This window comes from Corvus hawaiiensis, chromosome 18, assembly GCF_020740725.1.
Source record: "Corvus hawaiiensis isolate bCorHaw1 chromosome 18, bCorHaw1.pri.cur, whole genome shotgun sequence".
Taxonomy (NCBI): Eukaryota; Metazoa; Chordata; class Aves; order Passeriformes; family Corvidae; genus Corvus; species Corvus hawaiiensis.
The window spans coordinates 12,913,945-13,194,637 of record NC_063230.1 but is presented as its reverse complement, the minus strand read 5'-3'; the positions used below and the strand labels follow the sequence as shown (position 1 = coordinate 13,194,637).

The 280,693-nt window shown below is 44.2% G+C and overlaps 13 protein-coding genes and 1 long non-coding RNA gene across 30 annotated transcripts; 5 read left to right on the top strand and 9 right to left on the bottom strand.

Moving 5' to 3' along the window:
• Positions 1–82,432: 82,432 nt before the first annotated feature.
• Positions 82,433–97,835, top strand: CCDC92 (coiled-coil domain containing 92). 3 transcript variants are annotated; one of them, XM_048322803.1, is made up of 4 exons: positions 82,433–82,528; positions 94,100–94,236; positions 94,569–94,610; positions 95,167–97,835. In XM_048322803.1, the coding sequence occupies exons 2-4, from the start codon at positions 94,107–94,109 to the stop codon at positions 95,940–95,942; spliced, it is 948 nt and encodes a 315-aa protein (XP_048178760.1). In that variant the 5' UTR covers positions 82,433–82,528; positions 94,100–94,106; the 3' UTR covers positions 95,943–97,835. The 3 variants fall into 3 exon arrangements, with proteins under 3 accessions (XP_048178760.1, XP_048178762.1, XP_048178761.1); XM_048322805.1 differs by lacking the exon at positions 82,433–82,528 and adding an exon at positions 85,308–87,058; XM_048322804.1 differs by lacking the exon at positions 82,433–82,528 and adding an exon at positions 87,127–89,903.
• A 114-nt stretch (positions 97,836–97,949) lies between these two features.
• DNAH10 (dynein axonemal heavy chain 10) lies at positions 97,950–149,595 on the bottom strand. Its single transcript, XM_048323174.1, has 77 exons — positions 149,366–149,595; positions 148,956–149,054; positions 148,351–148,466; positions 147,743–147,926; positions 146,919–147,076; positions 146,009–146,239; positions 145,214–145,404; positions 144,554–144,752; positions 143,652–143,846; positions 143,332–143,502; positions 142,471–142,647; positions 141,941–142,114; positions 141,140–141,309; positions 140,294–140,445; positions 139,740–139,904; positions 139,077–139,284; positions 138,051–138,207; positions 136,433–136,909; positions 136,121–136,279; positions 135,659–135,784; positions 135,480–135,582; positions 135,068–135,246; positions 134,270–134,481; positions 133,821–133,977; positions 133,150–133,383; positions 132,926–133,048; positions 131,907–132,140; positions 131,181–131,404; positions 130,424–130,693; positions 130,148–130,331; positions 129,733–129,867; positions 129,179–129,331; positions 128,434–128,622; positions 128,185–128,331; positions 127,425–127,616; positions 127,139–127,257; positions 126,847–127,005; positions 126,425–126,560; positions 126,192–126,314; positions 125,653–125,787; positions 125,136–125,349; positions 124,535–124,654; positions 123,461–123,606; positions 122,897–123,049; positions 122,352–122,612; positions 121,545–121,717; positions 121,087–121,180; positions 119,854–120,021; positions 119,375–119,563; positions 118,577–118,748; positions 117,483–117,686; positions 116,659–116,739; positions 116,056–116,253; positions 115,278–115,439; positions 114,542–114,716; positions 113,515–113,696; positions 112,626–112,762; positions 111,545–111,762; positions 110,982–111,203; positions 110,259–110,406; positions 109,177–109,456; positions 108,606–108,835; positions 107,732–108,005; positions 106,979–107,083; positions 106,368–106,522; positions 105,477–105,631; positions 105,060–105,243; positions 104,284–104,484; positions 102,949–103,158; positions 102,484–102,579; positions 101,677–101,848; positions 101,113–101,244; positions 100,574–100,785; positions 100,332–100,499; positions 99,940–100,120; positions 98,813–98,958; positions 97,950–98,275 (listed from the first exon to the last, which is right to left on the bottom strand). The coding sequence occupies exons 1-77, from the start codon at positions 149,580–149,582 to the stop codon at positions 98,129–98,131; spliced, it is 13,599 nt and encodes a 4,532-aa protein (XP_048179131.1). The 5' UTR covers positions 149,583–149,595; the 3' UTR covers positions 97,950–98,128.
• Positions 149,596–150,158: 563 nt separating this feature from the next.
• ATP6V0A2 (ATPase H+ transporting V0 subunit a2) lies at positions 150,159–165,028 on the bottom strand. Of its 2 annotated transcripts, XM_048323013.1 has the most exons (21): positions 164,852–164,922; positions 164,233–164,411; positions 163,425–163,503; positions 162,350–162,447; positions 161,395–161,532; positions 160,958–161,058; positions 160,163–160,289; positions 159,311–159,393; positions 158,872–158,965; positions 158,343–158,555; positions 157,654–157,804; positions 156,817–156,956; positions 155,918–156,075; positions 154,874–154,964; positions 154,457–154,575; positions 153,804–154,014; positions 153,557–153,676; positions 152,929–153,048; positions 152,639–152,756; positions 152,069–152,240; positions 150,159–151,200 (listed from the first exon to the last, which is right to left on the bottom strand). In XM_048323013.1, exons 3-21 carry the CDS (start codon positions 163,438–163,440, stop codon positions 151,098–151,100), a joined length of 2,373 nt encoding a protein of 790 aa, XP_048178970.1. In that variant the 5' UTR covers positions 163,441–163,503; positions 164,233–164,411; positions 164,852–164,922; the 3' UTR covers positions 150,159–151,097. The 2 variants fall into 2 exon arrangements, with proteins under 2 accessions (XP_048178970.1, XP_048178968.1); XM_048323011.1 differs by lacking the exon at positions 164,233–164,411 and having other exon boundaries at positions 164,852–165,028.
• Positions 165,029–166,111: 1,083 nt separating this feature from the next.
• Positions 166,112–174,875, bottom strand: TCTN2 (tectonic family member 2). 2 transcript variants are annotated; one of them, XM_048323156.1, is made up of 18 exons: positions 174,740–174,875; positions 173,850–173,963; positions 173,481–173,554; positions 173,152–173,347; positions 172,844–172,944; positions 172,399–172,595; positions 172,044–172,167; positions 171,400–171,535; positions 170,687–170,752; positions 170,160–170,288; positions 169,829–169,906; positions 169,436–169,516; positions 169,010–169,121; positions 168,521–168,624; positions 168,064–168,214; positions 167,312–167,437; positions 167,135–167,223; positions 166,112–166,358 (listed from the first exon to the last, which is right to left on the bottom strand). In XM_048323156.1, the coding sequence occupies exons 1-18, from the start codon at positions 174,822–174,824 to the stop codon at positions 166,252–166,254; spliced, it is 2,070 nt and encodes a 689-aa protein (XP_048179113.1). In that variant the 5' UTR covers positions 174,825–174,875; the 3' UTR covers positions 166,112–166,251. The 2 variants fall into 2 exon arrangements, with proteins under 2 accessions (XP_048179113.1, XP_048179114.1); XM_048323157.1 differs by lacking the exon at positions 174,740–174,875 and adding an exon at positions 174,290–174,417.
• A 920-nt stretch (positions 174,876–175,795) lies between these two features.
• Positions 175,796–180,710, bottom strand: GTF2H3 (general transcription factor IIH subunit 3). 2 transcript variants are annotated; one of them, XM_048322812.1, is made up of 13 exons: positions 180,626–180,710; positions 180,365–180,444; positions 179,970–180,079; positions 179,238–179,401; positions 178,917–178,979; positions 178,659–178,688; positions 178,182–178,210; positions 178,023–178,097; positions 177,781–177,834; positions 177,481–177,549; positions 177,236–177,371; positions 177,117–177,153; positions 175,796–177,029 (listed from the first exon to the last, which is right to left on the bottom strand). In XM_048322812.1, the coding sequence occupies exons 1-13, from the start codon at positions 180,633–180,635 to the stop codon at positions 176,960–176,962; spliced, it is 927 nt and encodes a 308-aa protein (XP_048178769.1). In that variant the 5' UTR covers positions 180,636–180,710; the 3' UTR covers positions 175,796–176,959. The 2 variants fall into 2 exon arrangements, with proteins under 2 accessions (XP_048178769.1, XP_048178770.1); XM_048322813.1 differs by having other exon boundaries at positions 179,970–180,076.
• EIF2B1 (eukaryotic translation initiation factor 2B subunit alpha) lies at positions 180,709–184,715 on the top strand. 2 transcript variants are annotated; one of them, XM_048322814.1, is made up of 9 exons: positions 180,709–180,784; positions 180,885–180,986; positions 181,090–181,226; positions 181,307–181,423; positions 181,621–181,733; positions 182,375–182,443; positions 183,397–183,472; positions 183,663–183,788; positions 184,214–184,715. In XM_048322814.1, the coding sequence occupies exons 1-9, from the start codon at positions 180,772–180,774 to the stop codon at positions 184,367–184,369; spliced, it is 909 nt and encodes a 302-aa protein (XP_048178771.1). In that variant the 5' UTR covers positions 180,709–180,771; the 3' UTR covers positions 184,370–184,715. The 2 variants fall into 2 exon arrangements, with proteins under 2 accessions (XP_048178771.1, XP_048178772.1); XM_048322815.1 differs by having other exon boundaries at positions 180,736–180,812.
• LOC125335301 lies at positions 182,440–183,663 on the bottom strand. Its single transcript, XR_007207406.1, has 2 exons — positions 183,492–183,663; positions 182,440–183,188 (listed from the first exon to the last, which is right to left on the bottom strand). It is a non-coding gene; the product is annotated as an uncharacterized LOC125335301 (long non-coding RNA).
• Positions 184,716–184,818: 103 nt separating the features above from the next.
• Positions 184,819–192,395, bottom strand: DDX55 (DEAD-box helicase 55). Of its 2 annotated transcripts, none has more exons than XM_048322810.1 (14): positions 192,266–192,395; positions 191,929–192,063; positions 191,758–191,844; positions 191,095–191,186; positions 190,932–190,994; positions 190,156–190,305; positions 189,494–189,683; positions 189,257–189,339; positions 188,752–188,883; positions 187,728–187,820; positions 186,988–187,102; positions 186,127–186,295; positions 185,484–185,776; positions 184,819–185,057 (listed from the first exon to the last, which is right to left on the bottom strand). In XM_048322810.1, the coding sequence occupies exons 1-14, from the start codon at positions 192,371–192,373 to the stop codon at positions 184,893–184,895; spliced, it is 1,875 nt and encodes a 624-aa protein (XP_048178767.1). In that variant the 5' UTR covers positions 192,374–192,395; the 3' UTR covers positions 184,819–184,892. The 2 variants fall into 2 exon arrangements, with proteins under 2 accessions (XP_048178767.1, XP_048178768.1); XM_048322811.1 differs by having other exon boundaries at positions 191,929–191,979.
• A 649-nt stretch (positions 192,396–193,044) lies between these two features.
• Positions 193,045–199,685, bottom strand: TMED2 (transmembrane p24 trafficking protein 2). Of its 2 annotated transcripts, XM_048323073.1 has the most exons (5): positions 199,462–199,685; positions 198,037–198,229; positions 197,616–197,636; positions 195,614–195,721; positions 193,045–194,507 (listed from the first exon to the last, which is right to left on the bottom strand). In XM_048323073.1, exons 1-5 carry the CDS (start codon positions 199,639–199,641, stop codon positions 194,383–194,385), a joined length of 627 nt encoding a protein of 208 aa, XP_048179030.1. In that variant the 5' UTR covers positions 199,642–199,685; the 3' UTR covers positions 193,045–194,382. The 2 variants fall into 2 exon arrangements, with proteins under 2 accessions (XP_048179030.1, XP_048179031.1); XM_048323074.1 differs by lacking the exon at positions 197,616–197,636 and having other exon boundaries at positions 199,462–199,682.
• Positions 199,686–202,344: 2,659 nt separating this feature from the next.
• Positions 202,345–223,006, top strand: RILPL1 (Rab interacting lysosomal protein like 1). Of its 4 annotated transcripts, XM_048323313.1 has the most exons (9): positions 202,345–202,869; positions 206,647–206,797; positions 211,634–211,752; positions 212,674–212,901; positions 216,009–216,181; positions 216,703–216,795; positions 220,049–220,136; positions 221,958–222,072; positions 222,462–222,554. In XM_048323313.1, the coding sequence occupies exons 1-8, from the start codon at positions 202,570–202,572 to the stop codon at positions 222,024–222,026; spliced, it is 1,221 nt and encodes a 406-aa protein (XP_048179270.1). In that variant the 5' UTR covers positions 202,345–202,569; the 3' UTR covers positions 222,027–222,072; positions 222,462–222,554. The 4 variants fall into 4 exon arrangements, with proteins under 4 accessions (XP_048179270.1, XP_048179272.1, XP_048179273.1 ...); XM_048323315.1 differs by lacking the exon at positions 221,958–222,072; XM_048323316.1 differs by lacking the exons at positions 220,049–220,136; positions 221,958–222,072 and adding an exon at positions 219,141–219,216.
• Positions 223,007–226,110: 3,104 nt separating this feature from the next.
• SNRNP35 (small nuclear ribonucleoprotein U11/U12 subunit 35) lies at positions 226,111–229,656 on the bottom strand. Of its 2 annotated transcripts, none has more exons than XM_048323319.1 (2): positions 229,499–229,656; positions 226,111–227,118 (listed from the first exon to the last, which is right to left on the bottom strand). In XM_048323319.1, exon 2 carries the CDS (start codon positions 227,113–227,115, stop codon positions 226,318–226,320), a length of 798 nt encoding a protein of 265 aa, XP_048179276.1. In that variant the 5' UTR covers positions 227,116–227,118; positions 229,499–229,656; the 3' UTR covers positions 226,111–226,317. The 2 variants fall into 2 exon arrangements, with proteins under 2 accessions (XP_048179276.1, XP_048179275.1); XM_048323318.1 differs by lacking the exon at positions 229,499–229,656 and adding an exon at positions 227,628–227,739.
• RILPL2 (Rab interacting lysosomal protein like 2) lies at positions 227,741–232,213 on the top strand. 3 transcript variants are annotated; one of them, XR_007207491.1, is made up of 5 exons: positions 227,741–228,145; positions 228,963–229,114; positions 230,914–230,995; positions 231,352–231,462; positions 231,941–232,213. XR_007207491.1 is itself a non-coding variant. In XM_048323321.1 (4 exons), exons 1-4 carry the CDS (start codon positions 227,804–227,806, stop codon positions 231,963–231,965), a joined length of 525 nt encoding a protein of 174 aa, XP_048179278.1. In that variant the 5' UTR covers positions 227,778–227,803; the 3' UTR covers positions 231,966–232,213. The 3 variants fall into 3 exon arrangements, 2 of the variants coding, with proteins under 2 accessions (XP_048179278.1, XP_048179277.1); XM_048323321.1 differs by lacking the exon at positions 230,914–230,995 and having other exon boundaries at positions 227,778–228,040; XM_048323320.1 differs by lacking the exon at positions 230,914–230,995 and having other exon boundaries at positions 227,779–228,145.
• Positions 232,214–233,410: 1,197 nt separating this feature from the next.
• On the bottom strand, positions 233,411–242,067 carry KMT5A (lysine methyltransferase 5A). Of its 2 annotated transcripts, none has more exons than XM_048323311.1 (8): positions 241,824–242,067; positions 241,461–241,555; positions 239,235–239,391; positions 238,188–238,404; positions 237,444–237,528; positions 237,038–237,097; positions 236,364–236,554; positions 233,411–235,633 (listed from the first exon to the last, which is right to left on the bottom strand). In XM_048323311.1, the coding sequence occupies exons 1-8, from the start codon at positions 242,050–242,052 to the stop codon at positions 235,423–235,425; spliced, it is 1,245 nt and encodes a 414-aa protein (XP_048179268.1). In that variant the 5' UTR covers positions 242,053–242,067; the 3' UTR covers positions 233,411–235,422. The 2 variants fall into 2 exon arrangements, with proteins under 2 accessions (XP_048179268.1, XP_048179269.1); XM_048323312.1 differs by having other exon boundaries at positions 241,863–242,067.
• A 4,476-nt stretch (positions 242,068–246,543) lies between these two features.
• On the top strand, positions 246,544–278,374 carry SBNO1 (strawberry notch homolog 1). Of its 2 annotated transcripts, none has more exons than XM_048322623.1 (32): positions 246,544–246,671; positions 253,012–253,145; positions 253,601–253,705; positions 254,550–254,859; positions 256,838–256,938; positions 258,053–258,149; positions 259,245–259,405; positions 260,382–260,515; positions 260,663–260,753; positions 261,685–261,846; positions 262,368–262,503; positions 262,582–262,687; positions 263,881–264,034; positions 264,123–264,305; positions 264,495–264,592; positions 265,278–265,429; positions 265,985–266,182; positions 266,450–266,620; positions 266,703–266,878; positions 267,633–267,764; positions 268,892–269,027; positions 269,455–269,567; positions 269,666–269,737; positions 270,184–270,283; positions 270,799–270,873; positions 271,126–271,272; positions 271,354–271,448; positions 271,581–271,673; positions 272,100–272,237; positions 272,751–272,827; positions 273,571–273,764; positions 274,651–278,374. In XM_048322623.1, exons 2-32 carry the CDS (start codon positions 253,014–253,016, stop codon positions 274,791–274,793), a joined length of 4,182 nt encoding a protein of 1,393 aa, XP_048178580.1. In that variant the 5' UTR covers positions 246,544–246,671; positions 253,012–253,013; the 3' UTR covers positions 274,794–278,374. The 2 variants fall into 2 exon arrangements, with proteins under 2 accessions (XP_048178580.1, XP_048178581.1); XM_048322624.1 differs by lacking the exon at positions 246,544–246,671 and adding an exon at positions 247,048–247,568.
• Positions 278,375–280,693: the final 2,319 nt, after the last annotated feature.

Below are 280,693 nucleotides of genomic sequence, written 5' to 3'. Positions count from 1 at the left end.
CACAGCTCTTGGTTAATATGGATTAATCCAGAAAAACCACGCGTGAGTTTTGGTCACAAGGGTAACACAGAATGTCACAGCACAGAATTAGACTCTTGACAAATATCTTCCTGGTGGTGGATGATGGGGTGATTTTGGGTGGCTCTGTGTATGAAATGCTACAAACCTGAAAGACTGGAATGGAAGGGCAGCCACTCAGTGAAGGGCCAGGGTGTGGGCTGCTGACACAGTGTGGGACACTGACAGTCCTCCCAAGGAGGACCTGAGGACGAGGGCAGGCCAGAGCAGTCTGGGCACGTAGCTGGAGCTTGCACTCAGACAGCATTTCTGAGCTGAGCAAGTCTGGTCTATCAAAAGGCCGTTTGACCAGCCTGCATTCCTGCTGCTCCTCTCTCCACCAGGCAATTTAATGGGGCTGCTGGGACAGAGCTTTGCTTGTTCAAATTTCAAAGAGCATTGCAAGGAATGCAAGGAAGTTGTTGGACATGTTAATCAAAGAAAACTCATATTCAGGAGTTTGATTTATACCTGTGCACTACACACAGATCATGTAGGCTGCTAGATTGACGCTCAGGCTACAGGTTGTAAAACTTCTCATGTGGATTCTGCCCTCTGCCCCTTCCAGCCACATCAGACTGGAAGCAGCTCATATCTGTGTCCCAGATGCCTCACATGAAAGAGGGTCACTCTCGGACTGTTGAGAGGGAGTTGTGCCCTTAGAGCTGCTCTGTGCCCTCAGAGTTGCTCTGTACCTTCTTTTTCTTTCTCCTCTTCTCCGGCTCAGATACGTTCACTTAAAAAGGGCTAGGACACCAAACAGCCCTTGTCCAGGGTCTGACCCTGTAACAAAGACTGTGCAGTCCCTAAACGTAGAAGAGTCGCTCCTGTGAAAAAACAAGAGGGTATTTATCCCTGTCTACCACATCTGCAAACTCCAGCTGCAGTCTAAAAGCTGAGCTAACGTCTTTGTTGTCATTAGTGCCTCTTTGTAGGAAACCCTGCCCTGGAATTGCTTGCAGAATACATCCTTCACGCTAGCAAACAGCGATAAGTAGCGCAATGTGTTGCAGTGCTGTAGTGTGCCCTCCTTCTGCAGCTCACAGCATGGAATGCAGGCACTGAAAGGCCACCAAATTGCCCACAGAATGTGTGCTCATGCTTGTGACGCTCTTGGGGAGATTAGGAGCCAATCCTGAATTCTGAGCTCCCATTACCAGTGCAGCTCATTCATGAGGCCTCAAAAATGCTGGCAGCTTTGATCCTTTCAAGTCCTAGCATATAACTGGGGATGCCAAGCTCGGACTTCAAAGTCTGTCAGTCCCCAGATCCATAAACTGATCAACAAGCACTTGCATGTCATCATGCAGAAGGACTGATGAAGGGGTGGGGTGGGAGCGCATTCCTTCCTTCCCCAAAACTCCTGGGCCGTGCCTGGAAGAGGCTGGATGCTTTGGTGCGATTGCTTCTGGTCTTTTCCTTCCTTCTTCACGTTGTAAATTATTTAGGTGCCAGCATTAAAGATCAGAGAGAAGCACAGGAAAAAAAATCTCAAGTAAATGCTTTATATTCCTTGGGATCATCTGTCCAAAGAGCTCTGCTTGCTTTGTGAGTATGGGCTACATTCAGCCACAAAACATCCCTGTAATAGTTTACAGCTGGGGAAACTGAGGCATGGGGCTGTTAAAACGTGACTTGGCCAGAGCATCTGCACAATCTCTGCCAGAGCTGGGAGGAGTGTTCTGTCCCCTGACAGCTCCTCTGCATCTGCAGGAGCAGGATTCCTCCCTCCAGCAGCTTGCCAAGGGCTGCACGAGGGAGACCCTGCTCCTACACATCTCCTGCTCCTACACATCCCGCCTGTGCTTTATAACGTGGCAATGCTGCTCCCATGGCAACTCCCTGATCCCATCTACACCCAGCCTGCTGGCCACTCACCAGCCCCATATCTCCAGCGTTAACACACACCCCTACCTCTGCATTCCCATCCCAAAACATCATCAGCTTCTTCGGCAAAACCCTGGCCTGCATACAGATATTCTGGGTGAGTTCTTATCCATCCAAGACTCTCCAAATTTCTTTCACTTGATTTTCCTCATTGGAATGGAAAAGGGCAAATGTTTAGAGATGCTCTTAGGAGAGACTTTCTCCAGGCTCTGCTGAGCTTCATGCTGTGCTGCCCCTTTCCTGGGTCAACATATAGGAGTATCAGGCTCCCTGTGGATGCTTTCTGCTCTACTGGATTAATCCAGCTGCCTGAAGAAGAGGGATGTCTTGTTGGGTGTCTCTTCATCATGTAGGTTCAACCAGCAGTGGAGTTCAAGGTTGCTATAAATAGTTTTGTGCCTTGTCACGGGAGTTACTCGTTTATTACCGTTCTCTTCCTTGTCAATGGCCTTCCTCAAAATTTGCTGTAGCAAAAGTTTTGGAGGCTGTGACTGCACAGCTCCCTTTGAAATGCCCTGATCTAGCATGACAGCAGCTCCCTGACTGGGGCAGGGATGTCTGATGTCCTGAAGAGTTTTGCCTGCTCCAGCCATCTAGTTTTATAACTTAGCAACATGGCCTGCAACTCCCTGGTTGATCCCTTCTCCTGGAATGAGTCTTCTCATATTCTTGTCAGTTCTGCAACCTCCTTCTGATTCTCCTATGAAAGACTGGTCAGAGATCTACAGATAAGCAGAGGGGGACTATTTTTTTAATTGTGAGAGAATAACAAGAGACTCCCTAATGTGAGTTGGACTTCACAACATTCCTTCAGGAAACACGTCATGAAAGCATTGCTTCCTTCCCTAGCCTGTTCCCTCTCTCCCATTTTAAACGAATGAAATCCAGCCCCCTCTAGGGTGGAGCACAGCATCCACTGAGCAGCCTGTGGTAAAACCACCTGCCTGGGTTAAACACGGAGCAGCAGATGATTTTGTCTCTCTTGGAAGGTTACGTAGAGTACAGGGAAGCTTTGTAGCTGGCCCAGAGAGAAGTGCCAGGCCGTGGCTCTTAGCTCAGACAAAGATTGCTTGTGCTGAGCAAAGTGGTTAGAGGTGAACTGAGGTTTCTCAGAGTCCTCAGCCAGTGGGTAGCTCCTGTCTGGAGTTTGGTTGTTGTTGGCTCTGTGTAGGCTTTTGGGTGCTGGAGGAAGTAGGTGTCCAGTGAGAGGTGATTAAAGTTTGTGCTCTTGGCAGATCCTACATTGTGCCTGGGTGCTGGCAGTTTCTTCACTGTGTGCATCTGCCAGAAGGGTTTCTGTATTGCTCAGTGGGATTTAAAGCTTTCATGGGCATCTGAGAAAGGCTTGTCTGCAATCCAGACTGAAAGGCAGAGATCAAAAAGACACCCCTATGATTACTAAAGCAGGAGAGGCATTTATTGCTTGGGTACCAAAATGAGGCTTTCAAGACCTGCCATTGGCTGCTTTCTGATGTTAGCCAAATCCTATATTTGTGCTCACTTCGTGCCTCGGGTTCCTCACCTCTGAAATGAGGACAAAGTGTTCCTCGGCCCTTGCCTACCACACTGTGCAGCTGTGGAAGAAAACCTGGTGGATACCGGTTCAGATCTTGTGTTACAGCTCCCAGTACTGTAGGGCTTTAACAGTAATTCAGCCCAAAAGAAGAAATCAACTTACAGGAAAGCTTTTAGAATGTACAGACTGTAACCTCACCAAAAGGATGAAACAAATACCTGATCTCTGAAAGAGCATGCTAAGGAAATCCTCTTCTTCTAAAGCCTTTCAAATTTTTTTTTTTTTTTTTTTTCTCCTAGAAGTATATACAGCTTAGGGTAGTGAAGCTAGCACTCAGGTAAACTTGCCAGCCATCAAGGGAGTGTAGAACAGCAGACTTTGGAGATAGAAACCTTCAGCAGTGTGTGCTGTAGGGAATGGTGGGATCAAGGCCTTGGATGAGATGGTTCAGCCAGGCTACTTCCAAATCCTCTGACATTCATACAGAAAACCTGTCATATTTTCCTTTGGCTGTCTCACCCTCATGACCCAAAATGCCTAGTCCTTCTCAGCTCAATTCTCTGCTTGGTTCCTGCAGCCTCCACATGCATGGAGACAGAGAAAATTAGCATTTTTACTTTGGTCTGATGGGGAAAATTCATACCGGGCTTTCAGACTGGAGGAAGATTCCTAGTGTCCTCCTAAGAAACTTGTTCAGAAAGACATTTTAATGCTTGGAGGAGCTGAATGAATCCAAAGAGAAGCAGTGGGCTGTTGGAGAGAGAATGGGGACATTGCCAAGTGATGGATTTAGCACTTGGTGGAACACCCCAACAACTGGCACCCCATCTACCCTGGGTCTCCACCCTCTCAGTGTCTCTTTACTGCCTCAATGTTTGGATTCATAAAACTGGCAGGTGCCTGGATCTGCTGAGCAGGTTATGGCCCCAGTGCTATTTTTTCTACTGACTTAACAAGCAGTTTGAGGAGCTGTAGCAGGCAGGAAATAAAGTCCCTCTAAAAATACAGAGGGTAACTTTTAAGAGGTAGATTTTTAATTGCAGCTTGAGCAAGCCATTTTTAGTTTCCATGAGTCTGCTCCTTTCTGTCTCCTCTCTAACCTGGAGCTTCCCCAAAGATGAACTTGTCACGGTCGTAGCCTTATGGCCCACGAGTCTATGGCCCTGCTTTCTGTGAGCTTCTGGCATTGCTGCCAAGATCAGGCAACAGCAGCCACAGATTGTATCTCCAAATCTGTGCATCTGCAGTTGGGCTGAGGGGAATCCAGAAAGGGGAAAACCGAGGAAATTGCTTTCCTCCCTCTTTGGGGTATAAAATGTTCTCTTCTTTCAAGTTAATTTGTTCTCTGAAAGTTCCCCTTGAAATAATTTTCCAACTACTTTGGAAGATCAAATAGATTATATTGAAAGCTACTGTAAGATGAAGTGCCCATTTGGATTTAATAAATGCTGGTTTATAGAGTTCGGCTCGTTATTTCTTTGGGATAAACCTATAGAGAATGGATGGGAGGAAAGATTTTAATGTTTCTGAAAAATTTATCCCACAAAGAGTAAAAACATACCCTAGAAATATACCAGCCACAAAAATGACATCTTAAACACAGTATTTATGACTTTCTGTATTTGTTTTGCATAAACTTTTCTGGTTTCTATTACACAGTTTGATTTATGGAGTTTATTTGGAATAAATGTAGTCCATATATGAAACAAGCAGAGTCCCGGTCTATGAAGCACCCAGGAGATACAAAACCTCTGTATGGTTCAACCTGGGAACCTCCAAGTCCTTTTTATTAGAATATCTTTTTCCATTGAAAATAAAATGCAGAAAAATAATAAGAAATTTGACGAAGAAAAGCAATTTGGGAAAAATGTATGTAGCCAATGTTTCAGCTAAAATTGGTCTGAACTTTGTATTTGGTGTCTCATTCTGTTCCTTAATGAAATGTTCTTTATCCAAATGGAAATTTTACCACGAATATCATTTTTCACAGATTTGTTTGGGAGGTGTGGGGAGCTGACAGGGGCTGGAGGGGATTGAAAACTTCTCAGAAAACATTTTGATTTTACTGAAATTCATGTAACTTTAGAAGACACACCAAACTAGAAACTTCTTAGTAACTTTTCCGTTAACTTCAACCTTTAGGAGTGAAGGGAAACAAACAAGGAGCAATTTGCCCATAAACCATTTATTCTTGATCTGTAAATGAGCTAATTGCATATTTTAGCAGGTTGGGGGAAAAACTGTAAAACAAGGATTGTCTGTATTGATTTATTTTTAAAGCACATAAGTTGCATTTATCTCTGCGTTCCTCCTGTTCCCCTGACAGGTTTGGCATCTGCCCTGTTCCTTCCTGTAACTGGATTACTTGTGTACTTTTAGTGCATTTCTAGATTGGCTAAAATAGTACCTTTTCTGTATATTTTAGAGGGGGTTTGCAAGTCATCACAGCACAAAGATTCTCTCAGAAACCTGAGTGATGTCCTTTACGTGCCCACAGCAAAGCACCTGGGTTTTAAATACCCAAACCCGTAGCAACTGCTTGTAAGTGATCTGCAGACTGATAATTACTGGGTGAATAAAATGTATGATTATCCTGAATTTGTTATTGAAAAATTGCTGGCAGATAAAAACTAAGGCTTGTCAGCTTTTTAATAGCTAAAAATGATACTTTAAGTTGCATTTGCCTGCTGCCACAGGGTCTGAGTGGCTGCAGACAGGAAGAGTGTATGGTCGTATGCTGCTCAAAACTAATCAGTGGGTTGTTCTCCCAACTGTGTCATCTTTCCAAAAACCATCTGGTATTTAATGTCATGAGTCTATTTTTCACAAGCTGCCTAGAGTTCTCTCTATAAGAAGATCCAAGGCTTTAGTCAGGTTGTCATCATCTGTGCTAAATGAAATGAGGAGACTCCCAGCTATCTCCCACCTGCTGACTGGTATGACCCATATGGTCACTCCCTAACCCAGCCTGATCTAGGGGGGAAAGTAACTGCAGGTGTAAAATGGCTGTCCAAATGAACTACCTGTGGACTTGTTCTGCCCCATTTTTGGGGAGAAAAGGGAGGGATATTTTTAATCCTTTATAGCGCACTGGATTGCAGCCTCGGCTTTGTCATGGACCCATCCATATTAAACTCAGTTTCTTTGAAAGCCTGAAAGATATGTTCTCACACGCTGTGGGTTTCACCAGTGACCATGTTTGGTGGATTGTGTGCTTGCCTCCTGCTTGGTAATTTGTGCTTTCCCCTTGTAATCTCCTGTGTGTGAACCCCCCAGCAGCCCCACATTGCTCAGGCACTGAAAGCTCTGAGAGCACTGAGGCAATGTGGGCCTCCTACCTTGCCAGGCTTGAGCACTTCAATAAGTGACTGCCCATAATTAGGAACCATTTGATGGAGAAATAATTGACTGTGGCACATGAGTGCTGATGTAACCAGGTTTAGGAAGCATCTTTTTCAAGCTGGCTGAGTACAGAGTCATGGGGAATGGAGCTACAGAGAATAGCACTAAGAAACAAGTCCTGTCCTACAGCCTGTGTGCACAAAAAGCTTTGATCCCCAGCTGTTAATCGGTGAAAGGATGCACGGATTCCTCTGGCAAGGCCTTCCTTAAGCATCTGACACTGCACTGTGGCAGGGAAAGAGCTTTGAGATTGCTGTGCTTGACCCACTCTGCCCCAAGACAGCTTTAGCTGTAGTAATAGTCTTCTGTCTCTCAAATGTGGGCTCTGCTGGAAGTTTTTTTGTATTTCGAGCTGCCTGTTCTTTGGAAGTTTTCTTGAGCTTCAAAGAGCTGAGTTGAATAACTTTTCTTTGCCTTGCTTTGCTGGAGGAAAACCTGGGCTGCCTGTTTTCTGATGTGCTGCTTGTTGTACTTCACAGCCCTACTCATAATAGTGTGGGGTTAAAGAGTAAAACACTACAGGTGGTAGGATATCTGCAAACTGGTAGGAGAAACTGGAGCCTGATTGCTCTGTGCACTTAAAACTCTCCAGGCATATTGGCAGAAGCCCAAATGTTCCCAAGAGGCCAGGATAGGAAAGCTGGGACCATTGTCCTTCCTTGGCTAACACGGCACTCACTGAGGCACAAGCTATTGCTGGGGGACCAGACTCCCACTTCCCTCTCCAGCTGCTAGTTTTCCCTCAGAAACCTGGTTTGCTCTCCTGGATAGAAATAACTGTGATGTACTTTAGCACGTGTCTTGTTTGTGATGGCCCCCATCCAAAACCTACTGATATCAGAGGAATGTTTTGCAGAGACTCAGAGGGATTTTAGATCAGATCCAAACCTTTGCAGCTAGTTTTGTATTGCTTTCCTGCCAGGACTGACTGACCAGCCACCAAACTCCTGAGAAAATCAGCATGAAGTGTCGGTCAGGGTTCAGTTCAAGTGACAGCTAAACTTGCCTCTCTGGAGATGACTGAGAGCTGGTGGGCCTGAAATGCAAACGACCTCAAACAAAGCCAGCCAGTGTCTACACCAGCAAGCTTTTAAATCATACAGTAGCCTTCAACCATTAACACTTCAAACACCGTCTGGCCCTTTGAAAAGGCAGTTCATTTATTAATGTTCCTGTTAAAATCCCTTCCACACTCTGTTCACGGGATTACCTCCGGGATTGGTCAGACCCTGGCTTCTCCATCCCACTCAAGCAAGGATGAAAAGCAGCCCTGAAATGCTTTAGGAGGGATGGCAGGATCCAGTGGTGGGATGCTGAGGTCTGGAGTCTCGCACCTCCCCTCCAGTTTTGGGTGAGTCATGGCTCCTTCCTCTCTCTGTCAAGGCTCAGACAGACGTGCCTGCGCCGTGGGGCTGTAGATCCAATTGGCACCGTGTGGTTCTGGGGATGGCAGGGAGTTTCTAAATTCACTGCTAGTTCCTACTCACCAGCATGTGCCTGAGAGCCAGCAAAGGTCTTGGATCTGCCATGCTCTGGGTTGTCACCCTGTCTGACAAGAAACATTCTGGGCTGTGAGCTGGAGCTGCAGAGCTGCCCTGAGATCTTTTGAAAAGTCTGTCTCTGGGTTCTCTGATCACAAGGCTGTGCAGGGCCTGTCTTCAACTCTGATGCCCCACGCAGAAGCTGACCTGCACACTCCCCTTGGTGGGTTTGGACACCTCTGCTTTCTTGATTTAAACATACTCTTTAGAGAAAAAAACCCAACCGTGTTGTCTTTTTTTTTCCTGTTCCATGGACAGACACAGCGCAGGCAGAGTAAGCGTGAATTGCACCACACTTGCTGCTCACCAGCTGGCCAGGAGAGAACAGTGCTTGCCTCTGTCTGGGCTGCGGGGCTGGAAAGGTGAGGCTAGCAGCAGGAGGCAAGACAAATACGAGCCTGTTTTTGATTTGCCATCTGACCCCTGCCAGCTCAGAGCACCCTGTCTGTAATCGTGACCTAAATTAAGCCCAAATGCCATCAGCAAGGCTGTTGCTTTCTCTCACAATGCAAGTGTTTCCAGGTACCTAGCCAGAGATTTATAATCCAGCACTAATTACATTCTTGTTTGTGTCTGCTGTCATGCTGGTTTGGGCTTTCTGTGGTTTGTTAAGCCCAAGAGCGTGCCTGGCCCTTTGTGCTGCCAGCCTGTGTGTGGAGACAGCAAGGGGCATCTGTGGCTGACAGCTTAGCAAGCTGCTGGAGGAAACCTGCTGGGCTGGGCTGGGCTGGCTGTCTGTAGTAGCCCAAATATCATGGGAGACATTTTGGCTTGTTAAATTCTTGACTGCACAGGTCTGCTGTCCACGGTAGGTTCACTTGATGGAAATAGCTCTGGCAGCAGCCCAACAGCAGGAACACTGCTTTTCTCTTAAATGTGGAAGGAGACAGAGGCTTGGTGTTCCTACCCAGCCAGCTGTTGCCTTGTTGATGGCAGATGACCAGCATCTTTAGCTGAGCTTAGGTGCAGTGGTTTTGCTATGAAGCTGAAGATTAGATCCTTGTAAACAAAGTCTGCAATTGATTACCAGTAATTAGCATAGATTCTTCTGTCAGGGTGCTGCAAGGAGCAGGATGGACTAACAAGCCTCGTGGTGTCACATGGTTCCCCAGTGTTGGCTCTCACAGGCTGTGCTGGGGACTGTGCTGGGCAAACTCTTTGTGACAAGCCAGTGTCTTGTCCCACAGGGCAGACAAGCTTTTATTCTGAATTGCAAAGCCTCTCCCCAGAAATACAGAAACGGTTTCTGAAGAAACCCAACTGGGTGTATGCAAAACCACTGGCTTTTCTGAGGAGCCAAACTGAGTTTTCACTTGCATGTTCTGTGCTGCTTCCCTTCTGCCACTCTGTGCCAGGTGACACCACCACAGCAAGACTTAGACTCCCCAAAGGAGAACCCTAGTCCATATTACCGGAAAAGCAGTTCCAAATGCAATATATGCTCTGTTCTACCCTTTGTGTGCTTTCTGTGTTTTCTCCCTGTGCCAGGAGTTCTTGAAGTCTGTGCTGTGATTGTGACATTGGGGCAGACAAGTCAGGCAAATACTTCACACACACACACACACACACACACACACACACGCTCCGAGCAAACCAGACATCCGGTATTTAGAAATAAACAGCGTAAAGAGATTTGGGAAAGTCACTGTTCATGCCAAGACATTTAAGAGGCATCTTGGTTTGAGTAAAAGCCTCAACTCATTTCCATTTTTGTTTTTTCACTTTGTTTTTTAACTGTTGAGTTAGTTACTTCAAACCAAAATGGATCATTTCTGTTTCCAGTTGATCAAAATGAGCTAATCTGTCTTCCCCTTACATTTTGAGGTGCTGATTTTCACCTAAATATTTTATCTCACAATGAACAATCATTTTACTGATGGTAAAATGTTTTGTTAAAGTTTCTACCCATCCCTAGTAATTCACAGAAGTTTAAGCTGACACTCTTCAACTCTCGGTTTCCATTGCTTAAGAAGAAATTCCCTCCTTCACACTACCCAGTGCCTGGGTTAGCAGTGGTTGGAGGGAGACAGTGGCCATTCAAGAGAGGTGTCAGACTCCACTGCTGTCTCCTGTCTGCATCACAAAGTGTCACTCAGAGGGCTAAAATCTACAGACACCATTGCATATCGACTGGACACTATTGGTCTGCAGTCCTGGAAATTTGGATCCAGTCCAGTCTAGGTTTTGCTGGTTTTCCTGAAGGTCAGCAGTCATTAAAGGTGACGAGAGTCTTGGAGCAAGACCCAGTTAGCAATCACTAAACCCAGGTGTACAAAACTGGTGAAATTATTTCTTTGTAGCAGTAAAGGAAAGTGTGGTTGTATAGTGCATGTGTCCTGAAATGTGTGCTTAGTTGTGGGATTGTGGTTTGTCTTTGGTGGTGCTGTATATTTTTGAAGTGGAATCGAGGCCAATGGTATATACTTTGTCTCATGTGTATTCAGATTTATGTGGAATGGATTTGAGAAAATACGACAGATGGGAAGTAGATGAATGGTTTTTTCCAAGCAGGTTGGCAGTTCTTTTACCTGCTAGCAGTTTAAATAATGGAAGCTGGGTGATGACCATGCATTAACACTTTCTGCTGCTCTGAGTGCTTTTCAAGAAGGGAGCAATTACTTCAAAATCTTCTCTCCTTGTAGTCAGGCCAGTATTCAGAATCTAACTCCTGTTTCCAATTGGTTTCAGTCACCCATTTTACCTGGCAGACCATTTGCAAAGATGCTCACTGCTAATCAAGACCTAATTTCTGACAGATATGTACATATAATATCTCCTTCTCTTTTCGCAACTAGAGTTGGGGTTTGATTTTTGGAGAACAACATGAGCAGAGTCTAGGAAGCTCAGGTTTTGAGTGTGTCCAGTGTTCGTCAGGGAGAATTTGGCAATAGTTGCTGGGTGCTACTGGCATAGCTGAACATCATGAAATGGAACCACTTACTCTTGCAGCCCTCGAGGGTGTAGCTGGCCTCTGTCTGGGAATGAGGAGAACCTTCCTTGCCCCAACAGAGACATGGACTGTTACAGCTGGGGCTGAGTGAAGAGGGAGTCCTCTCCATCCACCGTGGTCAGAGGGCATTGGAAGTTTTGAGAGGATTCAGCTCACTGAGCTGCAAGGAAATGCAGAATGATAGAGATTTTGTACAGTTTCCTTGTTGAGATCCCCTTAATTAGATTAGATTTCTTAATCCTTCTTCCAGGCCTCTGTGATGCAGATAGGATTCTGTTCTGGGAAGTAGAGGAAGAAAGTAACTTCCAGAAACTTGACACCATCTTTTAAGGAGAAGAAAGAAGTTGTAGGCTAACACTAGAATACTAGAACCCTCCAGTGTCCCAGCATGAGGTTTTCATCACAACCAAGGTAGGTCTCATAGAGTCTCTGCACCTGCAGGAGTCTGGGGGGACAGGGCAGCATCCTTTTTTGCATTTCATCTTCACACCTCTTCCCAAAGGCTGAGGCAGCTCCCTGTCCTGGAAATCTGCACTGTCTCTGAGGAGCAGTATCACAGTACCCCGTGTTTCGTGGTACTGCACAGCTGCAGGTGGCAGGTGCAGGGCAGAGAGCAACAGCTTATTGAGCAATATTCACATTGTTCATTGGGCACATGGTACACCGTGAAACATCTCCAAAAAACCAGCAGTGTAGGAGAGAAATGCAGAGTGGAGGTTCTGTGGATCCAGGATTGGTACATCTGTTCCATGCAAAATGATGCAGTGTTGAAAGAGATGATGCTGACAAAGATGTCTCTTATTCCCTGCGTGCTTCCAGGATATTTGAGTTAAATTCTGCCAAGGAGGACTTTTCATCCTGCAAGCTTGGTCTCTTCTGTGGGGCTGTTGGCAGTTATTAAAACACAAAGCCCTTCTTGCCTACAAATCCATGTGCTTGATCTTTCCAGCCCAAATCCTACAAGTAACATGCACTTGTCCCCAGGGCAACTTGCTCAAATAACCACAGCTCTTCTGGAAAAAGGGCCATATGAGCCTTAGGGAATTGGGAGGAGAGATTGAATTATTCCCAGCATCCAAAGACCAAGAGGTTCCTTCTTCTTCAGCAAATGTTTTCAGTTCCCACTTGGTGAATTATTGCTTGGGATTTTTTTTCCCTTCAGTGTTTCCATGAATGTGGTTGAGGCTCTGATCCAGGAAATGGGGGGAAAAAAACCTCTGAAAAATGTGTCGCACCATTTCAAAACTCAAGTGGAATTAATTAAATCCAAATTTCAACAGTGTGTCCAAAGTTGAGCTGGGCTCAAGACACACTTCAGAAGGTTTGATTTCAAAACAATCCCTTTGCACACATGCACATAATTTAGGGAGGTTTCTGTGCATCCAGGGCAGGAACAGGGAGCTGCTGGGTACCTGAGCTTGGAGAGAAAAGGTAGCATTTGCAGGCCATCCATAAAAAAAACCTTTTTCTGCCTGATTCAGTTTATCCTAATCCTCTGCTCAGCAAGCTGCAGGCTGGAAAAAGAGTCAGGAAATAATGTTGTGGAAAGGAGAGCCAAACCATTTGAAATGGAGATGCTGTGGCTGGTACACTCACAGTTCTGCTTGCTGGAGAAGTAAAAAGAAGTAAAAATAGCTAAGGAACAGTAGAGAAAGTGTCCAGGACATCAGGCTTGGGCTGAAGCAAAAGGGTTTGGTAACAGAAACTTTTCTGAATGGCGGGGGATGCAGGACTTTTCCCAGCTCCACCCCTGAAGAGGGGGGGGGGTTACCTTGGGGGGGTCCGAGTGCTTCCATCCTTTTATCTATTAAATTAAGATAATGTAATTTACTGCCCCAGGGAAAACATGATGGATTTTTGAAAACAGTGCTAGTAGGCTGGAGCTTTCTCAGATGTTTTTTCAAAGCCCAAATGCCAAATTCTTTCCTCATTTTCATGCGTGTGTCCCAACTAGCTGTAAGAGAGTTACACATGGGTCAGTGAGGAGTAGAACTGGCTCTTTAAAATAGTATTTAACAAATTTTCTGTCATGCCTGTTCCCTGGTTTTTCACTCATTGTGGAGGAAACCAGTATTTCTCATTTGCTCTTGCCTTGTAGTGGTGACCTGGGAGAAAGTTGAGTGGGAGGTCTCCTGCATGGAAGATCAATTGTGCCTCTTTAGTCTCTGCAAATGGGGAGATTTTGCATTTAGAGCCTGAAAATGGGGGCAGTTCTACCTCATTTCTACCAAGCAGCAACACATGTTGTCAATATTTTTCCTGCAGATCTTCTGTCTGGGCAGGGATGATGTGGGTAAATGTTCTGATGTGGCTGTATTTCTGTGGAAATATATATATATATGTGTGTGTGTGTGTGGCTATATATTTCAGTGGAATTTGAGGTGCACAGTGAATTGATGAACTCTGCCACAGGTGACAGCAGAAGCATTTCTGTCAGCCACTGTATGGGAGAAGGGAAACAGTAGATCTCTGCTGTGCAATAGGTTTTACAGACTTTAACTTCATCACTACAAGAACAGTTGTCTGTAAGTCAGCACTACCCATTGCTGCACAGCAGCAGGTGTACCTTGAAATATTGGGGGGATATTTTGGATGGGGATTACGTTGCCTGAGCAGGCTGAGAATCCCAGAGTCATGCTTGAACCCTGGAATTAAAGCAACTGAATTCAGGGCTCTGACAGGTCTGGAAATCTATCTTGTTGAACTCCATAGCAGCTAGACCTGCCGGTACAACAGGGATATTGAAGGATGAGAAGAGTACATTTGTTTCAAAGACCTCCCAGCCAGATGTTACCCCTGCTGTATTGCATATGGCTTTCTTCAGGCACAGAGTTAACACTGAAACCTGAGCCAACTGATAACAAGGGCAGGCAAGTGCCAGCTGGAGCTGTGTGGCATTACCCATCCACCTTTCCTGGCAACTCCAACATTGGAAACACATGAACAGTGTGATTCAGTAGAAGCTCAGAAGCTCGACCATTACAAGGGCCTCACAAACACTTCTCCCTTTGAAATGGCTGCTGACAGCCTGTTTGATGCTCCAAGTCTTTAGTGGGTAAATGGCATATCAGAAATTCATTTCCTCCTGCTTCCTTCTGCGTTGCATCAGCAGTGTTGGAAGTCACATTGACTGATACCTCGTGGCAGCAGCCCGACCTGAAACAGCACAATGAAATTGCCTAGACACTTCTTTTCCAAGCTGAAAAATCCCATTTTTCTTCTGTCTCCTTTTTCTTATCAATATATCAGAGAGTTGTGGCTTTGTTTTCACAGTGTGGACTTGTCTGTGGAGCTGGAACCTGAAGCACCCTGGTACACTAACCTGACAGTATTCAGACCCAAATCCTGCCCAGGATGCAAGTCTGCCAGCTCAGCCAGTGCCATCAGCCAGGGGAGAGGGAACAGAGAGCTATTGCCGTGGGGAGGAGCAGGGAGGACTGTGCAGATTGCTGCCAGGCCAATGGAGTAGAGTAAGACATTTGCTTGTCATTTATCTTCTTTTTCTGTGCATCTCAGCAGTGCTGAAAGGGCTCAACATTTCCTAGAAAACCCTGAACCTCTTATCCACAGCCCCTCTGCACCTGGGTCTGCTGAGGGCACAATTCCTCACGCTTTCAAACCATGGTCTTCCACTGTCCTTCCCTTTTTAGCTTTGTCATTTCCTTTCTCATCCCTGGAGGAGAACATGTGCTGGTATTGCCTCAGGAGCAGAGCAAATATCAGCTACTGCTTTCCCCACCATGTCCCCTGGCACCCTCCTGTCCCTGCTTTTTGCCACTACCTGCTGCATCTCCTACTTTTCAGTTTGCTCATGTGTTAGTTGGCTCATGTGTGTCCTCTACCCCTTTGGCCATGTACCCTGCAGCCTGTTTCCTTGCAGGTTTTTCATGTCTTTCAGAGGTAAAAAGGAAAGGGAGGAAATTATATAAGTATAAAAGTACAGTAGTTTCATATTCCTGTGTGACTGCTCCTGGGATGCTTTCACATGTGGCAAACACACCCAGACAATTAATCTTGTGCACTCACAGGGTGTAACTGTAAAACAGTGCATGACAGATAAAGATGTATCTTCCTTCCCTATTGTGCTGTGTCTGGGGGAATTTTTGAAACCTCTGCTTTTGCTGTGTCAGGGCCAGTTACCCCATCTGGACCCCCAGGCATATTCTAGTTGATATGATAAAAGCAGATCCTATATGTCTTATTAAAATTACATATTAGGACATACATTAATTTTTCCCTTTTGATCTTTTTTGTTTGGAACAGAGAGGTTACCAAAATCAAAAGAAACTTGTAGCCATGGAAGAAGGGTGGGGGGGAAATGGCTCACAGCACACTTGCTCTAGTAGGGCCTAAGCTGAAGTGGTTCAGGCCATGTGTTACAGGTGGTGTGAGCAAGCAGGTAACAACCAGCCCATCTGAGAGTGCTCTCCAGAGCAAGAACTGCTGAACCATTTAGGTGCTACACTGGTGAACAGGTCCTGCTTTCCCTGAGTTGTCCTTGTGCCGAGGTGGAGCACTCTATGAAACTCGCATAATGAGCACATGCTGCTGCTTCAAGTGCTGGAGGCAGGAAGCCTCTAAGTACAGGAGCAGTGACTGCTCATTCGTGTGTCTCTTCTGTCTGAGCTGATGAGTTCACAGTGCTGCTCCCCTGCAGTTCTGGAATCTTGTTATGCTGTCATTTCTGCCATTCTTTGTGCACCTCAGAGTTTTCTGAATTCCTCCTGGTGTATCCTCAATTTCTCTGCATTATAAGCACTTATTCTATCCAAGCTTGCTATTTACATGGATGAGGTTTGGTTTCTATGCAGAAGGCCCTGTGGACATTAATCCTTTGGCACCTTCAAGAGGACATACTAGATGGTCACTCCAATTTGAAACTGACTTTGGGATAAGCTCCTTGTGCCAGTTAGAGACCTGTGTCTCACAGGGAGTGAGAGCTGTGCAGGAGCTGTGGGCAAAGGGAAGGAGCAGCACAATGGACTGGGGTTGGTTTGTTTAATGTGTCTGTCCATGTTGGATAAGCTTGTGCCCAGTGCAATCTGTGTAAGAGCACCATCCCACAGCATCTGATTCTTTCTCACACACTGAGCCAGGGTTTTCCAGACCCACCTCTCTGGGAAACAGCCAGCCTGAGAGAAGAGACCTCAGCAGGCAGCAAGGATCCAGGCAACAGGCACTGCTGCTTATGCAATAGGCAAACATTGTAGTAAATAACATGTGTAGCTTTGTTATTAAGCTTGATCTTGTTAGGGGGGCAATAAATGTTCTCTGTGATCATTTTTCTTGTAGAATATCAACACAGGATAAAATTGTGGCTCTGGCTTTGCTCTTCCTGCTCATTAGAGCTCCGTGCTGCTTCATGCCATGGCCTCAATCTGTTGCTGTTTGCCTTGACAGCTGCATGTCCCCAATTTCCTTCAGACTCATTTTGCACATGATAATGCTGGCAGTTCTTGGGTTTTTCATGTCTCTTCCCCCCACCCCTTCTCACTTTTACAAAACCAACTTAGCAGCAAATTGTGCTTAATTTAAAAGGGATGGTTTGGGCAAGATACCTGTTTGCTGGAAACCAAAATCAGGGACATCTGGCATTCATTGACTTTTAAAGGCAAAGAAATGACACAAAATGCAGATACAGAGGATTTCTAGCTACTTTGGGGGGGATGTTGTTTTAGTAAATTGAACTCAGATTTGTTCTACTTGCTCCTAGCTGTTGCTCTGGGTATAGTCTGGACTGGACCACTTGTTTAACTGTATACCACTAAAAAACTAGCTTTGCCTTATAAAATGCTGGGGTTTGCCTTTTTTTTTTTTTTTTTTTTTTTTTTTTTTGTCCATCTGCCTTTATATTCTCTGCACAGGGTGGCTGCTTTAGGGCCTGAAGACACTTCTAGAGCCATCCCCTGCATCACCAAACTCCACTTTTCTGCCAGAAAAAGCTTTTGTATCATATCCAGAGCCAGGTACCTACACTGTGCCTGGGGGAACTTCAGCTGGGGATGCTCCAGCCTCCCTTCCAATTTCTAGGCTGATTTACAAGAGAGGGGCCAGGGAATCACTTGGTTTGATTTGCTGGGCATACAGGTGGGAGTGAGAGATGCTTCTCAGAGCTGGCCAGGCCCTGTGATGCAGAGGAGCTCAGTGGTGCCCTGATAGCCTGGGGCTGTGAGGCAGCTGAAGCAATCCCATCTCATCGGTAGCTATTTAACAAAAAACAGCCCGTTCTAACACTACAAAACAGTAGAGCTTTATTTGAACTTAAAGAGAATAAATGAGTCTTTGGCATTATGTGGGGAGAGGAGACTGTGCTTCTTGCTGCCAGTAGTGCATACTTTCTTATTCAAGAAGGAGCAGCAAGGCAGATCCCATAGACAGCATCAGGCATGAACCCAAAAAAATCCTGGCTTTGCCCATGGAGAGAGTGAGAAGTTGGATCCTCTAGAACAGAGGCTACTTTATGAGGAGTCAGAAACTGGGCCACACACAAACTGGGATGTGAGGGTAGCAGGGCACTGCTCTCTGTTTTTGCTGAGGGATCCCCAGGCAGGTCAGCCTGGGCCATACAGCCTGTATCCCAGTGAGCAGCAGATCACTCTGCACTGACTCCCTCATCTGTGCATGACAGGTTTCGTGTCAGCTGCTTCAGACTCCCCACATCTCCCCACTGCTGGCAGTGATGGAATCTGGGTCAGTATGAAACCAAAATTTTATGAAGGGCAGAAGTATAACTCTCCCCACATTTCACTCACTTCCCTATTTGTCATTTCTGGCTGAGTCCTTCACTCCTGCTGGATCTTCCCCTGGGAAGTGATTGAAAGAGCCTCAATAGTTTAATCCAAATTGCCCTCCAGTTCCCTGGTGATGCAATTAATTGAAAGCAGGATTTTTTACATCTCTGTTCTGCTTAAAAGTATCCCCTGCCCATCAGGCTCGCCTGCTATGAGATCTAAGTCACTGTGCTGGCAGCTACATCCAGTATGAGCCAGGATTTCTAAGGGGAAAATCCAGAAGACATCAGGTCCCTCGGTGTGGCAGTCCCAGCCATAATCAGCCTCTCTCACAGCTGTGGGCTATTGCAGTTCAGAATCAGGAGCAGTTTCTCCCAGCACTGAAGCCTGCAGTAGCAAACTTAAACCTTTTCCCCCACAGTAATCTGCAGTGGGAGAGGCCTCCAGTGCCCCTCCCCATGATGGATTTTCTTTTGAGAATTTCTGTGAATCTGCTCTCCTTGCCACAGAATTAATCACACTTAAGAGACAGAAAACAGTCATGCCTTTGCTAGAGAGAATGTGCTGAAATGCAGTAAATTCCATGTGAAAATATAATGTCTGATATAGGTGAACTCTAAGGTGACAAAACTTGAACGAAAAAAATTTGGAGAGCTGGGTGAAGTAGGCAGAGCCTGGGATGAGAGTGAGCGGGGCTGTGGAACAGTGTGCCTCAGTTTGTCCGTTTGACAGATGAGGAAGAGGAGAACAAAGACTGGAGAGCTTAGGGCTCTGATTCCTATTCCCTGTCAGAATTTGTTGTGAACAGGATAGGGAGAGGTTTAAGAATCTGGCCGTAAGTTCTGACCAACAGTTCCTCCTGCCCACACGACCCTCAGCGGTGAGAGCAGACTGTGGCAGACAATTTGCAGGTGGACTCTGAGCCAAGGCTGAGTCCCAGTTTGGCTGCTCTTCCTTATGAAAGGGAAGGCATGTTTTGGTTTTCCTGGGCTGTCTGCAGAGCCTCTCTTTCTCCAGTCTGGGACAAGTGCCAGCCACTTCCAGTGCCTTTTCCCAGTGAGTTTAATAACTCCACTTCCTTCATCCTGTCTTGAGCTCTCAAAATAGCATCCTCAGGTATGACATGACATACTCTATTGCCCTGCTGTCTGCTGCAGACAGTGTCCTCTTTCTTTCTGCTTATCCCTGCCTCGGTCTATACATAGTCCTTGGGATTGGCATCCTTTGTCATATTAGAGATGCCAGAGGGACCTGGGGATAAGAAGAGGCAACTCTTGCTGAGAGCACTGGAGTGTGCTATAGAGTGCCAATTCCCACAGCACTAGGACGCATTTTGGCATATCCTGGACTGTCTTAATTTAATTTAGCTACCACACTTGCTTTGGCATTTGAGCACAGCACATCCCACAGCTAGGTTTTACCTGAGGTGGGAGACCCCATCCTTTAGGCCCCCTGAAAATGGTGAGTTTGTGCAGACTATGAAGCAGTGATCACAAATCTTCCTTCTCTGTTTAACTGCTGACTCTTAGCAAAGCCAAAGCTCCTGAGCCCTGAGTTCATTAGCCCATTGGAACGGTGCTTCCTTGGCTCCTGACTTCCCTCCAAGGCTCTGGCAGCCAGACACCACCTCTGCTGCCAAGCTAAACCTTGCCATGCTGTGTGATGGGACAGGCTGCTTGGCACACAGCCAGGAATGGGCCTGTTCTCACTCAGCTATTGAGCATCCCTGCAGACACGCTGGTTATGCCAACCTCCATCCTACAGACTTCCATACAGGCTCATATTTTCTCTAGAGCTGCCTCGTCCTTTCATCCACACCTTATGAGGAGAGGCAAACCCATGTTTGCCCCATCCTTCCCTTCCAAAAAGCTGTGTCTGGACTGCTGATGCCCTATAGAGAAAGTTAAGTGACCCCTTGAAGGGTCTGACTGCCGTGTAAACAACCTGGCCCAGCCACTGCAGAGCTCATTTGGCTGGTTTGGCCTCTTGCAGGCTCTCTAAAAGGCATCTCCCCCCACTGCTTTGTGCTCCTGCCAAGTGAGCTGTGCTGTGCTGCGTTCCTGATCTTTTCTGACGTTAATTACCCTTTCCTGGCTCAGACTGCCCTGTTTGTGGCCAGGAAACCAAACTCACTTGCGCCTGGAAGCAAAACAGGAGGGAAGAGAGTGTGTCTGCTTCCTCGGATGGCCAACTGGAATAAGCAGGTGTCTCTGAGCCCTTCCTATCCCAGGGAGAGCTGATAGAAGGCTTTGCCCATTGCAGCTCAGGCTGGATCCAGCCAACTGCTGAGCACCTGCTCTCCTGCTGGAGTCTCTGGGAGTGAGGGTAATGGGCCAGCTCTGAATGTGTGCCCAGTATTTTCAGAAATGCACCAAACAGACCAGCATAAGTGCAGTGAGAAGCAGCAGGAGGAGTAAACCCTGGAGGCTGCCCATCTCCTTCCACAGCTCACTTTTTAGGCCACTGATTTCAAAGCTGTTTTCATTCACTTCAGCCGGGTGCCCGTGGCTTCCTCCCTGTCACCTCTGAACAGCCCTACTGCAGCAAGTGATATCAGTGGGGAGGCAAATGGGGTCCCAGCTCCTCATGTCATGCAGCCTGTGGCAATGTGACAACCCAAGGATGGATGCTGAAGACTTTCCTGGCACCAGCCACAGGCTCAGTGCCACCCAGTTTCCCGGAGTGGCAGTGTTCCTGTGCAGGCCAGAGCTTTGCTGGCAGAGTTGAATGCTCTGAGCTTCTGGTGAAGGGAGTGCAGTTCTGCTGCTGGGCTTTTGGAGACTGCCACCAGCCCAAATCAGGAGCAAGAGGCTAAGTCAGAGAAAGGTAAACATGGACACAGTGTTGTTCCTGACACTTTTACAGTGCTCTGAAGTTCCCATCACACACCCAAATGAAACAGCAGCACTTGGAGAGTTTGACTGGCAACTCCCCAGTTACAAATTCATAGTCTGTATTAAGTCCTGTGCTATAAACAGACAGAAAGGAAAATCCATACTTTCCTTGAAAAGAGCAGCAACGTTTCTCAAAAGGAGCCTGTGTGTGTTTGCCACATCTTTGAGCCTGCATCCAACATAAAGGGACCCACGAGGCAGAGTTATTTCTAAAATACAGCACCATCTAGTGCTGTACTGCAACAGGTCACCCACCGCGTGTCCCCACCTCGGCACCCACAGCACGGGTGTCCTCTCCTCGCTTTCCCTCCCCAGCACAAGACTCTCTGCCTTTTGGAGTGGGCTTTGATTTGGTTCGTGTGTCAGATGGCAGTGGGTTGTCTGAGGGCTGCTTCAGCAAGTCTCTTTGTGCCTCTGTGTACTTGCAGCGTTCCAGCAGCCTCTTGCATAATTCATGCAGAAATTCTGTTAAAACTTCATCCAAACCCCAAATCATATGTGAAATGCAGCTGGAAACCATCTTTGTAGATCGGAGCCATTGCAAACATCCCTTCTCCCTGCTCCGCCACACCTTGTATTCCTGTGTGTTAAAGCCAGGCAAAACTTCTAGCTGTGCAGAAATCCTGGGGCTGAGTGACACAAATGCAGCTGTTTTTCTGGGCAGCGGCTGTATCTCTGTGCTCCACAGAACCATAGAGGATGATGTGCTGTTGCTAAGGGTCCAGGAGGGGTAAGAAAGATATATTATCTGCAAGTTAAAATTCACAGTTTAAAGCCTTGTGTTTGCACTGGAAAATAAACTTCATGAGGGTTGAAAACTGCTGATCTGAAGTGTCTATGGGATAAAAGTGGGATTAAAAATGCTGCAAACGCCATTTGCTAGGCATAGAAGTTGTTTGGCCAAAAGCAGAGCTGGCTGATTATTATGGAGTTAATTTCACCTAAGTTCCCACTACCCCATCATAAATAAACAATCTGAAATTGCTTGGCTTTTTCCTATACGTAAAATTCAAGGCTTCAGATTAAAACCAAATTCTCTTCAAGTTATATCCAGGATTCCTGTGTGTGGTTAAGCTGTGTACTAAGAGCTCCTGTAAATTAGAGCAATCTTTATATCAAAGCAACTTTACACTCCCCTCCCCTTCCAAACGCAGACACTTGCAAGGTAAAACCCTTGAGCTGTAGCAGCATGGAAGGAGGAACTAGTAGGCTTGCAGTGGTGCTGTGTGATTGACTCTTGCTGTACAGACAGGTTTCCTCCCGCTTTTCCAGGGAGGAGGAATGTTGTATGAAGAAAGCGTTGTCTGGCACTAGCTTTGTCTGATGTAACTATGGTAGGAGTTGGGATGGAAAAAGTTTGTTCTGTGGTAACCAATACCACAATGGGGGAGGATGCCTGAGAAACTCGTTTCTTTCACAGGCAAGTGCGTGATACCTTATCCCACATTTATTTGACCATTTAACCCCAAGGAAAACATATTGTTTCTTTGCATCAGGCTTTGTTATTTTCACTTTCCCAGAGGATGTAGGTAACATCAGCATGAAGGTGTGAGAATTTGGAATCAGAACTGCTTGCTGTGTGCATAAGGGGATAGTTTCCTTGTGACACCAACAGAATCAAAACTGCAAAGTTTCTATTTTGGAGCCAGCCCCAGTGGCAGTAAAAATTAAATTCCCTTTTCCAATTCTTTTGTTTATTGAAGCACAAAAGCCAGCAGTGCAGGAACTTGCTTTCCATGGCTTGCAGCAAAGGCAGGGTTAGAGGACTGCTGTGGACCAGTTCTCAGACACAGCTGTGCTGAGACTCCAGGAGGCTCTTCTTTTGGAGAGCCAGGCCACAGTCCTGAATGGTGCAGCCTTGGAAATCCAGCTGGCCAAAGCATTTTGCCATTCAGCCACCAGGAAACACATTTTGTAGGTGCTGTGGTACATCTCTTTGGTCTTACCTTCACATGTCAAATGGCCTCTCTTGCTGATTTTTTGCACAAACAGGAGCTGCTGTCTCACACTGGATCTGTGTCCCATAAGTGCAGTGTCTGCCCAGCAACATCCTGCCCTGAAGGAGAGAAGTTCCTAGACCCTGCCAAGTATCAACATCAAGAGCATGTCCCACGGAGACAAGGCCACACAGCAGCTTCCATGTGTCAGCATTCCCACTGAGTCCTTCCAACAAGCAGCCCCAGTTCGGCTGCTCACACGCACAGCGTTGTGGTAAGCTCACATTCAAATAAAAACATTGAAAAATTCACCTTTACGTACCTCTCCTTGGCACTGTCTTGGCCTTTCCTGGGTCAGTGTGGAACTGTTGCCTCTGTTTGCTTCTAGACCTTTTATTTTTCCCTTTGCCAACCTAATTATGAGTGTCCCAGCTGAGAGAGTTTTCCATTTCCTTCATTTGCTAGGCAACCAAGTGTCTGTACATTTCCATAGGGGTCTGTAAACATCTCATGGTACATTCTTCTAATTAGAAAACAATGTCTGTAGTTGTGTTTACATTGCTATGCTTATTAGGAAGAAAATGCAACCTGAGATTGTACATTTGTGTGCTGTTCAGAGGAGTATTTAATTGGTTTTTTAAAAATGTATCTTGGGGGTTTCTTGGTTTCTGAATCAACACAGAGAGTTTACAGCAAGTTATTGTATGAAATTACAGATCACATGTTCCTGTGAACTTTCCCTAAGTTTATTCAACTCAAAAAATGCAAGTTGAGTTAAGGAGGAAAAATTGCATGGCTTCAGCAGTGAGCCACTTCCTTGGGAGGCACTACTTGTGATCAGGCAGTAAGTTTCAGGGCAGCTGGGCAGAACTAGTAACAAATATCTCAAGGTTAATAGCTGTACAAAGGGGAATCAGAGGTTTCCCACACTTCTAGGATGATTTGTAGTATTCTAGAAACATGCAGCAGGAGTCCATGAGTTCATCAGTTCTGATCCTCCACATAATGCAGGCTGTAGTAATCAAAATCACTTTGAAATTAATGTCTTTTGAACTGAATATGTGTTTGAGAAAAGAGTCCAGTCTGCGTCAGAGGTTGGCAGTAGTGAAAAGTTGATTGCTACCTTAGTAAATTGTTCCATTTGTTAGAAATGTTCACTTTATTGCGACTCTAAATTCTCACTTCAACCCCCATCCACCAAATCTATGTTTTTTCTACCAGAATGAAAAGTCTTTGATCAGTTTTGTTCCCCATATTTCTGCTTCAACAGAATGTGGGGATCACTCTGTAACAAGAAGAATAAAATGCAGTACTGGATGCTTCTGCTTGAAACCTATTTTTTAACCTTTTAATTCAATTCATGGCTCTTGTCTGGACCTTTTCCAGTCTATCCATGTCCTGTGAATGGTGAACCCAAGCACTGTGTACTGTGAAATGCATCAGAACCGAGTGCAAGGGCGGGGGAGTTGCTCTTTGTTACTGATGATGTTACAGCACCAAGTCACAGAAATGTCGCTTGGAAGGACCATTTTTGGAGACCTGCTCACCATCCCTTGCCTTACAGAGTGAGGCAGATTCTAACTGCCTTTGACAATCTGGACCTGGCCTTGTTCTTTATGAGCCACCCTCACAGATGGCCAAAGGCTGCAGTGTGGAGGATCACAGGTCTCTAGAAGTCCCCATTGTGAGTCACTACGGGCGCAGCCACGCAGTGCAGTGCCCCTCTGCCTGCAGTGTCCCTCTGCCTGCCTGTGACAGAAAGAGCCCAGTTCAATGCTAACCCTTAAGCAAATAGTGCCCTGACCTCCCAGTTAGCAGAGCAGCCCTTCTTGCTTATTTTATTCCCGGCATTTGAACTGCAGCACATTCCAGTTGGGTAAAAAGGCTTCGCTGTCTGGAGCATGCCGGAGTCAGGTGGTGAGCATACCAAGAGCCAGACAGGATACTGTGCTTCCTGTGAGAGTAAACACTGAAAGTCATGCAAAGCATCTTTCACTCTGACTGGGCCTCAACAGCCAGTACACCCGCTGGAAAGGAAGGGACTTCACAGAGACAGAGAGATTATTCTCTTCTGGCTTAGAGGCAACCTGGATTTTTAATCACATTTGAAACCCTGTATGTTTAAAGGCTGCTCACTTTGTTGGCAGAATGTACACCCGAATTTCTCCCCTCACCTTCTGCTGGGAGCTTGCAGCCTCACTCAGGGGTCTGCTGTGCAGGAACACAACCAGAGTGGATGCTCTGCACCTCCTAAGTTTATATCTAAGACAACACCATGGAGTAACTGAAGGAGCTCTTGGACATATCCCAAGTCTGTTCAAACGTAAACCGAGAGAGAAATGTACTACTGAAGAACAGTTCAGATTTGCCTTAAGTAATTTCACCTCTGGACAGTCTCTCTTAAGGGCTCTGAGCATTGTTACTGCCAGGAGAGTGATACTGGGTTGGTCCTGCTTTTAAAGAAGTTCAGAAGTCATCTGAAGTTTCATCAAGCTTCATACAGAGCGGAGGCAGAGCTTCTTTGGCAGAAACTCCCTGATCTATTAAGTCCTCTTCAGCATTCACATGAAAAGCTAGATTCGCCCCAAAACTTCATGGAAACCACTTGTTAGGCATTCAAGGCACCTTCCCACGTGGTCTGGTTGCTGACATAAGAACAGACTGGAACAGATGTTGATGGCACCCTCAGTGTTGCATTTTAGAAGCTGCATCACTCTCAGTCTCAAGGCCAGCGCGAGTTCCAGACTGTCATAGTGAGGATGAGCACAGGAAAGCCACTGGGATCACAGTAGCCAGCAGGTTCTGCAGCAGATGGCTCTAACCTTTCATCATAATGTTCAGGTGTTGTATTTTAGGCTGTTTGGGAGCCTCCCACTGGAGTGGGCTGGAAGGAAATCAAGGCCTGTCTAGGCATGTTTGAGCTATGTTTCAAGAAATCCTTTAATTTCCCTTAAAAAGTGCAGCTGGAAATCTGGCCCTTGACTATTGTCTGTCTTTATTCCCCATTTGTAAATAGGAATGGCAGCACAGTCTGTCTCACAGGGATATCTGAGGAGAGAAATATCACCACTGTGCAGGAGCAGCTCAGTCACAAGAGCACATGAATCCCAGTATCCACAGCCAGGTCCCAACAGGATTTTTTTCATCACCTTGTGGAAGGAACATTTCAGTTTTCTGACAATCAATAAAAATTAGATTATATTCTTCAAAAAGCTTTGCATTTCATACTGATATCTACATAGTTCATGGTGTTCGAACAGATTTTCCCAAGCTGGTCTATTATACGTGTTTTCCTAATGGAGAATTAATATTTTCATTTTTTCTTGCAAAACTGTCTCTACATCAAACTTTGTTTTGATTTTTATAGACTCAAACTCTATTTTTAGGGTTATGTTATTCATTGAGGCTTAAAGCCAGCAGAGTCATCTTGGTAAGTCAGACTTTATGGCTATTTTCATGAGATCAGATGTAACATCAGTCCAGGCTTTTGGAAGGGAACTGCTTTCAGAGCTGCCAGTTAATTTGTGAGAAGATACTGCAAGGATATTCTCTTCCTATTGTGCATTTCTTCCCTAACAAAACTAAAGTGTGTTCTAATACTTTAATGTCTGGAAAGGTTTTAATATCTCTTTCTTCTTGTCTAGCAACATTTTAAGTGAAGAACCAGACATGGTACCTTTTTAACAGAAGAAACAATAGCTTAAAAACACTGTGATTTAATTTCTTTTTGGTGTTTCCAGCTGATCTATTGATCTGTGCTTCAACAATTGCTTTATTTATTGACCATGCAGTATTTTTAAAGTATTTTACTGCTTCTGCAGCATAAGCAGAGATCTTTGGAGAAAAGAAGGCTTGGTGGGAGTGTTTTGAGGGTTGTGTCCTGCAGTGCTCTCTGCCTACTGAGGTTTTCATCATAAATCCTGGCGATACAATTCCATTTCCTAGAAATGCTCTTTTGCAGGTTCCAAATTTTTTCACCAACATCAGTTGTCTGCAGTATTGCAAGGAGAAGTGTATTAACATGGTAGCTTCAGCATGGGAAAATGAGCTCCTGGAGGGAAGCTCTGTCACAGAGTCTGTAAGGCATCAATGAATACAGATTTCCCTGAAGTGATTCCTCCAGGGAGAAGCAATCACAAATGGGTGGTTGGCTCTAGCACCTTAGATTCTGGGTTGTTTTCTTTTGCAGTGCTCTGTTTTCCAGGCTCTCCCACCTTTTTTCCCCAGGCAGTAGGCTTGCAATGGTGGTCTCAAACTTCTGTCTGAGACAGTTGTGATTTGGCATGCACACCTATGAAACACCAAGTGCTGGAACACACCCTCTTCCCTGATTTCTTATCATCCTTGCAGGTTGTTTCATTCTCCAGCTTTGCCCTAATGTTCTTTCTATGCTGTCAAAGTTGACCTGAAGATCTGGAGAAGAAATTCAGAGTCCTGTGTGATTAGCTGTGCCAGTAGCAATTGTTCTGGCCTGCGGTGGGTTCTGATATCTGTTCCAAAAAGCAAAGCTGTTTTTCCTTCAGAATCTCTCACATTACTCCAAATAGCCACATCCTTTCAAAACATGCTCCTGTGCTGTTCATACTCTCCTCTGGAAACCACTGAAATCCATTCTTTGCCTGTTGAGGGACAAACAAGGCATGTAATCAGTATTTGTAGAAACAGTAATAAATGCTCAACAGCTTCTGAATCTTACTCACTTGATACCTAATTGAATAAACCCCAAACTTCTAATTATTGCAAAAACTCAAAGACTGGAAGCTTTAGAACTTCCTTATAAATTACAGTGCTGCTGTAACACAGATTTATATTAATGTTTCTTTAATGCTTAAGAAAACCCCTACCTGTCCTGAAATGAAACATGTGAAATTAATCTATTCCAATTCCTTTTGCATTATTCTCTTCCCAAGCTAAACCTATCTGCATCTGATCAAGTGCCAATAATGATAGTCTGTAAGCAAAAACTTACCCAAATTCCTGGCATGTTTTAGTTCAAGATAACCAAGTACAGATTTCCAGGGTGTTTCTGTAACTGATTTTGTATTTGGTATATATTGGTGTATATTTATAGGATATTTTTCTCATAAGAGAGAAGAGAGGGTGATTCAGAGTTTGGTTTTGCACCTGAATTACTGGTGTTGGCATTTACTTCCCAGTCATTTTCTTTCAGCTATGGGAAGGTTATTGATAGGCCTGACAAGGACTGGACAAACATTTTACCTGGATACCAGGACACTCTGTGTCTTGGGATTTTGCTCTTCCGTTCAGCCCTTCCCACAGTGGCTGGATTCAGTTTGCCTGGGTGCTCTGTACTACATGTCTTTGAGAGAATGAATCACAAACTCCTTGAAGTCTCCAGCTAAGCCAGCAGAAGCACAGCTGTTTATACTTTTATCTTGCTGTTTTCTTTTTCCTTGGGGTCAATCTTAAAATGAAATTTGCCTTGAGAAGCAGAGGGTAATGTGGGAGCTTTTCTGGTTCTGCACTTACTGGAATAGGTACAATCATTCACATTTTGCCCAAAACTCACTGAAATAGCTGAATATTTTCTAGACAGCTGCCATGTCTAATCACACTTATTTGTGTTTAAATTTTGACGTATGGTTCCCATTTCTGGGAAGCCTTCATGCTATTTAATGGATACAACATTATTTTAAAATTGTGGACACAAGCAGAAACACTGCTTGACATTAGACTGATTCTGAAACAAGGTAACCCTATTTAGAGTTAATTATGACCCCTCGAGGGGAGCTGGCATAAGAAGGCCTGAGAATATTTACAAAATTGGGATGTTAGTCCAAGGAACATTTATTGGGCTTGAAATAAGCCCACATCTTTTTTTTTTTTCTTTGCTCTTTTCTTTTTTTTTTCTTTTTTTTTTGTTGTGTGTGTCAATTTGAGAGGAACAAGTATAATTGAATTGGCAAAGCTCTCGCTGACATTGATTTTTACAACAACTTTACCTTTTAGACAAAGTCTCACATGTTATTGATTTGAAAATTCATTGTGAATGTTTTAAGGTCTGGTTTCTGTCTTCTCTGGGGAAGAGAAATAACACACAAAATAGCACAGTGTAAGGTACAGGTCAGGAGCAGAACAGTACATGTGACATTTTCCTGTTTTCAAACCCAACATTTGGCCTATGACTTTCCAGAGTTTGTTGTTCCTCTTGACTTATTTCTCTCTGCATCTGTGACAGTTATGACAGGGGCACAAGCCATCTCTAGACTCATTTATGTGTGTGCCCATGCCCACACAGAGCTCCGCTCTCCAGGTGTCAGAAAACTCTCTTAAGGGGGGGGAAATAGCAAGACATTTTTGGAAAATATTCCCTTCCTTTTGGTTTTAATTAGTGGTGCTCAATTATGCTCAACAAAGGCATTATGATTGTATCAACAGAAAGACCCCACTGACTCTTCTGAGGGGTCTTGCACCAGAGGAAACCACATCTGCAGGACAGGCACATTTCCCTAATGTCTGAGCTGTTGGAGATGCATTTACACTTTGTCTTTCTTAAGTTTTTGTTGTCTCTGATGCCGGATTTCCCCTCTGGTTTTTTTTCCAGGCAGTGCTAAATGTCATAGGACAGATGCTGCTTAGGTGAGCATTAGGATATGGCTTGCCTGAATGCTAATCAGTAATTCCTGAACTTGAATCATTCATTTTCTAAAGTAACACTTGTCTATGCAGTGAATCACTTGTGACTCTTGTTGTGACTGGGACCCCAGGATGGACCAGCTCAGACACTCTGCAGCCTACACAGGCTTTCCTGAAGTAGCACAGCCCTGTCTCATGTTCCCATTGGCCCTCTGCTCATATTTGTGGTGTTTCAGAGTTGTGTTATGTTGCATGGGCAGCCAAGGGACAGTGCAATCAGAATGAGTCTTTGTGCTTTGGGGAGGTATGATGTTCTGAGATAATTTCTCCAGTACAGAGCAAGAATTGATCAGCACATGTGGATCCTGGAACTGAAGGGGACATCTGGACTTGAAGGAATCCCTTCAGGCTGTACATGTGCAAAGGCAATGCCATGCTACCTCCAGACCTCGCAGAGCCCACACTGTGGGCTTTATATATATATCCTGAGTTTATTCACATTCTGGAAAGCTGCCCCAGGAATGTCTACAATCTGGCATGTAGCAAATTACAGCTACATTGCTGAAAGAACCCTCCAGCCAGCAAATCCCAGCCCGTTCCTGCACAAAGGCTCCTCTCTGTAGCTGCAGGCTCAGCTGGGGCATGGCCTCCCATGTGCAGATATTTGCTTACCCTGTGTCTCCATCCCAGCAAGGGCAGGATCTGCAGGCTGTGGGACTGTGGCCGTGTGCATCCCACCTGCATCATCTGCAGCATCCTTTGGGGTGAAGGAAAGACCCAGCAGATGGATAACTCCTCACAGTCCTCCATGGGGATCCTTTGCTCTACTCCTCAGACTCACGTGGGAAATAGTTGACCTGGAGACCTGGTACGCAGTGCACAAAGCAGAACAAAGCCAAACCACATTTCCTTGGTGACTCTGCAAGGAGCAACTGCTGCAGTGACCTGCCTCAGCTGTAGTGTCCATAAGAAGTACAGAGGAAAACAACAGAACACAGCCTGAGAAGAAACAAAGGAAAACTGAGTAATGTGGCCTCCCTAATTCACACATCTACCCAGATGTCCAGAGCTAACCTAAGGTCCAGAGGGCTCCAATGTTGTTTTTGTTTTTAAGCTGAACAGCTCTTCTCATTAGGGACCAAGGTAATTAATTGCCTCAGCAAGGAATGGCATGCACTGCACCACATTGCTTGCAGAAGTTGCTGATGCCCAGAAGCAAAGATAATACTATATTCCCTCTATTCTCCACCCTGAGAATTCACATCACTAACAACCCATTAGATCTCAACACTGTTTCCAAGAAATGTGGCTAAAACAGCATTTCTTTGGAGGTAACAAAAATAAATGTGACTCAAAAGAAAGCAATTTACCTAAGAAACTGAGAGCTCCAAACATCAGCATATCTCAGCTTTCTTGGGATTTTTTATTTTTATTCTGCATTTCCAATGGCATGGATTCAGTCCCTGTAGATGAGCCGTGACGGCGCACATCTGGTTTTATGGTTAAGGAAATAGCTGATTGAATCTATACACTCGGCACAGCTGACTGGAGTAAATAAAAGAGGATTTGAAGGAAGCCTTGTTTTCCCCTGGATGGATGAGTCCACGTTCAGCCCTGTTGCAAATTGCCCTGGAGTCCCTGAAGTGACACGAGAGGGGAAGAGCTGTCAGTGTATTTCTTCATGAAACGAGCGTGCTTTCTCTCTGTCCATCATAACTTGGGTTTTGTGAGAATACAGCTCTTAAAAACTGTCAGCTGTTTTCTGCCCAACTCGCAGGGTCAGTGACAGAGGGAGGTGGCACGCTGGGCCAGGAAAGTGGGACTGACCCATGAGGTAAATGGTTTCCATCACTGGACTCCATGATCACACCTAATGATTCTGTGTGGAGTAATTGTCAAACATGAGCTTTTTTGTTCTCACAAGCCCATGGGAAAGGATGGGGGAAATTGTAGGGGAAAACTGTGTGTCCAGAAGGGTAGCAGTGGGAGGCACTGGGGGTTCAAACCTGGCAGCAAATCTGGACTCAGTGTAAATGAACTGCAAAACTCCAGTGGAGCCCCAGGGTTTTGGAGGCCACAGGCTCGTGTTTCTCTGCTTCAACCTTTTGGGCACAATACAACTGTAAAAGCACTGGAACAAAAAATCTCAGTCACCTTTTGTAGCGATGGGGCAGAGAGAGAAGAGCACCTGAAGAACCTGTGGGAATGCGCGATGGACCCGACCGCTCAGGATGATCTCCTGGGTGGCCAAAGGCTACAAGCACCAGTTTACAGCTCCTTGTCTGCCAGATGTGCATGAGATTCCCACAGAGCAACTGGCTGGCTGTAACCATTCCAACAACTTACCTTTAAGCTCATAATTGGGGGTAAGACAGACCTTTTACAAATACCTCAGTTTTATTTGTTGCCTTTGTTCTCCTTGTGCAGACCATGCACAGAGTATTTCAGGCCCCTGTTTTCTCTCGAAGCCCATATTGATCACAGCTGGAAAGTTACTATCCTAGGAATGGTTTTTCCCAGGCAGTGGGAAAGTTATTTTCTTAGGCACCTCATTGTCACTTCATATTCTGGTGAACTACTTCAGAGCAGGATCTGTTAGCTTTATGACAAATCCCTTTATTTACATGGAGGGATGGCAGTTTTGGGTTTATCCTACTAAAACATTGCAAGGAACAGGCCTGCAAACAAAAATGCTGGTGCAAGATTCATTCCAAGCTATCCCCAGGGCTGTTTATCTCCCAGATTTCACTGCTGCAGCCCAGATCACTTCCTACAGATGCAAACTGCACCTTGGGTTTTATCTTCTCTCCTTTCTGCAGCCAGGTCACCCTCTCACTATAAAGCCCAAGCAAAGGCAAAGTAGATGGTTTGTTTCTAACACCTGGGGACTGTTGGTGCTCTGTTGCCCTAAAGCAGCACAGATGGGGCCCCTTTACCTGAATTTGACCTCTCAAGAGAGGCCTCTTGACTCACCTCTCCTGGGTAATTCTAGTGCAAAGCTGGAGGTGTTCTCCTAACCCAGGTAGGGCAGGGGCTTCCTTGTGTGTATAGTTACACTCCCCTTACAAAGAGCACATGAAGAAATACAGATACAGCTTGGTTTGGATGTGCAGTATGTCTCTAGTTTCTGCCATGAAGAGTTTTTGCACTTCACTTAAAGTCTGACAGAGAAAGTGTCACCTGCCTGCCAGAGGCAGCCGTGCTCCACTGAGGGCTCGTGTCCTGCAGGTGTGAGGCAAAGGTGTCCTTGGGAGCTGAGTTCCTGCGTGGAAAGTACTTGGCTGTGTGTTCCTTGTTTGAAAACAAGGGGCTTAAAGGGGAGTCTCTTCTTAGGTATTGCTTTTAAGGACTGCAATTAGTAGCTGAAATGTTGCTGAGTGTTTAGGGGGTGATGGAGACTACGCAGAGGCCCAGTAGAAGAGGAGTTGGTGTTCTGTGGCTGGCTCTGGTAGGAGTCCCACAGGAATCTGTGCTCCTTGGTACTCATCAGGCTGGGCAGGCTTCTCTCAGCTCTGCCAGCCCGAAAGACCGGACTTACCCAGACCTCATCTCAGGGACTGTGAGAGAAGCAATTCATTATTAAAGGACATTAAAAATGCCAGAAATAATAGAGCTAACAATAAAATAATGGGTTGCCAGTCCTCTGAGCAGTCAGGACTCTATGGAAGTGTGCAGGTTGCCGTAGGAAGGCTGAGTTGTTGCCATTTAGTAATACCTTCTTCTCCCTTAGCAGATAACTTGGCTCTGGGAAGACAAATGTCTGGCAGATTTACACCATGGAGAGCAGCTCTTGCTTGGTAAGTGACCTCGGCCAAGGAGAGGTGGTGGGTGTCCTCACTGTGGCTGGCTTGGGGATGTCAGTCTTGATCTCCTTCCTATAGCCTGCCTGCTACTAAGCTTTCCCTCTGCATCTCTGCTCGGAGAGTTTGGCCCAGCATGAAGAGAATGTGTCTGCTCTTAATGGAAATTATGTTTGTGAGTGACATGGAAGGAGTTTTCCAAACTCTGCTAGTATTTCAGAGCGTGATCTGGAGCGAAACAGGCTGCCCCGCTGCACTTCGATTGATTGCTCCTGAATAAAGTGGACTCTTAATGCCTGTCCACAGGGGCGTTAAGAAATGTAAAAAGTATTTGTAAATTAAAATGCCTGAATGAAAGGCTCTGGTATGTGTAATCATAGAATATCACATTAAGTAGGAAGGCAAATGTCAGGGGAGTTCTTGGCATTCCATGGAGCCTAGCTTGTCTTGCATAAATAGATTTAATAAGCTCTGCTAGAATTGAAGACAGGTTACATTTAAGCATATTTATTTGAATTTACATAAGTATACATCAAAGAGAAAATAATGCAGGCTCTCAGTTACTTCAGTCTAGTTTTTGATAGTCAATACTTCATCCCTTCCAGCATATCATAAAGTTCCTTTTCATGGTCTCAGAAGAGCATAAGGAATCGAGTGAAAGGAGCTGAGCTTGTTACTGTGTGACTGTCTGGGGGTTCAGGGTAGAGCTCTGTCTGTGTTTCATTGGTTTCCTCATGTTCTTGTTATGTCTAACTCTCCAGAACCCTGAGAAAGACAAATGATAAAGCCCATCAGAACAGTGATACATGACTTGGCCTTTCCATTCAGGACTAAGCAGGGAGCTGGTGAAGGCAGAGGAAACTGCTGCTTTTGGAACAGGTGGTCACTCAGTGGTCAGTGCAGGGCTGACCAACCATCTTGCTCCTTTAGCTACATTTTATGCTCTCGGTGTGTGAGAGAGCAGAAGACGTGTGCTGTGTAATCAGGGAGCTGGGAGTTACTAATGAGCAGGAGATGATGTGGGTTCCTGGTGTCCCAGGGAAGCTGGGTGCCAAAGGGGCCCTAGAGCACAGGGATCTGTATGAACACTGTCCCCAACAGCAGCCCTGTCCCCTCAGTCCAGCAGCCTGTCCTGCTTGCTGAGTGCTGTGTAGAAAACACTTGCATGTTGGTATTTCTGTCAGAAAAAGATACATGACTCTCTTTCTCTCACTGGGAAGTGTCCAGAGGCCAATAATTTAATCTTCCTGTGCCTCAGTTCCCCAGCTAATAAAATGGGGCTGCTCATCCTGCTCCCCTCTACTTACTCAAAGCTTTATCCCTGCTGACAGTGAGCGTTGTGCTCCAAGAACCAACCCTTAACACAGCCAGCTTGTACATCTTGGGTGACCTGGTCTCATCCAAAAAGCCAAGAAGAGCCCTTGGCAATCACAGTTGGAACTTAAAGGCCAGTCTGTGGTCAGAAACAAGAGCGTGTTTTGTTCATACACAGCCAACTCTGCCAGCTGTTTCCACACTTTAGCAAGTGTTTCCTATTCAAACAGAAAATGGTCAATGGGAACTGAACTAGATACAGCCATTCCAGCTAACAGCAAAGGGTTACACCCACGGAGAAGTTGAAAAAGATGTTAGATGTCTCCAATGCAGTATTTACCAAATTACCAGATGTTTGGAATCCCTTAAGTCATCTAACAGGCCTTTGCAAGGCGATGTTTCTCTTGAGTATCATGGCTCTCCTGAAAGAGCATTAAAGTGAACTAATTTTAGCCTTGAATTATGAGATTTTTCTCTAACAGAAGGTGTCCCTGAGGACATGAGGGTAGATTTTTATTTCCAAAACGTTACCTTTGTATATTTTAAACGGATCATCTGGATGAAGTTCTAATGGCTGGTTCAGACTGTCTGATTTATAGCAACAGCTGTTCACCTTTGTAAATGGGGAGATTCTTGGAGATACAGAATGCATTTATGAACCTGATACTCCACACCAAGGGTCAGGTTTTCTTGCCTCGTTTTTGCACAGGTGTAAATCCAGATAGGCTCCTGTGAAGTCAATGAAATTGTTCCATGCAAGGCGTGAAAATCAGAGCTGCAGGAAATGGCAGAGCAGTTATTTCTTTCTCCAGTAGACTGAATTTTAGAACCCACAGTAACTGGAGGTGATTAAGGTTGAGAAATGTGCCTAAGGAGTGATAGGGTGTTCCTGCTGAGTGATGGGGAAAAATGTGGATTCTTGCATGATGCCTGGGGAGCCATTTCTTCATACGGCTAAAGAAGATGGCAATCAGAGAGCCCAAAATTAGGAAGCAAAAAAATGAAAGAATAATGAGAGGGGAGATACCTTGGGTGTCCTAATTGGACTTCTTAAATAATTTAATACTTATATTTTAAAAGGTAGGATTCCTACTGCTGAAACTTCCTGCAAAAATTTCTGTGATTTTCAGTGTTGAAGTCTGGAAAAATAATTGACCACTCTGGGTTTAAAATAAAAAAATAAAACTACTTTCAGACAGCTGTATCAATATATTTTTTTCATCTTCAGATCTTTTTATTATTATATCTACACTTTGCCAAAAAATAAAAAGTTTCAGCATTTCCCATGACACTTCTGTGTTTTGATTGAGCAGATACTTTTGGGTTTTGCTTGAAAATTTGTAACTTTTGCAAAAAGGAAAGAAGTTAAGTTCCTTCAGATACTACAGAAGCTCAAGCTTATGTTTGGGGACTTGCTTATGCTTTCTTAGGTGTTGCTGCAGCATTAGTACCCAAATGAACAATTAAGGCCATATAACTTTATTATTACCAAACCTGCTGTATTTCACACATTTGCACTCTCTTCACTTCCAGCCACTCAGTCCATCTCTGTGTCTCCATAAAATACTCTTAGAGCTGAGCCGTTGATGGCAGCTCTGATTTAAAATGCCAGGATGATTAAGTGTCCTCCATAATCCACTAAATGGAATAAATAACATTATTAATTCAGTATGCAATTGTCTGGCTTACAACACTGAGCTTAATATTTAATACAGTGTAATAGACCTGATTTCCAGCTACTAGATGTCTTCCCTTAGCTTGCCTCTCCAGTCATCAGTATTTGCTTAAAATATTGCTCCATGTGAAGTGGAGCAGGAAAATTCCTCAGTAGAATTGAGGCAGAAATGAGACACGAGCCACTGTTTTGGGTTCCTAGCAGAGGCTCCCGGGGCTCCAGCCCTGTCAGGAGTACAGGCATGGGCCATGTTAATGTCATGTCAAAACTGTGGTGCCTCAGCCTTGCTCCTGAATGCACATGAAGTGTTGTTTCCCATTTGGATCATGGTGGCCACGAGGTCCTGGAGGAGAAACAAGAACAGAAGGTGCCTGAGCTCCACTGACATCAGTATAGGTCCCAAAGGATCTGCTAGAGGTAGTGCTGTTCCTTTGGATGGATATTTGTTTGGCAGAGTTATAATGTGCAATCAAAAAGTGGAGTTAAATCAAAGACCTGGGACTCTTCCCAAAATAAAACCAATGGGAAGAATTCACCCTGGTATCTTTTAAGCAGTTTGGATACAAAGCAAATTGTTCAGAGCTGGATACTGCCTGCCAAAACCTGCAGCTTTATTCATCTGAAATATTCCAGCATAGGAAAAGGCAATTCAGGACTTTTCTCTGCTTTAGATCTCAAATTCCCAAGGGCAGGGGCTGCCTTGCAAGGCCTGACACTGGGGCCTTAATGCTGGTCCAGCTCATCCAGTGCAGGGATAATGAAGTGAGCTCCTTGCAATAATTTGGTCTTGTTCTGTAGGCCTGGGCAATAGGCAGTCATTTTGTTTAAGACCTTGGAGATTTGGCTTTCAGAATACCTGATGAGGGAGTTTTATAGCCAATTTTACTGCTGCTGAGTTGTTGTTAGCAGAGAACTAATCTGAATGTATGTATATGTGGAAAACACAGTTTATGTCACCTGGCAAATTTATGCTTCAACTTCTCATCCAATCCAGTGCTAGAAACAGGATGATTTGTAGGATTTCCATGGCCAATCACAAGAATTTCTTTGGAAAGGTTTAAAATTCCATCTAAAATCAGAGTGGAAGGTTTTGTAGATGCCAGGGGTTTATTTTCAGAGTTGACCTGGATTTGCACAGAACTAGTAATGCAAAGGCAAAAACCAGCTGGAAGTGTAACTGGGAAGAGAATGGAGAAAGCTTCTCAAGGGGATTTTTTTCTTGAAAACGGGAGGAATTAGATATTGTTGCTTCAAATATCTAATGAACAAAGGAGGAAAGCATGAACCTGGGAGCTGGCAAGACAGCCAGGTCAAGCGTCTGCTGGCATTAATATGATCCAAACCACTGGGCCTATTACAAAAAGGATTTTGCTGCTGGTTATTCTGGGACCAGGCTGTGATGTGAGAATTCTCCTGTGTCAAAACATGCCTGAACTGACTTTCACTGCTGCACATCCACGTCTTTGCTCTCAATACAAATTTATTGTTAACAGGGTTCCTCTGGAGCTTTGTTCTTTAATAAAGGTATTTTAAATGTTTTAGGTAAGGTTCTCTATGCAGAGAAAGGAAATGTGAAATGTTTAGTTCTTCCATATTTCCTCATATTTGTCACAGAAGATGCCAAAGAGCTGGCAGTTTGGTACCAGGAGTCTGATCCAACCTGAACTCCTAGAAAAATCTGTAACTTCTGTAGGATTTTTTATGGAGGATCTCTGATTACAACACTCAGCTTACTTCAGATTAGCCCTTGGCTGTAATGCAAATACACAGAGGAGTTGCAAGGAAAATATAAGTGCCACTTCCTTGGAAGACCTTTTTCCTTTCTGCCTAAGGATTTCTAAACATACAACACCTTGCCCTAATTGTTTACAAATTATTGGGTTACCACAAACGCTTGCACTTGGAGGTGTCAGGAGACGCTGGTGGCTTTTTTTTGTTATGATAACAAAGTGCATGTTCACAGCCACATCCTCTTCATAAAAGGGACATAGTGCAAGGAAAACTTATATTTCTAGTTGTGCCAGAGATTCTGGTTTTTGCTGCTGTATCACCTTGTATCTTAGCAGTGTCATTCTCTCAGAAATAGCTTTATATTGCTGGTCTCTAAAACCCCAAGGAAATCCTACTCTGCAGCCAGCACTAAGGGGTACAGAAATCCATCAGGATTTCAATCCAGGGCATACCTGGGAAACATGAGCATGATGCAATATTCCCTGTGCATGGCTTGCTCCTTGTAGCAGCCACATTGAGCTCTGTTAAAAAATACTATCCATCATTACCAGCAGCTTTCCTCTACTCTTCTCATGTGCCCCCTCCACTGCTGTCTGCATTTATAGCCCCAAAATGCAGCCAAGGGCCAGAATTGTTCCAGAAGTACAATGTGTTCATGTATTGCTTTGGATGAGAGATGGTCGAGTGGTGCCACTATTTTTCCAAGTATTGAGAACTTTTCAGCAAGCTCTGTCTGGTCGCTGTGGCGAGGTCAAAGCATTGGCAAAGACAAACTCAAAGATGTCTTGTACCATTTCTCAATGTCTGTGGTTGGTTGGTTGGTTGTCTTTTAAAGTGTCAGCTCTTCCTGCAGAATGGAAACAACAAGGTTTTGTCTAGGAAACATCCAAATGCCTTTTCATTTTGGCCTTTGTGAAAACTTTTGAAATCTTCCAGATGAAAAACAGAAAACTCCCCAGGCTTGAGTACGTGTATTTATTGGTACTTCACAACTGCTGAGGGCTAAAACATACAAGGAAGTCCGGGGATCTGTGCTGGGAGGCTGCAGTGGTAGATGAAGATGCAGCAGAGTGTTGCTTGAGCCCTCCCCTACTGCTCTCCAAAAGAAGCTCGATGGCAAATTTGTCTTCCAAGCCACAAATGAGAAAATGCAGTGCTTCATGTTTCCTGTACTTTACAGTAAGTTTACTGTAGTTGGTCAGGTCAATCCATCTTGGCCCTGCTTCTTAGAATGCTCCCTGGTATATATTCTCAGAGGAAGAGCCACCTGTTTTTCCAATCTGCTGCAATATCTACATTTAAAAGAGGGGAATATTGTACGGAGTCCTGCTCCTGTTCTGAATTGCCTCCCTGTATTGGGATGACAGTTTTGCCCCGTCCCAGTCAGTCTTTTATAGGTGCAGAAACTACAAGGAAGTCATTGGAGTGGCAATTTGGTGAGACCTCTTCTACCATTAGGGCTGCATTATAGGGCATTTCTTCACAGCTTTTGTCAGCAGTCACACTGATCTCCACTGAAAGCTGAGCAAGGGAAAATCCCTGGCCAGCTGGGCTGAAGGAGCTTTTTGTACCTGCAAGGCTGAGGGAAGCACTGGATGAACTGGATCTGAGCTTGTGCTTTAAAGAGTTTTTCACCTAATAAAAGCTTTCAGATCTGCTCAGAGGTCAGGACACTGCACCACTGGATTTGCTCGTAATACATTCTGCCTTAGTGCTTTTGAAGGACAGCAAGAGCAAGTAACTTTGGGTGTCTCTTGGAGCATCTCTAGGACATGTGGGGCTCTTTACCACCGTGAAAGCAGGAGGTTGTCTGCTTAAAAATCTGTGCATGTGACATGGCAATTACATTGGCCTGTGGCACTACTGGCTTCTTTTATGAGCCACAGGAATGAAGATCTCTGTGCCATGCAGGTCACTGGAGCCCAGTTGGTTGTGTCAGTAGCCTATCTCAAATAACAACAAGAACAGATGACATTCCAGTGGGAACTCCTTTACAAGGAAATACTTCGGATTCCAGATGTTTGGGATTTTTCTGCATATTTGTGAAGTTAAAATGTTCCTTTAGGACTCAGTCAGCATAATTATCCATAAAAGATTTTTGCTTTTAAACTGTACTTGATTTTTTCTGAATGTTGTTGTGGTTGTTGTCCACACTAGAGCCTGGAAGTCCTTGCTGGTGACAGGAGAAACTGAACTTGCAATGATTCAATCTCGCAATGCACCAGTAGCAGTTTAAGTGATTTGTGTACTCCTGTTAACCAAGTGACAGAGCCAGTATTTCTCTTCCCCCACCTTCCAATTCAATCATAGCTTACTGCGGTGAAAAACTTGCTTGTTTTGTCCCTGAGAAGGCTGGGGAAAAGGGTTTGTGTTTCTGATTGCTTAATTGGGAAAAGGGATTTTATGTGGCTCCCTGCACTTGCTGCCCTTATTACACGAATTATTCCTCTATAGATTTGAGAGCATCCTCTGAGCAGTGAGTCATAAGACACAGCAGACTTCCCTGGAGAGGCAGAGGCAGACAGCCTTATCCAGAGCATCAGCTGTGCCCTTCTTCTCTTTTCACAGACAAAGCAAAGGCCCAAGGGGGCATCCTGCCTCTCTGCAAGCACGGAGCTTTGTTTTCTAAGATCAGCTACCTAAAGACATATCTGTTTTTCAATCTATTTGGATGAGATTTCATTTCTTTCTGCAGACTCTGCCCATTTCTGCCTTAAAACCATCACTGTTACTCCACTGCATGACCTAAAACTTTACTGTCTATTTCAGGAGGTACTTCTCTGTCTCCTTTGCCTGTCTAAAGTACCAATACTCAACTTCTCCATGTGGTTGCTTTGCTAGGTGCTGTGACTCTGGCCTGGTGGTCTCTCAAGAGGTGCATAGTACATAGAGGGCTGGAGAAATCTGAGCAGTATCAGAACTCAGATATCCTTTCTCTTGGTTTAGCACATTTGCCAGTGTACAGCAGCCAGATGCGGTTTCTGCCTGCACACAGACCCAGAGCATCAGCACAAACATCTCAGTAAATCCCATTCCTTGCACAGCATTTCAAAAGTGTCCTTGATGCCATGGGAAATCGGCCCTGTGTGTACCCAGAAGGGGATGGTTCTGGCTGGATCACACATTCAGCCCCTGGCTTTGCTCATTTGCACTGGCTTCTGCACACACTGATGGGTTTGAAAAGCTCCCCAGTGCCCTTCTCTTGTGCTGGGCAGACAGGAGGATCAGGAGAGACTGGCTCCTTTGAGGGGGAGAGCTGGAGTGCAAAATGAGCAGCCCACAACCCCCGACTGGCAGTACTTCATTCAGGAACACTTCTCTCTCCACAGGGGCTGGTCTGCTCTCTTTATCCATCCTCTGACATGATCCTATATCCAGGCACTTAAGAAGAAGAAAAAAGCAGCAAAACTGAAAGCTGCTATTTTTACACTCTGCCCTTGGCTCTTTGCAGCACTCTGCTTTCCTCCCTGTGATTCAGTGTTCTTTTGAAAACTAGGCACCAGGGCCCTGTGGTTTCCTGGTACTTGGAACATAAAATCTCCTAATTCTTCTCTCACAGCAAGCTTCAGAGGCCAGGGAGTGATTGATATTTTCTATCGCTTCATTAATAGTCACGGCACAGTAGTTTCCTAATCTGTTTTTGCACTGCTTTTTATTTTGGATAATTTGTCTTTCAAATTTCCTCAGCCCTCCATGTCACACAAAGCAACTGCTGTGTGCTCCCCTCCTGCCTTTTAACTGCTGGGTTGAGACCTTCAGGAGCTGGAAAATTGGGGGTCCTGCCTCAAGGAGCTTCCCCATGTTTGTTTTAATAAGCTTGGCAAATATCCTGAGGGTATGTCCCAGAGTGATCAAAATCCTTGGGAAAGAAGAACTTCAGCCAAATTCCCAAGAGTCTCTGTTTACCTCCATCACTGTGCACAGTGAGAAAGCTTGTGCCTTAATCCATTTTCCCAGCTTCATGGCCAGCCTTGGATCTCCCCTTCTCCAAACTGGACCTGCTTTGGAGTCCTCTGAGACAAAGGCAACCCACCCATCCCACGGAGGTCAACAGGATTCATCTGTTTGGCAATCAGCACGGAGAATCTGAAGTGCCTGCACTGTTTTTCCATACTTCTTACATACCTCCACCAATCAATTCTAGTCCAGGGAATTACAAGTTTAAAACCTGGATGTTAGATCTATTTCTGTGGTGAATAAGGTGCTCAGGGCACGGGAACTAAGCAAATCCCTAGCAGAGAAACAGGGCCAGGGAAAACCTGGGATTTCTCCTGCTGACCATGCCCATCCCACCACATCTTCAGGGATAAAGCTGTACTGGATTAAGGCAGACAATGCAGAGGGACCCATTTGCAAGGGGCTTGGGCATCCACAGAGGAGATGGGGGAAAACAGGATCAGGGGCCAGTTGTGGGCCAGTTGTGAGCCAGCTCCTCGCTACCACACTGCCTTGTAAACACCTGGAACCTTTACCTGTCAATGAGCTGCTGTCTCAGATTAAACAACTCACTGTGCAGCTGGGACTCTGGCATGACTGCAGTAATCCAGAACTCGCTGTAAATTGCTTTTTCATTCAACCCAACTTGGAAAAAGGCAGACAGGCTGTAGTCTAAACACCCCAAGAGTCTGTATTTGCTTTGTTCCAGCACGCTCTGCTCTCCTGTGATTTAAAACAATGTGTCTTTGTGCTTATCTTCTGGGCTTGGCAAGGCAGTTTATACCTCTGAGTTTCTGTCTCAACAGGAGAAATTGCTGTCTAAGAGATCCTTTGTGGACTTCCGACCAAAACCATCCAGTGCAACACATGGTAAGTCATTCAATGTTTTATAAACTCAGACCCTCAACTATAGCTATTTACGGGTGGAAACTGGCATATCAATAGTTTCTTTTTGGTTACAAGGGTAATGAATTCTGGCTTATGTTTTTATGACATCTCAGTTTGGGTTTCTCCAGCCCTTCCTTAGATTATAATGCCTTTGACTTTACATTTGCTCTTTCTGGTGCCTGCCACAGCAGCTTAGCACTGTGGTGTGTCAGCAAAGGAAGAATCTCAGCCACATTCCCCTTGCTCCAAAAAACACAGGCCCTTATTATTGATGTTAAAGGGGAAGGTTTGTGCCCTGATGTGACACGTGGCAACAGCGTGTGAGGACGTGGCTTTGGATGATCCTGTTGCTGCACTGATGTATCCATTCTTAGTCATGTTCTCCTCTGAGGAAAAAAGGGATGAGACAATGAGTATATGACTTGTGGCGTGGCTTTGTTTAAGTTCTCCTGATGTAGCCATCAGCACTTGAGTGATGCCTGCAGTGGAGAATAGTTGGGATTTATTGCAACCTCAGCACGTGGGAAGGATACACTGTACAGTGGTGGAGAGAAACTGTGCTGGCAACCACTGGGCTAGTGCAGAGAGCAGGACTGGGTTTGCTACACCAGCACATTTCTATCACTGCAGCTCTGCAGCTTTCAGCCTGTGATGTTGCTCTGTGCTCGGTGGTTGTAGCACCACTTAGGGCACTTGTGTGCCCTAATTCCAGCACAGGTTTAGGAGGTAAATTGTTTGGATCATATTAATTTCTTCTGTGTATCTGCTTCTGGTATTCAAAAAGGGTTGTCATGCGTTGCAGGGGTCACCCGGAAATTGGGTTGGCCGTGTGAAAAGTGAAATGGTACCTGTGGTGGGACACTGACTCACCTTCTTCCCTGAGGAAGTGCTTCCAGCCTCTTTAGGGAGAGAACCTCTGGCTTTGCACTCCCATTGACCACGGAGGTCCCGAGCACCTCCTGCTAGAACTAAATGCACAATGCATGTTATGCAAATGTTTCTTATTGCTTCCAGACACAAGCTCTCCTTGGGTTTCCTTTGTGGTTAATGCAGCCCATCTGTAGTTTAAAAAAAGCAATGTTCAACTCTTGATTTTGGTATTTTTTGTAGTGCTGTGCTCAGGTGATCATTGTAAATGTGTTGCTCTCACTTTGGACCTGATTTTTACAAAGTCTTAGGGTCTTTTAGTTGTTCCAAGATGCGCCTGCATTCTGCAGGATCGTTATTTTGGGTGCGGGGAAAAGGAGGGACTATAGGAGTTCAAGGGAATGAGTAAGATGGAGCAGAACAGTCTGTAACAGCAGCAGTGTGACTTGGAGCTCTCCTGCCTCCAAGGGACACCAGCTGCAAGGGGACACAAGGAGCTCTGGGCCAGGTGAGGCGAGGAGGGCTCACTTCCAGGGAGGCCTGACGTGTTACGCTGCACTAAAATGCATCCAAACGTCAGCCCATCTCTCCAAACTCTTCCCTGCCGTGGCCAACAGCGTGTCTAGAGGGAGATGTTCAAATGCAGCTGTTCTGCCTGATAGTTTTCCATGTTCTGACAGGAATGCTTGTGTTCCACCCCGGGATTTCTTATGGAGTGAAGAGCTATGAGGAACTAATACAGTTCCTTATACCCTCACACTCCCATTACACCTTGCAGTGGGCTGGAGAACTCAGAGCAAGCCCAGCAGCTCAGAGAAGGACTCCAAGGATGAAAACAAGAAAGATGGACCCTTGTTCCTAGTCCAGCTTTCAAACTTTGTTGCCAGTGTAGCATTTTAGGAGATCTGTGAAGAACGATGGCAAAAGTCACATGGCTCAAACTGTGCAGCTCAAACCCAAGATCTTCAAGGAGTCTGCCAGTAAAAAAAAATTGACCCCTCTCTTTTTTTCTTTTTTTCCCCAAGGGTCAGAATATGCCAGGACAGAATCTAGCCTTATATGTTGACACAGTAACATCAAACATGAGCTGTCTCTTAAAGCAGAATGTGGAATAATCAGAGACAAAACAAGACTCGGATGCTGGCAAGGAAGCGCTCCATGCCTGACTGAGCTAACATTTCCTAATTGCAACCAGAGAGCTATGCAGGAGTTTTAAAACTTTACCTTTTTTTCCAAATTATAGTGATGTGCCCCTGTGAAAGGTGTTTCCCTTATTGCTCATTCTTCAGAATAATTACCAACTAGCAGCATTGAAAATATCTCTTCACTTCCTTTTTTTTGATGTGTCACCATTTCAGCTCTGTAGCCATCCTGCTCTTGGGTTAACCAAGTGGAGATGGGCAGAACTCTGCAGTGCTCAGAGCTGGGAAAGGGGGGTATCCTGGCATGGAGTTGCTGCTAACCCATGGCCTTCATGTTTCCTGTTGGATTTACTGTTTTGCCTTGGGATAAACCCCTCCCCTCTAATTTGCAGATTCCTGCATTTCTGAGTTCTGCCTAGTAGCAGAATTAGACTAAGCAAAATACCACAGGAAAGATGATGCTGAAAGAAGTATTTATTAACTCTATTACCAGATGCAGACTGGTAGGAAGCATATCCAGCCCAGACATATCTAACCAAACTTAACTGAAGGTCATGAATCAGCAGAGGTCCAGCAGAGATTTTCTGACTTCATGCCCAACAGATGTGCTCTTGCCTGAGCGTATCCTATCTCAAATGTAGATGTTGCCTTACTGAACTCAGCATTTCTCTCTTGCAATCACCCCTGTTGAAATTCAGCGAGGTGCTAAGAAGCCAAGAGCTTATGGTTTCAAAGACAGTGAGGAGTTCTAAAAGTTTTAACTTGGGAAAGTCTGTGAGAGACCAAGGTTTTTCTCCACCTGAAAGTTTGCGTCTCACAGTACCTGGGGGTTGTTCTGCCAAGTCACCTTGAGCATGCAGATGTGAGGTCTTTGGTCCAAAGTCTCCTGGAAGTGTGTGGCAGTTTGCCCAAGAACAGGGATGGGCAGTTTCTCTCTCTTTCAATTTCAAAAGGTAGCAAAAACAACATGACAAGTTTATGTCACATCCCACTGCTTTGTGTGCCTGCTTATCCTTAATGATGTGCTTTTAAGGATCTTGGATAAGAACCAAAAGGAGAGCTCTGAAAACTCACTCATACAGAATAATTGTATTTAACCTATGCTGTCAGTTCACACTGTATCATCTCAAAGAATAATAAATAAGCAGACAGCATTCTTACAGTAACCTCTCACTATTCAGTACCAGGAGGTGAGGGGACATGTGCCTCCCCAGACATCAGGTATGCCCTGGGGGAGGTGGGAGTGCTTAGTTTGGGTTTTACACTTGACAGTAGCAGTGGGGGAATGAAGTTAAAATGCAATCATTCTGAGTCAAACAGTAAGGCCTAGGAAAACAGATGTGGGATGTGTGCCATGAGCCAAGATCAACTTCACAAAACTCAAAAGATTACTTCTACAAAAACTGGAGGGGGAGGTGTGGAATTATCCAGTCAGGGTTGTGATGGATGGGGGCAAGGAAATAGCTCAGGAAAGTCAAACAACAGAAACTGCAGCACAAAAATGTTAACTTTATGGTGCTGTTATTTTGTCATAGGTAGGAAATTCTGTCAATAGGATATGAAGGGTATTAATTAGTATCTTACTCTGACATAAAATGGGGGAACAGAGGCTTTTATTTCTCTGAATTGCTTCTGCACCATCTCAAGAGCAAAACTGACTTCCTCTTTAAAATCCTGAGCATATTTGGGACCATTGAGCTCACCCCAGGTATTGCAAGCCAACGGGGCACTTGATTGTATTTACCTGTTTTGCTTCTGGCCTAGCTTCTACATCCAGACTGTGTTTCTCATGGTGCTGCTCTGTCACTGTATTGGGTCACCTCATCAAAAATCAGGGCTAGTAAAGGAGCCAAGAGCTTTTTACCCAAAATGGCTATTGGTTTTGAGGCATTTAAGCACACAGGCCAAATACTCACCATTTCCTTAAAATGGACCAGCTCAGCTCAGATTTTGAGCCCCCTGATGACTGGTTTCATCTTAGTCAGCTTTTTTCTGCTGACTTCAGAAGAGTGACGTGGAGTACAGTTTTCATGACAGCCATTTAAAGAGCCCAACACTCTCTATTGTGCTGTCTCTGAGAGTCAGAACAACTTCAGCTAGGCCAGATTAACTGTAATAAGCAGGTATTGATTTCTACCTTCCAGACTGCCAAAAGCCATGATGGGATCAGTGAAAGAAGCTTCTCATGTTCAGTACACCCCACAACCTGTCTCTTTCAGCCTTTTAGAGAGCCTGAGCTGTGCCTTGCCAGAGAGGGACACCTGTTTCTATCCCCAGTGTCTTGTCCGGTTCTTCCCATACACCTCCCAGGCACAGAGACCTGGCTGAAAACACCACGTGTGTCAATTGTTTCCTGCATGTTGCACTGTATTTTGAAGACTTGCCTCCTTGGCTGTGGATCAGCAGTGTCCCCGTGCCACAGGAAAGGTTGCCAGCTCCATCCTCTGCTCTGGCTTCTCTTTAAGTTCCCTCCTGTGAGTGTTCTGCAGAAGTGCATCAGCTTCAAGCCCTCCTCAGCCAGGCTGCCCAAATCCCAGCAAGAATCTGATGCTCTGGCACTTTCTGGTTAGCACCAGTGTGACTCTGGCTGTGTTACCAGAACCACCCTCGCTGGACTCTCCTTTCTTGGACTACCAGGTCTGGTGTTTTGAAAACCTCATGCCACAACACAGCCCTCTTCCAAGGCACTCTTTGAACTGTTGCTGAACAGTATCCAGACACATCACACAGTCCCTCACAGATGAAATTGCAAGTTCTCTGTAAAACTGACCAAAGGCAGCTTCAGCTTCTGCATTAAAATTCCTTCTGTGTTTTGCATCCAGCCCCTTGGTTGTCACTGTTGACACTGTGAACAAAAGCCTCCACTGCTGTTCATGGGGAGAAGCCCCCAGTCTAAGCACCACATTTTCCTGGAATCTGGGCAGGGCTTGCAAATATTAATCTGTTTATTTCTCTAACATACCCACTGAAAGCTTGGAGCAAGTTTTCAAGGTTTCCCACAAGCTAAACCAAGCCAAACGTTCCCTGGCTGACAATCATCAATAATATTGAACTGCTACTTATACTCTGCTGTCCTCAGATGAATTGACAGCTCTTCCCTGCCAGTGGAAGAGAACATCTTTGCTCTAAAAATATGAGGTGCCTGTTGTCTGGTCTTCCCTGCCTGTTTTGAAGCTTTTCAGAGAAGCAATGGAAGGTGTTGATGTATTGTCCTGAGTCATTAGTGGAGCATGGGCTTTGGAGCTGGGGTTTATTTTTCTTTCCTCAGCTGTGTATTGCTTTTCCCCATCTTCTGCATCTGGCATTCTCTCCTGGTGGACTTTGGTGCCTTTCTGAGAAGGGCTCAGCTGCAGCAGGTTTGTTACCTTTGTGTAGGGACTCCCAAGGACCACCAAGGTCTGAACTTAGTTTCCTCACAGAATGGAGATGCTCCAAGAATCTCATTTACCTGTCATTTGAGGAAAGGCACGACCTGCCTCCTCCTGCTTCCTCTGCTCAGCTGGAACAGAGCTTCTAAGGTTGCTATGGGAGCAAGTACAACCTTGGTAGAACTTGGTCTTACAGCTCTGTGGAAGAGTGGCCATGGAGACAAAGCACGTCCCAGCTCAGCTGTGAGCACAATCCTGGCTGCTGCATCATCTTGTCCAGGGTGAGAGGAGGAGAGATCCCTGTGCATCTCTAAGCCCTGTGCTCCTGGGGCTCCAGGCAAGAGGCTCAGAATGAGTTTTGTTTGCTCTCTGTGAGCTCTTACCCTGCAGCCCAGAAATCCTTTGGACTGAACTGCAGGCTGTAAAACAGGCTGGGGAGACACTGGCCTCTAGTTGTTTTTCTCCAGAGACAAACCACTGTTCATACAGTCCCAGCCTCTAGCTCTTAGGATGAAATTCCCTTTCCATGCCAGAAAAGCAGCAGCTCCAGCCTACAGAAAGTTCATTTGCCATGGTTGTGCTTGGGGCTTATTTTCCCCCACAGTAGCACCGGTGTCTGGCTGGAAACCATGGCAGATGAGGCTCAGCAGGCTCAGTAAAACCCCTCCATCCCTCACCAGAATGCAAGACAAAAGAGCTGCATCTCTAATGGACAGCTCAGGCTCATATCTCCCTCTGAGGAGAACCATTACAAAAATATTTCCCAGATATTTGGCTGGGCATTTCACAAAACTATCCAGTTTCATGATGCTAATTTTCCCATTGTCTAGACAGTTGCAAATCCAGACAGCATTATCAGTATGAACCTACTGCACGCACACAGACACACAAAAGCCCATTTTTCTGCCCGTGCCATTTACAGGTATGTTCTTGCTCATGGCAGTAACCTTCTGAATTGTTCCAGAGTGCCTGTACAAGTCCCACGGGGATTCCATTCCCCCTGCAAGGCTGGCATTTGGTCCAAGCAACGCTGAACTGTGTGGATGCTCTGAAGGTTGAACTGGAGAGAGGATCTAGACCCTCGCTGCCTACCTTCTCCTGCAAGAAAACCAAACTGTGCTCAGGGTTGGACAGTGCTGTGAGCCAAGCCTGGACATCCCTCCTTGGGACAATCTCCTGCCACAGTGGTGTTCCAAGGATGAAAATGTTCACCTGTGGTTTGCATGCTGGAAGTGTTCGTGGAAAGACATTCTGAGGCTGTAGGCATGCAGATGAGGCCCTGCCAGTCTCTCCTGACAATGTAAAGGTTTGTGGGCATTTGTTCCCTCTGTCTGGCTTGAAATGTTAAGACCTGTGTGGAGGAACAGCACATTCTTGTTCTGCACAGCAGGGGTGCCAGCCCACATTTTAAGTCAGGCTACAGCACCTTCCCCAGACTTTGGCATAATCAGTACCTGTATTTACAGCTCCTCTGTAATGCCAAGGGGCAAAAACACAGCAGGAGCAGGAGCTGTATTTGCAAATAACTTCTGAATGAAGATGCTTAGCCAGCAGCAGCATTTTCCGTTGTTTCTCTTCTCTAACTTGGTAAATTTTTCACTTTCTTGCCAGGGCTGGTTTCCATATGTGCATGGTTTACCTGGCCTGCTGAAGCAGTGGTAGCCCCTGGCTTGCTGGGCTGTACCTGGCTCTGTGCCCATTTCTGTGGAAGGCCCATGTGGAATACAAAGGGCTTGACTGCAGCAGCCTTCCAAGATTTTTTGGAGGGCACAGGGACTTACCCTGTGCTCATGGCATGTGGGTCTTGCCAAGCAGCTCTTGGTTGTGTGTGGGTTTGCCAGAGTGATTGAGGCAGCAATATCATTCTACTAATGAGAGTCCAGGACTTACCATGTCTGAACAAGCAATGACTTTGGTCTTTCCCTGGTGAGGGCTCCAGCCAGGCTGGGTGATTTGTTTCCAGGAGCCACTAGTGGCTCCTGAAGGTGAACAAAAGGGAAGGAACTGAAGTAACCACAACGTGGTAGTTTCATCTTCTGCCTCAGAGGTATTTGTTACCAGAGCCTGGGAGGTGCAGGCAGAGAGAACCCAGTGGGATGTGAGCAGAGCTGAGATAATGTCCCAGGCAGCCAGTCCACGCAGGAGTGGAGGAGGAAGAGGGCAGTTCTAGGTCAAAATCTGTGAGGCTTTGCAGTGAAAGTGTTGGGAAGGGAGGGCTGGAAAAGTTCTTTCTTCCTCCAGGATAGCTGTGGTCTGTTCCCCAGCTGAACTCTCACTCCTTGTCTGCTCTAATCCACATCTTCCCTCTGCCAGCTGGGTTTGTTTAGCATACTCAGATCTGATCTCCTTAGTTTGTCCTGTGTGTCTTGCTCAGTTTTCAGGACTCCAGGTTTCCACCATATACACTTCAGAGCAAAGCATCCTACTTGCCCCTCTGCGTCTGAAAAGGGAAAGCACTATGGCTCTAATAATAGCAGAAATCTTCTACTCCCAAAGTATTTTGCAGAAGGCTGGTTGCATCAGCAACTTCACTACTGCAACTCTCATTGTGACATTTGACTTACAGAAAACTGAAAGATTCAGCCCCATTCAAGTTTTTTATCCATGGAACACACCCAGCTCTGGGGCAGTGGTCATGTCTGCTCAAACAGTATTAGCATGAACAGAGAGGGTGTTTCTGAATCTCTGTACCAGAGCAAAACCCAAGAACTTGGTTGGATTTTTCATTTTAAAATGCCCTTTCATATTTTGTGATGCCCGGGAAATGTGATTGGTTATTCTGTGCCCTTCTGACAGACGTGATGAGAGCAGACATCTACTTAAATTTTCCTGGAACAAATCTGCAGATGAGTCTCTGACAGATTTTACTTGAAACCACACTAACATCACCCTGCAGGCCAGAAACACAGATCAGGCCCTGAGATTTGAAGGGTTGTCCTGCTCCAGTGACAGCCCTCTGGCACACTCTAGAGTAAGTCATTGGCTTCAGTGGAGTGAGGAGTTTTTTACCCAATACTGGTTGCATTGGAAGGATGTGAATTTAAAAAGTGTTTGAGTAACAGATGCCCAACAAAGGTCATCAGAAAGACAGGTCCAAAGGCAAAGCTTTTTTAACACATGTGCACAACCACTGTTGAAAGAGACTGTATTAACTGTTTCTAAGACTATGGATATCCCTGAGGAAACCCCTCTTTGGCAGCAGCCTGGCCTTCTGTTTCCCATCAATTGTAGCTTTTTCTCTGCTGAAGCCCGCCGCTGCAAACAAGCAAACAACTGGCTGAGACAAGATGAATGGAAAACATTGCCTGTGATAGAGAGGTAATGGCAAATCCCATGCCAGGAGGAATAATAAACAGCAGATCATTGATATAACTGTGCTAGTCTCCAATAGGTTTTCCACCAGGCATGTAGGAGCACCACAAAGGAGGCATTGTCTGTAGTGTCACTGAAGGGAAACAGGAGAAATGAGCTGGAGCAGGTGAGGGAAGGGTGGGTGTGCCTGCTGAGCAAAATTGATCAGTATCAGCAGAATGGGGAAGGAGTGGGTGAGCAGTGCTGGGCTGTGAATGCTGAGGATCAAAAGGTGTCCCTCAGGCTGTTGTTCATTAGCCAGACCCCTGCTCTAAGTCCTCGGTGATAGGCTGGGAATTGAACTGCAGGTTTGAGTCTGGTGGCTTAAGTGCATCTTGCCCAGAGCCCCCGTGCATGGATGCACATTTTGCATCTGCAAAAGGTGCAGGTTTATCAACGTGCAGGATCTGTGCTGTGATGTCAGCAGAGCCGGGCACGTGGAGATTTTAAGGTCATTGCACTGAGTGAATGTGTTTGTTTCTAACAAGAATGCAGAGTTAGGCCTGTGTTTGAGTTAGTGCTGTTGCAAATGTCCACCTCTGCAAGTGATACAATGCAGATGAGATTCCCTGAGGACAGGCTATTGCACTCCCTCCCCAGGACCTTCCTGTGACACTGTTCTGCTGGGGAAGAAGCAAGGCAGCTTCAATGGATAGGAGTATTTTTTTCTTTAGGGACTTCACAGAAACCTCTTCTGAAACCCCGATTACAATCTCAACCTGATTAAAAGGGATGGGAAAGGGTGTGTCTCACCAATGAAGGCACACTAAGGCTCTGAGCATCTGCGGACAGGAGCACCTCTTCTCCAGCCTCTCTGCCTTTGCTTCCTTGGCTGCAGATAACAAGTGCTCTGGTTCCAGTTTGCCTGATTCTTGGAAACCTGAGGCAGACAGCAGCCTGCTCTTCCAACATGCTGTAGAAAAAAATGAAAGGTGGGTGGGAGGGAGGTGGAGAAGAACTATTTCCTGCAGTGAAACTCGATCCTTTTCAACTTAAAAATAGGACGAAAACAAATTCCTGTGGGACCTTCTATAGAAGGGTTTGACAGTTGCCTACTCTCAGCCCCACCTTCCAGAGTTCCCCATTTGTCTGATGTCTTGGAAAGAGCCCTCCTGAATACAAACGCAGATCTGTGACTGCAGCCCTGCTGCTGGGGAAAGCGGCTCTGCTCCACGGTGGGGGTCAGCTGCAGGGGAGTGTAATGCACTGTGACAGGTAGCAAAGCCCAGGATTAAGTGTTCTTTGTGTGGACCTACCATGCAAACAGCTTTTCCTGGACCTCTTTTTCTTGCTGTAAATTTTGTCCAGACCACTATAAAGGTGCACGGAATTTCTGAGCATTTTTGCAGCCCATGTCAAGCCAGGAGCCCCCAGGAGGGATCACACAAACAGCAGTCAAGCCCCTATCTGTGCTTGCATCCCCTCGTGGTGGCCCTGTCAGCTGTAAGCCACAGCCTGTGTGCATGGCACCTGGAGGAGAGGGGGCTCTGGGCACAGCTTAACCAGGCTTGATTGCCTGATCAGACTCCAGAGCCTCATAGCCAACAGCCATGCCCCTGCTCATCCCTGCTGCTGGATTTCTGCTCTCCTCTGCCTCTCCACCCATCCTCTCACTCCTTTCTGCACCACCACCTGACTCCAGGGCTGAGTGGCAGTGCCAAAGACCCCGATGCAGCAGCCTGTCTCCCCTGCCCCCTGTGCTCTCCCCTCTAAGACCTGCTCCCTCTCCTGCTTCACTTTCTCATTCTTGCTCCCCTCTCCCTTCCACATCCTCCCTCTTTCAACACTCTGCATTGGCAGGGTAGGTCTGAAGGCAGCTAGAGAGGCAGGTTTTCTGGAAGCTCCTGTTCCTCTCTAGGGAAGAGAAAATAAAGCTTTAGGAGGCAGAAAAGACAGCCAGAAAGTCTCAACAGCATTGGCAATGGCAACCCCACCAAGAGTGCTGCTGCAGTTCTCCTGCCCCAGGGGTGCTATTGGACCTGACGTGGCCTGGCCCCATGACAGGCATTGATTAGAGTTGTGCCATGCTCTGCCTCATCATCTGCCCATGCTGCTATCGTGAGTCACTTCAGCTCTTGGCTACAGTCCCTGCTGAAAGAGGGAACGGCTCCCAACAGGAGTGATTCACCATGCCTCGCCAGCCGCCTTTCATCTGCTTCCAGCCAGATCACCTGGGGGCTGGAGCACTGGAGCAGAACAGCTCCAGTGCTTTCCCATGGCCTCGTTGCGGAGCTGCTGCTCTCCTCCCTGACCTCCTTTAGACCTCCCAGGTTTGTGCTGTTAACACATTCTTACGATTCCTCCCTCCTGAGTCAGTAACAAACCACTTCTGGTGCAGATCTTGGGGCTGTGCTCTCCACAGGGGGGGCAGAGCCTGGCTGGAACAGGTCTGCATGTCTCTTAAGTTCAGAACCACCTCGGTCCTACTGTGAGGTTGGGGATCACTGTGCTCTGGAGCCACATGAGCTGTTAAAGCCATCCCACCGGAGCCAATTAACATACGACTAGGTGCTTTTCAAAAAGCAAAGGGGTTTTAGACTATGGACCCAGGCCAGTTTCTGCTCTGGGTAACCACATTATGCCTCACTGTGCCTCAAATCAGCCGTGAGCAAACGCATTGTACTGTGTGTGTCCAACAGCACAGGCAGTGACCACAGCTCAGCTGACGAGCAGTAATTCATTAAGCCTCTGTAACTCAGTCACTGCAATTATCTTTCCAGCCTTAACAGAGCCAAATATATTCCCACTGTGATGTCACAAGAGTACAAAATTCATCTTAAAAAATTGTCTATCATTGCTCATGCCTCATAAATCTGCAGCTCTTTGTCATCTATCCAGGCCAGCAACCTGTCCTTCCAAAGGCTGTTTCCACCAGCGTAGCCCGGAGTTGTACCTACTTGAGGAAAACAGGTGCCTTAGATGAATGCAAACCTCTCTCTCGTACAGACATGAGATCAAATTACTTGGATTATGGTTGCTCAACCCTTCAGCTGAAGCAACCCCACCATTGTGCACATGCTTACAACTTGCCCAGCTCCTTCTCTGAGCTTGCACAATGCGGTTGCCTAAGTAAGAGTCTGATGCTTGCAGAACTAATCCAAACCAGCCAAGGCTCTGGAGCCTCTGTTTGGACAGTCACTCCTGGACAGTTTGACATGTTACTTGTACTGCAGTTTCTTCCTTCCTCTGCATCCAAAAAGTCAATTCTCCTCTTGCAGACTCTTTAACTGTAATCACCAGGCTTTGCCCTGGCATGTGCACAACCTCTTTAACCAGCTCTTCATCACCCCAAGAAACAGCCTTTTCTGTAGCACCTATAAACCTACACCCCTAGCATCAGCTTGGTGTACCAGTTGAACTCACCAACCACTTGTTTTCAAACTGTCTTTAATTAAACACCCATAAATTTGTCTGTAGAATGACTTGTGTGGATGTGCCACAATAAACCCTGAAGAAGGGAAACAGTCCATACCTTTGATAGAGGAAGCAAGCACACCTCAAGGTAGGCTGTGATCCAACTGCATGGAAGGCTTCATACAGAAATGTATTGGGTTTGCTGAATTTTTTCTTTTCTTTCTAGCTGGCGTGGAAGAAAAGAGAGGATAGTTTCCAACAGGGAGGATAAAACAGTACAAATTAAATCCATTCTCTGGCCAGTGTAACAATTGTAATTTCCTGCTATTCCTTGGAAGCTGTACAACCCAAGAGGGAGATATTTCAAGACCGGTGTGTCAGGGGTAGAAGCACATGCGTCTGGTTATTTTTAATGGCAGCTCTGTCCCTAATTTTCAGTGCTGGCCTTGATGAAATGCCAGCTCTGTTTCATTAACCTTTTGTCAGTATGGCAAAGAATAAAAGGTGGCTCCCGACTTTAGCACCTGAGATAAAGCTCCTGTTCCCAAAAAGCCATTAGAAGTCCTTAGCTATACCAGGCAGGGTTCTGGGTATAGAATGGAAAGAAAAAGGAAAAAACCCTCTGTGAAGGTTTGTGTAACAGAACCTATACAAGTCTCATATCTGCAGTCTTCATTACTGTCTGAAATGTGGGTTAGAACCAAGTTGCAATCAAGGTAACCATTTTCCTCTATAAGCCAAGAAAAATACTGGGTTTATTTTCAGACCATTAAGAATAGTCTCTCAGAACAGCCCTCCTTTCCTTGCTTCATATGGGCTGCTTAAAAGCAAAAGAAAAGGCACAATTTCAAAACCATGGCATCTAGGAGCTGCACATGGGTTAGACCCCAACAAACAAAATCTTCACTGTGCCTTGGAAGTGTTTTCTCAGGGTCTGAGACTTAATCCAGCATCACAGCCAAAGGATTAGAGGTCTGGTGGCAGAGCTGGGCAAGAGACGGGATTTTTGTTCTGTGAGAAATAAGGCAGTGGATTGGAGGTGGGAAGACGGAGGAAACACAGATTTGTTCCAAAGCTCCAGTTTGTCGGGATATCAGCACTAATGAAGCAGCACAATGCAGCTCCAGCCCTCTCCTCCCTCCATCTCCTGCTTTGTAGGTATGACCAGTTACTACAGCCACAGTCCCTGCCGTGGTTGCTACCTCCTCCCTCAGCGTTTTATGGAAACATAATCCATTGCTGTGAGCTCTGCTGGAGAGAGAGCCTGAACAATGCCTGCAGCCCAGCTGGTGGCTGTGAGTTAGGGGAAGGCTCCTGGTTGTGCTGTAGCTGTTGCATAGCTCAGCACAGCTCTAGTGCACCCAGAAAGCTGCGTCCAGAGCCCCAGCTTCCACGTGGTGAAAGACAGAGCTGTTTGCTCTCTGGGCTGCAGCCTCACGAGGTTTGGATTTAGCTTAGCAGGATCAGGATCACTGCTCTTAAAATGTCAGCAGTGAGCTGCGGAGCAAGAAGAGGGGGAGCCCTCACCCAAAATTTAGGCTATACTAGTAAAAGTCAGGTGTTTGCACAGAAGAAGTCTTGGGGCTGGGAGGTTTAAGGGCTGCTGAGGGGTGGAATTTTTCTGGAAGCATCTCTTCTCTACCAGGACCCTGTCATCTTATACTGCAGAACCTGAGGCCTCCTGACAAAGGATGGCTCACCCAAGACAGTGCTGGGCTGGCCAAGGGGCTGGGAGCACTGGTTTGCACTGGGGGCTGGTACCAGCAGAGCAGGGGGGACAGGCAGAGCCGTGCCAAATACACATACCAGGGTCTCCCTGAAGGCCTGCATTCACCAGCAGCTCTGGGGAACACCACCACCTGCCTGGTGTGGGGTGGCTCAGAGGCCACCATAGAGGGGCACCTTCATCCGAGGGGAGAGTTTGGACTATATAAGCACAGGACAGAAAAGGAGGAGCAGTAAGTGAGAGCAGAGATCTGCAAAGCTCGTGCTGGCCAGGGAGAGCAGGGGCACAGGCTTGGCACAGGCCCGAGGCAGCCGTGCTGTGTGAAGCAGAGCTCTGCCGGGGATCTGGAAGGTGCGTGGCTCATCAGAACAGGAATCCAGATGGCCAGGAGAGAGGGCTTTTCTTTTCAGGCAGCAATTGTGACTCTGCCTTTGCAGGAGACAGAGCCGCGTTCGCTCTGGGCACTTCCAGCCCATACAGAGCATTCCAGACAGCACATTCCCGTTGGCACGGCGCTCTGGTTTGGTACCTCCCGGGCTGTGACACTGCAGCACGTGTGCCTGCCAGGCCACCAGCTCCAAGTCATCCCAGGAGCGAGCACAGCAGTGAGCTGAGGGAGGGTCTGAGCCATGGGGTGCTCTCACAGCCAGGCAGAGGACTTGTTAGAAATAAGCCAAGGAAGCAATCTGAAGCAGGGCAAAGTAAATTACATTAAGAATTAGGACTGGAGATGCTGGAAATGCTGATTCTCTAAGCAGTGGTACAATCCTAGATTCAGCTTCATGTCTAAACACTCCCACCTTCACTGCAAAAAGCAGTGGGACTCAACTGCATGCACAGGTCAGGACAGATTGAAAGGAATGGCTTCCATTTACATGTAGTCATTTCCAGGCAGGGCCCTGGGCTGCCCACTGCTTTGCAGAGAAATAAGTAACCAGCCTGGTGCCTGGTATGCCAGGTCTGGAGCCCCACCTGCTTGTACCATAGCCCAGCGCATCCAAATCTTGTGGTCTGTCCTGTCATACAGAAATGGAGACAAGAACAGAGATGGGTGCTGATCCATTAGAAAATCCACCAAGTGAAAGCAGTTGGCTGGAAGCCTGCTTTCTTGCAAACCAGAACGTTTCTTGTCCACAGCGTTTAGCACATTCAAAGGCAATGCCAGCACACAGAAGCCAAAGACTAGAGGCCTGTAATTTGCCTTTCCCATCTCTGGGTTACTGGAGTTGAGTGAACGTTTCATAAGTTTCATTATGGTCTCCAGCTGCAAGCCAGGTTCTCCAGGACATCCGCTGCAGGCAGGGGTTTGGACAAAGAGGAAGAGAGAAGGTCTTGTGCACAGAGCCTGGGACGGGTCTCGGTTTGAGGTTTGAGTGAACCTGGGCCATTTGAGTGGGACCCACCCAAGTTAAGAGACTCTGTGTGGTTTGGATTCAGATCTTGGCAAAACTAAGCTCTGGACTTGATGAGTGCATCTTGTGCCGAGGGCCTGGAGGGCCCTTCCTGAAGTGACACTGAGCAGTACAGTGAGGGGATGAGTGCTAAGAGCTCCTGGACTCAGGCATTGAGGGAAAGCCATTGCTGTTGTTCCAAGCTCTCCTTTCCTTGGGCTTCTGCCCTGGTTGCACATCTCTGGGCAGGTGGTCATTATTCTCACTCCTCACAGGGATATGGGGTTTCTTCCCTGGCCCTATTCATTGTAAACCAAGGCAGTAAACTTGGAATCTGTCTGGGATGGGATTTAGTCACAAAGGTGGACCTTGGTGTTCCCTTGAAGCAAAATAGCAAAGCTGCAGCAACACGATCTCATCTCAACATGGCACGTTAGGGCAGACAGACTTAACAGTAAGTGTGGGCTTGTACAGACCATGGCAAGAACCCACCAGAGCATTCTTCAGGGCTGAAATGACCAGCTGCAAAAAGCATCCATGGAGCAAGGGATGCACATGTGAAGATGTGCACATCTTTTTTTGGCTTTGGATAGGCTGGAGGGATGTTTTTCTCATAGACTGGGAATAACAAAGAGGATTAATCTCTGGGAAAATAAATGGGGCACTATGTTGAAGTGGGTTTTCATCAGCCTTGTGCTATTGTGTGTGTATCTCAGGTTTACTAATGATTCAAATGAAAAGTAATCAGGAAAAGTGCTTGGAGATGGAGATTTTCCTGTATTTATTTTGGATGCATGTACAGTGGAAAAATATCTTCCCAAGCATTTTGCTTGGCGACGTGGCCTGTTTCATTTGGAGAACAATTGATGGTGATGATGAGTGGTGTTAGATGCGATCGCTGTTCGACAGCTTTTTGACTTGCCTGCAAGTCAAAACAGCAAATTCCATGCAACTGCACACGTGTGCTGAGGAGAAGGTGGGGAGACAGAGGGCTTGGACACCCTGCTTGATGTGTTCACTCAGGTCTGTGCCAAACTCCTCACCGGGCACCGCCGGCTTCTTAACGCGTCCCCGTGTTTGCAGCAGCGTCTTGCTCATCCCAAGAGGTTTGTTTACTCTGTGGTTTGATGGGATACCACTGGACTAACACTGCCCTCCTGCCCTGGCTGTACTGCAGGGAGAGGTTAAACCTGCTGGAGGAGAGCTCGCCCATGGCTCTGTGCATGGTGCATTATGAGCCTACAAGAGCAGACTGCTCCCGCTGGCTTCTGTTTCATGGAGTATATTCTCAGCTGATGCTGTCCCGGCTCTGTATTCACACCTTCCCAGCAGTACCAGCTGTAGCCCTGCCCATCCCTCCTCTTCTCCAGCTCCAGAGAGGATGAAGGGAGTGACACACACTGAACCATCGCTCCCTGCACTGGCAGCTCAGCAGGGGTGGCACACAGAAGGTTAAATCAGTGAATACCATTTGTGTGGTTTCATTTCTGAAAAAGGAATAGCCGCCTGCCACATTCATTCCTTCCTTTACCAAGGACTTTTCAGAGCAATGGCCTCTGGTCTCGGTGGCACAAGGGATAAACCCAAAGCAACTCTGCTGAAGTCTTCAGAATTGCTCCCAGGGTAACCGAGAGCAGAGCAGGGGCCCTGAGAGCTTCCTGAGCTTCACAGCCATAGCCGCAAGGCAAATAAAATGAGATTAACCAATTACAATTAAAATGAGAGAGAACTGCTTTTGACAGTAATTTTGAATTTCCCCTAAAACCACTTCCAGCTGTGACCTGTGACTCGTGCAGCGTTTGCCTGAGATCTGCCCCTGGTTGTTTGTTATAACTGGAGCTTTCAAGGACGCTCAGTCCTGCCTAACAAGAGGTTTCCTAGGCAAAAAAAAAAGTGGAAAATGGAAGAGGAACTAACACAGGGCATCCCTGCAGCGAGGCCCAGACACAAGAGCCCTTCTGGCAAGCAAATCAGAGCAGCCAGGCAGTCTCCAGGGAATTAAGCAGGGTAGTGCTTGCATCAAATTCCCGCAGCCCCACACGGCTGTGTTGCTATCGTGCAACTGTGAATCCCACCCTGGGAACATCCTAATTCACACTGGTGTGGAGCAGATCTCTGGTCTCACAAAGCAGCTGGCTATGCACAGCCTTGCCTTGCAGAAGAGAGCAAGGCTCTGTCTATAGGATAGGAATTATTATTATTATCATTATTCTTATCTAGAGCTTCCAAAAGGTTTGTCATGCAGCAGTGCCACACAACCAGCTCTCACCTTAGGAGTATCCAACCCTTTCAGACTGCTTAATATCCTAAAATCAGTAGGGGTTTTGGAGTCATTCTTTGGCCTGTGCTACCATCCTCTAGTGGAATTTTTCCAGGTGCTGTTCAAAAAAGAGCCCTGGAGGAGATTTTGGAGGAATAACATAACTGGGTGTGGGTTTTCACCCAAATATTATCAGCAGCCTGTGGTCTCCTCTCAGCCAATATGCTGCTGCTTCTCCCCATCAGGAGACTGGAGCTTCTCTTTCGACAGGATCAGAGAAGAACAGCACTTCCAGCAAATCTTCTCATTTCCAAACAACTGCACCAGCAGCCCTCACAAAATTCAAGGCTCAGCCTTTTGGGGAAGGATGTTTTGCCTTTAATTAGAGATCAGGTGTTGCAAAAAGAGCTGGGATTGGGATGTTTGTCAGGAGAAGCCTGCAGGTTTCTGCCTGCACTGGTGAGTGAGTAGCCTTCGCTGCCAGCACCATCCCTGTGGCCATGAGCCCTGTCTGTGCTGCATTCCTGCCCTTCCAGCATATCCATATCCCGCCTGGGAGGAGGCTGGGCCTTGCAGGGGAGGGGATCCTGAACCTTCTCCATCATGCAGTGCAGCAGGATTGATTTCCATGCTGCAAGGAGACAGGGCTGTGAGAGCAGCAACTTGGGCCGGTGATTAGGAGTGTAAAATTATACATAAAGTTGCTATTTTTACTCTTCAGGCACAGAAGGTGAGAGGAAGAGTAGACAGAGATAAAGGTGCATCCTCTTAAGGCTGCATTGCCTGAGTCAGACTCTGTATTAGATTATTTATACTGTGATCTGCCAGCTTTGAAAGCCCTCCAGGTGCTGTAGCACTCTCCTGTTGAGGTCAGGACCACAGTCACCTTTCTCTGTAATTTCCTTTGTTATTAGTGCTTCTTAAGAAATTACTTATACCTTAGAGATGAGGTCTAAAAGCAATTTTAGAAACAAAAATGCTGTTTGTTACTCCCACAACAGTTACACTTATTTAATTTGGAATGAATCAAGTGCTATTCAGTGCTGTTACACCTGGGTGACTTTCAAAACACTTTTGCGTAAGCAACTGTCTGCCCACACTGGGGTATTCTTGTCTCTGCAAACACCGTGATTTGTTTTGTAAAGTACCTGAGTTTATATCTGAATTGCTACAGTCTCTTCTTAAAAACTTCCCATGATGGACATTTCCCATTTCCCTAGGTAGCCCATCCTAGAGCTTTCTCTTTAGTTGGCTTTGCCTACAGTACTGTCTAAAACTTCCTGGCTATAAATTAGGCTGATTTCTTCTTGCCCTTCCCAAGGTTCTGGAGAACAGTTGCTATCCCTTTTGCAAATATTGGAAGATCATTATCATGTTCCACTCATTCTTCTCTCTTCTAGACTAAACAAATTCCCTTCCTTCCACCTTTTTTTGCAGGTCATGTTTTCAAAACCTCTTTATCATTCATTTTATTCTCTTTGCACACACTCCAGTCTATTGTCTTGTGAATGAGTACTGCCCCAAGCTGAGGAGCTGCAGTCTCCCACTACAGGGCAAATCTCTTCTAAACCCTTATCAGCTTCATAACATCCTGTTTGGAATAACAGCCTATGCAGCCAGCATCCCCAAAAATTATTTACTTTTTCAGTATGTCTTCTTTGGTGATATTCAGGCCAAATCTTAGGGTGCCATTAGATGTGCTCTTTGTTTCCAATTTAGACTCCCTTCACGAGTCTCAGTAGCCCCTCTCTCTGCCTGAGTTCTTCCATTTGTGGAAAAAAAATAAAAGGAGGGAGAAAAATATATCCTTGATATACTAAACAGCCCCATACCCGCCTCATAAGATCTTACAGCCCTCAAAATATTTGCTTAATCTCGCAGTATCTTGGCAGGGCACATAGGTATTAGCACTCCCAGGTGTTCTTATCCACTGATCTCAAAATATTCTCCTTCTTGTTTTAAACATGGGGAGAGTGAAGTGTTTGGAAGCTCAGTTTTCACAGGCAACAAAGATCCCCCCACTCCATTTAAAGTCAGTGGAAAGTGTGGGTTGCAAGCCAGCAGAACTGGGCTTTAAGTGACAGGCTGGGGTCTCCTCGAAAGTTAATCCCACAGGCAGGAGTTAGATCCCAGGTTTCCTGAGCCTGTCTGTGAGCAGAGCCAGGCTGCCTCCTGCTCAGCTGTATGAACACACCTCACGTGGTCAAACCCAGCCATAATCCCCCAGGAAAACCTTCTCGGTCGTGGCAGGGATCACGGTGCCCTGGAGAGGAGTTGGGTTCATCACCACTTGCGCTGCTCCCCAACTTGAAATCTTGTTCCTCTCGTATTTGTTTGCACGTTGCACAGCTGAGAAGGCTGCTAAAGAAAACAAACAGCATCTGTGCCAAGCTCTTCGGGTCTCCAGCAGTAAAAGATATTAATAGTTTCCAGCTCTGTATTTTGCATCCTGCCTTGCTAGAGCTCACCTGCTCTCTGTGAACCGGGAGGCTGCTCAGTGCTGCTCATCGAACAAAAGGCTGGTTTGTAAAAGACAAATCTGGGGGAATTTTTTAAATTCCAAAAATAGACAAGGGGGGAAAATGTGCCAGCAAGATGGATCTCATTTCATTTCCCAAATCCCTCTGGTCTCTAGAGTTCATTCTTTGCTCTTAATGTTTCATGCTATGGCTTATTTTAGGCTCCTTAGTGGAAAGTTTAAAACATTTACTTAAAGGCAAAGCTTCAGCTGGCATAAAGTGTCACAGCTCCCTTGGCTTCAGTTGCCTTCAGCAGAGGAGCTGCCCTTTAGCATTTAAATGCTCATTAGAGAATGGAAAACTGTGTTGCTTGAAATCATCTGTAAATACTAAGGAGAAAGGAATAGAGAGGAAGGGGCCACAGTATTGATTTCAGCTGAGAAAGTGTCTTTCCACATGGACAGGTGCAAATGCAGAGCACTCCTGACACTCACTACTCTTCAAGTCTTTCCTCAGATCCCACTCCAAAGCGGCTGCCAGTGCTCTACCAGAAGCCCTGAGGGGCTGGTGGTGCCGGATCTTGCTGGGCAGAAGGAATGAGGCTGCAGGAATCTCCTACAGGGCAGTACAGGCTGCAGAGCACCACCAGCCTGGAGCCATTTGAATGGCCGTGCCCCAGTGGTGCTCCTTTGTGCCACAGAGGTGTGTCCAGAAGCACCAAGGGGTTCTGATAAATGTTTTTCTGGAACACACAAGTTCCTTGTTTAAAACCTTTGGGCCAGCCTGGAAAGGTGCTGGTTTAGCTGAATAGCAAGGATGGAGATTCCCTCTTACACCTGGCAATGCCCCATCCCAGAACCATTCCAGCTCTAAATTCCATCCCTGCTGGCCTGTTTTGCAGCCCTGGTGATCCCACAGGGAGGGCTAGAACAGCACTGTCACAGTTGCCATGCAGTCAGTGCTTTTACAGGGAACATCTGCAAGCTCTTCCTTCTGTTCAGCATATCCTGAAGGAAAAAGAAGAAAAAAAGGAAGTAAAATCAGCAAAGGTGCAAGATGTTTTTCTTTTGCTGTCAAGTTTAACAAACAGCAGCCATCTGAGCCTGCCCCATTTTATGAGGTTGTGTTCCTGCACTGGTCCCTTTCTTGTGTGTCCTGACTGAAATTGAAGCAACCTCCCAGATTCTCTGGTAAATCATGTCAGCGGGGCTATTCCTGATCGACACCAGCCTAAGACCAGGGGAGACTGCCAAAGCCCAAAGGATGAGAGCAGTTATTTTGCCAGCACCCTGGCTGGATTTGTGTTCCTGTAGGAATGAGTACACTTCCCTTTGCTTTTGCAATGGCACCAGCGTGTTGACGAACTGCAGTGCTGCTATTTATCCCGTAATTGCTCCCATAACTCACATTAAAGTAACAATTTTCCATAGAAACAAACACAGGCAGAGCTGACACCGCTCAAACTGCCTTTATTCTGAAACACACTCTGTACTTTGGGTTTTAAGGATGGCAGCTCTGGAGGCTGCTCCATATTCCTGGTGCTCCATGTTCTTGGGTTTTGATGGAGTTAAGGGGAATGAGACTCACTGGGCACTCGCTCTGGGCTGGGGAGGAAGGGTTGGATTACAGCCCACGTGGGGCTGAGGACCACTCAGCATGCTGTGATTTCAGGGGAGATGGGTGTGCAGCATAGCTCAGGACAGGGTGGTTCTGTCCCCAGTGGTTCCTGGGTGTTCTTAGGACATGTTTATCTGCCAGTGTTCTTGCCAGGATGCTCCCTCTGCTTAATTTGCTTGTCGGCATTTCAACCTGGGCTGCTGCTCTGTGTTTTTACTTGTCTTGAGAGGCTCAGTCAGGGAGAGCAGCAGGAGTGCCATCCCTGGATCTTATCTGGGGATATTCATCCTGCTCTCTGCGTCGTTTCAATTACAGGTGCCACAGCTGGGCACGATCAGCCTTGGCTGAGTCAGTTATTTGAAATGACTAATGAAATAATTAGCTGGCAGATCTCAGCTGCATCCTTTGGGCCAACCTGGCATCAGTTCTTATGTGGGGTCGTCATGGACTTCAGACCCTGTGCCTGACCCTCGTAAAGCATTATGCATACAGGAGATGTCAAGAGGGATCTTTTTCTTTTCCAAACCTGCCTGCCTTGCCTTGGCACTAGAATTGTCAAATACCACCCTAGTTTTGTTCATCTGTAGAGCCAAGAGAAACCAGGCAGAGTCAAAGCTGTTTGTATTTGCAGCTGCCATTATTTATAGCAATTAGATGTTCCTGGTGATGGTGTTCCAGTGCCTCCCCATCCTGTGGGGCAGGAGCAAGGATTTCTCATTCCTCAGAGCTGTGTACGTTTATCCTAAAATCCTCCCACAAAGGCAGCCCTTCCCAGGGCTTTGCCACCGGCACTGCAGGCGTGGCAGGGTGAATACATCCCTACTAGAGGTTGTTGCCAAGCCTCCCTGTAGCCAAAGAGGAGGGAAAATGGCCCCACACTATCTCTTCCCAAAGCAGGGAACTGTAATGTCCAGTGAGATGTAGATACTGGAGCGCTCAGAGCCCTCAGCCAGGAAACTGGGCCCCTTTAGAAAAACTGCTATGCAGTCACATAAACACCATTCCTGCTCCAAAACACTCCTAGCATCATGGAAAAGCCAAGAACAAGCAGGTGGATGGAGAGAGGAGGGACATGGAAGCACAGGGTGATGACAGCAGCAGCACTGTCACAGCACCCAGGGCCAGGAGGTGGCCAGAGGGCACCTGCTTTGCTGTGGGCTTTGCTTTGCACACTGGGGAAAGGAGGGGATGATGGAGCAGAGCCCTGGAAAGCTGGAGTGGGCTGGCTCCAGGCAGGCAGCGTGCTGCTTTTGCCACTGTGTGTTTTGAGAGATTGTGTGATTTGATGTAGAGTCTGTTAGAGTTGGCTGTAACTCGCTTATGCTTTGTCCGTGCAGATAAAGTTGCGTTCGTATTATGCTTCTCTGCTCCACACACACACTCTAAGTCTGAAAAGTGTGGTTAGATGCAACTTTGGCTGTGCAGCCTTCCCAGGAAATGCCTATAGAAACTGTCTGGCAGGAAACAGCTACAAAGGGAAGAAGAGGAGGGAGGCAAAGCCCAGCAGACCTGGATTCTTAGAGACCATGTGCAGCTTCTTCCTCTCCAGTTCCTCAGGGCTCTTGGCTGTCTCTTCATGTTGCTTCCAAGGCCCCACACATTACAAATGTCTTTCATGAGGGCTTGTCAGCCTCCCACCATGCCTGAGTCTCATCAGGTCTCTTCTCCTCTGAAGAAGAAACTTGTAAGGGTTCAGTAGCCATGACTGAAGCCAGATTTTCAAACAGAGCCAGCTCTCCATAAACTGCTGGGCTTTTCTGAAAGTCTGGCTCTGAGAAAAACCTTTACTTCCTCTTTATTTTTTTTTCCCTCCACTAGGACTGAATCAGTAATATAAACATTAGGCTGGAGAGGCTGAATATCTCCTCCCTAGAGGCTTCTCTCATTTTCTGCCTCCTTTAGCTCTGCCAGGGTGCTGATAACCAACATGTGCCACATGGAAGTGTATCCATGGGGCTGACAGAGCCCTGTTCCATGGGCATTTTCAACCCAGGCTGCAGAGAGAGCTGGGAAGGAAGGCATCAGAAACAAGCCTCCCCTGGCAGATGAGATGGAGCAATCACAGCCCTTCCAGCAGGCAGGGCTGTATTTAGGCAGTGCAAGCCCCTGCTTTGTGCCTAAACACCTGAAGTTTCCAGGCATGAGACCAGGGTTTTGACTTCCCCTTAGACAAGCATGGGTTTGGCCCAGTCAGGGAGACAAAATAAAGTGCATCAGCTCACCAAATGTGAGGAGAGCAGCAGGGAGTGGGACCTGCCCCTGTTTTCTTTCCACAGCTGCTTTTGAATCAGCTGTGAATGATGGCAGCTAAGAGGGACGAGGGCAAGAGCAGACAGGGCAGGAGAGATGCCAGGTAGGGCCATGGTGCCCATCACCTCCTTTCCATCCCCCACAGGACTCGTGTTACTCATGGGACAGCTCCTGTCGGACTGACCACAGCAGTGTCGTGTAGGCTGTTCCCATGGGCACAGGGATCCATGCAGGATCAGTGCAGCAAAAAAGAACAAGCAGAAGCAAAGGAACTAAGAAATGCCTCCCCCATGAAAACCTTCCCAGTTCCTGTGTCCTGCCACAGGATTATTGCCTTGACTTGCCTCACACATTTGCCAGCAGCAGATTCTGCTTTCAGTGAGTGACTTTAAAATATTTACCTATTTTTGAAGCAAGAAGGCAGAGAGAGGATTCCCTTCCTCCTTTTCCTGGTTTAAAAGAAGGCTTAACTTGAAATGTGAAGCACACATCAGTGCACCTTCCCACCTCCCCTTCAACTGGACTGTTGAACAGCCAGGCTGCAGCCTCCCTTGCACCAGGATGTGGTCGTGCCCAAAGCTCTCATCCTCCCAGGATGCAGAAGCATCAACTGAGTAGCATCTACCTACGTTTTCTTTTGCCTAGAGATTGGCATGGGGCGACACCAGATAGTGGCTCGTGTTTTCACAGGTAGGGGCTCCAAATTTGTTCCAGAAAGAGAGTTCAATTGCCCCTAACTTCTCCTGAGCCCAGCAGCTTCAAAGACATGTCCCCCACACTCTATCATAACAACATTTAGAAAGCAGTTTGGATTTCTTCCAGCTGGCCTCATGTTACAGAGATCCCTATCAGCACCCGGGAGGAAAGAATTAGCAAGAAAAACAAGCGTCTCTTTAAACTTCCCAAAGAAAATGAAAATGCAAAGAAAAAGGGCCTGTAAAAAGCATAGATGTAGCCCAGTGACATCCAAACAATGTGCTCTTTTCCTAGGGTTGTTTGAGGTAGAAAGGATCCTAATGCTTGGCTTTTCTTGTGTCAGCTGGAGACTTTGAACACCAATGGCAGGGTTTTATCAAAGCCAGATGCATTTGCACAGGTACTGTCTGTGTGACCTCCCTCCCAGCCACTGGGAATGAGCACCTAGAGTGAATATTAACCCAGGCAGGAGCGTGTGCCTGGGGATGCAGGGAGTCACCGGGGCCAACCAGACAATAAACACGGACTTTCAAATGCATCTGCTTGGCTTTTCATGCCAAACTCCTTTCATGCCCTCCCACAAGGGACTTCTTGTGGCTCTCTCTTCCCCCAGAAAAGCATCCCAGCTGCAGACTTTTCCCGTTTACCAGGAGATCAAGCAGTCAGGCTCGGGGTGAGCAGTGGGAAATCCTGGAACAGGCAGCTCCCCTAGTAGCAGAGAGCTTCCCCCACCCAAGGCGCTCCCCCAGCCTCAGCCAGCCGGGTTTGTTGTGGTTTCTGCTGAGCTGCCTCCTCTTGCAGAGCTGTCCTGTGCCCCAGCCCAAGCCCTGCAGCCATCCTCGGCATCTTTCTGTTGGTCACAGGCTGACGTGCTGACATGTGAACAACTCCTTTTAAAGAACAGATACCCTCCATTTCAAAGAGCAAAGTCCCTTGGGCAGCTGGGGAAAACTGGCAAAGGACACAGACTGAATTTGTTTTTGCTTTGCGCTCCCTGTGGTGCTTCACACGAAGGAGCCAGTGGCTTGAGATGGAGCTTGGGGACCCAAGCTGGTGCCCTTGCATGTTAGAAACCATTTCCGTTAGAAAGCCTGACAAGCACTGTCTGTTTTGGGGTTTGTGATCCTCACAGAGCTATTCTGCTGCATTTCCCAATACTTTCTCTTCTTCCCTATTCAGTCTGCAGATGGGCCCAGCCTCTTAGCTGGCTCTCTTCAAAGGAGGGCATTGTGTTATGCCATCGTTTATCATACTGTTCTTTTCTCCAACAAATTTCCATTATGATTGGAGGAAAAAAAAGTCTGGCAGCCATCACCTCTGCTCTTAGCTGAACTTTGGTTAGTTATCGAGGTATTACTCATAATTTAATTGTCTTCACTTGCTCTATCTAAGTAAAAAGATGGATAAATCAATAGATATAGATAGATGAAAGGATGAAGGAGTGGGGGAGCAGTTTGGGGTGATTAGTGGCCCAAGTCAAGTTGGAAAGGGAGGGAAATTGCATTGAGCTGCACCAATTTACGCCTTCCAAGATACTGACTTTTTGCGACCATGAAACATTTCTCACTACAGAACTCAGCTGAGTGTCTGCTTGGGTTTAGTGTGCAGCTAAATGAAAATTCACAAGATGCAATTCAAGCAAAAGTTACAGATTGATGTTTCAGCTTCTGAGAGTCCAAAAAAGTGAACTTGAGCATATGTAACTTCAGAGACTAACCTAATCTTCCCCTCTTGCTGAGAAGATTCACATAGCAACAGTGAAAGGGGCTTTCTTCAATTTGCTTTATCCTGTGTGTATTTAAGATAACCCTTTTTTTTCCAGAATTTCATTTAGCTACTCATACTACAAACACAAGGACAGATGGTCACCAGATCAAACTTAATCAGCATTCTGTATGCTGGATTTTGAGCTTAGAAATTCATCTGGTTCTAGTAAAGCACAGTCTGAAACCTGCCTGATGTTTAACTCAACCACAGAATTGTATTAAATTTCTAAGCCTCCCCATCCTCACAGGAGATTGAGATGGGAACCATCAGGCAGTTTTTAAAAGGGGTTGATTAGTAGTTTAATTATCAGAGATATCTGCTCTATTACTAGTGTCTCACTGGAGAAGAGCATTTTTAATGGGAGGCTGAAGCCCAGTCTTACCCTTTGTGTCTTCCTGGAATTCATGACAGGGCTAAATCCAGCCCTGGAGTCCGAGGATGCAGTTTTGTTTACATCCCCTTACACCACACTGAATTCAAGGTCTGGACCTTGGCAGTGCACCCTCGGTCAAGGCAATTTGAATTATTTTCCCATGGCTTCTTCTCATTCCTCCTTTCATCAGGCTCTTCCTTTCTGTGCCTCTCTTTGTTGTTCATCGTTGGGCTGAACTCCACATGAGTGTCCCCATCCCAAGGAGCTGATCTTACGTAGACAGGACAAGCAATGAGCTCCCACAGGGAAGGGCTGTCAGGCTTCTCCATGCCCAAGAGCACACAGTATCCAGGTACATCAGCAGCCATAGAAAAACCTCCTCTTCCTTAAGTGAATTGATCTTATGACCCTGTGTCCTTAAATCCTCTGTCCTTCAGGCATGGTGACGTGTTTGCCCTCTCCAAAATCCCTCCTCTATTGTATCCCCTGTGCCACAGCCTGTCTGAGGTGTGTGTACCCCTGCATCCAACTCTGCTGCCTGTGTTTGTGTAGCTGTGGCATGGGGCTGCCTGGCTAGGAACCAAACCCCACTCCAAAGAGCACAGAGGCGACAGCCATCTGGGTCTTTTTCACGTTCAGCTTCATTGTTTTAGGATCAAATCCAACCGCTGCAACCTACAGTAACTCTAGACTTTTCAAGGCTCAAAGCTTTCCATAGAGCACGATCTGTGGTTACACTGTGGAGAAGCAAACCTGGAAAAAAACTTGTTGGACTGGCTCAGAGGTATTTTAGTTAGTGCAGAGGGCTGCCAGTGGTGAAACCAGCACTTGTGGAGCATGAATGAATGGAGGATGTTTCATTCTGTGCACGTTGGACAATTCAGTCCTAACTGGGCATTATGGCTGCACTGGGCAGGTCACTCTCGAGATGTATTTCCATTGCCACGTAATAAATATAAATACTCTTTATGAGACACTCATGGATGGAAGGCATCTAGTGGTTGCTAAAGGTTATTCTGATGATGTATATTCAAAGCCCTCCTGTTTGGCATTAATTAGCACAATGTTCTATTTTGCAATTTCCCAGCACAGACACATCCAGATTCCTGCTAGGAATTGAAAATGGCATCATCCACCACCCACTCCTCCACCCAAACCAGACAGCACTGATACAATCCCTCCCTCCCATGAGCCCCCCACAACCCCATGGCAGGGACATGCAGGGGTTTGCAGGATGCCAGGGTTTTTTGCATCACAGAACCCAGACATTCCTTTCTAAGAGGCCTCAGGCTGGGATCTTCATGCAGGTCTCTCCCTTGGATCCCAAAAGCCCAGTGCCATTAGCTGGGGGCAGTCAGAAGCTCCTGATTTGGCATGTGGACTGGGGTGTTTCTGATGTCCAGGTTGAAGACTGCTGGTTGCAGGAAGGTGAGGCCCTCAGGAGCTCCAACCCCTCAGGAACTGATGGAAGTTTGCGACTCACACACTGATTTGAACTCTTCATGTCACAGCACTGGGAGGAACTGGTATAAACCAGTCCCTTACGTGCTTCCCATTTCTCTGGGCTTGGTTGCTCCAAGCCTCCTACAGATGCTTCCTAACGCAATACTAAGGCAAATGTGCAGAGGCACTGTGGGAGCTGGATTCTGCCCTTGCGAAGTCCAAGAGAGAAAGGAACACTTGCACTTTTTCTACCTATTTTATCTCTGTTGGGTGTCTGAAAAGCATTTTCTACCATCCCCAAGCTGCAGGGATAATTAGATGCTGTACCAACCAAACTGCCAAAAGATGAAAACTTGTGTGTTTCAATATTGCATGGAACATGACTTAAAATAGCTAAGCAGATCCTGTAATTAGGAAAGTACCAACTAACACTCATATCCTCCTCTGCTCTAGGCATCCCACCTTCGGGATGTTCATCCCACCTCCGGGATGTTCTGAGCTCCTGGCACTGGCCTGGCAGTGCTTTTCCCACTGACTTTTGTGCATCCTCAATGCAAAGGGACTTTTTTTTGCTTCTTTCTCATGAGTGGTTCTATCTTGCCTCATGGAAGGACCACCAGACTGAGCTCTAATGCCGGAGCTGATTCTTCTGCGTTGATCTCCTGGGTCCTCTCCCGTGACTGAGCACCCATGGGGTGCAGTTACAGTCCTGGAGCTGTGACCCCTTGCACCCACCGTGGGGGACACCCACCACTGGATTCTGCCTCCGTTGCCACCATCCCCATGGCACTGGAGCTCCACAGCAGCTCTGCCTTTGCCAGCACCAAGTCCGTGCACGCCCTCCCAGTGCTGGAACAGTCAGGCTTACATGCACCAGTTCATTTTGGGTTTTATGCCTCCAGCTTCCCTCCAGATAAATGTATTTTTTTAACTCAGAAATGCATTCGTTCCAAGTCGGATGCCAACTGCTCCCAGTGCCAAGAAGATGCAGCGCTCCTTCTGCTCGCTCTGTTTTCCTGTGAACTTTATCAGTTTTTGCTTGTTTCTCTGTGACCTTTGGAGCCCATTCAAAGTCATCTGCCTCTTGCTTTGATTTTGTTTCAGTCCAGTGCAGGTTGCCAGCTGATTTGTTGCCTGTTTTAACACATCACCAGCAAATCACCACCTCTTCATATTGTTCAGTCAGTCATCAAATCCAGGCTTGCCAGCTCTTTTTGTTAATGGGCTAGGAGGGATTGTTACATCTAGCTGATGGGACCAGAAAGCTGCTTAATTACAGCTAACAAATCTTTAAAGCCTAATGTTGGACTTTTATGGCCAGTGAGGGGTCTGGCCTCTGTTATGGACCCAAGGTCCACCTGGATGTTGGCTGTATCTCATCTTTCCACTAGTTAGCCAGGCACTTTAGCTGCCACATGCATTGGTTCCACTGCTGGAAATGTATCCCCCAAGTTGTTGCACCAGAGATTTGGCTTGTGCTGGTTCTGGGATGGAGACAGCTCGAATTGTAGAGCCAAGTGGGACTTCCTGGGTGCTGTCCTACAGCTGGTCCCAGTTATAGGTAGCCAGGGATCAGGGGGAGGAGGAGCTGGTGGCTTGTAGCTGTGATTATTCCTGCAATGTTGGCAAGAGCCAAGGTGGACATGGAAGCCCCAGGTGAGGTGCAGGGTCCACAGGCTGTGTGGCTCAGCTCCAGCACCACACAGCCCACAAAGTGCTGCTTCCATGCCTGGAAGGTTCCACGTTATCCAGGTATTCCTCTGGAGAGCTGTGTTGAGGCCCGTTTGTGGTGAAAGGCAGCAGTGCTTTCTCCAAGACTTAGGTGTGTTTCTCTGCACATTCCTCTGAGTTCCCTTGCCAGCTCCGGGTACTGTGCTTGATGGCTCGTTGAGGACCAAGATTTCTTTTATGGGCCAGGAGTAAAATCCATATTTCTCTCCAATACAGAGGACAGTCAGAAGGGAAGGAGTAGCCAACTGACCAAAATCCAGCCTCATCCAGGCACCATGGGCATCTCCCACAGCACCATTCAGGAACTGAAGTATTAATTTATTTCATGAGCACAGATGTGGTGTACATAGCTTTAAGCTATTCTAACTCCATTTTCTCTGTATGGGTCCCAGGCCCCTAAAGAAGGGGATTTAGAGAGATAAGTGCTCACTGACTAGATGTAACTTTGATGAGTGTACATAGAACAATGGGTGTAGCATTTTCAAAGGCTTGGACTCTCTCCTGAGGTTTAACTTTTACTCTTCATCCTTTTGTTGGTTCCCTTCCAATAAATAACCAGAAGGAAAATGTGAATGTTCCACCTGAGGTGGGGTAAGTAGTAACAGGGTGAGGGCCTTGTTTTGCTGTTCTGCTTTCAAACTTTGTAGCATAAAGACTGACGCTGGCTGGGGGCCATGCACAGCAGAGAGGATCCCTTGAAGAGGGCAAACCTCAAGTGTGCTGTGTCTGAAGTTAGGTCTCTCTTGGAGTTTGAAGGTCGTCTGCTTGCATGGCCTCAAACTTCTCCTGAGAGGCTGAGGATGAGGTGCCACAGGGGCCGGGGCTGGAGAACAGCCTGGACGGGTCCATCCGGCGCTGTTCCGGTGCCCGCGCGCGGCCGATCCCGCACCGCTCCCGCACCACTCCCAGACCACTCCCGGACCATTCCCCCCTTTCCCCGCACCACTCCCGCACCACTCCCGAACCATTCCCCTCTTTCCCCGCACCATTCCCGCACCACTCCCGGACCACTCCCGGACCATTCCCTGCTTTCCCCGCACCATTCCCCTCTTTCTCTGCACCATTCCTGAACCATTCCCCACTTTCCCCACACCATTCCCCTCCTTCCCCGCACCACTCCCGGACCATTCCCCGCTTTCTCCGCACCATTCCCACACCATTCCCCTCTTTCCCTGCACCACTCCCGGACCATTCCCCTCCTTCCCCGCACCATTCCCGTACCATTCCCCTCTTTCCCCGTACCACTCCCGGACCATTCCCCGCTTTCCCCGCACCATTCCCCTCTTTCCTCATACCATTCCCGCACCATTCCCCTCTTTCCCCGCACCATTCCCGCACCATTCCCTTCTTTCCCCGCACCATTCCCCTCTTTTGCCGCACCATTCCCGCACCATTCCCCTCTTTCCCCGCACCATTCCCGCACCATTCCCTTCTTTCCCCGCACCATTCCCCTCTTTTGCCGCACCATTCCCGCACCATTCCCCTCTTTCTCCGCACCATTCCCGCACCATTCCCCTCTTTCCCCGTACCATTCCCGCACCATTCCCTTCTTTCCCCGCACCATTCCCCTCTTTTGCCGCACCATTCCCGCACCATTCCCCTCTTTCCCCGCACCATTCCCGCACCATTCCCCTCTTTCCCCGCACCATTCCCCTCTTTCCCCGTACCATTCCCGGACCATTCCCCGTTTTCCCCGCACCTGGCGCGGGGCAGGCGCTGTGCGCGGGGGGCGGGGGCCCTCTGCTGGCTGCGGGAGGAACTGCACGTGGGGCCGGTCCTGGAGCGGGGATGCGCTCGGGGATGCGCTCGGGGATGTTGGTGACCTGAGCCGGCTTTAAAGAGGGACAATAAACCAACCGTGAGAGCTGGGAACCTCCAGAATGGACAAAGGAAGGGATCACGGTCTCTGTGCCTGCAGGTTCAGCGCAGGGTGCAGCCCTTTTGCCTCACTTTGCAGGGGAAGGAACCCCACGTACGTCCCTGGGACAGCCCAGGTAAGGCTGAGGTGGGGGCTGGAAGGGGACAGCAGCACAAGAGGGGCAGATTGGAGGTGCCCAAGGCACAGGGGCAGAACTGTTCACCAGCACGAAGCACATTTGGGGCAGTGATTGCAGAAGGGACGTAAGAGCAGGGGCCAGAATCCAGCATTCGTTTGTTCCCTGTGTTTCTGAAATAATCCCTTGGAGATCAACGGGGTTTCACATTTTTCCCCATCTGTTCTTAATCTATTTGCCTGACAGATGCCAAACCACCATACCCTGCATGGAAAAACACAAAACAAAAACCAAAGCTTTATATCTTCTCTGGTTTTATTCAGAAACATTCCCCGGAGCCTGGCACTATTCGTGCCCCAGGCATGAGCAGGGGCCCAGGGAGGAACCTGCCCCTGGGACAGATCTGCTGGCAGCAGGGGCTCACAGAAGGCCCAGAGAGTCTGTTCAGGGCACAGACTGTCTGATGGAGCAGCTTTGTGTTTATGCAAACCCGATGACTCTGGTTGGTGATTATCTGCTGCTGGCATCCCTCTGCTGCCAAGAAGCCTCTACCAACATCCCTGTCCTGCTGTTCCAGGCACTGCAGATTTGTACAGCCTGAGGCAGTCCCAGCCCAGCAGGAGGTGGGCAGAGAGAAGAGAACTGCCTTGCTAAAGGTCACAGAGCAGAAGGAAAACCAGTGCCCTGAACCCTGCAAAGGCTCCAGACAATTTGTCAAGCAGCCACTCATCCCAGTGTTACCTCAGAGCCCATCCCTGCAAAATCTGTTGAGGACATGAGCAACAGTATTTTAATGGTAACCATAAATACTTTATTTAAGGCTGAGACTTGGTGACTACAGCACTGTCATTATCAGTGCCTGGAATGAACCCTCTCTGGTAATAAATAATCCAGGATAACTCCCAACATAAAAAATTTTTCTGTCCTAAGGTGCTCCCATCTTCATCCTATCAATCAGAAAGTCTGAGTGTTTGCAACAGCTCATATAGTAAATGGACTTTAAAATTTTTCTCTCCAAATACTGAAACTGGTTCTTTCCAGGGCACTGCCATGTAATTTACAGGCTTATCACCACCTCCTTAATGGCTGCCAAGTTCTTTGTTCTTTGAAAGTGAACATAATAAAAAGATACGAGCTGAGACTAACCACAGGTTTCAAGCCAGCAGGTTCCTACGTGCCCTTTTTGGGTTTTTTTCAGGAAGCTGATGGAAACCAATTCTGTATCTTTAAGGCAAGATGACAAGATTTTAGAATTCCCCTGACTAGTGAGAACAGAGAATTGATACAGCCCTACAGCAGCCAAATGCCAGCACATCTCTACATCTCAACTTCACCAATAGTCTCAGCTAAGAGATGGAAGGGAGAGATTTCTTTCTTGTGTATCATTTTCTTAATCAATCTGAAACACAGTCCTGCAGTCTGAAAACAGGTCTGAAACAGTGACAGTTAAACAGCTGTGCAATTTATCTATTGCCCCAGGAACAGAATATTTAGATAAGGTTTGGCTGAGCAAAAAAGAAGGCTGGGAAAAGATTCAGCAGCTCTAATAGGAGAGGGAAAACGGCACTGTCTTGGGCTGTTAGCATCACAGCAAGCCCTGCTCTGTTCAGGCACTGCTTCCCACCAGCCCAAGCCTATGTTAATTTAATAGATGAAAACATCCTGTGCCTCCCCCGTTTGGCAAAGGTAGGATTTGGGGTGAAGGAGATCTCCTTTGCTTACTCTGCGTGTTTTGCCAGTATCCCCCAACTCCCTGAAATGCCAAAAGAAAGATCAACAGAGTGAAATGTAATTTCAAAGAGAAACACGATATTTTTTTAAATGTCCTCACAGCAGCAATCATAATAAAAATATAAACCTGAGGTTTGTAAAAATCTAGCAATAAAACCACAGACATCTTTACAACTCCCAGATACCCAGAGCTCCCCAGCAGCAAGTGCAAAAACCCTCCCAGACCCAAGGAGCAAAACTCTAACTGGGGACCAGGCCTAATTGTTTTACAGCCTGCAAAAAAAAAAAAAAGCCACACATGACACCAATTCGCAGGTCATTACCAGCCACCATCAGGGAAGATAAAATAAACTCCCTTCATTTTCCCTCACCTAGAGACCACGGAGCAGCTGAGTTGTAGGGAGGTGGAATGCTGTGCTTACAGGCAGTACGTGGTTTGGGTTTATAAGACAAGCTCAGATCTTTGTGCTGTTTCCTGGTCATTAAAAGCCCTTTTCAAAAGACAGAGTACAGGCATCTGTACTCCCCGAGCTAATAGTGAGCATGTTCTGTTCCACAGGAATAGAGATCATCTCTCTTAAAATGTGAGGCAGGCCCACAGGCAATGTAGCTCAGCTTCCCAGTGTGCTCTGGCAGGTTATTTAATATTTCCATGCCTTGAATCTCAGCAAAAGAAATCCTATATTTAGGTATTTTCCAACCTTAATACTTCTACGATTTCTCCCACTCTTCGTCCAACCAGATTGAAAGCTCTCTTCCCATGGGCACTGCTTATTAAGAGGAGGTAATGGAGGACTGTGGCAGCACAGGGCTGTGCGAGGTGATCAGACTTAGCAATGGTGGGAAATTATTCAAAGGGGGGGAAAAAATCACTGTAGGCCAGGTTTAAAAACTCCAGAGTAAACACAGCCTCAGCCTAGTACTGTACAGCTGTCAAGTCACATAGCAGTAGGTTCCTTGATGCTGATAATTTAATGATTCTCTGGCCCAAGGGTACATCTCCCACTGCGAATCCGCTTCTCCAGAGCGGCTTTATCGCTGACCTGAAAGGCAGCAATCATGGCTTGTGTGTAAGTGTGTGTGACGAGCGCTAATGCACGGTAATGGCTACAGCACATCCAGCGGGGCTGACAACACCGACAGGCGTCTGGATGTGTGTTTTGTTCCCTGAACACAGAGGTCAGTGCTTTTTTCCTGATGATCTTTGATAGAATACAGTAGGCACAGCCTGAGCATACACGTCTAAACCTGTCAGTGATTGCTTACAGACTGCAGACTATATTTCTTAATTTTGGGGGGTTTTGTGAAAGTCTTAAAATGTAGATTTCACAGGTTTTCTTTTGCCCTAGAAAAAAATGTTTGTTCTTCTCCTCTTACTTCTAGGCTATTTACAAACTTGTCCTTTTTCCTTTGTGGACTAATTGTCTAAGTTTAGCTATCTAGCTGAAGAGCTTTTGGAAAGCTGTTCTGGGCCTTAATTACACCCTTTCTGATTGGAATGAGAACCCTTACTCCCGAGGTTTCTGGGAAAGGCCCACGATATAATTGAAAGGTGGGAACTGCTTTTGCCCTTGTTTGTACAGTCACAGAATTCTGGCTAATGGCCATCTCATGAATTAATGCTGAAAAATAATGGATTTACTAAGAGTCTGGCTGGTAAAGTGGAGATAAGGGAGCTGAGTAAGGGGCTGACGCCTTCTCCCAGCCAGCAATTGTAGCAACGTTTTACGATCAGGGAGTAGCTCAATTCACTTGCACATTTAATGGATGAGATAAGGGCAGCTTGCACTAAATTAGCTTTCTGGGCAATATATGATACAAGGGATGCAAAACCCTTCTGGCTGCCTGCTGCTGAGGGAGCCAAAGCAAGGCAGAGCCAGAGCAAAGCTATTTGCAGATGATGTTCTCTCCTACTAAAAATAACTGCTGGTGCTCCTGAGCACCCGGCTGTAAAGTCATGACCCTAAGGCAATGCAGGCCAGTGGGGCACAGCTGGGGCACAGCTGGCCACGCTCTGCTCAGCACCATTTCCCTACTTGGAAGCAAGGCTGCAGCAGAGTTGCAGGAGGGATCTGTGTGCCGTGCCTCGATCCATGCACAGAGATGCGAGTGCGGCTTCATGGCAGCTCCCACCTTCTGCTCCTCCAGCCCCAAACGTCAGGCTGGATTAGGCATCTCCTGGATCCTGACCTGCTTTCTCCTCCTCAGTAGATCTCTGGGCATCAGTTTCAGCACTTGACGTCAGATGTTCCTTGTTCTGCAGCAGGAGGTTTCCTCTGGTACCAGGAGCCCCCCAGCCCAAGTCTTGTGCAAACGAAGGAAAAACAATAACTAAAACCAGCCTCTGCCTTAAGGAGCTGACAGCATCTCCCTTATTGCTCCCAGCTTCTGTAAATAAATCCTTGGTAATGTCACTGTTTTTCGGAGGACGATAAAAGGACCTGTCGTCACTCCCTGCCCAGACTTTTCCTGCCATTCGCTCAGCTTTCCACTCCCTCTCCCATGCAGGGAGAAGTTTGTTAAAAATTAATTCTCATCTGATGACTGCTAACTATTTTAGAGGCTGTTGGTAAAGTGCAGCAAAGAGACCAAAGACAGTGCTCAAGAAGAGCCCTGCGGGAGGAATTCTGCCTTGGATGGTGCCACTGAGCGGGATCAGGCCATGAGGATTTTAACTGATGCTCCTCCAAGAGGATCAGCAGAGGTACAAAACAAGGATCACTAGAGAGGTCTCTCTCTCTATACAGACACACTTATGCTCATTTGGTTCTGATTTTTAAAATATTCCCCTTTGAAATGGGGAGGGATCACATCACCCACCAGATTTCAATATTTTGGTTGAGTTTCATCCTGGCTGTTGTTCCCCACCAAGCTCAGAGAAAGACTCTGCCCAATCCCCTCCCCTTGCCCTCCCCTGCCCGGTGCTGCCGTGAGCAGGGAACTCGTCCCACAGCCTGTGTGCTCCTGCTTGCACGGAGGGACAGCCGCTCCAGCGTGCTGCTCTCCTTCCCCACGGGGTGAACAGGAAGCTAATCCCAGATTCTCATCTCAGCCACGCTGATCTAATTAATAGTAACTCTTTTGGCTTTATAGGGTGGAGGGTGCCTGGATTTAGATCTGCATTACCAGAATCAAAACCAGGCCAGCTGTGCTTGTTGATATTAGAGATGCACAGCGAAGAGAAACAACATCCGTGTGCGGTGACACAGGAGAGGTGATTAAACCTTCCTGCTTCCAGCTCTGCTGCTCTCCCCCCTCCCTGTCATCTGTGCTTTCTGAAAAACAAAGCCAGCAAAAGAAAAATTGAGAGGCACCTGGGAAACAGAGAGCCAGCAAGAGGCCTTACAAACCACTGCACATCATGTTAAGGCTTTTGTGATCTCTGATTTTGGGGGAGCACAAACATTGTGAGATTTTACTGCAAAATGCTCATATCTGAGAGCCTGATGTTTGCCCTTTGATGGATTGGGGATTTGAATTTCTGGCCATCTCCAAAGTTCAGGGGTTGCAACAGGGGTCAGAACTTCCTCCAGTTACAGTCACTGAGCTATAACAGTATTACACTGCACTCCCCTCTTCAGGATTTTTAAAGAATTTTGCAGATATTAATGACACATAATTACCATGCTCACGTTCCATTTTGAACATGAAGAAACTGGGGCAGCTCAGTGCTGCTCGCCTGGCGAGGGGCAGAGCAGCCTTTCGAAGGATAACAAATTGGGGTGACATTTGCAGGCAGAAACTTCTCAGAACTGAAAACTTCAGAGAAACCAGGGGCACATGGAAAAAATGCTCAGGGACTATTTCAGTTTTATGTCTGAATGAATGTATTTTTATCCCTAGGTTTCCAACAGGTTTTCCTTACATGGAGTACAGGTATATATTTCTGTTCTATAAATATCGCATCTTAAGGCTTGTTAATAAAAAGCACTTCTTTGGAACAACACAGATGGGGGTTTTCCTTCATGTGTGTTCAGTTATTAGGGATCCATATTGAATTTAACATCCTTCTGTCTTTCCTGCCAGGATGATTCAGATGGCAAATGCATTTCTCTTTTGGCACAGGTTCTAACTGAATCATTTTCTCAGACTAGTTTGTCACCTAACAGGATTCTAAATTAAGAGTCCACATTTTATATAAAAAGCTGGATGGATCTGAGATAAAATGGAAGGGCCTTCCTGCACTGCTGCTGGCAGAGCTAAATCTCCCCCTGTACCAAGCTTTCCACTTCTGAACACCCATTTAAAACTGGTCGTCCTGGTTTTAGCTTTGACTAAAGACTAACGAGTGTTCTTTAAAATGTTTCCTTCTAGGCTATGTTGCACTTCCTTTTCCCTGGCTTTAGGAGCTGCAAGGTGCAAAGCACATAAAGATCCATCCTCTGTTTCCTCACACACAACAGAATCACCTTGAAGGTAGGTAGAGCCACCAGCTTGCAGCTTGACGCTGAATTTGATTTTGTTGAAGGTGTGAAATACTTCCCTGTGCTGTGTGTAATGCATCTTTTGACTAAGAAAATAATTATCTCTGACTTCTAGAAATTTTATTTGGCCTTTTATATTGGTTGCTTCAAAAAAACAAGTTTTTGTCTCCTAACTTTGAAGTCCCTTATAATGAAGTATTTTAATTCCATTACAAACATAGAAAAGACACTGCATGCATAAATGCTTGTGTGCATCTGCCAGAGACAGAATCACAGGCCAGTGACTGCCATCATCTTCAACACTGATTTGTAGAGAAAATGCAGACAATATCCAGCCATGTAGGACTGCACACCCAGAGCCTACCCCACTGGTGGGCAGCTGAAGGTCACATTTGTCCATATATTAATGCAGAAATTACAGTGCAGAGTGAAGGTGCATGTGCAGAGCCAGACAGGCTGCAGGAATTCCACCCCCACAGCTCTCCTGGAGCTCTGCTGCAGCTGTACTTGTTTTGGTGGGCTGGGGGAAACTCACACACACGTGTGCCAATAGCACAAAAAACTCCCCCAAACTCCAGGCAGGCTTTTTCCCCACACATCCACACACATGTTGCCATGATCCTTTGGAGCACACGCAACTTCAGCTCACAGATGTGTCCACTCCCCTTGTCCTTCCTACCAACACACACATGTGCACACACACTGCTCCCAACACACGGACACACCTGGTGCACCTCTGTCCTCACTTCAGCTGGGAGGGAGTTCAGTTCTTCTCAGTAGCTGGTACAATGCTGTGTTCTGGATTTGGAACGAGAATGTTGCTGATAACAGAGTGTTTCAGGGGTTTTTTAAGTTCTGCTCATCCTAAGTCAAGAACTTTTTCTCTTTTGTGTCTCATGCTTTGCCAGTGAGGTTTGAAAAAGAAACTGGGAGGGAGCAAAGCTGTCATAGATGACCTGAGCTGACCAAAGGGATGTACCAAACCATAGAACATTATACCCAGTATATAAACTGGGGGAGTTACCAGGGAGGGGGGTCGATCTGGGTTTGGGGAGAGGCAGTCTGACATCAGCCAGCCAGAGATGAGCAATTACATTGTGCATCACTTGTTTGGGGTTTTTTCCTTTCCCTTTTTATTATCGTTATTATTATTATTATTGTGTTTTAGTTTGTTTTCAGTTATTGAACTGTTCTTATCTCAACCTACAGGTTTTACCTTTGATTCCCCTCCCCATTCCACCGGCGGGGGAGTGGGGGAAGAGAAGGGGGGAGTTGCGTGGTGCTTAATTTCCAGCTGGGCTTAAACCAGAACCTCTCTCGGGAATGCACATTCCCTCCTTTCCCACATCCCCACGCACCTGGAGCCCTTCTCCTCCCTCTCCCTCTCCCTTTCCAGGGGCGCGGAACCCGCGCGCGCCGCTCCCGTGTGCGCGCACGCCCCGCCCCGCGCGCGGGCCCGGGCGGGCGGGGCCGGGGCGGCCGCGCTGTGCCGCCGTTGCCAGAGCGACGGGCCCGGTGCCGCAGCCGCACCTGCGCCTGCGCCGCCGCCTCCGGTGCCGGTGCCGCCGCCTCCGGTGCCGGTGCCGCCGCCTCCGGTGCCGGTGCCGCCGCCTCCGGTGCCGGTGCCGCCGCCTCCGGTGCCGGTGCCGCCGCCTCCGGTGCCGGTGCCGCGGGGCGCCCGCGGTGCTTCGGGCGGGGGGAGCGGCGGACCCGGCTCGGGCTGAGCAGGTGAGGGGCCGGGCGGGGCGGCGGCTGAGGCGCGGGCGTGCGGCGCGCTGTGCCCTCCGCCCCGGGCCGGCTGAGGGGGCGTCAGCGGCATCGCGGCCCCCGGGGCTGGGTGGGGAACGGGGAAGCGGCATCGTTGACCCGGGAGGGGGCTGGAGGCCTTTTTCCCCACTCACACGAATCCACTGCCAGCCGAAGGAGCCTCCCGTGAAGGGCGGGCGGGGCTGTCGGGGCGGCCCGCCGGCCCCGCTGCGCGTTAGGCGGGGCGGCCGCGGCCCCGGGACCTGCGGTGGCCGGAGGAGCCGCGCCTCGGCTGAGGGGAGGTGCCCCGGCGGCGGGGCGCGATCAGCCGCTCCCGAGGCCCGGTCGGAGCCCCCCGGGGCCGGGGCGGCCGTTGCGGGGCAGCGAACGGCGCGGCGGGTGCGCGCAGGGCGGCTCCGGGCCGGTGCGCCGGGCGCTGGCGCTGGACCAGAGCGCTTCCTGCGCGCTCCTGAGAGCATCCAGGGCCCTTTTCTGGCCACCGGAGCACAGGGCATGAAGGAGCTGCCCTGCATCTCGCTGTACCCCCCTGGTCTTCCCGTTTGTGCTGGCTCGGGGGCAAGGACGTGTCTGTATTTCTGTTTGGGATGTGCCCCAGAGCAGGAGAGCGGCCGCCCGTCGCCTCCCCCTGCCCAGCTCAGGCTTCGGTGGGGCCGCTGTAGCCGCCCGCACCCACCGGGGCAGGTTTCGCACCGCATCCTCCTGCATCCTTCCCAGGCGCCTTTTGCGTCGCACCTTTTCACTTTACAAAGTGACAATGGTGTCGTTTTCATGAGTAACACAGGGCCGGAAAAGGGCTGGACGGATGGGTTGTGTACATTTTGGAGTGGGTAGGGAATAACCTTCGTGTGAGAGGAGGAGGTTTTGCCTGTGGAGGAGAATGCCTGTCGTCTGTGGAAATGGCAGCAGAGAAGTGCAGGGCGTCTTCAGACATGGAGATGCTTCCAGACGCAGTTTCCCTACGCAGGACATGGGGTGGGACAATAGAGAGGAAGGAGGGGCCCTTCCCACCCTGGACAGCAATGGAATGCACCTGAGCCCACCTTATTAAATTGGGTGAGGTTGAGACAGTGAAGGTAAATGTGAACAGAAGCTGAGGCAGCCCTGGGGGTGGAATTGTCTGTTTTGATCTGCATTGCAGGTGCATAGGAAGCATCCAGGGTACTTGTTGGCTTTACTTAGATGGTAAGATGCTTACACTTAAAAAGCTATATTGAGCTTTTGCAGTACCAATTATACTCCTTAATTAAAAAATGAAAGACAAATGGATGTGACTGTAAATACAGTGCCTTTTCCCGTATAATTTGCTCATTAGTGAATGCAATTCTGTAGTGCGTTACTACGACTGAGCCTCTGGGAGACTGACATTTATGCTCTTAAACGCACATTGCTTTTTGGTTTGACAATTTAAAGCAAGTGCTTTATACACAGATCAAGGCTGACTTGTAATATTGTTGATTTTTCAAGCTTTTGGTTGTACTGAGGCTCCAGCAGTCATTTTTAGTGAAACAACAAAGGCTGGAAGGTCATAAAAGAGCAAAGTATCAGCTGGCTAAACTGATGCATAACCACTTGTTTTCATCCTATTGTTGTACTTCTGCTTAATATATCTGTAAAGTTTCCTCCCTCATCCCCTTAGAAAAGATGAAGGTCTCATGACTAATCCAGATACTCTTAGCAGTTTCCAGTCCAGTAGCTGTTGCAAACTGTAGAACAGCAATAATTTCATTCCTTACAGTTGTTTCCTTTATATTGGATTGCAGATACAGCTGCATGCTTTCAAATTATTTTTTTAATGTATTTTGTTACAAAAATTCCACTGTTCCTTAGTGAGCCCTAATTCAAGAGGCTGTAGGTGTTAAGGGCAATATATTTCTTCATCCAGATCTACCACATTAGTCAGTCCTTTAATTGCAGGAGGCAGAACACAAACTCCCCAGTGCTATTACGGCAGAACGTGGACCAGAATGTAAAGTAAAATAAAATATTTATTGAGCATTATAAACAGCATAATAGAGTGAGTGCAGTTTTAATTTTTAGGCATTTCATTTCTGTTCTGTGACTTAAAAAATAGTGATTTAAAGTAGCAAAACTGTGAATTATTGTTTTTATATTGGATAAACAGATTACTACTAATCTTTTTACGCATGTTTAACTTAGTTTTTCATAGTAAAGTTTAAAAAAAGGTAGCAGGTTGTAGTTTATTTTATAGTGAGAACAGACATCTTCATCTTTCTGAAAATTCATAATGCTGAAGAATTTTTTTGCTGGCAAGTGATACTTTCTGTGCATATTTATGTATATGTGTCTGTCAGTAACTAAAAGTGATGGGTTTAGTTGAGCAGCACTTCACTGAAAATTCAGCAGTCAGATAAGTTGATGAGGGGGAAAAGTTGAGTATGGGACATAGTTTTTTTTTTTTTGCTGGTTTGGAAAGCAAAAGGAAAATGTAAGGATGTTGGTGTTGAGGAAAGAGGTGCCTGGCAGGTCTGTGCTCTGGCCTCCTGCGGCACAGGGGGGACGCGAGTGGCTGTGACACATCCGACAGCACAGCCACAACAACTCTGTCCCGAGCGAGCGCGGCCAGCGGGCTGCTGCAGTGAGCCCATTGTGTAACAGAGCCAGGACTCCCTGAAGGGTCTGCCAGAGCCGGAGCCTCCCTGGGAACAGCGGTGCGGGGCCCGTGCCCACGGCCTGGGTGGGGCTCAGGTGGGAGGATGCCCTTTGTTCTGGCACAAACTCTATCACCAGGGCTCTGCTTTCCTCTGCCGAGACGAACTCTCCTCTCTGCTCTTGTGCATGAATCGAATGAATCCGAAGAGCACATGAAGATGGCAAATGTGAGTGGAGCTGAGTTGGAATGTTAACCCCTGGTTACCACCTGCTGTTCCTTCACCTCTGTTCCTTCACCTTTACCTGCCTGGCTGTAGGATTGTCAGTGAACGTGGGCCTGATTTGTCTCTGTGCTCATTGTTAAGTGATGGAAAAAATATCTTCCTCTAAACCAGGATGTCCAGCAGTGTGATAATGGGTGTTAGTCTATCTCCACGTGAGCAGTAAATGATTTTGTTTAATAATGTTTTACAGTTATCTACCAGCTCATTTCTCCTGGTGATGTTAAAGACTACAGTACTATAAATGGGAACAATAATTTATTTGCCACTAGACGTTAGAGGCATGAAAAATATTGCTGAAACTGATGTTTTCAGAGTGTATTGGAACTTCTGCAAGCTGTTTGGGTGGTTCTAAATAATCACTGAAAAACGCTTTTCTTTGGATTGCTATTTCTTTCCTGCTATTGGGGAGCACGTTTCTTCTCATTTCGCTCCAAGGAATACCTTTGCTTTGTATTTAAAATGCTAAAATACGTTGCTCCTTGTTGACTTTAATTATTTGATTGAGAGATGGGGTTTAAAAAAAACAGTGCTGGACTGAAAACTGTTAAATGTCATGGCTTCTCCGTGAACAGAATGGTAGCTGTCTCCAGAAAGGCTGAAAATATGCCAGGGAACAGTAGCTCCCTGTAATCCGACTCCATGCCCAGAGGGAGGGCACAAAAGGCACAGCAGATCGCATTTCTGTGGAGCAGAGGTGTCGAGCTCGGGAAGAGTCCATCTGTGTGGAAGAACTGTGGGAATGATGTCAGAACCGGCAGGTTCCCTTTGTAATAGAAATGTGTCTTCTTGTTTCCTTTCCAGCCTCAGGAAAGCTTGATTTAAGCTGTGTGTAGCTTTACTGTCTCAGTTTGAGATACCTGGGTTATGGAAGTGAGGGTATATAGCAGTTCTGTTTGGAACCCTTTGTCTTGGCATTCTATTTGACACCAAAAAAAAAATCTTGCTTAAGAAAGGACTTGGACATAGGTCATCACCACTACCAGATTTCCTTCATCAGCAGCTCTCAAAACCTTTAGCAAAGTGGAGACCAATTTTTGTGTGTTTGATCATAGCTGCTGTTCTAAAATAATAAAAATCAATGCCTTATGAAACAGCATCACAGAATGCATTAGAGAAAAGCACCTCCTCAGCCTGTTACACTTGCCTGGAAATGGTTGTGCAGTTCTGTAGAGTTGCTGTTACAAGAGCTGCTCTCTGTAAATGATCTCCCAGGACAGATTTCTTTAGCTTGCTGTAAGGCTTCAGTGCCTTGTGCTGTGTTTCACAAATATTCCAGGTAAGCTCTGAAAATCATAATTTCTGCAGTTCATGCAGTAGGAGCTCAAGCTCAGGCAAGTGCTTGGAGCTGGCGCTGCTGCAGGAAGCAATTCTGCCTGTACCACCCCCCTGACCTGCTTACAGATTCTATTTTTTATTTTTATTTTTTTCACCTTCCCCAGGCGTCTACAGTGCTGCACAGTGAACCCATCACCTGAAAGCAGCCAGTGGAAGAATGGGTTTGTTTTCAGCTGCACCAGTTCCCTGACCTGGTTCACTGAACGACCAGGAAGGTGATTCTGGAGCATTTCAGAAATGCAGCACTAAATTCTTGCTCGGTGTATGTGAGTGAGATGGGTGAGACAAAGTCGTGTCCGGGCTGGGTGGTGAAATGGTTGCATGTCTGTGTGGTGGTGGGTTTTTATCATGTTAGGGAGAGCGAAAAGGCCCAGCCAAGCTGGTTATGTGAAACCAGCTTAGTAATTTTTTTGGTTTGTGTTTCAGCAGGCTTCAGAAAGGGCAAATTTTTATATTGCACAAATACATTTTCTTCAGTTTCTGGTGCAATTCACACATTTTTGATCGTTTAGGACAAAATTAAAAGAGCACATGCAGTGTTCGTAAGTGAGTATTTGATATGTGAAAACAGCCTGTGACTGTTCTATACTGTAGTATAGTGTGATTTCTAAGCATGAATTTTGAGTTATACTTAACAGATCCTTATATCAAAACCACCCACAGCCCACCTTAAGTCCTGATTCAGCTTTAACTGAAGCTGGAGAACTTTCTTAATGACTTTGGAAAGAATAGAATCAGGCTCAGGTTTATGTGTAACATTGATATTGTGTTAGTCTGGGAGAACTGATTATTAATTTTCTTGTCATTCTTCTGAGAAAAGAATTTGGTTTACTAGAAAGACTAACTTGTCTTTGCAATATTGTGACTGCCTGGTTGTGATTGGGGTGCAGTTTGCATTCTGTGGCTTTGACAGAGGTTATATTACAGTAACAAACTATTTTATCCTCAGAATGAAGGGGTGAATAAAATAGAAGAGCCATTCTTTAGGAGCATGTCCTAGAGAGCAGAAGAGATGCAGCCTGTTCCTCTACATGATGATGTAGTCTTGCTTTTATTGTCACTTCATCATTGTTAAAGGGGTTCTTTTGAAGTAGTCAGTGTCATTTAGATGACACCTTCTTTGTTTCCCTAAAGTGAATTAGGCCCAAATTAGATAATTTTCAAAGCTTCCTGCCAGAGTAAGGTGTTTGTTCCTGACAGCTGTACAGCCATAGCTTTGCACACCCTGGTATTGGTCACAATAACTGTGTCTGGATGAAATGCCACTGCAGGACCATTTGATTGGGTTCTCTAACAGTCTCTGTCACAGTAGTGATTTTAACATCTGATTCCTTTTAGTCTCTTTCATTGTGACAGCTCTGGGGTTGGGTGGTCTCAAGGACAGAGGAAACACCACATGAACTATTCTTGACTCCAGGTACACAGTCAGACACGTAGGCAGTCAGTGAGTTCTGTACAAAAGTACCAGCTGGTTCCTTTGGAGCATCCAAAATTAAATCATTGCTACCAGGATGGTGTCCACTCAATTATTCTTCCTGCTGCTGTACCAGCTGCTGTAGGAGTAACAAAAAGTCATCTTCATACTAAAATGCTAAAATATGTGCTTGCAGGGCTTTCAGAGATTAACTGTAAAGAGTTTGCACAGTCTCTGATCAGAAAATGATGGGAAAGTCAGAGAAACTACTGAGTAAAATAGCATCAAAAGCAGTAGAAATGGAAAAGGAGCTGAGAAAGCGAAATCATGTCCTTCCTCTGGGAGGACAGTGGCACAGTTCCTTCTTCCCCTCCATTGTCTCCAGGAGAGAACTACTAATTCTGCTGGGTTTAAAACACACAAACGAAAAGAATATGAGAACAAGTTACTGGGTCAATAATGATGTGGAAGCATTGTTATATTTTAATGCAGAAGGCTGAGGAGGAGGGGGAAAGAGGTGCTGCTGCAAGAGGTACTCGTTACTGATAAGGGAGCACTGGAGAAGGGCAGGAATGTCCAGAAGTGGATGTGTAGGCTGAGTGTATTGTCTGAAAAGCTTGACTTTAGCAACACTGGACTCGTTGAACTGGCTTAGTCTGATGTACGGATGAATGAGGGGTGAGCAGAAATCTGACACTGTGGAAGGGTTTGTCACTAAGCTGTATTATTGCTGGATCTGCTTTAGTAGAGGTGTAATGGTGTCATAGAATCGGTTTGTGGGGAACTTCATGCAAATGTCCAAGCAGAAAGAGAGCAAAGCCTTGAGTTGGCTGTGGGGGCTGCAGGGTCTCCTTTATTACGTCCTTTGAAAGGAGCTGAGCAAACACTTTGGGGATGGCATTATGTCTCGGAGATGGAGAGCTGATCTAAGCAAAGAACAGCAAAGTGACTGTCGGTAATTTCAGCATTAGAGCTGTGTTGTTTAGATAAGTTTGGTCAGTTCAGTGGCAATCTTTGAAATGGGGTCTGGCTAAAACTTTGGAGGTTCTTACAAGAGGAATCCACTGTCCTTACCTAGTTCTTGAAACTGTACTTTGTATAGCAAACAAATTACATTTTGGCAGCTTTTGTTCCATTTTGAGGGGGCACTGGCCGGAGAGCAGTTGAGAGGAAAATGTCTGCCCATATATATTTCAAGGATATGAGTTGGCAGGGAGCTAAAGCAGCTTCTCAGGTGATGGTCACCCCATCCACGTAAAAGGAGGTTATTGTGTTCTGTTTGGTGGATACCAAACAGGAATGAAAATGTTGTTTGGGCTTTGTTCCATCCTTTGGACTCGTGTCTAAGGTCAGAGATTAGCATTTCCCTCCTCCTATCTTGCAGCGGGGTATAGAGATGCTCTGATTTTGTGCAAAGGCATCTGATACGCAGCCAGATGCTTGTTGCCTTGAAACATTTTGAACTCTCTCCAAATGCTTAAGAGCCAAAAAGGCCTGGAGCCAGCACATCCTCTGCAAGGCAAGATGTGGCTGTTAAAATGTTAGTGACTGTTTATGGTGAGCATGTGATTAGGTTGCATTTTGAAAGCTCCTGTTTAATATTTTTTCCTTTTCCATATAAGATTTTGTGTGTGTGTTCCCTTTTTTGAAGAGAACGTGCACTTCTGAAGAGATAGAACGGTTCCGTTTTAAGGTGAGCTTATGGGAATGGTAATTGAAGTTACCTTCTCTGCTTTGCTGGAAGATGATGGCTTAGGTAGATGCTGTCATGATGAAAGTGTTGTACTTAATGTTCCCAAGGGAATTCTGTTTGACTCATTCCATTTCTTCCTCCTTGACTATATTAAAGAGAAATTGTGAATCCGTTGTTTGGAGGAGTTGAGGCTCAATCTCTGAGCTATATAAAGAAACATTTGGTGGTGTGGTGGTCCTGAGAAATGAGAAATTGCAGATGTTTGAAGGGTGGAATGTAGTGCACCATCCGCACAAAGCCTCTGGTGCTGACAGGGTGGACACTTGGTGTCGGGGCCACTCCTGCTGCCAAAGAGGAGCTGTGTCACCCTCACCATCCCCTCTGGACACTGCAGTGTCCCTTTAGTGTGCTGTCATCCTTTCCGAATGCTGTGTGCCTTCCCAGGGGACTTTGCCAAGCCCTGCATTGCACAGTTCCTTCTGTGTAAGAACATAGCAAACGTTTTTTTTGTTTGGAGACAAAGGGGGAGGGGGGAAAAACCATAGTGACATAACTTTGTGCCGTGTATGCAGTCACAGTGTACTTCCCAGCAGTGGTGTCATTTATCTGCCAGGACCAGCCAGAGCCTGGTTGCTTGGAGAGCTTGTCCCACCAGTTTCCATGGTGGGAGGTGGAGATTGTTCCTCTGGGCTGTAAAGGGCACCATTGACTTCTCCATTTTGCTGTTTCTCTTGTGGTTTTTGACCTTCTTGTTTCAGAGAGCCTGAGATGAAATCAGCTTAGTGCAATCCCAGGCCTGCTTTATCGGATTCCCTCTTGGAAACCCCAATGGGAGATGCACCTGAATAGATTTTTCTTTTTTTAATTAGATTTTTAAATTTTTTTAGCCTGACCCCTCCCAAGACCCTTTTCTGTCAGATCTCAGCTGCCCATGGGAGCAGTTTTTGGATGTGAGTTGTGGCTCTTCACACAACATGCAGTGTGTTGAATATTGTTAAGGAACTGGGAGCAGCTCTAAATGCCACTAAGCAGCCTCCCTGGAACTAAGTGAAAGGGTCTGCGGAGGGAAGTCGTGGGAAAATGTTCACTGACTTGTACTAAAACAAATTTTTATTTCTTTTTCATTATATTTGTTTCCTTTTCATTATCTCCTGCGTCTTCTCCCAATTAAAAAATGTTTGGGCTGATTGCACAGGTCAGTGGGTCTCACTTTGCATTGTCTCCTATGAGCTGCTGACAAATATGACACTAGAATTTGTGATAGAAATGTTTGGCTGAAAAAGCAATCAAAAACATTTTTAATATTTTGCAACTGAGCTTGGTTGACAGGTAATGCATATTCAGTTGGAATCCATTTAATCCAAATCTCAGACTTGAATAATATTAGGTCTAATTATGTGTTCTAAGATTTGCTGTAAAATTAATAGTGCCTTGATATATATTGTTGTTAAAACTAATTTGTGCAGATTTCAAAGCAAATCTGTGTCTCTTTGTATAGCGACTGTCTGTGCAGGACACTTTCCCTGGTTTTACAGTAGATGGTTTTGTCTGTTTCCCAGAGCGCAGATCTCACAGTGCTGTGCTGTGTAAAAAGGCCTGAGTGGGTGGGTGAGTGGGTTTGGAGCTGGATCTGCTGCCCACACATCCATGGAGGCTGTGGCTTCACCTCGCTGGCCTTCCCTTTCCCTTGAAGAGAAGGAGAGAGGACAGGCAGAAAACCAGGCTGCTGTGAGGAGGAAAAGCACAAAAAGGCTGCAGAGGGTTGTGGGAAACTACTTAGTGCAGAGGGGCTGCAGCTAAAACTCATCGTGGGTTGATTTAATTGATCTCACTGATTAACTTACTGCTGCTGCAGGGAAGATGATGCTCTGGTGCAACAACTCTGGTTGTTTTATTTTCTTCCTAAGCCTGTAACACTCACTTGCCTCTGATTATATTTGTTTTCTTCAGAGCAGGTAATCCTGGTGTGATCTTTCAGATGCAGGAGATCAAAGTGAAAAAGCAATCGAGGAGATTAATAGTGAGAGCCCTGTTCTGGTTTTTTTGAACATTTAGAAACTGGTTTTTAATGAACGTGTTTATTTGCAAGGACTGAGCTATGAACACTTACTGTCTGTTGCAGGTGATGAAGTATTTTCCTATTCAGGGAAGTATTTTCCTGTTAGGGTTATGGTTACAGGTGTAAAGCCACCATTAATACCCATTGTGAGAACAGAGCTCTGGGGTATTGTGCGGAGGCTGTTCTTCCACCTACTCCTGTCACAGCTTAGGGTTTCTTTTGGAAAATACATTCCTCGATAAAGAATCCCTTCTGAGCCTCGGTGTCCCACACAGTGAGAGCTCCAGCTGTGGCTTTATCCTGCTGTCGTGCTCAGTCGATCAGAGGAGAGTGAACACTGAAGAAATGGGATGATTCAGTAAAGCTCCCGTCTGTCTGATGTCAGCTTTGCACGCAAGAGGATGTCACTTTGAAAATGTATCACAGCTGAGATACCTTCACTCCTCAGAGTGCATGGTGCTCCACAGTAATTGCTGCAACTGTGCAGTCCCCCTTCCAACAGCCCGCCCAGTGCTGTGGCCATGAGGGGCTGCCAGTGATGGTGTGTTGCAAAATTTGTTAAACCACCCTAGAAATCCCTTTTTAGAATGTGTTTGGTCTGTAATTTTTGGTTGTTTGCTAACGATGGTGATTGTGAAATGACCCATTCACTCAACAAAGCAGAGTTGGCACTGCTACCTATATTCTTGGGCATTGAACTTAATCTTTGATCTCTGTTACAAGGTAACCAGGCTGTTTGGCCCCTGCACAGAAGTGGATTTCTTAATATCTTTCACACATTTTTATTTTTTTACAATCAGATATTTGTTTCTGTAGGGTTAAGTCAGTAGAAGATGATGTCAGTTCAGGTCACAGATGAAACCAGGAGGGCTCTGTGTGTGTGATTTCCACACCACATCCCCAGGTGCTTTAGTGCGTCACCAAGATGCAGGAGCACCAAGTCTGGTGTTCTTTTGGGGAATAAAAGTGTAAATTTAAACACAGGGCTGTGATATGCTTAGGAATAACAAAAGTGTGTCACTTGCTCTGAGCTTATGCTCTACCAATTTTAAACTGGTAGAAACAAATTCTCATCATAAAACTACATAGCAAAGAGTCCCAATGGAGAACACTTACCATGCCAAAGCAAACCCGTTGAGGTCCATCTTGTGCTCAATGTGTGGTCCCATAATTCCAGGCATGGTTGCAGTGCCACTGCAGGTGGTTGTCCAGGCAACAGGATTCCTGACTCTTCACTTATCCTTGTAACCTAATTGCTGTAATGGTTTCTATGCATGTAACAGAATTTAGCCTTTCCTACTGTGTCCATTGTTGCCTTATCAGGACCATTCCTAACACCGGCAGCACAGGGGTCTTCAAGGATGTCAGCATCATACAGTTAACTGTGTCTGTCTTTGAGTGAGAGCACTTGCTGTAGCCAAGGCCTACTTTTACAAGGCTGTTGTGTAAGGGAAACCCAGCAGTGTAACAGGTTTCCATGTACTCGTAACCTGAGCAAGAAAAATCTGTTTGTTTTCTCTCTTGAGTGAAGCATTGTCCTTGTCTTGTTCTGTGCCATTGGGCCCCGTGTTGAGGAAACCTGAGCAGCCAGAGTTTCCCTCGTGCTGGTCCCAGCACCCACATCTCAGTTCAGGCACCCATGGCAGCCACATCCATGGCAGTGCCACCAGCCTGGCTGTGCTCAGAACCCTCCTTTGCCTTTTTTCCTTAGAGCTGCTGCATTTTAGTGCTTTCTTCCTTGTTCTTGCCAAGGATTTTACCAATCCCCGTGTCCCTGGAGGTAAGTGGAAACCCTCAGCAAGACAGACACAATAGCCCATTCCTCAGAACTCTGCTTTTAATTTGTAACAGGATTAATGACTTAGACTGTCTGAAGTTAATCCTTTAAATGTGTTAACTCCAAACAAATGAGTTCCCTGCTCCAGCCTACGGTATAATTAGGCTTTTGATGAACTTAGAGCACTGGTAATCAAAGTAGTCCTGAAGCGGAAAAACCTTTTGTGGCATTTGATGTTCACACATCAGTCAATGCATTAACAGTAGAATTCAGCCATTTCTGCTCACCTGGCTGCAGAGGGAGGATCCCTGTATGCGCAAGGTAAGTCACCGTCACAATTGCATGTCTGTTCCCTGGCAGGGTCAGGATGGCCACCTCAACCCTGGAGAACCAACTGCAGAGTGCCCAGAAGAACCTGCTGTTCCTGCAGCGGGAACACGCCAACACCCTGAAGGGGCTGCACGCTGAGCTGCGCCGCCTGCAGCAGCACTGCACAGGTACCTCATTCCTTGGAGTGACTGCTCCCCACTTCAGCAGTGAAACCTCAGCAGCAAAGCCCACTAGCAGCATGGATTTAGGGCTTTCAGTTTGTATCTCGTGGCAAACTGGCTGATCAAAGCCAAGATTTTTTCTTTTTTTTCTTCAAAAAGCTGATAGTGCGGTTGTTTTACACATTTGCTAATTTATAGCGAATCTCCTGTTCTTGCTTTGGGCTGTGGGAAGAGTTAATTCGTATTTACTGAAGTCTGTCATTGTAAATCTGCTCACCAGGTGATGTATGGCCTCCATGATGATGTTCTAACAAAAATAAACAACTTTTTCTCCTCAGATTTAACCTATGAGCTGACTGTAAAGAGTTCAGACTTGTCAGGTAAGGAATACATGGCATTTTTCTTTTAATGTTCATGTGCAATTTACTAATCTTTTTCAATGTTTGTATTTTCTTTTCTACTCTCCAAACTTAGTTATTTATGAAGTAAATGTCAGAAGTTCTTTACCAAGGTCACACAGGAAATCTGTGAAAGAGCCAGGAATAGCACCTGGAGCTGCTGACTCCACTAGACAGTCAGTTCCCTGCTTGCTATATGGGAACACAGGACACAAATTTTAGGGGCAGAAGAGTGAGACTATTTTTAAAACTTAGCTGACTTGGTGCTGTAATTAACCACAAAGCTTTTATTTATATATATATATGTGTGTGTACACTAGATCCTAGTTATTTTGTATGTATTGTGTTAACAACAAGTGAAGAGCAGGAATAAGATAACTCCTTGAGATTAACCCCCTGGATCAAGGATGGTGTGGGATGGGTATTAGCTGAAGTTAGTCCTTTGGATTCCTCTTAGGGATGGCAAGAGGAACCCTATTGCACTGTTTTACATAGTGGCTGTTGTTAACTTAAAACACTTCTGCTTCTCATGTTCTAGAAAGTGGTGGTTCACGAAGTGATGAACTCAAAAGTAAGTGCAAAGATCTTGAAGCTCAGCTGAAAATCAAAGAGGCCGAAAATAGTGAATTGTTGAAAGAACTTGAGCAAAAGAATGCAATGATAATGGTGCTGGAAAATACTATTAAAGAAAGAGAAAAGAAGTACTTGGAAGAGTTAAAAATGAAAAGCCATAAGCTCAATATGTTGTCCAGTGAACTGGAGCAGAGAGCGAGCACGATTGCCTATCTGACCTCTCAGCTGCATGCGGCGAAGAAGAAGCTGATGAGCGCCACCGGGACTTCAGAGGGGACCCCGTCTGGCAGCCCCGTGCTGTCCAGCTACAAACCGTCCCCTCCCAAGGACAAACTGCCGGAGACGCCACGGCGCAGGATGAAGAAGAGTCTCTCAACACCGCTGAACCCCGAGTTCGAAGAGGCCTACAGAATAGGGTCGGAGAGCCGGAAGCTGGTGCTGCGAGAGCCCGTGGATGCCATGCCCGATCCCACGCCCTTTCTGTTGGCCAGGGAAACGGCAGAGGTGCATCTGATTAAGGAGCGGCCGTTGGTCATTCCACCGATCCCGTCGGATCGCGCGCCCGGCGAGTCGCACAGCCCCGCCCGCGAGAAGCCGCACAAGGCGCACATCGGGGTCGCTCATCGCATCCACCACGCCGCGCCCGCCCAGCCGCAGCAGGAGCTGGAGACGCTGGCAGTGGATCAGGTCCATGGAAGCAAAGTGGTCAGAAAGCACTCGGGGACAGACAGAACTGTCTGAGCACGCCACGGAAGCGCTGTTCTGTGCTGGTTATGCACTGTGAGCCTGTAGGGTAAATAGCACCTGCGGTGAAGTTTCTTTTGATGCCCCATGCATGCCAAACTCCTCCCGGGTACATCATTAATATATTTTGCTCTAACGAAACCTCCTAGGACTGTGTTCATATGGCAAGGTATATAACCACTCCATGCTGTGGCCAAATCAGGGGAACCTGACCGCTTGCTTCCACGTGCTGCTCCATTTAGTGTAATGCACATGTGGACAAAGGCACGGGCTGCGTTAGTGAGCGCTCCTAGAGAGAACACCCTTCCCTCACACTGCCGCCACACGTGTCGGCCGTTAACATTTGACCTGGCAGGGGTTCTCTTGTCTCTAATGTGTGTGTGAGCACTCCAGAGCAACCACTGACCTCTGCCACAGCCGCTCTCACAGCAGCACGGAAAGCTGGGCACATGTACGTTCACTTTAATGACCTAAGGACATCCCCAGAGTCCCAGCAAGCACTACTTGATTAATCCTAAATACTTTGGTTTGTGGCTTTAAGTAAAATATGGGTGGGGGAAGCACCATTTAAAGGGTTAATGACCCTAATAGGAAGAGTATGAACACTGGGTTGTTTGTGGGGATTGTTTTGGGGTTTTTTTTAATCAAATGGCTTCACGACACATTTTATGCTAGTCAGTACACTGCACTTGTAGCACCTTCCATACTGGCTCAGAGCTCCTTTTCCAGGGAGGAACTGTAACTGGCTATCCAATATGGAAACGGTTCTTTATGCTCTAACCTGCACTTTTTTTGTAAAGGGATTATTTTTGTTTCCTAAAAAACAGTCTTGTTTTGGGCATCATCAGACAGTGCTGACTGCTGCCAGCTTAGAAACCTGAGCTGCCCCGCTAAAATGTGAGTATTTAGTTTTAAGCGATGTAACAGATTCATAGAGGAGAACCTGGCATCCTTGATTTCTGTCCTTGTGGATTGGGATGGACTTGCCTTGCACTTGCCCAGATTCCCCTATTCCTTTCTAGTGAGTAGCAGGTGGACCCAGCATCTGTTAGACTACTTGATTCTTTTTTGTATTATTTTTTCCTAGGAAAGAAAGGCATACTAGGAACTGGGAGGGTATGTAGTTTTGGGAAAGGAGCACGAATTTGTCCATTTTTCTTACATTCTGATCACCTCTGCTTCACTCTTGTCTGCAGCCTCTGAGTAGGACCAGCAAGAAACACTGGCTCCCAAATGCTGCTAAGCTTATGATGTGCCTTTAAAAATTTGGAACGTGTATCCTCTGTGACAGCTGATGAAGGATCCCTGCTTGCCCTGTCCCCTCCCCTCGCCAGCTGTAGTCTGCCCTTCATAAGCTTTTTCTGCAGCTGTGTTGGTGTGTGTCTCCCTCCAGAGCCTTGGACCACTGTCAGCGTCCCTGGCAAAGGCCCTGGCAGGCTGGCAGAGCTGTTCTCCCACCTGTGGTCCCGCTCGACTCCCGTGCAGCATGACCCTTCCAGCAGGGCTGATCCCAGGCAAGGCTCTGACCTGTGCCCGCCCTCTGTGCCCTCTGTCACTCGCTGTCCCAAAGCCCCAGACCCACCCAGCCTCGTGCCTTGCTGGCTCCGTGGTAGGAATTTGTTTCACAAGTGGTGGGGAGGGATAGGGAAAAGCTGTGTTCCCAGAAAGGGGTTGGTTAAAGCAAGGTTGTTTCTCTAAGGTTTACTGTTTTTACATGTATTGCATTAACCAGCAGCAGGTTTGGTTGCTTTGGTTGTTGGCACCATATTTTTATGGTCATGTGTTGTATGAGTGACCTACCCTGCCACTTGTTGGAGGCTGGTGGGAGGCACGGCTTCCAGGCACTGCAGAAGTGATGCTTTGGGCAATTAAAGACATTTCTTACAACCATCCAGGCAAACTTTAGTCTTTGTGTGTGCGAGACCAACTTACTCCCTCTTTGCATCCACAGACCAACTTGTAGCCTTTCCAAAAGGAAACACAAATTACAAAAAACACTTTATACTTCAAACATGTTTATTGGGAGTATAATACAACCAAGCTAATACTAACTAAAGTCAGGTGTGCCTAAGTGAACACAACCCCACCCATGGTTCCAAATCTCTTCCTGGGTTGAGGGTTTTTTCTCTGCACCTCTGAAGGGTTGGATTCTGAGGGAAGAACATGGTGCCTATTTCCAACTGTCAGTCAGAGTTCAGGGTGAGACACACACCCTGGAGCACCCAGTGGGAAATGTGTTTTGCAGTGTAAAGGTCAGCTTCAAAGACGAGGCCGAAGCCCATGGCATTGCGGCGCATGGAGGTCGTGTACACCGGGGTCCGCAGCGTGTTCTGAAAGAGCAGAGGCAGCGCCGACACTGAGCAGTGCCTGAGCTGCTACATGGAACTGGAAACAGAAGGGCCTCGAGGAGAGAGGGCTGGCTTCAGAAATTCACTTTTTTTGTTAGAGGTCTTAAATATGCAATACCCAGAAAATATAAATGTTCTTTATGTCATTAACTGGGGATAGGAAGTAATTGAAATAGTAGTGGGAGTGTAAGAGTGTCACAAGATCCCTGTCCCAGAGTGCCTGAAGAGGCAACAAATGCATCAATCCCCTTAGAACAGAAAAACTGTAATGATGGGTAGTGTAAGGAGAAGTGTTAGACCAGGTGCTTCATACAGGAGTGTGTATAATAAATAAACATAATATAATAAATAAATAATAATAATAAATAAATATAAATAAATAAATAAATATAATAAATAAATATAAATAAAAATAAATAAAAATAAAATAAATAAACATAAAATCCAGCTGCTGGGCAGAGAAGGCAGGGCCTGGGAGCTGGGGAGCTGTGCCAGCAGAAGGAAGGTAAAGAGCCCTACCTGGAGTCTGAGTCTGTGTGCTTCCGTGGGGATGATCTTCAGGATGGGCAGCTCCACCACTGGGACACGGGGCTTGCTCTGGATAAGGCAGCCCTGCTCTATGTCCCAGTCTGCTCCTTCCAGGAACAGACCAGAAACATAGCAGCCTGTGAAGGCAGAAGATGCAACATTTGGGTAAACTGAGCTCCTAGAAAAGATCCCTTTAAGATGACTGTTCCTGCAATCCCTATTTTGGGCACTACAGTCACCACAAATACACTGCATTTCAAACTGCAGCTGCACAGGGTGCAGTTTTCTGAGGGCTTTGTTTTTATCATCCAGCTGTATTAGGAAATCAAATTAAATTGTCTCAGTTGCAGTACACATGAGAAACAGTAGTAGGAATAAATCCAATTTGCTCCCCTCCAATTGCCCAAGTCACAGCTTTGTAACTCCCCTGGGTGTGATCATTGGGTCACTGAGAGCAGGTGAAGGTTTGGGACAGTTGTTCTGGTACAAATACCAAGCACAGCATTTAGATTTAACAAAAACAGTGAGACTTTTTTCCTCCTCTGTTCCCAGTCAGGGCTGGTACTCAGAGCCTTGCTTAGCTGTCCCCTGTACCCTTGTTATATTTAGTTACCAGAGCAGTGCTAGTCATAGAGACCTCATAAAGAGATACACAATAAATGATACATATTTGTAGGTACTTTTTACTTAAGTACATTTCAATATATTTTTTGTGGTGTAAACAGATCTTTATAAGCCTGTTGGGATTGGTAATATTCTAGGCATAAAGAAATCAGTGTGTCTTTATATACATGTATACACACACAGATATATATATATATATATATATATATATACACACACATACAGGGAGCAAGCAAGGGGGAGGTGTAAGTTCAAATCCCTTCCTGTGTGTGGGAAGAGCTGAACAGGGAAGATGGTGCTTCATGCACACAGGGGCTCTGCAGGGACCAGAACCCAGCTACTTCCCAGCTGGAAATCATGAGGACTGTGAAATGCAAACGCAGGGTAAATGCCTGCCATGGTTTAACCAAAGTAATTTAATGTGCCAAGCAATTTCTTTCTCTCACCAGTTAACTACTTTATTATTTTTGCCAAATAATTGGAAAAACACCTACCCTGAAGGGGCCCTTCAGTGATGTCTTCTGCTGTCCTGTACTTGGTTACCTCTGTGTAGAGGGTGGAGTGATCCAGGGGCCACCTGTTTTTCCTGCAGGTGGCTTGAACAAGAGCAGTCAGGTAGGACTCAGGAATGTGCAGGCCTGACAGCCACATCACGTCGGGCTCCCCCTCGTTAACCTGCAGCCACAGACAGTGATGGGCAGCACCTGCTCCTCAGCCCTGCACTGCTCTTAGAGAGGAGCCACGGTGAGTCTGCCTTGCATCCAGTTACGCCATAATGGCACTAGTTCAGGAACTTACCTGAAGTGTTCACTGGCTTCTGCCCCAACCTGCACAGCACATCACACAGGTTAACAAAACAAAAAGCTTTCTGGAGGCACTTGCTTACCCATCTGGTGTACTGGTCATATCGATCTCTGAAGAAAATAATCCAGTTTCCAAGTGTTTTGAGTGTGTCAGGGGCCAGCCGCCGCCAGATCCCAGGAATCTGCCCATTGAAGAGAGCCTGAGCCACATCATCCAGTTCACTGCTCATTCCAACTTCCCCAGCCAAGGCCTGGAATGATGGTAAGAGTTCTGATGGCAGGCAAAGGCCAGCTGGTCCCATCGAGCTGCTGTAATTTTACTTACACGTTGTAGCTCAGCCAACGACTTTCCCATTTGAACAATGAGCTTATTGAAGCGTTCCAGTTCCTGCAGCAGCACCACAGTCGTAGGGGAGATGTTTACTCCATAACCTTTACGTATGTGGTCAAGATCGAATACTTGAAGTAATTTGTTTTCTATATCCTTGGCAACATTTGCAATATATTCATCTCTACTAATTCCTGCACCAGTTTCACCTGAAACCAAAAAAATTTCGTGAGACTAAATCTGTACTGAATCTTCTGAGAGAAGGTTGAGAGCTGAGTTTTGGCATCAGTCTCCCACCCTCTGCTGCTCTGACATTTGCCCAAGAGCCCTGCATGTGCCTCTGGGCAGGTGTTGAGCTGCTCCCAGCCCAGCCCTGCAGGGCTTCGCTCCCACTGTCCCGCTCCCTCTGCTCCCCGAGGCCGGGACACAGCCCCCGGATCACTCCCCACACAGGGGCTGCTGTCACTGTCCCCAGGGCTCAGCACTCGCCCCTCGACATGTCCTGTTCACAAACCCAGTTCAGACAGGGCACGCACCAGTCTGGGGCTGCAGCTCGAGCAGGTGAGCCCACATGCCCCGCACTGCCTGCATGTAATACCCGATCTCAGCGTTGGCGTGAAGGCCCAGGACCTCGGGGGTGTTGGAAAGTGGCAGAGCTTCTATGGCCTCTGGAATACAAGCATACAGGTTCTCTTAACACAGAACACCACAGCAATTTTGCTATTGCTCTGCTTGAATAAAAAATCAAATGCTAAAGCTGGTGTTGGAGAAATGCACAGATCAAATAAACACAAATTAACACAAACACACAGACTCCCCCACAGACATATTATATATCACTTAACAAAATTACCATGCTGCTTTACTGAGGTTTTGTGGTTTGGATTGGGTTTTTTTTTTTAAAACGCCTGAGGAGCTCAGTGATAAGCTCACATTCCAAAGGACTGCTCCTGTAAAGCAGTGGATTATAACTCTGCAGTCCGTACACCAGCAGTGCCTGGTGTTCTGTTCAACTTCTCACACCCAGCAGCGATGTATGGAGACAGTGTATACTGGAAGCAGACTTCTTTTTTTAATGTAGCAGGAAAAGCATTTCTTACCAACAAAGTCATCTTTTCCCTTCCCTGCTGGAATTTTATAATCAATTGTGTTGCTTTTATAAAAATGGAACACTTGGAATGTGTCAAATAGGAAATCCCCGAGGTACTCATCCATGTAGACGGTCAGGATGCGCCGGTCGAAGCTGTCGATTGCACGCCCACCATACATGACCTAGAAATCAGTGACATCAGTGTTACAGCACTGGCTTTTGGAGCAGAAAATACAGTTTCAAAAAATCACTGAAAGGTCAAAAATGCTCTTTGCTTTTGCAGTGGCTGTGGTGTAACACTGTCTCCCTTATGGATCCCAAGGACATCTCCAGCCCCCTCTCAAGGGGACAGGCAGGAAATATTTGGCCTTGGTCTGGAGAGAGCTGCTCTGGGCACTCCTCATCACCTGTCTGGATGATTTGCGTGCAAGGGTACCTTCCTGAGGTACCAGCTCCTGCCCAGCTGGGATCAAGTGCTGCAAAGTAAGTTTCCTGCAGGATTTCATGCTGCAGCAGCTGCCAGTGCAGTGCAGCTGCACCAGCTCTGAGAACACACATTTGTGTAGCTCCAGTTGATACTCCACGTGCCAACAGCATCCAGCACGGGGTCCCAGGGACTCTCTCAGAATTAATTAAGCACCATCACTCCCTGTTGTGCAGTTTTCACAGTGGCCCTAATTCCCTGAGATTAAGCCCTTGCTCAGGGCTACACTGGAGTTTCAAACCTGCCCAGGCATGATTCCCAGCTTTACTTGATGCAGCCCATGCAAAAAGGAAACTTCATTTATCTGAATTTTTGTGGCATTGTAGCACTCACCTCCCCAATAAGATATTTGAGACTGCTCCAAGGGATTTGATCATCCTTTTGTTCAAAGGCTTTTGTCAAGTATGTGTTAAGGATTTCCATGCACACCTAATGAATTTGTTGGAACATGTGAGATAAGATTCATAAATCAGATATACATATTCATAGGTTTTATTTAATCTAGTTCTTGTTTGAAAACTGACAATTACTTCTTTCTGAAATAATTAAAAAGTATAAATCCTCTAAATAAAAGAAACCCATGAGAGAGGCAATATAAACATGAAGGATTAGGAATCTAATTTTTAGCATCCCAAATTGACATTACAGAAGATCAGGAGTCTACATGACTCCACAGAAGCAGAAAAACATACTAAGCAAAATCTAGCTGTGAGAAAGTTTAAAGCTGGATAAATTCTGTGTTTTCAAAAGTAATTGAGCTACTCAAGAATATAAGAGTCATTACAATTGTTTTCTTACCTGGAAATCAGATTCATTAAAATCGTATGGTACATTCCAGCCAACCTTCCCAAACTTCCTTCTCTCCTGAACCACAGCATGGAAAAATGCCAAGACGTAGACTAAGGATTTAAAGGCAGGATGTGGGCACTGCTCTAAGGCTTCCTGGGGAATTTTGAAGTAGGTGGCTCTCATATTCAGTTTCAGACCATTAGGTGGTTCTGTAACAACCTATCAAAATAATTAGGGAAGCCATCAATTACTGGATAACTTGAGGAAAATAAGTTATAAATATATCACATTAAAGTAAGCTATACAATGCAAGCTTGACATTTTAAGTAGTTTTCCAAATGCCTATCAAATATGGGGTTTTTTCTAAAGTAAAGACATGAAACAGACCTTTTCAAGTTTATCAAGGTAAGCACACATATGCAAAGAGAACTTGATATTATTTTAGAATTAATCATGTTATTGGCAAGACATTAATATTTCTCATACTTGACGATCTAATTTACTGAAATACCAGTACTTTACACATTTTAGTGTGTCTTATATCCCTACAATAAGATGGTTTAACAATGTGGCTTTACTGCTGATCAAACTGCCAGAGCTTCTTCCTGGCAGCTTTTTCAAAGGGCTCTAAAACCTCAGTTCTCACTGCTCCTGGCAAGACCCACAAAGCGCAGATCTGCAGCCTTAAAGAGCTGCTCCAGCTCCCTTCCCACTGCAGGATGAGTGGGAGAGCAGCCCAGAGCTGCCACTGCCACTGAGCCGCTGCTTTCCCAGCTGTGAAATGAAATAACCATGTTTACAGGACAGGCCACCACAACAGTGGTCAAGCAGCCACAGAAAAGAACATTAGGGCAGAATCACGGCTTGTGCCTTCAAAATAATCAGCTCAGCTTTTAGTGATAAACACTGCAGCCTGAAGTAGCAGCTGGAAACCATTATCCTATTCCAATGTCTGCTCCACTGGCACTGCCAGGCTGACACAGGCCTTGATTCTGCACTGCAGCATCGGGGCTGACAGGGCTATTTCTGTCTCCAGATACTCCTCACTCGTGGCAGCATTTAAATCTAAAGACCATTTGTCATATTTCCAGGTTTACTCATAAACCTCTGCATTGAAATAACTGAACAGTTATTGCTGTTGAAACTGCTGAACAGTTTTCACCCAAAGGAAACATCCCAGTAAGATAAACAGGATGATGAGAAAAGGATTTGGCTTCATAAATACAAAAAGCAAGTTCGTAAGCCCGGGTCAGTGTGCTGCACTCAGGTCAGGCTCCTCCCAGAGCCAGCCTGTTCTGCTGAGTACCAGTGCCAGGCCATGCCCTCTGGCTGGGCTTTCCCCACCTTTAAGGACTTCTGCAGGATTCCAACTGGGAAGCCCTTAGTTGGGTCAGTGGTCAGCCAGAGGCGAAAGTCTGGGTGAGGCTCTGTAATTTTCTCCAGGGCCTTTTCCAGATGGATGAGCCACTTCACCAAAAGGTGACAGTTCTGCAACATGAGCCACTGTCCATGAACCACTGCTTTCTCCAGCATCTGCAAAGCAATCTGAGGAGAAGGGGAGAACCATCTGTGAGTAACTCTCCCTTTAGCCTGAGAACGAACTGCCTCTGATGGGCTCGTGCAGTGAGTTTTCCTGCTAGGAAAGTGGTGGTCTAAATGAGTCTGATAGGAGTTCTCCCATAGACTAAAATCATGGTAAATTCAGTCAGCTGTTAACTTTTGGACATCCTGCCATAGTGTCCAGAGCAAAAACGAAAGTCAAAGGAAAGGCAGGAAAAGCAGCAGGAGAACTTTCCAGTAGCAAACACTGTAACTTCCAACCACCTCATGTCCACAGTAACATCTTCTCATATCAACTACTTTTTAACAGCCAGAAATCTGATTCTGAATCTACCCTTGCCCAAACCAGAACAGCAGCCAGTCAGCCAAATGGCCCCTTTCATGTTCAGTAAAATGCTATCCCCAGACTGACAAATCTATGTCAGAACCATGAGGTAACTCCTTTTAACATGGAGCAGACCTATGGAAAGGAAATTTGATCACTCCCAGGGAATTAGGAGCATGGCTTGCAATTCACACACACTGCACACAGCACATCCCCACCCTCCCATCCAAGTTACCTCTTCTTGGCCTTGTCCCATGGCCAGGAATTTGAGTCTATCTGCTTTAAACTCTGTCCTCTCAGCCAGTTTCATGAGGTCACTGACAGGATCAGAGCCAGGACTTAGGATAAAAACCACAGGTGAGAAAGGGGTGCTCTGCTGCAGGATGTCGTCAAAGCTGATCACGGGGGGCTGCACATACCTGGCAGACGGAAAAGCCCAATAATTTGCCTGATGTGCACAGAGCAGCTGCCACATGTGAACAGAGCTTTGTACACGAAGGGCAAAGCTCACCACAGGCTGCACATGGAAAGCATTCAGACACGACCCCTGCTCTGCTCTTCAGGCAAATTACAGAACCATTGACACAGCTGATTACAGCTCCAGCTCTGTGTGAGTGCTGTGGCTGGGATCTGAGAGAGGAGAGTCACTTACGTCTCGCCCATCGTCACGGTCACGTAGTCGGTCACTGCCCGGTACATCCGGTCCACCCGGAAACAGCGCAACAGGAGGAGCTTCTGGAAGTCTGAGACATTGCCCTCATAGTGCATTGGTAATGGCATCTGCTCCAGAGCATCTGTGTCATACCACTGGCAGGAAAAGACAGCACACAATGCAAATGAATCCAATGGCTCTGTCAGGGAAATTACTAGGAAAATCAATTTGATGAATGAGGGGCCAAGAGACACAACAAAAAGTCAATCAGCTGCAAGTAAATATTAAAAGTTCAGGTCAATGTAAAAAATCCAACTTTTTCAGTATATTCAACTCTAGAAACACAGTTGTACTTTTGCTCTTTGTCAACTAATTCTCTTAAGACACAGAAAATAGCATCCCCAAGCAAAAAGGTATTAACAGGTTGCTTATGGGAAGACTTCTTATAAAGCAAGAAGACATGGAATGAAGCTGAAGGAGGAACAAAGGAAATCTGTGTTTGTCAATAGCCTATAGAATTCACTGCCACAAGCAGATCAAAGTACAATTTAGCAGCACAAAAATACCAGTGAAATGTTGACTGTCAAACAGAAAAAATTCCACTGACTTCAACAGGGCAAATAACTCCTCCAAGGCATTTAACTGACAAATAAGAATTCTACAGTATACCAGGGAAGGTTTTTTTGGTTTGTTTTTTAAAGAATATAATCCTTAATTCTCCTGCAAATAAGCCAATCACTAACTGAGGTCAAGAAGCAAAGAAAGGGCTTGAGGGAAGAAGCCCACAGTGACATCCCTCCGTGGAGTACTGTGACACGTTGCATCACACTCGAACGTTTAATACCAGAAGAAAAACTAGGAGAGAAAACAGCATTGCAAAGAAGCACGTACATTCTTCCATACATCTGGATTTTCTTCCACATCATCTGGAAGAGATTCAAATTTCTCAGGAAATAGTTCAGACAAGCGAATTAGGTCTTCCCAGCCTTGATCTGGAAGCCAAGCGTACGGTTTCTTTCGGGCACTCTTCTCCAGGGAAATATTGCCTAGGCACATACAGAAACCAGAGCCAGTGTCCATGTCAAAAATTCTCCAATGCATGACCACATATACAGTCCCTCTGCACAGAGGGACCAAGAAAAAATTTGTTCCTGGAAGCACTGTAAGATTAGACGGGTCTGCTGGAGGAAAAATGGCATTTTACAAGTGCTCGCAAAAGCCAGAATTTTATCTTTGCAAACATTTCTAAAATTAGGTATACACAGTCAGAAAATAACTACAGATTACTTTCTCAGGTAACATCCTAACAATTAGCTACTGTGAAACAGAAATAGCAGGATCCCCAGTTTGTGTAACCCAACACAGTGCAGCTCTCCTCAGTGGGAGAGCTCCCCTTCTCAAGGTGCTCTAGTAAATCATATCTAGTCAAAGATCTGTCTTCAAAAGATCTTTTAGTTATTGCTACATCGAGCTACATACTTACATATAAATATTCGATTTACCTTTCAAAAAGAACTCAAATTCTTCTTGTGGAACTCGGCCTTCAGCTTGTTCTATCTTGACAGTCATATTAAAGGAGTATAGTAACTTGTGCTTCTCAAACAAGCCTATGTTAGAAGGACAACATTTTCAAAAATCAGCTGCTAAAACTTGTGGAACTGGAGCAATCTTTCAATCCACATCCTCTGTCTGTTGTGGGGCTGATGGGATACTCCACCCCTGCAAGTGCTCAAGGCCATTTTAGGTGGGGCCCTCAGCAACTTAACCTAGTGAGTGGCATCCCTGCCCATGGCAGGGGATTGGAACAAGATGATTCCTAAGATCCCTTCCAATCTAAACCATTCTGTTATTCTATGATCTGGTCACCCCACAAAGACCATTTGGTTGACAGTTAGAATTGATGATCTCATAGGTCTTCTCCAGCCTGAACAATGCTGTGATTCTAGGATCAGGGGGATCAAAGCTGGGGCTTTGAATCAGGCTTGAGTCAATACAGCCCCTGTGAGCTCCATGGCTGCCTTTACCATTCGTAACTGTGTTAAGGAAAGCGTTTTTGCAAGAGTTACGTGGGTAACATGCGTAGTTCCTTCTGACAGAAATAGCAGGGAGTAAAGTGTGAACCAGGAGTGGTGCTGAGACCTGAACATCACTGAATTCCCTGCTTGGTAACTTGCCTCTAACATGAAGCAGCTGAAGTCAGGGCTTCGCCTTTATTTGCACAACGCAGTCTCAGCCCCTGGCTAAGTGGCACTAACCTGTGCAGCCATAGTTGTAGGTGTTCATAGTCAGTGTATCCATGATGTTTTTTAACCTCTTTGGAAGAATAGGACTGGGCATGGATTTCCGAAGAGAGAATCCAAAAACCTCTAAGAAGGAGACCAGTGAGAACTGGTACATGATGTTGACAAGTGCCATTTCAGCCAACACAGAGAAGAGAATGGCCCCTCTCTTGGCAGCTGGTCTGTAGCCATCTCGGAGAAGGTCGATATCCGCTGCTGTCGTCTCAGCCAGCTTCAGTTTCTCAATCACCTGTGCAGACAGGAATTTTATACACCTGGAATTACTGTGCTGATCCAAAGGGGATCTATTACACCACAAATACCAGAGCTGTTCAGTGCCCGCCTCTCTGTGTAACTGTAGAGGGAATCTGGGCAGGTAACTCAAAAGTTGCGTTATAAAATTAAAAGTTAGATAAAATTAATCCCACCCTGTATATCTATGAAAAGTAAAGGCAAAGATTTACACAAAATCACAGAAATAATATGAGAAAGGCCCTCTGGCCCATCTTTAGTTCAACCTTCTGCCCAAAGCTTGATTATGACCACCATTAGATCAGGTCCAGTGTGGATTTACCCAGCTATGGCCTGAAAACTCCAAGGATGGATTCTTTTGCTTTAGAACCATAAACAAACATTACTTTGGTCCTGTTAAGGACTTCCCTGAAGTTAGGATTTGGTTCTCTGATCAACAAAATAGTGCCCAATACTGAAAGAAGCAACACATTCATAAGAAAACTCTCCATTTCCTTTCAAACTATTTGCAAGCTTCAGGGTTGAAAGATAATCACAATGAAAAAGGAAAGACTACATTCTGTTCATAGATACCCTTCCAAAAAGCCCAAGCTGGTACCTCAGTAGCTTTGAATTTTGTCTCTTCCAAGGTTTCCACCAATTCCACATTGTCCAACATATTTCCTGTGGAAGTTGACAGTCCATGAAGGAGAGTGTCTTCCAGATCTTTTAGCAGGTTTTTGTTTTCACTTGTCTCCTGGATGAGACGTTCTCTCTGTTCCTCCAATTCCCTCCTTTCAAAACCCGTGATGACGCTGAGCAGCTGATCCTCCAAGCCCTTGAGTGTAACTACAGGGACAACACATGGACACAGCACAGAGTTTTGTAAGCACAGGACAGTTTTTATACAACTTATTTAATCTCAAGCCTCTCATAAAACTACAGCAATGCAACAGAGTGACTTAGTTAATGATTCTGTATCTTATTTCCTTCCTGACCAGTGCAGGAAGAGATACTTAGCTCAGTTGCAGATTAGAAGAGAGAACTGAGAAGGATTTTCTATTAAATCCTAAGTATAAGGGAGTGTATGAATTTTTTAGTTTCACCAAGGTTTCAGACAATGACCCAGGCCCTAAATTTGCACAACAGCATAATCCCTACTTTGTTATTAAGTACACACTTGAGCTTACCTGTATAATTGATAACAATAGCTCTGCCAAACACTGAGGGGGAATACTTTGGGTTTGCTAATTTGGTGTTCAGGTACAATCTAAAATTACTGTCATAGTCAACTTCTTTGTCCCCCAGGACAATGAATGCTCGCCCCTGTGCAACTTTGACATTCTTCTCTAAGACATTGTCTATCACAGGGTCAATGTATTCATCAACACTGTGCAACAGGAAAGGGGTTCCATACTTTATGGCCAGTTCTAATTGTTTCAGGAAATCTGGGTCATTAAAGGAAGCCATCTGCAAGAGAACAATGGGAAAACATGAAAGGAGAATTGATATTCAATTTGCTGGACATTATTATTTTGCAATAGCTGCCAACACTAACGAAGTTTGCTCGTTGCTGCTTTTCGTCTTTCACAGATGATATAAACTGCACTCGTACAAAACAGTAAAGGTGCTTTTTTCTGATTAGCTGAGAATAATTTCCATTTGGAAATTACCCTTTAAAGTTCTAACTGTGCATCTAACTCTGTTTCTTGTCCTACATGGAAGTTTCGTTCTGGAGCTGAAATAAATCACAATCTATACCAGCTTTTTGGTTAGATTCTTTCTGCACGTGCAGACAGGCTGAGAGAGCTGGGGTTGTTCATCCTGGAGAAGAGAAGGCTCCAGGGAGACTTTATAGCACTTTCCAAAGCCTAAAGGGGCTCCAAGAGAGCTGGAGAGGGACTTTTTACAAAAACATTTAGCAATAGGACAAGTGGGAATGGCTCCAAACTGAAAGAGGATAGGGTTAAATTAGATACTAGGAAGGAATCCTTCCCTGTGAGGGTGGTGAGGCCCTGGCACAGGTTGCCCAGAGGAGCTGTGGCTGCCCCATCCCTGGCAGTGTCCAAGGCCAGGCTGGACGGGGCTTGGAGCAACCTGGGATAGTGGAAGGTGTCCCTGCCCATGGCAGGGGGTAGGACTAGAAGGTCCTTCCCAATCCAAACCATTCAATGATTTTGTGATCTGTAACTGGTTCCCCTTTCAAGGTGACAGATATTTATGCAGCTTTGAAAACAACCAGTAACAAGGTAAAGCAATCTTCTATCTTTACCCTCAGATTATTCTTTTCTTCTTTCTTCTTAATCCAATGTAAGGCCTGTTGCTGTGGGTCAATACAGAGCGGGAAGCGGCTTGAATATGTTGTCAGGATGCCATTCTGGATAGAGAGCTCATCTGGGGGCAATCCTTGGGAAACCCATCTGGGAACAGAATGTATCAAAGACCAGCCTGGGATGAAAACTCAATGGGAGAGCAGCACATTTCATTTGTCAGTAAAATGATGCAATTCACTGAGCACACTATTAGACACACAAGGACACACACACAGGGTATGTGATTATGGGGACAGTGTCACAGCTCACTAACTCATTGTAACTGCACTACTCAGAGTACTGACTGTTGCCTTAGGTGAGCAATCCTGTGGTAGTTGATATATGGGCTACCTGGGCATGGGTCTAATAAAGACATCTGTTGGGTTATGGAAACATATTTTATAGAGAATTCCTAAAATTTCCTAGAAATGGTATTACACGTGTCTAAGTTCAGTGAATGTCCCTGGAGTGCTAAGTACAACAGTTTGCTACAGCAAATGGCCCCTGTTAATCAGAAGGAAAATAATTTGGCTCCTCCTCTTGACACGAAAGTAAGATTGTCTCTCTCTGGTATGGCTGTGCACCTCTACCCACAACACCAATTCTGTGCTACAGATTCAGCTCCAGACTCCCACTTTATAATGTCACATTCAGTAGTCCCTGGGTTTCCTGACTGGACATACCTGCTAACCTCCACCTCGTTAGTCAGGAGGCTCTCTAACTTAAATGGATGGCTGACAGGAATTTCTCTTGAGAAAATATCTTCTTGCCACACTTGATAGAGCATTTCATGACGGAAGTCCCAGCTGAAGGCTCCTTCATAGCTCAGAAAGGCAGCAGCAAGTAGACAATCTCCAAGCAACTTCACCTTTCGTATTTCTAATTCCTTGAATTCCTCTGTCCACCTGATAGAATTATATGAGTCAATCTGTACCAGGAAGATGGGGTTTATGTGCAGAATTTCCTGCTACTTTAGATACAGGTTGAGATAGACTCCCACATTTAGAATCAGTTTTCTCTCACTATTATGGTGGCCACAGACACTGAGTTGATCTGAACCTTCTTCCTTTTAATCTCAGTTTTTTTCCAAGAGCTGATGGATATTAGCTCAGAACAGATAATAGCTCTTCTCAGAAACAAAAACCATAGGAAGCAACATTTTCAAAAATGTCTCCACCTGATAGATTTTATCCCTGACACAAGAACCTCTGATGTCAGAAATTATCCTCTTTGAATCTAGACTTACCTCTCATTCTCGGATTTCAAGCCAGCGATGAGCTTGTCAGCAGCCTCTAATCTTCTCTGCATTATCTCTGCTTCTTCTTGTAACTTTTGGTTTTCTTTTATTGCCAGTTCATATTTTTCCCCCAAAACTTTAAGCTCATCCTGAATGGCAGCCAACTCTGCCTGTATCCTTTCCAGCTCCCGCTTACTTAATTCATAGTTCCGTTCTAGCCTGGCCACCTAAAGTACATTTTGAAGGAAACAAAAGTGTCAGAGGACAGAAGGATTTTGGAGAGAACTATTAAGTTCTCACATTTCTTTTGGTTACATCATGTATTTCAAAGTGTCCTGGTAATAAACAGTGTAAGCCAAAATAACTTGACACTCTCACCCTTCTCTCCCCGTCCCAAACACACATCATGGTCTGACACTGCAGTTCCAAAGCAGAGAAATCTCCCAGTTTTGTACCCACAAGGAATATTAAAGCATTGGAGGTCAACAGGACTCTTATGCCCTGACAAAAGGGGAGGTTTGTCTGCTTAATAACAACAGTATTAAGGCTCCAAAAACAGTCAGACACATCATCTAGTGAATATACTTTCTCTGTAGTCAGTTGTATATAATAACCTTTTCTTGACAAAAGTTTCCCAGTGTCATCTGTTGGACATTAGCTTTCCTTTGGTAATATAGCTGACTTTCCAGTCATGCTAAAAAAAGCTAATCAAGGTCTGTGCTTAAGGAACATGGATTTTGTGTACTACTGACCTCAGCTCTGTCCACATGCCATGAGGTTTTAAGTTTGTTTTTAGTAAAAAGCTCTAAACTGTGTTTTTCTAAGCATGTTAGACTACAAAATTCCAACTGAACATGTTCCTCCCTCATCCCTGAAGCACTGCCAAGGATGACAACCCACATCCCAACACAACAAATACAGTGATTTGTGACTGAGAACCTGCCTCACTGCTACTGCAATAGCTCTCCTAAACACCACTTTTTAAGCACTTAAATAAGAAAAGTGGGCAGTCCATGAAGTGGTCAAGTATTATCTTTTCCATCAGGATCATGCTTTGACCTTCTCTGAGTTTGATTCCAACACATTTTACCTTTTCTTCCTTTGGCTTGACTGTTTTAACTACATCGCAGTAGGTCACAACTGCTTCAGCAAACTTTAACATTCCCAGTCCTGCTCTGCTGATAACTTCCATTTCAGCCCAGGTAGTATTAAGATTCTTTAAGAGAGCTAAATTGCCAAACATAAAAATATTGCAAGTGAGTTGAATAACTGTGCAAAAACTCTCAAAGAAATAGCTTTTCCTACCAGCAATATCAGCCAGTGCTGTGACAGACAATAGGAAACATTTGTCAGAATATTGAAGAGACTCTAAGATGAAGCTACTGGGCTGTAACAACACAAGCCCAATATTGTTAGTGATTTCTCAGGTTCTTTCTCCATGAAGGGAGTGTATTCATGACTTGTTCAGCATGTCTGAGGATCATAATTTGTCTTCTCTGCAGCAGTCAGATGCCATTTTTCTCCAAGACCCAAATTCCCCTTCTAATGGGACTACTCTGGATTGCACCTTTGAGAGCATGTGCAAGGGCCCATAAACCTTAGATACAGCTTATCTTCTTTCCACTCTGTAACATCACATTTTAATTGCCATCATATGGGTGAGGCCATAATTCTACTAAGCAGCTAAAAGCAGACAGAAGGACTACTCAGCTATGCTGTTTGTTTCTTGCCTGCTTTAAACCAGAGCCTGTAAGACCCCTAGCTAAGGAATAAACTGGATGGAACACACAGCAGAAGGTCTTTGAAATCCGAAAAATCCAGTCACCCCAACAGTGCAACAGCTGCAGCACTGCGGACAGAGCTGTCCCTTGGCACAGAGTGAATCTCTCCCAGATTGCACTGGAAGGATTGTCCCTGACATGGCTGATCCCATTAACAAGAACCTATATTCACTGCAAGCACCCAGAACAGGAACTCACCTCGCATAGCTTTCACATGGCTCCACGGAATTTCCCTAAAGTCTGTCGTCAACAGAAGTCGCAGGAAATTTGTGTCAGCCATCATTGCTTTGGCATTCTTCCAGTTTTGTTCTTTGTAACCTCTCATTATAAGAATACAGTCCAGGACAACCTGCACCTGCTTCGGGGGTGTTGCAAAGGATCTGGAAAACAGGTGAGAAAGACAGTGGAAGAGAAAAAAGGAGACAAAGCACATGATGCCAGACATGGGCACTTCCTGTTAAGAGAGGCATTGTAATACAGGAGCTTCTACATAAGACAAGCTCCAGCAGTGAAAAAGATAACCCAAGTCAGACAATAAATTATTAACTACTCAAAAGCTAAGAACCAATTCTTGTATTCAGACAATTTGATCCACGAAATACTAAAGGATTTCAACTGTGGAAAGCTTAAAACACTGAGGATTTCTTTCCTAGGGCAGTGAAGCAGCTGGAGAAAAATCCAGAGACCTATGAGAGAAAAGAAACTGAACATGTGTGGCAGGGAAGGGAGAGGCATTGCTACTTTGGGGATAACTATTTCAGGGAGAGATAAAGACTGGATGTGCCTTAATATTGATCCTCAAATAAAAGACGTATTATCCAAACACAGGGAGGAATAAATTCAGCAGGGAAATACATTTTCATGCTATGAAAGTATCCCTGAAAAACAACTGTTGGTGTTCCTACTTACACAGAAGAAAAAAGAAGAGGAATGAACAGGTTTGGACAGCCATCGTTCAGGCAAAAACCAGAGCAGGTTCTGGTGCATCAGACACAGGCCAGAGAAAGATGAGGAAAACAGCAAACAAAAGCCTGGAAGAACTGTCTTAAAGCAAAGTCATGGGCTAGGAATCAGGGCATTCTGTTGTGACCTCTGCACCCAGACAACTGATTTCCTGACCTTCACAGGCAGGTGAGGAAGATGAGGCTTAGGCTCAAACCCAACAAACAAGGGGTTCTCAGTGTATTTCCAGGACTTTATGCTACTGTACATACAAATGAGTCACCTGAGTTCAGTAACTTCAGCCTTGTCGAGCTTCTCGACCTCCCGTTTGGCAGCTTCCATAATAGGCTTGATTTGATCCAATGCTGCCTCAGCCTCCGCCTTCTCCACAGCAATAATCTTATTCTGTTCCTGTATCTCTATAGCTTTTTCTTCACCCATTTTTTTCTTCTCCTCAGCTAGTAATTGTAAAGGCAGGATCATGAATGGATCATTCAAGTTTGTATACAGAACATATACTAATATGCTAATAGAGATTTACTCTTTACTGAAAATCAGAAATCACCATCAAGTCAGAACCTTTGTGTTGCCAGCTTGCCTCTGCTTACAGTTACATCACCAGGCTAGGAACAGTTAGTGTTCCACACATCAGTGTGCACAATCTCTTTTTCTCCATGTTTCCCTCTCATTTTCCTCTAATACTAAATTTCTGAATTAGAAGTTGCCTTTCTGTCTACTGTCTTTCCCACATTTCCTACACCTTGGAAAGGGAAAACAAGGGCAGGCAAACGTAATAGTGAGCTGTGTAAAGTACTGTGGGCCAAACGTAGAGCAAAGATGGCAATCTGGGCAAGGCAGGGGACCTGCCCTTCTGGCATGGCATGGGAGCAGCACACAGAACAAGAGGGATACCTCAAAAAGCAGCTGGAGCTCCTCAAGGGTCTCCCAACTCAACTTAACACAGATGATGTGAGCCCTGCTTAGCCTGTGGGACACTTCAGTAGCTGTAAATTACTCACCTATTTCTGTGTTTATTTTAATGTCTCGTAACAAAGCCTCAATAGCAGCTGTTTTTTCTGTTAGCACAATCTTTTGCTCAGCAAGTTTAATGTTCAGCTCAGCCAGCTGTACAGCAGCTTCCTTCAATTTAACTAAGCCCCCATCCAGCCGTTTACATTGTGCTAGGTAGAAAAAAGGGGAGAAATGTCAGTGATTCATTGATTGTGTTCAACCACATAACAACAGACAATCTCACAAAGAGAAAATATCCTTAGAGGTGCACTGAGGGATTTTCCTTTCCTAAGCCTCCCAACCAAAATGATGTTAATGTCACTTGAGCTGGCACAGTGGCCCTGTGCCACAACTTATTTTCCATGTTACCCTGTTTGTGTTTTATCCTCTTCACATATTCCAGTGCCACTGAAGTATGAATAAGAATTGCTGCTTGAGGAAGAAAGTCAAACCTTGAGAGAGGCCATGCTGGCATTAGATTTCACCAGACTGCTCTCCAAGCAGAGGAGTGTCTGGTTTGGGGATTCTGGCTCATGTTCATTCACAAAAGGATTTGAGGAGAGCCCACTGTTTGACAGAGTCTGAACACTTACATGTGGCAAAGATTTTGGGTCAATGTCAAAACACAGCCCCCACAGCTGTGTGCCAGCACAGCATTTGAGATAGTACTGCTAAAACAATTTTTGCATATTCTAGGTAATATGTGGGATTCTCACCAGAACTCCTTTTGGTTTTAAAATATTTAAATCATGCATTAAAAAGGAGAAAACATCTACAAAGCCTTACCCAAAATGAACTCATTTTTCTCCTCCAGCAATTTTGCATAAGTATTGATAAAATCAAGGTAGTTTTTTGGTGTGACGTGATTTCTACGTCTCAGTTTCTCCAGAAATTTCTTGCTGAAATCCCCTACAGATTCATGCACCATGACAATGTGGTCAATCACTGCCTTGGAGCTCTCTGGTGGGATGCGTTTGTTTTTTCCTAAAATTGGGCAGAAGAAATAAAAAAATTTCAAAGATTTGTGGCTTTTTTCAGAGTACACCAATTACCATCTTCCTTATGCACATCTAAGCCAGGCACAAAACAAGTCTGTTTTCTGGGGCAAAAAGCAAGACCAGGGCAGAGCCAGAAGGAAACCTCTTGGTAGGCAGCCCACATTGTCTGCAGAGCTGGGAACTTGAATTTTAGCAATTTAAAAAGCCTATTCGATTAAGAAATTACCATCCAGTAGTTTTTTGACTGGGTTTTTTCATTACCCATTTAGATTCAAGGTAACAAGCACAATGGGAAATGAAACTGTGAAATGTACAATAACTGCAAAGTAAAGAATTTATTTCTTAGGCTATGCCAAGGGTTAATGGGTTGAAATACTGGCATGTTACATACCCAGAAAGGATTGTGCAACTGCACACAAGGCCTGGGCAGGCCAGGGCAAGAACCAGTCAATACCAGTGTTGTTGACAAGACCTTAAAACAAAAGGACAGCGTTATCTGAAAAATTCCTTTGTAAAACAAACCCCTAATCAGACAGGCAGTCCTCTAATTAACTTTATTTACATCAAGAATTTGCAAATTAGTCTTGACTCTTTCTAAGCACTAGAACTTACCACAAAATTCAATACTTCCATTTGCCCCAGTGTTCTGCTAACCCCACTGTACCATTCTTTAGGCTCTACAGGACACAGTCAAAGCTGCAATAAAATATTTCAGGGCCTGGTTTAGCATTCCCACCTGTACCCATCTTTCACGAATCTCTTCTGTTTCCCAGGGCTCCTGCAGCACCTGCCAGGCTCAGGTGTTTTTTCTCTCTGTGGGTGTCCCCCTCACCACACCCGTTTTTGGCTTTGGATACAAAAATGTTTCTCTTACCACCACCCTAATTTCATAATGATTTAACACCACACCTTCTGCTGTAAACTACAGAGGAGAGGCTGCAGACAAATGCTGTGTATTCCCAGTTCAGTGAGGATGACCAATTGATTTTTAGCTGTTCAGCTGGAAAATGAACTGATCTGATAAATGCTAATCAATATTGTTCACTGATACGTGGTAATTAACTGGAAAAAAATCATGCACTGCAAATCCCTTCTCATGAAACCTGCTCTGCTTAGTGTTATCTGCCAGACATCTCTCAGTGTCCAGTGGAGATTTTTCTCTTGCCTGTAAATCTTTTTTTCATGGAGAAAGGACTAAAAGTGTACAAGTTATACCTGGGAAATTTCTGCACCACGTTCTCAGGTCCTCCCCAACCGGGGACATTCCTAGGACAATGTGAAGGTTGCTTGCACATTTGCTTACGAAATATTGCCAGATACTCTCTTTAGCTGGGCCCACGCCAGCTTTAGCAGCTTCTTCTCCAATCTGATTCAGTATGGAGTCTTTTTCATCATCTGCAAAAAGGGCTGGCACCATTCCTGTAACATAAGGACAGAAGAATGCTAGTGAGAACAACCAGTAAGAGGAAACCATATGGCTGGGGATAGGGCAGATGAGAAACCAATTTTAAACCTAGTTCTGCAAAAATGATTCTGAGTAGTTTTGAATGAACCAATTCATCTCTCTATCTTCTCCTCCTCCCCATAGCCCTCACGGAAAATAGGGCATACTGGGAATTTAGAGGAATAATTAATGCAGTTTTGGTTGGGCTTCAGCAACATATACAAAATGTCACAGGAACATAAGTACTTTTAACTCTGCAAAGAAAATCTTCATTAGTGTCTGTGAACCATCAGATCACATTTTTGTTCTCTCAATCTTGTGGCAAATATTGCATAAGTAACCTAATGACAGACCAGGGACAGGGAAAACTAGACTAAGGAAAGGGATAAAATTAACACATCTGTTCTCATATCAGACTGTGTAGGAACTTCTATAGAGAGGGTGGTCACACAGTGCCAGCTGCTGCTCCTTTCCAGCTGCTTCATTCACTAGAAGACATCAAACTACATTTCAGGACATATATAAATAAACATACATATGAACAGTTGCTGCAGTTCAGGTGAATGGATTCAAAAGCCAATTGGACAACAGGTGGGTTTGTGGCCAAATGCAGCTGAAGTTTCCCTCAGTCTTGGAAAAAATCTGAGACTCCTGGAGCGCTATCACCAGCATGAATGAACCCTATAACCTCTCCAGACACATTTGACTCTAAGATGATGCCAGAAAACCATTATTAAGGCCAAGATCATTTCAGGTAGTACTGAAAGGTGTGAAAGCAGCAGAGCACACAGGGTGAACCAGTAATAGCTGCATCAAGAGTTCTGTTGAGATTATAAGTCACAAGCAGAGAGGCTGCCAAAGGCACCTGAAGTCAACATGTTGTTGATGAGTTCCAGGAAACTCTCTTCTGCCACCTGCCCATCTGTAAACAAGAAGACCATTGACTTGTTCTCAATACCCAGCTTCAGGTACAAATTTTTCAAATCATCTCGGAAATTATTTTCTCCGTATCCTCGACTCAAGATGATCTCAAATACCTAAGGATGAAAACATACACTGAGAAGACACAGGTGGACCCAAGACATGATGGTAACTCTGAATTTCAACCCAAAGGGGTTGGTGTGGCCCCAATCATCAGTAAATGTTTAAGTATCAATAAAATTATGCAGTACATTCTTTTTTAAAAATTACATTTGTACAACCCTGCAGGCTTGCATTTTCAAAATTGGTTTGTGTTCATCCTCATTTTTTGTTCTTTCCTTCCAAACCCTTGTAAGTAAAGTGCCTCTGAGAGGAACATTTCCTCTCTGAAATAATACAGTATCAATCACAACAAGGCTCCTCGGGCAGCACTGGAGGGCTGCTGTAACACATGGAAGTACCAACAGCAGTAGTTAAGGACAATTAGTTGTTCATCGCCAAACACATCCTTGTTTTCTTTCCCCAGTGCCAAAACCCAGATTCAGGCACTGACAGCTTCCTACCCAGATCACACACAGTCATCTTGGGCCTCCTGTCAATCACCTCACCCTGCATTTCTCTCCACAGGGCAGAGCTGCAAGCCTGATCTTGACTGACTGATTTACCCACATCCCCAGTTTAATCCCAATCGCAGTATTACTTTCCCTGTCTCTTTTCCCAGCCAAGACACAGGCTCACTAACCTCACATCCAGCTGTATGTGCAGCCAGTCTCGTCAGGGACTGCTTTCCTGAGCCTCCCACTCCGATGAGCAGGGCGTGCCCACGGTCCATCCGGATGATGCGATGGATACGGATTAAATGCTCCAAAGCATCATCAAAAAGAACCAGATGCATTTTAATATGAAACTCATTGTAGTCTTCCAAAATCTCCTTCAGAGAAAGGTGAACAGAATGTTACTAGGAGACCAGTGAAACAATTAATAATGTTAATAAAATAGCCCATTCAGCAGCATTATTCCTTTCCCGTTCCTCAGGGAAAATAAACTATTGGAAAACACAGCTGACTCTGTAGCTGATCCTCAGTTTTCATCACTGCAAACCCCAACTGGGCATCCAAGCACATAAAGTTCGGCGTGCACACAGAAGAGAACAGATTTCCTACAGCCTGAGGCAGGCTCCTGCCCATTCCTCAGGCACAGTTCCCAGCCAATGCACTCTACCTGAAAGAGAGCTTTTGCTACATCATAGTCTTGGATATCTTCATAAATACGAGGTTCTGCTTCATTCAGTGCTGTTCTGAAATCTCCAAAAAGAATGGGATCCCTCATGACATGCTCCAAGTCATCTGTGAAATGCTCTTCAACCAAGGTTTTTATATGGCCTTGTACCTTAAAGGATATGAAATGAGTCAGGCAACACAAAAAAGCACTTGATTGTGAATCCAGTAATACTTAGAAAGGTGATAATGCAGATTCTTGCTCAAATACTGATTTATTTCAAGGTGATACTTAGGTCACTAGAAGATCCAAAGATTACTGCCCCCTTCTGTGTTCTATGTATGATCTAAAATGATCTAATAGGCAGTTCAAGAATGGTTCAAGACAATCTACTGTAGAACATCAAAGCAAAAAAGGATAAGCCTGTTAAAAAAAAAAACACCTTCTCATATATTGGTGTAAACAGTATATTAATAAACTTTCCTTTTCAGCATTCCTAGATGTCTCATCGGAAAGATTTCTCACAAAGCTTCGAAGTCTGCATTAATATTTTGCGTTGTGAAAACTAACCTGGAGATATATCTTTGTATGTTAGAGGAGAAAGTTTTAACCATAAAAATCTGAAGCCTTCCTGGCCTACCTCTTTTCATCTAAGCAACTTCCAAAGCAAAGCAAGTTGCTTATAGGTGAGTAGACTTTACCTCTATTTCTCTCCTAAATCTCAGGGTTTTAAATTGGCATTGTTCTCTTCTGTATTTTAAGATATAATTTGAAGTATTTTCCAATTTGCATAACAGCCAGAACTGAATCCACTGTGTAAGAACTTGGCTTTTATCCTTTCTGCTACTTGACTGTATAGTCACATTCTGGTACAATCTTCCCTGAAGGAAAATACTGACTCAAAGTGATTTCCTGAGTTTTCTCCTGTACTGCTCTCACACTTTGTCACCCTTACTTCTGCCAATCAATTCTCCTGGATAGACAAACCAAGCGATACTTTCCATTGCTTCAGCAGATCTGCTTTCTTAGTCTGCCACAGCCAAATTGTTTCAGGAAAAGAGTCTTCCATGGGCTGTGTTTTAAATTAATGAGCAACATTTTGCTTAGACATATTGCTTAGACAAGTCTGCAGTCGGACAGCAAGACCAGAGTCCAACACTTGATAGTGTTGCTGTTGCAAGTTAATTGCCATAATAATAGTCAGTGACTACTGAAAAATTAAAAGAAATTACTCACCAATTCTTTGTCTGCCTCATTAATCAGCCTGTCATGGAAAACCCTCAGGCACTCATTTCTCCAAACTCTCACCATCTGGGTCACTGTGTGAAACCTGAAATAACATCAAAATATCAGACTGCACCAAATGAGCTGACACAATTCCTAAGGCCATATGGTTAATAACAAGGACCAAATTTTGGATTGACCTTTTTACTTTATTATCTTTATGATTTGGTTCTTTTCATAATAACTAATTTGCTTGCATTTTTACCTCTGATATCTCATTTAAGAAGGACTAATGCATCAGTGTTTGGTATGGAGAGTAAGATCACAGTTTAGGATGTTCTATTTCTCATTGTGGTTTAATGAAAAGTAACCAAATGTGACTGATTTCATGTACCAAATGACCTCATTTTCACCCAGATTCACCCCAAAAAAATAGGTGTGGGACCACTAATGAGTTTTTCTATTCTTACCTTTCTGAATCTGTAAGAACAAGTCCATTATAGATCCTGGAAAGATCCCGAAGGTTAAAAATGTAATGGAATTTAGAAAGAGTAGGGGGTAGGTCAGTAATAATCATTTTATAAAGTTCCAAAGTACACAGAGTAATCTTGTCAGAGATGGCTGATATGGACTCGTTAAAGGTCTGCAAACATGAGAAAGAAGAGGTGTTTTCATGAGACTGCCCAGACAGAACTCAATGCTATTAAACATAATCTGTTTTCCAGCTTTTAAACCTGTTTAGTTCGGAAATTCTCTCTAGTATGAACATTCTGCAGTTAAATGTTCAGGGCAGGCTCCATCTTCACTCTGGAACCTGCTGAGTGCTCAAGATAACACCAAACTCAGTGACTGGAATTCCCACAGGATTTCTATAGCAGAAAAATTAAGCTGATCTTAACTAGTGTTGTGGGTACCTGGCTAGTAATGCAGTCTATTGCATTATATTACACTTTTCATACTCATTCAGGAAAGAGTTTGATGATCTCTGTGCATTTGCTTACAGGAACTGCAACAAAATCATTCACAGGTTTCAACCTATGAAAAGCCCCAGGTTCATAAATTACCTGCTGGCTTGAATGTTTACATATCACACAAGAATTTATCTAAACAATGTAAAACCCATTGAGAAAGATAAGAGGAAAAGAAAGGTTTGCGTGAGGTTCTAGGTATTAAAAAAAATGATAACAAAGATTTGAGGTCTTGCAACAACATACAAATAAATTTCTATTTAAAAATCATAAACCTGTTGAGGAATCCTTTAAAAACAGTGAAATTACCGCAGTGTGGCCTTTCAGGATGGAGGAGTAGATCAAATTCAGTGATTGCTCAGAAGGAAAAGGGACGTTAAAAACACTGAAGAGTGAGGTGAATCGAGGGTCAACTTCATTCCGACCTCCTCCAGCTTTGCCCATGGCAGCAACAAAACCCAGGTCTCGAAGAAATTTAATGTTCATCTCTTTACCACGATCGTACATGAAACCTTTCTCTAGCAGCAGCTTCAGTAGGGCAATGGGTTGCTGCGTGCCATACTCATCAATCTGCAGGATACACAAGGATACATCAAAGCACAGTACATCAGCTCACCAATTACTGCTTTAAATGTGGGGATACTGTGCTCCACACTCAGGAGAACATTACAGAGACTAAGGGACACTTTGTAAAGCTCTGGCACTGACTGTGAACATTCAGGCAGTGTCTCCTATGGGAAAAGTGCCTCTTCTATGAGATAAACTAAATGCACACTAGATTTGTGCGTGCAGGGACCATATCAGTGCCACCCCAAATGTTTCTATACTACCTTGCAAAACTATTGACAGCTTACCCTTGGCATATTCATATCATCCATGAACACAAGGAGACGTTTTCCCATGGGAGGGCCAAAAGTGTCTTTAGTTCGTTTTTCTACGTTTGTCTCCAGGTTTCTCTGAATGTCCAGGGATGTTGTACGAGAAGAGAAGTTAATTACCAGCACCAGCTGCAAACAGGAGGAGATGATAAGAATGGATTCTAACCTGTTTTGTTGGGGTTTTTTTTACTAAAGCATTCAAAAGTATTTTTATATTAGTTGTCAGACATACAGGAAATGCTTCTCAGGTCCATAATTCACTTGAATTACAGATGACAAAGAAAAGTAACCCCATTCTTAACACATTGATAATATATTTTTACTTCATAAAATTGAGTCTGTACAAGGTAGAAGAGGACAAAACATCTTTGATCTTGAAGGATTTTCAAATCAGCCACACACTTTGGGTCTGGAGCTTGCAGTCACATTACCCAGGTCAATATTGCAACCCACAGACTCACACCTCACAGTGCAAATTTACCACAAGGGCAAAGAATGAAAATGCAGCTTTACAAACAGGGCAAAAGGCCTCACACATACATTAAGGTCTTTGTCCAGATTGCTTAGGAAGTTCTGTGTAGTTGCTGTCTTAGATGTACCCGATTCACCTACAAGAACAACTGGGCGTTTCACTTTTACCATCTGTTCCAGTAACCAAGCAGTGCGTGTGGTATCCACTGTGGGCACTGAAAAAGAGCATGAACACAATCACAGGCTAAATGAAAATGCACTACAGCTGGGGGATTTATATTTACAGAATAGTGCTGGAACACACTCTCGAGGTATTAACATGCAGTTGCACAAAGACACAATCTGAATTATCAACTCACTAACAATGCCAAAAGAAAATTTTAATTGCTTAACCATCGTCTTTCAGTCTTTGTCATTGGGATCTTTTCACACATATATATATATATACACTAAAAAAGAAGTTATCATTCATATAGGAGGGTCATGGTTTGGTTAAACTCCATTTAATCCCTATTTCAAGGATATAATCAGGATTTATTTGGATCGTAAGCATTTTCCCAGAACTCTAGAGAGATTAATTTTTTTTCTATGTGAATAGCCTGCCATTTGGAGCAACTTCAGAGATCATAAATTTATCTCTTGTGTCAGTGAAGTTAACCCGTGCTTGCTGGAGTATCACTGTAAATTAAGATGCCTAAATTTGTCCTTAACTATGAAAAGCACAATTAGGCAATGCTTGAAGTAACAACCAATAACAGCCCTAAGAATGTAATTTTTATCTACTGAATACTTGAACTACAAGCTGATGTTTTCCTAGAATTTCTCGTAGAGCAAGCTGTGAATCTCCTGCTATTCTAGCTTTTAAAAGGCATTATTAGCTCCTAATAAGCCTTACTAACTGAGACATGCTTTCATCTTCTCCTCACTTTTTTATTAGACAACGCTGTAAACATCAACTTTACTGCTGCTAAATTACTATGACAAGAATTTTAAAGAAACTGATTTGTGCCATCACAAGAAAGTGAACGTGAGTAGATGACCTTCAGTACAGAAAGAGGATGTCTCATGTCAAGTGCCATGCACTCAGTGGTAGCATGTTATGAATTAAAAGCAAATCATCACTGTATTTTATCTTATACTCACCTAGAATGTCGAGAAATTTCACTTCAGGATTATGAATATATTCGGGAACAAGTTGCATCCAAGGTACCCACTTCTTCTGAGACCCATCAAAATGGAAGTCATACAAAGTTGGCAGCTGACCTGCAAACCATTAAGCAACTGCAAGTTTTTAGGACACTGAAATATTTCCTAAGAAAACAATCCGATTGAGATGAAAATTAAGGGTAAGATTACAGACCAAGTTGGACAACACTTTTTTCTATTTGCAAGTCATTTAACCCATGAAGGCATCAACCAACATTCCTCTACTCCAGAACATGGATCATATTATCACTTTTTAAGCAACTCCCACTGGTCTTCCTTTCAAATTTTCTTTTTCCTTTCACTGTTTATCTCTTTAACCTGGCATAGAAGAGTACTGCTCTGTGAAGACAGACCACTAGCTGAGAGTCACCTAGCATGAGTATCTCTATGAGGTTTTCACCAATAGCCCCTCAAGGAGCATATTTTGCAGCCAGGACAGCTAGCTGGAAGGAAAATAACGATCTGCCTTCATGGAAACTAACACTTTTCTACTGTAATCAATGAGGTTAAATTGGATTAAATTATGACAAGGTCCTACCTGGCAGCTCCCCTGGCTTTGCCAGGATGTTCTCACCCTGAACAATAGACATGCAGGAAATACGTTTAACGTTTTCATCGAATTTAATTCTCCCAGTATCAAGAAGAGAAGCACCTAAGGAGCAATACAAAGCTTCCAAGAAAAAACACTCCAAAACATCAGGATTTTCAGGCTGTACCACTAGGACATCCAGCATCACAGTCAACTGCACGATCTGTTGGAAAAAGGACAAATCAGTAAACAAAATTGCCATTTAGAGACACGAAAACTCTTAACATGTTTTCAGCTGACTGCCGGTCTTTTGTTCTTACAGGTGAACCTACTGCTATGTGTATTCAGTTCAGCAGAAGAGCATTGTTAGGAGATGACTGGTTTGGTGTCTCTGTACTCATCAGTAGCAAATTGACATTTCAGCACGGACTCTCCTCCTGTGCTTTCTTTGGGAAGATTTTACTTCCTCCATCATTCCATTTTCTTTTTAGTTAAATGTGTTCAATCTTTATTCTCTGTTTCTTACCATATTTAAATCTGTTTGAGGAATAATGGTCTTCAGCTTTCGTTCTTGTCTGCCGTCCACAATTCCCTCCACAATCATATCAATAAGGTCGGGCACGTACTTTTGAAAGAGACGATTCAATTCCACTCTCTCTTGCTAAGGAACACAAAAAGGACAATATTTCAGCACACACAAGGCTGGAAAGACAAATTTTTACAGCAGAACTTCCCATCAATACCTGGCTGACCAGGGATTGTTCCTGAAGGAATCACTTCTACCAAAGACAGGGTACAGTCACATGAAAAAATGTGATGCTGTTATATGGACTGGGTGTTCAGCAAGTGAAGATCAGCATTCATCAGGTGGTAGCAAGTAAGTTGTCTTACTTCAGTTCCCTGTGGACTTGAGTTTTTAAACTAAATGTAAGAAACAAGGACCTAAGCAACCTTACTGTTAACTCTTGTCAGAAAAATCAGACTGCCTTTACACAGGTTTTTTACAGCTGTCTACAGTTCAGTGTTAAACATAAATACTCTCTGAACAAGACCAGAAACTCCCACCTCATTTTCTCTTCCTTTGACCCACTTCTGCCAGTAGGGCTCATATCTCAGATTTTTAGGATCTACAAAGACCATTCCGCAGCGGGATACTGTGGCAGGAGATGCATACTGTAAGTCCCCAACCTACAAAATAATCACACAAGATAACGATACACAGCAACTTCTTTTCAGGCTTTAAAGCCCCATCTGTATCTAACCCTTCCCATTTATTAAATGGTCCAGTCATTTCTTACCTCAAACAACAATGCACAGTGTGCCTGAAGTCTAATCCGCTCCCCATTTGCCAGGGTCAGTAACTTGTTGTCATCCATGACAGAATTCATGTTTTCAACCCAGAGAGCATCCACATCTCCATCAAAGAGAATGTACCTGTGTACAAGAGCCATGGGGCACTGACTGACCTCTGATTTTGCTAACATACTCCTGAATTCAGAAGTGTCATCAATGGTGTCAGTCCAGGTATTTTGAAGTCTACCATTCATTTTTTATAATTGCATCGTTTCACTGAGGCTAGACTCACAGGAGATAGTGTCTAGGGGTCTTTCTTTCTATTTATTTAGCACTTGTTTCTTTTAAATAGTACCATATCAATTTTTTTTCAGTTGGTGTAAACCCCAGGATCTCAAAACCACCACAATGATTTCCAGCTGCCTACCTTCGCTCTTTCTTGTCAGTGGGTCTGTTGATATCCCGAAAAATGTTTGACAGGACTCCATCTGTCCAGTCTCGTGTGACAGGGTCAAGGATCCCATACAGCTCAATCACACTCATAGCTTTAGGGTTCAGTACATAAAGCTTTGTCAATAATCCCAGCCTAAAGATACAGGAAGAAAAGCAATTGTAAAATGTCACACCATCATCTCATGTTAACCCAAGCAAATACTCTGGGCAGGGCTGAGTAATACAGACTGTGCCATTTGATAGCCTGGTTTACATTCTATACTCACTTGTTTTGGGCCTGGCACAAGGTGTTAATAACAACTGTCTTGCCACCTCCAGTAGGTCCAACCACCATTGTAGTGTGACGAGTTAACATTGTCTCATACATCTGAACTACTTTATCCACCTGAAAAATAAACATGGATTCAGTAGACTACTATCATAACTCTTTGTGGACAAGATTAGCAGCTGATCTGTATCAGGTAAGTTTTCCTGGAGCCACTCCAGAGTGCAACAATGCATCTGCAGCCTCATGTTTACAACAAAACCTCACACAGTTAACATTCTTTATACCTGGACTGGTAGAGCAACATAACCTCGTTCTTCCAACGCTTGTTCTACAGCATCATTAAAGTTAGGGTAGCGGACCCGAGGGCAGTCCAGGCCAGGAAACAGGTCAGAGATTAGGCCAAGGAAGAGAGGCACATCTTCAAACACAAATTTAGGAAGATTCATGTCTCGCAGAGCTCTCATTAGTACAACATCCTAGACAAAACGCAGCAAAATCAATCTTTACCAAACAGTTTACTAATCAGCTAAAATGAGGTACTTCAAAACTTTAAATCTTTAAAAGCTATTGCCTGATTATTTCAGTACAGCTTTTAGAATGTGTTTTGTCATCAGTTCCTAGTAGAAAAAACAGAGGTTATTTCATATGGATTAAGCACATCAGTAACTAAGAATAATACACTGCCTTTTTCTGCCATGTTAATCGAATGCCAAATGGCTGCAGTGTTCCACACCACAGCTTCCCTGAGCTGGAGCACTCACTGTTCAAAAATCAGTTTTTGCTAATCATCCAGAGATATTCATCTGGCTGCTTGCATCCTAGATTTAACAAGCAGAAAAATACCTCATTTTCCATAGATTTCCCTACTTTGACTGGAGTTCTAATGGCAGAGAGCACAATGGAACTCAATAAGAACAAAGTGAAATAATAAGACAAATACCACCAATGTTCCTATTTCCAAAGCAAACTACATCAGATGGGTAAACACATCCCCTTCCTAATGAAAAAGATGATATGCCCAGGGTAACTAAGCAGCAAATCTACCTCACTGAGGTCTGCTGATCCTCTTTTCAATTCTCCAGCCATCACCAACACTGACTTAAGGGCCCGCAGTCCAAAATCATAGTGATGTTGTTTAGAAAGCTGTTCCCTGGCCAGCTTGTACAGCACTGTCATCTTTTTGGCAAGGACCTGTTTGAGATTTAATTTAAACGATCACGAATGTGGACATTGCTACTGGCCATGCAAACATGGGTGGGCACATGGGTATGGGTAACAACAGAATTTTCTTACCTTTGCTGTAAGGAACCCTTCAGAAAACAGCATTATTTCACAGATCTGCTGAAGATCTGGTACAATAACAACCACAGGCCTGAAGAGAGCTTTTACAGACTCAGGGAGCTCAGTCCGGCCAGCATAACCAGGATTCATTGTAATAAAAATGCCGATACGGCTATCAAGGGAAATCTCCTGTCCTTCAAACTAAAGGCATAAGAAAACATTAGAACAATGTGAATTAGGAATTAAAAAAAAATAATACTATTTGCTCAAAGAGAAAACCAGTAATACTGGGGTACCCACTTAGGACAAAGTGCTAAAATATTTAGCTTTAGACAGTCATCCTGATACAAAGAGTGGAATGAATGTACCTTCTTTAAGATATTTCACAAGCCTCAAATTTTCTGTCTGAGGTTTTTGAATTTCAATAAGCCTCAGTAAATAGAGCCTCACAATTCACATCAAGTCAAGTTACTCCTGTTCCTCATTACTACTAGACTATTACCCCATTAACTTGCTATTATCCTATTAAGATCACTTTTATCTCGCTTCACAAAGGAAGAAACTCACAAAGGATTAGGCAATCAGCAAGGATTTAACATATTTCAAACCAAAAGTACATACTCAGGAGTTTGAAATGTTCAGCACAAACAAATTACAGAAGCAGCAGTCCTTTGATCTAATGATGGGGTCTAACTCTGAGTCTTGGCCTGAAAACCAAGATCAGCCTTCACAATTACTCTTCTTTTTTAATGTTTACCTGAAATCTTTTCCACCCCTTCATTAATGCGTTTCGAATCGTCTGAATCTGGGAAGAAATTACTGAAAGCACGGAAGCATCAATGCGATTGAATTCATCAAAGCATCCCCACGCTCCACACTGGGCAAGACCTGAGAAAATTTTACCCATTGCCTAAAAGGAACAACAAGAAAAACTTCTTAGCAGTGAATATATAAAACAATCAGCATCAAAAAACTTTGGAATACACTAAAATTCTTAATGCTAGATAAACTTCTGGATGTTTATCAATCAATCCATCATAGGGTCTTGCAATAATTACTTGCCAGGTACAGATTGGCTATCATAAGCTTAAACACATACCATTACAGTCATTGCTCCCCTGCTTGAAAGGGCCTGAAATTCCTTCAGGAATTTATTCAAAATCGACATTTTTTACTAAATTTAATTATCAAACAGTGTGGTATCTCTAAGGGAGATACTTATGCAGAAGTTCAGAGTATGCCCTTATCCTGGGCACTGATAAAGAGCAGAAATTGGCATTTTATCAGAGAACACAGATCTTTAACTCTTACTTTGAAGTCCATGCCTTCTCCACAGTTTGTCACTACACACAGCAAGCCCAGTGCTTTGGCCAGATCCTTGGTTGTTTCTGTCTTCCCTGTACCTGCTGGCCCTGCTGGTGCTCCTCCCAAATACATTGATAGAGCCTTTGAAGACAGAACAAAAAGCAAAGCAAAGCTTGGATTAGATTTATATTAGGTTGGTAACAAAACCACAAATGAACCCTTGGGTACAAAAGACCTTAAACTTTATCTGTGAATGCCTTCTATACTGTCTTTGCAGCAATGAGGTTAGAAGGATATCACTACTGATTTCAAACAGCGTTCACACTGGCATCTGAGAGACAGCAGGAAGAGGCACTACAACAAGGATGTGACAGGCTGAGTATAACAGGGGCTTGTTAGCAAAATGTCCTTGAAGGCGCACCTGTGTGAGCGTGAGGTAGATGCGATCGGTGAGCGGGGTGATGACGAGGCGCCCGTTGAGCCCCATGTACTCGTAGCCGTAGGAGAAGGTGCCGCTGCACTGCCGCACCGTCAGCTCGTCCGGCTCGCGCTCCCAGTAAAACCGCAGCTGGCTCTCCCACTCGAACTCCTGAGCCTGCAGAATGCTGCGCGACAGAGCTCACGTGAGCATCGTCAGAAGGACGGCGATACAACTTACACATGTGGGAGCTGCTCAGAAGCTGAAGGTGGTGCTTACCTGTCTCTGACGAATACGTCGATGATGTCTCTGGCGTGCACATCAATGATGAGAACAGTGTTGTATTTTTTCCTGTCATTTTTGCTCAAGGGCATTGTAATGCGGGTAACGAGGTCATCGATTTGCCTGTGCATTTTTTTAGCATAAAGTTTCATTGCCTGCTTTTCTCCCTTTTTCACTTTTCGAAAGACATCCTCTACCTCCCAAGTCCACCACACTTGATTAGCAGCAAGCACCATCATGCCTTGGAAGAGCAACATCCAATCAACTCTATGGAAAACATATATAGTGAGGGAGGCTGAGTTACTGTTTATTTTAAGTAACTGATCAGGAAAGAAAAAAAAAATACAACAACAACAAAGAAGTTCCTTCTGTTCCTGCAACAGCTACTACACAAGCCAAACTTTTCAGAGATAGACAGAATTCTATCGAAGTATGCTGTGGGATTTCAAAAGCCTAGGAAATATTCTGATAGAAAAGCTGTCTGTTCCATGTATAAAATTCCCAAGTGGAATTCATCATGAGAAAAACATATTGAACACACAACACCAAAATAAAACTCAAGATTTAGGAAAACAGATACGAGAGATTATATGAGAGGTTAGTTAAAATAGTGCATGTGAATTTATTCATATCCCTCCACACAGAGAAGTACAGACTAAATTGTGTAGGAATTTAAAAATTATGCCTTTTCTATATCACTACAGGCTCATAGCAACATATCAGGTTGTGTTATCCTTGACACTGATTGTTTCACCTGCTTCTGTCTTCACAATATCGAAAAATGGCTTCCTTGGTGAGGCGTCTGTTGGTCCGTCTCATTTCCTCCAGCACTGCTGTCATCCAATTCTCCACTCTGCCCACGGCAGGAACAACCTGCCGGAACTCCATCACCTCCCCCTCAGCTGAGATCATGGCTGTGGCGATCTTCTCATCATTGTCACCGTCCTGGAACCTCAGTGAGGCTATATTATCAAACATCTGAAATGCAGCAACAAAGAAATTCACGGGCACTTTAGAAACAAAGCCTCCAAGATGTAAGTGCACGCAACCCCCAGCTCTTCTCCAGAGAAATGGATCTGACTCCTAAGTAATCAAATACAAATGCCAATATATAGCCCAGCAGCACAACTGCAGAATATCAAGCAAATAATCAGGCCCAAATGACATTGATTTTTTTTTTTTCCTAGAAAATAAAGATCTAGGAGGAGGTACAATCTGTGAGGACAGTTCTTTAATAACAGATCATTCTGGTGTATCTTGAATGCTCCTCTACCATAACTGCTACCAACCAGTGTCAGAGCCAGGAGAGACTGTGCATCAGATTTGATCTGGTTATTCAGAAGCTTCTTCAAGATGCTGCCAGGATGCTCTTTGTATGCAGAAAATATTCATGCATCCCTATGAGCAGGTACAGTACAGTCTGTTGAACTTTTTAAAGCACCTAAAAGCACAAGGCACTGTGGAAAGCCAGACACTGTACCTTTATCATGTGTTCCTGGACACAGAGTGCGCTGCTGCTGCCAAGGATACTGAGCAACTCGTCATCAGATATAAAGAAAAATCTCGGGAAAGCATTTCGCTTGGAATCCAAATAATCATTCAAGCTTTTCTGGCATTTCTCCAGCACACTGTTTATGTGACGGAAGTCTGACAGACGATTTGGGGCTTCACAGCAATTTTTTATTGTTGGGTCTTTTACAGTTTCATCCATTATCTATACAGGGAGAAAAGGAAGTTTAGAAAATGTTGTACAGCAATACGTTATATTAAATTATATTTAATTAATGACAAAGCATGCCAACAGCACAAGCAGTACAGGTCCTGATAGAAGTGAATCAAAGGTTTTTAAATGGTTTTGAAGTGGTTTTGTGGTGCTGCAGTGCTGTATGAAAACACTAAGGTAGTATGCTTATGGAGATACAATTGTAAAAGCAAGTGTAAGCCAGACAAGCCTGAATCCCCAGTCAGGCCAGCTTAAGCACATACCTGACTTTGCTCCTGTACACAATGGTACTTTAAGGAGTGATCAAACATTGTATTTCGAAATCACAGTACTCTCTCAATTTCGCAGATGGGAAACAGAAAAGTAAGCCATATTCATACCAGGAATATGTGTTCAGTATGGGAGCAGTGGCGTGAACCAGGAAAGCCTTTTTAGCATATCCATAGGTCCTCAGTCAATAGGAACACATGTAAGCTTCTTATTATCATGGTAAAGGTGAAAAGATGCAAAAAACAATAAAAGGAAAAGGAGATTCTGCCTACCCCAGGCTGCCAGCCAAGGATCTCACCTCTGCCCATCTTAGCTAAATCAGGAGAAGTCTTCTGGTTATGACAGATGTGAAGCAAAACAAAATTTCTGGGTTCCCCAATCTCATATTCAATGAATTATAGCACATCATTCTCAGTACTACACATGTCACAGAAGACCATAATTAACTATGGAACTGGAAGCAAAATGCACTAAATAATTATGCTGATCACAAGTCAGTCACTTGCCTCTTTAAACATTTTGTCTACACGATCAAATATTTTGACTTCCTCCGGAAGCTGTGATCTGATATCTCCACCAACAAAGATGCTCTCCAGGTACATCCATTTTCTCTGAACTGTTACCCAGATCTAAGAATCAAATGTTACCATCAGAGGAAACAGAAGTACAACAGAAAATCTGGATTATAAATAATAAACATTAATTATTTAGTCCAGCACTTTCCTCCTACCTCAGTTACTTCACCAATCAATGACAGAGTTCTTTCCCATTTTTGAGCAGACGACAGGAAAGGACCCACAAATCGACTGCCCAAAACACTCTGAAGATTGACATTGTTGTCATCAAGAATCTCCAAAATTTCCTCTACAGATCCCAGAATAAAGCCTCGTGTCTCAGTGCCTTTGGTGTACACTTGTATAGGGAATTTCATATTTTCCCATGTTTCTATTATTTCCTTCATTCCCTGCATGTGGACATAAAAAGATGCATATTTCAGTCTTCAGAAACAGGAGAACTATAATCTTAGCAAAAAAATGAAACAACTAATCCAGCAAAATTTTTGCACAGATTTTCTAACTCTGGTTTATAAAGAAGAGTCTATTTCAAAAAGCATGATAGCAAGAGAATGGATCCTTCTTCTGATCCATTTTCATAGGACAAACTTTCTTACTGTAATCATAGAAATCCAATATGCTGCTGCCAAAGCAAGTTCTGTGAGGATTCTGTGCCAGTAGGAGTCCATTAACAGAGCTATAGATCTTAGTTTTCATGAGCTACACTACGGCAGCTCCCTGAAGATGGCCAAACTTGCAGTCATGCCAATTTAAATCTCAAATAAAACTGATTGTTGTCATCCTTGTCTTTTTAGTTTTATTACGATTCTATAATTCAATATATTACCTTCTCAATGCTAAGTTCCTTAACAGCAGTTCCAACTATTTCACTGATAACATTGGTGTGTCTGTGAAGTTCCATAGCAAACATATTTTCCAAAGTGAATGTTTCTGTTTTCATTTCAAACCTTGTTCCTGTTTTCTCCATAAGGTCTTGCCAATGCCTGTTTTAAATTGACACATCAATTTAACACCGTGATACAGTAAAAAACCAAAACAACTGTAACATATAATAATGAACTCATGTTTAGCACTCTGGTGTTTAAACAAGAGCTACAGTTTGAATACATAAAGTATCCCAGTCATTGCAGCCACCTTTCATGCTACTACACAAGTTCATTAGGCAGAAATAAAGTTCCAAGCTGCAGGATATGGCATGACCACAGTAACAGAAAGTTCTAACAAAACACATCAAATACTTCTACATATAGTGGACATAAATAAATCAAAACAAACCTTTCTCTTAAAGCTTCATTTTTCAAATCAAGCAACAAAGGAATGGAGTCCCGAAATGCCTTCATTTTTTTTTCCAGTTGGACACCTATTGGCATACTGCGCACTGGTCTGGGCAGCTTCCGAAGGGCTTTCAGAAATCCTTCGATTCCCTCCTGAAGAACCTTGACATTGAGGTTTATCCAGAGTGTCTGAGACCATTCCTCTTTAGCTGCCTGGAAACGAGGACATTAAGAAGGGGGAAAAAAAAAAAAAAAATCATACTCCTTTTAGTTTTGACCCCCAAAATGTAATTGTGTTACATTTTACAAACATTGGGAGAGACAAGTTCATGTCCAAGACCCATTCATAGCCAAACACAACCAGTTGTAGAAGAAGTAGTAAAAAAGGAATATGAAGAACAGGACCATACTTTACAGGGCATTTAAATTTCGGAAAAATAAAACTTCTTAAAAAGTAGTTAAAGCCCAAGATACCCATTGTCACCTATACACATCCTATATCCAAAAGTAGTTTCACTGAACTGATGAGGAACCGTGTGCAGTAAAATGCCATCCAACAATTATTAGAGGCTGGGAGAAGTCTGTTCCTATCTGATGTGTTCAGTCCACCATGGAGACACTGATAGTGCTGTACTAATATTAAAACCATTTCACAGTGATAACCAATTCCAGGGCATAGCTAATTTCATGCAACGGCTTCAAAAAGAGTTGACAGTAACCAGGGGGTTACTTCTTCTTCTGTCCCCCACCTTTGTGCATGAACACGTGTGTGTCCCTGCAGACTTGGTGTGATACTCACTTTTTGCTGTGCATAAATGTCATAGACCTGCTTCAGAGCTTTTGCATCCTTCTGTGCTTTTATTAAGTTTGGGTACGTTGTTGCTGGCAAGTCTAAAAGTTTCTCAGCACTAGCCAGTTCCCGCTGCTTTTTTTCCAGTCTGTCTAATTCTTTTTCAAACATAGCCATGAGTTCTAGTCCTGGGAAAGGAGAGGAATTTTTCCAGATAAATAATCCGAGGGTTCATGGGAAATAAATAAGACAGAATTTACATATGGTCTGTAGATGTTCTAGTACTAAAGATGTTCACATTCCAGGCTGATGAGTTTGTATGTTAATAATGAAAGCACAGTTTTCTTGTTTTACATAAAATTTGAATTGTCCAAAGACTAGTATTCTCAAAGCATCACTTCACACACATTAATCCATTTACCTTTATCAAGATCATCCCCAACAACACCAGGCCCCTCAGTCAGGAGTTTCTGAAAAAACTCTTCCGTCTCTTTGCTGTAGTCCTCAATTTGTTGTTTTGTCACCTAAAGAGAACAGCGTTCGTTTAAATAGTTTTCCTTTCCATTTCTAATTGTTTTCCATACTAATTACAAATATTACCTTTGTGAATGTTTCTTTTACACCTCCTTCACAATCTAGGTTGCGACTGACTTCTGCTGCTTCCATTAAGAGAGTCTCCCACGCTTCCCTAAGATTGTCAGACTTCTCTTGCTCTTCTTCAGCTACCTAAACAAAACAAGTAGCACCTCTCACAACACATAAGTAGGCACACACTTTCACAAGAAAGTGAGGAATATGTGCTCACATTACAAACATGCAAAACACAAAATCAATACTGAGGCCACCTCAATCAGATTTAAACACATGCCATACGTCCATTTTCAAGTGGACATACTGATTTGAGAGGGGATTCTGGACTACACAGTCTCCAGACATCCCTTCAAACCTCAACAATGCTGTAATTCTGTAGCACTTTTCAAAAGGAAAACATTTCTTCATTCACATGAGATGCATTTGTGCCCCTAGCTCAGATCTGAAAGGTTTGATGAGACATGCACTTACTGGAATATTGTACAAAGCAAGAGTTCTGTATCTCTCCCCAATGTCCAAATATCTCAGTTCCACCTCGAGGGACACGCCTTTGATCACCCCAAATGTGCTAAGGATGACTCTGAGATCGTCCAGGGTTTCAGGAGGTCTATTCACATTCTCTGATAATCTCTGTAAAAAGTAAAGATCATCTCCAGAATCAACACTGACAAAGCAGTTGTTAGAATTTTAACAATGAGTCAAACACAAAACACAAGCAAATAACATGCCAGATTGATTTTTAGTCTATGTGAAAAAGATAACAAAAAAACAGAGCACACCTACCTGAATCTCCTCTTGAAGCCTGAAGAGCTCCTCTCTTGCTAACTCATTAAGCAATTTCCCAAGTGACATCACCCAGCTTTTAGCATTCTCCTGCACTACAGAGGCTAAAGGAGCCAGCTGAAGCCTGATAAACTGTTCATCTTTAATCAAGGTCCGCTGACTCACTTCCCGAGCTACCTTCATGTAGAACTGCAAGTGCTCATCAAAGATAACACAAGCAGGGTTTTCTGCAGCTAAACGGTCCAGGACTGCGCCTTTGTCCGATTTCCACACCAGGTCATACCTCTTCCATTCATTCAAACACTTGTTGAGAGAAGCCAGGAGTTTATGGACATTCCCAGTGATGAGAACAGCCTGTTCAATTATCAGCGGGCTCTGGGAGACATCACTGTAAAAGCTGAAAGTGACAACTTCATCCGCCTTGACGTGCTGAGGAGGGCATTCAATACATGTACCGTGCATCCATCGTACAAAATGCTGGAGTTTTAAAGACAGGGTTGGAAAACAGTTATCCTGTTGAGGCATTTTAGCTAAATCATTCATAGAATCGTTAAGGTTGAAAAGCCCTCTAAGATCACTGAGTCCAAGCAGTCCAGGACTGTGAAGCCATCCACTAAATCATACGTGTCCCCAAGTGCCACACCTACACATCCTCCAAAAATGGTGACTCCACCACTTCCCTGAGCAGCCTGTTCCAATGCTTGATAACCCTTTCAGTGAAGGAATTCACCATTATTTAGGACATAATGTAGGAAGTGGTGTGAATGATTTCTCAAATCAATTGCTTTTCTGACAGCAAAAAAGAGACCACACTTTCCCATCACCTTGAGAAAATTTCATCCTAACAAAACTTTGCCATGCATTACTCAATCTGCTTCTAAAATCTCTGCTGAGCAACAATATAGCATGACACAGAGAAAAAGGAATTGGCTCAAACAGTCTGCGTGCAGCAGTGGAGCAGAACAGCAAATCTGAGCACAAAAAGCACACAAACTAAATTTATTCATTTCAGGTGACATCTGGGATCGTTTGTCCATCAGCGCAGGGCAGGAACATTGTCACATTATTTGGCTTCTTTTCAGGAAAGCAGTTCAATGTGAAACTCTGCAGGAAAATATTGCTACATCACTGTCAGTAAGTTAGATACTTCATCTAGATATTTGCTGTCCTAGATGCCTTTCTCCAACCTTTTCTGAACTGTCTTTTCTGCTGCTTTTAAGAAGAAATGTAATGTAGAGGAGGCCATTCACATTCCTTATTCCATCTGCTTATTTATACATCAGAAAGCAACATCTGCAGTGCAATCTGAAAAGTACTTCCTTCTGATGTATGATGATTTATGGAACCAAATCATGTCCTTACACTGGTAACACTACTAAAAAGTAATCAACAATTTTACCTGAGTAAAAAGTGCATGTACTTTTTTCCTGTGATCATCAGATTGTAAAATTAGGACAGTATGTAAAATTAGAACAATGTACTAGATATTTTGATTTCAAGATAAAGCAATATGAATCTCCCCTTTGACATTTATGCTTACCCAAACATAAAAAAGATTAGCTCATTATAAGCACAAGCAAACTCTGGCAACAAAAAAGAAATCTTTATCAAAAATCACCTTAGTGACCTCAACACAGTGTTGGATAGCTTGCACAGTCATTTTTTCAATCTCACTGGCATTAGGTTGCAGGGTTACCTCAGGAACAGATATAACAGCTTCTATTTGTAACAGTGGCACATTTGCAAGAACGGTTGCATTAAACGCCTGTAAATTCCTGAGAAAGGAAAAAAATAGTGTCAAAGATAGAAATAATCAGGTGCTGCCCCCAGGGAAATGCCCAAGGGAGGCTGCAATTTTCAGGTGTGAGCTTAGATCTGTAACCTGATTTCAGCTGGAAACACTGATGTGCCTGGGAACAAAACTGTCCTGCTAAACTGATTTAATGCAAAAGCTTGACTTGCTAAAAGAAGCTGTTGGAATGAATGAATGGAGATATTTTGGTGCAAAAGGATCCTGAGACTATGGTCAACTCCACTGCAAGAGCCCAGACAAGAAAGCACAGCAAAATCAGCTGAGCATGGATCAAATTACAAAACATGGAGCATGGGGAGATGAGATGGATGGGAAGCTTAAACAGATATTACAGCAGAGCTGCAAAGCTCAATTGCAATAATACCTTGCTTGTAGCAGAAGCCTTCTTACTATCTTGCTACAGGATTGGCCTCAGCCAGTGCAGAACAAGTAAAACCTTTGTTCTTGGACTCGTGTGCCCTGTAGTACAGGGAGTGACACTGACACCAGGAACTGACACCAAGTTCTCAGAATCATGTTCTTTAGGGAAACAAAACTTTGATTTTAGAGATAAACCAGGGAAGTGCAACTACACACATTGCAAAAAATGTGCCTTATTTCTCTCTTCTGCCAACAACATGCCAATACACATTTTCTCAGAATTTGGGTTTCCTCTGTACCTTGTTATCAGTTCTCCATTCTTCACAGGAAAAAAACCAGTAGAAATACAGTTTGTGGCAGATTTGTAAGTCACCGATGGGTTCCAACAGAATGTCAGTACACATACTCATCAACAGATCCAGGAGAACTTGAAGATGACTGGAAAACCATTAAAGCAAATAATTGACTTACTTCACAATTAACTGTGTCAACACCTGATAAATCCTATGTTCCCAGTATGCATAATAGGAAGCTAATTTTGGAGATTTGCCACTGTTTGTATTGGCAACTCGTCCTTCTACTTCTATTAGCAGTTGTGGAATTGCAGAATACTTTCTAACCATGTGTTCCACATCTTTTACTTGTTCACATTTAACATAGTCAAAAAATTCTTTTGCTCCTGCAACAGATACAAAAAAATAGCATTATTAACTGCAAAAGATCTAGCAGTTTTATACACTGCAATATTTACCTGGACTTTATTTGCAAACATGAAATTGATCTCATATAATGATAAAAATATCTTCACTTATTAATGAATTAATATTTCAGCCCTCTGAAATATGGATTTTATGGGGATTCAATTATTTAATAGCGACCTTTTTACAACTATGAAGTGTTGAAAGAAATTTGATCCATCAGCCACTCAAGCAACAGAGAGATCTGGCAGACAACCAGCTCACTGCCATTTCCATCTGAGGAAACCAGTTCCATCCTCTGTTATGCCCTGAATTACTACTATAACCAGTTTTGGTAACAATTAAAAGGGTTCATCTTAGCAACTAAAACACCAAAGTGGGAGATAAAGAAAAATAAAACACCATAGAGCTTGGAAATGAAAGTATAAAGACTTACCAGGAAGTTTGTCACCATTTTTTGAACATGGAAACTTAAAGAGATTTGTTGATTCTATGGACCGAAGTTTGCTGCTTATGTCTTTAGAAATATTATGGATCTGAAGGACGAGTAACTCAAACTTCCCAATGGTTTGTGTACACTGGACAATAAATTCACCAATACCTTGAAATAAATCACAATCATTTGGGTTTTTTCTCTTTTAACAAGTATTTCACCAATGCATCAAAATTGCCACAACCAGATGCGTTTTATCTCTAAGAATGAACCACAGTTCTGCAGAATCATAGATGAGATGTTTTCTCAGCTAATCCTTCATCTCTTGCTCCCTTACAGCTCTTAGCTAAAGGTTTCTAACCACCTCCAGTGTTTTAAATATAATAAAAACACAAGAAATACCCTCCTGGATCAGAGTTTGTCTAACCTGCCACTCTGCCCCTGTGGCAATAGGATGTATCATATGTTCTGCAATCATAAAAATAGACTGCAGAACTGAGGAGACTTTAAACTAAAAATAAATGTCTAAGGCCATTTAAAAATAGTATCTCCATTACCTACAGACTTCCACGTGAGTCTTTTGTGTCCTGCTTTCAATATTTTCCAGAGTTCTTGGACATAGTCATCAAGAAGTTTGGTTTCTGCTTCATTCATCATATCCATTAATTTGTGATAGCGATCCAGCATGGCTTTCAGTTTACTTGTGTACCTAAAGAATGTAAGAAACACAAAACAACAAAGCACAAAAATTACTATTTTCTTGAAAAACAGCCCTGAACTCCACCAAAGAGCAGAGAACTTACATCATTCTATTCAAATTTCCATATAAAGCAAAATTTGCAGAACTAACCAGTGAATATGTATTGATTAAAACTCATTTCCCACTGAAAACAGAAGAAAAGTTTCATATGGCTCCAACAGCAGTTGGATAAACCTCTCCTGCGCCAGCTCAGAAAGCCCCAGTTTGAAGCACACAAGTGAACTGAACAGGTGAACTTTAAAATCCAGTTAGAGACTTACTGGCACATCTGTGTGCTAAATGTCTGTGATAATTTGGACACAACTGACTTATTCAAGGCTGTACAGGAAGAAAGCAGTAGTGAGTTTAAATGAGCTGAAATCTAAATGGCAGTAACAATTCATTGCAAATTATTTTCCTTGTTTTCTCTCAGATTTGGATGAGTTGTTAATTTGTATAACAGTCCTGCAGCATAAAGGATGAAAAGAGTGCCAGAGAAAAACTTATCAGTGCAACTTGACCGTTAGTAATTGTACCCTTTAAAAAAAAAGTCACTAAGGACTCTCATATTTCCAAAATTTGATGACTCAGGCCCCTTTCGAGTTTGGAGTGAAATCACTTGCCATAAGCCTGTATGTGAGCAGATACTCTGTTTCAGCCTTACCAAAGGTATTTGTCTTCCTGTAATGACACATATCTTGCCATTTCTGGGACTGGAAGCCCAAGTTGTTCCATGTACTTTGTTTCAATGATAATCTCTTGGATTTCAGGAGAAAAATTCAGAGTGAAGCAGACACTCTTCTTAGTGGTGACAGGCTCCTCTGCTGGAGACCTCTACAACACAACAAAGAGCAGCAGAAAGGAGAGGAGCACCAAACTGTTACACTACAAGGGAAAGGTGAGCTTTTGGAGACATTTGATATGGCAGCAGATAAAAATCAGAATGACTGACATTCAGAGCTTGTGGAAATGCCTTTAAAATTTGACAGCAGCGTCAGCATTCTAGGATCAGAAATTACACAGAACTCCCTTTTCCAGTTATTGATTACAAGAAACAAACCAAATCATCTCTGTTTACACACTGCTGCAACCAGTTACAACAGAAATCACAGGGGAAATTCCGAGTCAGACAAAAGTTTAGTAGGAACAGGATTCTGTAAGATCTCTGCTGGAAACCTGCCTCTATCTAACTTCAGTCCCACGTATTGTAGCAATGTCCCAAAAGTGTTGTACCAAAACCTAAAAATTAACAGGAACTACAGCTCAGAACAAGACACATAGAAACAACATTCAACGATTTGCCAAGTGATTCAGGAACTATGTCTTATAAAGGACCACAAACAATTCTGAGCTCAGACCTTTTTCTAGATCTGTGTTTAAAATATTACTCTCAGAAGATTCTCGCTGACCATCATGTAGGTTTCAGTTCTTCCCCTCAGAGAAGCCTGGTACACCATCTTCTCACCTGCTCAGAAGTCTCTGGATTAACACGTGTTGCAGCCCCATCAGTGACAACAGTCAGTAGAGTATCTTTCAGTAACAATGGAAGCATGTGTTCTGTCCTCTCTCTCCACTGACGGTATTTTTGATCTTCATACTCTTTCATTTTCTTGGCCACTTGGAGATATTTGTGCTTCACCTAGAAAGGACAAGTCTGTAGAACTCATTTTAAAGACCACGAGAAATGTTCAACTAACCTGTCCTAATATGGTATCTCAACATGGTTTCTGGTTTTTATTAGATAAGAGAACAAGTAATGAAAGCCTTGTCATTAATGCAGGCACTGGAGAATTTGGGCTCTTGGATTATGTAATTGATTTCATCACTGTCTCCCTGGGAAACAGTGGGAAGGTTCCAATCCAGTTTTCACATCTAACATGGCTTGCTGTGCACAAAGATTTGGGACATCCCCTCACATTAGAGCACTTTCACATCATTAGAAGTGCGTAACAAAAGTATTTCTTCCTTCATCAAGTACCAAAAGAACCAACATACTTCCTTTCCACGTTCAGTAGCAAGCAACTCCTCTACTTCTTGGAATCGAACGATGGTGTGCTGGATCCGACGGAAAAGGGATCGGGACCAGGCTATTGCCCCAGCCACTGGAGGATGGTTCTTGTACAGAGGTGGATCCTTGAGGTTCTGAACAAAGATTTGCTTAACAATTTCAACCTAGAAGAGAATAAAATATTACAAAGAATCATTTTCCCACTGCTTGTCCATGATCACTGTCTGAGACACAGCACAAGCTCTGAAGCTAATTCCAGTGGCAGTATAAAAATAATTCTTTTGTCTACCTTTCTCTATCTTACGGAGTTGCCATTATGGCAGCATTTTCTGTAAGATTACATTTTATTGTTAAGTTCAATGTTCTTTGAAATATCAAGAAAAAAGCTGACATGAAAAGCTTTCCGACATACAGGCTTCTTCTATATGTCAGAATTATTTCTGCCTTCCAAAGTTGATCTCTGACACATTTTGGTCATACCATGAACTTGTCCACTACAAGAAAGCTGTAGGGTATAAAAGATCCATTTTCTCAGGAAGGTCTCCTGTTGAGCTGCTGGTTACAAGGTGCAGGAATAGCCACAAGCCTTGCTGCATTCAGAGCACCTTCCACTTCCCACACAGTGTCTCACGTATACAGATGTGCACAACCATTTCAGCAAATTAACCAGACTATTTCTCCAATTGGCTCCAAAAAGAAGAGAGCAATTATCATATTTATTTATAAAAGTTTTCAGTCTTTTAGATAGTAAATGACACCACACAGGTATTTAGACATATACAGATTTATGATTTTCATCAGGTAAAAAACTTCATGTACTAAATAAAAAAATCCCTAAACTGAATTACCTCTTTACAATATTTTTCCAAAACATCACTGAACTTCTTCATGAGCTGCTTACGAATAGTTTCACGAATCTGGATTTGTTTGTACTTTAACAGCATGTCAAAAGCAGTTTCTGCTGATCGAAGGGTCTTAAAAGATTCATCAATAAATCTTTTCATCTTTTCTTCAATATCCTAAACAAAGGAAGAAAGCAAAGAAACCCCGTCACTTAGAAAGTCATCCTGCAATACCAAGAAAGGGTGGCAGAATGAAAATACTTTTTAATAATAGTAGTCGAGCTTATTTTTACCATTTTTTGGGAATCACAGTATATGGTACTTACTGTAAGGTCTTCTCTAAATTCTTCCATAACTAATTCCCAGTCATGTGCACTTTCCATGCTAAAAGGGTCAAATGTCAGGTCTTCCATAGGACTAATTATTATATTTACTTCTCTCCATAGTTTATCAACACCCTTTGGATTTTCTGTCACAGTTGTCAGTTCAGGAATAAATATATTGTAAAGCTCTTCAGTGACCTATTAATTCAGAAGATCATACCATAAAGCTTTCTTTTTAGTATTTTTTCTGCCACTTAACACATTATTGTTAAATTTTTCCTTTAAAAAATATCAACCACTCAGAGAATGATCAGTTTGTGCTGTGATTTAAATTTCAAATATTTTAATACAAGACACTGAAAAAAACCACAGCAATCTACAGGCCCAGCACTTCAGTTTTTTAACAGATAATACTCAGTTATTAGTCCTTTTCACTCCAATTTTCACACAGTTTGTACATACAGTTTATTGATGGACCATATTGCTAATTACCCTGGCTTAAATTAGCCTAAGCACAGCATCTCTCCATTCGTATGTTATTCTGCAATTAATACACAGATTCACAGATGGCCAAATTTTATATTTTAGTATACATAAATGGTATTTTATCTAACTCATCTCATTAAGCTGGCAACTCATGAAAATCACAAATGTGTGAAACAGTTGCTGCAAGTCTCTGTGTTCATGCCATGAACATAGTAGCACCTTTCCCCAACCAGTACCTGCGGAAGAATTATTCCATCTCCAGCATTAAACAGAGATTTGCTGGAATCAGAGGCACCACTCAGGTCTTAAGCACAAAACTAAAAGCTGTTAACAAGTCAACATCTACAACACAAAAGACTCTCCTCTACAGAAGAAGACAGTGATTACACAATCTCTTTATTTATTGTCTATATTAGTACCTGAAAAACATCATGCAGCTCTTGACATATTGAAGCCATATAATCAGTTTTCTCAAATAAACGTTTCACGTCAAATTTCCAGTATCTCTCACTTCCTGATTCTTCAACTTGGATACAAGTAGTAAAATAACATTTCTTCCATTGTTCAAGAGTGGTTTTGGCTTCTGTTACTTTAATTTTTGCAGCAGCTATATCTTCTCTATTAATCAAATCAACACAATTAAGATATTATAGATAGAAATACTATAGATAAAAAAATTGTATCTCAACTGGAATAATATACCCTGGTTAAGCAGCTTTTAATTATCCAAGATCTAAGGAAAAATTATAAGTTATTTTCAATGTGATTTTGAGAGGAGATATTATTTCATGACTGATTTTGATTATATTTATGCCACTTTTTTACCACTGTATTTCTATTTGTTTTATTGTTTTATGTCCTTTCAAGACAAGAGGACAAGCACCTATTTCTTCAGGGCTGATTTAGTAATTTATGGCAATTACAAAATAAATTGACTTTTAATTGACCTTCTAATACAACTTCAGACGGTTGAAAAATGCTGACACCTATTTGGTGGCAGTATTACCTACTGCACTTCGTGTAAGACAAGGAAAGCTTTTAATAAATACAGCCCAGTTAAAGAGCAATCCAGCACTTACCTAAACAGCGTTTGCAGATCCACAGCTTTGCGCACCCTCGCGGAAATCTCCCATGAAATCCGTTCCAGGAGGGGCACCATGCGCTCATCCTTGTTGTAGTGCCGAGACATGATCCACACCATTCTCAGGGCATTCAGCAGGGAAGGGATTGTATTCGAGATAACATCAGCCAGAGTGCCAGTTGATAAATTCTATGAAATGCATATTGTGGATAAGATGTCATGAAAACAATACAAATTCACATTCGATAAACTAATATTTATTCTGTAGATTCCCCAGGTTAAGAAAGTCTGTGAGATTATTAAATAAATAACCTGGACAAGGAGACATCCTGGTGCCTAAATAACACATGTGGTTAACAATGTGCAAATCTGCATCTTTTGCTCCAAATGATTTTAGGTCCTGATTTTAAATTTTGGCTCAACTCTTAGTTTGGATGATCTTTAATACAATTTAAACTTTGAAACATCAGCTGTAATTTGTGGTTGAAACCACCCAAAAAAATGGAGTAGAGAAATGTTTTGTTTTCCCCAGATCAGCTATGCCATCAAATTCTCCCAAGGTCGGACTACAAACCAAGTGCTCACAGCTCTGGGCTTTCAAACATTAGAACCACTGTATTCAAACAAAATAAGCAACTCTTCTTTAAAATTAAATATAATTTGTTAATCTAGAGTGTATCTTTATTGCTGACAAAAAGTGAAAAAATAAACAAGAGGTGATTACATCAACAGAGAAACCAAACTCAAGTAACTAGAGTTCAAACTTCCACAAAATTTTCTCAAGGACAGGTACCTTCAAATGGCGTTCGAGAGTTGAAAGAAACTTAACATTATCTTGAGCTTCCATGTGATGTTTTTTGAGGTCACTCAAGACTATCTGTAAATCTCCAGTAAACTCAGATTCAGCTTCCTGTAATATTTCCAAGACTTTTTGCACCTCTGGAAGCTTTATCTGTTCAGTAAGAGCACTTAAAGTAGCATGCTTTTCACGCCAGAGGTCAATCTCTGCAAGTGGACTGTTACCCTACAGGTAATGTGGAATCAAATAAAAAAATCTAAATTACCAGTAGGAAAGAGTGAAAATTTATAGCCAGGATTATATTTGTTCCTTCTTTTCAATACACTTTATGCTGACAGAAACTTGACATGATTCAACTGTGCAAAAAGCCAGACAAAAGAAGATCCTTGAAATAAAGAGTTTTACACTCACTGAAGGGAGCTGCTCATGGGGAGTATATCCCTGAGCTTATGGCTCTTGCACAGGTGGCTTTAGTATGTTCAATGGTATTAGTTACATATGTGTTTGAAAAACCAAAACCTGAAAATAAGAGTTTTTTCTTTTGTTTGAGATCACTTTTTTGCAAAAAAGCAAAAAATATAGCTGTCTATTTTACAAAAAAATTAATCACTGCAGCTTTTAGTACTTCATGGCTCTTTAGAAGAGTGCAGATAACAAAAGTCCCTTAGTTTTCCACAATTATCCTGTGTAGCTAAGATCTGCAGCTAATTACTTCATATTTTGTTTATATTCTACTTCCCAGAGACACACAGGTCCTCACTACTTTTGTTCTACTTTTCAAGAACTAGTGAATGGCTTTCCAACAACCAAATATGAAGAAGAATTAAAAATGAACACAGTTCTTGTGGGAAATTAAGCAAAGTCTCCAGGAATAAAAGCATCTTGCTGTTATAAGCAACATTACCTGGGGAACCTTTTTCAGTTGTTCCTGCAGAACTCTGGATATTAACTTCTGCCAGCTCACTGCACAGCTTTTCAGAGACTGAACCACTTCTGGAACTGTGGCGAGAACAGTCGTTTCTCCATCTAGATTTATAGTTGGCATCTCCAGTTTAAGATCTCCTATTGGAAGAAAATGCAAGGGAATGAACTCTCTTGTTCTGGCAACATTGGTAACGTGGCACCACTGGAATGGCTTTTGCCTTCCCTCTTGTTGGCACCTGCTCTGCCTTTCTGAAAATAGGGCAAAATAGATTCAGTTTTTTGACAGTTAACACAGTGCAAACAAATATACATTCCTAGAATACAGGAAAACTCTCAGCTTTCAAGTCTTAACCCACTCCCTAACTATTAAAAATTAGGAACAGGGTTTTACTGAAGATTATCAATCTGCCTATTGTAGGCCACTACGCTCTCCTTCATGGCATGACAGCAGTCCCTGGTAGGGAAGAGACATTAAACAATAGGTGAAAGTCTGGTTTGACCTACACATTCTGTACCCTGCTATGGGCTGTATCCCCTGAAGTGGTATGTCTACCCCCTCTCCTACTCTTACTCCAAACTGTTTGAAAGACTTACCACTGATTTCATCCATTTCTCCATGCTGCCTGCTATGCTTCAGGGTGGGAAAAGCACTACTGGTATCAGCAAAGAGCAGCTTTAATCAAATCTAGAGCTTCCCCAGAAACTGTATTTGTTATTCTTCATAAAGCCACTCTCAGGTGAACCTCGTTCTACTGCCATGTGCACTAATCACCAGGGCTGGCAGAGGCAAAACATTCACTTCACCTGGTATAACCAGCTGAGTTTCATTCCTCATTAGAGCACTAGAGTCTGCCACAGACTGTCCTTCCTTTTCTTCAGATTCAGTCTTAGACAAATTCCTTTCTTCAGAATCTGTGTTTTCACTGTCTGAATCAGAGGAAGTTTTCTCAGTCTGCTGCTGACCATACGAAAGAGCTGGTGAAAACTCCTAGGATTCAAACAGGTGCCATAGATTAGATGGCTCATATTAAAAAAAAGTCAGCTTACTAGCAATTCACTTAACCATTAGATATTGTTCTCAAATTTAATTTAAGTGTGTCTCCTTCCATTTCACCTCCTTAGCATCATTCCCTCTGCCTCAGGTTCTGCAGGGGAATAGCTCCAGCATGTCTTTATGAAAGTCTGTGAGCACAGAAGTAAAGGTGTCTGGTGTCACAGTCTTAAATGATTTTCACAGAGAGAAAAGAAAAGGAGAAACAAAATATCAAATAAGGATTAACAAAAACTTCATTCATATGAAGGTCACTTACTAAATATTAATATTTCTTACGCATAGCCCATATAATATTAAATGGGCAAATCATTCCTAGAAACACTCAAGACTCCATATATAAAAGCTGTCACTCATTTACCTGTGAGATGGCATTCTTTAGCATCAAGAGAGTATCATCAGTCAGCATACCAGACTTTATCACTTGAGGAAGAATCTCATGAGCTTCAGTCAGGTCATTAGGTACAGCAACTCTTTCTAAACAGTATACAAATAGTATAAATCTAATTAATTGATACAGGAAGTATAAATCATGAAGTCCTTTTCATAATAAGTTAAAACTCCAATAAAACACTACTAGGTTTGGTGCAAGTCATGCTCAAAACTCGTGCTGGTTTTAATAGTGCAGATGCTTTTTTCAGAAAGGTCAGAAAAATACTTCCATGTCATCATCTGGTTCTAAGTCTTTACAACCCAGCCTGATAGTTAGAAAATGGTTTTCTGTTCAAAAGAACAGTGGCCTTGATTTGAAGTCTTATTCTACAGACAGATGAGGAAAATCTTGCACAGAAATGCTGTCAAGTGACAAAACATCCCTGATCCCTGGCTTTGAGTGTTTTCCTACCCAGTTAAGTAAGTTGGATGTGCACTATCCCGAATCCCAGTCTCTATCATATCTTCACAATGAGAAGTGCTGTTTAATGCAAAACTGAAAACGCTGAGGCTGCAGTTCTTCAGGGCACATACCTTTGGTGTCTCTCAGAAAATACACAGTAAAATTTGACACAAATTCTTCAGGAATTTCATTAAAAGCCACAAAGAAACGCTCATTCGTGCCACCTGCATCTGCACAAATGCAAAATGGGAGGAAAGCCTGATATAACACTCTGCAGAGGGATGATGCAAATCCCACCAAGGCACAAACAGAGGGGACAAAATTCTAGAAAACGGTGGGATAGAAGGGGTTCAGGAGGACACATACCAAGGGATGGAGAGGCAGGAAAAGAGGTAAAGACACAGCGGTCATGGGGCTACGAGTCAGCAGATGGGACAAAGAGGGGTTTGAGGGAGGGGGAAACAGGGAGTTGGGACCAGGCGGTGCCTAGGGAGAGCTCAGCGGGTCAGGGCAGCGGCACCCTCTCCCACCCACTCCTCACCGTCCCGGCCGGGCCGCTCGGCCCGCAGCAGCAGCAGCGCCGAGCCCGCCCCGCTCGTATCCTCGCTGCCCTCGGCGCCAAGGCCGAAGAAGCGCAGCACCAGCCGCGCTTCCTCGCCGCGGCTCAGCAGCTCCTCGAAAGACGCCGGGTCGCTCAGACCCAGCAGGGCGAGCGCTCGGTCCCGCAGCCACTGCACCCGCACGTCGTCCAGGCTCATGGCGGCAACCGGCCCGACGCCTCCCGGTGGCCACGGCAACGGTGCGGGGAGGAGCGACGGCTGCTGCCCGCCTTGCGCCCGCTTCGGGAAGCTCCGCGCCCGCCTCAGGAGGCGCCTCGAGCTGCCGTGTTCCCGTACAGAGCCCGCCCCTCGCGGCCGCTCCTTCCTCTCGGCAGCGGCCGCCCGTGCCCCTCAACACCGGCCGGCTGTCACAGCGACTCGTTCCCCTCAGTGCCAGTCGCCCCTCACGAGCGCTGGTTCCCCTCAGCACGGGCCGCCCCTCACGAGCGTTGATGCCCGCGGCACCGGCCGCCCCTCAGCGCCGCTCGTTCCCCTCAGCGCCGCTCGTTCCCCTCAGCGCCCGCCGCCCCCCACGGCCGCTCGTTCCCCTCAGAGCCGCTCGTTCCCCTCAGAGCCGCTCGTTCCCCTCCGCGCCGCTCGTTCCCCTCCGCGCCGCTCGTTCCCCTCAGAGCCGCTCGTTCCCCTCCGCGCCGCTCGTTCCCCTCAGAGCCGCTCGTTCCCCTCAGCGCCGCCTGGGGCAGGGAAAGGGCTACGGACAAACACAGGGCCCGCTCGGCACAGCGCAAACGAGGCTTTATTGGGAATTCGTATGAAACAAGTGCAAAATTTAATTTGTGCTGTTCGTATGGCACAGATGTTAAAATATCATGGCAACATCCCCACTTTCACACCGATACAAAAATAATATAAAACGATCCCTGCCCACCTGTTCGTTATAAATTAGGTTCTACAACATCAGGTAGAGCTCTGTGTGTGTCCTTACAGCCAAACAGAAACAGGGAGCGAGGCCAATTCTTTATTCCATGTGCAAAAGTTATTCCTCACTACAGGGGAAAAAAAAGAGGAGTAATACTTCTAATCCTGCCTTCTTCCAGAACATTAAATATAAATATCAGTGTGGCTTCCAAAAGCTTAAAGTAGTAACTCCGGGAAGAACCCAGAATGAATAGATAACATTTCCAGTGCAATTTTAAATATGGCCAAAAAAGAGCACATTGCATTGGTGTATATAAATTTACACTTCATAATCATCCTCGAATACATCCTGAAAACAGATATTGCTTCTATTGCATTGTTGAATGGTTCCCAAAGTGCACAAGATGCAGCTGGGTTAAAAATGCGATTAGTAATGGATGTTTAATATAATGAAAAGTCTTTCAGATAACTTAAAAATAACCATTCAAGAAAATAAAGAGACTCAAAAAAAAATGCCTACATGGGTTTCAGGACAAGCAGTAACAACTGGGTTTTTTAAAGAATAAAATTAATTTACAACATTAATTTATCAAGAAAAATGTACATTTTATATATTTTACAAGACGCACCAGATCTGCTATGTCTTGCTATGGGAGGTATGTTTTACAGAATTATTTGGCTGCATTATAAGGCAATCAGTGAAAACCACTTTGTTCCACAAGAAACCATTCATAGGCAAGATCCTATCACGTGGTTATTTGCAGGCAATTCCAAACATTTCTGCTGACAGCAGCCAAACTATAATGCACCATCTTTATTAAAATGTAAAGACATGTGCTTAAAAGAGAAAGGTGTAAACTTGTATCCTCCACCGGAGTAAAATTTGTTCTGAAATTCCACCCTGAAACGAGACAAAAAACCAGAATCTGTACATGAATCCACAATGAGTTTCCAAGGGACACAACTATGCAACACAAGAGGCTGAACAAAACCAACTCCACTCCTCTCACTTGTTTTCTGTGCCGCTATTTAACCTTCCCACCATAGTCCCAGGCTAACTTCATGTTTCTCAGGAGACCTACACGCACTAAACTGGGCTGGAATGGCTCATTTCTTACTTCTGGATTACTAATTTGTTTCTGAGTGACTTGTAGTTAATTGTTTTGCAAACATGCAATATCATGAGGACAATCTGTCATGTACGGAGCTCTGCCTCCTGTCTTTGAACACCATACGCCTTTGTTTAAGCTGTAAATTTCATCAGGTTTCAAATTAAACATGCTCTGAATCCACTCCAAAAACCAGAGCTTGTGATATTAAGACTAGGAAAGGATTAAAATACTTAGGGGTTGGCAGCCCCACTGATATATATGTTCCATTGAACCAAAGAAGTGAATAGACTGAAACCATAGAGAGAGATAAGCAGGCTGAAATTAAAAATGCTTATCCAAGTTACTAATAGTCTACATTATGAAAAGCTGCAATACTACAAATCAAATGTACTTATATTTTGTGAATGTGGTTGAAGTTAAAATGCATCATAAGCCAATATAATATTTGAATCTACTGAAAATATTCCAGAGGAACAATCAAATCCAACTAATAAGCCATTTATTTAATGCAATTACATAAATGTATTGCAGTAGCAATGAGGCTGCTGAATTTTACACGTTCCCTTTTTAATAAAACACCTAAAATTTTGCCATAAAAATTCCTCTTAAACAAGCCAGTATATGCTAAGGTGGTATACAGAAAAAGAATGAACGTACCAGTGAAGTCGTATAGCATGGAGAAAAGCAGAAAGGCCCTCCATGACCAGCAGAATAAAAACTGTCAGCACAGCAAAGAATGCCAGAACAGGGATTAGCAGCAAGACACCATACTTGGTATCCACACGGAGACCCACTCTCATCACCATCTGCCACAGAACTTCTGACAACTCTTAATAAAAACAAAAAAGTTGTCATAATTAATATTGATACTGAGTACATTCACCCACTGAGCCACTCTGACCAGCTCATTTAAACAATATAATAGCACCTGCTGAACACGGGATCTATAAGCAATCCACCTCCCCAGAGAGCTGCCCCCAACCCCTCAAATATTTGAAGACACAGCTCAGTGTCAAAATCAGAGAGCAATATTTTACATAAATTCATAGTTTTAGTCTGGAGGCTTCCATAGATCATGATTAGTTTAAATAGGGATTTGGTTTTAATTAAGAAAAACTGTGTTTCGTAGTAGTTATCACTTGAACAGGCCAGCCTCCCCCTAACAGCATTAAAAATCAAATGTAGGAAAAAAACCCCAAAAATATCAAAAAACCCACCCCCACTTACGTGCATGGGCAAGACTTAATGCCCAGAGTCTCAGGTATGAGGCTGTGTTAGAGATGCATCCCAGACAGTATTCAATGGTATGAATTGCTTGATTCATAAAAACATCTGCGAAGTTCAGCTAAAAGATTAAAAGAAAAGATAAACTTGCAGTTGGGAATCAAGGTCTTTGTAAAGGCTCAGCTGATTTTCTTCAAAACTTCTCAGCATGCAGTGTACAGGTTATCTATTGACTGCCCCCTTCTAATTTGTTTTTAAGAACACAGAAACTAGAGATTAAGTAAAAACATTACCTCCTCTGCATCGCCCTCTCTGTGCCCACTGTCTGAATGATTGCTGCCTTCTTCAACATCATGACATGACAGGAGACAAAGTTCTTCTTCACTTTCTTTTCGGATAAGCTTGTAGCCACTCTACAAAATGGGAATGTATTGTCTATTCAAGCAGGCTGCCACTGTCCTTTTTTAAATTTACTTAAAAGCAGTCAGTCACAGGCAAAGGCAAAAAGATTTATAGGAACAAAGTACTATTATGTATTTCAGTCCAAAACTTTCCAAACTGAGCAGAAACTGAAGTGATAGCACAAGGAGTAATGGGGTCAAACTGAAGTTTAGGTTAGATACACAGAAGAAATTCTTCCCTGTGAGGGTGGTGAGGCCCTGGCACAGGTTGCCCAGAGAAGCTGTGACTGCCCCATCCCTGGAAGTGTCCAAGGCCAGGCTGGACGGGGCTTGGAGCAACCTGGGATTGGAAGGTGTCCCTGCTCGTGGCAGGGGGTGGAATGAGATGAGCTTTTAAGTTCCCTTCCAACCCAGCCCAACCCATTCTATAAAATATCCAGTAAGGACATACTCTGTGCACTACACCACCAGCTGAATTCTCCTACACTGAGGAAATGTGTGAGTGCCTGTCAGTACTTACCCTGTACATTCTTATGCCTCGGCCTCCGCTGTGCAACCAATATAAATAAAGTGGTTTGCCAAGCAGCATAACAGGAACACAAAGAAAAGCAACACTAAGTAGAAACTTCTGCAGAGGAACCTGTTTGAGGAGGGGGGAAAAATTAGATTAGATTACAAAATCCAAAGTAGGAAAACCCATCCCTGGTTCCTTTATTATCTGCACAGGGAGCACAGGATCTCCAAAAGCCTGGAAGAACATTACTCACCTGGCCATTGAAGAAGCTCTTTGTTTCACCACTAGGAAACAGGAACATGTTAATAAATTGAATCAGAATGCTGGGGGCAGATGTCGAGTCCTCTGCAGAGTATGCCAACCATTTAAAGAAGATCATGAACACCAGGTAGCCAAATATGCACAACATGAATAAAAGTTCAGGAATAAAAACCAAATAAATATTATAGGTCTTCTTGAAATGCCTAAAAGATAAAAATGGGGGAAAAAATAAAAAATAAGTTTTACAAAGAAAGATCAACACGGCCCAAATATGACTTCAATAAAACAAAGCACTGTTAAACAGCAAGACTGAGACTACAATCCAAAGCTGATTTTATTCAGTGAAATTTTAATCAAGTATTTCAGTGGAAATGAAGACTGTAAGAAACATGGATCTTTATTTACCAACAAGTGAAATGAAGTCTTGTATTATTTTGTTTTGGGATTTTTTACTATAATACTGAACCATCATCTTACACCTGTGAAGGAAAACCTGTCCATTATCGTCTTTTTTTAAGAACAGTTTTCACCGTTACTATTATTCTGTTTTCAAAAAATAATTCCAGTTTCTCTTACAAGATTAACTCTTATAATTCCAGACTTTACAGAAAATACGTTAGTATTATTTTAACTTCTTGTACTTACAAGTGGTTAAACAGCCCCAATACAACTCCAAAAGTCATGTGAGTCACTCCAAAGATCACAGACATTTTCATTTTGAATGAATTCAAAAATGTGAGACGGTTGCTTGCCAAATTCCATATCTGAAGAAGAAAACACCAAACCAGCATTAAAAGAACACCATAACGGAAGGAATAAACCAGTATCCTTTTTCTATTGGAGACCAGAATTCTCACTCAGATGGAGGTCACAACTGAAATTTGAGTTTTGTAAAAATAGTTCTATCTTTGACTTGTCAGAAGAAAAGGTCTTGTTGAATGGAGAATGCAAACAGAAATGTTTTTTTTCCACAGTAAGATTTATCTTACATATACACATACCAAAATCTAATGGACAAAAACTGATCATCACAACTGGATAATTAAAAAGAATAAAACTAACCGGGTCAATTCCAAAGGGATAAACTCCGTTGTATACACCAGAAACATTTGGATCCAGTGCTAAATATCGATTAGCTCTCAGATCCGCAGGGCTGCAGTGAAAGAAAAACATACTCACATTTGACACTTTAAACATAATGACAACATATACTTTCAGTTCTGCAGGACACTGCTCCTGCTTTCCTTTACCTAACTCACCCACTGCCACACTTCAGAAAAGGATTGCTAAGTGCAAAGATCCTGATTAATAAAAACAATAGCAAAAAAACCACCTAGAACCTCACAATCTGGGTTTAATTCACAGTATCTTTCAAAAGAAAGTTTATGGATTTTATTCCACATTCCCCTAGAACTGAAAGTTTCATTTTAAAAGTTCACAATTTGCTTTTGCATAAAATTGACTGTCAAACACCCAAAGAATAATTGCTACCTTTTTTCCCTTTTGCATTTGGGGAAGTTTCTACTTTATTTTCATATAGTTTTTAATTAGCACACACAACCCGTTCGCATTTTAACCAAAGCCAGTGGTCTTGACTATTTTAAGCCACATCCTGTTTTGTAAGGCACCATGAGATGCAAGCTGTGAACACTGAAATACCAAAGGGCCATGACACCTCAAATCAATGACGTTATCCCACTCTGAGAAAAACTAGATTTGACAATTCACATAGACTATTTTTTAAAATTTTTTTTCAATTTTTTTTTACTATCATGAAAAGCTGTGCAGAGACTAATGATTGCAAGGTAATTAATTTACTTCATTAATAGCTGATTTATTTTAGTAGATGCTAATGCTGCTCAGCTATTCACTCCAGAAGCATGACCTAGGACAAATTCCTCCAAAACTAGACCTGTGTTTTCTATTCCTCTGAAAATCTTTATATATACATACACACACACCTGGAAAATATATTAAATGGAGACAAACTAAAACATCAACGTAAAGACAAACCATAACAGGACAGTTAAAACATGTGAACAAAAGGGTTAAACTGCTGCAGGAAATACATCTCTGGTTTAATGGTACAGCAAATATGCTACTCACCTCCAAACCTTCTGTTCAAACATTGCTGAAACATTCCATCCAGATCCAAATATATTTATTGACTTTGAAAAACAGTCATTATAGATCAATCCAGTGTATATAGAAAACAGCCCCATTAACAATATCACGTATCGGCCTTCAAATAACATTTTCATTATCTGTCAGTATTGGAAAAAAAGAAAAAATAGAGACTATCATCTGTTATGTGAGCAATGGTTAGCTACACATTTCTAAGAGAAACACATTTTTGGACACACAAAGACTTCTAAAAACCGAAATTTTTTTGTGAACAGTCATTAAGGAATATGAGCTTCCATGACACACACCGAGACTTTTCTCACTGGCATCCTTACAGTAAGGAAGTGTCTTTCTAAGCCGTTTCCTTCCTTGGACTACTTTACAAGAAATTACACATTTGCAGCCATTCTTAATTAAATACAATTCTAATGAGAGACACAGGTGTTCCTGCATTCCAACCCATATGATTAAAAAATTAGTTAAAGTGAAGTTTAATAAATTTCAAACTGCAACTCCTTCTAGAAACAATAGGAGGTGGAATTTGAAAAATTATTTTTCTCCTCAGGTTGTCACTGTAATGCCATTCTGTAAAACACATCACTGAGTAGTCCTGGCAGAAGGAAAGACAAGCTTAAAAGTATCAATTAATTTTTTTCTAAGTCTTTGATACAACTTGATTATTTCTGCTCTTTCAAGGAAAGTGAATAGTATTACTAAGGTATTACATTAGCCTCAAGGGCGGCTTTAAACACAGAAAACCCTAAAAGAATGAAAAAAACTCTAATTAAATACACATGCAAAAACCAGTACTATTCAGAAACACAGTGGCTATTCAAGTGATCTGGCTGGATGGGAAGTAAATAATTTGTAATTCCTTTTACCTCATCTTGTGCTCTTTTTAACCTAGGGTGGTTTTCATACATTATCGTCAGAAGTGCAAATATGAACATGAGTAGCCCATGCCCGAAGTCTCCAAACATAACCGCAAACAAGAAGGGGAAAGTGATGATGGTATAGAGAGCTGCAAGGGTAACACAACAGATTTCAGGCACAGCACAACAGATGATGTTCTGTCTGCATTATCTCCAAGCAATTCCATACTTAAATCTCTCAAAGTTTTTAAGTTTGAAAGACATTTCATCCCCTACTCATACACCTTTTACCCCACACTGTTTAATGTTTATTGTGTATCCGTTAGCAATGACAACTTCACAGTTGAGCAGTAGCTGACAATTCTGAGGATAACAATATGAGCCCAGGAAATAAAACCCAACCACAGCTCTTATTCTGTGGGTATTTCAGGTCTATATCATAAGGAACATTCTGCTGTGCAGAATGACAATCGACATAGCTACAAGTATATATTAAATGGGCTATACAACAAGCTGAATTTTTCAAGTGATGAACCCCACACTTCAGTAAGATCAATAACCACTGCCAGTTTTCTTTTTTTTTTCCCCTAAATATCTTCCTTACCCAAAGTAAAACATATAAAAGAAATATTATACAGCTTTAATCACTACCTTTCATGCTAAAATTACTCAGCAAAACCAAATCCCATCTTGCTGCTTGGAGCATTGTTTGTGCTTTTGATGAGGTACTAAAATTTCAAAACAGCTACCAACAAGCAGTATGACTGTCACCATTTGGCCTTTGCCAGTGTCCAATTCAGCAGCAACAACAGCACAGCGCTCAGCTCAGCTTTCAGAAGGACCAACCTGGATTAACTTCCCCATAGCTTCCAACTCCGTAAGCATCAACAATGCTCTGGAACCCTGAGGTGAATTTATTGGTACGTATCAGAGTTGGAGGAGGTTGTGTTGTTGGGATGGTATTCATGAATGAGGAAATTGTAGCTCCGCTCTTCCTCTAATTACACACAGAAGATACATTTGTGTAAGAACTCTGTTAATCTAATCAAAGTGAAAACATTTGCTCTATCAGCAATTTCACTGATCCCAAAATACCACTAAATTAAGCCCCAAGTTTAACATTTATCCCTTTGTGCCCCCTCTAAAACTATTATGCACAGTGTTCTAATTCTTACTTCATATCAAGGATCAGATGAGACTCACCAGTCAGTATCATAAAACAAAGATTTGTTATTATAAATTCTCTCTTATAATACAAAAACCAACACAAACGAACTGGCACATTCTCCATGACTGCAAACAGCACTGTGAGCCCAGCTGAACTCAAGTCCAACAAAACAGTTATTCAAGGAAAAAAAACCCCACCACACACAACACTAAATAAAGGCCCTTCTTATAAAAAATTTGTTTTATACAGAGGCCCAGATCTGCCTGTGCCCACTTTTAGTCTACTGTTAATAGTTATTTTCTTTCCTTATCTGTACAGTTAGTTCAAGACAAAAGCTTTAACATCAGTGAGCATTCAGGTGACTTACTGAGCCTTCCTCCAACGCATGGCGCAAATTCTGGAGATCAGCCACTGGACACCAAACCTCAGCAATTAAACATTTATTTGTGACATCGAAACTGCACAGGTTGAGGACGTGGTAAATGGCTTTCATCTTCTTCACTTGGATAACCCAAGTATAGATAGATTCTGATGCTTTATACAAGACCTGGCGCAAGTATTCCTCAGTTTTATTCAGCACCTTTGTTTGAGAAAAACCAAAGATTTCACTGAGAATGTGACAGTGGTTGTGCTGACCACAGCAAGAGCACCTTGTACGTGTCCAGTGCTAGGCATGGTTTTAGGAGGGCAAGCAAACCTCTGCTGAAAACAGAAGTCAATGCCAAATGCTGTGAGGTTTAACAGATACGTGCAACATGAGACCAGGGACACAACTTACTGTCACATCAGCTCCAAAGCTTTATGTATGTTAGAAACATGTATTTAACACTGTGATCCATCAAAGGATTTCCTATGCTGCAACATCTCCAGCAAAAGGAAATCTGTCCTCTACTCACTGTTTCGAGATCCTGAATACGAACATTGAGTCCTTCGACCACTGCCTGGCGCTCCTCAGTGGTGTCTGGGTAGGGGAACACGTGACAGCGATAGCTGCAGGAACACAGGTTTGTGTTAAATGACCAAACTCCACCAAAACACATCACACAACCCCCTGCCACAGTCAAATCTGCAACACACCACTCAATAACCACAGAACAGATTCAACTCAGAGGAAGTATTTCGGCTGTACTTAGTAAAGACTGCAAGAGAAATGACTCACATGTTTATTTGTACACTGCGTAATTATAGAGCTGGATGCAACAAGGGGAGGAACAAATTTAACTTCAAAAACCTTGTCTGAAAATCAACACTTACAAGAAAGGGGTGCAGGGAAAAAAAACAACTAGAAAATAACCCAGGTATGAAGAAATTACACATATTAGTTTTACTTCTTACCAGTCACAAATCTTCTTAACTTTTTGGCCAATTTGTTCACCCCAATAGGACACTAAAAAAACAGCCCACTTTGTGGTTTCACCCTAAAAAACCATAAGAAGTAAAGTTGATGAAGTTTGTTTTAACCAGCAACTCCACCATGACATAATTATAGAGCTAAATAACAAAGCTGAACAATAACAAAAAGCTGTGTTAGTAGCATTATCACTTTAGTGAAAATTAAACAATAAAATTCAACTGTGTCAATATCTCTCTTTTTTTCAATATTAGAAAAAAACAGAAAAAGTTTCCAGGGAAAATCAAAGAAACATTGTATTTTACTAGGTCAGAATTCTTACTAAGAAAAGAGTATTTTTTAAAAGGTAACAAATTAGAATCCAAGCGAGAAAAAAAAGTGACAGATTAGGCTGCCATAATTGCTGATTTATAAAAAATGAATTTTATAAGTTCACAGGAAAAACTTCACAGAGAACTAGCTGTACTTGACTCTGTCTTAACTACTGAATGAACAAGTGAAATGGCCATTAAAAGGCAATGCACTGTACAGACCTAGTTAATAAATATCCAAGCAGCCATTTATGCCACGTATTTTGATCAAGGTGGCCAATCATAAAGTCACCACTATTCCACAATAAAGTTCTGCCCTCCTCAAGCTGAGCCACAACAAATCAATTGCCACTTCTACAACCTCAAATTTTAAAATCTTACAAATTCTAATACTTCAGAATAGTTTTTCCTCCAAGAGCACTGGGAAATCATTTCCATTCACTGCAGACAGACCTGAGCAGCAATTCTTCCAAATCATATGAAAAGTACAAACAAAATAAACTGATCATTACAATGTTTACTCACTGTATCTGGATCTTCCAGAGCCTTATCCAACTCTGCATATGTAAGAAAGGGATAGCCTTTACAGACTCTCCACAGCATTTTTTCAAATGCTTCAATCTTTGCTATGTGAACTAACCCAGATATGAATCTATGGAAAAGGAAAAATTTGGAACATAAGATAAAACTTACAAGAAAAAAAAATTTTTAATTCAGAGTACATCACCAAAATAATTTAATATCTGCCATGGCTAAGGAAGGAAGCATCACCCTGAACAGGAAGCAACTGGTACAGAAAATACCAGTTTGTGTATAAAATTTTTATTTGCAAAATGAACAGAGTACAGACCTGAGCACACAACTACAATACATCTAACTGGTTATTTATGTGATAGTGAGGTTCCTTATTTTTCCTTGGCACGATACCCTCTCATAACAATGCCATAGACAGCAGTAGCCATTCAACATTTCAAAGGCAACACAGTTAATGTTACATTTACAACTGACACTGCCAGGTGATTAAAACACTGTGTGTTTATCATAGAAAAACAGTTTAAACAGTAGAAGGAAGTACTGATTTAGAGATTTTCCTTTATACACGTCCTTGGTTTCATAGAAGCTTTGTGACAGCTTTTTTGGGCGCTGTCCTGTTTATCTCTTCAAATAATCTGGGTTTGTTACAAAGGTACATTGGGGCCAGACTCCTGTCGTGTCTAAAACTGGCACGTCTGAAATCACTACAGGCCATCTTTTAAGAGAACAACCCATTCTTTACAGCCCCCCACGAAGCAATTCTGAAACAGCACATGCCATACCCACCCCAGCGAGGCACTCAATCTGTGCGTGCGGTTGTAATCCACCAACGGCTCATTTTCCACAGACTGGAATTCTTCAAAATTTCCATGTAAATGGGATTCATACTTGCAAATAAAAAGAAAGAACATGCATAGCTTTCAGGGGAAAAAAAAACCTCATTCCGTTATTATTCTAAGGAAGAAAAGGTAATTAAGTAAATTGTTTAGTTAAAAATACAAAACTCGTTTCCGTGTTCAATTCAGGCAACAGAGAGATCCTGGGATCTCAAGTGCACTGCTCTTAGCAATTATAGTCAGTGCTTCAAAATTACACTGAAAATTTCTTAGCATGACTTAGGCACCAAAATAACACAACTACACCTTCATTTGCAAACTATTCAACAGAGAAACTCACAAAAATGCCACACAACAACAATCCCTGTCAAACACCCCAAGCAGTACCTCAGGTGTTCTCCTGACAAAATTCTGTGTGATCTGTAACATGTACTTGTATTCTGTCAGTTCAAGCAGGTTTTTCCTCAATTTTTCTTTGTTTTTAGTTACTTCCCTCAATTCTGTTTCCAGCTTCTGCAGCTGTTCCTAAGACACAGAGTAAAGATACAGAATCAGTTACAGGATTTTGGAAAACAGAGTAGGATTCATTTTCAGCACATATTAATTTGACACAATGATAGGAGTTTCCCATTTCTTAATTAACTAAAGCTCCATAGGTTTTATCCCTCGGTCTGCCTAAGACTGCTGTGTATTGAGTACACTTGATCCTCCACTGGCATCTGTTCAGTCTGCTGCTCCGCTCCTAATTTGTGTCAAAATAAAGCAGACCTGGAATTAGAATTGCAGATAGCACAGGGTGGAAGATACCCCATTTATTCTTTTAACAGAATTACAACAAAACAGAATGTTATTCAAAATTACATCTGTGCTTTACAAGCTTCTATATCAAATGCAACACCAGAAAAAGCATTCAGAGAACACAGCACCACGTTTTGCTGTGTGACCAGCACCTGCAGAGCCTTGGGCAAGTAAAAATCCCACACATCTGGAAATTTTGGATGCACAAAGAGCCTTAGATAAGTCCCAAAGCAATAAATGAGGCTGAGGGACTACACCTAAAGATAATTTGCCTGGAACAGTATAATGTGCCAATCCATCAAAATACAACGGATAACTGCCCACCTCCTGAGTTTGCTTTGATCCTTTCACAGGAATTTTGTGCTAATAGCAAAACCTCACTGGCTTTGAAGTAACAGTGGCAGCAAGGAATCAGACAAAAAGAAAAACAAATCTTCCACTTCTGCCCCCCCACCACACCCCGGTAATTTAAGTCATAAGTAATAAGATAGTAAGTCATTAAGCCTGAAATTAAGACTTTGGCATCTGGTTTAGTGGAAGTTACCTTGATTTCTAAAATGTGTTTCAGCAAGGGGGCAGGAGGAGCAACATCTCCTTCAGGAAGTGGAATATCTGCTTTTTTAATTTCTTGTACTAAATACCCTGGAGTGAGAAGAAAAATAGAATCAGAAAGGAAGCTGCATTGCCTACACTTCCTAGAGTGCTGCATAGTTGACCTTCAGCTGTTGTTGATGGTGCTGATCACACTGCAGCATCAGGCCCTGGCTATTTTATTCATTCATTTTAGCAACAATGCACGCACAGAAGTCTTCAAAAACAAAGAGTGGTGGGGATAAAACATGCTAACTATTCCTGTCTTGGAAGTCTGCAGAAGCAAGCAAACTTCAGAGGCTTCTCTTTCCCAACAAGTATTTTCTAAGAAGCTTTTACCATTTCACAGAACCTCGTTGTTGCTGCATGATACCACTTTCTGCTAATCGTGCAATTCTTTCCCTTTCTGCCAGAAACAGACTTGCTGCTCACTGACTCATGTTTGGAATAAAAAGTGTTCAAACAAAGTGGCTTAAGCAACCTTGACAACAAATGCAACTCACATTGGGCAGGGAGATTGCCAAAATAGCTGCTGGGATGGTTTGGCATGACCAGCACATGCCTCTGGATGGGAGATTCCAATAAAAGGAATCCTTCAATTGTAACTTTTCCTCAGGATACACTGAAGACATCTGCATCTTGGCTGTAACGCTCTGCATACCCTTCTCTATTCATTAATTACCATGAGAACACAATTAATAACTTGAGGTATTTTTGAGGGTGCTTGGAAAATCAACAGAATTGAGTTACACAATATGAAAAAACAGAGAATATCTTACAGCAAAGCTTCCATTTTCCCAGCAGGGTTTTAAGCAGTCAGTACTGAAATGGCCTCAATTATTTATCAGCAACACATTACAACTGTTCTTTACTTCTGAGCTTAAAAAACCCCACCAAATCTATATTTGGTGTAAGTAAATTTCACAGCTCACAAAACCTGGGAAGGTTAAAAAAACCCCGTAGCTGACAGTAGTGCCACTCTAGTAATACCACAGGTGAGAAAGGGCAGACATGAAAATAAAGCTCACCAAGTATTCTTTCCATTTCTTCACATTTCTTCACTTCATTCACATATTTTCTCTGAAATACACTTACATTTGGGTTAAGCTGAAGGAGAAGGACAAAATGCTTATTAGGGATTTGAAATAGTAACCACCTCTAAAAAACCACAGCTGTTCCTGCAACTTCCTGGAGACAATTTGCATGAGCTCTGTGCTCTAAGTGCTTTTCTGCTGAGAAGGCACAAAAACCTACAAAGATTACAAAGTCTTCAAATAGCAGAGCTGGTTTTATTAAAGCAGAATTATCCATGCCATTGGGTAGTTTTAATCAAACAACAAAATAACAAGATCTACTGGAAAAAAACATTCCTAATCTTATTTCTACAGTTTTAAAATATTGTTTAACAAGTTTATTAACAAACATTTCTACAAATTTGTTGTGATGCCTTTCCACAGTCTGTTTGAACTATTACATTTTACGTACATTCCCATAATATGAATGTGCAATGTGCAAATGACTACTTATCCAGCTATGAAATCAGAACCACTAATGCATTATTTCTACAATAAATGATGTATCAGGTAACTAGAATGACATCATCAAAATATTAAACATACACTCATGTAATAATTCTTACAGATCTGCCTCCTCCTCCCTGCCATATTTACTAACTAGCTGTTAATTTAAGTCCTCCCAGCTTTCTCTGCAAAGATTTTGCCAGCTACATTTCTAGTGTATATTTGGAAGAAATTCTGAAGTCTCAGTCAGCAAGCAAAGACCATATAATTATGATGAGACAACGCAGAGACAAGGCTAATTATTGCCCAACCCAACCTTATGTTAGGCAGGCAGTTTCCTCCAAGGTGTACTGCCCCTCCAGGAACAGGAACCTGTGATCAATAAACCCACAGAGCAGGTGTCTCTGCCGGTCTGTCAGTGGGGCAGATGTATCCATTAGCAGTGCACACACACTCAGGCTGAAGGCGGGGCAGGGGCTCTCCCATGGGATCCTGCTGCAAATAACCCCAAGTTTAAGCTACTTCTATGAGAAAGATGGGACACAGCCATCCCAAAGCATTCCTCCCGAGAGCGTCGGGGAGGCCGGGGCTCCACACTGACTTCCCATCACTCATCCCACCCACCCGGACGGGATTCTGAGTCACCTGCTCTGGGTGACCCTGCCTCGGCAGGGGGTTGGACTGGGATCTCCAGAGACCCTTCCCAACCCTAACAATTCTTTGATCCTGCTTTCAAGCGAATGCCACACAAGGACGGGCCATACACCTGCCTGTCGGAGTCGGGAAAAGATGGGAATGGAAGCAGTTTCCACCGCCCCATCGGGCCAAACCCACACCTTCCCGCCGGCGGCGCCGGGCCCGGCTCGGCCCTCACGCCGGCCCCCTCAGGATCCCCGTCCCCCCCGCGCTGCCCCAAGAGCCCCGCCGGTACTCACGTCTCGGAACTCGGCCAGGCCGCGCTCGCCCACCTCGCTGAGGCACTCATAGGCCGAGCCGCTCTGCAGGAAGAGCTGTGCCAGGCACACGGGCTCGCCGCGGAACAGCGCGCCCATGGCGGCGGCACCGCCCGGGGCTCCCGGAGCGGGGGGCTCAGCGCGGCGGGCGGGCGGAGCGCGGCCGGGGGGCGGCCATGGCGGGGCGGAGCGGGCCCGGCTGCCGCTTCCGGGGCGGGGAACGGGCGGGGAACGGGCGGGGAACGTGGCCGCAACCGGCGGCGGCGCGGGCCCGGCTCGGGCACTGCCGGCGGAGCTACCGGGAACGGCAACCGGCGCGCTGGCAGCCACGGAGTCCCCGCTGGGAGGCTGCCGTGTGAGAAGGAGAAATGCAGGCCTGAGAAAACATCGCAGAATCACAGAAAATGCCGAGCCGGAAGGGGCGAAAAGGATCATCGAGCCCCACTCCTGACCCTGCACAGCACCGTCCCCCAGAGCCTCACCGTGTGGGCTTGGAATTGACCTTAATATCACCCAGTCCCAACCCTTCCTGCCGTGGGCAGGGGCACCTCCCGCTAGACCAGGTTGCTCCACTTTGAACACTGCCAGGCTTGGGGCATCCACAACCTCACTGGGCAACTTGTTCCAGTGTCTCACCAGCCCCAAAGTAAAAAATGTCTTCCTAATATCTAACCTCAATTTCCCTTCTTTCAATTCGGACCCATTACTCCTTGTCCTGTTCTACAGTTCTTGATGAAGAGTCCCTTTGAGGTTGCTTTGAGGTCTCCACACGACATTTTCTCCAGGCTGAACATCCCCAGCTGGAGCCTGTCTTCATAGGGGAACTGCTCCAGTCCTCTCCTCAACTTTGTGGCCCATCCAAACCACAAGAAAATCCCAAACGTTGTGTTTCATCAACCAAGGACAATGAGTAGATGTTTTCTACACCCTGTGGAGCCCAGGTCAGGCACAGCAGGTTGTCAATGCAAAGCATTTGCTGGAAAAGAGAATTTCAGGTCAGCACATGAAAAGAGCTGAAGCGTTATGACTTCTCTGAAGTGTGAGAAGTCTGCCCACTGCCCCAAAAATAGGTGGGCATGAGGGGTTTACTGTCAAGAGGAGCTTCTACTCGAGGAGAAGAGAACCAGCTTGAGAGATCAATGGTCCATCCATGAGGACAATCCCAACCCCGCTGTAGCCTCTGGGCTGGACTCGCCACCTCTTGAAGTCAACTCTGCACTTTGCTACTCCAAACACAGAGTCTAGAGCTTGAAAATAATTTATTACTTTTTGTTTTAAATAACAGACATTTTCTGTAGCTGTAAAAGTACTGATTTTATGTATCTTTAAATGTTTATATAAATTGTCTACAAAATCCAAGAATATTTCTCCATAATTTTTACCTATCTCTTCCATAATTTAGAAAACCAAGGGTTGCTCATAATTGCTGCAAGTAAAATAAGAAATGCCAATAACAGGCCTTTAGCAAGACACTGGGAATATGGTTCTCCTGGACAGAAAAGAAAAAAAAAGTGTAAGCATATGAGAGCTAAATTTTAGTTTATACAACAACCCAAAGATACAGATTAAAGTATATGCAAAGACCGAATAAATGATGTGGTACAAAGCAAAAAAGTCAGATGCTTCATACTTATAAAACTTCATACTTTGTATAACTTTAATCCCAGAAGTTGTGCAGGTAAGAAACACAGGCAGTTTCTTTCTGAACAGAGTCCAGGTGCCTTGATGCCCTTTGAAATGCCAGTCATTTAGTTTACAGAGTCTCCCACAAAACATAATCCACCACAGTTTTATACGGAGGAAATTTAAAAATTAACTGTATTAACAATATGGCAAATTTTTACTGGCAGAGTGAAAAACAAAGTCTTCCTCCACCCTTCAAGGGCAATGACACACACTGACAATGTTACAATCACAGAAACAATATCATAAAGCCACATATTCTCCTTTGCCTTAGCCAACACACCTCCCTCCAAATTCCATAGGGGAGTGAAAAAGAATCTCTCTGCCAAACTGATACTCATAAAATTTCAAGCTTATCCAGAAAGTACTCCTAGTAATTATTTTTTTCCACTAGTCTAAGTAAGAAATTAATGCATTGTCAAGGACACAATTAAACAGACTTTTTGGACCGTGCTTTCTGAAAAATAAAATTTAATTCCCCACCAGAAAGCACTTTCAGACTGAACTCCACACATCTAATTATGTTTCAAAAAAATATGGCCTATTATGTTTTGCAGCATCCCACATTGTTTATAATTTTACCTGTGTAAAAGCGTGTCAACGGATAAAGGAGCTGTGGCCAGCACACGTCATTTTGATTGCAGTCAAATTCTGCATAAATCTTGTGATATCTGGAAAAAAGTAACCTTTTGGTCCAGGCTATTCATGTTACATCAGCTGAACATAATGGCAGGTCATCAACGTTTTTACCAAAACTACCTTGTCACTGGAATGGGTGGCTGAGCTGGGACTTCAATGAACTGAACAGAAGCGGTGATGGGAAGAAAGCTGAGGGTGTTTTTGCAGCCAAGCCCACACTGGAACTGCCATAAGACTGTTGAGTAACTGTAACAAAAAGCATAACTATTGCTTGAGGGCTGTAAATGGAAGTTTAGAGCCTAAACACAAGCATGAAAGAACAAAACACACAGTATTTATGAGGAGGTTGATAATCCCTGGATTTTCCACATCGTACAAGGGGAGAACTTGCACAATCTGGAAATGAGGTAAAACGGAACAGAATCCCATTTATTTGATAGGGATTGACTTGGTGGAGGGGAGGAAGTGTTTGCAAAGTGAAAATTCCCTGTTTCAGGAAAGAATAAAGCATTTAGCACAGCTCCCAAGAGCTCTGCAATGGGGTAAGCCAGAACACAGAACAATCTTGTTGCTTCCACCACATGACTCCTGATGGGATGCCCCGTGTATGCCTGCTGCTGGCAGCATCATATGTTTTATTTAATGTTTCAATGAAGTACGAAGATTATCTGCTTTTAATCATTAGTTCTTTCTTTAATTTTCATTTCAGAGGATCAAAGGAATTTGGGTTGCAAACATAAAAGGCATGTAAAAGACCAGAAGCAACAAAACCCACCCTTTTTGGTTGTAAATTTACATCAGGTATGTTAGGTAAGCAAGGGCCAAAATGAAGCACTTATTTGTCAGATAGCCAGAGACACAACTCACTTTACCTGGTCTGCACAGCAAGAATCTGCTGCTGGGGAATCCCTTGCACTGCTCCCACTTTAGCAAAGATTATGCGAATATTCAGGTTTGCAGGAATGTCTGGACAAATGCCTTTCAAGCCTCCAGTGCTCACATTAGAACTAAATGCATCAAGGCCTATGAAGGAGAATGGAGGTATTAAATGTAACTATTAAAATCTTTCTCTCTACAAAAACACCTAAAGGAGTAATTTATCAATGGATAAATACCAAGTCATATGTGTACAGGCTGGCAGTAAAATATGCAGTATCCATAGACATATTGAATTATGTGCCTGTGTGTACACATATATGGATGGATGGATGCAGACACACATATCACTAGCTTTAGGTATTTGGAATTACATTTTGGGTTTATTTTGACATGCTTTATTCACTGTATGGGAATATTTAGACTACAAAGAACAACACAAGCCTCACTTACGTATAATTTCGACCCAGTCATTTAGATCACTGTAACTGGAATTGTCCCTCTTTCCAATGTGAGTAGCTTGTATTAATGCATTCAATTTCTCAGTTACATTTCCTCTGCAAAGTAAGAATGTAACATCACACAGAAGGTATATAAAATAAATAAAAGTCTTACCACTCTGGGTTGCAGTATTACTGTATCATAAGGTCAGTTTCCTCTGAAAGATGTTACCACACAACAAAAATAAACTTGAACTACTGAAGGGAAGAAATGGCAAAGCACTGCACCCAACACGATCATCATTTGAGTAAAGACTGAAACCATTATTATGATTTCCCATTAAAAAACAGAAGTGAGACTATTAACCACAGAAAGCTGAAACAAACACATGAACATTTAAAAACAATGTATCAGTGCTGATGGAAGGCACTTGTAGACAGTCATGTAACAACCAACAAGACGGATGCAGCAGGGAGAAACAATTCAGCTTGCGTAGTTTACCTTAAAAGGCTGCAATCTTCATTAATATCAACTTCTAGAATGCACCCAGAGTATGAGTCTACTCCAAATAAAACTGGTCTGTAAGTTGCTGATGCACATAAACCTCTGCCAGCTGTGAGATGAAAACATTTTTACTTGAGCTTTCCTGTTATCCACCTCTGGATCTCTAGCTTTCAATTTTGTGCAAAACATCAAACATTAGAATGCAAATTCAATGTGGTATAGTTCAAAAATAGACACAAGTCCATTCAATTTTGCAAGAAAGCATTAAAGGTTTTCTCACTGACCTTTGAAAGTTTGGGAAAGAAAAGCAAAATTTGGCAGAGATTTTTAACTAAAATATGTTTTTAAAAACCCAAAAACCAAACAAAGCTCCAACATTTTAGCATTAACTACAATTGAAGTTGCAACCTCACAAGCCAATACCTGGCTGCCAAATGTTTAGGCTTCCAAGAGGATCAGAAGAATTCATATTTGCAGCTCTCACTGGTTTTCCAGCTTGATATCCTAAATGTAGAAGGGAAGATTATGAACACTGTAGAAGAATCTATAAGCATCAGCATTGTTTAAAGAGTAAATGTCATCAATATTGAAGTAAATGACATTTCCATTACAGTGGGAATGGCCCCACTTTAAATAATCAATATCTATGCAACAAAAGCCTAAGAACCAGTCACTGCTATTGGCAGTGCAGTAAGGCAGGAAGGTGAAGGCTGGCAACATAAAGAAGTACAAAAGAAATACAGAATGTAATCACTGATAATAATCTATAGAGTACAAACTTTTTTACTTTAAATAGGCAAAACGAAGTATTAATACCTGGATTCTCAAACAGTTCCTCTCCATTAGTACTCTTTAAACTTAGAAATTCGACAGTGAATCTTTGTGTCAGTGTTTCTGGTAAAAGAAAGAAGTAAATAAGTAAATTAGCAAAATGTATGTTCTGTGCAGGACACAAACTTCTGTCTTTCATTAGTGACAGAGGATTCAAATTAACACAAATTAATGGAACTCAGCCCCATACTTTTCTTTCTAGAGTCCAAGGGAAATTATTTTTAAGAAAAAATAGTAAATAGGCAATTCTATCACAGAATTTCCATGCAGAAGAGAAAGAAGTAAATCAAAAATCATAAAAGAAATGTCAGGATACCTCCATCACATAAGCTTCCAAAGAAGACAGTGACATTTACTTGCTCAATGTTCTTGTCTTTCCAAATGAATTTATAATGTTCTGCAAAAGTTACATTTTGACACAGAACCTCAGCAGCATGAAGGCTTTCTGGCAGAAGAAAAAAAAAAGGAAAGGTCATAATGAAAACCATTCTAATTAGAAAGCTCTGCTACTGCAGATGAGAAAGAACACATTAAAACCTTGGCAAAATTCTGGAAATTACAACATTCATCTTTTTCAGAATTTATTTTACTGTTTCAATGTGCAATGGTGCAATCCCTCATGTACACAAGGCAAGGAACCTGATTTCCCGACCAGCTGTAATGAACTGGAGTAAATTAAATACTTCCTGCTTTGCAGGAAGCCAGTTTACTTTTTCAGTATTAGGTAACATACAGGATTCCTCCTAAGAATTGCAGCAGGTAAACATTTTAGACATCAAAAGAATCTATTTCATATACAATCCAGGTTAAGTAAGAAACATTAATTAAATGGAAGAGACATACCACTTTCAGTGATGAATTTGCCCCTGTCAGTGATGGGTCTATAGACAACATTTTGTTGAAGGAAGTCTGAGAATGAAAAACAAGCAAAGACTTCTGTTTTCACATCCAGGGTGCAATCCTTGTTGTTATGAAAACTGAGTAGTAAATTATTTAGAAAAGTAATTTTGGTAAAGGCACAGACTGTTTATGCATTTTGAAAGCACAGCTCATTATCTCTGGGTCTTACATAGACAAACAAAATTAGACTATTATGGAGCATAAAATAAAATATCTTCATGCTGGTAATCACATTATCTCAAACTCCAGAATGACTCTTCCTAAGTACATGCTTTTGTAACACAGAAAGTAACCACTTCTCACTAGCTCTAAAATGTTGATGCTGCACCCTCCTGACAAAAAAAGGGCTCTGCAACAGTCTGAAAATGAAAAGTGGGAGTGATGCTGTTCAGAACCATTATGAGTCACCAGGAACACGTAAATGGGAAACAAAGGCCAATCCCTTTATTTCTTATCTCCTAAATCTTGGGAAACAGTGGGACACTTGCTAGAAGGTCATGAGAAACAGGAACAGAACATCCCCAAATGCTGAACTACGGCCACCAGATATCACAGATGTTACATTTAGCTACTGTGCCAACAGCCCTTGGGTTTGTTCTGTTCCAGCAGCTCTGAGAAACATGAAACACATTCCTGCTTGGATTTCTGCAGCATACCTGCAGTGCCAGTGTTTATCCTCACGTCATGGGGCAGGCCTTCCTTGTAAGACTCCAGATTGGTCAGGCACTTGACATCAAAGTTGTGGAGAAACGCTACGGGAGCATTTCCAACACACTGTCCAGCCATGGATTGCTGTGGGTGGTTCACAGAAATAAGGATTTTCTATCCCCTTGCTTTTCATTTGAAGATTATTTCTTAGTGAAATGCCCCACGTGTGCACTACAGCCACACATAACACTTTGACAAGCAAGCTATCTGATGTTATACAAACACCTCAGCCTTTGGCAAAACAGAGGTTAACACCTTAAAAACGCAGCTTTAAAAGTAGTTTCAATGTACACTACGACTTCATCTTCATTTTTGAAAATAATTATAACCAAGAAGTGTCTCCAAAATACATTACCTTTTGCAGGGATGGGCAAGGGGATGAGGAAAGATAATGTTTACTTTTAATAAAGACTTTGTTGTTTTGGTTTGGGTTTTTTGGTTGGTTGGTTGAGGGGTTTTTTGTGAAAAATACACACCACCACTTTCCAACATCAAGTTGCTGAAATCGGATGCAAAGCCATCAGGAGTGTGATGCAGAGAGTTCCAAACAAACTAAGAGGAATCAAAAGCTCATAAAGCACCAAGTGATTACCTGGGGAACAGTAAAATACTCATCCTCTTCTGTTATAATTGGATCTCCTTCTCTGTAACCAGTGAAAGGTTTCCCAGGAGAAGTCTGTAGAGGGATCTTGAATGAAGGAACTTCCGCTGTAGAACTGCAGACAAGTTTAAAAATTAAACAGGGCTTTACTCTTTACCTCACACAAACAATTACAGGTTTGCTTTCATGTCCCCTGTTCTCATACATTACCAATGACAGTTCTCCACTTGCATTTAAGGTTCACAACCTACAGCCCTAATTTCAAAGTAGCTTTCATTATAAAGACAGGTTATACTTTTGGTTGCATAATGAGTGTGATGAGAAAATAAATTTTCTTAAGACTTACGTAGAGCCATGATAAAAATAGCCAAGAAATGGTGTGTTGTCAAGAGAAGACTGTACACAAAGGAAGGGAAACCACTCAGGGGTATATTCCATTGACTGGGAAGAGCACAGCTGATCAAAAGGTGGGTTTACATCCCCACCAAACACTCCAGTGAAACATGATCCACTGAATAACTGCTGCAAGTCTGGTGTACACTCCTGAAAGGGAAAAGAATGGCCACTCTTTAGCAAGGTAATTGCAATACTCATGGCACTATAAAGCCAAACTTACAGGTAAAGCAAAGAACCTTGTAGAGAGAACATATTTACTTTTAGAAATACTGGAATATCCAAACACAGCCTCTGGCCCATCTAGTCTGAAGCATTCAGTATCTCTCTCTCCCCACAGACAACAGAGTCTAGAAACTTTGAAAACACTTAATCAAAGTTTAACAAGAAATAAGTACCAGATCACAGCAACAACGAACATCACAAGCTCCAGCTGTTAAGTTACAAGGACAAGAGCCCAAGGGCTTAAATGCCTGGTTTGGGATGATAGTTGCATTTTCTGTAACAGAAACAGAAGAGAAAATTGGATTAAGTGGACTGGAATCCAAATAAAAAGACCATGCACACTGCAGTTTATTCTGTGTAGAAACCTTTTTTGAAATTTCATTCATGATTGCTCAGTATCTCTTATTGCTGCCCAAATCCCGATCTTTCCATACAGAGAGGAAAAGAACAGCCAAAATGCCATTTCTTCTTTAGCACTTACCTGACACATTTCCTATAAAGGAAGAGTTGGCAAATATTTCAGCTTGGATCAGGAGCTGTGCCAGCATCACTGAACCACGGCAAGCTAAAACCTGGAGTGTTTCCACCATGCACAGAGGTGAGGAGCAGCACTCGGTGGCGTTGGGCAAACACAGCTCCAGAGTTCTGGTCAGGCTTACAGTCACCTTGGCAGTGTTCTGGAAAAACACAAAATAAAGTTTGACAGCTCTGATGGATTGTATTAAATTGCTCTTGTCTATACCATTCATCAGCTTCTGAGAGAGAAGTTGGAATGAAGTGGAATAACAGAACAATCAGTATTTTACATACCACACCAGGTGTTACAACCAAATTCCAATCTCCAGCTCTTTTACTTCCGCTGCAATTTGCAAGTTGCAATTTTCCTATAACAAAATAAAAATTTTAGAGGTATTCCACTGTCATTTACAAAAGACTGGGAAATAAGAAGTACATTGAACCTCCTCTTGTGTTCCAGGTACACCCTCAGGCCCAGCTGACACGGAGCCAACTCAGAACTAATGGCTCAATCACAGAAATCCTCTGGAATTCCTGTTTCAGTAATTATTAAAGCACTAAATTACATGCATTACCATTTTTCCAGTAATTTTAGTGTCAAAAAATATTAATAATTCAAACGTATTTATTTACATGGGGGGGAGGGGGTTGAAATGTTCTTACCTGTCTCTTCATCTCTAGGACTTAAAATTATAGAAAAATTAACTCCTGAAGAATTCCCAAGAAAAAGTGAATTGACTCTGGGCCCTGACATATGAATAAATGAAGGCTGAAAGACTAAAAAAAAAAAAAAGAAAGAAAGAAACACATCTTAACACAAGTTTACTGAGAAAGCGAACATCTGTAAGACATATAGATCTTATGCTTGGGCTAGATTATTACACTTTTAGACTTTAAATTGTCAGAAATAAAACAAAAATATCTTGTAATGCCTAGTACAGGGTTGTATTTACATTCTTGCCACGTGCTGGAGGAGTGGGTGTAGCTTTCTATGCCACAAGTTTATAATTGTGAGGATGCCCAGTAAACAGGCACAGTAAAATAACATGATGGCACTTACAGCCCACGCAGATACTACACAGCTCAGGCAACACCATATTTACCATTTCTTGCTGACTTCAGCTTACACTTTTTAATTTCTTGGGGTCATGAATTGTTCCAGGGATGTCCCGCTACCCGCGATCCAGGAACTGCGGGCTCCTGCCTTCAGCATGTGGACGCAAGGACAAGTCTAGCGTTCAGAGTTGGCAGTTTCACCGGATTTTTCTTTCTAGACTTTCCCAAGGTGGAAAGGTCCGACATAAACAGCTCCACCCTCTCCCTCCGAGTCCCTCCCTGTGCTGAGCAGCGGCAGAAACTCCGGGGCAAGCACGTTCTGGTTTGGGGAGGGGCGCCCAGGACCGTGCCTTGGGGAGCCCTCAGCGTCTGCGCCGCCTCCCCTCTCGCCCGCCCGGGCCGATCCCGCCGCGGGCCGACCGCCATCCTCACAGCCCCGCCCGTCCCTCGCCCCCGGAGACCGCCATTCACCGCGGCCCCTCAACGCCCTGACCCACCGGTGTCGCCGGCCGGCTGCCCGGGGCGGGGAGCCGCCCGCAGCAGGAGCAGCAGCAGCAGCGCCCCGAAGGCAGCAGAACCCATAGCGCTACGGCGGCCGCCCGGCCGCCATCTTGCAGCGCCAGCGCGGCGCCATGGCAACGCGGAGGGCGGGAAACGCCGCCATGGCAACGCGGAGGGCGGGAAACGCCGCCATGGCAACGCGGAGGGCGGGAAGCCGCCTCACGGGAAGGGCGGGAAGCCGCCTCACGGGAAGGGCGGGAAAGGCGGCGGCCTCCGGGGGAAGGGGCTCGGGGAGCGAAGGTGGCGGCGGGGCAGCTCCAGAGCCTGCGCTCAAACGAACAAAGCTAACAACGCTAACAAATAAGCTCTAAGTGTGTTAGGAAAAAAAATTAAAGTTTAGGGCTCTCAGACCCGGGGGAGGATATCAGCATGGTTTGGGAAGAGGGAGTACTATGATAATGAACGTGAAAGAATGCAGAATTCATGGGGCAGCAGGACATCTGGCTGGACTTCCAAGTTAAGGAAAAAACTAATAAAACCAATTCAGTAAATTGTGCTGAAATCAGATCCAAGCAGGTAAAAGGTAACTCTGGTAGGAAGCCAGTGACCCGAGAAACCCCCAAACCCAAAAGAAGAGACAAACTGAGCATGTGGACTAATTAGAATGAGAAGTGAGAGAATCATTAACCAATAGGCAATAGAGTATTAATTAATAAGTACGTAACTTGTAGCAAATAAACACTAATTCCTCTGTTTACTAGAATGTATAAAGTTAAGTTTTCATAACTGATGTACATTTTACAGAGTGGTTCCCATCTACCTCAACATTGAATAAAGTAACGTTGATTTTCTAACCTTACAAACTGGTTAAGAGTTTTATTTCCTGGTTTTCGGTGACAATTCCGGACATGTCTATCCCTCAGCATCTCCCCTGACTGCACTTGGACCTGTTCTCCTCAAGCACCTCATCCATATCACACCATTACATTCAAACAAAACTCCAAGAATATCATGTAGCTCATCCTTAAGTATCAAAGCAATATCTGACCACATTTGAAAAAGAAACAGTTTTTATTACAAAAGTTTTATACAACGTAAATTATAAATACAGCCTTCACACAAAATGGCTTTTGGCAATGAAAATGTTTGCTTTGTTACATTGGCAAGCCCAGAAAAAACTGGCACTGCAGCTGTTACAGTGACAAAACCTGATGTGAATATCAAGACCTGACAAATTCCTGTATACACATTGGAAAGGAAAAAATAACTCGTCTTCTGTGTGGAAAAAAATTCCTCTCTATTCCTTTCAGGAGAAAGGTTAAACCACCAAATTATATAGGACTCTTTAGAAGGGGAGATTGTTTCTTTAAATGAAAGCCACGTTCAGAAGTACACGGCAGACCTTCCTGTCCTGCCATAAAAGACACAACCCCAAAAGTCTTTGTTCTTGCCAAATGTCAGATGGAAACCCGCATATTAAAAATAAGAAGTGTGCCTGTTATCATATTACAACTACATTTTTTGTTTTCCAGTTTCAAAATAAAACCTTGAAGACTAACCGGCTAGGCTGCATTTATTGACGTTATTTTAAACAAAGGAAGGCCGTTTTATTCACAAATGAAGAGATACCAAATTGAGAAAGAAATACCACAAGGACAGTACAGTCACAGGAATATGAATACATGTGAGTGCACATGCAGGGCAATTAGCACCTCTTTTTTTTTTTCCAAGTGGCTCACAAACCATCTTGAAAATGATGGCTCATATTGCCAGCAAGAAGCTGAAGTCCCTGAACAATGCAGTGCTACGATTCTGATCCTACACACTAGAAATGGGCATTCTGAACTTTACACCAACATACAGAAAGAATCGAAGCTTTCTTGACTTCAAAAATAACTCAGAAGTGTGAAACTTTGCAGTGACCAGAATAGCCTCAAATTCACAGGCCATGTCTCTTTACCAGGATGTAACTTCTTGTTCTTCTTACAGTTAAGAATTAGTAATTAAAACAGCACAGATTACATGGTCATACAGTGATTTGTTACTTACCAGGCTGCATAGAAGACACACATCTTAAATATTTATCCCCTAAGAAACAAGTAATAGCACAGCGTACAATTCTCTTTCATATCCAATAAAAAGTGCCATCAGTTTCTCAAGTAGGTTCCATTCCATGGAATTACTGGAGGAGGTAATGATCTATTTACATAATGTTGCTATGCAGCTACCTTTAATTTCTTCTTCTTTGCTTTCATGACAGGTGGCAATGATATTTTGAAAGCAGTCCTGGAAAAAAAACATGGAAAAGCATCTGTCAGATAGACTGAACATATTCCCACACCCACCCTTGAAATACAAAGAATAAACACTTACTCGCAGGTACTGCAGATAGGACTGAAGTTGCAGAATACTGAAACATCAAAGAATTGGCTTTCACTAAAATTGGTCATTCGAATGTACGAAATCAGACTGTTAAATATTTATAAACTTACTTGACAAGCACACAGAGCACACGTAGCCAATTTCAATGAGGTTTCGATGACAGAAGCAGGCAGCTCTATAGTCAACATGAACAGGAGGTGGAAGGACGAGCTGTGATCTCTGCTCTTGATCAGGGAGAAAAACCCACTGCATGAATAGAGAAAAATATCTTGTGAATTGGACTGGTATTCCTGTATTACCTCATCAGTGAATATTTCACATCTGACACAGGAAAAGTGTCTTTTAAGTGACTTACCAACAAATATTGCAGAAGGGATGGCATGTGGGGCACTTTCAAATATATGCCACCCGTAATATCACAGGCCTGCAAAGCAGAGACAGTGACCAGATTGTTGTTTGATGACATTAACAGGGCATTTAAAATATCCACGTACTGCACAAGGCCTGCATGTCAGAACTGTCAGATCCACTGAACATATTTCCACATCCACTCTTGATTAAAGGAAAGAAAACAGCTGAAGAACGTGTTGAATTGTCTAAGTCAAGTATATTTATGAGTTAATATAAATGGCAAATTAGAGCAGGAACTCTGTACCTGTTGTAGAAGACCTGAATCAGAGTCCAAGACACAGGCATCAATCAAAATACTCTGCAAGAGATGAAATGCATGAAAAACAAATTTAGCCAGAACCCACAAAGCCCCGTCAGTGTTACTGTCGTGACTTGTTCCCACTATAGATGCACTATAATTTATGTAATCATAAGGGAAACTAACAATTGTGTTATCTTTGCACAGAAATAAAAGATAATATAAATGAAAAAAAATGCCAGCTTTACCTGTTTCTGTGCGGCGAAGATCACATTCATGAAATTCATGTATTGCAATGCGCTGTCTTCTGCAGCTTTTATGACCTAAATAAAACAACTCAAACTCCTTAGCCTACATATCACTGGATTTCAAGACTAAAAGAAAACTGTGACAGCAAAAGTTCTTACCAGAATCCTTGATTTAATTTCTTGATTGGCTAAGTATTAAAAAGAAAGAGAAATGCATCAGCACATTGTTTGTATCACCCTTTTAATTCTGTAGCATCTGACACCTCAGAATATCTTGGACATTAGATCTAAAAGGTCAGATAAAATACATATATGAAACTATTTCCAGTCCCAGTGACAATTATCTATGGACTAATTCCTCTCAACCTCCAGTTACTCCAAGGAAATTCCAGTTACAGTTCTATTCACGGAAAACAGAAAATCTCCCTAAGAAGGTGGACTAATGACCAAGTCCTTTAACTTGCTTAAACTGGGCAACTTCAAATGATCAGAATAAACCTCTACCTATTGGTGCCAATTTTGGAAATGGGGGTGTGTCAAAACATGCATATTTGTTTGTGTGTACATGTGCATTTATACCTGTTATTCAGATTAAAATATTTATTCAGGTATTGAAAACAGGAGAAGAGATGCTACCTTTTAGGTCTTTGCCCATCTTGTTGATATCTACATTAGCTGACATTAAGGAATCTACATTCCATTCTTGGAAATAACTCCATGATCCACACCACACATTCATCACCTTGGCCAGCACACATTTTGATAAGCACAGTTACCAGGCAAATGTTTCAGTTTTAAGTACAATAAAAAGCCAAGAATAGTAAAAATTAGTATTATAAGAAACACTCTTAAGAACACACAAAGGTTTTGAAGATTCTGTGATCAAAAGGATACAACAAAGTGCTTTAGCAAGTGATCCTGCTAACAGGGTTTCTGTCTGCTGGCCCTTCATCTCAGCTGCAATACAAGAAAAGTTGCAAAAGTTACTTTTATATATAAAACCAGCTACTGAACCTGACAATACAAAATACTACACATTTTTATCTTTGGCAAATAATATTAATGCTGAGGCCTGAAGTGTCAAAAATAATAAACTCGTCTACTTTAAGCAAATTAAAATTCACGCAATGAAAATAGAGGACATTTCTACAACTCTTTGACAGTCCAAGTGTTTTGCAATTCTGCACATTAACCCTAGAATTTTCTTCTCCTTACTCTTTGTCATGAGGTCTTTAATCTCTTCTGCAATTGCATCGTTTATTGCTGTTAATAATTCATATTTTCCATCCTTGCTGCCAGAGCAATTAGATTCCATGGAAGGGCCTCCCTCTCCAAAGGGATCTGCAGCAGCCCAACGCTTCCCAGGGTACAGGAAACGGCTGAAACAGAGGAAAACCAAAGTATTCATGTTTTGTCTTTAACCTTGTAAGAAAAAATGCTATAAATGAACCAGCTGTAGATAGCAATCCTCTGAAGTTTAATTTAAAATCCTTTTAATACTTTAGACATTAAAGAGATTATGTAAGGCAGGTAACCTTCAACCTAATCTGGAGTAAAACCCACATTCAGCTCCCTCCTATCAAGACATCTCTTAAGAGAACTGGCAGAGATACCATGGCTGCACTTGGGGGTAGATCCTGAGACTCACAAACATCTGGGAGAAAAATATCCCCTAAACAGGGAACTTCTACCACTTGCATTGTTCCATTCCACACATATTTATCATTCTCTTGTTCTCTCTATATATTTTAAGTCTATTTAAACCTCCCTTCTGTCTTCCAAGTCTTTTTGTTGTTTTGTAAGGCATTAAGATTCTTTCGTACATGGTTTCAGCTAATTTTTTAGGACAATGATATAATACACACTTTTAACTTGCACTCAAACAAGAAAATCAGGAGAAAGATACAGGAAACTCGAAACCTTTACACTGTTCAGAAGCAGCTCTACCTTTCCTGAGTGTGACTTGCTATTACAGCGAGTTTGTTGGTGCGATTCATGAGGAGGTGAGAGTTTCCCAGCACCATCGCTGCATCGATGCATTTCGATAGGGTGAACTGCTGGAAAAAAGAATAGAGCAGATGTAGCACAATAACATTTACAGAAAACCAATTCAGCAGAAATCTGTGGAATGACGGCAGTTGAAAAAACTTGAAGATGCAGAAAGAGATGCTGTTATAAAAGCTCCAATGAATACAGAATGCTGGGTAGATATTTCAAAAGGTATTATGATATCCATTATACCTGCTTTAGCAAACAACATTAGCACAGTTCAGAAGCCAAAGAAAATGAGACAATTTCTCTCAGAAATGGCCATCAGCAGTTCCAGCGCCCAGAGCCCGTACCTCAGCCTCTCCTAGCGCCCTCTTCCCCCACCAGATCGGGTTGGTGTCGAGGATGATGACCAGCAGGCTCAGCTCATCATCTGCAAAGGGACCACACAGCAGCGTCACTCCGGGCCCCCAGAAGAGCGGTAAAGCCCCGGGGCCCCGCTCACGGCTTCTGCTTCCCCACAAGGAGCCCGAGCCCCGCCGAGGCACCCCCACACCCCGCCGGGGCACCCCCACACCCCGCCGGGGCACCCCGGCCCCGCTGCCGCCGCTCACCCGCGCTCATCGCGCCGGCCGGGCAGCAGCGGCTCCGGCGCCCGCATATGACGCCCCGGCCCGGCGCTCCTCATCCGGGCACGCCCTGGCCCGGCCCTCCCCACGCCCCGGTGCGGCGGAGCGGAGCGGAGCGGAGCGGAGCGGCGATGAGCACGGACGGTAACGGGGGCGGCCATGGGCACGGACGGTAACGGGGGCGCGGGGCAGCCGCGGGAGGAGCCGGGCCGGGCCGGGCCTGACGCTCCCCGTTGCCTTTCAGACTTGATCGAGACGTTCAGGGCGCAGCTGAGGGACGACCCCGATGTCGCCTCGGCCGTGGCCGCCATCCGCGCGCTGCTGGGCTTCCTCAAGCAGGACCGAGGTGGGGCCGGGTCACCCCGCGGCGCCCGGCGGGGCTCAGCACCCGCTGAGCTCCGAGTGTCCCCAGGGCAAGGCCGTGACCGCGTGTCTCTGCCTGTCCCCAGGGGAGACCATCCAGGGCCTGCGGAACAGCTTGCGGGGCGCCATCGACACCCTGTCCCGGGTGGACTCCTCGGTGGCCGTGTCCTCCGGCGGGGAGCTCTTCCTGCGCTTCATCAGCCTCACCTCCCTGGAGTACTCGGTAAGGGCTGCCCCGCTCTGCCCTGCTGCTGCTGCTGCGGGAGCCTCCAGCCGCTCAGCGGGCATCCCGGTCTTTTCCAGGACTACTCCAAGTGCAAAGAAATCATGATCGAGCGTGGGGAGATCTTCCTGACAAAAGTCTCTCTCTCGAGGAATAAAATCGCCAAGCTGTGTCACCCTTTCATCAGAGATGGTGCTGTGAGTAGGCCGGGACAGGGTCACTCCTGTTCGGTTTTGCTGCTGCTTGCAGTGAGGGAGTAACAGGAGGGGAGAGGAGTCTGATGGTGGCTTCTGCACCACATTGTTCTGCACAACAAGCCGTGACACTACTAACAAAAGTAAAGGTTTCCCAAGGCTCGGCAAAAGTAACGTGTGCATTTTTTTTGTTCTGGCAGCGAATACTGACACACGCCTATTCCAGGGTGGTCCTCAGGGTGTTGGAAGCAGCTGTGGAGTCCAAGAAGCGATTCAGTGTTTATGTTACTGAATCACAGCCAGATCAAGCAGGGCAAGTATTCATTAATTTGGTTTTTATCTTGGTTAACAGGGTAAGTTATAGCTACCATCCAATTTGTCCTGCCCTAAGAAAAGCTGCTAGGCTTGGTTGGAGCATTTTAAATGGCAAGTGTCACTAATATCACTTTACTCTGGACAAGTGAAAAAAACCCTAAACAATATTGGTTATTAACTTCCCATACTAGATTCTCCAATTAGTGTTATCTAGGTTTTCCTCAAAAGTTCACAGACTTTCAGTCAGTGCCAGGCAACCTACTTTTCCCTTGGGAGATGGGAGACAACTGATTTATAATTGTCTCTTTAAGAAGTAGGCTAAAATAATCAGTATTATGCTAATCATAGCAAAGTAAAATATACAGCTAACAATGTCATTTGAAGATGCCAAATAATTACTTCAGAGCAGATACTGTTGCATAAGTGAAGGAGTAAACCCTGCACACTGGGTAACGCACATCACTAACAACACGTAGCACCACACCAACAATTCCTTCCATTTCTATACAATAACTTATTTTCTGTTCTACCAGCAGGGGTATGGGGGCAGTCACAGGTTTCAGTCTTTCAGACAATATTTTCCTTTCATTGTCTTTAAAAACAAAAGGATTTTTAAGGTCCAAACATTTTCCTTAATAGGCAAACAATGGCAGAAGCCCTGAGGAAGCTGAACATTCCCGTGACTGTGATTCTGGATGCTGCAGTTGGGTAAGTCTGGTCATAAATTTTAATTTTTTCATCACAATTTTATTATGATAGTAAGACAAAATAAACTTACATGTAAGTGTCTTGTTCAAACTCCAGAGGTTATTACTTGGTTTGTCATAGTCATCCAACAGGCTAAACAAGTTACACCTTTAGGTGCACAATTAGAATGTGTCAGCTACAACACATGCATTTGATTTTGCATTTGGAATGAAAGAAAGAACCAGACCTAAGAACTTGTACAGATCTGTAAAAAAGAACTGAGGTGCTACACAAAGAGGCCACTTTTTTCCTAATTTGCAGAAGTGTTACCATTTTGTGGTTTCTTAAAGTATTTTCTAAATTCCCACTGCTTCTTACAAGTCCAAAACATGAGAAAAGGAACAACTATAGTAAATCTGAACACCAGTAAGTTCAGAATGCCCAAGACTGCCTCCAAGGCACCTTGAATCTCAGGAAGCTGCTGGCTTGACTGGGCAAGTCTTCAAGATCTCCTTAGCACATTCAATCTATTCAAATTACTTAGTTGATGGCTTTCTTTTCACTTAACAAAACCCACTGGAGGGATGTCAGGAAAGGGGGATTGAATGAGGAGCATCCTGTGGATTTGGCCACGGTTATCACGGTGCAGTTACACTTCACTGTGTATCAGCATCCTATCGCAGGCTTTTTTTCTGTAGTTGAGTGTCATTCCCAGTCAGGGTTCAGCTTCTTCCAGCATTTACACAGTTGCCAGGGTCCGCTGTGGCTGGGGAAGATACGGCTACTTAATATTCCTGCAGGGAGCAGATGGAATCTCCCTCCAAGGATGTGTAACAGCATTTGGACATACAAGAGGTAGATGATACTAGTGCAGAAAATTGGAAGATTGCTTGAATTACTCTTTTCTGTTCTGTTCAGCAAGTCATTTGTCCTATTACCCAGTAAGCCTTGGATTTTTTCCCCCCTTTTAACAGCTACATTATGGAGAAAGTGGACCTGGTGTTAGTTGGTGCTGAAGGTGTAGTTGAAAGTGGAGGCATTATCAACAAGGTAACTGTGAGTTTCTTACCTCATTCTGTAAACTCTGGACTTTTAAAGTTTGCTTTCTTTGAAGTGTTTCAGGCTTTTGAGAAGTCTCTTCCATTTGGATGTTATCCAGTAAATGTTAATTGCTGGAAACTGGGCAATATTGTCACGCAAGCACGGAGTCTGCAATGTTGTTTTCCATCTGTCTCCACAGATTGGCACCAATCAAATTGCTGTGTGTGCCAAAGCCCAGAATAAGCCATTTTATGTGGTAGCAGAAAGCTTCAAGTTTGTAAGACTTTTCCCTCTAAATCAACAGGACGTCCCTGACAGGTTTAAGGTAAGAGAAACTCCAGTTCTGTCTTACCCAGCTAAGGTGCACACTGGTGTGTCTGTGAAAAATTGTCCTCTGAGCATCTTTGTTTATCTGGATCTCTGTGCTGTGGTATATTATGGGGTTGCTCCATGGTACAGTCATGCACCAAACAGCCGTAATTTGTCTTGATACTGATACTCTGTTCCTAAAGCAGTTCATTTAGGGCAGGAGCCGCTGAGGGTAAGAAACAGTGAAACCAATGAACTCCGGAACTACAAATTGTACTTTTTACACAAGATAAAACAGCTGAGACCAAGTGGCACCAGTCTGTGCACTTGACATCATTCAGTTTTACCACAGACATCTGCTTGAGGCTGTAGCACTGCTCTTGCCCAAAGGAGGATTTAACTTGCAGTTGTTAATAACTAATGGTCTCTGTTTCCCTCTAGTACAAAGCAGACACTCTGGAAACGGGTCAGAATCTAACAGAGGAGCACCCCTGGATTGATTACACCTCCCCATCACTGATTACACTGCTGTTCACAGACCTCGGTGTGTTGACTCCATCAGCTGTCAGTGATGAACTCATTAAACTCTACCTGTAACTCAGAGACTGCCTGCACAAGGATGTGTCATCTTCAGTCACTATCAGGGTTCTAAGAACTTGCAAGATGATACATGAACATGGCAAGGAAACGACATTATAAGGATTAACATAATTATGGACCACTATTGAAAAATTTCCCAAAGTTATTACAGCTTCTAAAGGCCACAACTAAATTATTTTAAAGAGGGGTGGAGTATTTTGATACTGTAAAATACAATACCTTATGGTGTATCCAGACTGATTTTGAGACGTGCTGTTACTGAGCTGTACCTGGTATGTACTTGAAAAAACCAAAATTAAAACATGCACAAGGCTGCTGATGGAAACCTGCAGCTCCTGCCACACCAGACTGGTGCTTTTAGCTTTGTTCTCAACAACTGCAGGCTCTGTGTCTTTATGGATGCCAGGTCTCTCTATGAAGAAATTAGATCAGTTCTGTTCTCTGTATCATTTTTTAACAGAAATCCAGTTTTATTGAATAATCAGTGTTTTAATGTAAAAATGTGATTATAGAGTAACTGTCAGCCTTCAGACTCTATGTCCTCAACAGTTTCTGCTTTGAGCCTTTGGCTGCCTGTTAGTTTCTTCTCGAACTCTTCTTCACTAATTTTTCCCTTTTTTAATCTTTTCAAGAGTCTTGTGTCATTCAGCAACTCTTCCATATCCTCATCGTCAATATCAGAGCCCTGTTGGCAGTTAAAAACAACAAATTAAACACAACACCAAAAGGTTTTCATTCTATGCAGTTCTATACAGAATACACGAGATTGAACTCAGAGTTTGCCAGGAACATCCAAGCAGGAAATAATATTCAATTCCTACCCAGGCAACCGAAACTCTCAGCTACACTTGCTGAAAATTGACAAAAGCACCCTCAGGCCACACTCCTGCACCTCTGAGAAATAAAAATCCTATTACTGACCAGCATCAGCGCTGAGAAGTTGTTTTAGTGTTTGGCTTTAAAAACCTCTCTAATTTTTTTAAGCTTTGCTTGTAAAAGTCCTAAAAAAGTTATTTTACAGCCATCAGTTCCACCACACTAAAATCCGAGGGCTCTCTGCCATTGGAAAGACTACAGTAATCACTTGCAGTTAAGGAATGGACACAGTTACCTCTTCACGCTTCCTTTTAGCTGTTACTTTCTTTTTCTTCTCCCTCTTGGCTTTCTGCTTTGACCATGCTTTGTTCTTTACAAATTTCTTTTTCCCTTCGTTTTCCTCTCTTTCTTTTCTTTGTTCTTCTAATTTCTTTTGTCTCTGCTTTTCTCTGTTTTTATCCTTAAATGAAATGGAGTCTGTATTAACAGTGACTGGAGTAAAGTCTGGAAAACATTTTCCTCTTAGTTCAGGCATCTTTGGCATTTTTAACAATGCAAAACCTCTGGCAAGACTGGCAAAATCCAGATCTGTTGAAATAAAGATTATAAAGTCAGCTTCCTGCTGGATAAAAAGTTAATTTAACTGAGAAAGGAAAAAAAAAGCCAATGTTACTTTAATGTATTGTTTGCACTCTATGCCTTAATACCAGCAACAATACTAAGTCAGTTTTTATTTGTGCTTTTATGAGTTTGGTCAAGCTCCATAATTTAGTGTTTTCTCTTAAGCTGCTTGAAAAAAATAGGAGTTTTGTCAAAATCTGATGGTGCAGAAAGTGACTTTGACATCCAGAATCAGTAGCTGAAGCTTGTGGACAACAACACTACGCTTTTGTTATCTGAGAAAAACAGTAAGAGGTACCAGCCCTGCTGGGAATTACCTTTTATCCGGAAGATCAGATTACATTCGTGTTTAGCATAAGCCTGGACGTAAGACACAAAGGCTTTCATCCCTTTCTCAAACACTGCCCTGTCAGCCAGGGCCATGGACTTCAGCTTGGGAAGAAGATCCAACACATTTGTCTGCGGTTTCATTTCCTGCATGGGACACTGGGAACCAGAAAATAAACAGCAAAATGAAAGGAAAAGTTCAACCAAATGATGTGAAATGCACTGTGAAACCTCAAACACACACTTCTTGCCCAGTTAATCCTCAGTCAGCTTTGAGCCCCTTTCCCTTTGGTCACTCCAACACACCAGTTGCCCATCGGCCCCACACAGCAGCTCCTGGCCCAGCAGAAGAGTTCTCACACTGCAGCTCCAGAGAGGCAACATCTTCAGCTCTTGCTTTATCAAGGTCTCATTAGGAGGTCTCTAGAGAATTCATACCATTAATCCCACAAGTGCAGGAGCAGGCATGAGAAATTGTAGGAGTTTTAAGTAAAGAGCAGAGAGGCTGCAGTGTGTGAGCTGGTGGTGGCAAGGCTGAGGCAGGACCGTAAGCCAGTGCTGCCCTTCAGCAAATGCTCAATTTACACCCTTAAGAACAAAAGTCTTTCCTACTCATTGTATCACATGTTCCTCCTACAAACCCAGTAGGTAACACTGAGCAATCATGTTCCAACAGACAGCTGCATTTGGTGATTAATAAGCAGCTCGTTTTCTTTTAGTTCTGCACCTCTGCTAAAACATTACCCATGTGTACGACCTCAAGTTCTAGAAATTCTGATTTCAAAGCTCCTATCAGTCAAGTCTGTGCCCTTGCTCTTTCCTGCTTTGGGGTAGAATAAAAGCCTACTCACCTTTTGGTTGATTGAGAGAAAGTTCACGTAGGATTCTTCCATGGGAAGCAAAAATACGAGTGCACTGCCCACGTTGCCGATCCGCGCTGTGCGACCACAGCGGTGCACGAAGGCACTGAAACAACCCAACAGGAGGAGAGCTCAGTCGGACTTGGAAGCATTAGGCAGAAAAAAGGGCAAACCTTGTGGGATGGAAAATACAGTGTGCTATGTGCCTCTGAACTAAACCAACAGGAATTAGCAAAGTGTAACACAAGAGACGTGTGGCAGCCCCACTCAATTGTTAGGCTAAAGCAAGGGGTGTCTGTTTTGGGAGTGAAGTTCAGGCAAGCTGTAGGAAGAATTATGACAGCTAAAGTTAAAATACATGGAAAAGCTCCTCTCCTGTGAGCTTTCCATGTACTATTCCTTGAAGAGCTCTGTCCCTGCTCTCATCTCTGTTCTCCTTCACCCCAGTGTCACCTCTCTCTCTTTCTCTGATACTCTCAAACAAAGCCTTACCCCAGAGTCACCTCTGCACACAGATGTAAGTGGCAATCACCCACCTGACTGACACACACACAACACAGAGTCATTTCAATTCACAGCAGTGACAACAAAAACCTCCCTTGCTTCTGCGTTATTTTGTGTGTTCTCTCAGATTAACTTCCAGGAAGTGATTAAATGTGTTCCTGATTAATATCTGAACAGCACAGTAACAAGAAACAGAAAGAAAAGGTTCTCAGGATCTGAAGTTGTACCTGGCACTGCTGGGTGGGTCATACTGCAACACCCAGTGCACTTCTGGAATGTCGATGCCACGGGCCATCACATCTGTACACACCAAAATGCCCCTAGGAAGAAGAAAAAGTGGATTTTCATTAATCTGTCATTTGAGGAGAGCCAGCCTCCTCACAGCTGTGTGTTCTGCACCTTCACTGGAGAGTGAGGAATGAAACATTTTAAAACATTTGGGGTTTTTTAAGAGACTAAATATAAGATAATTGCAGCTTTCACCAACTAAAATTCTACATAACATTATGAAAATTATTGGGGTTTATATATATTACATTTCTAAGACAAATCAATTCCCTATTACAAATGCAAACTTTAAATCAGCACTGCATCCACCGCAGCTGAATATACTGTAATAAATGTTTAATAAAAGACTTTAGACTTGAGTGACAATTTTAGCATGGCAAAACTGCCATGCTGTTCTTTCCAACAGCTGTTCTTACAATCTGCTGGTAATTTTTTTTCTCATAATACAAAAAGCTAAAACTCAGGTCCCATGCAATAAAAAAAATGACAGTTGATGAGGCAAGAGTTTCTTAACAGCATCCTGCAAAGCTGCCAAAGAACATTTCCCTGTGGGTAGGTTACAGCACTGCCATGTTCTTGTTCATACACTACTAAAGTAATATCCTGGGTTTCCACTCTGGTTACTAACCAGGAAAAGGTTATTTTTGCTATCAGTTTGGTTAAACATCAGGGCTAATGTGTGATTGCAGCAAGAGACAGTGCAGTGTGTCCACCTCCTGTGCTGCCACATGGATTATCTAAAGTAGGGTGGACATGTTCCAGTCACATTTTCACTTTGTTTGTGGTCACACTTTGGGTACCTCAGCACAATTTGTGATACCATCAATACACTCAGAACCAGCCTGCAGCACCCTTCACCTGAGCCATCCTTCCACACTTCAGCAGCAGAAGAACAGTCAGACAAGACCACCTCCCCTCCCTATTTTGTCTGCTGGCTGATTTAGCCCATTCCCATGTTCTCACCCTGGGAGCTTCCGAAACTCCGTAAAAATCTTGTTACGCTTGTGCTTCATTTTCCCATGAATGCTCATTATTTTCACCTGTTTAATTAGGGATTCCAAAGCCTTCCCGTAGTATTCCACGCAGGCACACGTGCTGTTGTGATAAAGACAGGCATAAAAGCAAAACGTTATGCTGTATTTTTAATCAGGTTTAGATAGTCAAGCTAGAGTTTCCTAAGATCTTTCAAAAATATACACTATTTTTGTTTAAAACATGCACATAATTTTTATCAACATATCTATCATGTCTTACTTTAAAAATGCATGTAAAATTTATGTTTTGCTTAATAACACAATCCTGACATGAAGCAATGATTAATCTCTTTGTAGGCACCATATTCTAAAAAACAGCTCTCAAAATTAACCGCTTTGAAAATAGTTGTGTCCTTTGCAACAAAGGGCACAGTTTTGGAATTTAAGTAATAAAACACCAAACTGTTCTCACAGTGAAACACAAACAGAATTACCTGAAAAAGACCAGATGTTTTTCCTGTTTGTGCTGCCGAAGAAAATGCACCAGCTGGTTAAATTTTTCATCTGCCTTGCAGATCTAAACAACGCAAAAGAGAAGAGGGAAGTTAAAAAACGGACTTCTGGCTCCTCTGTTAACGTGATCCTAAGTGGCCAAGACTTAAAATCTTATTGACAGAACCAGGAAAAAAAGGAGAGGGAACAAGAAGCTCTGTCAGAGCCCAGGTTCCCACCATGTAATAGTTCTCCAGGCGCGTTGGGGTCTTCTGGGTGTTGCTGGCTGCCACTCCCTTCTCCTTGACCGAGATGCGGACGGGATTCCGCAGGCCTGCTCTCACCAGGTTCTCCACCTCCTGAGTCTGAGTAGCTGAGAACAGACCTGTCCTTCTCTGCTTGGGCAAAAAGTCCAGAATGGCATTTAAGCTGCAAGTAAGCACATGGAAAATGTAACTGTCCCAAGGCTACCCTCAGGAAAAGGTTTCATCGCTGGAAGTTGGAGTTTACAAGCAAAATAGGCTTTGTTATCACACGACAAACTTCTACTGAAATAATGATCTTAACTTTGAGAGAAAGAAAATAGAGATCAAAGCCTATTGGTTAAAGTGTTTTAAGCCATTCTGGTGTGTAAACAATGATATTTATATTTAACCAAGCACTAATAGAGAAACGCTAATATACATCCCAACAAAGGAAACTCTGTATTCATCAAGACTCCACATTTCCTGATTCTCTTCTCCCTTAGCAACTGCTTTGTGTAGTTACAGAGCAAAGATGAAAGAACAAAACAGAACAAATCTAACTTTGGAGGTCATTGCACGCCACGTTCAATCACATCCATCATACAGGAACTCATTTAAAACCTCAGAAAAACCACTAGAATTTATTTTTTCAATACCTTGCTTCAAAGCCCATATCTAGAAGTCTGTCTGCTTCATCCAACACCAGCACATCCAGAGCCTTCACACAGCTTGCAAGATCCAGCCCGTCTGCTTTTCTCCTGAACAGATCCTCCAGGCGGCCCGGGGTGGCCACGATGATGTTCCCACTGTTGGTGAACACACACAGAGCAATTCCCTAACTACAAGGTGAGCAGTTTGGGAGAACTCCTAATGCTGTTATCACAGCATAAGCCTGCCCTGCATTCTTCAATAAAACAATTTCATTTTGTCACTTCTAACTGCATTCATATTTCGGTGCCTCTCAGATGCCGTGGGATGGGGGAAAAATGCCCAGGTGAAAGCACATCCCTCATGGCAACAGAAGTGTAGAATATAATCAGCAAGTATGGAAAGCAAGTATCAGCTACAGGAAATATTTGGTACCTCCATGCAAAACCCAGTGGCAAATATGACTCCTTCAAAACTTCATCATCAGTATCAGCACCAAACAATTTCAGGAAATTAATGAGCAGGGAGAAGTGAAATATTCACTGAAGACACTTTTCAGCCCTGCTCTTCACTCAAACAGCAGATAAATGGTGCTGATGTCACTTAGGAGCCTCTTCTCAAGCTGTACCTCACTCCAGGAACAGACCCCACAATTTCCCAGCACACCCCAACAGATTCTGGCAGCACCATCCTATGCCAGCACCAGCAGGACCACAGCTCTGATCTGAAAACCCTGACAAGGAGAAAAACACAGCTCTGAGACACTGACAAACAAACAACTCACCCATGCTCCTTAAACTTCTCAACATCTTCCATGGGGTTCCTTCCACCAATTAAAAGAATCTGACTAAAACAATAAAACAGGAAGATTTGAGTGATCTTTAAGTTTTGCTGGTTCATGAGTGACAGAAGGAACTATGGTCATGAAAATCATGAAGCTCACTCACCTAAACATGGGGAAGTGTTTTGTGAAGTGTGACAGCACCTCATCAATTTGAATGGCCAATTCCCTCGTTGGTGTGATAATTATAGCTCCAACCTGCACATGAAAAACAGGAATTTGTGGGGGGAGAAAAGAAAGACTTGGACAGAATTGTCCCTTACAAGCTAAGTGAATATGAGCCATGATTTTGAGTTTGGTTTCAGACAAAATATTTCCACAGAAATACAGTAAAATATAAAAAACATCCCAAAATATCTCTGAAAGATTTTATACCAAGGTGCAAAATATCTGCTCAAACAGCAGTGTCTAATAATGACATTTAGCAGCAAATGACAGTGAAGTTCTCTGCACACTAAAATGTATTCAAGGTCAATGGATGCTAAAAAGCATTCAATGCCTCTTGCAGTACATCAGTGTATTCCATATCTTAGGACATTTTTCTAACAGCTCAGAACCTGTTTTGATCATGACAAAGAAGAATCTAAGTGCAATGAAAGCCCCCCAAACTCATTTTCAAGTTTTAAACAGTTTATTGTTACTGTTACACCAAAGAGCTGAGCACACAGTCACTGTGTGTGTGTGCCATTTTCCTTACAGACACTTTTTTTGAAGTCCTCAAATCTTATTGGCACATCATAAAAATATACTCTGAATATTTTAATCTCACCTGCATTTTCTTTAATTTTTCTTCCCGTCTGAGAAGAATTTCCAGTATGGGAATCACAAATGCCAACGTTTTCCCACTGCCTGTGACCTGTGAGAGTGGAAACAGCGTCAGCCCTCCCTCAGCTCCAGAGACAAGCCAGGAAAACAACGAACTGGACGAAGGAAGACTCACCGCTTCTGCAGCCACATCTTTGTTACTCATGAAGAGCGGGATGGTCGCAGACTGAAAAAAGAGAAGCATCACATAAGCAGGTGAATCGGTGGTAAATCTCACAGAGGTGAAACTCCTCCGAGACATCAGAGCTCGCTGTGAACATCACCAAAGCGGAGCCGGTGAGAAAGTCACGGATGCGGCTTCTCCCGCTGCTACAGGATCCGGTGACTGCTGCGACCGCGGGGCTGCGGCCGCGGCACCGCCACTGGCCCGGCCCAGGCGCTCCCGACACCGCCCGCGCCCTCCTTCCTCAGCCCGGCCTCCCCGTCCCCGGGAGCGCCGCGGGCCGCCGCACCTGCACCGGGGTCATTTGGTGGAAGCGGAGCTCCCGCAGCGCCCGCAGCACGCCCGGGCTCAGCGGCACCGGCAGCGAGCCCCAGCCGCCCTCAGTCACCGCCTCCATCTTGGCCGGGCGGTGTCACCGCCCCGCCGCTCCCCCGCCCCGGGGCCGCCGCGGCGGGGCTCTGCGGAAACACACACCGCGGCACCTCCCGTTCCGCGGCACATCAGTTCCGCCAGCCCCTGCCATGCTTCGGCTCCGTAGCAAACAACAAAATTTGGATTTAGCAAAAAATTCCTATTTTTATGGCGAGCTGCCTACCGCAGTTAAGTAATTCTGCGGGTCATACAGCAGCTCTGTGCCACCCGACTACCCAGAACCTAAGATACAGGTTCAGAACTACCTGAAGTTTATTCTACCTGCCCACGAAGTGGGAGGGTCTCTGGATAAATTCCTGATGGTCTAAGAAAGCAGGGAATCACAGAATCGTTTGGAGTCATCCAGTCCGAGCCCCCTGCTAAGGCAGGGTCACCTGGAGCAGGTGACACAGGAACAGATCCAGGTGTGTTTGGAATGTCTCCACAGAGGGAGAATCCACGACCTCCCCGGGCAGTTCCAGTGCTCTGCCACCTTCCGTGGAAAGTTCTTCATCATGTTGATGTAGAACATCTTGTGGTTTAGTTTATGGCCATTACTAAACAAATACTTTATAAGAAACCCTTTGTGTTAATCTGTACTTCCTTAAAGCATCTAAGAAAAAAAAAAACAAAAAAACAAAAAAACAAAGCTGCTTTTTTTTTTTAAAGAATTTGTTTATTTATCGAACCTGGGTCATATTTAGATTCACGAGCAATTTTTAAATGTACATCTTAGAATTCAATTTTCAGTGTTTTACACAAAAATATTGGCACACAACAGTTGCAATAAGGTGTAACAGCCACCTCTCTGAAGAACTGCTGCCAAGTGTTTGCCCGAGGTTGAAAAAACTTTACCTGGAACATGAAAACCTGTAACAAATTTTAAATTAATTGTACAAAACTGTTGTGTGTTACTTGTAGAGGCTCCCCCCTGGAAAAGACCCCACCCCACCCCCAAAAATGATTACAACTAATATACATCAGTCACAACATAATCCTGGCTCAGCACCCACATCAGACGCTTCTTAAATTTTTAAACCAATCATCAGATAACCGAGGAAAGTAACTTTATACAAAAACAAATCTACATGTGCCTGAAAAAAGAAAACACACCAGTATTTAGCATTATGCTAATTCTGATCAGATAATGGCAGAGTTTGCCACTGCACTTAAATAAAAGGGCTGCATAGCGTGGATTAAACCCCCAGAATCCGGAACCCTTTGGCCTCAGGAATCCAGATTTCCTGAACACTTATGCCCTGGGCACCGGGCAAACAGTCTGAGCTTTGGACCTGCAAAAGCCAAAGGGTTCACGAGTGTTTGCCAAGACACTGCACACAATTGGCTTCCAAATAAAACCTCTGCGAGACTAAAAACCGTGTAAGGGACATTTGGTGATGAGCGGAGAAAGAGCATTTTCGTATCATCTATTGAATTTAAAAGAACTTTGGGAAGAAGTTGATATCATTAAGACAGTTGCTGATGACAATCTTTTAAATAGCAACTAGGTATGGATTTTAAACTTTTCCTTGGCAGTTTATGTGAGTGGAGAAGGGATTATTTCAATTTCAGAACACCTACTGCAGGGTTAAGGATGTAAAAATGCAAACAGTCACGTTAGGGCCTTGTACCGTTTCCCTGGAACTGCAAGTGCTTATGGAAACAGGGAAAAAAGTTAGAAAAGACAGAGCAGCTTGTTACTAGAGTGAGTTACAGAGTTTGCAGCTTGCCTGGACCTCGCTTAGCACACAGAGTGGGCAGATCTCAGTGGAAAAAAAAATGATGCCAATAAAGTGACAAGATTTCAGCACAGCTTTTGCTACAGAAGATATATAAAAACAATTCTTTTTTTTTTCTTTTTTTAACTAGGAAGGAACATAAGCAAATAAGTTTTACAGTTCAGTAAAGAGGGTTCAGAAACTAAATTACTTTTTTTTTTTTGTGACCAGGATGTTTGGTAAAGAGTGAACTGAAATCCAGGACCACAGAAGGATCTTAGACCACCCTTCGGACTTCAAAAAACCTCTTCAGGTAGTAGATTTGTCCCAGTGTCATGGCAACTAGTACAAGGGCTTCAAAGAATGACCAAAGAACCACTCTGCTGTTTGTGTTGTCATTAACTGTTGGGGGAAAAAAAAAGAAAGAAAAGTAGTAAGTAACCAAGCATTTAAACTTAAAACACTCTGCCATGGAAGCGAACACTGCACATAAAGCACGGGGGTTTGTGTTGTGTCATTACAGGTGTCCCAGAACGGCCCTGCAGCCTCAGAGATGAGATCTGAGGGGGGATTTTTCTGAACAGTTTGGTTTTAAACCCTCTTTGGACATACACTGCAGCATCTTTCTCTATTCTGCCCATCTTACAAGTTTCTGGCCTCTGAGCTGCTGAAGTTAAGCAGGTCTAATCTCTGAAGGGTGACCATCTCTGGTTCTAAACATTCAGATTTTTCTTAAATCCAACCATTAGTAACAAATGTCACAAAACTGGAGATATTCATAGCTTCAAATAATTGAGGAGACAGTGCTTTTATCTAATGTTGTATTTTCACATTAAAAAGAATTGCCCTTGATTCTCTACCCCATGAAAGTAACAGAAGTTCTGCTCTATTTCAACAAAATGTTTAAAAAAAAAGACTTTGGCTCAATTATTAAACCACATCCACTTCAAGGGTGAAGTAATAGTTCAACCAAAGTCTATCCCTGAGAATCAAATCATGGAATGGTTTGGACTGGAAGGGACCTTAAAATCCATCCAGTCACACCCCCTGCCATGGACACTTCCAGAGATGGGGCTGCCACTACTTCTCTGGGCACCCTGTGCCAGGGCCGTACCACACTCACAGGGAGGAATTTCTCCCCAGTATCTGATCTAAACCTCCTCTCAGTTTAAAACCACCCCCCCTTGTCCTGTCCCTGCATGCCCTTGTACATGGATTAAATAATATCATCGCTGCTATCTCCATGAATGCATCATTCCAGCAGCTACAGAATTGACACCACTTAAGCAAATGTTATTTTGCATAGCAGCCCTCATTACATGAGGGGAAGCCAATTTAAAGATGACTGCAAGCAACACCTACATTCTTTACTCTATGGGCAGGCCCTTCAGGATTTAAATTATTACTTTTTAAGTCACTTGGAACAGCTTTCATGGACTCATATTTAAATGGCCATTTACAAGCTCACTGCAGAGGGCAGAAGGCATTGACTGAAGTCAGACACGTACTTGCTCTATGTATTCTTTCACGGACTTCCATGTACTCCTGTTCGTGCTTCACAGCTGTCATGGCCACTGCTAACTCGTTAATCATCTCCTCGAGCTTGTTCTGATGAGCTGCAGAATAATTTCAGAAGCATCAGAAAGTCTGTCAGTGACTGAAAGAACAATTTTAACGAATTTATCAACAGTTAAACGTTAATTTCCTGCTGCAGAAGTTCTGACAAACGCAGCCAGTACAGCTGAACACTTTCTATCCTTACAGCCAAGTTCAGTTTTTGTAGCACCACTTTCCCTAAAGTGTCTCTGTGGCATTTAACAAGTGGGAAAACATTTCTCCACATCCAAATAGGAGGAGACAAACAATTCAGACTCACTACAGACCCCGTATTTCCAGTGTGCACATACTTTTCCAGAAAAATAGAATGGAAGAGCGCATGAGATCAATACCACACACTAACATCTATTTTCATATCATCCAATATATTCCAAGCAAATTATCTGAACATGACAGCTTTTCCTAGTTGTTAAGCTTGCAAAAATAGAACGACTGAGAATTTAGCTTAAGATCATGATGCTGGCAAATCATGAGATCACTTTCTGAAGCAAAAAATCACAGCCTGTGATCTTCAGGTTTAGCTGAAGCCCAGCATTCAGAGGGCACAATGCCCAGGGGGCCTGGCACAGGCTTCGTTTCTGGTGCGTTGTGAAAGCAGGAGAGGAGTTAAATACCAAACCAGTAACACAAAACCAGCTTGATGCAGTTCAGCAAATGGAAGGCTCAGCAATCTAAGATTTAGTGGTTTGACTGTCAATCACAGGATCTTTTTAACACATCCACGCTCAAAGAACTGTCCACTCACAAATTTATAGATTAGGCAAGTCATTTGCAAAGTCTTCTAGCATCAGGTTGAGATATCATTCCACAGACATGCCCTGGGCAATCAGCTCTCTTAAAAAGTCACAAAACCCAACACATTTTCCTTTCAAGGGACATCCTTGACTTGGAAGTTACCTTACTACAGTTTTATTTGTAAATTAAGTGTTTCAGATCACAGTCTGAAAACAGAGCTATTCAAAACACACACCCTGTGGGGAACAGTCAAAAAGGAGGACCGGAGAACAACACTCGTACAAGTTACAATTAAAATCTAAATAGTTGTGCAAACCACACTCACTTTGCTAAGATCACAAATCTCTTATTTTCATGGCCAACTGGTCACTGCAGTAAGTGCAGTTTATTAGTAAGAGAAGAAACTACAGTTGCAGTAGTCTAAATACACTCGAAAAAACTCACTTCAGAAAATTGTCTTCTTGCACTAATATTCTTTACAACAGATATATGCAGACTCAATGAAAGATTTAAGTGAGTCTTTAAAACAAAAGTCCAAAGTTAGGAATGTGTTACTTTTTAAGTGACATCAAGCACTCAGTGCCCTCAGTTATTTACTCGCTAAAATAGAAAACAAGAATTTATTGCCTTTCTAGCTAGAGTTAGTGATATCTAAACAAACTTTATAACTTGCTACGCAATACATTCATTTTTTTACAGCAAATGACAAGTCTGAATTTTTCCCCTGATACATCAGTAATAATTCATAAACCTACAAGCAGCTTATTGCTTCCAAAAGCTCTTGATTACTCAACATCCCCTTTAGCAACAGAAAGCAAACACTGCCAAAAACATCCAGCGTTCTTGGATGTTCAGTGTTTTAGTTCAATTTCACCTAAACTGATTAAATCTTCTGTCAGCCATAAATAGCCACCTGAAGACAAACTGCCATGGCCAGTGCAAGGACCTGATCCCAAGAGCTGCTCAGGGTATAAACCTGCCAGTGGGAGCCTGCAGGTGCTCAGCATTGCTCAGAATCAGACCTTTTAGGTAGTTTATTAAAAAGACATTCTCATGCTACAAACCAATGTTACAGAGAAAAAGCCAAGTTAGCTGTTAGTGAATGAACATGTGCCAGAGACAAGATGCTAAGGAGCTTTCAAAAAGCAGTCCACATACCATCCCAGGTATCTCCACCACCTAGAGGAAAGTGTAAGAGATGAACACAGGTACAGGACAAAAGGCTGCAGATAAAACAGTCATTTACACAGCTAGGGGAAAAGTTTTGTATTAGCACATTTACCAACTGAGGCATGGAGAAGGCTACACACTGCTGAGCCTACTGGGAACCAGAGCATGGCACTGATGAAGAGCTAAAGGATGGAAGCATTAGTTTCTGCAGACGGCCAAGGGGTTCTCTGGTGATTTTGCATTAAATCGTGTAACGAGGCCTAAAAACATCCACTTTAGCTGTGCAAGAGAACAGCTAATTACCCCTGAAGGAACGGGAATCCTGAGAGCCCTACTCAATTTCACAGGTCATGCAAGTAGGGAAAAGCTCCCAAGCTGGAGCTGATTTCCTCCCAGGACTCTTCCTCACCTTCTGTCTCCATGTCTTGCCCCTTTGGAGCTTCCCCGATATCGATAGTGAACATCACTATCTTGGGAGTCATGGTGGACATCCTGTTGCTAAAGCAAAACTTGTAAGTTCCATCCATGTGGGCAGCAAAGGTGTATTTTCCACTGGACTCTCGATCGCCTTTATAAATGCCTTTATTATCGGGCCCTGTAATCTGCATGGGGAAAACAGAGGAGCACACGTTTGTATTTCAAACACAGAGGTTTCACATGCACCATCACAGCACTGCCAGCACGCTCTGCACTCAGCCAGGCACCAACACCATCTGTAATCTGGCTGCTTTGGCACACTTCAGTCTTTCCCTCCCACAACCCACTGATGCAGTTCCCTGCACAGAAATCTCTTTTTAAAAACCCCACAAACTTCTTGGCAAAGAAAGTCATACAAAGCCTCTCTCCCTGGCCTCCTGTGGTTGAGATAAGCAGTCAAGAACAAGTAAACCACAAACCCTGGCTGTTTGTCAAATTAACAACTGCAAGGGAAATGTTATCTCTGATGTCTGAAGGAAAACAAAAAGGAAAAAAACACATTCTCCAATCGACTTTAGACACACATTTGGGCATTGTTGCAGTTACCATTTCAAATGGACTAAAGACCTGAGTTCTGAGCTCTCAGGGTCACTGTGATCCTAAATTCCCATCCCACCAGGCCAAACTGCTGCTGAGCCTCCACTAGTGACACATGAAGGGATCTCACAGCTTCCAGACCCTGTCCTGGGTCACAGCCATTTTGAACTGTTACAGGACTCCCAGCAACAACTCCCACGTCTGTAATATCCCAAACAACTCTCTGCTCTGTAACACGATGAAAGCAATTCTTACTCAGTATCCTCTACTGATTTGATACCTCTTTGAAGATAAGCATTCGCTCAAAACTTTCCCGGTGCCACCCACCCTAATTAAAACCAACACCTTTGGATCCAAGGGGAAGCACGCTGCTCCTCAACAGGCAGCACCTGATTCCAGAGAGCAACCCTGGTCATTCTTCCCGCCAAATACCTTACTATGACGAGGCTACACCGAGAGCAGCGAGGACGAAAATCCCAAGGGAAGGGTGGACACATCGAGCAGCACAGCCTCGTGCAGCAGTGGCAGAGACGACACCCAGCACGAGCACCCGGGCCTGCCCAAGGCCGCCCACGCCGGGCCGTGGGTGCTCCCGCCGCACGGAGCTCCCGCAGCGCGGCGGGTCCGCCCCAAGCCCCGGAGGGCGGGCCCGGCCCCGCTCCGGACCACCCCAAACCCCCGCGGGCGGGCGTGATCCCGCTCCTGACGGTGCCTCCGCTCGCCCCCGGGGGGACCCACACACAGCGGGGCCGCAGCGCGCGGGGCCCGGCCCCGGGACGGCCCCGCTCCCCAAGGTCGGCCCGCGCCGCCGCCGCCGCACCTCCACGTCGATGTCCAGGAAGCCGCCCTCGGCCACCTCGAAGATGAGCCCCATCTTGGTGCCGGATGGCACGCGCTCCAGGAAGCACTCCTCGGCGTGCGCGTCGATGCTGACGAAGTAGGCGGCGGCCGGGGCCGCCAGCGCGGCCACCAGCGCCAGCACCGCCCGCACCGGCGACATGGCGGAGCGACCGGCGGCGGCACCGAGGGGCGCTTCCGGCCCGCGCCGCGCCCCTTCCGGCGCACGGGGCCGCCGCTCATTGGCCACCGCCGCCCCGCTGCCACGTACGGGCTGCGCTACGGCGGCCGCCGGGAGACAAAGGGCAGCGGGACCGCCACAGCGCTGGGGCAGCGCCCGCGCGGCGCGGGAGACGAGGCCAGCGCGCGGGAGCAGCCAATGAGCGGGGAGAAAAGGCGGGGCGGGGGCAGCGAGAGCCAATCGGAGCGAGGCGCGGGGAGCGGCGCGCGGAGCGAGGATGAGGGGGCGTTGCCCGGCAACGGGGCGGTGCGAGCGCGGGAGGCGGGAAACGGGGCTGAGGGGAGCGGGGGGGCGGCTCCGGAGGGAAGGAGGGCAGGCGGGAGGGAGCTGCTGCTGCTGCAACTCGGGAAACCCGAACTTGCTGCAGCTAGGGAGAGGTTTGGGGAGTAGCCAATGTTGAGGACGTTAACAGGGAAGCGCAGCTTGTGAGCTATTCACGCACAAGGAAACACAGTCATGGCACGTCCAGTTTCTGCTTCACCGGAGAGTAACTGTTTAAAAACCCATTCCTTTCGTGACGGTGCTTAAGCGCTAATTGCCAATTAAACCTTCCAAACAGAAATACAGAAGTTCATGCTTGAGCTCAAGGCAGCCTGTTTCATGACTAGCTGTTTTAATGACGTGTGGAAGAGTTCAAGACTAACACACAATCTGGCCTTCCAGTGAAATACTTGTGTGCTGGGTTTTGCCAATAAACTCCGATTGTTGTACTCGTGGTGACACCCACACGCGTTTGTCTTGACAAATGCTGGGTTTACATCCGTAAATTCTGCTCCCTCCCTCCAGCTCCAGGTGTGAGCCAGCAGTGCTGCTGTGTCAGAGCAGGCACAGGGTGTGCACACGTGTGGACAAAATTCTGCAAGACAAGCTGAGCCTGAGGAGCTGCAGGTCACGTACGTGGCTGGATAAGAGACTTTTCCTGCCAAGTCGTTTTCCGTGAGTTTGGATCAGGCCAACATCGAAGCTACTGCTTCCCACAGCACAAACTGTGCTGTTTTTTCACCTATCTCAGCAGTAGTTCTAGCCTTGCCACATGTGTTCCTTACATTATTACATTTTTCCTCTACGTGCACTTGAACAGGACAATGGGAACTCGTGTAATACTAAATTCTTGTGGCATAAACTTTTTCTCATCTCTAACTCGGGCAAAACGAAGATTTCACAGCATAGCTGCTCCCCTGAGGTACTGCAGAGTGTTCTCCAAATATTCTGCTCAGGCTGCTTCTCGTCCTTGTGTGTTCATAAGCACCTTTGCCAGGAAAGCATGACTACACACCATTATTCATCCTCCTGCTCCCCTGGAACTTTGTGCAATATCCTGTGGCGTTTAACTTTGGGAATAAGTTTCCTGAACGATATATAGATATATTTTCACTGAGTTGTTGCTGTAACTTAGGCAATTGATTGCCAAGCTCAGGTATTTGGGGACTGATTGTTCCCCTCCTGGCTGCCCTGGTACCTGATGGCAGCGCATGAGAAGATCAGTATTTTGTACCGTTTTGACAGAATTGCATGAAAAAAGCTGGTCTGGGTGTCACAGTGTTGCATATCTCATCGTTCATCCCTCCCATTCACCTGCACTGGCGTTTTGCATCTGCCAAAAGTAGATAATTAATGCTGGATTCACAACATGCAGCACGTGTCAAGTCGCTCCAAGCTTGGCTTTTGCAGTCCCAGTGTTAGTTCTCCTGACTAGTTCCAGTGTTTGATATTATTCATCATATCCTGTCCAAAATAAAATGCATTCTTCCTACTCTACATAGAGCAAATGGCAGGATTGGGACTTAAAATTATTTCCAGGCACATTTAACTTCTCTGTAGAGACTCATCTGGAGCATCTCTTCCTAAACCCCATGAAAATAAGAACATCCAAACTTTCACAGTCACACCTGCAAGCAAAAAAACTGAAAAACTTGACCAGAAAAATACATTTTGGTTTAATTTAAATTCCTGTGTAAGTGGATCCGTGCCAGCAAACTGCTTCTGTGTGTAAAATCTCCACTGATCCCCTGAACATATGCATAGTAAAGATTCTTTCTGTGCTCTTGCAGGAATAGCCTAAAACCCCTAATGATGGTGTGCAGCTGCTGTGTGCGAGCCCCTTGCTGTGCTGCAGAACGGCTTGTTCACCCCACTCCGTGCGCCTGCAGCCATCCGTCAGCCTTCCTCCTCTTCGGGAGCAGGGGAACATCACCCCTCTTCCATCCTGGTCCCGGCCATGTCAGCTCTGGACACCGCGCTCGCTGTTGGGTACCACGGACACAGCTGTGCGCCCCTGCCCTGCTGCGAACCCGCTCCAGCGCCAGGCATCGTCTGTGTGGGACCCGAACCCCGAACACGGGCGGCTTCGAGCTCTGCCCCGTCAAACTCGCGGTTCTCCGCCCCGGACGAGGCCGCAGGAGAGGTCGGTACCACGAACCCTCCCGCTGTTGCTCGGCACAAGCACCGAGCGAAGAGCACCCGCGCTTGGCGATGCTCCTGACCCACTGCAAGCTAAGCCCGCCGGAGCAGGACTGCCACCGCGACCGCTCCCGGCGGGGACCGTCCCGGGAACCGGGAGGCGCGGGGGCCGCGGGCATGCGCGGGGCCGCCCCCGGCCCGCCCAGCGCCGGGCATTGGCCGCGGGCGGCGGGGCGGTGGTGGCGGGGACGCCGCGCCCGCCTCCCGCCGCCGCTGCCCCAGCACCGCCCGGCCAAGTTTAAACACCCCCGGCCGAGCCGCCCGGAGTTCGCGGGAGTTGCCGGGGGCCGCGGCCCGGGCGCGGGGCGGCGGGAGCGGCTGCAGGGGGACCGCCCTGCCCGGAGCGCGCCCCGCCGCCGCCTATGCGGGCGCCGCGGGGCCGGGCGAGCCATGGACGGCGGCGGCGGCGGGGCGCCGCCCGCCCTGGAGAAGAACGCGGCGGAGCTGACGGTCATGGACGTGTACGACATCGCCTCGGCCGTGGGGCAGGAGTTTGAGAGGGTGATCGACCAGCACGGCTGCGAGGCCATCGCCCGCCTCATGCCCAAGGTGGTGCGGGTGCTGGAGATCCTGGAGGTGCTGGTGAGCCGCAACCACATCAACCCCGAGATGGAGGAGCTGCGCCTGGAGCTCGACCGCCTGCGACTGGAGAGGATGGACCGCATCGAGAAGGAGAGGAAGCACCAGAAGGTGCGGGCGGGGACCGGGGGGACGCGGCGGGGCAGGGCTGCCCCCGCCTGCCGCAGCCGCTCTGGGGTGGCCGGGCCCCTGCCCCCCCCGCCGCCGTTCTCCCCCCGCCGCCGCCGGGAAAACAAAGAGCGAGGCCGGGGTGCGGGCCGGGATGCCGCGGAGCCGTGGGAGCGGGCGGGGCACGCGTGCGGTACCGCCCGGGAGGGCTCCGGGCTCTGCGCGGATGCTGCCTTAGCGTCGCTGAGGCTTTGGGCGTGTTGTTGTTTTTTGTTTCCTTCCCTCCTGGAAGTTTCCTCCCTCCTTCCCTTTCTCCACCCCTTCCCCAGTCACTGCATTTCCTTCCCCTGTGTCTCCCCGATTAGGACTCCTGCTCCATCCCCTCTCCTGACGAGAGGATAGTGCTGCTTCCTGCTAGGCCAGGAAAGGTCACTGACAAGAATACACTTTCCTCTCCGGAGCTGGGAATGATTTAGCAGTCTAGTTTTCCTGGCACAGACTTCGGGTTAGGAAAGTCAGAGGGGAGAGATGGAGAACCAAGTGATTTCAGAGCAGAGTTAGAGCTGAAGAGTAGGGAAGGTCGGGAAGAGCACTCTGTCAGCTTGCTGCTCCATCCTCTGATGGCAAGATATCCCTTGGCTTGTTCTGGGGTGGTCACAGCATTCCCTGACCCCACTCCCATGAAAGCCCAAGGTAGAGAGCACTTCCCATATCCTGTTAGCTCTTACAGCAGGACAGCATGCTCCAGTTACTGCAGTAAAAGTGGCAGATCCACTCTTTAAACCATCCAGATAACTGAAATGGTTCTTCTAGTAAATGACTGTGCTAAATCATCACTGCTGCCTTATGCCATTCCTGATTCCACACACAGAATCAGGATAAACAGGAGATAGGGGATTTCTGGAAGAGAGACCCCAAACTTCAAGATTTGGCTTAACTGGATGAATCCCCATTTTATATTTTTTAAAGGGTCAGCTAGAGGACTTTCACCTAGCATGTGGAAAATCCAGGATAAACCCTGCAACATTTTGCAGAGGAAGTCTCAGGGCAATGTCTCTGAAAAGGATGGTAAAAGATCTTTAATGTACAAAGCCTTGATAAGTCTCAAGAGTATGAAATAAGGTCTAGAGAATAGATACAAATATGTTATATTTACCAAAGGCTGCGGGTGAAGTGGATACTGAACAAGTGTCATTGTACAAGTTGTTCTGTGTAGATGTTTGTGAAGTTCTTATAAGTGTTAAAAAGTTTCCTAAACGTGTCAGCTGATCTCCCTGCCCGTCAACCACCTCTGCTCTGTCAGCTCCTCTGAGGGTCATGAAGTGGCCCAGGGAGTGTTTAAACAATCTACTTCAGTGTAAACAGATTTGAACAGGAAAATAAACTACATTATACACACCTTCTATTTTTTTAAATCAAGTTGATTCCCAATGCACCAGGTTCCTACAGAACAGTGGTCTCACATCTTCTCTGTTCCAGTGTGAGGGTTTGAAGACTCTTTCACAGGACAGGTGCTGATAAGCAGAAAAAAATCAGATACTGAGAAATATTTTTGACCCCAAAGCCTCCAAAAAAAACACCCAGAAAAGCTTTTAGTGGTCCTTGCAAGCATCAGTTTATGAGATTTCAGCACTTGAACTTTATGTGTAAATCTGTTTTGCGTGTAAACCTGGCTCAGCACCCACTGCCTGGGGTTTCCTGAGCTGGCTGGCACTGCCTGGCCTGTAGATGTGCCTCCCCTGTCTGGTACTTCCATTAATGAGGATTCAGAAGTTAATTTCTGCTCCAATTCATTGGTCTCTTCAATAGCAATAAATGATAAAGTGTGCCTAAGCAAACCTCAGGATAGTTGTGTGTTTACAGTGCAGCCACACATAAATGATATGAGTTTAGATAGTTTGGGGGTTTGTGTGCATTCTGTTTTGGTTTTATCAATATGCTTGTAAGTGATGAATGTGCTGGTTTATTGCTAAAATAGGTCACTGCGTTATTTTAGCTACAGAGTTGTAGCAGGCAGCATCACTGTAAACAGTCCAGGTATTTGGCAATATCAATTTCATTACAGATTTACTTTTTTTTCAAGATAAGAGTTTCAAGTAAAATAGGTGATTAATGACATTTTCTTTCCTTTTTAGTAGTTAAGTCTGCATAGCTTACCACACCTTTGTTATTTATTATTCTTTGCCATATAATGTTTTCTGCAACACTTTTAGCAGCAATACAGCAATAAATGCTGGAATAAAATTGCATTTGGACCCAAAAGTCACCCGGAACATAACCTCCCATTATCAGAGCATACATTCAAAGCAGAGAGCTATCCTTTAATCTCTCAGCAGAGCTTATTTTAGCCTCAAGCTGTGCTTGGCTGGGTTGTTGTCTGAATGTGTTTTGTTGTTAGGTAGGAAAGGGGCATGTGGATGGATGTGAAAGTCAGCAGTGACTCAGCCTGGCTCCAGGGATTTGCATGCAGCTTTTTGTTTGAAGAACATACGTGAAAATGGCACAGGGAATGCCCCCCACTGCAGAAGTGAGATATACAGAGAGGCTTTTGGAACGAGCAAGGCTCTAAATTCAACTGTTTTCCTTGAGGACTTTTTACTTTTTATCCTGATTTGACCTTCATGAGGATTGGTGACAGCTGCTCTTGACACAGAGTGTCCCGACAAATGGGAGCTGTTTTGAATGGCCTCGCTGCCACTAACACAGACACCACTCAGGACATTCCAAGAGAACAATTTACATAGGAAGCAGCAGGGTTTGGGCTTGTGTTCCCCATGTGCACCAGGAGCTCTGGCTTTGCTGCACTGGATCACACACTCATCAATTTACACTTGTGTTTCATAACAGGAATTTAGACCAGGCTGTTCTGTCAGAACAAGCATGTCCACTGGCCCTCGCTGTGGGATGGTTTGGGGGCATTTCTAACAGCTTTGCAGCTGCTTCCTGGGCTGCAGGAGGGAATTGGTGCTCGTGTTTCATTATTTGTCTAACACAGCAGCCCCCTTAATCTGGTCCTCACAGCAAAGCAGGGCATAAGGAGCCATCCTTTGGGTAGCTTGCAGGTCAAAAATGTTTGCATCAGGAATGATCCTCTCAGGTATTTACATTCAGCATATAGCAAAGGGGACTGTGGTGGCTGGTTTCCTGGTGGTGGCATTGATGCCATGAAGATTTTTGCCTTTTCTTTTATACCCCTGTTATACCTTTTTACAACCTCTGTATTCTCAGTGCTTTTTGCCTACATTCTTGGACTTGTTTTTTCAGCTCAGAGACTAAACATTTTAGAAGCTTCCTAGTTAGGGATCAGTGTGCCCCAGAGTCCAAGGTCCTCTCCAGAACACATTCTGTAAACTGACATAGAACCCTCCAGGGGAAGGCTCCTTGGGGAGGGGGGCTCACTTGAGCCTCTCATTGGGGAATCCTTGATAGATCTGCTAATTAGTAACACCTATAATCTTACACCAGATCTTTTGGGCGTGTGCACTGTGGTGTGCAGTGAGGTGCATTCGACCTGGACGTGTGCACCTAAGGTTCCTTAAAATAAATACCAAGGTAAAATCCCTTTTTCCCTTCTAACCGTGTTTGACTCTTGATTTGAAGACCAGGAAAAGGCATCAGCATTAGAAAAGCAGATGTCTTCCAGGAAACTCACAGTAGTCTCATTTAATTGTTTCCCATAAGAATCAGTAGGTTCACTACTAGTTTGATCTATAAATCGTCCAGACATAGACTCTTAACATGTTTAAAAATATAAATGTGTTGTCCTGATCTACCTTATAGGAATTAGAACTGGTGGAGGATGTCTGGAGAGGGGAAGCACAGGATCTTCTTACCCAAATTGCACAGCTGCAGGAGGAGAATAAACAACTGATGACAAACTTGTCTCACAAAGACATTAATTTCACAGAAGAGGAATTTCAGAAGCATGAAGGCAAGTTTGATACTTCAAATTCAGTCCTTGCTTTGTTACAAAAAGCAATATTTTATCAAAATACTTTGGCTGGATATTCTGGTGTGGTTTTTTCCTGTGGATTAATGCAGATCTGGGTTTTGAAGGCTGGTTTGTTTGTTTACTTGGTTTTTATTCCCTGAATAGAAAATCTCTGAATACATGATGACACTGAAGATATGATTAAGAAGTGGAAGGATGAGGGAATGACAACCAACTTGTTGTTTGGCTGAGAAGGGGACTTAGAGCCAATTTTGAAAAAGTGAGGAGATTTATAATCCAGGGAGGGGGTGAATCCTAAAGAGCTGAAACAACCCATTTGTGGGCATTCTTGAGGCAGCATGAAGTTCAAGATATACCTGCAAGTACCGATAGATCTCAGTGCAGCAAGTGAAACAATTGCCAGCCTCAGCTCTGACCCACAGCTCAGCCAACAGCTCTTTCCCAGGAGCAGAGGAACAGATGCTCGTTTACTCCACCACTCCCAGCACAAAATTTGAGGTTGTGAGACCCCAAGTCCGTTTCACGATGTCCTGAGTGGAGCATTCAGAATGACTGACCAGTCTGAAAGCAGAGCACACAGCTGAGCTATCACAGCTCTCCAGTGAGCACTAGGAATGAAGAGATATCCTTTTCCAGGCTCCGGAGGCTGGGATTAAGTGGAAGCTTGCTGGAGGTGGATGAAACTCTGTCCCACACTGTGCAAGTTGCACTTGCTCTCTCCCCGAGGCCCAGTGCTGTTCACTTGCCCTGGGGAGGAGTATAATGAAACTTTCAAAAAGTAAAAACTGTTAAACCTCTCAAGATACTTTTCAAAACAAATGCAATGCTTTCAATTTAGGAGTCAATTAGTGGCAAAGAAGTAGCCCAACATCAGGCTGACAAACTCCATGCAAAATTCAGAATGGCACTGATGAGTCATGGACCATCAAGACTGACATCGTGTTATAAAGAACCAGCTTCCCCTTTGTTTTCTTTTTTTTTCTTCTTCTTCTTTTCCCTTCCAGTGGCTATCTAGCTCACTGCAGCTCATGTGTTTGCATTTAAATATAGCCATACTCTTCACTTCCAGCCAGCCAAGCAAATGCCAGACGTGCTTTTCTTGTTATTTTTACTGTGTCTACCCATGTATAACAACACAAACATAACCCATAAGCCCATTCCAGAGCTTAGATTCTGGGATCACTGATATTCTTTGGCCAAAATAATCACTTTAAGTGAAATCATTAATTTATATCAACCCCATTTTATTAATGGGATCTATTATATCAAACCCAACTGTTTTTCTTTTAGGAAATTTTGTCATTAATGAGCAGGGATAGATTTGTCTCAAATGACTTGTTTGGGTAGTGTCAGAAAGCAGTTCTGCTGCTCTTTTTCAGTCTCTGTCCCATGGTCTGATGTAGAGTCCAGAGAGGCAGGATTTCAAACTAAATACTGTGTTAGCTGGACTCATTTTGAGCAGACTCCAGTGCTCCTATCTCAGCATGGTTTAGCACTGTGATCATGTCTCCCCTCAGCGCTGGCCCCAGGGATCAGCAGCTCACTGCTTACTCACCAGACAGTTAGAGGGGTTATTTTACACAGGCAACAGAGGCCACTGATTTGGGTGTGCAAGAGAGTCAATTGAGAGTCAATCCTGCCAATTAATTCTCAGGGCCTCACTTGAGCATGATGAAGTAAGTGTTCATGGGAGAGGCAGAGGCAGTCCTGTGCAAACAGGGGTGTTCTGTGCAGTCTGAGCAGAGCAGGGTTCACGTGAAAGGACCTGTGGCAGTACACAAAACACACGGGAGGGGAGTTAAAGATGAGTCTGTAACACCCATTAAAGTGACTCCTCCCAAGCCCAAACGGAGCACTGCTCGATGGTGCTGACTGATTGGAATATCCCAGGAAAATGCCACATGCAAACTTGACCCGTGTGTCAAACAGGACGAGCAGGCTGCAGTGTCACTGCAGGGGAGCTGCTGCCTCAGCCTGGCTGTGGTAAGGACAGGCAGCAGGATGGCAGCAGTTGTGTGACCCTCCCGTGCTGCAGGACCTACAGTTCCCTTCAAAAGGGGAGTTGAACTTGTTCTGAGTATTGAGGTAATGGTGCAGTGCCACAGGCTCTGCCTGGCACTTTGGCCTGCAGTGATAGGTGGTGTATGGACACAACGCTGAACAGTTTCCTAAAAATAAAGAATCTTCTATTTTTTTTCCAGTTTCTTTTCTTTCTTTCTTTGGTATCCTCCCCTCCAGCTGCTTTCCTTTCTCTTGCTGGAACAACGCTGTGATCACAGCGACCCACAGGAAGCTGCTCATAGGATGTGCCTGGGGAAGCCGACTGGGTGTGCCATTTAAGATCTTGCAGTTATTAGAGTTTGAACCATTTAGAGATAATTATTTTACATTTAGGGCACTTAGTGATTTCCCTCTCCTCTTTCCCGGTGCCTGAGGAAATGGAAGGAGATGTGACTGTTTCACAAAACTCGCCACCTTTCCTTTCGCCCCCTCTTCCTGAAATAAAAATTGTAGTGATCTGTGCACACAGTCGAAGCCTTTTAGGTGTTCACCAAATGTTAGGGAGAAAAATGAGCACAGTGGAAGGAAAAGTAGTCAGCACTGAATGGTACTTTAAATAGCACCTGCTATCTAGAGATCTCAAAGCATCTCACAAGTACTAACGGATACAGCTTCATTCACTAGTGCTGCCTCCTTCTGGGTGAAGCCACCAGGCTAAAGTTTCACTGCAGTCCCTCTACTTCAAGGCAAAGTTTTGGATTCTTTTGTTTTTAAATACAGCTGATGTTTCAGTCCCCAGCCCTGAGATTGGCTGCAGCGAGTGGATCCAGGAACCTGCAGTGAGGTTTGTGGGTACAGAGATGTACCAGACCTGTGGTGTGATAGAGGAATATGGATCTTTTAGAGAAGTTAAGCAGCAGTTTGTGTCTGTGACACTTGTCCTCCCTGGTGGGTATGAGCTGGTACCTAGGCAAAGAATTAAAATTATCCTGTGAAGAACTAGAACCCAGAGCAACATAGAGCTGATAAAAACCAGGGTCCAGAAATAGAGCAGGCAAATGTACCACAGAATTAAAAGGGATGAGGACGTAACACTAGAATGTGAACACCATGTCACTGACAGTTCTTTTCTGGGATTTGACAGGAACACGTCCTGTGAACCAAATTCCTGGCCAGCCATGACCACCAGTCCTTTTCCCAGCAGAGCAGTTCCCTGTTCTCTGCAGTACCACAGCTCTGGTCCTTTAGCATTGAGGATGGGAGCTGCTGTTCCCCCTGTTTGCTCTGGTACACTCCCTGCATGGGAGTCCACAGCTGCTGCAGGAGTGCACATCCACCAGTTACTCCCTTTCCTTCTCTGAGGTTTGTCCTGCTCTACTCTATTTTCCATCAGTTCATTCTGTAGCTGACCTGTGAGCTGGAGTTCCTAAAGACATGCAGCTAAATTCTCTTGTGGGAGGAACTCTGGATTTCTCTGATGAGGGAAGAACAAAACCAGAAAGTCTGAGCTGATGTTAGAAAAGAGAGCCTTTCCTGGCTGGAAACATTTGATGCATACAGAGCATATTTCTGATGTGGGAGCTGCTTTAATATATTAGAAAGGAAGCAGCTTTCCAGCCATCCCAGAGTGGGGAGTGAATTATCACCACTTGCAGTTCGTAAATGGAAGAAGCTGAAGACCCACATAACAAAGTACTATGCCAAAATTAATAGAATTTGCAGCAGACCCTGGATTTGAGCTCCTGCTTGGTCTGGACTTTGGCCAGAGGAGTCACACACTGCCCTGGTCACTGGGTTTTCATCTTCAAGGATGTTGTGCAATGTGATTTCATGTGATAGTTCAGGACCATCAAATTGCACATCTCTGTGCCATTCTCAGGGAAAGCCAGGGCAGGAGATTCATCATCTCACCGAGTTAAATCCTCTGGTCTGTGTCTGCTCTCAAGAGCCCATCACTGCAGTACCAGGTACAAATTATCTCTGTAATGGCAAATAGAAGGAATGCTTCCTGGTTTGTGGTTTATGACACTTCCTAATGATTCCTTGGCCAGATTTAAGGTTAATCTCACCCTTTCTTTATTTTCAGACAGGATCAGTGTTGGATTCTTGGCAATGTTCCAAACTCCTTTTACCAGCGAAATGCTATGTAGTATTTTTCTCTCAAGTACAGTTACTCTAAATATGAATTATCACACAGTAGGATGGGAAAAGGGTGGCAAAACAGGAGGAGAAAATATGTGACCATAATTCAGACTAAATTTTGGTTCTGCATTTAAGGTGGGGGTACCCTCTGAAGGTCCTGTTTCATCTTTTCACCAAACATGAAACTGGATTTCAACTAAAAATCAATCTAGTCCAGTGCTCCTCAGCTGGTTTGGATCCAGATGCAATCCAAAACAGTGATATGTTGTTTACATCTTACTGAAGATCCAGATCATCTTTTTTACAATTTTCACAAGGCCTTGGCCAGCTGATTCCAGAGATTATCACACAGATAACCAAGCTCCCTGGGGCACAGTGTGAACGTTGATGTAAAACTACTAAGGCAGCAAGATGCAGCAGTGCCACTCACTGTTATAAATATTTCTGAGGACTGTCAGTTCCTTTTTTAAGGAGTGTCTATGCAGTGGCTTTAATGGAGTGGATTCTGTCATCTGTGTTCTGTTACCCTTGAAGTAACCTCTAAAGCATCTCTGTAATTCTACCAGCAGGCAACTTCCAGAGTCTACTTAAATATTTCTCATTGTTATTGTTCTCAGCCTCAGCAGCTCCTGACTGTCCTTAGTTTGTGTTCTGTGTTCGTTTTTTAACCAGGGATGTCAGAGAGAGAGCGGCAAGTCATGAAGAAGCTGAAAGAAGTGGTAGATAAACAGAGGGATGAAATCAGAGCAAAGGACCGGGAACTCGGACTTAAAAATGAGGATGTAGAGGCTGTAAGTGGCTCTTGGTCTTCCTATTTCTCTTCTTTCTCACCCATGCTTACAGAGCCTGGTTTCAAGTTTGAAGTTAATATAGAAAGTGTAAACAGTGCCAGATTCTTAGTCCTGCAACTGAAGTGTCCAGCAGAGCTGTGGAGTGTCCAGAATGGTCAGGTTTCAGTGCACTCCCACACCAGGGATGCAGTGTGAATCACCTCTGCATGAGAAGGGCACTGCTCAGCCCAGGCCACCTCTGCCAACAGTGACCTTTTGTTCAGGGCTTAGTCTGAGATGAATCACAGACTCCACTGTGACTCCGGGGATGACATGAGGTTTGGCACTTTCTGTGTCAGGAGGAATGACCTCCTTACCCATATTTTGCTTCCCATCCTCACACTGCTTCATGTCCTTAGGCCATGGGACTTTCTCGGTGCTAGGAAGGCCAGGCCTAGGTGATCTCTGCTCTGCCCAAGTGCCTCTGGCAGGTGCTGCAGCCTTTTGAGTTGGGGCTGTCCACACACACCCAGCAGGTCACATCCTGCCTTAGGAGAGAGCCTTGGAGCTCAAAGCAAAGTACTTATAAACTGAATATTAAGGATTCCTCTGTCTTGTATTTCTTCTCCTCTGGGTTAGGATTTGATTCAGAATCCCGTAAGTCACCCTATCCTTGAACTAATATCAGAAGTGATGGATTTGCTTTTATCTGAAAAAATCCCTGTGCTAGGGGAATTTAGTCTAAAAATCAATTAAATTTGGGTGACTGAAATTGTAGTAGATAATTAGATACTAAAAAATTTAATCTGGGGGTGAGGAGAGGGAGGGAATTTTTCAGATTAAATGCAACAGGAACCCTCTAGTTTAAGATGATGTTTGGGACTGGGCAATCCCAGTGATGGCTGAATGGAGACTGAGCTATGGCTGGTGGATGTTTTGCAGCTTCAGCAGCAGCAGAACAGGTTAATGAAGATTAACCACGACCTGCGGCACCGGATCACAGTGGTTGAGGCCCAGGGGAAGGCACTGATCGAGCAGAAGGTGGAGCTGGAAGCGTATCTGCAAACCAAGGAGCAGGAGATGGGCAACCTGCGAGCAGAGCTGGGGAAGCTCAGAGAAAAACTGCAGGGTGAGGACAGCCAGGCCAGCCAAAATGGGGAGGAAGTAAAGGTAAGAGGCACCTTGAATCACTTTTTAAACAGCCTTTTAAAAAGCTTTGGACTTCATACCAAGTACCTCTTTGGCTAATCTCTGGAATATCAGCTGTTAGTTGATATTGGAGGCAGACAGCAGGGCTGTGGTAGCGTGTTGGCTTCATTTTGTTTGTATGCACCTACCCCTTCCCCCAAAGGAAAACAAACCAGTTCCTTGAAGAGTCTGGTTTTTCCAAAGACAAACAGCCAACAGTAGCTTCAGCTTTGCCAGATCAAAGATCCGGCAAATACTCAAGGCCGGATGGGTCACAGGGGTGCACAGTGGTGATGGTGGCAGGTGAACCACAGTGGAACAGAAGCTGTGCCAGAAGTGGTCCTGGAGTCAGGGCACAGCTCTGCACACCTGGTCCATGCAGTGCTTGTGGCACTTGGATCAGTCAGGACTAAACTGGTTTAGTGCTACCAAATCAACATATAAATATTTCAAGGCACTTTTTAGAGGAACCAACTTTGGCCTTATTTCTGCTTTTGCTTCCTATTAGAATTGTGCAGTGAAGTGTTGTGAGCACAGATGTTCGTGAAAAGCAAATGTTCCTGCTGGCAGAGCTGGATTCTTGCAGAGCAGGCAAAGTGACAGTCTGCAAATAGAGCTGGGCTGAGATCAGAGCAGCAGGAATGCAAACTTGAGGGGAGCTTCCTGAGAAAAAGATGCACTGATCTGTTGATCCCATAGTCCTCTTTATGGTTCCTAATATTTTCCTTTGTGCCTACGACATTAGTTTTTTCTTCCTAAAGCAAATGTACTGCATTTCCCTCTCCTAATGATGCTCTTAGCAGAGTAGGAAATACAATAAGGGGTGTCATGATATTTAAGAACTTAGAGGAGCTCTATCACACAGAGCCATTCAACTTGATGCATTGGTAAGAGCTCCATGGTGTAAATGCCTGACAGACTGCAGCAGAGAGTGAAACATCCAGTGAAACATCCAGTGAAACATCCATTTCACTGGCAACAGGCAGGAATACACATCAAAAAGCAGAGACAAGTGCTGATGGAGTACCTTGGTCCCCCAGGAATGTGACAGCCAGTGATGTGTTAACACGTCACTGCTGAGTTGGGCGAGCTCTGTACTAATAATGAAAAGGATTATTTCATTGCTGTTAATTCAGCCAGGACACCCAGCTTTGTAAACAGGGCTGGGGAGCCCAGGCCTGGAGCCAGCAGGAGTGAAAGTGTCCTCAGTGTCTGCAGAGAAAGGATGCATTCTTCACCTCTCTCTAACTCATCAGTTCCATGGCAATGGTGCCTCTTCTAATTAGAGCCGTTCCTGCTCCCTCTGCCAGGATGGTGCTTACACAGGAATTGCAGTGGCAAGCAGAAAGCTGGAATAGCTGCATGCTCCAGAATGGACATTGCTTGTTGGCCTCTGTCAAGGACATTTGTATTGGGTACAGGCTGCTCAGTCTTTGCTGATTTGAGCCAAATCTAGCAAAAATAGTTTATTTGGGCAGAGATGTGGGGCAAATATACAACCAAAAGAAGAGACATCAGCTCAGACCCCTATCTAGGGGGTGAAGAGGAGGAAAAGTGTTTGAGTAATTTCCTTTGAACCTCTTGGTAGGTTGCCTCAATCTTTATTCCATGCACAGGAATGTGTTTGGATGGAAGGGGTGATCAAACGGTGCCCAAGTGAGCATCGCTCCACTGCCTCATCCCTGCAGGACAGGCACTGAAATTCACCTTGCACCAGCCTTAGCCAAATTCAGCCTGAAACCATGTATCAGTGTATTGCAAAACCTTCTCACAAACACAGGAGCTTAAAAGAGGGTAGGATCAGGATTACAAAAAATGGACTGTGTAGGAATTTCACTGCTTAACTCCTCAAACTTCCAGCTCGTATCCCAGCGAGGCATCACTGCCACACAGGAGCTCTGAGACTCTGATCTCTGCATCCTCCCAGGAGGGTGAGTGGTTGACTCATATGGTGGCCTCTATCAGTCCTTACAAAAAGCATCACATTTCAAATGGGCTTTGCTACATTTCAAATGTGTTTTCCTGGAACAGTGTGTCCTGCATTTATTTGTATTGTTATAAATCCTGCAGACCTCTTAAAGCTTGGAGCTGCTTTTCAGAATCTTGATTCCAAGCACCCTTCCCAGAACCTTGTGATTTTTCATTACCTGGTCCTCAGCTCTGTGCAGCCACTGAGTGGAACAACAGCAGAGGACCTGAGCAATGGTCTCCTGTGTGCTGTGCTTACACAGACCACATTTCCACAAGCAGTGTGTGCCACAGAGTTGTAAGCAAGTGCTAGAGTGACAGGAAGCAGCCCCATAGGCCTGGGAATCAAAACTCATACCTAGAGAGCAAATTCTGGCTTGTTGGGAGCCACAGAAACTGGGTGGTGGGAGATAAAATTCCTCCAAGCTTCCAGTGAACTCTTAGAGGAAAAGAGGCAAGGGTGCACGTGTACAAACACCTCAGCTGCAGTGTTCTTCCACTTTGTAGCCAGAGCTGGTGCTAACACCCCTCCTGGTTTTTAATGAAAGCATAAGGGGGGATAGAAACTTAAATCTCCACTTCATATGTTTACATTCTAAGGAGACACCTCTCTGTGGGAGGAGCTGGAAGGAACTGCATGACCTTTGCCACTCCATTTTTTCAGTGTTCGGATAAAAAATGATGTTTGGTTTACACCATTTGTTAAAAGTATGAATTCCTTGAATGGACTTATCAAAAATTGGACATTTTCAGTGGACTTTCTGGCAGTCTGGATTCCACAGGAATTTCTCCACAAAGAAAAACCTTATCCCCTATAAGGTGGCTCAAGCTGGACCCTGTGTCCAGGCCTGCCAGCCTCACCTGTCCTGTGTGTGTCATCGGTCAGCCTGTGCACAGGAAGGGACAAAGTGATCAGATCCCTGAGCTGCTCCTGCTGACAGTCTTTAACATGAAAAACAAGTTCTTCTGCATTCTTTTTCTTCTTACAATTGCTGTGGTTCTCTTAGAAAAGGATTTAATAGTGCTGAAAGGAAGAGGCTGGGAACTGTTCTGATAAATACTTCAAACTCCTCCGACGTGCTCTTGCACGGTGAATTTAAAGCCCACATTTCACTCCCCAGGCAGAACCAAACAATGATGATTGTCTCTCTGAGTCAGAAAAGATGGCAATGGACTTAAAAGATCCCAATCGCCCAAGATTTACCCTGCAGGAGCTCCGGGATGTCCTTCACGAGAGGAATGAACTGAAATCTAGAGTGTTTTTGCTTCAAGAGGAGCTTTTATATTACAAAAGGTGGGTTACATCTCCTCTCCTGTTGCATGATATACTCAGGGGAGCCACAGGGCAGGTCTAGAAACAATAAATGTGCTCTGAAATTCTGTCCAAGCTCATGTTTCTGCAAAGGCTTGTGTAGACACTGTGAGAATTGGCCTCAGCTTGAACCTGGTACCTCAAACTTGTCCTTCCCTAACTCCCAGGTCTTCCCTGAATCCTAGAAAGATTACAAACATTTAATGCTTTTGAACTTCAAAAATGAGGATAGGAGTGGGTCTAAAATGAAAATTCTAGACTTTTTATTCAATCCATTGCTCTTCTCCCTCTCCTTGTCACAATGGGAAAAAAATACTGAATGGAGACCCAGTTCTAGGTGCTGTTCCTTGGTTGACAGAAAAATCTTCAGTGGATTTTAATGGGTTTTGAACAGATCTTTTTGCATTCCTTCATCAACAGTGCTACCTCAGATTGAATTGTAGATCTCAAAGTGCTTCCATGGCTTGGGAGGAGAACATTAATTATCTTTTCTTTCTTTCAAGTGAGGAAATGGAAGAAGAAACTAGATCCCCACAGCCTACACCCATAATTCAGCCAAAACCCTCAACTCAGCCTGAATCTGGAATCAAACGACTGTAAGTAGCATATTTACTAAGCATACTGGATATAGTCTGCAAATACAAATGTTTCTTATGCATAGGACAATTTTAAAGACTTTAAAAATTCAGATAACCACATTCCTACTGTATATGAGAGAGACACTGAATGAGCACTTGGCAGATGGAAAACAACAGTTGGTTTTGGCCAAAACTTTTGCCTAGATCTGGGACAACTTTCAATCTTGGATTATCATTTTCCCATGACCTCACTGTGCCCATTTCCCTGTTGACTGAAGCCTTTAGACCCTGACTTGCACTACGTGGGCAGCACAAAATCCTTCTGTTTGCTGAGCAAATTTGCTGCTGAGAGGATGGTCACTTGCTTGGCTAAAAGAACTCCACCTTCTTCTGAAATATTAATGCTGTTGTTGGAACCAAAGCTTACTGCCACAGATGTGCTGTTGCTAGTGTATCACTTAATTATAAAATCACATGGTTGGCCAGTCCTTTTCTCTGTTGAAACTCCCTCCTGGACATTTATTTATTCCAAATTAAGTCTTCCAACCTTATAGCAACTCTTTGGATTTTTGTGATACCGGAAGCTGAACTTTTTAAATTCCATCAGTGATTTTGGAACAGTTGTTTCCATATAAAAAACTCTTCCACCCTGTCGCCATGTCCATAACCTTCAGTCCTTGTTTAATAATAGCAGCAGCCCTGTGAGAGTAAATTCCATAGGAAGATCTGGACTGACCCAAAACACCATGAAGTCAGGAGGGCACTGATGATTATTTGCAGTAGACTGCAGCTTTCTGCCTGTGCTGAGAGGAACCTTCCTCTCACATGAGTAGAAAATACTGAGTTTGGATTTCAGTTTCCATTCTGCAGCTGTGATGATGAGGATGATAATACTTTGTTGCACAAGATCTTCACTGTAAAGCTTCTCTTTTCTTTTACATTTCTTTTAGAGCTTTTTAAAGCTTATTCTGTTGTAGGGAATGGCTGGTTTCAGCTCACACAGTTTGTGTTGTGCAGCTTCCATGTTTGATTTGAAATGCTGCCTTTGATGAAGCAAAGGCAGCGTAAAAATCTAAATAGAGGTTGTAAGGCAGAGCACATGTTGGTGAGGTATTAGCTTTGACTCTGCCTAAGCTGAAGTTACTTCTTTTAGCTGCCATGCTCTGTCCCCAGGTTTCAGTCTGCTCTCTCCTTTTAGCCATCATATTAAATAAGGGAATATAAAACTGTCTACCTGACTAATCTGAAGGATGGTAATAGTTTTCAGGTTTGTCTCATTCTTGCAGCCTGTCTGGATAGGATTTCTCTGGCGGGGATTTTATTTTTCTTCCCTCCTCCCCTCTCTGTGTGTTGTCAACACTGTACTCGTAGATGGGCTTTAGAATGTCAGGAAATGTCACTGCTGGGAAAACCAAAGAACCCAAGTGTAGCTTCTGTCCTGTCCCAACACCTCCTGTCCCAGCTGCAGTCCCTGCCTGCTGGGAGGTGTCTCCAGAGCTCCCTTCTCCCTCTCCAGGGTACCTCTGGCTGCCTGGGGAACACTCTGGCACATAAACTCTCTGTACCCAATGATGTGATGAAAACTTGCAGTGCTGCTCTCTGCATGCAGAGTGCCTTTACAGAGGAAAGGGGAGCTGCTTTTCCCTCTCTTTCAGAGTTTTCCTCCTGATTAAACAAAAAGCTGAAGTACAAACATAGGAGCCCTCTCAAGGGAAGTTTTATGCTTGCCTGTGCAACGTGCCGTTTTTCCCTTCACCACACAGAGTCTGAGGGAATGAGCCATCTGGATGTGTAGCCTGTGCCATCCAAGATGTGCTCAGGTGATTCAGTGCTGCAACTCCACAAAGAAAGGAAAACAGAAGTTACAGAAATCAGCATTTTTTTCTGGGTTGGCACGTTTGGGGCAAACTCTGAGTTCTGATCTCAGACTGACTGACTTGTACATTTGTCTCTTCCACATCCCATGACAGAGTTTTAATGAAATAATGTAACCAGGAGGCTTTACTGAGGAGGAAAAATCCAAGGATTAAAAATGCTCCCTCTGTTTGGAGCAGAAAACACCCTTTTGTTTTCTCCTTAAGACTACGTGCTTGTTTGTCACTGATGTCACGCCTCAAACAGCCAGGAGTTTTCTTCCTATTCTTGCAGTCTACAAAAGCTGGTGTGTCTGTCAGTTCTGCAGCTCAGGACGTGCCACGTTGCATAAAAATAGAAATCCTGGCTGCTGCTAATGATCCAACAGTGTTTGCCCATTTGTTTTCAATTTTAATCTCAAAACAGCAGTTGGTGAGTTGGGGAGAGCTGCATTTGGTCACAAGTGAAATGTCTCTCGTGATTTCAACTTAATCTTTAATTGACATTAGTCCACAGTTCAAAAAAATATTTGGCACGAGGGAGAACCTCTGAGGAGAATCCTTAGAAAAACAGAGGGTGTTCCAGGTATGGATGGAGGTGTGTTGGCAGGTGTGTGTGGGGCTGGCTGGGCACAGAGCACTCAGCTCTCTCAGCCTCTATGCTGCATGGATTGTCTAATGCTCAGTGAAAGTGCTGAACCCTCACAAAAAACCCGTCTTGCTGCGAGCCAGCTCCAAAGTGCTCCTGCCAGAGCAGCTGCAAGATTTCCCAAAAGCATTCAGCTGCCTGCAGTTGGCATCTTTCTGCATGAGAAGTAACACAGGTTCTTTTGGAACAGACACACAGGCCCTTTAACCATGGAATTTCTCAGGAGGTTATTTCAAGAGTTCACCTGCAATTCTGATTTTTAACTTGAAAAGATCAGCTGTAACCCTTCTAGGATCTTTAACTGTAACGCTGGTCCTCTCTAACCCTGTTTTCTGTGCCAATATCCAGTAGTCACAGCAGAGTCCTGTTTTGTATTTCTTAACATACACCTTCATCCTTCATTTCATCGTGTCTGTGCCTGTTTGTCTCTTGGATCAAAAACGTGCACTCTGCTCTGCATTGCTAGAGGTGGTGCATACCTTGATGAAATCCAACCCAGGTTGCAGGCTGCCTCACAACAGGAAAGTGGTATCTTTTAGAAATCCAAAAGCAATTGAAACTGCTACAATAACTGTTTTTTCTAAACAAGTGTTTTTCACTGAGGAGAGCTGTCTTGGGTGATGCAGATCCCCCTCTCCCTGTAATGTGTCCTGTGTTGTAATTCAAAGTAACTCCGTGTATCCTGTTTGCCTCTTTTCTTTTTAATGGAATGCTTTTTCTTTCCCTTGCTCCAGTCTTATCTCTTCTGTGTCTGTGCTTTCCTGACCAGGATCTTTACAGCCATAATGCCCATGGTAGCAGCTGGATTGATTCCAGACGATCCCACATTGCAGCCAATACGAAGACTTGTGTCCCTTGTAGGAATTTTTTCTTAAATGTTTGGTACTGTGGTTTCCTCTTGCATGACCCCATGTTAACAAGCACTGCTGGTTGCATTCTCCTGGCTGCCTGTGGGATCCCAGAGGATCAAAGTGCCAATCAGAATGACCAGTCAGTGTCAGTACTCATCCCACTCCTCCATGCTCATCCTCAAACTGACATTTTATCACCTTTTGCCTCAATGTTGCCATGCTAAACCAATCAGTATTCCTTGGAAAATTGGTGCAATAAGCAGTTTTAACCAGCATCTGTTAATTCTGCTGTGGCTATTCACAGTTCTCACCAGTGCTTTTTGAGAAACTCATTTCTAACGATTTGTTACAATCATTAGTTAGAGTTACAGAATGGAGTGGCTGATTTCCACATTAATTTCCACTGTTAATTACAGGCTGTTGCTTTCATGTCTTTCTATCTATGCCCTGTATATTTTGTCTCTAATTATGTATTTTGGAATAGAGTATAAACTCTTCATAATCAATTCTGTCATCCAATTCTTGGCTCTCCCTGGAAGACATACTGGTAATTGTTAATGCAAACCTCTTTGCATTAGAACTGCTGCTTTAGTGATCTTTATATCTACAGCAGCGACACAGCTTTAAAATCCCTTCCTCTCCACAAAGACAGGCTTTTTTCAAACATCCTCCATGAGAATTTTCTAGGCATAATAACAATTTTCATTGTTTCAGAAGGAATTTTAAAAGCCAAACCCTTTAGAGATTTATGAACTTATTTTTTCTCTTGCTTAATTTCATGATAAAGTGAAAAATTACTGAGCTATGACATTTGAAACTGACTGTATAAACACAGCAGTCCTTTGTGTGGGCTTCCAGACAGTAACCCTGAGCAGGCAGGACCAAATGTGCTCTGCAGAAACCCTCGGTCTCTAAACGCTTCTTTTATCAGCTGGAGCTTGCTCTGGCCCTGAAAATACACAGTATATGTGTGTGAACTCATGAGCTCCTGTGATGAAGGTGGTAGAAAAGTATGAAGCTAATTAGGTGCAAAAGACTTATTTCACTATTAAGGCTGCACATTTGAAGCCAGGAAATGCAAAAGTTCAGGTCCTGCTGGCACTGTTATTTATGTGCATTTAACTTGTGTAGTGGTTTATTTCACTTTCTAGTCAACAAGTAATTATTCTTAATATTCTCAGTAATTACCATCCAGCTTCCTCTGTGATGAGAGACATGGGAGGTTGAACTCCCTGGTCTGTACAAGGCAGCTGGGAGGGTTAGGATCGTGGTGCTGAGGGGGATGAAGGGAGTGTGGGAGGAGGGAGAACGCTGGGGAAGGTGAGCATGGACTCAGGGTCAGTGCCCTGACCAATATGCCACCACCCACCAAAGCTGAGTTTATATTGGCACAGTCCCTCACTGTGGAAGCATTTAGCAGTTCCTGTCCTGGATCACAACTGGTATTTGCTACAGTGCAGGCAAAACAATCTTCTCCTGAAATCCACCCACCACTGAGACCAAAGGGATCCGCAGCCAACTCAGTCCTTTGGTAGCTGGAACCACAACTTTTGCATTTCTCAGCAGGCCTGAACACTGCACTAACACTGAACGAACACTGAATTTGCCTAATCCAATAACTCCATCCCATACAAATAAAACGATACTAAGGATTTTTCCAGCTGTACTTTTTAGCTGTATTAAATGGCTGTTGGTTCATGTACGTCATTATCTTAGAGCACCCAGGCTGTGTGACAGGAAATGACGTGCACACGTGTGCATTTGTTTAGAGCCTTCATCCTGCAAACTCTCATGCACGTGGGTGCATTTATTCATTCATTTTTGCAGGAATCAAGTCTGTGTATCAAAATCTCTACACTGGGAAAAAATGTGGAGACTTATTTTCTTATCTTATGAACTTTCCTGCTGACCACCTTAAGAAAAATTCTATTTCTGCTTTGTGGTAAAATATACAGATTTAATGCCAAAGATACCACTTTACTTATGCCAAGAAACTAACCTGGACTGTGTGGCTTCGTTACCTGAGGGCTGGGGAAGGGGGAAGAACCCACATCTAAATGATACCTGCACCTTGTAGAGTCAACAGCATTTAGAGCTTATCTGAAGCTTCTGTAGCCAAACTGCTTGAGATTGCAATGACTCCATCCCTAACAGCATTCTGACATGCACTCCCATCAGGCTGCTCTGCCTTGATCTTCTGCAGATGCAAACAGAGTTTTTTGCTCAGTGTTTTGTTGTGCTGTGTACTGGGGCGGGTGTCTGAAGTGCTTTCAGGATGGTAAACAGTCTTCTTTCTTTTCCCTCCCTCCCTCACTGCTCCCTTCCCGGAAGGTTTAGTTTCTTCTCTCGTGATAAGAAACGTATGCAGGCGTCACAGAAAAATGTCCACTTCCAGGAAACTTTTGGAGAATGGTCACATTCAAACAGAGATGACTCCTACATGGAACAGGGACAAGAAGCCCTACAACACCTGTGACTAAACCCCTGAGGTGTTTGGTTTGCTGCAGTAGATCTCGACAGTCTCGGAACAAGAAGCTTCTGTAAAGCAACGCGGCAGCTCGTCACTATTACTTGCCTTGCACACCTCGGGGGTTGTTCGGACTCTCCAAAAAGGATCCCTCGCTGTTCACTTGGTGACTGTTTGCTGCAAACGGGAACCCAAGCTTTGTAGTAACAGTTGCTGACACCCTGGGACATGGAAGCTTCTAGATGACTTGTTTTGTGCTGAATAACAAGTCTATGATCTTGTTCATGCATTAACTACAGTAACACAAGCTTCTTTAAACCAAAAAAGGACCTGTGCCATTGTTAGAAGTTTGTTTGCAGTGTATATCTAGTACAGGGCAAAGAGTCTTTCACCCTGTTTGTTAACACTATCAGTTGTTTGCTTTTTATTTCTGTAAGAATTTTTTCAAGAGGGATACGACAGCTGGACACCCTTGGTAGCAGCCACAGCTCTGCTGTGTCCTGTCAGTGCCGCTGGCATCGGCATCTTGCAGAGTCACCCCTTGGAAATCCACCTGACACAGTGATAATTGGAGTAGCCTTGAGAGGGACAGTGAGTGTACATTTCCCTTGTGCTTATAGTGCCTAAAGCATGAAGAGCCAATGTATGAGGTGAGCGTGCCTTGTGTTCTGCAGTATTAATAGAAAACAAATTGCTTACAGGGAGGAATCCTAACTCTTGAATTTTTTCCTTTCTTACCAGGGACTTCCCCCCAGTGTAGCAGGCAGCTGCTGTAAAGGGATTAGATCCTTCCCACAGACAGGTTTTTAATTAAGTCACACTCCAGTTTCCTGTCTAGGTAAGACTGCCCAACTTCAGAGGGAAACACTTCCTCAGCTGGCTGACATGAACTATTTCACTGACCTAGACATGATCCCAACCTTTTCTCTTGACTAAACACTACTTGGGCAGAGCAGGTAAATTCTGTGTGTGAGGCTGCCCCTCTGGTGTTGGCAGATGTTTGGGTAGCCCCTGTTACAGGGCTGAGCCTGGGGGCTGGGGTTGGATCTGCTTTGCAGCTGAGCTGGTGAGACCCCGGCTCTGACTGAGGTTGTCCTTCCAACACTAAAACCCCACAGCATCAGCACTGTGGACAGCCCAGTGTCAGTGCAGTCCCCACCTCTGCTCCACACACTCCATGAGGCACCTGGCCAGGTGGGAGAGGGTGAGTGTATCCACGGCTCCGTGTGAGGATGGCATTGAGGTGTCTCTGTGACCTTGGCTGTGTGCTGGGAAGGTCCATGCTGGAGACCACTGCTTGTGGGGAGGATCCAGTGCCAGCAGGGCCATGGGCAGCTTCTGTACGTGCAGCTCAGTGCCAGGGCCTGGGAGCTGCTGTTGGCATCACAGCCCCAGCTGCTCCACCTGCTCTGTAGAGCCTCTTCTCAAGAGTGGCACCAAGGAGAGGAAATACAGCTGAGGCTGGAGTAAAGCTCCAACTACTCCAGGTACTGAGCGTAGGAGGAACTCTCAGAGGACTCCAAAGGGCTTAGTACAGGCCAGTTATTTTTACTGCAGGGTGATCCAAAACTGGATTTTTAATGTGTGTGAGCAGCAAATGGTTCTTTAGCCCACCTGTAGCAAAACCCTGGCAGGAAACCGCTCCTTGCAGTGGTGGGCTGTGTGCTGCCCTGCTCCCGGCTGTAACTGCTTCATTCCAAACATGCACCTTCTGTGTGTTCTAGGTAGGGAAAGCGTTTACTGTGCCCCCCTGGTGTCACTGCAGCTCGGGGCAGGGGGGACATGTGGCCTTATATGCAAGCCCTGCATTTGACACGGTGACCAGAGTCCAGCGTGGGTATCGGGCAGATGCACTTCTGCCTGGTTACGTTTTGCTAACGTCCTTAAAACAGCAGCACTTCCCCCCTCATGTGAAAAGCAACTCTTACATGGGGAGAGTGTCTTAATTTAATGATACTTAAATTGCCAAGATTTGGCTTCAATTTCGTATGAGTAAACAAAAGGTGCAGTACAGTCACATCAGGCAGTTCAACCGTGGATGACTCCGAGTCTCTCCTGAGCGCGTGTGGCGCACTTAGAAGGGCTGCAGTGAGCAGAAACAATGCCAGAACGGGCGGATGCCCGGCCTGAGTAAGCAGATCCCTTTGGAAATCAGCTGAGAGCAGTGAGCTGGGATAATGGAACTGCACAGACCGAACCTAGGCCGGTGCAGCACAAAGGAAGTCTCCTGGCCTGGTGCACGTACAGCCCGTCCCGGAGCCCAGGGCACTGTCGGGCCAGCTCTGCAGCCAACACCAAACCACTGCACGAGGCAGGACAGCCTTCCCCCACATCTCTGCAGCTCATTACCTCAACCCCCTCGGTAGCTCCTCCTGACCTGCTGGCATTAACCACTCGTTCTCATGTTTGCAATGCTGCATTCACACACTCCAAGTGCCGTCGGGAAGGATGGCACAGAGGGAAGCGTTTGTAAAGATCTGAAGATCTGTCATGTATTGTTTGTCAATATTCAAGGAAAATCTGCTTTTAGAAAGGGCCAGGATGGTGGCAGGTAAGGGGCGTAACAATCCTGCCTGCCAAGTGCAGGATCACTGACATTTTTTTGGTTTATTTTTTTTTTTGGTTGGGCAGTAAATCATTTTAACAGTTTAATAAATATTTCTGAAAAACGCGTATTTCTGCAAGACTTGTGTCCTTTTTTTTTGTGGAAAGTAATGCCATCCCTTCTTGGGGATGCAGCCTATGGATCTGTCTGCATACAACTCTTCATGGAAATACAGCCTCAAACCAGACAAGGTTTAGGACAGAGACATTCAAAGGCTGATGAAACACAATTTAAAATACATTATATATTTAAAAATAGCTTATGATGACAAAGAACATGACAGAACCTTTTCTAGAAAGCACTGTAAGCTCCTTAATGGAAGAGGTGTGTCTGGCCCTGAAAAAGGTGTTTTGTCCTGTTTTCCCCAATTCAGCTACAGCCAGCAGCAAACCCAGTTTCCAGAATGGATTTAAACCCTGTGTAGAAGGGTGAGGGCAGAGTGGGTGCAGCTGCAACCACATTTACCCATGAGAGCCTCCCTCAGTGATTGTCCATGGATTCATCAGGAACATGAGGCATTTTCTGACCTGCTTACTGTCCTGTGGTGCACGTTCCCCTGTACAAAGGAGTTTCATCCTCCCATGTCATACACAGTGGATTGGTTCCATGCTTCTCTCTCACCTGGCAGAACTGGTTAAGTAGAATAAAGGTCTTGCCTGTCCCAGTGTCTTCACAAAAATGAAGCCACTTCCCATCAGCTTCACTTTTGAGGCACATTTTTCAGAAGTTTCAGTTTGTTGCTATTCCATTCCTGTGTCTCCAACACGGGACTGTTTCGTAACTAACATGTGGACATCTGGCCCACAGATAACCCCTCACCCAGGCAGCCAGATGGGTCCCAGACAAGGTGTGTGCTCAGCTCAGTGGGACACCCATACACATGGTGCATTTCTTACAGCACTCACCAATTCAAAAACATTAATACAAAAGTTTATTTTCTCTAAAGAACAATTCAACGCACATCTGAACTGCATTAAGAACCAAACTACAGAGAGCTGCTGGCAGCAGAGTCACAGGCACAAGGTGGCAACACCACAGCTTGTTCTGGGAATGCTGTCACAGCCCCGAGCTGCTGCAAGGGTAGGTCACACACCCCAAGGACAAGGCACGGTCACCTATCGGTGCTTATCATCATCTCTTTGCTTCTTGGTATCTCTCTCCCTGCTCCGGTCTCTATCCCTGTCCTTCCTGTCTCTGTCCTTCCTCTCCCTCCCCCTGCTCCTCTCCTCTTTGGAGTCTCTCTCTCTCTCACTGTCACCCCAAGCCCATGACCGCTCCCTTTCTGGCCAGCGTTTGTCCCTGCCCCTCTCGTGGTCCCGGTCCCTCGTTCTCCAGTCTCTCGTTCCCTCACGAGACCAATTTCTTTTCTCTGATGATCCTTCTCCATAGAAATCATTTTTCATGTTTGGCAAATTGATGGGCTTTCGGAAAGGTCTGTCCCGTCCTCCGAACCGCAGCTGCCCGGATTCTTTTTTGCCTCCAAACCCACCTCCAAGCCTCCGGGGAATCCATCCTTTGAGAGTTCTTTCCAGTTCAAAGTCTACAAAGATCTCATGTTGGTCAATGACCAGCCTGTTGGCATCTCTGTGGGCCTTCAAGAGCGCGCGCTCCTCTTTATACTCGATAAATGCATAACCCTTGGAAAATCCCGTGACCAGGTCTCGAACCAGACGGATCTTTCTGATGTCTCCATAGCGAGAAAAAACCTCCCTTAACTTCTCTTCTGTGGTCTGAAGATTGAGCCTCGCTACGAAGAGGGTGAGGTGAGGATCTCCCGTGACGCCCTTGTTGGGTACGTACCGTGCCAGCATTGCCCGCCATATGGCCCGGTCGTGGGGCTCCTCATCTGTGCCATCGATGCTGCCGGCCTTGAGGGGATCATACTCCTTCGCTATGGGGGCCCAGTCAGCCATTGTCTAGTGGGGGAGAACACACATGGCACAGGCTCACGGCTGTGTCAGCAACAGGCTGTGCAAGAAGTGCTTCCAGCACCGCTGCACTGTGTGTTCATCCAAAAATCCCCCGAAGCGTGACACACGAAAACAAACCAGCCGTGTCGCTGTTGTTTTGAGTCCACATGCCGGGACACAGCCGTGTCGGGGAGTCGGATCCAGCCCCGGCCTGCTCGGCCTGAGGGGCCCCGGCCTTCCCCCGCGGGCCCGGCCCGGCCCGGCGAGGCCCCTCAGCCCCGCTCCCGCCGCCGCCTGTCCCCTCACCCGCCGATCCGCCGGGCCGGGGCAGCCTCAGCCGCTCCCACCGGCATCGATTTCAGCCCCTTTCCCCGCTCCCGGCCGGCCGGAGCCCGCCAGTCCCCCCGCCCCGCTCCCGGAGCCGCCGAGGCGGATGTGGCGCTGCGGAAAGGCCGATGAGTTCACCCGGCTCGGTGCCGGTTCCCGGGGCTGACCGAGAGCCCCTCGTCTCTTACCGGCAGCGGAGGGCGGGCGGTGCCTCCTCAGGGGAAGGGGCAGGGCGGGAAACACCGCCGGGCCGCGGCCGCCGCCGTGGGAGCGCCGGGGGCGGGAAGGACCGCTCCGCCCGAGGCCCCGCCGGCAGCGCCGCCCGGCCCGGCTGGGAGGGAGGGAGGACCGGGGTGCGGCGAGCATGGAGCGGGGCCGGGAGGGGGAGGAGGAGCTGGAGGAGGAGGAGGAGGAGGAGGATGGCGGCCCGGAGAGCGCCCTGGAGAAGAGCCCGTTCCAGCTGACGGCCACGGATGTCTACGACATCTCCTCCGTGGTGGGCCGGGACCTGCTGCAGCTCCGCGCCGGGCCGCAGCTGCCCGCCGCCCGCGCCCGGCTGCAGTTCAGGATCGTCAGGGTGCTGGAGATGCTGGAGGCGCTGGTGAGCGAGAGCAGCGTGGCCGAGGAGCAGCTGCGGCGGGAGCGGGACAGCCTCCGGCGGGAGCTGGAGCAGCTGCGGGCGGCGGCCCGCGGGAGCGCCCCGCAGGTGGGTGCGGGACACGGCCGGGGCTCAGGGGACACGGGCCCCTTCCCCGGCACACCACGCACGGGTCGCGGAGCGCACCCTGAACGACACCAGATGGGCCGGTGGATACTTGTGGTCTCTTTTGTGTCAGCAGAACGAGTCTCACAAAGTCACTTCCCGTCTTTGGCCATGAAAGCCTTGAAGCTCTTTCCTTCGGGGTGGTTACGGGCCGCAGTGCTGTGGATCCTTCGCTCCAGTTTCAGTGCAGTGACTGACCCGCTTTAGCTCAGGAACGGGCAGTGCCAGCAAACACGCACAGAGTTCAGAGTACAAAGCCACCGTGTTCAGCTCTTGCACAGCACCGGCCCCATAGAAACAACTGAGTATGAAAACACTGAGGCTTTGTTACTCCGTGTGAGGGAAATGGATGTCTTGATCATTACAAAGGTTTTACATTAGGAAAGGCGAGTTCAGATCTCACCTCTCTGACACGGAGTTTTGGTGTGGCATTAGATGGCTCAACCTCTCTCATCATCTGAGAAAAATCTGATAAAACCATCTTCTTGACAACTAAACTGCAATCTCTTTGGGATAGACACTTTGTTTTTAGCTGTGGTCAGAGCCTGTCACAATTGTGGCCTATACTTGACTGGGGAACACAGTCACCAAGGGAATACAAAAATATGAAGAACGATAATTAACTGCTTGGAAAAAAATCAGGATTGTGATGAATTCATACTAGTTCTAAAAACTCCATATTTATAAAATCTGGAGTTTTTACTCTCTGAGTGGTGAGTTTTTTGAGAGGTTACAAGATCCACCACTGTTTATTTTACAGCCCAGCCTTGGACCAGATCAAATGGTGATAGACCTCACAGACCCCAACCGGCCCCGGTTCACATTACAGGAGCTCCGAGATGTATTGCAAGAGAGGAACCAGCTGAAAGCTCAGCTTCTGGTGGTGCAAGAGGAGCTACAGTGCTATAAGAGGTAAAACTTGAAGTCAGCAGAGAACTAATAACTACTAGTAACAATTACTTCATGTCTGGGAAGCTTATCAGATGAGAGTCTTGCAGGTTTGGGCCCCTAAGTCAGGATAGGCACTGTCCAGGCATTAAGTGACCCCTGTACTCCCCAGAACATACAAGTGAGCAAAGAAAAATGGGGGAACAATGAAGTTTCTATGCAACATGATTTTAAAACTAAACTCCCTTTTCCTCTGCACCGTTCTCAGCCTGTTCCCGTAACTGCCCCACTCTCAGCCTACGCACAGTTACTCCCACTCCACACCCAGGCTGGGTTCTCGTGCACAGGAATTCATCTGTGCAGTCACAGCAGTTGCACACACACTGTGTCTACAGCCACACTACATACCAAAGAGCACGGGGGGTTTCCAGCTCAGCTTTAGTCAAAGTTTCCTTCCTCCTGCAGCGCGACGCTGGTTTATCTCCGGTCCATCACGCCCACGGGGGTATGGCACTGATCTAGAAACAGAATATGGAGCTCTTTCATCATTCATGATAAGATGTGGGGGTTTTAAGACCGCCAGCAGAGGGTTGTGTAAGGCCCTTGAACTGTGCAAAGCAAGTGATTTCAGAGAAGGGTTTGGTCTTTCTTGAAGGGAGAGTCAGTGTGAGCCAAAGGGTGGGATGTGGAAGGGCCTTGGTCTTGGTGCTACAAATTCATTCATCCCCATGGCTCTCCTTCCCAACTTCTGCCCCCTCTCATCAGGCAGGACTATAATCTCTTTGGGTCTAGAAATTACTTCTTAATCTAGTCACAAAATGTCTGAGCATATTAGATTTCAGTTATCTCAGCAGCACCCTTCTGGATACAGTGAGCCTGCCTTTTGCCTTGTCTGTAACAGGCAGGTTAAGCCAAGAAGTTACACTTAAATCCAAGAATTTACAAACTGCCTGACAGCACTGCCCCAGCTCAGCTGGATGCTTTGCTGTGTAGCAATGGAACGGCTTCTTGCTTTGATTTCCCAGCTGTTACACAGTTTAGTACAGGCCAAGTTAAAAATGTAACAGTGGGAATGCTTTCAGTGTTTGAGTGATTTGAGTCACAGTGCTGTACACCAGGAGCAGGGCAGGGCTGCTTTTCAGGGCAAGTAATTTGTGAGATTATCTCCTCGTACAGTGTTATAGTTTAAGCCAAAACCCATTTTCCCTCTAAACAGTCACATAAAATCCTGATTGTAATTGTAGTAAAGAGTAATTGTGTAGGAGAAGAGGATAAATATATGTTCTAAAATGCATTGTACACATTGGAAATAAGCTCTGTATAGCAGAAGGTAACACACATCCTCACAGTGACTGGTGGTGTTTGGGGGCTGCATTTATCATTATGATTTCTGGGTAGAAGTTACCATGCAGATGTTAGAGCTTTGCAGTGTCACCCCACAGCTCATTGTCTCATTTATCCAAGAGGAGGATCTGCCTCGGAATTACTCCATGCCTGGTGTCACACCAGTTTTTAAGTGCTCTGTGTTTTTATTTCCGAATCCAGTCGGGTGTTGCTTGGCTACTCTTAGCCTGCAGCTACTGCAGTCACAGGCTTTGATCCACTGAGCTCTCCAAATGAGTGAGGTCAGCTCAGGACACGCTGTGAAAACACTGAGTGTGCAGGCTGGGAAAATCTAACCTGGTTCCAAGTGGGGAAAACACCCTTGGTCAAACTAAATCTGTTGGCTGGAGTAGGCGGTTACAACTTCTGGAGTGTAGAAACACTCAAGCAGGATAACAAAATCTAGTGCTGAGGCAAAGCCTTTCTTCTCTCCTCTGTAGGGTGGAAAGAGGAACAGGCATCTGCCTTGCAGGGGAGCTGGGAATCTCCCATCTGTTCCCAGCCTTGGTGGCTGCGCTGGAGGTACCACACATCTACCCCTGCAGAAATTCACCATTTGTGTCTGCACCCTCCTCTCATCCTTGGAGTTTTGCACAAATCCAAGTGTGATTACACTTCCCTTTCACCCCCATTATGATTTGCCATTTTTTCTCTGTGGAGTGTTCTCATTAAAGCATAACCCTGGCACCATTACACTGCAGTATTTAGGGATAATAATTCATTGTTTTCAGTTCACTAGAAGGAAGAGGCTGGGCTGCCATGCCTGTCCTGTGAGCACTCATTCACCCATGTCCCAGCTGCCCATTGAGAGCTCTAACACACATGCACTGCCACACTCTGCACAAACCCACCAAAAATAAAACCATTTCCTTTCCCAGTGGGATCATCTCACAGAAAAGAGACCAAACTGAAGAACTGGAAAAAGAAGCCAGTGGCAGCAGTGCTGGCACCAGCAAGAACAGTGAAGAGAAGACAATCATCAAACGGCTGTAAGTTTGTCTGCACATTTTGGGGCAGAATTTGTGAGACCACGGCACACTCCTTAAACAGTGAATCCAGGGCTGGATGCTGAATTTTAGCCTAATTGGTTGGATATTGTTTTCTGCTCTCCATGTAAAGTTAAAAACCTGATAAAGCAATCTCTTCCTGTGGAAAAAGCACTGCACAGGAAAGCAACCTCCACCCAGGCAAGCAGGGAGTCACTTCTTTTCTAGGAAAAACAAGCATTTCTGAGCAAAGCAATTCAATACTTTACCCCCCCCGCCCCCCCAGCTTCTCAGGGCTGTGCTATGGGAGCACCGTGGCTGGCCCTGGAGGTTTGTTTACATTGTACACAAAACCCATGAGCTTAAACTGTGTCCCTAAAGTCCCCCAAAATAGCACATTGACAGGGCCAGCCCCCTGCAAGTTCCTTCTCTTCCAATTGTACATTATTGTTTCCTTTCTGCTATTGTTTTTTTTTTTTAGGTTTTCTTTTAAACATGGAAAATGAGCATCCTCAAGGACTTAACTGCTGCTCTTGAGAATGGCACTGATGAGCCTTGGAGGCGTTGGGAAAGACAATGATTGGAAGAAGCAGCATCACTCCTACTGTAGAGAATGAGCAATCTCATTAAAATCATGTTGTATAATATTCTTTCAGAATAGATTTTACTCTTTCAGAAACTGTTAAAAGACACTTTTTGTATTTCTTACTGTCAGACATTACCCACATGTAGAAAATAAAACATTTATACAAAAGTGGGTTTTATTCTTATTAACAGAGCCTGTGATGATCTGTACTACAACATACTTATCCTGTCCAGCTATCAAAACACTCAGCCCAAATGACTTTGCAAGATGAAGACATATTTAAGAGAGACATACCATTCACAAGTGGCTGTTTGGGGGTGAGGTGAACAGTGGAGAAAAGCACAGCAAAGCAAGAAAAGCTGCTGCATCAGGCTCTGCCCACATGAAGGGCTGAGGTGCAGGCAGTGCTCAGACTGGAACAGATGCACCAAACATTTCATTTCTGACAGCCAAAGGTCTCCTGTGGTAGGCAGTTGTGTTTTGCATAAGCTCTGTTCTTTCAATCACCTGCCACAAGCTGTGTATTGGCCCCAGTAATGAGATTTAGCACCAGTGGAAGCATATAGGGCAAACAGGAGTGGGAAAAGAAGCTTGAAAGACACCAATTAGGTTCTCCATTTAGAAAGGTAGAATACCCAGAGCAGAAAAGTCTGAACAGACATAAAAGAAGCAGTGACAGGTATCAAACTGTGATCTTACTCTCTTCAGAACTGAAAGCCGGCTCTGAAGTCTTTTGATTCCCTCTCCTACACTGGCAGCATGAAAAATATAGGACACTTCACACATCTGCTCAGCTGCACAACGTGAATGTGGCTCAGCAGAAGGCAGAGCTTGGGAACTGTGTGTTAGCACAGAGCTGTGTGTTAGCAAGGCAACAGCACAGATGGCTGACCTGAGCCAGCTGGTTTAGCCAGGGCACAGAACTACTGAAGTCCTTCTGCCATCTTCAAAATATCAATAAGCCTTGGCTATGCCCTCATTATTATTTTCTGGAGCATGGCAGCAGGGAAGGCAGTTCTTGCATTGCCTGAGCAGAGGCTTTGTGCACAGAAAAAATTAAATTAAATCATAATCAACAAGAGCCAGGATGCACCTCTGAGCTGAAGAGAGATCTTTACATGTGATCTGAACTCCATCCTCTTCCATGGTTTATCCAGGGATGTATTTTCCAATCGCCTTTAAAAAAAAGCAGTTTAGCTCCCAACCCAAAGGCATCTTTCCCTGTGACACCTTGTTAGAAGATGAAGCCTTCCTGTGAGGCACAGAGATAAACATCCAAATGACATGTTCCTGTGAGAAGTATATTGAGATAGATCTATAGATGTCTCTACATATATGTGTTCCTAGAAAAGTAAAGGATACATATGCAGTGCAACATGAGCTTTATTTCCATCCTCCAACGCAGTGCTACTCAATTACCAGTTAAGCTTTCAGAGAAGACATTTTATGTAAAACAGGGAGATCTTTCCCTTTCTTGTTTACAAAAGTGATGCTGGAGTACAGAGGTTTTAAGCTATTCAACCTGATAGAGAAAAAGTAAATGTTTAAATAAAACCAAAAAAAAATTATTCCAATTCTGACTTAAGGGAAGTGCTCTAGTTTAACAGGACACTGTACACATTGCTGAGGTCTCCATTACTGAGACCAGAGAAAAGTCAGTGCCAACTCAGACAAGTTGGCCAACGAGGCTTACCTGAAACTCAGTACATGTAATGTTACAGGTCTCCAGTTAATTCTTCAGAAATGGGAAAATACCCAGGCTTGCTCTGATGAGTTTGCCTTGTGTGAAGCAGTAAATAATATAAAGCATTTAGTAGCTAATGATTTTCACAGCTTTCTTTCAAAATGCTCATGAACTGCAAAGGAGACAGGTAGTATAGCAGCCACTTCATCAATAATAAATATATTCTTTATTTTACAGAGACATTGTCTTCAAGTTTTTAATTTAAAAAATACATCACTAAGCCACCTCTCTTGCTGCTGGAGCACACAACCAGGATGTTGTCGCTATCTGACCTATCACATAGGCAAGCATAAGATTGTCTGGAGGGCATTCAGCTGGAACAGCAGCGGCCTTCAAGACATGAGGAATAGAAGACATTAACAGAGCCACAGATCCCTTGCTGACATCTTCCAGCAGCAAGCGTGGCTGATGGCTCACAGCCATTTTCATCTACACACATGCCAAGCCTGCCTTGGCAAAAATTCCAACTGGTAAGAATTCATCTTTAACATAAAGGACCTGCATTGTATTGCCTGCCTATATCCCAGATTTGGCTCTCCAACAGTAACGTTCCGAACATCCACGAGATGCCAAGCGCTCGACTCCCATGTGAGACAGTGGGACCAGACCGTGCTGGACAGACCTACAGGACAGGCAATACGGAATCTACTTTCTTCACTGCATGAACTCCATCACTACAGTTTGAAGCTGCATATGAAGATGACTCCTATTTTTGGAACCACTATGCTCTACTTCAAGCATTCACAGTAAATAAATAGCTTCTGATGTGGCTAATTAGCATAAGAAGGTAATATAAAAATTTTTGGAGAGAGCTTTTACTTCTTTAAAATCCTCTGGGAGACAACTCCAAGAATCGGCCATCAACTATAAAAAGGTACCTTCTCAAAGTTTAGAAAATAAGTAAACGTCAAACATTGATTCTCATTGTGAAGTTCTATCTTCACATCTGTAATCAGTATCAACCCAGTCTATCAAAATCCATCCTCATTTGGCTGGGAGTCATTTCTCCAAAGAAAGCAGCCAATCTGACCATCCTTTTTTCCCCCTCAGTGCCAGTGCATTTGGAGTCCATTGCCGACAGAATGTATGATACTGGAAAAACTGGATTCCTACCACAAATTATTTGAGAATGACAGTAGCATCCATCTCAGAGAAGCCTGTCAGCAGTGGGCTGTGAAAAGCAGTCTGACAGGCAGTCAAGCCACTGGATGACCAAGTCAGAGTACAGCAGTACTTCTGTCATAAAGCCAAGTTCAGCACCCCAAAATGGAGCGTGAGATATCCTTGCAAAAGCAGAAGCACAACCCCAGTGATTAAGTTTCTGTGCAAGTCTTTCACTGCTCAAGTGGCACTGGTCACTATGCAGAAGCATTCAAATTTTAAGGAGGGTTTTCCTTTTATGATACAAAAGTTTTGGCAATCTAAGATCAATTATTCAAGCCTGCCTGGAAAACTGTAATAGGTATTTAAATACTGCAAAGCAAAAAGGCAGTTTTTAAGGAGCTTGGAAGACCATAAGCAGTCCACTAAAAGCTGAGGGGAGTGAGGGCAGGAAAAGAAAAAAAAAAAAATCACTGACTCCTTGTAAAACACTCAGTCCAAAAATTAAAAACCCCAAAACAAGGAAGATGAATTAGTGTTTCAGCCATGGGTGAGCTTCAATGGAAGCTTTGCTTCTGTCTCCATAGTCGTACAAGAGTTCTTCACCTGCCTTAATGTCCCTGGAAGCTATGAGGATGAGATGAGGCACACCATCGATGTCATGGAGCTTGGTCTGACAATTGCCACACTTGCTGTGATTAATGAGCCTTCCCAGACGATTCGTTTCTTTTGTAGCATCGACACTGAAAGAGCAAGAACAGAACACGGGATTGGGCCTGGGACAGGGGCACGTTTGTGGACAAAGCCCAAAGTGCAAATCAGATCAAGAATGAGGAAACCACACAAGGCTTGAAAAATTAAGGAGAAACAGAGCATTATCATGTTACATTACAGAACAACCATGACTACACTGACAGCCATAATATGGCAAGGCAGAGAAACTGAAACAACTCTGAGATTTTTAAGTTAGCACAAAAGCCAGAAACTGAAACATTTGGACTGTTTGAGCTGCCTCTGTCCAGGAACAGGTGAGTCCAGATGTGAAACAAATTATAAAGCTTGGACTGAAGTGGGTGTCAGAGACTGGAGAAACAAGGACACCCAGTCACAGCTAAAAGAAATGTTTCTTTTCCAGGGAGTTTGTCCATCCTGCTTTTCAAACCAACTCCTCGCAACTCAGATAAAGGAGTTCATTTTACAAGATGATAAATTTAGGCAGAAGACCACAGCAGACCTACAAGCCTCATCCAGGCAGATGCAACTCTCCACATATCTTGTTCTGTACTTCAGAGAACAGGGCTTTGAGTCACCTACCATTCCTCATAGCCCAGGCCACTCTTGGACCATGGATCATGGACCATGCTCTGAAAGATTTCATAATTCAGAGTTTCCATTAAAATCAAAATATTTGCATGAAAACAAGAAATGAATTAGCAGTATTCAAAGCCTCTATCAATGGAAACTTGAGCTTACCAGTAGGTTTTGCTGAGGTACTGGAAATAGTACATGTAGCAGCCTGTGGATGGGTCTTGAGCATACACAGCCTCTCGTTTCTTGGCATCAGTGATCTCGATGAGATCCCCATGATACTCAACCACAAATTCTCCTCGATTAAAATGTTTAGTAGCAATTACTCCTCTCCCTTTGCCATCGATGTAATCAATCTGTTGAGTTGAAAAGGAAATACTTTCTCATTTCCCAGCTGATTTACATCATTGCAGATACGGTGATTACTAGGAAATGATCTGTCATTAAAAAAATGCTGCAAAAGGAAATTTGTGTGTATTGCAGACAAAACTGCAGAAGCACAATGCATGGCATTGTGGAAGAAATGGAGGATGAGTTTGGGACACACCCTGAGTTACTGGGTAGTTGGACACAAAGTCTTCCAATCAAAAAACTTAGGAGTACATTTCTGTAAAGACCTTAAAGCCCCCTCAATATTTATGACTGAGGCTGCACGTACACGTTCTTCAGAGACCAATATTGCTCATTCAAAAGGAAAGACAGTGTTCCAGTTTTCCTGAATTTTCATCAGAGAATTGCAGGGTTCTAAGACTGAGTTCAGCTACTCTGTTTAAACAGATTAACATCAAGATACTGTATAATAAACAGGACATAGCTACTTAGGTTGGCATTATGGTTACCTTCATTCCTTCTTCTTTCCCACTTGTAATCAGCTCATCTATTTTCCTCCTTTCCTCAGTCTGCAGAATAAACAAGAACAAACAAAACCACAATATTGTTTGTAGCTTATTCTAGAGCTGGAAGGAAATTACCAACCAGTGATACTCATTGTTCCAGACCATCTCATATTTCCAGCAGACTGAATGGCAGAAAGACAGATTTCTGCCCCCCAAAATAGCTAAGCAGCTAGATTCTGTTCTAAACTGGACCAGCATTTCCAAATTTTAAGCATGTTCTTAACATTACTTCAAGTGCACAACATTATTTGCATTTGGAAGAAATCATTTACAGACAGTTACATACTTCCCCAAATCTTCAGCTAACCAGACACATAATAAGTAATGTCATTTTCACAAGAAGCACTACCTCCAATTCAGATTTGCTCTTCCTGGAACTTCTTCTAACTGGGTAATAATCTGTCACTTTTCGGTTTGGTGTTCTTCCTTGCGTTCTAAGGGGTAAGAAAAAGAGAACACACACACACATTTCTAACTATTTGTTAAGTTACACCTCTAGAGCAAAGGTACGTGCAAGAAATTTTTATTTCAGCTTGGTAAGTTGAAAGGTGCTCAATACAAATCAGTGGTTTCTATCAGTACTCTTAGCTTCAAGCCACAGCTACATCCCCTTTCTTCCCCACACTATTTCCATTACTCCAGTACTAATTCTTGAACAATAAAAGCGAGATGTCATTGGAAATCAACTGAAGGTCACATTACAAGTCTGAGGCCCCCTGTGTGCCTTGCCAGAAGGCACTCGAAAATTTAGGTCACGAAAACTGCTTGGCAAGGAATTCATTAATGTTAGGTCACATTACTCTGATACCATAAGAAAGGGTATCAGCTCAGCCAGGAAGCCTCCAACTGTTCTGTTTCTGACAAGACACATTCCCATTTATCCACAGGAAAGTAAGTCTTAATGGCTCATTAATTTCTTTTTTCCATAGGTGACCAGCAAATATTTCACTTGTGACAGAACATACTAACCTTGCTTTCAGGACAAACAAGTCCTCTGCAAAGTAGATACTTCAATGCAATTTTGGGGTTTTTAAAATGTGATATTTTTGAGAAAACAAAGAGCTGTCCTTTCACAATCCCACAAGTCACTTACTTTTTCCTTGGTCCTCGTTTTGCTTTAACCATCTTCTTCTGAGCTGGCTTTGCATTGGCCTCCTCAGCACAGTCTGCAGGCAGGGGAGTCTTCTGGGTTTCCACAGTTTCTTGGTTTTGATCAGAGGAGGGCACCGAAGGATTGCACCCACCTTCCTTATCCTTCTGGTCTTCTGTTTTTACAGCACCTTCAACTGTTTTGCCACCATTCTTTTTTCCTGGTGACAAGGAAATCAAGTAAGGCTCTGAACTTAGGGCCGACTATACCCGAATGCTTTAAATGAATTCCAGTAGTTTATAGTTCTGTCAAATGAGAGAAAAAGGATGGCAATGACCCTGCACTGTTGGGCTCAGCAGCTGTAGATGTTGGTAGCAAGTGGCCAATGCCACCCAGACCAAATCCATGGGAGCTAAAGGGCTGGCACTGACAAGAAATCTACACTCCCCACAACCAACATTTTCTTGGTTTTTTGCATCCTACCCCGATACAACCACATCCTCCTCCTCAGACAACCGACTCAGGGATAGGTGAGCGTGGTTTAAAGCTGAATAACATTTTTATGTAGAGTAAATCATCAGGTTTAGCAGTCCCATCTGCTGAGACAGATGTTTCAGTCTCACTGGAGAAAAGAAGCACAGCCGCAAGGCCTCAGCAGTGGGACAAGCTAAGGCCATCTTCACTTCCTTGTCAAAACTGGGGAGCCAAATTAGGAACTAAAGGCCTCAAGTTTCCAGAAAACCTGACACTGCCTGCATAAAGTGAGACTTAAAATATCTGCTTGCTAGAAGTGTTTGCATCAAAGTGTTTGGACAAATTACCAAGGCTGTTAAATGCACCTCTAAACACAAGCCAGATGGGTCTTCTTCCCCTTCATAAGCGTACAGAACATTCCCATCTAGTCACTACAATGAAGCACCCGTGAAGCCTGGCACTCAGCAGCCACAATTTGGGCTCCTCCTCACTGCTTTTATTTCTTCATGAACATTTTAGAACTGGGGGCAGTGGGAGCACATTTAACAAGATATGCAATCCAAAGCTCAATCTTACCAGCTCCTTTCCTGTAGGTTTCCTTTAGCGTTTTGCCCTGACATTTCACCTCGTGATACATGACAGAGTTTTCTTCTTGAAGCGGGGGGCGAGCACCAGGAGCTTTGTTGGGATTCAGGTAGCTGTAGATTTTGGATTGACCAATAAACACATTCTCCTAAAACAGACCCACACAAAGATCAGTTCAGCACAGAGATTCTGGGAACCTCAAGCTGACATCCGCAACAGTCTGCAGTGACCAGGGCTGACAGCTGACTGTGCTGATGCAAATTACACTGTTTTAAGCATCACCCTCACTGAGGTTATGATTTCTAAGTGAAAAAATAACAGTGCTGAGCACTTTGAGAACTTTACTAATGCAGACTCTCAGTCCGAGGGAGCTTTCACATAAAATGTGGCAGGATGGGGTAGTCATAGCCTCCACCCTTGTGCTTCACAGTATGAACTTTGGTGCTAAAAAAAAAACCCCAAGCCTGAGCTCCTTGGGAGGAAGGCGGCCTCAAAGAGCACGAGCCAAAAAAAATATGAATAATGCAGCAAAAATTGCCCAGGCCCAGTACAGAGCTCTCATAGCCTAAGAGGTATGAGCTACCCAGCTACTCTCAGGAGGTGTCAAATGTTGCCACAGTAAATTATATGCTCAACTGAGCAGCATAGAAGACAGGAATCAGTTTTACAGCCTACCTTGAGTGACACCTCTCAGCAAAGCATGAGAGATAAACAGTGCTATCATTTTATCCACTATATGATACAAAAATAAAGTGTAAAAGTTGTTCATGGCAAAAAAGCCCATTAAAGAGTCTGCACAAAGCCCAGTCAGGAAAATGGCAAAACCCTCTGGCATGGCCAGACACCACAGAGCCTGGGGTTTGTTCGCTGGCTCAGGCTCCAAGATGCCAACAGTGAGCAGTGTCAAATTTAGCAAAGATTAGTGGAGTCCTGTCACCTTTGCTTTTACAGTCTCCTGCCACCTGGCTACGGTTGCCTGTGCAGTGTATGCTGGGCACACGGATTTCAACAGTGAAATATCAATGTCTGGACAAACAGATGCAACTTGGCCAGAGTAAGTTTTTCTTGGCTATAGTTTGACCCAACCAAAAGCAATTTTCAGACACTGCAAGCCAGTTAAAACGACAAAAATATGCATCCATTTTTTTCAGAAAAGTAAGGAACAAAGGGTCCCAGTAGTTAAAAAAAAAAGATAGCTCAAATATAGCTGACTAAACAAATACCTCAGTATACCTAGTCACAGAGACACTGAAAAAGTAAACAAAGTACACAATAGAACAGATAGGATACCTTTAATAATTAACATAACCAAGAATAACAAACTTCCTATGTATATAATTCACACAAAATCAGACCAGTTAAAGGCTCAAATCTTAGTCCATAAATAAACTTTAGATTGAGATTACGATAGAACAGCTTGAGAAAAAGTAATCACATGGACACTCCCTGATCTCTAATATTTCTGAAACGCCTGTGAAAGGCAACATTTGCTTATTAAAAAACCAGGGCTTCAAAGCATGAAATACTATGAAAACACTCCGTTTTAACAATTTCAAGCAACGAACCCTGAGCTTCAAAGTCCTCAAGATTTAGTGAGAAATTTAAATATGGGCATTTTAGGAGAAAGCCCAAAGCAGTGAACCGCAGTCCACCTGCCAGCTGAGCCTTCAGGCTTTGAACACACCATGAACAGGAAACGAACAACTATTTTTCCAGCATAGCTTCCTCCCCTCATTCCCAGCTCCCTGCCTGCTGCGCTCTTGGCGCAACCGAGACGCCGCTGCCACGTCTTTGTCTGTGCCAGGCTTGAGACCCCGGAGAGCAGAGACTTTCTCAGCACAGCAAAACACACGAAAGGCTGCTGAGGGGCTCCGGGACTTGATACAATAGCCACAATTTTTTCCGCTGAGAGCTAAATGCAAAGAGACAAGCAGCCTCCGACCAGCTGCCTGTGACAGAACTACAGGACGGGGACGTTGGCACGGAGAGAATGCCGAGCCTGGGGCCTGTCTGCGGTAGGGCACAGGGAAACACGGAAAGAGTCCGACCGTAGTTAAAGTTAACCGGTTTCTGAATGATTTGAGGGGCCCCCGCAGCCCCGGGCCCCGCGGCTCGCCGGGGCAGCCGGCACGCCGGCACCGGGGGGAGCGGAGGGCACAGCAGACCCCCGGGAGCCGCCCTCCCCGCTCCGCCCGCCCAGGCCCGGGCACTGCTTACCCCGCCGGCCCGGGGGCGGCCGGGGCCCTTCCTCTCGGCGCTCTCGGGGCTTGCCTTCTCCACGCCACCCGCCCTGGTCTTGGGCATGTTCTTCCCTAGGAACAACGGGGGAAGATCGGCACCTGAGCCATGTCCGGCGCCGCCGCCCGCGGTCATCGCCCGGCCGCCGCGGCCTGCGCCATGTTTAAAGGGCTGGATGCGGCAGGGCGAGCCGCGGCGGCCCAGCCCCTTCCCGGCGAGCTGCGCACACCGCGCGGGGGAGGAGTCCCGCCGGCCCCGGCTCCCCGCACCTCCCGGGAGGAGCTTTTGCGCCGCGGAGATGCTCCGCGCCGCGCGGGCCCAGCCCCGCCGGCCCCGCCGCACCTCGGCCCCGCTCCGCTCGTCTCCGCTCCGCCCACGCACCTCCGGCCATGGCGGCGGCGGCGGCCCCGCGCCCCGGAGCCCCCGCGCCGGGCGGCCCCGACTGTCCCCGCGGAGTCCCCGCCGCCGCCAACCGCTCCGCAGGGAGACGCCGCGCTACCCTTGGCAATCTCATTGGTTTAACTGCCTGCCCATCATCACTCTCAGGCATCTGATTGGCGCACGGGGCCATAACCCGCCCTCTCCCTGTCACACCGCGGTGACTGCGGCTCCCGGGAACACGGTTTAAATGTGTGCTCGCTGGGCGCTGATTGGCCCGTGCTGAGGGCAAGCAGCGCTCTGATTGGCGGCCCGGCAGGGAACGTCTCGCCCGCGGCAGGGCTGCGCCACGTGGGTCGGAGCGCGCGGGAGCGGGACCCTCCGGGGGTGGGTGCGTGGGTGGCACCCCCGCCCCGTCCGCTCTGCCGGTGCACCGGCACCTCCCCACGCCGTCCCGCCAACGCCTCCTCCCTCCTGCACTTCCCTCGCAGCGGGGATTCGAGGGACCCCTAATCCTGGCGGGATTGTAAAGCTCTGCTCTGCGAAATTATTAGGCTGCTTTACGCAATGTTTAGTTTAGATCTCCCTCGTTGAAATGTAAGTCTATTAGTTCCATCTTTCAAGCTTGCCTGGAGAGCAGGTAGTACTCAAGCATTGTGCTAAAGCATCAAAGACCTTGTTTAAATCCCCATTCCATAACGAGAGCAGCTAAAATATGGTAAAAGCACATGATGGGACATCAACAGAACCGTCATTATCACCAGGAGAGCTGGAACAGTCTTCAACATCTATTCCCTGGTCAGAAGCTGCCAACAGGACTAGTATATACACTTTGAAATCAGGAAAGTATAATGGCAAAGAGTAACCCAGCAGTGAGGCAAGAGTGCACAGATGTCAGGGGATCTGAATGGATGCCAAGTGGATGCCATCATGGAAGTGAGGAAATCGCCACACAGGACTGCCTTGGTGCCCCATGATAAGTAGAACACTTATATTGAGCAACAGTGCATGACTCTTGTTTCTTCTTATCTGTGTTAGCCCTTCTGTAGCAAGGGCTACCTGTGTGTGCTCAGGACGTGGGGTGGTGGCACTTGAGCTATGGCCACAGGGGTGGCTTCCCACCCAAGGCTTATCTGCAGCCACAGGCTGCTGCTTGTCTCTTGGGCATTCCCACCGTGATGTAAACAGCCAGTTCGGGGTGGTGATACAGCTGAAAAACATCTTTTCCCTTAAGAAGCAAAAAACCCTTCTCTTCTCATCCTAAGCAAAAACTGCCCAGAAGGGGCCTTGTCCTTTCCAAGCTGTCCCAGAGCAGTTGGGGGCTCACAGGACAGGAATTCCGTGTGACTGCAGAGCAGTTTGAGAAGGCAGCACAGGGTTTCAGTCCACCCGCTCCTCTTTTTGTGGCAGCCTTGCATTCAGGCACTTCGGGAAAAGACAGAACAAACCCAGCTCTGCATGGGCACTGTCATTTGTTATGTCTTGGTCTTTGATCACCAGGCACATGAATTTTACAGAGAAGCAACCAAAACGCACTGGGTGTTTTCCTGTAAACTCAAAGCTGCAGCCAGCTGACATCCTCTGGACATCACGTCCATGAACATCTATGTCCATGAACACCCATGTCCATGGGGTTCTTCCATCAAGGCAGGTACTCCAAGCTCTCCACAAAAGCACCAGAGCAGACACTGCTCTGATTTTTCCACCCTAGTTCGCACTGTACTTATCACACAGCTCGGATGCAACTGGAAAAAAAAAATCTTCATAAATTACTAAGATGATTTTCTTCTTGCAGTAATTGGGAACACGCTTCCTAGTGTCGTGGGAAAGCTCTGGAAACACCCTCATTGTGGTTTTGCTCAGCTGTTCGGGGTTGTATATTTTAAATAATTATTTTATATATGCATATTAAACAAAGCAACCGAGTTGGCATCGAAGCCGTGCGGGCCACCAGTAGAGGGCAAAGGAAGCCAAGGAATTCTCTTTCCCAGAGCAACAAAGAAAACAACGTCATCTTCAACTGGCCGCTGCTACCAGCGCGGTGGGATCACACTGTGAGTTAGCAAGACATGTTGGCTTTACCCCTCAGCTGGCTGTGACCAAAAGCCAGAGCCGAGGAGAAGTTGAAATGTTAAAGGCTACAATCCAAAAAGAGTGTGGCTGGAGCCGCCCGTCAGCGTGACTCAGGACACAGAGCAGCACATGGGAGAGAGAGCGCTGCCGACTCCCGTAATCCAGAGGGAGCAGCGCGACTCCCGCTGGAACCAGCGCTAAAACCCAGTGACCTAAATATTCTCTCCCGTAGTGCCGCATGAGCAGCTCCCGGGAGCACCACGTTTTACTGCGGAAATGTGAAATTGTTTTGTGGGGGAAGGGAAGGAAGAACGAGCGAGGCATTGATTTGCTCAGAAAGGAAAGAAAATCTTCAAGGTAAATCTCTTCGGTCTAGATGAATACTTCACCCAGTTAAAAAAAAATCTTATTTTATCTTTGAATTCATTGTTTCATTTTCTCTCCAATATACCAACAAGATGCTTGTTAAATATTCCCACCTGAGAGCAAGTTCTCACACAGCACCTGTCATATTTGCAATTAAATAAATGTATAGCATCTACACACATTTCTCGTTCACAAGATGAAATCCCTACAATTTGTGCTTCAGCCACTAGAAATCAAGTAAAAACAATCCCTGAGGGTAACTGCTGTGTATTACATTAGGCAACATCATTTTATAAAGTCACACAGTAAAATGCCAGTAGGTGCTAACTGCATTTCATAAGATTATAAAATATAATTACATTCAGAATTGTATCTACCGATGATTTAAAAAAACCCAAAACCCTCTGACTAGAGAGTGCAGTGAGATCCGTGAATTACATGCAAAATTCTATGGAAACAGAGTCCTGCAGACAAATCTGCGTGTGCTAATTCCACGCCAATGGAAAGCAGCATTTCCACCAGTGGGATTACTCACCTATTCCAGTCGAGGATGATCACAAACGCTGACAGGTAACTCTCTTTTAAACGCAAGACATCAAAACCCTCACTTTCTTGTCGCATTTGTACAGAGCTGCTGAAATTTAATGTTCGGTTCAGCACGTGTGAGCTGTACTTCATCATGCCTTCATCTGAAGTGTGCAGAGGGCAATAATTAAGATAAAAGCTGCCATTGAAATTGTTCTTCTCGTCTCTGGCCACACTTGTGTTGTCTTTTTCTCCATCTGAAGCATCACTGATTAATCTGAATTACTTAAATCAGTTTAATTAACGTTGCTTTGTCTTTAAATAGTTTAGCCTTAATCTGTCTAATCCTTTATTGGTTATATTAATCCCTGTTAAATTTGTCTAATGATAAAATAAGCAAACTTGCACGAGTGAATGAGTAGCACTGAACATTTGAAGGAATTTCATGATTGCTCACGTTTCATCTGTGTCCGGCTCAATTCTAAGTGTGAAAGTTCTTACAAATTTTCATGTTCTTACACAACTGGGAAAGCATTTTATTGGAAGATTGTCTCGTTTTTAACAAGTCTTCTCAGTCTGAGGGCCTCCAGCGCTAAAAAGATGTCTCCAAACGTGAAACTATCATGAGTGGTCTCCAGATTTTCACTCACTCTTTGCACCAGGAAGTTTCACATTAGCAGCTTGTAAAATATTTGCAAGGGAAAACTCATCTGCCAGCACATCCCCACGGGTGCGGCATTCCCAGGGTGGGCAGCAGGGATGTCCCCCCGCGTTCTCCTGGGGGAGTCCAGGGAGCCCCTGTGAAGGAGCACCGCAGAGTCGCGGCGCTGTGAGGGGGCGGAGGCGGCGGTGTCCTCAGGGTGCGGGAACGGGGTGCGCGGAGCCGCCAGCCACGGCGGGATGGAACGGGACCAGGGGGCCGCCTGAAGTGAGACGCATTTACCCGAGCGGGGATAAGCTGAGATAAGACGGTTTCCCCTCACGCCGGCAGCCCCCAGGGCCCGAGCCCCGCGCCCGGCCCGGTCCCACCGCTGCGGGGCCGCTCCCGCCACCGCCACCTCAGGCAGAGGCGCGCGCACGGCGCCTCCTCCCCCCCCACACCCCAGCGCGCGCGCGCGCGCGCGCCCCGGGTCACCCCCTCCCCGTGATGCAGCGAGAAACGGGAGATCTCGCGAGAGCTCCGCCGCTCTGCCGCGTTCTCGCCGGCAGCCGCCATCTTGGGGAGCATCGGTCACGTGACCGCTCGCAGCCGTTCGCCTCCGCCTTCCCCTCCCCCCACCCCACCGGGAACCGGGCCCGGATCGCCAAGGCTCGACTGCAGCCGCCGCCCTGGGGCGGGGTCCGCCCGCGGGGACGTCGCTTATTTGAAGGACGGTGGATACGCCGGGTTTTTTTTGGGGGGAGGGAACGGGGAACTCGCTGCCTTCCCGTTGCTGAGGGCAGGGAAAGACCGAGGCGCGGCATGTCACGTGACGGGGGGGCGAGCGGGAAGCGCGCGCCAGGGCCCGGCGGCGGCGGCGGTGGGAGGGGGGGGGGGGGTGGGCGCGAGACGGCGGCGGCGGCGGCCACGTGACCGGGCAGCCCGCGGGGCGGGGGGGGTCACGTGGTGCCGAGCGCGCGCCAGCGGCGGGCGGTGGCCGGCGGTGTCACGTGGGAGGGGAACGCGCGCGGCGCGGCGGGGGGAGGGAGGCGCGGCCCGGGTCACGTGGTGCGGGCGGCCCCCCGGCCCCCCCTCCCCTGTGAGGGGAGGGAGGGCAAAGATGGCGGCCGTGAGTTAGAAAGCGACGGGCGGCGGGGCCGGCGGCGGAGACTTCCACGAGCCCGCGGGAGGATCGAGCGCGACAGAGAGTGAGTCCCATGCTGTCCTTTCGCCAGGCGCCGCGCTTCTTTGGCCACCTTGGGCCGCTTCCCGTGCTGCGGGGCCGCCCCGGGGGTTTCCTCCCCTCAGCTCCTGACCGGGGCCCGCGGCGGCGGCGTGGGGGTGTCCGGGGGTGACCCGCCGTGCTGGGAGAGGCTCTGCGTCTCCCTCGGTGCCTCAGCCCCGGAAGGCTCTGCGGCCGCCCCCGCGAGGGTCCCGGTGGGCTGGGGGCGGCGCGGCGGGCGAGGGAGGCGCCGCCGCCGCCCCGGCGGGGCCCCGGGTGTCCCGCGAACTTCGTGCCTGGGGGCGTGCGGGGGCGGGCGTCGGGGCCCCCCGGTTCTGGGAAGCGCTTCTGTAACGGGGGCGGGCGCGGCGGTGGGTTTGGCCGCCCCCCCGCCGCATCCCTGCGCGGGCAGAGCCCCCCGGGCCGGCCCGCGCCTTTGTGCGCTCTTTCCGCGGCTGGTGATTGTTGAGGTTTGAAATGGAGAGACGAGGCGGGGGGGATGGGGGTGTTTGATTTATGGTGCCGGAGCGGCTCCGAAAGCCGCCGTGAGACGGAGCCCTCCCGCCCTTCCCCGGGATCGCGGTGCTGTTGAAGGGATCTTTAAAGAGGTGAAGGTCTGGAAACAAAAAGTCGCGCATGGGACAGGATTACGCAGCCGATTCTGGCCCAACCCGGAAGTTTATGTCGGGAACACGTGTTGGTGGGAAGGTGGCGAGGCAGCAGCCGCCGACCCCCCGTCTCTCCCGTCACCTCCCCCGGGGTTTCCCCGCCCGGCCGAGCCCTCCGGGGCCCCGCTGCTCCCGGGGAGCTGAACCGCGGCGACAGACACGGCCTCAAAGTCCAGGGACTCTTAACGAGCGCACCTCAAACAGAGGTTGCTAGGGTGAGTAATAGTTTAACGTAGAAATGCCCCTACAGTCTGATGGGGAAGAGGCCTTGTGGGTCTTTCTTCTGGTTTTTTTTAGGTTGTTTCTTTATTATTTTTAGCTAACCAAGTTCCACACTGCGTTTGAGAGTATAAATTAGAGCTCTTGTACTTTCTTTCAGGTACTCATAGGCTGGTTCTACGTGTTTGATACCTGTTAAAGATGAGGCAAATTTTGTAAATGCTTAAAAAAAAAAAAAAACACCTCCTTGAATTTATTTATTAGGTAACTCCAGAGTAAGTAAAAAAAAAAAAAAATTAGTATGATCAAACGACACAGTGTAAAGTTAGGAATTAACTCAGTGATAGACTATTTGGCTTTAGACTACCAAGGTTGTGTCTGGATTAAAATGATTTAAAAACATACATTAGTGTTTTGCAAGCTGCCCTCCACCAGAACTGAAAATCTGTAGTTGATGATGTAAAGCAAAAATTGAAATTGTGTAACAGCATGACATTTGAGTTGGTATTCTGTATCTACCTCACAGCCTTGAGATATTACATTTGTATGCAATCTTGATATTTAGAAATAAAATGTGGGCAGTTTGTCTTTTTGTCCAGACTATTTCTTTGGTTTCAAAACTGGCTGAGAACTATTGTAAAAGCTATTGAAGCAGGTCATGGATATAGGTAATAGTGCTTTGAGACACACAGGAGCTGGTTCCTGGGCTAAAACTAAGGATCCTGGTGCTCGCATGCTGCTCTTAGTTCTTTGAGTTTTTACTTCTTAAAGACTTTCACTACTGGCCAAATTACCAGCTCCAGCCTTTTAGTCTGAAAGTTGATTTCATGCCAAATTATTGCATTGTTAAGTCTTCTAATATTTTCAAAACTCCCGAATTTCACATCTGCAGACTGTGTAACATGACAGTTGTAAATTTTGTAGAACAGTCATTAAAGATCATTGAGGCAGAGTCGAACTCCACAGCACCCTGAAGTGTCCCTCATGTCCTTGAAAGCTTTGACGTTTGAGCAGTAACCAGCCTTGGAAAAACGGGAATGGTTTTTCTAGGATTGGGGTTAACTTATGATTTTTGTGAAAACAACTTTGTGCATGTAAATGCAAAATTAACTACTAGTCTTGAGGTTAAAGCATGGAAGGATGAGTGAGTTCATTAATTAGGGCTTTGCTCTTTGATTGGATGGTGACTTGGAGAGGACCAGAAGGGGTTGGGTTGGTTGGGTTTTTTATTGTTACCCAGGTTGCCTTCTGGAGCCAAAAGCTGCAAGATGAGCAGAACCCACGTGGATATCCAGAGAATCCTGTTGGGTGGGATGGGGCTTAGCAGCCCTTACACCTCTGCTGTGAGAGGCTGCAAAAGGAGATGTGAAATTTTCAGGTCAATAATAACTCACAGTTTAGACAGGCAGAGAAGTTGCAGGGCAAAGCTGTCTATTTGTGTGATATTATAAATGGCTTCCAGCATAGTTCAGGTGACATGTATTCCTCAAAAAGGCAGTGGGATAAACCTTTCCAGTAAAAGAACAAGAGTTGCTGAATGCTGTTTGTGTCCCAGGCAAGCATTAACACCCAGTTGGGTACACCACAGAGCCCAGGTGTCTGAAGGGCTTGGGAATAGCTGTGCCTGGTTGATTGTGATGTTTGATTTGGACCAACTTATGATACTGTAATTGATTATGGTTTTTAAATAAGTACTTTAGGCATGCAGTGTTAAAATGTGTAACTCACAGACCTAAAAATCTAAAGGCTTTTCATTGTTTGGGATTCTACCATTATCTTTCTCAGGGGAAGCAGAGCAGGTTGCTTGACATGTGTTTTAGGATCTTTTTTTTTTCTTCTTTTTTTTGTTTTGTTTCTTTGTACCAAAGCTAAAATGGAAAGAGAGAGAGAGCCAGGTTGGCATGGATACATGACATGATATTAAACATGGCATTCTGGTTTTGTATCTTTAAATCAGGAATTATTTACATAATGTACAGTGATCACAAAACCTTCTCTTTAGCAAAGTTTTAGGCTACATTCTTCATCAGGAGAGCACTTTACAGAAATGTATGGGGTGTTTTGGTAGCCCTTCTTGAAATGGCAGCAGTTTGTTTTTTCTTGAAACAAAGAAAATAATTAAGATACTACTACTGTTGAAATTTCATAAACACATTTTTTTAGTTTTATTGAATAGGCTGATTCTTGCTTAGTGACATTGGACTACCTCACTAAACATAGACAGTCTTATCTGCAAGATTCTACATGCTCAAAACAGTCTTTGAGTGATGAAATGCTCGGGGAACAGCTTGTAATATTCACAACTTTTTAATAAGTAATTTCTTTTGGAGATTTTGAGGATGTGGCAAACAGGTCCTTATATAGTATTGCCAAGGCTGAGCTGCAGAGCTTGATAAAGTCACTTTCACTTGTGTTAACTGAGGAGCCTCCTACCTTGCAAGATTATGGAGCTGTTTCAGCCTGATAATGTTTTAAGCTTAACCACCATGTGCTACAGAAAATAAACTTAAGTTACCACAATGCAGCTTCTCCTGTATTTTTTTTCTTCCTCATTTAATTTCCTTGCTAAATTAAAATGGGGAGGGTGGGTAGCATTGGTGCTTGGAAGCTGCACAAAGCCTAAAATTGGTGCTAAGTATTCAGTGACTTCTAATGTAAAAATTCTAGAAGTTCAGAATTCCTTTTGTTCCAAACAAAGCAGCTTTGTTCCTACTATACAGAAACAAAATAAGTGAAACTAGTCAAACTTTCATTGTCCAAACTGACAGACAAACAATTGCTGTTGTTTTACTGAGCTTTTTTGCTAGGTTGTGAGTAACCATGAATTTTTAAGACTTAAAATTGGGATTATCAGGAGAGAGGTGCACCCGGGGGGATTTCTTACATGAAAGCAGCCCCACTAGAAAGCAGTGCTTCTAAACTGGAGATGCTTACTCTGAAATTGTAGGAATTGCTTTGCTAGTTTCTATCACCAGTCATCTACTGAAAACTTTGAAATAAGCAACTAAAGCATTACTGCTATGAATTAGGTTTTTTTCTGACCTCTGAAACTTTTAAGATATCTGAGCCATTGTGTTTTTAAAGGTTAAAAATGTAGAGTTCAGTGTCATTGTGGATAGGCAAAACTGGACTTGAAACATACGCGATGAGTTGTGACACCATGGTAGGGTGGCTGGGGAAGATGTGTTTTTTGTGGTGTTGGTGTGGGTTTTTCTTCTAGCCTTGGTTTTGCTTTGAGTCTCAACTTCATAGAAAGGCCTTTTCTTGTGTCATGAGAGCAGACTAGAAGTTCTTGAGTAACTTTTTTTTTTCTCTTAAGTAAAAAGCCCCAAGCTTCTGCCTTTGTGTCTCTATTCAGTACAGTCACTTAACTCTCAGCCAAGTTCTAGTCATATCTTCTTTTAGCGGTGGGGTGATGGTAACTCCATACAGACTAAAGAATGACGTAACTGATGCTTTTTTTCATTGTACATTTAGACATTTTATAGTTTTTGTCCTTTGAGCAAAGGTGTTGCCCTGTGTGGAGGGATGCTCATGCCTCTTTTCCAAATGGATACTGTGAAGTTTTGTGATTTCATAGGGTTTTGGGGCTGCTGTTTTGACTGGGTGACCTGTGTTAATTCCCCTTCTGTAGAGAAATTCATCTTCAATAGCTGCTCTCAAGTTCTGAACACCAAAAGTACCGATAAGCAAAAATCTCATCTGCAGACTTAAACCTTCCCCCCGCTCACCTGTTTCTAATTAGTAAACAATGCTGCAAGCTTCTAAGCTTAGCTGTGATGGTCACTGTTAAGGTTTTAGTCTGATGAAAATTAAGGATTTATCCTACTTAATATATATATAAAATCCACTTTTTTTTTGAGACAGGAAGCGCAATCTTTTTCTGGAATGAAAGGTGAAACTAAAAGTCAGTTCTTACCATTTTTGTTGACCCCTTCAGGGTTCTAGGAGACAGACTAGTGGGTGGTAACATCCTTTAATGATGCTGCCATGTTAATTATATTTGCTAGATGTCTTAATATTTCTTAGTATCTTCTGTACCTCATAGCAACAAACCAGGCCATTCTGCCAATCTATTTGGTCGCCTCAAATCCCTTTAAAAAAGACGAGTCTGGTTCTGACAAGCAGGTGGTGTTTGATGGGGCTGTGTGTGGTCAGTAGCAGTCCCACCAATTGTTTGTTGTTTTAGTATTGTTTGGGGCATCTTTAAGTCTTTGATGCTTAAAAGTGTATCTTCCCCTTGTCCCAGTACCTTGCATTCACCACTTGTGGTGCCACCATCTCAGTATGAATCCATGACAAAAAATAGCAGGTTTCTCCCTGCTCTTGCACAGACTAAAATTAGGAAGAGTAAGAACTAAGTGCCTGAGGCTTAGCTTATTACAAGAATTACCTGTTCTGCTAAATGTGCTGAGGAATACGTGTGACCAGCCAGCTGGATGTGGCTTAGCTGTGTATGTAGAAGGGATAAGCAAGGGAATGCTGTTTTGCAGTCTTGTGCATGAACATCTAAAATGCCAGCACTTACCTGCTTTAGGGTAGGTGTATGGCTTCATTGGGTTTCGATGTTTTGTTACCAGTGGGTGTTAAGGGGTGTGGAGGGTAAGTGAAATTAAGATCTGCTTGAGGTGTATTTTAGACTGTATAAGCAACAGCTCAAGTTCAGTGAAATAATTTAGTTTTTATCTTAATGCTAGGGCAGATGGGTTTCCTTCTTAAGCAAGTGAAACATGTTATCTTCTCTCTTCATCTTTAAATATGGAGTATTTGGCTTTTTAATAAGTTTTTATGCTGTCTAGAATAGCTTTTTGAAATTAGTTTTCCTTGTCCTACGCATAAAGGAGTCCGTGACCTGATGTTAGTGTCCTATTTAATAAGCAGTTACATACTGTAATAGTGGCACGTTTGTTCTCTCCACTATGCAAAACAAAATTTCTCCAGTGAATGAATGTAACCTAATGTAAGGGCAAGCAAGAAATAAAAGCTTTTCTTACAAGCTCTTTATCACTAACTTGTTACAAGATAAAGTAAATGAGTTTTAATTGTGCTTCCCTTGTGCAGTTGCTTCACCGACAAAGATGGATCATTAGCATAACATGGTCTCACCATTTCTGCTCTTGGTATTTCTTATAATGTTTGAAAATGTAGTGCCTCAAAGACTAGAAAAGGTGTCTTAAGTTTATGGGTATGATAGCATTTTGTGTAGTCAACTATTTAATTCTCTCCGCTTTTAAATGCGGTGGGTATGTTGAAAAGCCTACAAATAAACAAAAGAACCAGAGCAAATAGAGAAAGTGAAACTCTGTGTACAAGAGACTGCACTGTGAGTGCCCTTAAATCCAGGAAAGGGAGTTTTGTGTGGGCAAAAAATAAATCAGAATTAAATGTACTTGTATTTACAGTTCAATTTCTTTTTTTTTTTTTTTTTTTTTTTTTTAGAGATGGTGGAGCCAGGACAAGATCTGTTGCTTGCTGCTTTGAGTGAGAGTGGAATCAGTCCAAATGACCTCTTTGATATTGACTCTCCAGACGTGGTTCTTGCAAATCCAGCACCAACTCCAGCTGTTCAGCAGGTTAAAACAAGAACATAGGGGTTTGTTAGAGAGAGCTTGGGTTTGCTGTGATGGTGAGGTTAAAGGGGGTGATGTCCATAGCAAATGGTTGAAGCATGTGGAGTTTTCATAACTTTCTTGCTTCATAGTACTGAGATTGGAAAATGACTTGCTAAGTAATTTTTAACTTGTACACAAAAAAAGCAATCTGAAACACTTGAGGTCAGTACAAACAGAAATATGCTTAATTCTGGACATAACATGGGGACATAATGCCGTGGTATCCATGGAGAACTCTCATGTCATTGGGGTCTAGCTGCTCTACAATAAAATGCATTAGAAGTGTAATAAAATACCGTGTTTAAGCTCCATGATGGCCTTCAGTCTGCCAGATTGTAGCCATTTCAGGCACAGACTGGGAACAAAAGCCTTAAGGTTTTATTCCTGCTGACTTGTTTGCTTTCTTCGCTCTGCAGTCAGTACCACTTAGTGCGTTAGAACTGGGCCTGGAGACTGAGGCTGCAGCTGCTGTGAAACAAGAACCAGAGACTGTATCTACTCCAGCCTTATTAAATGTTCGGGTAAGAGCTGGTGCTCCAGGATTTAGATGGGGAGGGGGCTTAACCTGGGCTGGGCACCAGGTGCCCACTAAGCTGCTTTATCACTCCCCCACCTCAGTTGCACAAAGGCTAAAAAACGATGGTGAAAGGCTCATGGGTTGAGATAAGGACAAGGGAGATCAGTAATTTGTCATGGGCAAACCAGACTCAACTTGAGGAAATTAATTCATTGCCAGTTAACAATGGAGTAGGAAAATGAGAAATAAGAACAAATCTAAAAATACCTTCTCCCCACTCCTTCTTTTGTCCTGGGCTCAACTTCACTCCTGCCATCCATGGGCTGTGGGGGAGTCCCTGCTCCAGCACCTGGAGCACCTCCTCCCCTTCCTTCACTGACCTTGCTGTCTTCAGAGTTTTCTCACATATTCTCACCTCTCCCTCCCAGCTGCTGATTGTGCAACAGTTTTTGCCTCTGCACTGCCAGTGTCCCTGACTGGCTGGGCCTTGGCCAGCAGTGGGTCTGTCTTGCAGCGGGTTGGACTGGCTTTATCAGATATGGGGGAAACTGTAGTGGTCGTATCTTGTACCTGGGCGATGAAATTTTTGTTTTATTTTTTTATTTCCTTTTCCTTACCTTAAAATAAAATCTAAAAATAACCTCCCGAAATATGTACAATGTATTTTTGTTCAGACTGTTGCAGCACAAGATAATTAACTCTGGCATCTTCAGTGTGTTATTTGAAGACATTTCTTATTGCGTATCTTCTAAAAACTGATGTATCCTGTGCACTAAGTGAAAGGCTAATAAAGTTTGCTCTTTCTTTTTGACCGTTTTCTGAAAACTTACCTGCTTCTTTGTTGCCAGCAACCACCATCCACCACAACCTTTGTGCTGAATCAAATAAATCAGCTACCAACTTTGGGGACGACAATAGTGGTGACAAAAACGACGCCTGTCACGACCTCGAGGCAGACGATCACTGTAGCAAAGATCATCCAGACCAGCACAACCACTCGGCCCTCGGTGGCAGCACCAGCAGTTCGCAATGCCTTGACCACTGCACCTTCCAAGGACCAGATTCAGCTGAAAGATCTGCTAAAGAACAATAGTCTTAATGAACTCATGAAATTGAAGCCACCTCCTAATATTGCCCAACCAGTAGCAACAGCAGCAAGTGAGTTTTCTCCTTTCTTTGTAATTACAGTATTTTAGACAAATAGTGGAATAACGAAGATCTTAGCACATCATGGATTTTCATTGATTAGTACAATATCATGGTAAAATGAAGTCGTTCAGGAAACCTGATAAATTTCATTCTGTGGTAGTGTTAGAATTTAGGGTGTAGTAGTACAAAAAACCAGACTTACAAAGAAATTAAACTCTTGATTTACTGCATGGAATGAGGAAAACGACAGATTGCAGCTGGAAAATTGATAAAATTAATTTGTGAATGTTACGGAAGTCTATTAGCTATGTTATTGGAGTCTCCATCAGTTCCTGTTCTACTCTGTACTTGGAACTACAACAGACTAGTACTTCTTTTTATTTAGCATCTTCGAAACTAGATTTGTAGCTCATGATAAAGTGTTTCTGTGAAGTGTCTCCTCCAAAAGAAAAATCTGTCCCTTTATTTCATTGGAGGCATCAGATCTATTGTTTAAAAACTTAAGTCCTAAAAACTTGCTGTTTATTTTCATGTTACTTCTGAAAAGTTGCATTAACTTAAATGCCACAAGTACTTTTTTCCCGCACTCCCAATCTTTGTTGTGTGATTCCTTCCGTAATATTTCCTTATGTGTTATTTTTAACCTGTGGTCAACTTAATACAAGGGAAAAGCTGTATGTGTGTGAAACTTTAACTCTTTCGAGTTGTTCTGATTTTAGCATGAGCTTAAGATCAGATTAGTTCAGTTTGAAAATATCTCTCTATTCCTGCTTTTTTTCTGAAAGGTACGCAGGTGTTTTCTGAATTTCTGTTATTGTCATTGTCTCTGAAACAGGCTTTGCTGATTTTAGAGGTGTGGTTGGCATAACCTATTTTTCTGTATGCAGAGGGAGTGCAGTATAGGAGCTGTCTGTTGGAACTGAAACAAAAAGCAGAATGTCCCTCCTCATGTCGTTGCTTCTCCTAGGGAGTGGTTGCCAAAACCCAAGTTAGGACATGAACTGAAGTTGGGGCAGGGAATAAAGGAAGTGAGGAAGAGGAGGGGAGAAAGTGAACAGGGATAAATCAGTCCTATTAAATCAAGTGAAAACTCAGAGAAGCACAGAATAGGTGATACCAACACACAATAACTGGTAGAGTGGCCCAGCTGCAGAAAACAGTTGAATCTGTAGCTGCTGTATAAAGTGAAAAGGAGACCTGCAACTTCTAGAACTGCATTCCTAATCTTATTTGTGTTCCTGTGTCTCTGGATCTTTCCTCATGTTTATTAAAAAAATGGCAAATACTTGTAGCAGAGAGAAGGTCTTGAAAGGAAAATGGTCTTTTCATATAATTCAGGCAGCAGGAGTTCTAGATGGAAAAATATTAAGAAGTTAAATTATGCAATGTCTTTGAGGAAAACATTTATTTGTGCAACTGTCCTAATTGTTTTTAGGGGCAATTATGCTAAGTTTATTACATACATTGACATGATGGAAGCTTGACAGCTGCTTTCAATGTTTTGCATCCATCCTTATGCAAATTATTGTAGTTCTGTACTGAGCCCTATTCCTAGTTGCTTGCCAATGTGACTGAGGACAGGAAGGTTAATAAATGGTCTTCTTAAAGGATCCTGTTACAAACTTCAAACAACTGAGTCCGAAGTGTTGACCTTTTGTTTTACAGAACTAATGGTAGTTTCTCCTAAGGTGGTGAGTGCCACCACACCAGGTAAGTTCATTTCTGTTGAAATGTTGGCCTTTCTGGTTAGTTGTTCATGGACACAGTGGCATTGCATGGGAAGTTCCTTCAGTCAAAGGAGTAACAGGATTTAACTCCTTGCTCAGACTCGTTAATTTGGGCAGGAGTATTGATTGATTGTGTTCTTGAAGCATCAGTGTGCTACTGGATTCTTTAAACTTCTCTTCCAGCTCATTAATAGAGCAGCATGTTAATCTGAGTTGATGTTTGGAGGGAATTCCTGTAAACCACAGCTTTTCTTTTGCAGCTGACCTAAGCAATGGTGCAGTGAAGAAGGAGGCTTCCACAAAAGAGGTAGCAAGAATATGGATAAATGACATTAAAATGAGAAGTTTTTCACCTACTGTGGTAAGTGGCACAAATGATTCATTTGCCAAACAAATGTGTTGCTGGCCATAAACAGTTGTGACCAGTTTCAGGAGTTACTCATACTTGTCTTGTGTGTGGTGGAACTGTCAAGTGCATCTGTTTGTTCAAAAGGTCAGTTGCTCCACTAGATGAAAGTTGGTTAGATGAGTGAAGTTAACAGCTGTGTAGAGCAGACTTGGATAGTAAATGACAATTACAAGAAATTACTGTCCTTAGCAGAACCTGGTGTGGGCCAGGGAGGGTGTGGCTCTGAGATAAGCATAGCATTTCCTCTGGGTTAAGACATTTTCTTTTAAAATAACTAGTGATGAGGAAACTAAAAGACTTCCCTCTAGCATGGCTGTCCTTCTGGGCAGTTGAATTGAAGATGTAAATTGAGTATCATTCAATTTCCTAAATGTAATAAAATTACATTCTGATGCTGTAAACACTTGAGTTTTGCATCTTCACTGCTAGCTAGACTCAGGCTGAGGTTTGGGAAGAACTGTGCTCCTCAGTGACTGGCATACCAAAAGGGTTTTTCAGATCACTTTTATATTAGACATTAGTAGTTGTGGAAGATGTTTGATTTTTCATCTATGAAGTGCTTTACAAATATATAAATATTTACGTTGATCAGGGTCACAGTAAATGGGTAACTGTCAGGTTTCAGAGGATACTGGGTGGAACTGACTATTTAACTATAAAGTTGTGAAATGATGTCACAAAAGTGAAACTGCGGGAGACTTCAGAGGAGTACTTGAACATGGGGGCTGTTGTGTTTTCAAGGCAATTTTTTTAAAGTCATAGTCTGGTTTTAATATGCTGTAGGAAGAGGTTTGTTTTCAATTCTGCTTATGTGGGTTTGGAGTATTTGATCTGCTTGCAAAGGAGAGGAAGTTTCCCGACTTTGTGTCTTTAGAGGGTTGTTTAGAGTGTGAGAAATCTACACTTGTCTGTAGTTTCCCCAGTGATTCGCTGTTTTGTTCCCTACATGTGTTAAAACATTGAAGTGCAAGTTTGTCCTCATTTCCTTTCTCATGTTAATTTCCACGAGATGGAATATTAGCAATGTGCTGTTTGACTAACACAGGTATTTCTTTCTCTGTTCTAGAAAGTGCCAGCAGTAAAAGAAGAGGAGGAACCCGAGGAAGAAGATGAAGAAGAAATGGGCCATGCAGAGACCTACGCTGAATATATGCCAATAAAATGTATGACCTGATCTTTTGTTACATCAAAAGGCTGAATGCTTTGAGAGTTAGTTTATTTACTCTTTTGTAATTACTAACACAGAAAATAGATAACTGTCTGAAGTTAACAGGGCCTGAATGTGTTGTGTGTTTTCCTAGGAAATTTATCTTCTGTAGCACTTAGATTTGGACAATAAGTGGATTTTTAAATAGAAGAGGAATTCTTCAGTGTATCTTTGAGCAGTACTTGTTTCACAGATATGAATGATGAACCAAGATCAGGCTCTTTTTTTTTTGCCTCTGTTAAGATGCCTCGTGCCTCAGCAGAGGAAATTTCGTAAAGGAATTAAGTGCTCACTGCTACACTTAGGAATCTAGTTTGAGTCTTTTGGTGTGAAATCACCCTAAGCACATTCTTCCTGCATTGTTCCTGGCTGACTACTTAGAAATGGCTCTTAGTTGGTTTTTGAGTGAATCTTTTACTACTGTTAATTGCCATCTCCTCTTTTTTTCTCTTTTCTTTTTTGTACCCATTTACAACAAGCTGTTACCTTGTTTCCTAAATACAGTGACTTGCTGTAAAAGCAAGGCAAAAATTTGCAGGGAGTTTGTAGCTAAATGATTAATTTTTATTGTTACTGATGAGATCTGTCAGCAATTAAACCATGTCTGTTCTAAATCCTTTCTCTTCTCATTCTGCTTAAAAATGGCACTATATAAATAGTGCGAAGAATGCTGCTTTTGATTCTGGCATCCTGAGGCTGCTTCTGGCCTTTTGGGCAGACAAGGTTCAGACTGGTTTTTTCTCAAACGAGTCAAGTACACAGATACTTCAATTTTCTGTTAAGTGAGTTTTATCTCTCTTCATAAAAAGAGAGGGAAGGTGGCGAGAAGAGAAAGTTAAGATTGCAGTTATAAATTCAGATTAATGTGTTCCTTCATATGCAGTGCAGTTTAACACTTGACAGATTGTTGCAATGAAACATACTTGTTGAGTTCAGCCTTTGCAATCGCAATTGTAATTTGTTTGGGTAAATATAATAACTCGTGCTGCAGCAACAGAACTTTGTATTATATTTTCATCTTCTGCCTTCCTTCCCCTTCTTTCTCAACCAGTAAAAATTGGTCTACGTCATCCTGACCCAGTAGTGGAAACCAGCTCGTTATCCAGTGTGACTCCTCCTGATGTGTGGTACCAGACATCAATATCAGAAGAAACGATTGACAGTGGCTGGTTGTCAGCTTTGCAACTCGAAGCAATCACTTACGCAGCCCAGGTATGCCAGACATCAGTGCAGCTTAAAAGCTAACAGAGAATTTAAGAAGAAAAACTGCTATCTGACAAGTGCAGCTATGTCAGTTTTACAGGGAGATAAAATAATAAGAGCTTAAAGGTTTGAGCTTCATTAGAAGATGGCAGGTGAGCTTTAGCTCAGATAAATGTGAGGTAATACACCTAGGAAAACTTCTTCTAAACCACTGCCATGATGCTGATCTCCAACTGTCTTAAAACTCAGAAAGAACATGTTAGTCATTTTTATTTCTCTGAAATAACTTAATGGCTGCAGTAGCAGCAGGCTGAGAAAGCCAGGCCTGTTCAACATCCTTGGGAAGGGTATATAGAACAGGACTGGATGTTATTTTGCTGCTGGATTAAACTTCAGTGTGCCCACCCCAGATGTGTGTGCAGCGCTCTGCATGCTGAGGAGGGAGGTAGTGGAGTTAGAGGACAACTAAAATGATCACAGGAGGGAAAAAATTGCCTCCTGAAAAGAGACTGACACAGCTGTGACACATGGGGCTGGAGAGGAGAGAAAGGAATGGGAATGAAATCAGGGTTAAGATAATCAAGAAGTGATAGCACACAAAACCAAGAGCAAAGCAGGACTTGGTGTCACTGACAGGAGATTGGTTTGAAATGGGTAGATTCAGAATACTGCATTCCACAGGCTGTGGATGTCTGGGTCTTGCTGCTACAAGAGGCTCTGCAGGTGGATATCAGTGGGTTAGGAAAAGACACAAAATATTGGACAGATACTTAGAGTAGTTCTGTGAGCTGAGGAGAGAATGGATCACATAATGCAGTTAGGGTGCTCTGCTGTCCCTAAATAAATCCCCTCTTCCTGCTTCCAGGAGTTTGCTTGGATCACTAGTCTCCTCCAATAGGATGTTTCTTATGTTTGCTCTTTTCTGACAATCCCCTGTGATGTGTTCCGGAGAATGGGTACAAGTTTTTTGTTCTTTCTCCTACAGCAACATGAAACATTCCTGCCCAATGGAGACAGAGCTGGATTCTTGATAGGTGATGGTGCTGGTGTAGGAAAAGGAAGGACCATAGCTGGAATAATCTATGAAAATTACTTGTTAGGCAGAAAAAGAGCAGTCTGGTAAGTGTGTCAGGATTTGTTAGAGCAGACACTCTAGTGACTCTATGACTTAAATTCAGGGTCATCTGTCTTCTGACAAATGCTCTAGCAACTGCCTTTTGAGCTTCTGCTGTAACTTACAGAATGTGCTTTGTTTTATATCTTCAGGTTTAGCGTTTCAAATGATCTGAAATACGATGCTGAAAGAGATTTGAGAGATATTGGAGCAAAAAACATATTGGTGCATTCATTAAACAAGGTGTGGAAACTTTTTACTATGTACAGTTGAGGCAGACCTTTAGGTACGCTTGTGTGACGAGTTGTGCATGTTGACTGTTTTAAGAGCAAGAATGTACTAATTTCAATAAATTTGCTGTCTAGGTCTTGTTTGACAGGCCTTAATCTTACAGAGAACCACACAGAGCTTCAAGTTAATCATGTAAATAGGCCCCTTGTAGGATTAAGTCTTAGCATGTGTGCTTTTTAAAAAAAAATTACACTTCAAGCCACTACTGACACTACTAGTAGAGTATTTTGTAGAAGTTGAAATATCCTTTACATCTTTAAAGCTTTGTAGCATTTGAAGTTTTTTCCTTTCTATCTCTCAGTGCATATTTTATATGTAATGCATTTTATGTGTAATACTTGAATAATAGACTTGCTCAGTGATTTATTAAAGCAGCAGTGGTGTGTGCAGTTATTTTTGGAGACACTGCCTCTGCTCTGGATTAGCTGCTTAAATTGTGAAGTGTGATTACTGGTTGAATTCACTTGACCTTAAAAGTTTGGTTTAAGTTGGTATTTTTGCTTTGTGAATTCTTAATTTCTAAAATAAAGCTTTAGACGTCATCATTTACAGTAGCAGTGGTAAATACACTTGAGGGATACATTGAAACTAAAATCTGCGTTGTATTTAAATGAAGGAAACCACGTAGCCAAAGAATGTGTCTGCTAAGCTTTTGAAGCCTCAGATTTAGTCTTGCTTAAGTAAATGTTTAAGTAAGGCCCTGTATAACCCCTTAACCACATTGCCATATGCCAGCTGTGCCCTGATCATGGTGTGGGGTTATGGGTGGCTCCAAGTGTTCACACTTTTAAGGTTAAGATCACCAGCATCCCTTAATCATCTGGTGGGTGGGACTGGGGAGGGGTCTCTCTTGAATAATTTCTGTAATTGCTCTTAATTGCAGTTCAAGTATGGGAAGATTTCTTCCAAACATAATGGAAGTGTGAAGAAAGGTGTCATCTTTGCTACCTATTCTTCTCTTATCGGGGAAAGTCAGTCTGGTGGTAAATACAAAACCAGATTAAAGCAGCTTCTTCACTGGTGTGGTGAAGACTTTGATGGAGTTGTATCCTTTTTCTGGAGTTCATTTGCTTATAATCAAATTGCTGTTTAACTTGTATCTTTAAAGATTTGTAGCTATTCCCTATTTGTAATGGCAATCAGTTGTGGGCATGCTCTGACATTGGACTTGCAGTTTTACAAACTTTGTGCCATATTACCATTAACTTGTTGCTACACAGCTCTGGCACAAGAGTGAAGCTTCTGGTTTTTTCTATATCAAACCCATAATATTAAACTATTATCCTTAAGAACTAATATCAGTTTACACTGATATTTTTACAGACTTATTTAAATATATATTTGGAATATCACCAGCATTTTCAAGAATTCAAGTGTTGGCAATTTTGCTCCTAAATACTTACTATTAAACTTTTTTCAAGGTTTTTAGTTAAAGTGACTAGTGTCTTCTTGAGTTTACAATTTGCACCTGCCACCTGTTGTAAGTAGTAGATTTTCTTGCCTTCTGTTCTAACTCCCCATTTTAAAAATAAGTGGGACAAAGTTTTTTCCTAAATTACGGTTCAGATAGTATTTGATGAGTGTCATAAAGCAAAGAATCTGTGTCCTGTTGGTTCATCAAAACCAACAAAAACAGGTCTGGCTGTATTGGAACTTCAAAATAAACTTCCAAAAGCCAGGGTTGTTTATGCCAGTGCCACAGGTATGTACTGCTGGGTTTGCATTAAATGTCTCTGCATGGTTTTGCTGGCACTGGTACAGACTTGTTTTCTTCTTCTAGGTGCATCAGAGCCAAGAAACATGGCATATATGAACCGTCTTGGAATATGGGGTGAAGGAACTCCATTTAGGGAATTCAGTGATTTTATTCAGGCTGTTGAAAGAAGGTAATATTTCAAACACCTACAGCAAGAATGCTCAGGGTTGTGGCTGACTGTGCTCCCCAGTTCCTTGTCTTCACTGTCTTGTCCTCTGCAAACATGTCCTGTCACGCTAAGAACTCTGCCTTCTAAATCTAGCAGAAATGTAATTTATCATAAGTGGTGAAAAATAAGGTGCTTCCCTTGTTCACAGAAAAATTTGAGGGCTTTAAAAGCTTTCTGGGAAAAGAGCCCTCTCAAAAATGTGGGTGTTAGGAAAGCAAAATACTTTGCTGCTCCCCATGAAAACAGCCTGTATTGTACTGAGTATGCTCAGTGTAGCCAATGGCTCACTATTTGTAGAAAGCCTCTGATGTTTATGCATTCATCTTCAGCAATTTAACAGGAGGAAATCTTGTGCTTACTGGCATAAGAACCTCAGTTCGGGGAAATTCTTTGTGCTGTTACAAGGTACTTTGTGTTTCAGAACATACTAATAATACTAAATGTAAGAGGTCAGTAGGAAACGCCGCTGCTGCGTTCTGTGGTGGGTGAGCATCTTGCTTTGCCTACTTAAAAACAATTTTGAGCACTTCAGAATGCCACAATAGGGCTTAGGATGCATCTTGTTCACCATCTACATGATGCTTGGTTTTTCTGGACTCTGTGAGTGTAGCCTCATTTCATTACTGAGTACGTATCAAATGAGCAGTAATGAAGTTACAGCCCCAAGCCTGTGAGTAGCAAAGTCACCTGTTTTGCAGGTGACTTCTGTGCTCTCAAGGTGTGTTGCTGTTGCAGAGAACTGAAGTTATTTACTAATTAAATTATTTTCATACCAGCATAAATCTGAATAACTTAAACCAGTTTGTACTATTTAAAATAATCAGCATTTTATAAAGTTAGATTGCAAGAACTAGCTAATATTTGGATCAACTTCATTATCCAGTTACAGTTTGTAAGTTACTGTCTCCTAATGCATCCTAGGTCATTTGGAAACAAAGTAACCAAGTTTTACCTCTTGGGATACACTTTAAATTTACAAGGCAGGGATACACTTTTATGTAAAGACTAAATTTCAAATTATTTCAAAAATATATTCACTTTTGTAAGCTGCTTTTTTTCTAAAGTACTTGAGGTTGTGTTTTGAGGCTTTTTTTTTTAACAAATCCTTGCTCTTGAAAATTCTAATATGGACTGAACTTGTTCCTTTATTTTAGAGGTGTTGGTGCCATGGAAATAGTTGCTATGGATATGAAGCTGAGAGGAATGTACATAGCCAGACAGTTGAGTTTTTCAGGTGTAACTTTCAAAATCGATGAAGTTCTGCTCTCACAGGAATATGTTAAAATGTACAATAAATCTGTGAAACTGGTAAGAACCCCATTTTAAATTTGCTTTCTCTGTTGAGTTCTGAGAGGTTGAAGTTGGTCGAAACTTGAATGCTCCTTTTCTCGTTCAGTGGGTCAGTGCTCGAGAGAGGTTTCAGCAAGCGGCCGATCTCATCGATGCAGAGCAGCGAATGAAAAAGTCCATGTGGGGTCAGTTCTGGTCAGCTCACCAGAGGTTTTTCAAGTACCTTTGCATAGCCTCTAAGGTGAAGAGGGTGGTGCAGCTGGCTCGGGAAGAAATCAAGAATGGCAAAGTAGGTCGATCAAGACTTATTTTTAAACATTTATTTTAAATGCAAATTTTTTTTTGTGTAATACAAATATTTTCAGCCATAGTAGGAGCATGCTTTTGTACTTAATGGTATTTATTGAGCTGAAATTCAGGCAAAATAATCTTACAGTTCAGTCATAGTGACAGTGTCTGGTATTCATTTGTCCTTCAGTGTGTTGTCATTGGCCTGCAGTCGACAGGAGAAGCAAGAACATTGGAAGCTTTGGAGGAAGGTGGTGGGGAACTGAATGACTTTGTTTCTACAGCAAAGTAAGACTGAATTTTAAAAATATTGTTTACAAAACTAACCTTCATCCAGCTTAGTGTGTGTGTGTAGTTATTTGTCCTTCTGTGTGTCAAATGTGCATCAGTGCACAGAAGGTTGGGAATCCCTTAGTACTGATGTTCTTTACTGAAGATGCCTGTACCTAAAATCTGGCAGCACTGCTCAGGTGAGGCAGGGGTTAGTTCCTAGTTCTCCTGGCATTTCAAACTGATGCTTTCAGGTGTGAACAGCTTGTACTGTTCCACTCAAACTGGGGGGACGGGGAGACCTGCCAAGTGTGTGCTGCATTTATACCAGAGCAAGTTACAGACCATGACTTCCCTCTTTGATCAGATGGACCAGAGCCAATCCTGAGACTGCCTTGCAGAAGATCTTAATAAGTTAACTTAATCTTTTACTTAAATTGAGCAGTAAAACATGGCAGTAGCAATGCTACTTGTTACCTAAAACAGATTTAACAAGTTATAGCGGTGCTGTAAAATAAATGTCTCCTGCTTTCAAGAAGGTGACAACTACAGTAATGTGGGTGATAATACAGAGAGTGCCCAGCTGCACTCACACAGAGTCATTCTTCAGAGAAGTCAAGCTGTTAAATGTTACAGGTTTATACTTCAAATAAATGCAAATTCTGCTGAGCAACCCCCTTTTTTTTTTTTTTTTTTTTAACAGAGGAGTATTCCAGTCTCTTATTGAAAAGCACTTTCCAGCTCCTGACAGGAAGAAGCTGTTTAGCTTGTTGGGAATTGACCTGACTGCTCAAAGTAATAACAATTCACCCCGAGACAGCCCTTGCAAGGAGAACAAAATAAAGAAACGAAAAGGTAATGCTTAAGTTGCTACACTAATGCCACAATGAAAATGTCAACTTCAGAGCTGCCTAAGAGTGAACTTTGAGGGGACAAAAAAAAGGAGTATCTGTAGTCATCCATGAGGGAGCATGTATTGATGTATTGCAGGTTTCTTAAGGCTGCTGTTAAAGATTGCCATTAATAGATGCTATATTGCTGCTGAAGCAATATAACCTGTGAATTTTAGTTAATTCTGCTCAAAATTGGGTTGATCTGCTATGGAACCATATCCCAAAATGCCTTCCATGTGTCAGACCAATTCCTGATGTAGTCACTCAAATAGCTTTCTTTGTCTTGAGGCTCAGTGAAGAGAAGCCTAATAGCACCCCCTTCCCAAACTGATGATCTTGAAAGTAGGTGATCATAAAAAACTTGGGAGAGAGGTCTTGCTTAAAACTTAGATTCTTTTAAATAGTTCTGTTTTCAACAGTTGAATATTTTTCTAGTTTGTATGGTAAAACAGACCTCAAAGTGTGCAGACTACAAGGTTTAAACTAACTTGTTTTTCTTCTGGGATGGTGGAATTAGGTGAAGAAATAAGCAGAGAAGCCAAAAAAGCTCGCAAAACAGGTGGCCTTGCAGGAAGCAGCTCTGATGAGAGTGAAAGTGAGTCTGATGCTTCAGACAATGAAGAAAGTGACAATGAGAGCTCCAAATTTTTGAGTTCTGGAGACGATGATGACTTCAACCCATTCAGAGATGAATCCAGTGAAGATGATGAAGATGGTAAGACAGTCTAAGTGTTTCATCAAGCAAGTAGCCATATTTGCAGAGAGTAAGCAGAAAGTCTTCCCAAACATTTCAGTGAGCCACAAATAAGTGTTTACTAAGCATGTAGTTTAGTTCCAGGGAGACTGCAATTAGTAGTAGAATGTGAAACTTCAATTAGATTTTTGTACACTGGAATTCAGACTTTTGTAAGTCACTTTATGCAATGAGAATTGTTTCAAAGGGAAAGATGGCTGCTTAGTAAATTAAACTTTTTAACTTCAGATCCCTGGTTGATTAGAAAAGAGCATAAAAAAAATAAAGAAAAGAAAAAGAAGAAAAGCATAGACCCAGATTCTATTCAAAGTGCCTTACTAGCCTCTGGTCTGGGATCCAAACGGCCCAGCTGCTTCACTTCCACCGTTGGAACCACCACTTCTAGTACCAACACGTCTGGTAAGAACAGCTTTCTTTGATGTTGATTCATTTCCTAGCAGTTAGGCAATAAAATTCTAAATCTCAAAGAGTCTTTCTTAAGTTTCAGCAAACAGTAACACAAACAGCAGCTTTGTAACGAGTCAGGATGCTGTTGAAAGGGCCCAACAAATGAAAAAAGAACTGCTGGATAAACTGGAAAAGCTGGCTGAAGATCTTCCACCTAATACACTGGATGAGCTTATAGATGAACTGGGTGGTCCTGAAAATGTTGCAGAGGTAGGCTGGTGTTCACATGTAGAAAAGAAAGTATGTTTTTAAAAAGGTTGTTTATCAATTTTAGACATTAATCTCAGGGATGGGAGTAGAAGTTACTCTGCTGGATGCCTCTGAATGAATGAGAATCTTGAAAATTGTATTAAAATACAGGGAGGAGCTCTGAGTGGGTGAACTTGTCATTTCTGAGGTTGGATAGTTTCTAGCTGGGTAAATCATACCAGTTACTCTTTTGCTTTGCTCTGGTCTGTTTCTCTGACTGGCTGTACTCAATCTGCAGCTGGTGTGTATTAAACAGGCAGGAGCTTTAGTTCATCCTCCAAGGCAGTGGAGACTAAGAACCTTTATGTGTTAATGAAAAGCCTGATTAATTAATCTCTCAATAACTTCAGAAACATGTCTTTAAGCTACCTGTTTCTATCAAGAAGCAGCATCACTGTGATTTAAAAGACTGTTAAAATCAGTGGCCGCCTAAGCTGGCTCTTTGGTTTATTTTTTTAGTGCTGCTGGTAAATCCCTTAGGAACAATAGCGTAATAAATACAACATCATTTCTACATAGATCTGCACTGTCATGTTCCACATAACAAATACTGGCATCAACCAAAAAGTAACCCACGTTCTCTAATGTAGTTTTGCACTTGGAGTAAATTACTGACTATTTTAATGTGGGTATGTGGATAAATAATATTGCTTGGAGCTTTTGGTGCTGGGGTAGTTTTGGTATTGCCACACTGAGCTTGTGTTCCCTTTCAAAGATGACAGGCCGCAAAGGGAGGGTGGTGAGCAATGATGATGGCAGCATCTCCTACGAGTCAAGGTCTGAACTCGATGTGCCTGTTGAAATCCTGAACATCACAGAAAAGCAGAGGTTCATGGATGGAGATAAGGTAATCCTTGAAGAGATAGACTGTAGAAAAATGTGCCAGATGCCATAGTAACACTAAGCTATTCAACAGTGACTTGCAGGTACTGTTAGTACTAGTTAAGAAGCACTTTCAGTTCACTGCTGAGCGTTTTGTTTTTCAAATCCAGTGTGTTTAAAGGTCAGGCTGTAGTTTGGGTGACCTTGGGAGGCCTGTGCTTGGTGTGCACCCATGTGCCAAATTCAAAGCTGGCACCTTTAAGCTGGTTTTGTAAAACAATATGTGTTTAAAAGGCAGATTTGTGATTCATATCTTTGATTCATTGATCTGGGTCACTGTGCAGATCTCCTTCCAAGAGGAAATAATTAAATTGGGAAATGGGGAATACCACTGTATGAATACTTTCAGTGAGGGGTGAGAGGAAAAGGTGGGGTGTGTTAACCTTAACAATGATCGAGAAGTAACACTGGGGGGAGTGATGGCTTCTGTGCTTAACATTGCACTCTGAAAGAAAATCCTGACCTTAATAAGGGTAGAATTGCAGCTGATAAAAGAAGGGGGTGGGAGGAGGGGAAGCCCTTCCCGGTGCTTCACTTGGGCCGTGCTGCCACAAGAGGGCAAATGGAGCAAATGTCACCGTGTGCAGAACTTGTGTGGTCCGTTGTGACACTTGAGGGTAAAGAGTTGGTTCCTGTAAGTGACTTGTGCACAGTCCAAACATTTACATTCTTTCAAGGCAAATGCATTCAGGCACTGGAATGGCTGGATCCTCTTCCTTGTACAGCATTAGCAGCAATGTTTTGTTTTTTCTGTGGCTTGCTACTGGAGCAAGTCTGTGTCCCTCCCCTTTTGCTTCTGAAGTACAGGTCAGTGTCAGGGAGAGCTGCCCTCTGGGATGGCGAGTCTTTGTTTGCACAGGGAGTTGTTGAAAAGTGAAACAAAATCCCCTTCTTTCACTCAGAAAAATTCATTAGCATTTCTAACTCTGATACAGAAAGCCACACCTTTTCTGCTCTCCCTCTGCCTTGTGAGTAACAGTGAAGCCATTCCAGACCCATGTTTGGTAATAGTTGTAAAATGAGACCTTTTTTTGGAAACTGAAGCTTGGTCTTGGATTTATTGCTAACTAACAGCTCTTTTCTCAATAAAAGAACATCGCCATCATCTCGGAGGCTGCCAGCTCTGGTATCTCACTGCAAGCAGACCGCAGGGCCAAGAACCAGAGGCGGAGGGTTCACATGACCCTGGAGCTGCCCTGGAGCGCGGACAGAGCCATCCAGCAGTTTGGTAAATCACTCACTGCGTGTCCTTCCCCAGCAGACTCGGGAATAACAACTGAACTTAGTGCTAGCTCCTGGAAAATCAGATTGAGTAGGCAACCTCCTAAGGACCCCTCCAGTCTCCTGTACCCATGAACAGAATCAGCTTTATCTGTGGTCATAGCTACTTGTCTTGAAAGCTTTGAAAGAAACCTCGCAAACAAGCCTATGCTGCAGCTTTGGAGTTTTATTCACATATGAAGTGTCTTTATAAAAGTCGCCACAACTTTCAGAGTTGTGTGTGCTGCCTTCTGTTTGCTGTATTACAGCAGAAACTAATTTTTAGCAGGATTAAGTTCTAGCTTTTTTCTTTACTCTTCACAGTTCATATTTTATTAGAAATATTCAGTGAAGTAGAATTTATCTAACATATGTGCTGCTACTTAATTATCCAGGAAGAACTCATAGATCCAACCAAGTGACTGCTCCAGAGTATGTGTTCCTCATTTCTGAACTGGCAGGAGAACAAAGATTTGCATCTATAGTTGCAAAAAGACTGGAGAGCTTGGTAAGATGTTTCAAGAGGTCTGATCCTTCTTGAGAAAATGCAAGTTAGATTTATTTGTCTTAAAAGTTGCATTTAATGGTACTGGTGTGTCTTAACAGGGAGCCCTCACCCACGGGGACAGACGGGCTACAGAAACTCGAGACCTCAGCAGATTCAATTTTGACAACAAGGTGACAATTCTGTTTCTGTTGGAGAACTCGTGCTGCTGTAGTGCTTATTGCACAAATGACCTGTTGAGGAAGGTTCTTTTCCATCTCTTACCTTTAACTGTCTCACTTTCTGATGGAAGGCCTCTTTCTGTAACCCATAATTCTGTTTGTGAAGCCATGTGGAACACACGTGTGTAAATCACTCTTCTGGTTTTGCAAACAACCAAAGTCTTAAGTAAATGGTGTGTGTCCTTTAAGCCACAATGAAAGATTAATTTGGCAGTGGTAATTAAAAATTAAGACTGAGCTGTTTTCAGTTATAAAATACACTACATGAAGGTAATAATTCACTCTTGCACAGAAAAGCTTTTTATTGTGAATTAAAAATACCTGTTAAACCATGTGTGCCTGGGGCTGAGGAGCCAACACTGGAAGGCATTGATAGAGCAACTTTTTTTCTTACACAGTATGGCAGAAATGCTTTGGAGATTGTTATGAAATCCATTGTGAACTTGGACTCCCCAATGGTCTCACCTCCTCCTGATTTTCCTGGAGACTTCTTCAAAGGTAAGATGATGCACTGGCTGCAATAGCTACCTTTTGATCCTTCTCCAGTATGTAGAAAATCTAAATGATTGTAGAACTGTAAAACACTGTTACAATTTAAAATGCTCAGCTGAGACAGATGGGAGTAACACCCAGTGAGAGTCTGTGCACTTTGCTTGAACGTTGAAGTTCACGCATGAAACCAGATCTGTGAACTCCCAGTATAAGGAATGTTCTGTATCTGCTTGGCCAGTGTATTCTAAACAGTTCTTTACCTTCATTTCCCCATTACCTGTTGGAATATCTTGTTCTCATGCATGGTGCCATTGGTGCTTTCCCCTGCCTGTGCTTCCTGGAGGGAGGGAAGGCAAAGCTGTGTCTTGCTTATTGATGGATTAGGTAGAAACTGCAAGTAATGGGAAGTGAGGGGTGTCAGAGGCTTTGGAATCGGATCCTATGGCTAAACAAGCTGTTACTTCATGGGGTTATTTTTAGATGGCAAAGCAGCTATGATTTAACTTCTTTCTCTTTCCTAGATGTTCGTCAGGGATTGATTGGCGTAGGCTTGATAAATGTAGAAGACAGATCTGGAATACTGACGCTCGATAAAGGTATTTGGGTGTTCAGTGTATCTGTAGAATGTCCCTGGGAATATCTTATGTCGTGACAGTGGATTCCCAGCAGCAGAACTCAACTTGTAACTATCTAAAAAGTGACCTTTTTTGTAGAACTTAATGTTTTCTTCATTTCTGGAAGAATATATTTAAATAGTCTTTGTAAGAGTCTTTGAATACTGATTGAGGGCTTGTGGTTATCAAACTTAATCTTTGACCTAATACATGTATTTCTTATTCTTTTTTAAGATTACAACAATATAGGGAAATTTCTGAATCGAATTCTTGGTATGGAAGTCCATCAGCAGAATGCTTTGTTCCAGTACTTCTCTGACACGTTAAATGCAGTTATTCAAAATGCTAAAAAGAACGGAAGATATGACATGGGCATCTTAGGTGAGTAAATAGTTTCACAGATCAGATCACTTGAACTTCGGTGAGAATAGAGCAACACAGTAACTCTGCTTTCCTTTCCAGATTTGGGCTCTGGGGATGAGAAGGTGAGGAAGGCAGATGTTAAGAAGTTTTTAACTCCTGGATATTCTACCTCTGGACATGTAGAGCTGTACACAGTAAGTTAATCCTGTACCATCTCTGTAGGAACTAATAAAACTTGCCAGTAAGTTTTTACAACGTGTTCAGTTCCTATGTAACTGGTTTAAAGTCTGCTCCCACTCAAATACCCCTGCATTGCTCTCTTGTAGATCAGTGTGGAGAGAGGAATGTCTTGGGATGAAGCAACAAAGATCTGGGCAGAACAGACAGGTCCAGATGATGGATTTTATTTATCACTTCAGGTGAGATTCTTCTGTCTCTTGGATTATGTTCAGAGAAGGTTTTGGGGGCTAAACTGAAAAACTTACTGTTCAAAGTAATTACTGTTCAGTTTTGCAAAATACTTTGAGTCTTACATTAAAATTAATTCTGAGAGGTTTTTTTTAACGCTAAGTATGAAATTCTCCCTTTTACCTCCTCAGGGTATTTTCTGATAGGAATATCAGCCCAAATCAGCAGCTCTTACTTAAACCTGCATCAGGAAGTCTTATGGTTTCACTGTGAGGCTAATGTGGATTACTGTGTTCTAGAGGTGTATTATGGTCCTTGGTTGTACTATTACACACTCCTATTACTCTGTAAAGAACACAATATGGAATCACTTAAGCAGATATTTTCATCGTGTTTTAATTTAGGAAGTTTTTGGTTTGTCTTTTTTTTTTTTCCAGATAAGAAATAACAAGAAAACAGCAATTCTAGTAAAAGAAGTGAATCCTAAAAAGAAGCTTTTTTTAATATACAGACCAAATACTGGGAAACAACTCAAACTAGAAACATGTGCAGACCTGAAAAAGAAATATAAGAAGGTAACCATGAAAATTTTGCTTGTTTAACTTAGAAAAGTTTGAAAAGGATTATAAGGGCTTTCTTTTTTTGGTATTCATGTATAATTTTAGCAAGTCAAAAACTAGGCTTCTTTCTCCAGAGCAGAGCTTTTATTTGGGTCTTTTTAAGCGGGTCTACGTGATTTTGGCATTCCTGTATCCATTTCTGAACTTCTTTCTGCGTATCAGTTACCTGTGGTATGGTAATAAAAGATGAGGTTCCTTAGGGTCTAGCAAGTGTTGAATTTGCAAGAACTTGAGGAAACTCAGATCAGGTGGATCATTGAAAAAGCTCTGAGGTTCAGCTGTGTTTAAGCATTTTGCTCATCCTTTGAGATGAATAGTTAAAAATTACTGTAATGTAGGATGCTGTACCTCTCTACACCATCATGATGTCTGTGCTCCCTCCTTTCTCATGGTAATGACCAAATTGTTTTTATTCTATGTAAGTTTTGATGTGTTTCAATTTATTCCCACTTCGGATGACTCTTCCAGGTACCTTCTGAGGATGCTCTGCCACACTGGCTGGAGCAGTACAACTCCTCTGCAGACACCTGCACCCACGCCTACTGGTCAGTGTTTGTGCACGTGGTGCTTTAACTTAACTGTTTCACTTGGACTGGTTTATCACTGCTTCTGTTCTTCTGTCACTCCTGTAAAGTCTTGAGTTTCTTGCTTAAGGGAAGTTTTCCCATGACCACTTAAATGACCCAACTTCTGAGTGAAAACATCGAGCTTTGCACTTGCCCTAAAGTCCTAATACAGGAGATGAATGCTAATATATAAATTACACTCAGCTGAAGTACAGTGACTCAGGAGTAGCTTGTGCTTGAAGTGTCTCAATTTGTGCTGGTATTGTAGTCTGATAGTTCAAATGTTATTGGGGGGGAAGTGTTTGGAGATGAGACGATGTCAGAAGCAGCTGTTCTCTGCTGCCTCTTGTGTGTCTGAACTCAGCTGATGGCTGAATTCCTGAGGAACTGCATAACTGGTAGAAGTTTCAGATTAATATTGGAGCTTCTGAAATAACCCTGATCAGATACCAGTGTCCTGTAACATACTCCAGTTCTCAGGTGACCTAAATGATGGTATCTTAGACTCAAAGCTCTGTCTGTGCATTCTGAACATGTGAGCTTAACTAGGCCAAGCCTTCCCAAAGCTTTACCATTACCTGTGGTCAAAGTATCCTTCCCTTAGTGTGTGTGCAGCCCTTGCTTGACTCTGAATGCACATGAAATAACTTCAAGTCTCATTTTTAAGTAAATTAGATACTTCTCTTTGCAGAATGGTTTTGAAAGCTTTTCTCTGTCTGCAGGAGAGGCAATTGCAAGAAGGCAGGCCTGGGGCTGGTCTGTGAGGTGGGGCTCCGCTGCAGAACCTACTACGTCCTGTGTGGCTCCGTGCTGAGCGTGTGGACGAAGGTGGAAGGAGTCCTGGCCTCCGTGAGTGGCACAAATGTGAAAATGCAAATTGTTCGCCTAAGGACAGAAGATGGGCAGAGGATCGTAGGTAGGTGCATGGGCTGCTGCTCTGCTGCACCTTGGAGCAGGGGGTGGCTGTAACTGGTGAGTGGCTCTGTGTTGACAGCCACATGGCTGAGTTTGTGTGAAGATGCTTAAAAGAGAACAGGCTTGTCAGAGGTCTGCTGGGGAGGAGCAGAAGTGCAGGTCTTCAACAATACAATACAGTGCAAACACTGTTAAGGCAGGTTAAAGAAGGGGGGTTTCTTTTTCAGCCAGGCTTTGGAACACTTAATCTCAGTTCTTTGGATTTATTGCAGCAAAAAGTCATACACAGCCTGCTCCAGCCAAGCTACCTTGACATCATAACGGCTTCACTTTTGTCAATGAATAGTAGGCCTTTGAAATAATTGGTTTTATGGGTTTTGAGCTACTGAAAGTGTGTAAAATGACTTGAAGATGATTGTCTCTTCACTAAACCTCATAGTGAAGCCCTCAAAACAGGGACCTCAGAGGCTGAACTCTCCAAATGTTTTTTTAAATGAGGACTTCCTGTGGATGTGCCAGTACCATGGCAGCTTCTCCTCTAGTAACAGTTTTCTGGGATGTTGGAAGTAGGTTTTTGTGTGTTTAAACTTTCATGGTGATGTAATTCTGTGAGACCAGAAAAGCAAAAATAGCCGACTTGTGACAGCAGGTAACATGAGAATAAAGTTTGTTGTCAGGCAAAATGGGAACTTCTTTCTCCCACTTCACTGCCTAAAGGATGGTGAAGGACTGAGGAGCAGGACTTGGGGCTGTGCTGATTAGACCTGACATTGGAAACAGTCATTGTTGAATGTTGCATAAATTAAACGGTGGAATCACCAGCCTGAGGTCTTAATGAACGAACTGTTGCAGTGTTTATGAAACCATTGATGTGTTGCTGTTCTCAGGTTTGATCATTCCTGCAAATTGTGTGTCGCCCCTCGTGAACCTCCTGTCGACGTCTGACCAGTCGCAGCAGCTCGCAGTGCAGCAGCAGCAGATCTGGCAGCAGCACCACCCCCAGAGCATCACCAACCTCAACAACGCATAAGAGGACAAGCTACAGGTGTTGACTTTGGTGTTTGAGGAAAAGGCTGTAAAAGCATATCACTTGCATAAAAATCAGGGACAGATTCCAAAGAAATATAACTTTTTCAGTTCAGTTGTGTGCTCTCAAATACTTTGGGAATAAAGAGATCTAAAAAGGTTGGTAGAACTGAAAGCCAGCAGTTGTTTATGGTGGTGCATCTGTCTTTCCTTATGCTCTCTGTAGTGCTTCCTGTTTGCTTTTACTTTTGGCCTTTTAAGCTACAAACCACAATTTGTTTGAAAATGCTTGAAAATCCCCAAGCAGGCTTTATTTTTATCTTGTCATACAGTGCTCAGGGTTTAACGCAGTGCATCGATGCCATTGCTGTGGGAGATCTCGAATGCATGTATTGAGTATATATATAGAAAAAATATATTGGGTTTTTCTCTTCAATTTGAGTTTATAAAAGCATGAAACCTAGAGGTTGCACATCATGCATTCAGGTTCCTTCCCAGTTTCTGTTTGACAGTGCATGTCTTTGGAAACGGGCATGGACAGGATAAACACACGAGACAGGAATTCAGAGAGAAACACAATCTTAGTTGTACAGCATCGGTTATTGCATTTTTATAGTGTTTATACCCAGGTGTTGCATTTTTTCTGGTTCTCTCCTGGGAGTTATATATTTGAGTCTACAACATGTTCTTTTTGTGATAAACATCTTAAATTAAAATTAGTTCATTTTTAATGTATTAATGGTATTCCTAATGTGTACTGCAAAGATGGCTGGATGCCAGTTTTCCTTAAATTGAAGCATTTCCTTAATCTGAGGTGGTTATGGAAACTTAAGTGCAAATTCACTTCCATCTCGCATACAATCTTATATTTTTTATTTCATTAACGTAATTTAATTTGTCACTTGTAAGATGAAACCTTACTTGAGCTGTAAATTAGAGATTGGGAAACACTTGAGGGTTCCGCTGTATGTGCTGTTTCTGTTACCCAGTAACTTGAATACTGTTTAATATGTTGTAAGACATTGTAGAGTTTATCTGGAGCTGTTAAAAAGAAATTGTAATGTACAAATGTGAATAGTCACTTATCTATAATATGGGTAAGTTTTGTTTTGCCTATAATAGTAGATGTTTATAAGAAAGTGAAGGACAATGTTTGTCATTTCTTGCTTGCACAGGTTGCACTATTGAAAAATTGAGATTGTATAAACCTGTCCAAAAAACTACAAGATAATGATCTTGTAGATGTCAAATAAAAGTTATTGTACTAACAAGAAGTGGAGTCTTGTTTAGGCAATCACCATATTCCAAAAATACTAACAAGTTTGTACAATTGGAATTCGACAGGACTTGGCATCTTCCAGGCTGCTCTAACCAGGCTTCTGTCTTGCAGCCCAAATCTCTCGGCTGAACTCACTAATGAGGCAAGAACTAAACTCTGTTTAAACCTCCATGTCTGTTTAAGGAAGGCTCAGCTGCCAGAGCAGGATTGCTGCAGGTGTGGCACCTCTGAAGCACTCAGTGAGCCACTCAAGGGTCAGAAAGAGCGGGGCTGAAGTTCCACAGCTTGAGGCTGAAGTGGGTTCCTTAGGGAATTACTGCTCCCAAGGCTCAGTTAACGCTCCCTGTGCCACAGCTCTGTGGTCACCAAGCCCCTGCTTGCCAGGGAAGGAAGTTTGCACGCTTCCCTCAGCTCCCAGCCTGAGCTGGTGGGGAGGGATGACCCCCTGCTCATGCTTGGGACTAACTGGAAATGCAGGTCTGGAACAAATCCCCGTGTCCTGCTGCACCTGTGTAAATACCAGGAATGCAGGTGGTCGGTGTTGGGGGATCTTCAGTCCGCTGGGAGCAAGGGAAGGGAGCCTGAGTGCTGTCATAGCGCTGGGAGCTGGTGATGCCCTGGCAACCTCTAGAGCGCAGGGTGTGGGGGAGGCTGTTCCTGTGTTCTGTACCCACCAGTGGATGTATTTGGCATCCATTCCAGGAGCAGGGCTGGGATTTTGAGGAGTGTGTTGACAGATGACTACTGCAGCAGGCTGTGTGTGGACTGCCCTGTCTCTGCTGCTTAATTGCTATTTGCTGTAGAAACTTCTGCCATCTGAGATGGTGACATAACATTTTAGGTCTTGATCCTCAGTAAAATAGTTCTGGAAGTGGTAGATTCACAATTAGTGATTTTAAATTTTTTTTTTTTTAAATAATGATTTAAATACACTCAGTTCCTAAGTGCTCTTCTCAGCCTGGTTGTGCTCACTTTCATTGTTGGGATGAGCAAGTCTGATATTCCCTGTACTGATGAGCAAACCACACTATATTGCTTCAACCTTTTAAACTTCCCATGGACTTGTGTCCCCTGGAGGGGGAAAAAAGCTGACAGTACTTCCAAGATCCATAGGAACTGTTCCTGTTCCAGAAATCCATTCCTCTACTTGCTCTTCTTTGCCTGTTCCCTGCTCCTTGCGCCATCACTGCCTTGGCTTTGCCATCCAGTTACTAACACAGCTGCAGCCATGGCTCTGGACTGTTGCAACATCTTGAAGGTTAACATCCAAAAAAGAGAACAGCCTTCAAGCTACAGCAACATTTTCTCTCTTGAAAATTCCTAGTCAGTGCTTGGGGTGTGGGTTTTAGTATTTGTTTGCTGCATGAGCTGCTGATAAAACCTGGGGAGAAAAGGAACACAAATAGCTCTGGATGGGGTAAGGAACAGTGAGTGGTGTCCCTTTGCAGCACTGGCTGTGAGACAAACATCCTCCTGGGGAGGGAAAAGAGACCAATTGTCAAGTCATAAATTACCAGGCCAGGCAAGGGTGGTCTCTGTGTTTTCCTGCTTGGAGGGTATTGATCTGCTTTGTACAAAATGAAATACAAAATGCTTTGTACATGTGAAATGGGTATAAAACCTATAAAGGGCAGAGGGCTCATGTAAAATGGCAGCACTTCTGTACTGTGGGGGTTTTGGAATTGTGCTGCAGGAGGGGAAGGTACATATTTGAGTTGATTTGGGAATTGAAAACCCAGATTTTGGGTTTTCTTTTCTAACTGTCCCTTGACAGCAACTAAATTATGACTTGTTAACTAGCTTCATAATTAAGATATGTCTGGCATGATAAATGCAATTGTAACCCCTTAACAACCTCCTTGCACAGCAAGTATTCCACTTTTTCCAGTGGCTGTGTGGTTCATTGGGAATACACACCTCTTGTAAGGACTTCAAGTTCCCCAAAGATGCAAGTTCTCTGTTCCATGTGTAGTATTTTCTTTGTAAATGGAGAAATCTCTGCAACCTGTAAATGCTTGTTCAAGTGAATTATCAAGGGGTTTTGTATTTTTCTTTTGTGTTTGGAATAACTTCACTCGGCTCCCAGCGCAGTCTGTACATATATAGAGCCTGTTTGTATATAGAGGTGTTAAAGGCTACTGAATTATTGAATGTAAATAACTCTTGTTTTTCTCTGTGGTTTTTTCCTTCATGACCTTCCCAAGATGTATTCCTATTTTCTCAAACTGCCACATGGGCAGCTTATGTGTACTTTGAAATATATATAGAGCATATATAAACCTTCCAGGGTGTGTGTGTACATTGTAGATGTTTTGTGTTGTCATCATTTTTTCCAAAACTATTGTCCGTCTCCCATGATCCTTTTGATGCTCTGTGGGTTTATTCTATATTTTTGGTGTAAAACGCATTCCCTTGAGAGAAATGGACCCAATGTCTGTCACTTCTTAGTGCCTGTATCACAGAAACAAATATTTGAGTTTTCAGTCTTTTCAGTGTTTCAGATCTTGAGCTTTAATCCTAAAAACATTTGTTTTCTTCCACTTAGTGGTATCTTCAACCCTGCATTCGGTGAGCTCCAACAATCAGAGTTCTAGAGTTAAGTTCTACCCCCTGTGCTAACATACCAAAGTATATTACTACTTTCACGTTAAATGTGAACTGTCTTAAAAGCTCTCTAGAAAGGCAGTGATTGAGAGTAGAAAAGATGTCTATTGTAGCATATTTCCTGGGAAAACGTTGAGCTTCCTGTCATGCCTAAATGTGCAAAATGAAGGTAATGGAACTTTCTTACCTTGGGAAAAAATAGTGCAGATTTTTAATTGCCAGGTAAAAATAATATATTTATATCAAAGTTGGAGATTAATAAGAAATCCCATTAATTGTTTGTCTCTTACTTAGCGCTTGAGCTTCCAGCAGCTGTCCTGTGGGTTTGGCCCTTCCCCAGCTGCAGGGAAGGACCGTGTCCGTGCAGTTGTTCCCTGAATTTAAGTGGTTTGCCAAGTCTGTTGACTGGAGTCAGGGCGAGAAGTGTGCAGCTGCGAATAGCAACAAAATACTTCTGGTACTTTCTGTGGTCACTACGAGCTTTAAAAGGGGAATGCTGAGAACAGGGGGGGAGGGGGTCAGTGCTGGCAGCTGCAGCCTTTGGTTCCGTGTCGGGGGCTGGAGAGGACGGAGCTGGCAGCAGGAACAAAGTAACGCAACCACAACCGCGCCCGAGCGGAGCGAGACCTGGGAAACCGCGGGGCTGACGCTTCCCTGGGAGCAGCGTCGGCCCCAGGTGCTGCTTAGGTTGTAGAATGAGTTTGAAAAGCAGCAACTCTCTTCTTAAGGAGAAACACAGGGAACAAAAGGCTGTAAGGTGCTGTTTCTCAGCCCTACTTACAACAGCTGCAGGAACGTTGCCCCTAAAAGCTTGTGCTGAGGAGAGTGAGATGTAAAAATCTGGTAAAAACTTCCTTGATGTGATATGCTTCACTATTTCTTTATTGGCCCAAAATAATTTTTGAGTGAAAGAAGTTTGAGGCACCACTAAGATTTAAGAATAGGAATTGGACAGGGTTAAGCTGAGGCCAAAACTCATGTAAGAAATTTTTTGCCTGCCGTGTCCTGAACCAATATCCAGGATTCTGTGAACCTGGCACCCTGTGTAGGACAAATGCTGAGATGTCTGTGTGGGAAGCTCAAAGTAAAGCATTTGGTGCACTTAAAACAGGCAGTTAAACCAAAATACAGAAATATATTCAGATTTAAGTGATGTCCTGCAATGTTAATACCTGAACCAATGTGTGCTACATTTCATTTTGTAAGAGCTGAGTTTGGCTCGTGTCTCTGAACTTAGCTGTGCTTAGGGCATCACTTCAGAGAGAGGGGCCTCTGCAGAGGAGTAGTTTTCCTGCACTTGATTTGCACTGGGAAGGATAAAGAGACATTTCTGCTGCCATTTCTGATGCCATACATATTTATGTCTCTACTTCCTGGCTTGGAGAAGATAACCAGGAAAATGCCAGCTTCCTTGCAGGCACAGAATCGCATTTTTATTTGCCAAGTAATTTGATTTATTTTTCAGTCATTGACATATTGAGTTTTATTGGAGGTGGGTGTTCGCTGCCTCGGCACCTTCCCTGTACCCCAGCCCTGCAGTAACTCACTGGGAATCTGCCTCTGCACAAAGGATACACTGATTTTTTAAAGTAGGACTTTGCTATTAGTACTTGTTAAGTCTCCACCTTTAACAGTCCAAGGTGACAGAATCTCAAAGCCACGCAGGATTTCAGCTGTGTGAGGTGTTTTTATTGCCTGCCCTAACTGGGACCCTTTGCCAAGCTGAAAGCCTCCATCCTGCAGCGTGGGGCTGTGCTGTGTCCTGCGTTCTCCGCGCCAGCAGCCGACACCGGCGTGTGCCAAATGTCCCCAGAGCAGCAGGACTCGGAGTCCCCAGCAGTAAAACATCTGCAGTGTTTAGAAAGATTTATACCCGCAAGAATGACAAACTGAAACATGATGGACTCTGCACTCGCTTCTTTCTTTCTTGGTAAAAAATTGATAAATAAATTAAGCTGATTGCTACTTTGGGATATTTTTTCCCCCCCTTTTTAATTTTCTGTTCTGGAACTTGCCCACAG

Bases quoted from the DNA above. Each gene is read 5' to 3' on its own strand.
- CCDC92 (XM_048322803.1), top strand. From the start codon at position 94,107: ATGGCCACCTCAACCCTGGAGAACCAACTGCAGAGTGCCCAGAAGAAC. The intron at 94,237-94,568 runs GTACCTCATTCC...TTTTCTCCTCAG, and splicing joins CCTGCAGCAGCACTGCACAG to ATTTAACCTATGAGCTGACT. The intron at 94,611-95,166 runs GTAAGGAATACA...CTCATGTTCTAG, and splicing joins AAAGAGTTCAGACTTGTCAG to AAAGTGGTGGTTCACGAAGT.
- DNAH10 (XM_048323174.1), bottom strand. From the start codon at position 149,582: ATGAGCCTGGACGACGTGCGGGTGCAGTGGCTGCGGGACCGAGCGCTC. The intron at 130,694-131,180 runs GTGAAACAATCA...TGTTTTCCATAG, and splicing joins TATTGTGAAGACAGAAGCAG to AGTTGATTGGATGTTGCTCT. The intron at 100,121-100,331 runs GTAAGCAAGTGC...CTGTGGCTGCAG, and splicing joins ATGACCAGTACACCAGATGG to GTTAACGAGGGGGAGCCCGA.
- ATP6V0A2 (XM_048323011.1), bottom strand. From the start codon at position 164,968: ATGGGCGCGCTGTTCCGCGGCGAGCCCGTGTGCCTGGCACAGCTCTTC. The intron at 160,290-160,957 runs GTGGGTATGGCA...CCTTTTCCATAG, and splicing joins AGATTGAGTGCCTCGCTGGG to ATTCATATCTGGGTTAGTTC. The intron at 154,015-154,456 runs GTAAGTACAAGA...TTTATCTTTTAG, and splicing joins TTGGGGCTGTTTAACCACTT to GCATTTCAAGAAGACCTATA.
- TCTN2 (XM_048323156.1), bottom strand. From the start codon at position 174,824: ATGGGTTCTGCTGCCTTCGGGGCGCTGCTGCTGCTGCTCCTGCTGCGG. The intron at 169,517-169,828 runs GTATTAATACTT...TTCTACATTTAG, and splicing joins GGAACTGTTTGAGAATCCAG to GATATCAAGCTGGAAAACCA. The intron at 168,215-168,520 runs GTAAGTGAGGCT...TCTCCTTCATAG, and splicing joins TGACTGGGTCGAAATTATAC to GCCTTGATGCATTTAGTTCT.
- GTF2H3 (XM_048322812.1), bottom strand. The intron at 178,980-179,237 runs GTAAGGAGAAGA...CTTGTATTGCAG, and splicing joins TAAAGACCTCATGACAAAGA to CTGAGATGAAGGGCCAGCAG. The intron at 177,030-177,116 runs GTAAGTGTTTAT...TTTTTTTTCCAG, and splicing joins CCTATCTGCAGTACCTGCGA to GACTGCTTTCAAAATATCAT.
- EIF2B1 (XM_048322814.1), top strand. The intron at 180,987-181,089 runs GTGGGGCCGGGT...GCCTGTCCCCAG, and splicing joins CTTCCTCAAGCAGGACCGAG to GGGAGACCATCCAGGGCCTG. The intron at 183,473-183,662 runs GTAACTGTGAGT...CTGTCTCCACAG, and splicing joins GTGGAGGCATTATCAACAAG to ATTGGCACCAATCAAATTGC.
- DDX55 (XM_048322810.1), bottom strand. From the start codon at position 192,373: ATGGAGGCGGTGACTGAGGGCGGCTGGGGCTCGCTGCCGGTGCCGCTG. The intron at 191,845-191,928 runs GTGAGTCTTCCT...CCACTCTCACAG, and splicing joins AAGATGTGGCTGCAGAAGCG to GTCACAGGCAGTGGGAAAAC. The intron at 191,187-191,757 runs GTGAGATTAAAA...TTTCATGTGCAG, and splicing joins AAAAATTAAAGAAAATGCAG to GTTGGAGCTATAATTATCAC.
- TMED2 (XM_048323073.1), bottom strand. From the start codon at position 199,641: ATGTCGCCGGTGCGGGCGGTGCTGGCGCTGGTGGCCGCGCTGGCGGCC. The intron at 197,637-198,036 runs GTGAGGAAGAGT...ACTTTCCTCTAG, and splicing joins GCAAGACATGGAGACAGAAG to GTGGTGGAGATACCTGGGAT. The intron at 194,508-195,613 runs GTACGTGTCTGA...TTCCCCCAACAG, and splicing joins TGAAAGAATACATAGAGCAA to TTAATGACAACACAAACAGC.
- RILPL1 (XM_048323313.1), top strand. From the start codon at position 202,570: ATGGACGGCGGCGGCGGCGGGGCGCCGCCCGCCCTGGAGAAGAACGCG. The intron at 216,182-216,702 runs GTGGGTTACATC...CTTTCTTTCAAG, and splicing joins GAGCTTTTATATTACAAAAG to TGAGGAAATGGAAGAAGAAA. The intron at 220,137-221,957 runs GTAGGAATTTTT...TCATTTTTGCAG, and splicing joins TACGAAGACTTGTGTCCCTT to GAATCAAGTCTGTGTATCAA.
- SNRNP35 (XM_048323319.1), bottom strand. From the start codon at position 227,115: ATGGCTGACTGGGCCCCCATAGCGAAGGAGTATGATCCCCTCAAGGCC.
- RILPL2 (XM_048323320.1), top strand. From the start codon at position 227,804: ATGGAGCGGGGCCGGGAGGGGGAGGAGGAGCTGGAGGAGGAGGAGGAG. The intron at 228,146-228,962 runs GTGGGTGCGGGA...TTTATTTTACAG, and splicing joins CCCGCGGGAGCGCCCCGCAG to CCCAGCCTTGGACCAGATCA. The intron at 231,463-231,940 runs GTAAGTTTGTCT...TTTTTTTTTTAG, and splicing joins AAGACAATCATCAAACGGCT to GTTTTCTTTTAAACATGGAA.
- KMT5A (XM_048323311.1), bottom strand. From the start codon at position 242,052: ATGGCCCCGTGCGCCAATCAGATGCCTGAGAGTGATGATGGGCAGGCA. The intron at 241,556-241,823 runs GTGCGGCGGGGC...CGTTGTTCCTAG, and splicing joins ACGAGCGGAGCGGGGCCGAG to GGAAGAACATGCCCAAGACC. The intron at 236,555-237,037 runs GTAACCATAATG...TCAACTCAACAG, and splicing joins GGAAAGAAGAAGGAATGAAG to ATTGATTACATCGATGGCAA.
- SBNO1 (XM_048322623.1), top strand. From the start codon at position 253,014: ATGGTGGAGCCAGGACAAGATCTGTTGCTTGCTGCTTTGAGTGAGAGT. The intron at 271,449-271,580 runs GTAAGTTAATCC...GCTCTCTTGTAG, and splicing joins GACATGTAGAGCTGTACACA to ATCAGTGTGGAGAGAGGAAT. The intron at 272,828-273,570 runs GTCAGTGTTTGT...CTCTGTCTGCAG, and splicing joins ACCTGCACCCACGCCTACTG to GAGAGGCAATTGCAAGAAGG.